This window comes from Sebastes fasciatus, chromosome 2 (genome assembly GCF_043250625.1).
Source record: "Sebastes fasciatus isolate fSebFas1 chromosome 2, fSebFas1.pri, whole genome shotgun sequence".
Taxonomy (NCBI): Eukaryota; Metazoa; Chordata; class Actinopteri; order Perciformes; family Sebastidae; genus Sebastes; species Sebastes fasciatus.
The window spans coordinates 32,989,322-33,275,470 of record NC_133796.1 but is presented as its reverse complement, the minus strand read 5'-3'; the positions used below and the strand labels follow the sequence as shown (position 1 = coordinate 33,275,470).

Here is a 286,149-nt window from a genome sequence, read left to right as displayed (position 1 = left end):
CACTTTGTCAACACTGGATAGAGAGAATAAAGTCACTTATAATAAACAAAATTTTTCCCCTGAGGACGAAGCTCAGCTCTCCGGATGGAAACAGATAAGTGGTGGTTGGTATTTCTTCAGTATTTGGGGATTAAACTGTCATCTACGCGCTGATTTTGTCATCTCTGATCTTAAATCTCTAACCTCAAATATGTGAGCAGTTTCAAGAGCCATTGAAAAAAGACAGGTGATGATGTCTGATTTGTTGCAGCCAGTAAAATTAATGCAATGTTCCGTCTGATGTTATCTCAAACTTTATTTAAAATTATGATTATTATAATATATAACAACCCGCTTGTTGTCCTCTAAAGCCTGAAGCTGCCACATCAATTCAAATAGAAATTCAAATATTGAGCAGGAAATCAAATCTTTTAAAGGATTAAACTAGGAGTTGTTTTGTGGACTCATGTCTTAAGTCAAAGTATGTCTCTGTCCGGTGAAAAGTACGAATCTCCAGGTCTGATGAGTTTTTGTTCTCAGATACAAATTGAAGGATCACATGACTCTGTGGATTAAACATCCTCTCAATACATGCTGGATTATGTTCAGAAGTCATTTAAACCTATAACAATGACACTATTAGTCAATCAACAGAAGTTAATCAATGATTGTTTCAATAATCTATAATTTTTTAATTATCAAGCACAGAAAATGGAATATTTTAGTCGGACTGAACAAACAATGGCTTTGGAAAACGGTGATGACCTTTTCCTCACTATTTCCGTATATCTTATATAAGGATTAATCTGAAAAATAATGAAGACATTAATCTATAATGAAAATAATTCTTCATTAAATTTCTGATTATATTTGATTTCTTGTCGACAAGATGTAGACCAGAAGTAGATAAGAAATGTCTACTTCTATTCCTATTGTAGTGCTTACTGAAAATGACAATAAACGCGTGGTCATAAAAAAGAAAATATATATTAGTTGCGACCCTAATATGGCTAAAACATGACAAAAAAAACTTGATATCCTTTAATTTTCTTTTTGAATAAAGTGGCATTCAGCTTTACACCAGTAGACGATCTGCATGTCATCCTGACATCTCAATCAATCCTGCCTATGAATAAAAGTAATGACAGAATTATCCCCCTAATAAACTCAAATCTCTGTTGAATAAGTATCTATATTTCTCTTTGGATAAGTGGACTGTTATATTATATATTGTTGCCAAACCAAAACAATGACCCCAATAGAAGTTTTCATCACTTTAATAAGGATGTAAACTAAGTGGACTGAATGGACTAAATTTAAAATTATTGCCAGCTTTAGAAAACTCTTAACGGAAAATATGGATACGTCCAATGTGAACTGTCATGGCCTTTACGGTACATTTGACTTAAACATTCCTTCTTTTGATTAAGGAGTCTAAAAGTCCACATTTCTCAATGAGAATTATAACTTCTAACAGTTTGTTAGAGATCCTTTCAGGTGGAAGCAGCCATTTAAAAAAACAATTGTTTCTTATGCTCTAATGACTTCACTAGAGAACCAAAAGCACATTTTAGCCTCCTGGGAAAAATGAAAATAATAGCTCAGTACTTTAAGTCATTACTGAAGGCATAACGTTAACAAAAAAAAACTTGAAACACATATGATCAACTCCACAAACTGGAGGGAACATTTTATTGCAAAAAAAGTTATTTTTTTACCTATTAAATCTTGTTTTCTATTCAGTCGATTTTAGAAGAGCTCACAAACAAAATTATTCTACATCAGACACATTTAAAAAAAAAAAAAAATTAAATTAAGTAAAAATAAAAGACATGCCATGACAAAAGTGGAACTGACAGAATAAATTTAGCAGGCTATGTTTTTTCGACTCATTTTCGTCACGGCATCGCGTGTGTTGGTTAGTGGGGACGTTTGATGGAAATCTGCAGGGGGCCGGTGTGACGTGACTGTGCAACAGCAAAAACTCTTTAAATCTCTGCATGACGATAAACGAGATTTGGACCGTGACAGTATCTAAATAGGGAACGCTTCATTTAATAGTTTAGGGAGAAAATTAGATTACAGGAGAAAAAACAAACAAACATGGAGAACAAGATTCCACCGTATCAGATTGGGATTGAGTTTAATTTAATAACAAAATTTCTTCCTGAATAACTTATGAGCTCCTCGCTATCTGTATATTAGATTCTGTGTATAAAAATACTGCTCCGTCTGCCCCGCAGCATCAGAATCTCTTCATCTGTCTGCGCTCTTGTCTTCTCTGCTTCTTCTCGTTCACTTCCTCTGGTGCCGACGGGCTTTCTGCCATAAACCAGGGGCCCAGGAAGTTCACCCACAGCAGGTGGAGGGCTCGGAACGGGGCCTGACACACACACAAACACACACACACACACAGAGGACAAGATCAAATTATGAGATATGAGGAAAGCAGAAAAATAAAATAACAGCTATCTGGAAGGATTAATCAGGGAAGCAGAACATCTTCTTACCAGCATCCAAAGATACCAGAAATAAGAGGAGATTGTGCTGAGCACTTGTACGATGGCTGTGAGCAGGATGACGTCCTTCAGGTGCCTAAAACCAAAACACATACACACAATAAATTACATGTGTCTGTGCACGCAGAAGAAGAACTTTGTGCTCTTCAGCAAGGACAAAAAAAAACATGTGACTTCTATTTATTTACGTACTTTTATATTAACAAGACAATCCTATCTGATAATTAATTAATAAATGGTCTTTGTACCTTCAATAAGTTCAACAGAAAACATAGAAATGTGATCAGAGCTTCTATAATATTAATACACAAACTCTACTGAACATTACATTTATTTTCTTTGATATGTATGGTATATTTAACCACAAACAGAATGAATACAGAATACAAACACCCTAAGACTAAAATAAAGTTTGTTTCTGCCAAAAGATCTGTTCTTGTCTCAGGGTCACTGTCCTTCACCGCCTTAGCGCTGACTGATGTTCAATTTGAGCATGTTTTAATCTAACATTAAAGCTTCTCTAAACCAGTGGTTCCCAAAGTGGGGTCCGGGGACCCCCAGGGGTCCTTAAGGGGATTCCAGGGGGTCCCCAGCAAAAAGGGGAATCATTTATTTTCACTATAAATCCATCCATAAGTAATCACTATTTTGGTCATGGGTGTCATTCACTTTCTGTAATAAAACATCAAAACGCCTGAATACATAACCATGTGTATGTCCACGTTTTTTCAAATAGTCGTGTTGTTGTTTTCATAGTGTATGTAGACTAAAGATGGGGTTTCTCTTCCCAACATCCTTGAACCCTGTTTGTATTTTGTGGATTACTCACTCTGCCATTCCCTGCTCCATGTTTAAGTCTATTCCTCCGTCCAGCAGACTTCCGTCTTCAGCAAACACTGGCTTGGCCATGGCAGACATGGAGCGGTAACTCCCGACGTACACTGCTAGTGCGAACATGAGATGGAGCTACAGGAGGCAGACAAGGCGTCAGGGACAGGGAGGGACGGAGTGGTACATTTAGATTTGTGGTATGTAGCGATTTTAAATAAAATTGATTAAATGCACTCACCCATGTCCAAAATGAAGACGAACTGTAGAAAACCAAAAGATTTACAGCACCATATATTGCCTGCAGAGGAAGAACAGTGTGTTTGAAATGGGGTTGAACGACATGACAGTATAATGGAACTGCAATGATTAGTCGATTAATCAATTATTTTAATCAACAGAAAATTAATCTGCAGCTATTTTGATAATTGATCGATCATTTCAGTTTTACTTTTTCACTATTTGTTATCATTTCATAGACTAAACAATTATTAGATTAATCACAAAAATACTCAGCAGATTAATCAGTTATGAAAATAATCATTATTTTCAGCCCTACAGTAAAATCCATCAAAGATTTTTCAGTACAATTTCTACCACAGTATCAATTTCTTTAATATCTCTGGTAATATTAGGCCATTGCAGGCGTTGTTGCAAACCAATGAGCAGGACTGCATTATGGTCATTTTGAATTCAGGTGATTTTTGCATCAATTTTAGGCTTTTAAGTCACTGTTTGTCCAAACAGTTTTATAATTTAATTTCCAATTAATTTACTATATAAAAGATATATTATTGTTATCCCAATTAAAAATTATTTGTACTGTGAAAGAAGATTTTATATGAAAATAAGGTTAACATTAACACAGAGACCACATTAGTGAACTAACATGAGATATCACTAGTTCAAGGACATTTCTTTTTACTAAAACGGTAAAAAAAGGTTAGTGTTCTTACGTTAGCTCCTAGGATGACTCTGGTGTAGAACTTCAGAGTCGCCTCGTTCTCCTCGTAGATCTGCTTCTTTCCCTTTGTGCCAACTTTCCCTTTGGGCTGTGGGGCAAAACACAGAGAGCAGTTTCACCATTATCAAGCTGTTTTTCAACCACTAAATGCATTTTGAGTAAGTAAGGGTGGAAAACAGCTTTTCAGAAATGCTTTTATTATGGTACTTGGCCAGATAGCTGACATTCATCTTACAGTTTCCGCTAAATAACACTTCAAAACAATATGAAAACCTTAAGATTTGTATTGTATTAATATAAGATCTACAGCTTATCAGACATAAGGTGCTGGAACACGTAACATGTCCACTATCCCATAAACACCAACCAGCTAAATCACTTTGATAAGGGTATTGATGCCGGTTGTTCCTTTTGTGAATCCAAATATAAAACAACTCTGCATCTGTTGTGCTCCTGAATCCATACTGGAACATTTTGGTGTGATGTTCTTGATTTTTGTTTGTCCTTTAAAAGACATATAGTATGGGTATCTTGAATTATTAGAAAGGAAATGAAAGCTAATGTTTTAGTTACGTTATTTGTTTTAAATGGGAAATTACACAAAGTAAGGCTGGGCGATATGGCCAAAATCCTCTATCACGATATATGTCATTTCATATCTCGATAACGATATATATCACAATATCGCATGTTTTCTGGAAGTTCATTAAATAAATAGTCTATATGAAATAACCACACGGTAAAGCCTATTTTTGTATACTCCTATGTGAATTAAATACTTGACAAATGAAACATACTGAGTGTTTTCTTAATTAAGAACTTGAGTTGCAAAATGAACATAATAGATTTAAGTGAAATTATAGTGAAAAAAATTGATAAATATAGGCCTAGTCTATATCGCCATAGAAACAATATAGAATAATATATACAATAGACATTTTGCCAGCCGTAACAGTGAAGCAAAGTACATTTTGTAGCTTTAGACCCCCTTCTTGTATATAAAAATATTATTTTGACATGATTCATTTTCTCAAAGATATTAAGATCATGACAACAGAGGTACTTTATTTACAACTTTTGTTGTAGATCTGCATCAGTGTACATTTATTATGTTGTTTTTGCTCTGTGCTGTGTTTGTTTTGTTTTATTCTGTTGGTTTCTTGTTTGAACCTCCTTGCAAAGTTGTATACACTCACCACATCAGATCTGCTCCCTCTACAGTCTTTCAAAGCACAGCTCAAGCCCCACCTCTTCTCTTTGGCTTTTGAATGTACTTGAATTGTGATTACTAATTGGCCTTTTATAAAGCTCATTATAAGTCTTTTACTCATGGATTTTATCTTGGTCTGTGGATGTGTGTGATTTTGTTGTCTGCTCTGTTGACCTGTTTTTATTCTGCCTATGTCTGTAAAGCACTTTGGTCAGCTCATGTGGTTTTAAATGTGCTATAGAAATAAATTTGACTTGACTTTGACTTATATAGTTAAATACAATGTGCAATATATTATTTTTAAAAGTATGAATTTCAATGAGATAACACCACAACTGTCATACTGAACTAATAACCTGGAAGTGATTAAACCTGCTTGGTATACAGCTTTTTGATTTATCTATGATTTAACACTGAAAGATTCAATCAGAGGGTTTTATTGTGTTTATTAAACAGACCAATCTTTAGCTTCTTATGCAGCTTGTGGTGGTCTCACTGTATCTGAGTCACTCTGAGGCACAGCAGCATTAGATGTAGTTCAGTGTTTACTGTAGTAGTGAATCAGCTGTCTGAGGCTCAGTGTGTCTCTGTAGTAGTGAATCAGCTGTCTGAGGCTCAGTGTGTCTCTGTAGTAATGAATCAGCTATCTGATGCTCAGTGTGTCTCTGTAGTAGTGAATCAGCTGTCTGATGCTCAGTGTGTCTCTGTAGTAGTGAATCAGCTGTCTGAGGCTCAGTGTGTCTCTGTAGTAATGAATCAGCTATCTGATGCTCAGTGTGTCTCTGTAGTAGTGAATCAGCTGTCTGATGCTCAGTGTGTCTCTGTAGTAGTGAATCAGCTGTCTGAGGCTCAGTGTGTCTCTGTAGTAATGAATCAGCTGTCTGAGGCTCAGTGTGTCTCTGTAGTAGTGAATCAGCTGTCTGATGCTCAGTGTGTCTCTGTAGTAGTGAATCAGCTGTCTGAGGCTCAGTGTGTCTCTGTAGTAGTGAATCAGCTGTCTGAGGCTCAGTGTGTCTCTGTAGTAGTGAATCAGCTGTCTGAGGCTCAGTGTGTGTCTGTAGTAGTGAATCATGTCTCAGTGTGTCTCTGTGTCTGTCTCTGTCTCTGTGTCTCACCGCCATTCGCTACTGCTGGTTTCTTCTTCTTTCGTCTTCTTTGTCATCGACCTGTGAGCCGCCGCCGCTTCTCTCCCTTGTTATGTTATCACTGCATCAAAGAAGAGACTCAGGTGGGCTTTCTTGTAACACATCAGCATTGGAGGCTTCTGATCTGATGGAGGTCTACATATCCGGCGCATGAACAAGTCGTCATCAACTCGTCATCCTCGTGGTGGTAGAGACAGCAGCTCGTGCTCCTCGTGAAGGTAAAGGGTGCCATCTGCTGGTCTTATTATAAAATCAATAAATAGTCAAATTAATAACGTTACCAACGGAAAAAAAAGATGATATTGAACTGTTGTATTTTTATTTTATTTAATGAAGCTTTTTTTTTTACTACTCAGGTGTAATTCATACTGTGCAATATGTTCAGGTGGAATTTCATTTCATTCTCACTGTGCAATATAATTTTCCACTTGTGCAATTTTGTTAATGGTCTGTTTATTGTCAATACTGTACATACTGCTCCTATTTTTATACTTCCATCTATTTAAATGGTTCATATTTTGTTACACTTTGTTTAGCTCTTTTTTTTGATGCATCTTGTTTTTTGCACTATCCCCTTTGCTCTACTGCACATCTCCCCACTGCGGGACTGATAAAGGAATATCTCATCTTATCTTATCTTTTTTTATTTGTTGTTAATTCATAAGAATACACTCAATTACAGGCTTTACAGTGAGGATTTCTTATTAATGCACAATTTAATGTTTTATTGTACTGTTTTTTTTTTACTTTGTAAAACAGAAACAAGGCTCCTGTTGTAGCCTAAAATTGAAGATAAAATACTGTATTTATTAGATCAAATAGATTAAACTGTATTGTCATTTGCACCGAGTAGGCTTAAGGTAGGCTACTGAGACAATGAAATGCAGTTTAGCATCTAATCAGAAATGCAAACAGCAGTAAAGTACAGAGTAATGTAGGCTACATATATATATTTACATTGGTAATGTAAATGATAAATAATAAGTAAGAGGTAGATATGAAACATGTGTACCAGTTACTGTAGGCAGTGCTGATATAAGTATGAATAAAAAATAAGTATAAGCATAATTGATTATTTATAAGATTATTATTATTTTTTTTTTATTTTTTTATTATTATGTTTTTTTTATTATTATTATATTTATTATTATTATTTATTTTTTATCTTTCACAAATACTGTATAGATCAATTGTAAGCAAATCACCTTTTACTGGTGTTTGTCTTTAATCAGAAATGGACCTGAGTATTTACCTTCTAAAAGTTACCTTATTAACAACTTTATCTAACTTTATTATCAACTTTATAACTGGCAGACTTGGTGTATTACCAACATGTATAACTGTTTATTTTGCCCTCACTGCACATTCACTTCCCCTACAAGTTGAAGACAGCAGTTGGCCTTTGAGATTTTTATTGGAAGCAATTGTGAACCACTGAAAACATGCAGTGAACTACGAAGTGATTACAAAGCAGAAAAAAAGATAGGCCTTTACCATAAACAAGAGTTACACCTATTGTAAAAATGAATTAGTACAGCAAAAAGGACAACAACATTTTGGTCTTGTGACCACCCTTTTTAAAAAAAAACAGTGTCTTGTTGGAGCCCTTTGTCACATTTCAGATCTACCAAAAAAGATTTCCCCTCTAAACTTCTCACACAATTTCAAAATAATTGTTCAGGATTTTTCAATATTCACAAAAAACCTTAATAACAGAAAAGCCTACAAAATAAAACAAATGTGTGCAGCAGAACAATTAATCGCTTCCCCTCTCTCCCATTAATCATCTCATTAGTTACTTTAATAATAATAAAAAATATAATCAACAAATAAATGATGATGTATTATATGGATAAAGATATTATTGTATTTATTGAACCCTTGGTGAAATTCACAATTATAAAATAAATATAAAATATATCAATTAAAAAATAAAGCCCCACATTTACCAGCTGCAACATTAAAGTGATGAACACACAAATGCATCAATAATTATAATACAATAATAGAATACATATTATTTTGTTTTGTTTGTTTGTTTGTTTGTTTATTGTTTATTTGTTTTGCACAATTTAAGACTATACAACATAACAAAAAATAAATGAATAATATACAGTGCAGGAAGAGGCAAAAAACCCACTGGGCTTATCTGAAGCCTCCACTTAGAGAATTTTGAAACAGGCCATTCTGCAGAATGAGTGCTTTTGGTACTTAAGTATATTTTGATGTTAATACTTTTGTACTTTTACTTTAGTAAAGTTGTGAATGATGTCTTTTACCTTTAACAGAGTATTTTTTTTATGAATAATTCTTCCACCAGTGGTTTTGTTATTGTTATAAATAGTCTAAACAGGCCTTTTTATAGAAATCCCTTGTTTAAAATTTAATTATTGTTGACTTTTTGTAGAAAATCTTATGTTCAACATTTTATTTTGGCCTATGTTTTTATTCTGTATTGTTTTTATTTTTATTATTACAATTATTCTTATTATTTTTTTGTTTTTATCTTGATGTTTGCACTATTTTAACTTATGTAAAGCACTTTGTAACTATGTTTGGAAAGGTGCTATACAAATAAAGTTTATTATTATTATAAACACGCCCTGTTCACTGTTCAGTTTTTCGCGAAATTACCTTTGAGCTCTATCGGCCACCGTAGCCTGAACAGAGCCACTCTCCAGACACAACAACAGAGGCTGCTGCTCCTCACAGTGAAACTCTGATCTTCCTCTCGGGTAGCAAGCTCTGGCTTCCTCCACAGCTCATCAGATGACAGTACATGTAGGCTGCGGACCTCACTGTTGACCTGATCAGTTTAATGCTACATCATGGAGTACCTGCTGTCGGTGAAGATAGGAGCTCTGATCGGTCTACTGCTACTAACTCTGCTGTTTGGATTCATCCCTGCTCGAGTCAAATGGTTCAGAGACACCAACGGGACAGGTTAGTACACAGTCACATGATGTAGAAACAGATATGAGACACTTTTAACGTCATTAAGACAGCATATAACACTGTTGTATTCATGTCTCAAAGAAGAGGGGGCATCAAGTCAGCTCCTGTCTCAGATAAAAATGTGGATCAAAATAAAGGTTTTACTATAATTAGGATTAAGTGTTGCTTTATTACACCGATGCCGAACTAAAAAGGGAAAGTCACTGATTCATTTCCAGTTTTCATCTTTGTTCTACGATCTGTTACTATTTACAGAAACACACTTAAACCTTAAATTGCCAGAAGTTTTAGTGAAGTTTGGTGTAACGCTGCCGCCGCCTGAGATTAGCCTGAATCACGTGTTTCAGCTATAGATAGTGCTGTAAAGGCAATTAGGTGCTGTTGATTTTGTCAACTGCGACTATAGAAACCATTAACGCACTGATAACAGAGTAGTAGCCAACTAAAGTGGTTAATAACAGGCTGGGCTTCAATCATGTGTCATAATAAATCAAACTCAACCAACATTATGAGCAAAAAGTAACACTTCAGGAAATTATGTAAAGATTTTCTTGAAACAATTCCATATTGCTTGTGATGATCTGACACTGTGTGCTAATCCATGCACCATTACATTGTTATTGTCATTTATGTCAAATGTGTATAAGTTCACCACTACCATTAATAAACCCCCCTGGAGTCAGCTGATGGAGTCTGAACTGAAGCCCCCTGGAGTCAGCTGACAGGGATGGAGTCTGAACTGAAGCCCCCTGGAGTCAGCTGACAGGGAGTGAGTCTGAACTGAAGCCCAAAGCCTTCTTGGCACATAGTCACATTTAATGTGATAACAGGCAGAACAGGGCTGTCTGGATGGTGAACTTTGGCTTTGTTAAGGAAGTGAGAGTATCATTTCTCTCCATTACACCCACATGTGTTTTAGTGCCCTGCTGAGTCTTGTTTTTTTTTTTACCTCTGTGCTTTCATAATCATGATGTGTCACATGATCTTACAACAGTTACTCTAACTCTGGAAGTGATTTCATGCATGTCTTAGGCGTACTATCAATCTTTCAGTTACATGTCAATTCAGTAATAATTATAAATATTTAACAAATTGATAACAAGTTAGAAAATGTGAAATGTCCCATTCATACACAGAAATAATCACGATTCACTGATAGGTTTTCTCCTGAGACATGCATAAGACAATTGGAAAAATGCTTTGTTTACTCTGCCCTTAATGGGATTTCATCTGTAGTAATTGTACATTGTGTGTCAGTTCATGATGAAACTTCTCTTTCTCTTTCCATTTGCAGAAACCCACCGCACAGTTCTGAGTCTGATCAGCTGTTTCGCCGGCGGGGTTTTCCTGGCAGCATGTCTCCTCGACATCATTCCAGATTATCTGTCGGACATCAACGCTGAGCTGGGTGTTCGGAAGGTGGAGGTATGGTACAAACTCAGGGTCTGGAAGAAATCAATATATTATATACACTTGGGCTGAAACTAACAATTATTTTTATATTAAATCTATCTGTAAATATATATTTTCGAGTAATCTATCAATCATTTAGTCCATAAACTGTCAGAAAATAGTGAAAAATGGACACCTCAATTTCACAGAGCACAAATTAACCTCTTCACATTATTTCTTTTGTCCAACTGGCAGTCCAAAACCCCAAAAATATTAAATTCACAATGATTGAAAACAGAAATAAAGCAGCAAATCCTCACATGCGAGAAGCTGGAACCAGATAATATTTGGTGTTTTTACTTGATGATTTACTTAAACAATTAATCAATTATCAAAAAAACATTGCAATTAATTTTCTGTCCATCAACTAATTGGTTATTTGACTAAATCATACACACAGTGTTAGGGCTGTCAATGAATATTCTATGTGTGAAAAAAGAGACGTAACCACTTAAAAGATAGGTGAGTAGCCTACTCGCTCTCTTCCGAAGTTTGTACTTTTTAAACAGAAAACACGTTTTATATTGTGATATTTACGGGAAATTCCACACAATATAGCCAAGAGCAAGTTGGAAACTCTCAGCTCCCTGGCAATCTCCCTCCAGCCAACTTCACCAATCAGCCATTCCTCGTCCGAAGTTCAGCTCAAAACGGCGCGTTTTGCAGCGCTGCATGCCTCGGGAGTTAGGACATGGTGTCATGGACATACATGCTTTAATGCGCAAAAATAGATTTTCGAATAGTTTGAACCTATGTGTTTTTTTAGAAAGAATATTGGAATGTCAGTTTTTGACAATTTTGACAGTCCTACACAGTGTAGAGATTTGTCCATGCATGTTAAGCATACTGTAGTCTATGTAGGAGTACTAAGTAAAAGGCAATGTATTTGTATTAGCTTTATTCTCTTAAAGATTAAAACATTGATCAGTATTTATTCTTACACAAAATGAAATAACCAAAAGCCATAAATGTTGTAAATAAAGTAAGAACTGTTGTATTCTACAAGAATAAAACGGCTATTCCAGCTGTTTTTGATGTAGCACTGTTAGATATCCTATCCTGGATGACTGAGGGACTTTATAGACATACTGCTCTGTGATTTGTTTACAATCTTTGCTTCCTAATTTTAATCTAATTCTTGACTTTATCAAACTGAGCCTGCAGACTGATTAATTTCTCTCTGTCGGTCTTAACCAGACCGATTTCCCCCTTCCAGAGTTCATCATGGCTGCCGGCTTCTTCATGGTCCTCATTCTTGAGAGGATCGTCCTGAACTGTCGGGAGATGCGAGGGTCTCAGGAGGAGAGGGCGCCCCTGATAGCGGACAACAGAAACGGTCACGGTCACGGACATGGACACGGCCATGGGACGAACACTGACCTGGAGGGCAGCGGCCACCACGTCCACGTTGACTTACAGGCTCACTCCCCCTTCCGCTCCTTCATGCTCTTCCTCACACTCTCGCTACACTCCGTTTTTGAGGGTCTCGCTATCGGCCTGCAGACCACGGAATCAAAGGTAAGAAGACATAAAGGGGTCCTGTGGAGTTTTCCTATAAACTAACAAATACTCGTTTACATTCACCAAAATACATTCTGTGTATCGAGTGCATTTCCTTCCTCATAAAACATATGCAAAACCGATTTTTGTAAGTATTTTAAATCCAGCATTGTTGACATCCATGTTCACTAGCTTGCAGTTTTCTTCTTCCCTGCCTTTGTTGGCGCTTTGCAGCATATCTTGATGTGTTACCACCAGCCTTAGATCAGTGGAATAATGTGACGGGGACCCATTCACAGCAAAACAGCTCCGTAGCGCTGCTTAAGGTCTTAAACTCCACAGGTTCCAGAGAATATACAGCATTTGTCGTTTTCTCCAATTTCTCTAATTCTTATTTAAAGTTACCTCTCTGGTTCTTCAGGCTTTATTACAAGTCATGCGCTTTGTAAACATTTGTCTTAGAAAAGTGCAGCACAAATAAAGTTGGAATCACAGTATTCTCATATAACCAGAAGAAAGCCAGGTTTCAGTTTACAGCTTCAGGACGCTTTGACAGGAAACTGTAATCTTGCTGTCATGAGAGTCAGATCTGCGTCTCCTGGTCACAAGACAAAGCCTAAGCACTCTGAGCATACTATCAGTTTTCCCTCAGGGCTTTTCATCTACATGTAATTGTGCGTTTGTTATGTGTCTGTTCAGCTGGAAATTTACTTCACTACTTAGAAAAATAAACTTAAGACAGCCAATAAAATATATATATATATATATTTGATTTAATTAGATTTATCCCTTCATCTTAAGATCTCATGTCCAAGGGGGACCTACTGTATGTACATAAATACATTTGTAACTGCATAATTGAAAATGACAACAAGATGCCAAAGAACAATAATATGACAATATATGTTAGAACAAAGGAAGAAATGATGAATTAGACCAGGCTGAGGTTGGGCCTGGGTTGCTTTGTCCAACAAGCTACCAAAATGATTCACTGAGATTCAAAAATACAATGAACAAAATCTTATTTAATGAAAAGGATCAACTTATTATAACGTGCACAATATCATCAGGATAATCAACAGCGATCAAAAGAAAGTAGCAGCCAACAAAAAATACGGCGACCCACTCACTCTCTCTTCCCTCACTCACCCAGTTGAACAACTGGTTATATTAACTATGAATGCCGCCCATATCCATGTGACCCAACTCACCCAATACATCACACTCACATAGTAATAAATGACAATATCACAAACACTAACCAATACCAATAATATAAACCATCACAAACCTTATTTACATTACTACAAAAGTCACTCCTTTCTGAATTCGTTCATGGCTCCTACAGACATCATAAAACAGACATCATTCAGGTAAAACAACTGGGAATAAACACTGGGAATAAAAAACATATTCCTAAAAAGGCCCAAGTGTACTGAGCTGTGGGTCAAATGCAGGACAAGCATCCATTTAGTTGACCCGAGTCTTTCTGTATGAAAGGGGAGTCAGTTTATCGAGTAACTGCAGTGGGTTCATTTCTCACAGTGATGTATTAGTGTCCTCAGGATGTGGTCGGTACACATTGGCATCACTCTTGGCTGTGGTTACAGGTGCAAAAGAGTTTGGTGTTAATTTAATCAACAACATGAGCCTGTGTGAGTTCATGTTAACTGCCAAAACTGAGGAAGTTGGCCATACAGGACAATGGGCTCCTTTTTGAATGTACTGATTCTTTTAAATACAGTCACTTATATATCAGTTCCCCTCTGGAAGTGGGCGATATGGATACATCCTTTATTGCAGTATATCTAAGAATATGTTATTTTATATTTTGATACTGCTATATCTTATTATATCATACAATTTCTGGAAAATTAAATGACATCCATCCATCCGTTTTCATCCGGTTATCCGTGGCCGGGTAGCGACCGCCCTCTCCCCAGCAATGTTTTCCAGCTCTTCCTAGGGGACCCTGAGGCGTTCCCAGGCCAGGCCAGATATATAATCTTTCAAGAGTGTTCTGGGTCGACCCCGGGGCCTCTTACTAGTTAAGCATGCCTGGAAAACCTCCAACAGGAGGCGTCCAGGAGGTATCCTGATCAGATGCCCATCCACCTTAACTGGCTCCTTTCCTAATATTACAAAACATATCAAACACACACTGTAGCAATCATGGTATCATGGTACCAACAGTATGGCAAAAATCTCCAATTGTTGACATATCTTTATTGTCTCGTAGTATATATTGTCATATTGCCCAATCCTATTTGCTCACTGAAATTCAACCCAGTCTTCATATACAAAATCATCTACCTTTACTGTTGTTTGTGTTTGTATAGAAGCTGTTAAAGGAGTTAGAAATAACCATAAAACCTCTGTTTCCTCCAGGTATTAGAGATCTGCATCGCTATACTTGTCCACAAGAGCATCATAGTGTTCAGCCTGTCGGTGAAGCTGGTCCAGAGCGCCATTCGTCCGTTGTGGGTGGCTGCTTACATCGGCGTGTTCGCCATGATGTCGCCTATAGGCATCGCAATCGGCATCAGTGTGATGGAGGCTCAGCTAGCGGCCGGCGCGCTGATCCAGGCCATCCTGGAAGGGCTCGCCGCTGGGACGTTTATCTACATCACCTTTCTAGAGATCCTCCCGCATGAGCTCAACTCCCCCGGGCAGCAGCTCCTCAAGGTGCTCTTCATCTTGCTGGGCTTCAGCGTCATGGCCGCTCTGACGTTTCTGGGCTGAGGCCAGTCGTCGTCTCAGTTGTCAGGATGCGACCTGGACGCTTCGTGGCCGCTACTGCAGCTCACACAAACTTGACTTTTGTACAGAAAGACAAAGGTTGCGTTCCAAATCGCACACTTTTTCTTTTTACTTTAAGTACGTACTGAGCTGTCCTCACAAAGTACGTACTGTTGCATGCAGTATGCATACAATTGGGACATACTACTTCATCATAACATTGCGCCTTGAACTTTGACCCTCTGCACAGAGGATTGTTCGTCAGAATAGCCAGAAAAGCATGCTGGCTTGCACACTACAAAATACGACTGGATGCAGTAGGACATCCTGGTATTTTGTATTATGTATTGGGAGATACTAATGATTTTTTGTTCATACTAAATAGTACGTTAGTATGGGTATTAGAACACACAGAAACGGTCCTCAATAGAAAAGAGGAAGTAGGTTTACTGCTGCACTGTTACACCCAACTGTGGAGTTTTTAATGTCAAAGAGAACATGACAACAGATGTGTTTTATTGCTTTCAGTATACTTTAAAGGAGGAGTTCGGACGGTTTATGTATATATAATTTCTTTTTAAGAGGATTTTATGTGAAGAGGAACCACTCACTGCAATGATAACCTTAATGAAAGACAGAGACGCACAGGGGAAAGAAGAGTCCCCTCATTTATCACTAGCCTTGTTTTGAAACATGCTTTGGACCTGCAAACAAAAGCAGAGCCTCTGACCTTTGACACTATTGAGGAAACCACTGGAAACAAAGGGCTGTGCTGTATGTATAATCAATTCAATCATGTCAGTGTATCAGCACCACCAGATCTTGTTTACATTTTATTTGAAACTAATTCAAACGGCAAGCTTCCTCATTCCAAAAAGCACTGTTTTGAAGTGTTTCATACGGTGCGTTCTTTTACTGCACGCTCAGCTGGATGGTTGACATCAGTAACTTATTATTAATGGTAAATACTGGCATTTTAGTGCAATGCTTTTAGATGTAGTTTCCAGCATTAGGCTGCTTTTACTTCTCATTACAAGCTGGAATATCAACATTTCATTCATTTGTCCAGTAAACTAGTGTAAATATAAAACTGACTTCCTGATGCCTTAAGACGTTGTATGCCAAAAACAAGAGAAAGGAGTGGCAATGATGAAACAATATGTGGGGTTTCTTTTGATACTGTTTGCACTTTTCCAATAAAGAATCAATGATTACCTCCACAAATGAGCGAGGCTAATTGCCTTTTAACAGCCCACTATTTAAACAAGCCTGTTATTTACATTATGTTGACCGTTGTCCCACTTTAGTCCAGTCTCTTCCAGCCACAAAATGATGCTTTATTAAAACACTTTCTCCATGTGGTCTAGTTTTAGTTCTCTATTTGGATTGTAGACAAATAAAGAAGCTTTAAATATCAGCACAAAGAGAAGTACAAGATACAGAACTAATTCTGCAAACTGACACTCTATAGTATTTTACTAGTGCACATACTTGTATTTGTACAGCACATTGGGTTCATTCATTCAGCCAGTCAACAAGTATGTAAAGTCCATGTAGCTGTACAATGTCTCTGTTTAGTCACAATTCATGTGACTAAATGTGACGCAATTCATTCATGTGATGGTCACATGGTAGAACAAATAACAGGAAGTTGGAAGGTACAGCTGGTTGGTTGTCAAGATAAATGTCAGTGTTTTGTCATTTAAAAGGAATGCCTGTTTTCACTTTGGTGTTGTTAATGTGCTTTCTGTCAGAATACCAACTGGTGCATTATAATGTGTAAAAAAATAATTTGTTTGTACGGTACAAAAACATCAACTGTCTTTTGCAAGTAGACCTTCATATATTGTTTGTGCCTTATGACTGTTGATCTCTTGAGAGAGACGACTTTGTTATCTATTGTGTAAACTTGATCACAGTAAAGATAAAAAAAGGATTTTTCTGCCTTCTTGATTGTTGCGTGCAAAAGTTGTTTAATATAGACATTCTTTAAATATAACTTCAGTTTACTCAAATTACTCTATCAGTGATAATATTTGTATATTTAAAGTATATGTTAAACAAATATGTATTGTATAATAAACATACTGTATATTGATCGGTGTCTAAGTGATATTAGGTCATCTGAATATACACAAAGTACATTACATTTTTTTTGTTGCACAATTTAAGAATACACAAACATAACAAAAATAACATACAGTGCAGGAAGAGGCAGGAAACCCACTGGATTTATTTAGAGCCTCCACATAAATAATGTTAAAATTTCACAATGTTATAGAGAACACATTAATATAAAATAACTTTGATTCACTTAATTACAGATTAATGGTGTCCCTAAATAGCAGTTAATTGTGATTAAGTGTAGTCAAGTACCCGTTATATACAGTACAATAAGTGTAATATTAGTATGTCAGAAACAGCAGACTTTAGATACATTAATCATGAATGGAAATGTACTCTAACATGTAGGACAGTGTGTTAATCATTGGGGATAAAATGTGGTGTGATCCTCCTTTATGTGTTGGTGCCATGAGCCTATTGTTAGTATAGTGCAGAATTTAAAACCAGATTTTACACATTTTAGTGTCTCTTCTTCTACTTCTAATCCAAAGAAATCTTGAATTAAATTACAGTATTACCTGAATGTATTACCTGAATGTTTCTGATGAGGGCAGATTGATGCAGATTACTGGAGCCACTAGGTGGAAGTGTAGATCCTCTGATTGATAGCCTCCCATCATAGGGACCGTCTTTCACAGTGGCACGATTAAAGGACGGGAACTTTAGGAATGTCTTTGCCACAGCCGGAGTATGACAGACAGACAGGGACAGTTCAATGATTTAAAGGACCAGTGTGTAGGATTTCGGGGGATCTATTGGCAGAAATGGAATATAATATTCAGAACTATGTTTCATTAGTGTATAATCAACTGAAAATAAGAATCATTGTGTTTTCCTTAGCTTAGAATGAGCTCTTCATATCTACATAGGGAGCGGGTCCTCTTCACGGAGTCCACCATGTTGCTCCGCCATGTTTTTACAGTAGCCCAGAGATATAAACTGGGGGAAAAAAATTGGAAACTTGTGTTTGGTGGATTATTTCTCTGTTGTTACAATACTAATGGTCATTGTATTTTACATGGTTGGAAAGCCTGTTTATTTACCTTCACAATGTTGTCCAACTTGTAAGGATCATGCATTTGTGGGATGAGCAGCACAGCTGATTATGCGGTTAGCGCCCAAGAAAAAGTTGCCAAAATGCTCTGCCAATGGTAAACAGTGTATATATAGAGAGTGAGAGAGAGAGCCTTTCGCATTTTTATGTTACCTCACAGCCACCAGAGGTTCTCCAACACGCTTGGAAAGGGAGGGTAAGCAGAGGGTTATAGAGTTGGTTCCAATCTGCAGCCTCACTGCTAGATGTCACTAAATCCTACATACTGGTCCTTTAATTAGGCTTTCAGTGATCAAAAAGTCCAAACGACAGTGTGTCCAGCAGACAGGTAACAGACCAACAACAAGGACCTGCACAGCAATGATGAACTGGTTTATATGGACTGTGGCTGCCGAGTGATGAGGTTCAGGTGAAGAGGTGGGTGATGAAGGCCAGGCAGAGCTAATGAGGGAAATGACAACAGGTGTGCAGAGGTCTGGTGAGTGACAGGTGAAACTAATCAAGGAGGCGGGAAACACACACAAGGGCAGGAACTGAAATGACAGGAGAAGTCTTTCAAAATAAAACAGGAAACTATGAATACATGACAGGAAACAGAGAAAACATAACCTTAAAGCAGAGCAGATCATGACAATATTTAATTGATGCATGTTTTGGATTACTAATAAGACAATTTTAGAAGGTTTTGTAAGTTTTAAAAGCCCTCTGGCCTCCTTGCTTAATTTGCTCTTTTCACAGGAGATGTTTTGTCATGTCACAGTGGGAAAAGCACAGGTGTAACTGATAAAGATAATGACGAGCGACTTGGCTTACTGGGACACTTGGAACCATCGTTAAAGTTCTTAGTGACACCTGTGCTTTCTCCACTATTAGACAAGTCAAAATGTCTGCTGTGAAAAACGCTGTGTGAAACATCCCTGTGATTTTAAGTCCTTGTTTATGGAGGACGGAACCTGCCAAAATCAAAAATAAATGAATAAATGACTCAATAAATAAAAAAATAAATGTGCCATTAATTGTAGCAAAAAATAATATTAAAAATAAATGTAGCCATTTATTAGTTGATAAAATTGGACATAAATTGATATTTCTGTTGTAATTTGCTTCTTTATTTATTTATCTTTGTATTAATTCCCTTATTTATTTACTCATCTGTTTAATTTCCCCTTTTATACATTTCCATTAATTTTAAAATGTATTTCTTTATTTTTGCATTTATTTTTTTATTTTTTTACTTTTTAAAAAATAATACAAATAAATATATACATAAAAATGGAAAATGAAACAGAAAATTAAATAAATAAGGGAATTAATACAAAGACAGATAAATAAAGAAGCAAATTAGAACAGAAATATCAATTTATGTCCCATTTTATCATGTGTGTGGCTACATTTATTTTTAATATTACTTTTGCTACATTTAATGACATTTATTCATTTATTTTTTTATTATGGCAGGTTCGGTCCTCTATACTTATCCTCAGACTTGAAACAGGCTAACACTAAAGTGGAAAAATTCAGCAGCACAGGTGTAATAATCAAGTAATTTAATTTTACTGACAAAGTGGTTTAGATCTGTAGATCTGTTTCAACCTGAATGCTCATCAATCATCTGATGAATAAACAATATTTGCTGCACTAATAAATAACTTTCACCTCTGAAAACCTACAAATTATAAATCACATGCAAAACAGTCTGTTTCATAATGTGGAGGAAATATTACTGTATGTATTTGTATTCATGCAGGTCTATTTGTTGGCTTGCAGGGTGACATAACTGGCAGAAATTCCTTCACATCAAAGAACTGTATAGCAGAGACTTGTCCAGCCACATGGAGGCCTTGTTAACCCCTGTTAGTGTTGGTGAGGGAAGAGGAGGTTATTCATGAGCGTCCACTAATGAGAGGAACAACGGCGGCGTACAGTAAGTCTGCCAGTTCTGGATGACAGAGGCCTCAGTGTGTGGAGGAGGGAGACCCAGCAGAGCCTCCAGCTTCAGTGTGGGATGGACGTTTCCTATGTTCACCCACAGCTCATTAACCTCCTCTATCAGCTCAGCGATGGCACTCAACTGTATTATTCTCCCCTTTTGCTCTCTCAAACACGATGCAGATTACGTCCTATAAACCTACACAAGTGCTGCTTTTTCATGGCATGCTTTATTGTCGGGTTGCACAATGTCAAGAGGGAAGAAAAGAAATGTGCAAACCATGCATGGTTGATCATTTAAAACGTTTCAGTTATGTAACCAATTATTTGATAAATGCACAATTCAGTTCAGTTCTTAGTATATTATAGTATAACGATATCTCTTAAACACTCGAGAGGCCTTAAAAAGGTTCAAGGATTTTTTTGTAATTTTGGGAAATCCGTTTATTCACTTTCTTGCAGAGTTAGATGAGAAAATTGATACCATCAATCTCATCCAACTCTCTGCAAAAGAGTGTATATATGTATAATCTGCAAGTGAAGCAAAAATATTATTCATATTATTCACTGCTGTAAGTAACAAAGATGGAGGCAATGAATGTGGAAATATATAACCTACATGACAAATCATAAATCTTCAAATTATGAAAGCAAACATGATTCAATTGTTAATTACTATAATTAATGACTGGCACTAGAAGAGAGGCAAGTTGTTTGATGTTGAGCAATCATGGATAAATAATCTATAATCTGGGTCCCAAAACAAGCGGTTCCCTCTGATGAGGATTTCAAAGAATGTGCAGAGAGGAATGTGTAATGTGAAGCTGAAAGTGTGAGAGCTTCACAGGTGGTCGTCTCTCTCATATGATATATTTTCACAGAGTATCGAGCTCAAATCCCACCTTTCATGTCACATGTTCTGCAGTTAAATATCCAGTCAGCATGATGTGAGGTAAATGAAGAAATGAAGAACATAAAAATTCACATCAACACTTTTAATTATGTATCTTCTCATTCTTTAGCTTCTCTTTGAGATGCAGTTATATTTGCTTATGTTTCAAAATAAAATTGTGTGACCAAAATGACCATCAGCCCAGAATATGGTGGCCCAGAGGTGCAAAACACAACAACAAAATAGTTGTTTGTGTGTATGTGTTTTCTAAAATGTTGTGTTTTCTATTTATTGCTCATTTGTTTTCTCTAATTTTGTTGTGTTTTTAAAAATGACATTTTATTTTATTTTTTTGTTGCCGTGTTTTCTGCTTTGGTCATTTGTTAAGGATTTTTCTGATTTTTTTTAATACCTAAATTAATAAGTTTAGTGTTTTTTCTGCAGTGTCTTATTTTTTTTTAGCTACAGTGTGTAGGATTTGGCGTCATCTGGTGGTGTGGTTGCAACCAACTGAGTACCCCTCCGCTCACTCCTCCCTTTCTAAGACTGCGGTAATGTGAGCTGCCTTGCTCAGAGGCCATCTTTACCATAGTAACACTACTACGTCAGACGGCGGCTGTTTTGCACTCTGCGGCTCACGGTACCACAGTTTCACAAGCGCGCCAGAGAACTATAGTGGCCTTCAGGTAACGTAAAAAGAGCCAGTGTTTGGTTTGTCCGTTCTGGGCTACTGTAGAACATGGCAGACTCCTTGAAGAGGACCCGCTCCCTATGTAGATATGAAGCGCTTTATCTAAGCTAACGAAAACACAACGATTCTTAGTTTCAGGTTATTATACACTAATGAAAACATAGTTATGAATATTATATTCCATTTCTGCTAATAGATCCCCTGAAATGTGAAACACTGGTCCTTTAATGTGTTTTGTCCTGCACCTCTCAGGACCCCTGTAGCACCAGGGTGATGGTCCAGACCCGCCTGCCTCTCCTCCTCCATCCCAGCTCCACCTTCACTCCGCACTTTACATCATGTAGATTAGCCCCTCATTGTAATCCACGGTGTCATTGTAATCCTACTTTGAGTGACATTTTCAATAACTCCTCCCCTCCTGATCCTCTCTCCTCTTGTTGTCTCCTCTGCCACTCCGTCTACTCCTCTCATCCCGTCTGCTTCAAGGTAAGGCTGCTCTGCTCTTTAGTTATAATAACCCTCACATAGATCAGGAAATACACATGAATGATGAGCACTATGAGGATATTATTGGTATTATTTAGTGTGATGATTCAATAAAACAAAACCAGATACTTGTTTTCATTGGATGTTGAATGACAGATAACTTACACCAAGATTTTACATGTAATTGGTTGCACGTCTGGCATTCTAAGTGGCGGATTAACACACTCACAGAGGAGCTACAGGGCATCTGTGACTTTAAATCAACATCAGTATTCGGCTTTATGACATACTAAATTAACATTATTTGGCCAAATATGTGTTTTGTTTGTTGTTGTTTTGATTGGTTTGGATGAGTTTGCTTGATAAGTAATACTGTGTACTTTCAATGTACCAGTCAATGATTTTAGATATACTGAGTGCAGTCCCAGTTTTTGTCTCTCATTACCTTTACATTGAAGTCACAAGGTAAGCATTTGATTTTACAAAAAATAAATACCTAGTGATCACTGAAAACCCCAAATGGTTGTTTTATGAACACTAACGTCTGTACTGAAGGTATTTCCAAAATGCCCAAAGTCTCTTCTAACAACCTGGATGTAAAAATATTATTTTTTTTCACAATAAAAAATATTAAGTTGCACCTCTGTTTCCTAATCCAAACAAAGATGGGAGCCAGAAACGGCATGTCTTCTTGCTCAATTTGTACATAATCTGTGCATAACATTATTTTGTGTTTTATAAAAAGAGTCATAACCTTGAGAAACGAGTCAAAAATATTTTCAAAATATTTTTTCTTCTGGACAGCAGCAAGTTTTATTTAACAATCTTCTGGGAGTTTCAAATATCACCAGACATTTCTTTAGCTAAATATGGGAAGCTTAGCTCGGTGATTCCAATGTGATGGTAACAGGCTACATGTGGAACAAACTCGGGCTAGATTGGGTAATACAGTTTTATGGGAGAGTAGTGGTCAGTAGATATCTGCTGTATTATGTCAGTCTTATTTAAGAGGATGTCTGCTCCAATGACGAGTAAAAGAAAATCACTCTTCATCTTCAATATTTGCACTTCACTGAACCAAAAGAAAACATGTTTTACCCTATGACACCACCTGTGTATCATTTATGTATATTTTGTAATATATCAATAACTGAATTAATGCATTTCTGATCCCATGGCCTCTTCTTAACAAACTCTAATATGAACAAACTGAATGTCTGGACTGTGTTTGTGCCGATTCTTCTTTCTTCACAGTGTTAGTGAAGCTGCTTTGAGACGCTGCAACCATGGCTGCTGTAAGTTTCACTACTCTGCACCAAATCAAGAGCACTTGAGTGTCTCTTTGTCTCTGTTTAAGCCAGTTTGTCAGTGTCTGGCCTCACTTCACTTCACTGCTTGGTCCTCCTGGGTTAAAAGCATCAGCTGTTGGAGGTTTGACTATCAGCGCATGATGTTATTGTGCCAGTAGATGCTGGCTCTGGGATGGACCCTTGAGCTGTTTTTAAGAAGTGGCTTTAGAAGTCCTTTCTGTAATCATGTGAAGCAGATTAACGAGCCGGGCACTGGTGTGCATCGTTTGGGGGTCTGCTCCGGCTCACATTGGGTCATTGTAATGAGCTGCCATTGAAGTATTCAGTCAGGAAATCTAAAAAAAACTGCAACTATGAGGCTTAAAACAGTGATGTTAAAGACAAACATAAAGGAGGATTTCAACCAAATTGGTTTGTTAGTGTATGGCAATGACTGATAATAACCTGTATATGATCTTTTCTTTTCTTTTTCACATTCATCTTTATGCAGACTGGATCTTTCCGTATGGTATCAGAGGATGAGCAGGCCATGAGGTCTAAGCTGGAGCATTTGACAGTGAAGGATCATGGGCCGGTGTTTGGGCCGTGCCACAAACTGCCTGGACACACCGTGCAAAAGGTAAAAAATATATATATATATATAAAGATAATTTCAAATCAGAAGCCAAGTCCACATTGTTCATTTTTGTCCCTGCAGGCCCCAACGTTTGTCTGATGTGTTTTTCGTTTGTCCTCCAGGCGAAGGATGAGCTGAGTGAGACGGAGGAGAGCCGGGCGTCGTCACTGAAGGACCTGCGGGCCGTGATGAAGGAGAGAGCAGCGGAGGGAGACGACCTGGCCAAGCTGGTGCTGGAGCGCTTCGGTGACAAACCGGACTCTCTGCTGCTGCGCTTCCTCAGAGCTCGCAAGTTTGAGGTTGTCAGAGCCCACGAGCTCATGAAGGGTCAGTAGTTAGTATACTGTTTCATTTCTATTGCAAGCTGAGATATCAAAAGTGATTTTTTTTTTCTTTGTTTCAGTTTCTGCAGACATTTTCCAATAGCTTCAGTAATTGAGGGCGAGAGCTCTTTTGTGCTCCCGGTTTGCACGAATCCTGTCCTCCACTGAGACAGGGCGGCATGTGTTCATTAATTGGATGCTTCTGAGTCTTCCCTGACAAAGCCCTCCTTTGTGTCCAAATAGGACAGCAAGTTTACTTTACTTGTGAACCCACAGTGTTCTCCTGGGAACTCCACAGCGCATGCACTGATTGTGTCGGTCTGGGAGATGAGATTAAAAAGTAGAGTGGTTTGACACTTCTACAGTATGAGAAGATAACATGCTTATGACTTGCTTATTGTTTGTGTGATTAGGACTCATTGTAAAACTGTATTTGTGATTGTACAAACACAAACGCACAAACAGACTAAATTAATTTGCAATTATGCAAAGTTTAACCTTCAATCAGCAAACTTTCAGACAAATAACCTGCATGTAAAGCTCCCATCACCCCGAATTTATAATCTAAGCTTTAGTCTAATACTCTAAACTAGAGCTGGGCGATATGGTCATAATCTTCTATCACCATATACTGTAGGTGATTTCATATCTCAATAATAACAATGTATATCACGATATAGCACGTTTTCTGGTAGTTCAATATATAAATAGACTATATGAAATAACCACATGGTAAAGCTTATTTCTGTATATTCCTATGTGAATTAATTACTTGACAAATGAAAAGTATTTTCTCATTTAATTAAGAACTTTAGTGCAAAATGACCATAACAGTGGCATGTGAAATTATAGTGAAATTAAATAATAAATATTTAGTTTGTTTTCCTACGAATATCCAGCAACACGTGTCAATTTCCGCTCGTTACATGCATACAGTCTTTTTAAAATAAACTTCCAGAAACAACTTGGTTAGGTTTAGGCAACAAAACGACTTAGTAAGGTTTAGGAAAAGATCGTGGTTTGGCTTAAAATAACACTGGAAGTGGCGTTACCTAAGTACGTAAGTTACGTGACAAATAAATGAACGTTGACTTCTGGTTTCACACGGGATACGACGCCGGTCTCCTGGGTGAAAGTCCATTAAATTTAACAATTTAAGTGGATTACATACGAATTGATTTTGTGGGATACACACGAATTACAGTGCATTACTTGTAGTAGGTATAGCTATGAACAGTGTATAAGAACAGTCAGACTGTTTACATGCATGCACACAAATACAGAGTAATCCAATTAAGACAAGGGTTCGATCATATTTTCTGATAAATTTTAGTTATTATGTGCTATTACTAATTTAGATAGCATAATTGTGTATCATGATATCTTGATATATGATTTTATGATGGTACGATTCCATTGAAAGACGATATATTATCATGTAAGGGATAATGTACAGCGAGCCGGTCATTGTTGTGAAAGAATCCCCGACATGGCGGTGCAGCATCGCCCTGAAGGGGATTCTTTCAGAAATTACAGACTGCAGAATGCCGTGATTGACCAATCAGAATCGAGTATTCAACACAGCCGTGTAATAAATTTAATTATCGTCCAGCCCTACTGTAAACCTACTTTACTACTGTAAATGTAAACTGTAACCACAGACTCTACCTGAATCTCTAGCTCACAAATAATCCAGAATTCACTCGGTCAGGGCCAACAAACATAGTTTTAGTTTGTTTGTTTTTTGTCTTGCTAATGCTGTGAGAATATTTGGTCCCCACAAAGGCATAAGAACAAGAAAACACACACACACACACACATTCATGAATGTAGAGAAGCAGGACTTGTTAGTGTGAGAGGGGAATGTGATGTGAACGTGAACTTCTTTCGTGGGGTTAATTGCTGCTTGTGAGTAAAACACTGAACACACGTACAATACACACACTCTGGGTTAATTGGTGCCTCGGTATGAAGAGGCTTACAGCAGCACTGTAGATACACAGTGGTGTCATTGTGTTTGGCACATCAACAACCTGCACCGAACACTCATACTGTACACAAAGAGTTTGTGACCCATTAATGCCCGATAAGAGAATGCAGCTCATCTTTTAGTTGTGATGTGTGTGTGTGTGTGTGTGTGTGTGTGTGTGTGTGTGTGTGTGTGTGTGTGTGTGTGTGTTGGGTGTCATCTAGGTTATGTGCGCTTCAGGAAGGAGTATCCCGAGCTGTTCGAGAACCTGACGCCGGAGGCGGTCCGCAGCACCATTGAGGCGGGTTACCCTGTGGTTCTGCCCAGCAGGGACAAGTACGGCCGCGTAGTGCTGCTCTTCAACATCGAGAACTGGGACCTGGAGGAGATCACATTCGATGAGGTAGAGCCGTAAAGCAACGTCAAAGAGCACAGCTGCAAATTACTCAGTATTTGTTAATAAAATAAGTCTATGTGTGTCACAGATCTTAAGAGCGTACTGTGTGATCCTGGAGAAGCTGCTGGAGAATGAAGAAACCCAGATTAACGGCTTTGTCCTGATTGAGAATTTCAAGGGCTTCACCATGCAGCACGCCTCGGGAATAAAGCCGGCTGAGCTCAAGAAGATGGTGGACATGCTGCAGGTCAGAATCATAGACTGGATATACGATACGATACGATACGATACAACTTTATTGTCAGTTTGCATATAAAGATGGACGACTTGACAGCTCCCCAAAAGTGAAGCCAAAACATCTTGATCGCCCCCTGGTGGCTGGCTGCAGTATAGCTCATAAATCCCAGCCCCTCCATGTTAGTGGATGGGACATGGGACAAAATAAAAAGTGAAAGTGCACATCTAATAAATTTTGGGTAGTTCTTATCACGCTGGTGTTAATTTTTCTTATAAGTTTGGTTTTAATTAGTTAAATGATGCTATAAAAAGGGGGTGAGACGTCATGATTGACAGCTGTGATTGACAGCTGCTCTGAGTGAAGTAGTCGCAGCTGGAGGCTCGGGAATTGTACGAGAGGAGATGTAACTTTATCTTTCCTTAACCGTCACGAGTCTGTGTAATAGAATACATCAAAAATGTAGATATAGAGATATTCTGGTTAGTTGTTGTGTCTTTCTAACGAAACAGCTACTGTGGCTGCTACGTTAGCTCGGCAGAGTGTGTAGGCGGGACCTCGATACCGCGGCTCCACCACTACTACTACTACTGAGCAGACTCTGGTTCCAAATGATGTCAAAACCTCAAGATGGCAGCTCCAATATCCGGGATATTTTGGCTTCACTTTTGTACAGTAGGAGAAAGTGGAGACACGTTGCCCATCTATCTACTGTATATACACTCTATGGTCAGAACAGACTCGAACAGGAAAAGATGAGAATTTCTTGATGAGCACCCTCAGAATTGTTTTTCCAAATCGTTTGTGTGTTTTTGTGCAGGACTCTTTCCCTGCCCGTTTCAAGGCGGTCCACGTTACCCACCAGCCCTGGTACTTCACCACCACGTACAACGTGGTCAAACCCTTCATGAAGAGCAAGCTGCTGGAGAGGGTAACGATGGAGGACTATCAACCCTTTAATCCAAACATTCACTTTTGTCATTCAATTTGCATCTCCTCTGAATAATCTCCATAACTTCCCCCAGGTCTTTGTTCACGGTGACGAGCTGAACAATTACATCAAAGAATTCGACGCAGACATCCTTCCGTCAGATTTTGATGGGAAAGCCTCCGTCACAGACTGCCAGGCCATCGCCACCAAGCTTTTTGGCTCTGAAGACACCGCTCTCTGAAAGAACCTCCCATTTCAAACCCAAGAGTTATAGTGTCCTTCGCCCCTAGATGCTTCTTTTGTGATCAGATCAGGTCTATTGTGAAGCTAGGTTGACATTTTGTATTATTATTCAGGCAGTTCCTACGTTGGCAAAAAGAAGTATCTAGAGTTAGGAGCAGGGGATGGTTTACAAATGAGTATGGTGATATAAATGGGAAAGAAAAAGGATGTTTAGATGTTAAAGAGAGAATTATTGATGGTAAATATTTGTTGTTTTACAGCGCTGACAGTCATTATTACTTTACAAGCAGAGGGAAAACGAGAGGGTTGATAATGTGAGTCAGTTTGGTTTGAATTATTCGCCTTAAGAATGAATTTCACATCACACAGAGCAGCCTTAAGCCTCCGATCCTGTCAGTGGAATGAGAACAGAAGTGTCTCACAGTCTCAGGGGTTTAGAAAGATATGAAGAGGGATCATGATAATGGATTAATGGATACGCCTGCATTTTATGATTGTTTCAGGAGCATCAGCCTCCTGATGCAGTGCCACATGGAAACAGTTCTTTGTCTCAACAGCCTTGTTGAAGTTGTGACTCTCAGATGCCTGATGTACCACAAACATCCAGTCTGCTATTTGCACTGGATTGGGAAATTTTCAATTAAATTGAGCTTTTTGTGCCTGTAGTTTTATATGAATTGTCTTTTTTTATCATTTGCCTTCCTGTTATTTCACTTAACCTGATGGGTGTTTCATTACGCAAGATTAAGAAGTTAAACTATGAAATCAAGTTTATTTTCAGCTAATTCTGTTTCATAAAGGAGGTTTAAATGGGTCTGATTTAACTTACCACGGAAACCTATCCCTCCAGACCAGTGGTGGAAGAAGTACTCAGATATTTTATCTTTTTATTTATACTTTTACTTAATACTCTTGTTTCAAGCCAGCATTATTTATATAGCAGATTTTGTTCCAGGTGGAAGCACAATGTGCTACATGTAGAAGTCCTACATTCAAAATCTAAGTATAAATACAAAAGTATAAGCATCGAATAGTATACTTAAAGTACCAAAAGTAAAAGAATTGCAGAATGACCCATTTCAGAATAATGTGTATTATTTAATTGGATTATCAATGAATTAATGAATCATTAATAGATCAATGCATGTATCACTTTGATGTTGCATAAATAAGCAGTGTAGTTGTGGCCCCTTGTTGCATTTCAGAAGTGAAGGTGTTGTTAGCAGACAGTTTCATTTCCATAACTGTTTGAGGCCCAAAGAGGTAAAATGATCTGATATTTCATAAAACAAAGCAAATATTTTATTCAAAATCCAAAAAATTTAAACAAATTTGTGTAGCAGAACTTTGTGTTTCTTCTTACCCGTCCCGTTGATCATCTCACGACCACTGAGATCCATCTTGTGACCCTTTGGAGGAGCCCGACCCCGAGATTGGGAATCATTGTACTAAACTACCTAACTGTATATAAAGTAGATAAAACTAACTCCACCTCGACCAGCTAACAGAAAAATGCTGCTTACAGATTAATGCATCAGTATTAATCTAATAATAATAATATATCAGTCTCAGGGCTGAAACAAGTACTTTTACTTTGATACTTTAAATACATTTTGCTGATAATACTTTTACTTTAAGTAAGATTTTGAATACAGGACTTTTACTTATATTGGAGTATTTTACATTGTTATAGTAGTACTTTTACTTAAGTAAATGATCCGAAGTCTGTATGTCACTTGAGCTAACAGCTAGAGTTATACAGTGGGGGAAATATTAAGAGTTTACTATGTGTTCACCACAAGGGGGCTCAACTGTATCATAAATTAAATGTCCAAATTCTGCAAATCCCATCCTTTAATTATAGGATTAACAGCCAAAATATTCACCATGTTAGCTATAAACCTTGATATTAACAAAACTACAACTTCTTCTACAACATTTGTGCTCAAGATGTTAAAAAAAAAATATATATATATATATCTTATTGGCAAGTAAAGAGAAATTGAAACGCTTTTTTCTTTTGAGAAAATAATTTATTTTGGAACACAATAACCATATTTCCTCACATAATTAGATCACGCACACCACTGGTTTTCTTCAACAAAAACACCCAGTGTTCAATATCAGAGTACATCATGTTGTGTGACTATGTGTCTTCTAGTTGTCGTCACATTTCCCTTAACCGTCAAAATGGTTGTAAACACTAAATTAAAGCTTATAATGGTTACTGTAGGTCGACTCATTGTGGGCTCTCATCATCCACTTGTTTGGGCTGTTAAGATTTCAAATTAAAAAATATTTTAGAAGATCACTGAGTGAGGTTCATCTCAATCCAAGGCGTATTATTTGATCCATTTGACCGCATTTAAAGTCAGAGATTTTTATATTTGAATTCTTCAGTTTCCAAGCAATTAAACATGAGCCCACAATCCTGGAAAGAAACATGATGCTTGAAGCACTGGGGTTAGGTTAAATACACAGGAGCACATTCTCATATCAACACAGTAAAACAACATTTCAGATCCCACACTCCATGAAGAAAATGATCTTATGACATGTTTTGGTCGAACACACTTTGACACCGTTTCCTGTCAAATTGAAATGAGAAGAGAATCCCTCCTGGGTGGTTATTGCCTTTATTTTTCACACCTGTTCCCTCATCAATATGTCAATATACACTATCTTTATATATTTCTCTAGCTTTTTCATTGTTAAAGTGAAGACGTTTTGGTTTTTGTCAATCAGAGGTGGTGACGGTACACGGTATGTTTACTCATCAACACTCACGCTCTGATGCATTTGCACAAACAAAGAACACAAGAAGTCATAAAAACAGTACAAAATACAAAGAAAAAATACCCCAAATAATCGACTAGAAAAAAATACATCCAAATAATACATCCAAACCTGCAATTTTGTGCAAAGTTGGGGGGAGGCAAACATCTTAAAAAGAACACAAATGGCTCTTACTGCAGAAACTGGGTTTGTGCTGGTCTCATCAATATTCCTCTTACGAGACAGAATAAACCCAAACCACAGCTGGTTTACTTGAAATGAGAGCTGTGGACAGAGTGAACCATGAACCATGAATATAACCTCACTGCAGGTGAATGACAGGATGTTTTTGCAGTTGTAGTTTGCTCTCTAAGACAACAGATGGCGACAGTGATTTGTGTTTTGAATGATGCCGGATGATTGCAAAGAAAGAAGCTCAGACAGACTCATCTACACTTCTCAGTTTGGGATGCACCGACCCAAACACTTTAAATCAATCGGGTATCTGCCGTGATGTCACCGATCCACATTAAAGAGGACCTATTATGCTTATTTTCAGGTTCATACTTGGTATTTTGGGTTTCTACTAGAACATGTTTACATGCTTTAATGTTAAAAAAAACGCTTTATTTTTCTCATACCGGCTGTGCTGCAGCACCTCTTTTCACCCTCTGTCTGAAACTGTTTGAGCTCGTGTCCCGCCTCCCGAAAAGCCCAGTCTGCTCTGATTGGTCAGCTGGCCTTCGTGTGATTGGTCGACCAAACCCAACTCTTCGTGCTCTGCTCCAGCTCCGCTCTAACTAGCTTTGTTGGAGGTGATGCCAAACTAGCCGCTAGGCAGGTATTATGCAAATGTGTTGACATCACCACGTTACAGAAGAAAAGGCGGGACTTCAAGCGAGGCATTTCAGGCAGTTCAGGAGCAGTGTTTCTGTGGGGGAGCGTAACTCCCTTTGGCCTAGACTTTGGGCTTTGTAACTTTGCGGAACTTTTACATGCACAAAAAACGATATAACACATTAAAGGAAAGGGAAAAAGGACAAAAGCATAATAGGTCCTCTTTAAATACAGTTTCATTACTTCAGCCAAGGAGGTTATGCTTTCGGTTCGGTTTGTTTGTTCGTTTGTCAGCAGGATTATGGAAAAACTACTGGACCATATATTTATCAAACTTGGTGGAAGGGTGTAACATGGGCTAAGGAAGAACCCATAACATTTTGGACCGGATGCGAATCACGGGGCGGATATACTAATTATTTTTCACTTTTATTAATATTGTAAGATACAGTAGGTCATTTGGCTTTGTCTGTGCTCTCTGAGCGCACATCTAGTAGTCAACGTCAATATAATATGTAGTGTTTCTACTTTCAGTTTCATTAATTGAGTCACGGTGGATTGCTGACTTACTGCCACGGCAATCCCTGCACTCATTTTATTTTACAGTACATAAAAATGATTGAGTTCCACTCAGTGAGGTGTACAGATTTTAAATGTGGGAAAAAGAGGGCACTGGTATCCGATCGGTGCTTGGTATTGGCAGATACCCCGAGTTGAGAGGGATGAGGTTGGATCGGTGAATCCCTCTTTTTAATATTAGCCAAGCCAGTGAGATTAATACCTGGATTTCATAGTATTTGCACAGAATAATTCCCAACAAAGGAGGTTCAATTTAAGCCAATTACATCTAAAAAAAACAAAAACAAAAAGGTCTCCATAAACTGTGGTCGTGAAAATGTCCTTGAACCAAATAACAACCAATGTTATTCCGGTAGTGATCAGAATAACTATTACAGTACTATATAACCCCAGCTACTATTTCGAAGGTCAAGAGTGAACTTCAATGCTCAGGTTAATTATTCTTCAGTCATAAAGTGACAGTCATTGCGACCAACGGACACATGGGCGAATAGGAATTGTCCTGACATGCCTAACTTCCTGCAAACCTCAAACAAACACTACAACGTGCAAATACTATCAAACGCAGGTCTTATAAGAAACAAACTGTGGCCAAAACAGCTTAACATGATGTGCTGCTGTCAATCATTGCGTATCCCTTCATGATTTCAAACCATCCATCTGTCTCATCACAGTGTTCAGATTACTTGGCTGGACTCTGCCTTGGAAGAAGCTTCCTATAAGCCCTTAAACAAGGTTCGCAATTAGATTCAGGTTTTGAAAAGTCCACAGGTCCCATTATTGCAGTAGGATTTCATCAAGACACGTTTCAGATAGATTTCAACAAACGCTCAGCCCAGTCAAGAAAATAAGAAAAGCTTTTCAATGCAGTCTTTGCAACAAAAATATTCCCTTGCTTTAAAAATCTGTCTCTTCTTTCTTGCATGCAGTGTTCTCCATCTAATTATACAACATAATCTCCAGTATGATTACTAGTAGTACAAACAATCCACTAAAATAAACATTTGGTTTAGCATTGGTATCCTCTGCCCTCCTACTCATCACACCTCACAGCTCAGATTAGAAAGAGAAAATCTGCTTCACACTGCTGAACTTTCCCTTCTTAACAGGACCGCATGGTCCGATCAGTCCACACCACAGAATATCACCTGCTGGAAAAAGTAAAAGTGTACTGAGATGTTTGTGAAGGATGTCAGAGTCCGGACCTGCAGCTGATCAAAGGCAGACGAAAGAGTAAGAGGGCTCAAAGAGAAACACAGGGAACATTTGAGTCATCTAACTTTTCGTTATCATCCTTGCTCCCTCAAGGTCTTACTCTCGATCACAAGGAGAGCTAAACCATCAATAATAGGGATGCACCGATTGCAAATTATGGACCGATTCCGATATTTAAAATAAAAATTTGGCCGATAGCCGATGTTTTGTTGTTGTTATTTGTTGTTATTTAATTCCCTTTTGGTGCCAGGGAAACAAAGACATCTTCATTATAGAAAAAATAACTGAACCGTCTTCAGTCTTAAAGTCAGTCAGTCCTTCATTCATATCTTGAATGAGCACAAATTTATGAAACAAGCTTTAAAATAACCTTTTCACGTGAAAAATAACTGCTCCAAAAGCCCCTTAAGCCTGTTTATAGCTACCTACTCAATGAGAGGAATTTGTTTTTCAGTACTTATCCTTAAAAAAAAAAAACATTTTGTGAATTAAATGTAATTAAATCAGCAGCTAACAACACAACATTTAGCCGGCACAAAGTTAATGCCACACATAAACATCGGCCACTGCCATCGATGAATGTCACCTTATTTGTCGATAGGCCGATACCGATGTTCGGCCGATAAATCGGTGCATCCCCAATCAATAATCTCCATACCTGCTCTTCAACTAATGAAGAGGAAAAAAGTGGGTAAAAGATTGTGTCATACAGGGTGTAAAGTGCACTGAATCAAAGTGATAAAATGCGACCGTGGGAATGTGCATGGATCCCCTGTGGGGTTGATCCCTGGTCATGTCTGGTAAGCACTGAACACTTTTCATTTCAAGTGCAAAGCGCAGGTGCCAAAAGGATGTTATGAGCTGGAAATAATGTGTAAAATCCCACCTTAATACTTAATTTTTCTACTGTACATTTTCTACAAACAATGGAACAACAGATCACCCAAAAGAACAGACATTAGAAGGGCTGATAGGCCATGAAAGGGAATCTGGATCACACCTACCAAACACAAAGATCACATGCTCCGTCACGGGTCTTTAACTCTCGGTCTACACAGGCGCGCACACACACACTACATCTGTGAGTTACATACACACATACATACTACAAAGACGCTGTGTTGGTTAAGACAGCAGACTAGGCTATATGGCCTTGGCGGTGATTAGCAGTGAGCTTCTTACGGGTGCAGTAAATGGGCACCGACTGCAGCACAGTCCTTGACTACTGCAATAGGAGGCTTCTTGTGTGCTCTTGTTTTTCACTGGACTACTCTAAAGTGGTGCTCTCACTTTACCTTTTAATGCCAGCTTGACTTTGTCATATTTGGTCAACGCCTCCCATTAGTCAAGGATCACTGTGGTGTTCGTGAAGAGAAACAAAATGTTCCTGCTCTGAATTCAAAGTCTTCGCAACGGAGAAAGAGCACAAAGGCAGTTAGTTGTTTTTTTTCCTTCACGTACTGTAAGGTGATTGTGATTACGAAGGGGGAACGGTGGTGAAGGCGTGGAGAAGTGTGGGTCGGGAGCGGTGAGTAGCACCAGAGGAGAAGGCAGAGAAGAGAGAGCAGTTTAAGGTTTAGTTCAGGTGTCTCCTCAGTGCTGGGGCAGAGGTGTTGGAGAGGGTGAGAGGGAAGAGAAAGAGACATACAGAGGTTTACGCTTTTTCCTCTGCGCAGGTGCTCTCACTCAGGGGGCCACTTTGGCACGGCGGTTTCTGTTTCTCCCACTGGCACATGGCGTTGGCGTAGCCCACAATCACTTTGTCCATCCAGGTGAGGGGCTGGGGGAAGAGCACCGCGCCCTCGAAGAAGCCCAGGTGGCCTCCGTGTAGCGTCAGGGAAAAGATCACGTTGGGCTTCTTTGCTAAAGGATGACACAACAGTACGTAACAATTAGAATTCTGGACTCTGCACGGTGTGTAATCATCAGTATCTGAAAACCAACACTGGACACATGTCCACATATGGGTTTGCCAGGGATTATTTCATGCCGGTTAGAGATAGCGGGGGTGTGTTTGCATGGTCAAACAGATAAAAACATGACTCACGCTTCTGGCAGGTATGTTAAGGCGGTCACTATCGCAGCAGAAAGTTATATAAAGTGAAACCAGAAAAACTACTGAGACTGAAAAAAACACTACTTCTCTGTTGAATAAAGCCAAATTAGGCTCTGAATGGTTAACTTAGTTCTTCCAATGTGTAACTTGTAGGTACACTTATAGGATACACTTGACTGACAGCTCTCTCAGGCTGTCAAACTCAGCCTTATGCTTGCTTGGCTGCCACAATACGGCCAACAGTATGTGGACACAGATGTTCATGCCTTTGTGTACAAAACAAGGTCCATAAAGAAAATGTGTTTTCAAGTTTGCTGTGGAAGAACTTGACTGATCTGCAGAGCCCTGACACTCAACCCCATCAATCTCTTTTAGGTTGAACTTGAACACATATCAAACAACATCAGCGTTGGAGCCAGTGAGCAACCGCTGGGTGTGAAAAGTGAAGCCAATGCTGAAGTGCCTTAAATTCTCTCTAACAGCCAGCAGGGGGCGACTCCTCTGGTTGCAAAAACAAGTCTGATTGTATAGAAGTCAATGAGAAATGAGCCTACTTCTCGCTTGTTTTATTACCTCAGTAAACATTGTAAACATGAGTTTATTTCAAATCAATTTCAATTTATTTTTATATAGCGTCAAATCATAACGGAAGTTATCTCGAGGCGCTTTTTATATAGAGCAGGTCTAGACCGTACTCTGTAAAATGATTTATGGTCTCAATCGCTAGTTTCAAGTCTTCTTCAATACAGCATGATGTTCATTTAGTAAATGATGGTCCCATTTAGAGTCAAATAGACCATAAAGCAGGGGATGCTTTAGGGCGTGGCTACCATGCGATTGATAGGTCGCTACCCCAGCATTCTGGGTGTTGGCAAAAATGCCAAACTCAAGGTTTCAAAACGGCAGTCCACAAACCAATTGGTGACATCACGGTGACTACGTTCACTTCTTATATACAGTCTATCGTTGGACCTCATTATATTAACACTCTTGTGGCTGAATGAGAGAATATCCCTGCTGCCAAAATGTTGTGGAGAGCGTGTGGAGGCTAGTATTGCAGCACGTTAATGCACATAGTGTATGCATTGACAACTGACAAGACAGGTTTGAGTGCTACACCTACACAACAGGTTTTGAAACTCTCCTTAGGAGACCTATGGGTGATGACTGACGCTACACCTGTGTTTTTCTACAGTCTACAAATACCGAATCCATTCATACTGATTTTATTTAATCCACAATAAATAAACCCTGAACTCAAAGTAGGTCACCTCCACTCTGCAGACAAACCATTAATCTCTTTCTGATTGGCGTATGAACCTATGCAGAGAGCTGCAGCTGTGGACAACCAGGCAGAGTGGTTTCCTTAAAAAAGGATTGATTCTCCTGCTCTTATCTGGGTTAGTGGGGTAGCTTGTTGCGCTTGACTTGTGATTAAGATCCCACAGGGCTTTCACCACAGTGCACTATTCGTGACAGCATCTGGGACAACAGAGTGCTCGTCCAGACCCGGAGCCACCGCCTCACCAGGCGCTGAGTGACAGGTGGGAACAGGCAGTCTGGAGAATGGCATGTACTTAAAATAAAACGGCGTTCAAGCCTTGAAGGCAAAATTAGTATTTTAAGATTTTACTGTGTTTCACTGTGTAAAACCTGTTGCCTCTTTTCCTGGTGCAGCAGTCATCCTTGTTAAACTTTATCTAACATTGCATAAGAAAATCAGAGGTGACTATACCTTGTTTAAGCATTTCAGACCAAATGTAACACTTTTACTTTCATATAACTGCCCTGTACACTAACCCTGTACACTGTAAACTCTTATCATCAAACATATGTAATCCGAGGTAATTACGGCACCAACACAGCGAGTGTATTCCTGTTGAGTCCCTCCCTGGTCGTCATGTGTCTGAGTCACGGTACACAATTTAGGGCAAAGGGCAGCTGAGCTTCATTTCAGTTAAGTGTTGCTCTCTAGAGACACATGTAGGATAGGGTCACATGTGCTTCCAGTCAGAACTTATCCACCCACCTTTTCCAAAATAGTTAAAGTGGTCGGTAAGTTTAAATATAGCACAGGCTGAGGAGAAGGAAACAGTAGATTGCCTCTTCTTGTTTGTAGTGAGGCTTCAAAAACGTGCAGTCAACTCCAGGATAAGATATTTGATGTTTGGAACCTGTGAAGGAGTTAAACTCAGACACTCAGCTACTGTATATGTGTGCGTGTGTGTGTGTGTGCGTGTGTGAGTGTTACAGCAGCTGTAACACACCAATGCACATTACTCATATAGACTTAACCTCTGCGCCACACCTAGGACAGGGTGTTCAACCCTGTTCAAGTCAACTCATCAGAGGTTACTATTGAGACATGTTTTCTGAGAACCAAATCTGGGGCTTGTCAAGGGCAGAATTTAGTTAGACAGGACAGGCCTGATGTGTTAAAAACAGAGGAAAGAGGATCAACTGCAAATATGTGCCTGCAGATACTACCACTACTTGACATGAGGTTTATCGAACCGTTTGGAAGTAACACCGCAGCCCATTAGATGGTGCTCTGAGGCCCACAAGTGGGCTCCGGCCCAATGTCATATTTCAGTTGCCTTTTGTGAGTTGATATAAATGTAACCGATTGTGCTAAATGGGCATATGATATCATCTCATATCGATCGCAGGCCCCTGAATTTAATCAAATCAAAATCGTATTGCAGATTTTGTAATCATCGTTGTCCAAAGAATCAATATAATGAGACTGGTGATTTACAGCCCAAATATTTAGGTGTGTCTTTCAAGGTCATTAGTTTGACCTCTATTGCAGCCACAGCATGGCAACAAGAAGCCCACCACTGTTTGTCCCTATCACTTTAATTGTCCCACCAAATTAAATGATCATAATAATCTCAAAAGAGTAGTTTCTGGTTACTAAGGTGATCATGGTTAAAATAGCAGTTTTAAACACTACGGTTTTGTTCTGCTGCTGTTGCTGTGACGCATGCCGTTAGTTACCTGCTAGTGTGCGAGGGATGGTGAGCAGTGAGTCATGAACCAGAGGGTCATCTGCAGAGTTCACTAGCAGCAGTGGCACATTTACCTGGAACATAAATAATAAAGATCCACACATCAAACAAATGCACAAACAGACCAAACAGTGAAACATAAAATGAGATGATGTGATGTGTACGCAGAAGCAGTTCTTACATTGTGGATATAATGTACACAACTCTCCTTCTCATAGTACTCTTTGAGGGAGCTGTGGCCGTGGAATTTTCTGTTGAAACCCCAAAAACAGGAAGTGTCATTAAATAATCCCATTTCATATTCTCATCGCTGAGAATGCCAGGTATAAAGACAAATTGGCAGATTTGTGTTTTTTTAATCTCCCTATCAACTACATAAAAAAAAAAACACAGAGCTGTGACATTCACTGGAAGTAATCTCAAATTATTTGTTTCTCCACATACCTCATGATGCTGTCATCGATCTGCATGAGAGACGTCGCTGTGTACAGCCGACCAATATCTAGATCTATCATTTTAACTTGGCTTCCCCCAAACAGAGTGTGCCTGTAAAATAAAAAAAACAAACATTATTCATAAAACATGTTTAAAGGGACTATTTGTAACTTTCAGAAATGCTTCTTAACAGCGACACATGTGGCCGTGAAATCAACGAAAGTCAGCGTCGGGCTCGCGCTTGCTCGCTCTCAATATACCTGAACGAGCATCGCTCAAAACAGTGAGGCGACACACGTCAGCTAAAACCACAATATCACTCTATATTTCAGCTGCTTGGCAGTAATGTTAGCTGACCAGACGAAGGTCTCTCCATGAACATGATTTAGATCTGATCTTAGTGTTGGCTTTTCCTGCCTCAGCGCAGGCTGATGCAGCGGGGCTCTGCAGCGTGTCTCCCTGCTCTCTCCGCCCGCAGCCGGAGAGAGCAGAGGAGACACCGGCACCCGGTCGGTAACGAGAAGATAACGTTACTAGCTGAGGAGCTCCGTCACTTCACAAGACACGGGAAACCTCTGTTGGTCTGGAGGAGCTGCAGCATTTATTTCTGCACAAACATCCACTGTGCATTCACTAGATATTCTCAGAGCTAAACTAACTCTTCTGCAGTGAGGAGTGAGCGCGAGTTCACGTCTAGAGGTGGAGCGCTCTCTGAGTGAAGGCGAGCAGGCAGAGGAGGAGGAGAGGCAGCGGCCACACGCGAACGCGCATATGTGAGCGCGCATGTGTGGCGACCCGCTACATTTATACGCTTAAAAAGTTACAAACAGTCCCTTTAAATCTCTGACTGCTCAGTGTGCAATGTAGTAAGGGGCTGTATGATAAATACTGGGGTATGGAGGGGGACTGAACCTTATGTTTAACTTGTTAGACCCTCCACCATGTTATTAATATTTTATTTGGGTGCCCAATAAACTTAGAAAAAGATAGCAATAGCATCCGACCAATACAGTATTGGTACAACTCGATTCACCATTCAGAACTAAAAGAGGCAAAGCAAAGAGAATTTACGATGGTGTACTCTGTGTAAATTTAAAGGTGATAAATATGATATTCGGAGCATTACTATAGCAGCAAACAACTGTTAGCTATGTAAATATATAGAGGAGTAATGTCTACCTGAGCAGAAAATGAACTCGCTCTCGCTCCGTGTGTGTTGTAATCTCAGTTTCTCTGTGCTTTGTTGACATCGCAGGGCGAGCCTCGCGTGCTTTTAGTGCATGTTAGTGCATGTGAGCATGCCTCACTGGCTAGCTCATGGTCGCTGCTCTGCACTGCTCTCATATGGCGGTTACAGCTGAGAACGCCGTCCCGACCGACAGCGCCGTTGCGGAAGAGTAGCACCCACCCTCCGGTTCCCGCCCCCCATGTTAATGCTGTTATCTCTGTCAGCACTCTCGCCGTTTTTTGCGCTGTTAGCACCGTTAGCTGCCATGCTGAGAGCCGTTGAGAGGCAGTAAAAATGCTCCACCTCTTGTATTTAGCACCTTTAACTTGAACATTTAACCTTAATATGTTAATAAAATAATACTTTTCATTACTTTGGTATTTAGTTATTTTTTTAACAATGGTGTGAGAAAAAAATAAATAAAAGACTCTCTCCTGCTCTCCCAAAAAAATCCCTCCCTCCCTTCAGCAAAAAATAAAAAGTATATAACCCGTTACCTTTTCTGACCCCCTCCCTTCCTCATAATCATTTTCCGACAGTTCTGAACCATACTCTTTTAAAGCAGAATAAAAGTTACATCTCAACCTGCAGAGATCTTTGATGTAACTGATCTGCCTCTATAGTCCAACCGAAAACCTCTCTGCTTCATCTACAACCACAGTTTTATGTGAAGTTTAGAAAATTAACAAACCATGTTTTTCGTTTATATTGGCCGGAAGTTAGAGCGCTGTTTTTTGGCGCACACCAATGAACAACATGTGAATGGAACTTTACAGTAATGAAAAACTATAGGGGAATCTAAAATGTGTACTCTGCATGTGCAAGATAAGCAGTGTACCTGTGTGAGAGGATGATTTTCTTCATGTTGTCAGCCATGAGAAAGTTATAGAAGCGTCTGAACTGGTCCCACTGTAGGAATGTTTCCTGTGCCCTGAAAGATAGAGACAAACAGACACACAGGAAGTTGGCTTTGTGCAGCCTGTCTGCCATCCAAACAACACACTAAATGTCCTGCGTAATCCGCTGGACAAAGAGTCATGCTGGTGGAGAGTAGCAGCGGTGTCAGGCATTAACATGCAGCTCACTGACAGAGACAGGCTAAACCAACACAACAACTAAAGACAAATAACTGACCATTAGATAGAATGGTTTTCATTTTCTTTTTGGCATTTCAATACCATTTGAGGTCAAATACATTTATAAAAAATAATCAAAAGTATGATTTCTTAATCACACATTATTTGTGGGAAAGGAAGGCAGACAGAAGGGCCAGCTTAGGTTTGGACACCGATTTGAAAGGATAATTCATTAAAAGGAAAAAAAACTGCAAATCCAATTTCACAAAAGACCAGTCTCTACAACACACACCCTTCCCCACCGCCTTCATCCAAACTTTAACAGAGCCAGCTTGTCATGTCTGCCAAGAGACGCCGGCTGCATTTAAAAACACAGAAGGTGTGGCTCTAACACCCACATGCACTAGTGGTTGGAAAACCCCGTCGTAATACATTTGTTGGTTCTGCGTGATTCACAAATGTGACGCTATGTGCACAAAATGTTTACTCTGGACATGTTTTCAGTGAAAGGGATTTAGGCAAAGATGCATAATGTAGAATACACAGCCTGAACATACACAAACCAGCCACACTACAAAGCTAGAGCAAACTGTGGAGAAAAATGACTGGCTAAACCAGTGCAGAGCAGTAAACAACACCCTGAAGCTGATGGCACTTCAGGACAAGTTTTTAAAATGTTGTCTGTCTTGTTGCTCGCGTTTAAAAAATCTTCAAAAAAACAACTTTAGCAAAACAGTGCTATCTATCAATTAAGATTATAGTAAACAGAATAGCTGAATGATTAAATGAGAGATGCTGGGCAGACTTGTGATAAACGTGTGATTATGTTATGCATGCATTAATCATTTTGTGGCATTATGCTGAGCTTCATTTATATTTAGAAATGTGTGTTATAAAGGGGCTTTGATGACACATTGCATTTTAATTAATTAAGATGAGAGGACAACAACCCACCTGAGAGCGCTGTACCCCTGACAGACGCTGACACAACACAGCACTCGCTCCTGGTTCATCCTGTTCTCGCCCAGGAACTTACAAACGATGTTTCCACCCAGACTGAAGCCCACCACCATCAGCTGGGTCTGAGGATACGTCCGCTTAATGTAGCCGACCATGGCTGCAAACTCCCATGTGCACCCTGTAAGGGAAACAGTACAGTTAATGTATAATACAATACATAACACCTCTGTAGGACGGAGCGTTTTCTCTCTGCTCAGCAGTTCCAGCTGAAGGTGCCTTTAGCTCAGGGCATTACATTTGTGTCTGTATCAGACCTTTTAAATAAGCTCAGGTCTTAAATCTCTTATTATCTCTAACTCTGGGGGCTTTAGGTTCACCCACCAGCTCATATATCCCTTTAGCTTTTACCTTGAAATTATGTTGTACGGAGATTTGCCTAACTGAAGTCAAATTATGATATTAAATCACCTTTAACTAAACCAGATTACATCAAAATTAAATTAAGGTGACACCAAAGAAATCATTTTTTTAAACTGCATTGAAGTAATATTTCAGCTGTATTCACTACTATGAGAATGTCTTCTGACCAAAGCTTCTTTTTTATAGTTTTATAGGAATAAACTGAATCAGTACAACCACAAAATGTCCAATATACTTACATGCATTTGCAAATATTATCATTATTATTATTATTGTATTTTATACACCCAGTGATACAAACAGAAAAAGAGAACAAGAAGGAAAAGAAGAGAAAAAAATATGTATATGTGCATTTGTACATTTGTGCATGCATCCAGATATACCTACATCACCACATATATAAAGGAACTAAAAAGGGGGATAATTATTCTAACTAAAGATAACCAGACAAATGGACTAGAGACAGAAAAATAAATATGATTAAATAAAGTAAAAAAAAGAAAAACATAGCCAGGCACCAGACAATTGGATAAGAGCAATATTTGATTTCACCAAATCAAATCCTTTTTTTCCATTTTAAAAACTGGGATATCACTCCTGGAAACTCAAAATATGAAAAGATGATTCGGAGTAGGGGTGTAAAAAAACATTTTTAAAAAATGTAATATTGTTGATATTATGTTTTGTGATACTGTATCGATTCTCAAAAACACTATCAATTTTAAATTAATAGTTTACATGCAAAGATTCAAAGATTAACTCAGTCAATACTTTATTTAATTTGCAAAGAGATGCATCCTCTCAAAGTAGCGCTATGATGTTGGATGTTACAGGAACTATGATAAATGCAAATGCAGATCCACTGTCTTTTTTACTCAGATTTTATGCTTATGGTGGTGTGTTCTTTATACTATGACCGTTTTCCTAAAATATTGCAATATATCGCCTTACTTACAGTATCGCAATATATTGAATCGTAACCGTTGTATCATGATATGTATCGTATTGCCAGATTCTTGCCAATACACAGCCCTAATTCTGAGGTGACAGGAGAGTAAAACTGAAGACAGCTCTGTGGCCTCACCGTAGGTAAACATGCGCGGAGAGGTCAGCTCGATGTTGGGAAGAGCTCCCAGGTGGTTCAGCACAGAACAGCGGTAACCGTCCTTCTGGGCGTAATCCACAAAGGTACGGATGTAATGCTTCTCACTGTGGTTACCAATACCAGGGCATATCACCATGGTGATGTCATCTGGTGAAACAGGCAGATGGAATTGGACAGATATTAGCCAAATGAGAAATATGTAAGCACAGAGTATGTCATTAGATTAAAAAGGAGCAAGGTAAGGCACTGCAGACGATCCAAAATAAAGGAGAAGGGTTTTTTTATCTGTAATTTGCAGCTTTGGCAAAACAGAAAAGAAGAGTAACGCTACTTTTTTGGGGGAATGCAATTCGTTCTGAGGACCTCAAGCTTGAGCTTGTCGATATGGTGGGGATCAGGGTTCAGCTGAGGCATTCAAAGAAAGGAATCCATTTTTAAACCTGTCCTCATATACTGCAGTAAAAACATGTTATGCTTTATTCAAAGATATTCAAATTAGATTATTCAAATTTAGATAGTGAATTTACTTCATCAGTCTGTTTTCCACATATCTCGAGTCAAGTGTATTTAGATAGCCCAAGCGACACCCCTTTATCCCTGACACTCTAATTGGATAAGGAAGAACTATATCAGGAACAACAAAATGGGAGAACCCTCAGGAAGTTCTGCAGAGGAAGGATCCCTCTTCCAGGACGGACTGACACTCAATAGGTGTTGCATGAACAGACTACACAAAAGTGGCAGTGGACAAATTTAGGGCTGTCAAAGTTAACACGATAACGTGTTAACGCAAATTCATTTTAACGCCACTAATTTCTTTATCGCATTAACACAACTTGCGATTTTTAGTCAGTCTGTTAGGTCAGTTTTAAAGCTAGAGCAAAGATCCATCCTATGAAACTCTACATAAACCTAAGGAATCCATTGGTAACAACCATGTCATACTAGCTTATCGGGAAGGAGGCTAAATAACACTCCAAACGTATGCTTAATTTTAGCAAAGAAAAACTGGTATGGCCATTTTCAAAGTGGTACCTTGACCTCTGACCTCAAGATATGTGAATGAAAATGGGTTCTATGGGTACCTACGAGTCTTACCCTTCCTGGACAATATTTGTGATTGTTTTGTGTGATTTCTAGTAATAAATATATGCATACATTTCCGTAAGAAAACATATTTTCCGACTCCTAGGTTGATAAGAGTATTAAATACTTCACAAATCTCCCTTTAAGGTACATTTTGAACAGATAAAAAATGTGGGATTATTTTGGTATTTATCGCCATTAACTATGGACAATCATGCTACAAAATATATGTGATTTCTATGTTTGGCATGGCAGTAAATTGCCAATCAGCCATCATCTATTAATTATCGTCCAATTAGCAGCAAACAACAAAAAATTGTTTGTAAAGAATAAAGTATGCATCACCTCCTGTTCGATGGTCCCCCTTTGGCTCAAAGAGGTCAAAGGTCGCAGTGGCCCCGTCCTGCATGGGTAAGTACTTCCTAACTCCACAGGGGTGAGGTGAGCTCACCCGGCCGAGCTTACCGTACAGTGCCGTCTGGAGGTGACCGCTCTTACCCCACAGTAAGGGAGGAATGTACCTGGAAAACACAAACAATGGACGATAAATTAAATATAGAAACATGAGCTTATTCTACTAATGCACTCGATAAGAGCACAAGGTCAGTACCCAGAAATAACATTAGCACAATGTTATCCATTACAAAGACCCATTTCTGTTGCAGCTTTTGGAAAACTGCTCCATGCTCCCAACAGACATCAATGTATAACGTCAGTCTGTTGCTATGTTTTGTTAAGTTATGCTGAGAGTCTGTACTCGAATTCCAGTTACACCTCTGTAGGAGTTAGGTGTAGGAGTCAAGTCTTTGGATTACGTAACATTTCTTTGAAGTATGGAGCATTATATTGTGCATTATCATGAATCACCATCTTATTTCCACGCTGAGACCAAAAGAATGTGAACAACTTGACAGGAAAAGCCCTTTGAGGTAGCTGCCTGTCCTATCATGTAAAGGAAAGCCAAGTAAATGCATATGGCTGATAATGAGAGCTATAGGGATAACAGCCAAAACAACTATTTGTCTACTTTTCATGTAATGCTGCAGCCATAAAAAGGTGATAAATGAATGTTCAGTCTGTCAGTATAGAGATAAGCTATTCAAGGGTGAATTTAGTTCACGGGTTCAGTTACAGACTACATTTGCAAACACACGCTTCTAACAGAACAAATTCGACTCGTGTATGGAAATGACACGTTGGCAATTATTTGATTACCTCTTTCTCACTTTCCTTCAACTACATAACATCCTATCAGACATCGTTAGACTCGCTGACAATGAGGAGACGAGTGGGCCATCTTGGAGGCAATGAGATCATATAAACAAGACCAGCATAACACTAGTTGTATATACAGTACATAGAACACAACACAGTTACATCAACGGTTACACAAGACCTTCAACCTGGTGTGTTGCCTCATCTCTTACTGTGCCTCGCAACAATTACTACACCTAGAAAACACACTGTTACATAAGAGAGCTGTCAATCAAAAAGCAATACTACATCCATTTGGTGATAATGTAATCACTTCCAGCATGCACTGGAAGTTGAAGCTTAACCACAGTTTTCTAGAAGGTACTCTGCCGGCTTAATCTATATCCAGGAAGAGGATAGCCTCATTGTGGATAGGAGGATAAGCACACAGCCAGGCTAGTGGAGTTCATGCATAGGAGGGCAATAAATAACTTTAAACTCAAACAGCTTTTTATCCGTTGTGTGTATACGTGTGTGATTAAAAAATGTACTTGTTGTCAAGTCTTCGTTTCTGTATTAAAAGATCTTGGAAGTGACAGCAGGTGAGCCTTTTGTTTGAACTTGACTCTCAAGTTTACCACTTTAAATAAAACTCTAACAGTGATGTGTGTTGTTGTCCCTCATAGCTATTAGGTAACGGAAAAAGGAAACAGATGCGTCGGTGCAGTTTGATGAAGCAAAGTTCCTAAATCCAGATCAAAGTCCAGAAGTAAAGTCACAGGCCTTTGATATTAGCAAGCAGGGAAATACCAAACACTATAATTAGTAAAAATGAATGAAGACTAAAAAGCTCATCCTGACAATTTGATAAAAAAAAAAAAAAACAGCAATCTTTATTGCTCTCATTTGTCTTTTCTTTACGCTTTTGACTCTTAACGTTATTGTTAGACTCTATTTAACTATATTTCTACCAATGTTTTGTCTGGTCTGTTTACTATTAGCTGCTGCCTTGATGTATGCACTTGTAACATCATTGCTGCTTTAAAAAGGGACTGTATGTAAGTTTTTACACGTATAAATGCTTTTTAATCGTTATTTATTACCAATGTGTGAACAGGTTTTAATGTAACCTAAAAAATGAGACCTTCTGCGACTTTCTGGGTTTCTTCTATCAGCCTGTAGACTGCTTTTAATGTGAAGAATGCGGGCCGTTTTTTTCGGTAAAATCCAACAGATGTGATGTCATGCACACTCGCGAATGCCTTTACTGTCTTCAGCTCCACTTAAGGGCTAACAGTGTGCAACCATAGCTAACATTCGGTTAGAAATGGATTCCGCTAATGCCAACAAACGACCAGGCCCCACCACAACTCAGACTCCAACACAAATCCACAGAAGCACAAAAAAAAAAAAATTATATCTAGTGTAGCCCGTCTGGCAAAACAGGAATGTGACCAACGTCGGGGGGAAAAATAGGAGGCCGGGCCTTTGATTCATAAAGGGACCTTCGTTTGGTTTTGGGTATCAAAACGGACCCGGAGCTTGTCCTATTGGACAGGTAAGCTAATATCACTGCCAAGCATGTGACATATTGTATATATTGATATTGTGGTTTTAGCTGTCAATCACGTTCAGTCTCGTGTGTCACCTCACTGTTTTGATCGATGCTTGCTCGTGTCTTCGTAGTGCGAGCACAAGCGCGAGTAACAGGACATTGACTCTCGTTGACTTAACGACCACAGGTGTCACTGTTAACAAGCAATTCCCAATTCTTACATATAGCCCCTTTAACATCAAGGACCAAAATCAAAACAAGTTGTAGAATCCTTAACACTATACTTAACGGTCAGCTAAGGCTTATTTCTTTGTCAAATTGAACTAATGAATAAGTTTGTATGGATAAGAAAAATCAAGCCAACACCAACATGCATTTCAAGAAAAGTTATTTGTTGTGTTATTGTCCTCTCCGTTAGCCAACACCCCAGTGTGCACGTTCCCAAAACACAGCCGAACAAAAAGTGCTGTTGACTCTGTTAACCTCACAACATCCCTCCTGTGCTTCCCGCTGTGTAATTGATCTCTGTTATACAACACCGCAGGGTTACAAACGTGACTTCTCAACAACACAGAGAGACAATACAACGATGCCGACGCCAACGTCGACGATGCCGGCAGGCTCCGGGACTTCAGTTATCTCAGTTGAACTACACACCGGGGCATATACACTTCTGTGAGCAAAATATGGCTGTTCGGGAGGGAACGATAACACGCCAGGCACAAATGTAAACATCAGTGTGGCCTAATGATTCACTGACACTGCAGCTGAAAGGCAAAGGGCTCAGTAACAATCGGTTATATAAGCGGACACTCGTGATGAAGGCTTGAAGAGAACCACCCTACAGAGCTGAAAGTATTACAACACCAGCAGACCACAGGACATGGACAGTGATGCTCATTCAGGAAAAAACAAATCAAGTTTAAGGCAGGTAGAGGGGTTTCCCACAACCTCCAGGACATTAGAGCCCAGCTGCTCACCTGGTTTAACCTACACAGGAAGACCTGCCTCAACATCAACAACCACTGGTTTGCAACCCAGATGGAAGATTCAAATGATAGTAGACATTAGAGTTGCCCTGAGGGGGAGACTTGCATCGTCACATATGCAAATGTGTTTGCCCTGCGGTGAACAACTCTATATTTGCTATGGAAGTGTGACAACCCAGTCTACCTTTGGGATAATTCTGGAAAAGAAACAGCCTGGTGTTTAATTCATGCCAGAGCTGCTGACAGTACAGCCAGACATCTCTGGTACAGACCCACTCAGGAACACTAATGACAGATGGGACCACCGCCAGACAAACTGCTACCTTCGCTCACAGCCCCAGATGGCCGACGACAAGCAGTGCCATTTCCATGGAAACGCCTTGAGTGACAGACAAAAAGCTGAGAATGCAACTCACTCTTTGGTCAGCTGAGGACAGGACTTGAGAAGGAAGCGGTTGAGGGGTGAGTCCTGGTAGGTGAGGTCCGGGGGCGCGGTGGGGCTCTTGAGGTTCAAGCAGCGGACGATGATGTAGAGCACCGTGGCCACCGCCGCCATCTTCATGCCGTCGAACATCGCCGGCAGCTCTGGAGAGATGGGGTGCACGTCTGACTCGTGGGTGCTCATGATTATTCTGAAAAACAAAACAATGGCCCACGCTTGTTTCAGTGCTTTCCCTTGTCAAAATCAATATTTAAGCAATAAATATATATTTCCAAATACACAGCCAATTAATTAAGAACTGCGTGTTTAAAACAAACTTGTTCTCCTTTTCATTATTTAAATATCAATTCATCAACAAAAAATGTTGTACAAAATAATAAAATTGTTTTCTTGCATGTGGTTAACTGTGATTAGGCAGCGATGGGATAACGCCCAGATATGTAAAAGAGATATATCTGATGACTGACCTAAATATTCCTCTTGGTGCCCAAGGCGCTGCAGCGACAGATCTGTGGGAATATAGAGTGAGAGCAACTCAGTCAGATAAAGCACTTATTTAATACACTCACCTTAATTACATTACGGCTTTCGATGTGCCAATAGGAAGTCTCGCTGCATAGAAGATAGAGATGCTGACATTACTTTAAATAAATCATTACATTTAGCGGACGCACTGCACACATCGCTTCTAATGCAATGCACCAACACAGTTATACCTTAACACATTTACATATAAGTATTATATATTCAAAGCATTAGACAACGTTATCTGAGCTGTGAAATTGCACGAACAGGAACTGTAAAGAGTACAGAGAGGCCACAGTGTCACCACAAAAAAAGTGGTACAGGATTTTATAAAAAATACATGACGGTGTTTTCCATTGTTATCATCAAGAAGCCAGATAAAATCACCATGAAAAGAAACTGTGTAGCTTTCATCTGATACATTACGCAAGAATAAAATGCAAAGCTGAAATTTGTCTTCTACTTACATTCTATGTTGAAGTTAGCCTCCAACAGCAGCTCCAAAGGTCTGGAAATGTGAAGAGGTGAAGTCACAGTGATGTGGTCAAACCTAAAGACAAACGCAGAAAATACATTGACCCCTTGAGTAAAGTAATTGACCTGTATTTCTTTCCATTTGTCCTTAAATTATTTTTAAAGTCTCATATAAATGCCTCGACTATTGTCTTCTTAATCCAGTGTCTTGTCACAAACTGACTCCAGATAAGATCCACCAGAAAGCACGATGTCATCACAGTAATTCAATTTAGTGCTTAAAAAAATAGTTGATTAATAATGGGTTTTGATGTTGGATTAATCGTTAGTTATTTCTGGAGTAAACGTACTATTCAAAGCTTCACATTTATGAAGCGTTACTTGCTTTTCTCCATTCAGGTCATTCTAATAATTAGGTGTATTTTTGGCTCAATCATAAAATACCAACACATTCAGTTCACTTGAATGTAGGGCTGTGCAAAATGACGATATATATCGTCAAAAATATATAAAAATGTCTATCATATATATATATTTTTCTATATTGTTTCTATCATGATATAGACTAGGCCTACATTTATTCTTTTTTCTTTATAATTTCACTTAAAACTTTTATGTTCATTTTGCACTCAAGTTCTTAAAATGAGAACATATTCAGTACATTTCATTTGTCAAGTATTTAATTCACACAGGAGTATACAAAAATAGGCTTTACCATGTGGTTATTTCATATTTGATTTATTGAATTACCAGAAAAATTTGCTATATTGTTATATATATCGTTATCAACATATGAAATGACCTATATCGCGATCCAAGATTTTGGCCATATCGCCCTACCTGAATGTATCGGTGTCTTTGACCTCAAACCTTCACAAGAGGTCTCAGGAGCAGGTATATTTATCTTCCCACATGGTCTTAAAGCAATTAAGTGTATGCTGTTTTATTCTTCCAAACTTGTAAATAATAGTAGGCTATATATATTATGTTTATAATAAAAGTAATACACATTTCAGAATCTGTAATACATATCAGAAAACATGATAATGTTGGCTCTGTTCATTTAGGGGTGTGAACAAATTGTTACTCCAAGTCCTTTATCCCTTCTGCTGTTAAGCTGCTGATCACAGACCATACCCATTTTAAATGACTGTTATTTAGAGGAACTTTAATATATGTTGTTCTCATATATTGTTTCTTTTTTTTTGGCTTTTATTGCCATAATCCTATGTATTTATATGGTTCTTATTGTAACTTGTCCCTCCAACTGCCCCATGCCTTTAATATGTTTCCTTTGTCTTAACTAATTATTGGTTGTCTGTTGTATGTATGGATGTATTGACTGGGAATGCTACAAATGAATTGCCCCCTTGGGGATAAATAAAGTTGTCTGAACTGAACTGAGCTGTGTTGCCACAGAGGGGATGTCACCACCACTGCTCTCACACAATTTGAATTTAAGATTAACACCTATACAAAACAGCTTTAGCCTCTGTCTTTAAGAATATAATGGCTTTACACAAACAGCACCTGTAAACACAACTCATCTCAAGACACACACATGGTGCCAGAATTATCCCCAGCTGCATATAAAATTAGCTTCATTAAACAACAACCACACAGCTGATGAGAGGGTATCTATATCTGGCAGTTGTGTGACTAGCTAATACCAGGAGAAAGTGTGTTTATTATAAGCCACGCTGTGTCACTGAATAAACCATCCAGTCTGGCATCAGAGCAGCTGCTAACATTAGCTCTCCCTTCTTTTGTCACGACTCACAACAAGCCAGAGATGAGTTCACAGACACAGGCACATACTGACTATACTGACTACTGCTATAAATAGGCTTATACAGTCATATTATTTCTTTATATTAATCTTGTCTCTAGGTGGAGGCTTCAGATAAACCCAGTGTTTTTTTTGCCTCTTCCTGCACTGTATATTATTATTTGTTGTTATGTTGTATAGTCTTAAATTATGCAAAATAAATACATAAACAATAAACACAACAGAGAGGAAGTTAAACCTGTGTATTAGTGTGATGTTTGTGTGAGAGTAGGCCATGGCGCATCTTCCCTCATCCTACTGGTCCAGAACATGAACACCATGTCGCCTTTTGCTGCCACCTTGAATATTATGCGCAGTATATACAGAGGAAAAGCAGCACCTGCTCGCTGTTTTTTCTTCTTTATGTTAGTGTTATACAGCCTATCTTTTAGGCTGGAGTTTTCCACGGTCATATGTGTGCAGTTAAATCTCTCTAATGAGGCAGCATCATCATAGCTAGCATCATCTGAGCAGCGACACCACATAACACACAACAGCATCAGCATCTTTAGCTTCACTTACCTCTCTTTATGAAGGAATCAATCAGCTCCTTGCTGCTCAACAAGCGACAAGCCTTGTTTATATTGGTGGCATGTCGTTTGTTGGTGTTGGTTAGTGTGTCTTTAAAGCATACCTCTCCTGGATGAGTAGTACTCCGCCCTCTGCTTCACAGAGACGATGCTAGTTAGCTGCACTAGCTGGAGCAGCAACAGCAGCTCCGCTCATTCCGGCTCTCTCATTGGCTAATACTGACGATGACGTCGCACCCTGAGCTCATTTTCCACGCCCCCTTTTTATCTGTGATCAACATCACAATGACATTTATCATCATCACATTTCTTTTTGTTATTTTAATGTTTATTTTGTTTCAAATATTTGTATTAGGAAGCATGTGCATGTCAGTGATACAGACTTCTGTGGTGTGTGTATCATGCCTCATTTTTTTTAAATATATATATATCAACAAAAACAGACAATACTAGGAACTAGGGGCAAACAAAAATGGGGATAAGCAAATACAAACAACATAAGTAGTTAAAGGAAAAACAAACAAACAAAAACAAAACAAAACAAACAAAATAAATAAATAAATAAAACACAGACAACACCCTAAGGCACACAAATCCGGGAATTTTAATGTATATTTTGGTTATAGGGTATCTGTTTATTATAGTATATATGTTCCCTTTTTCATGACAGTGTTCTTTTCCTGTGAACGTGACAGGAACGTGCTGAAACCTGTTACATAACATGTCAACACACTGATCTCCATATATACTGGCATGTACCAGCAGATGCTTTTATAATGAAATGGCTTGCCAGATACTTTTTCTTTTTAGACAAAAAAATAAAGTTGAATTATACCTAGGTTCCCTGTGAAAATGTAAAGTATGCTATTAGCAATAGATGAAACAACAATGTAAAAATAAAATAACATTTAATTTTATATTTCCTGTTTAATATCAACTTTTATTTATTTATTTCAATATTTATTTCAATATTTATTCATTTATGGTTTATTTAATTGGCGTGTTTAATTTACAGTTTTAGGGCATGCACATCCACTAGAAGGCATGGCAACTTGTACATTTGTAAGAACTTGTTACTTATTGTGTGCCATGTATTCTGCTTTTAGTTAGATATTTAATTCATCACAGAAGTGACGTTTGGTGAGACGTGTCCAGCTGTAGATCCTACTGGAACAAACTTGAAAAGATGCAGTCACTTTTGTAATAACAGTATAATGTCCACCTGATGGCGACAGAGTCTAACGGGTTATTTAATGACACTCTCAACCCCAGTGATGTACAATTCATATAAGAGTAAAATAAAGTTTAATTATGCCTAGGTTCCCTGTGAAAATGTAAAGTATGCTATTAGCAATAGATGAAACAACAATGTAAAAATAAAGTAACATTTAATTTTATATGTCCTGTTTAATATCAACTTTTATTTATTTATGTCAATATCTATTCATTTATTTCTATATATATTTCAGCATTTATTTATTCTTTTATTAATTTATTTTTTCATGTATTTATTTCTGTATTTATTCATTTATTCTTGTATTTATTTATACATGTATGCAGTTTTCTTTTCTTGTTTATTTATTTATATTAATAAATAATATAATATCATATATATACTCTTGTATTTATTTATACATTTATTAATGCAATTTTATTTTCTTATTTATTTATTTATTCATTCCATTATTTATTTATGAATTAATTCATGTATTTTTAAATTATGTACTTATTGACTGTTTTATGGTGTTTTTGTAAATCCTTTTTTAATTTGAACTATTTATTGATGGATTCATAGTTCATTTTTTCATAATTCTTCTTTTTACTGCCCATTAGAATGTCAAATAATTAAATACTTTGTAATTTTGTCAATTTATTCATAGATTAATAAATTAATTTGTAAACCCAATTATTAATGCCTATTTTTATTGTACACTTAATTATTAATCAATTAAATACTCTATTACTAGTTATGTGACTCTTGTAAATAGTAGCCTAATGTGTGGTATCAGTAAGAAGCTCTTAACCAAAGAAAAGAGTGGCTTGAGAAGAACTGGAGTTGGTTGGGCGCTGTGCCTGCTGTGTTCCTAAATAGTTGGCCAGAGTCAAATGCAGAGTTTTCTCACGGGGATTGATTCAAAGTACCAAAGAGTTAAATCACTCCAATTTTCACGCTTCTCTTCCAGATTGGGAGTGTGACCTTAACAATAAAGCCTTTAAGTGAAACATGACAATTATTTAATGAGTTTGTGTTTAAATGCCATTCTGAGGTGCAGATATTTTCATCTTCACCTTGAATGAGTAGTGGTGCATTATAATGCTAATTATAAAACAGGTTATTTAAATACACAATTGTTTATCGTGCATTTAGATCTCAGGAATGACAACTAATTAGACTGTGTGATGGATTGCAATGGCTTTAATTTTAGATCACCAGGTACCAGATTCGATCTATGTTAAAGAGAAAGAATCAACATCTGTAACTGGTGTTTAATTAGGTTTAGGCCTATAACCTATACAAATAATAAACAATCTAATTAAAAGCACACAAAAAAAAACATTTTGACTAAATTCAATTTGCAGCTTTTGTTTCAAGTTGCTCTAAATTAATCAAGAGCAAAAATGAATAATTGCACAAAGGTCAGAATCAGTTTTATCAAAATCAGATTTATTTGGCAAGTATGAACATACAATGAATTTGACTCTGGTTTTATGCATCTCTCTCAATGTACTTACACAGAAATAGAAATACAGAAACAAAACAAACAGTTAGGGACAAGGACAACAAAGCTGGACAAATAAAGGTAAAGCATAGACAGGACTGTTATGTATGTAGGTTCAAGGTTCAAGGTTCTTTATTTGTCAATTGTCAATTCCAGCAAAGCAGCCATTGACAAAGAAAATCTTTGGTCTCAGGTTCCTTCAACAATGCTCATAAAATATAAATATATATAATATACAATCACTCAAGTAAAAGCAAAATGATAATCCAAGGCATAAAATAGTGCAGTTAAAATAAATATAAACATAATTAAATATAAAATATAAATGTAAATTTGTATATTTGTAATTTTGTTGACAACAGTATTCCAGATGGGAAAACTGAATGTAAACATGATATAGTAAGTAATAATGAGAAGTACTAAAATATATATATAGAGATATACATACACACACACACACACACACACACACACACACACACACACACACACACACTTAGTACTTAAAATATATATACAGAGGTGTAGCCAGGTATGTAGTATATATAGAGAAGTAATAAATATGTATATATCACAGTTTGTAAAAAAAGTATGTAAAGTATACAAGGTAAATAAAGGTAAAGTGACAATGGTAAAGTAGCAACACATGTTGTGAAAAAATAGGTTAATATATATAATTATTTTTAAAATATATATAAAAAGCACCAATGACAAACAATAAAATAAGAATACAAATAAACACAAGTCTATGTACAAGTCAATGTTGTAAACAATACCAATAGGTTAGGTAACAACAGGAATTAATATGCGCAGAAACGTGTTAAAGTCTCTCTGTGTTTACATGGCTCCGAGCTCTCCGCCCATATCACGTCACAAGTCCTTAACTCGGGTATTATCGAAAAATCCCTCATTCATCACCTGCCTTTAAATCCCAGACGGAGTTACCATATTTCCGACAGCACTTTAACGCAGCATCAGTTAGACGTTAGACGCGTCGCTCCCAACAAACAAACAACCTGAGGAACAAACAACGGAGGATCAGATATGAAACGTCCCGGGAATGTAATAACAGCGACTTTAACAACTCTGACTCTTCTATTCTGCCTGTGTTCAGTCAGAGGTAAGTTAAACCACCGACACATCACATTAATCGTGTCCAGTGCTGTCTGTTGATGTTGTTGACTTCTCATCAACTTCTCACACCAGACTTCATTCACTCTTATACATATTTATCTTACTTTGGCACAGAACTATGCCACCTAGTCTTATTTTCCATGCCATTTTCTTTCTGTTTCCCATTACGATGGCTACTTCACCATTCCGCTCATAGGTCTTTTACTTTTACTGACTCATGAAGATGCAGTTTTGTTTTTCCTACTGTGTGTCAAGGTCTCTTGGTGATGGTTAAAGTGGAGGCTTTAATGAATGACAACAGGGGAGATGTGCAATAGGTTGGTCTTTCCTCAGTAATCAACTACTGGAGCTGCTATATGACAACTGTCTTTCATTTTACAGCTATTTTAACACAATAATTACAATATTCTCTTCTTTGTCATTCCCCATCACCTATGAAATGACTGTGCAGTTATATATATATATATATATATAACCTCACAGTCATTTCACAAGTGATTATATTATAATATAATATATATAATATAATATATTATATTATATTATATTATATATATTAAGTCTACACCAATTAATTAATTAGTATTAATAAGTATATTAAAGTGGCAGTAGGCAGAATATTTTTGGCATCATTGGGCAAAAATTCCATAATAACCTTTCAGCATATTGTAATATATATAATGTGCAGTTATTTCTGAAAGCAGTCAATATGTAATTTGTAAGTCCTTCATCCCAACATGGTGTCTCAGTATTGCCATGGTAGAATGAGTGATTAAATGTGAGACTACTCTGTTATTACGTGTGAGGCTCTGTTATTACAAAGTTCTATTTTAATACAGTATTTTAAGATAAATGTTACTTGCAGTAGATAGTTGTGATTTGTATCTCCAGGGGTGTTTTCCTGCAAACAATATATTTGCACACATTTTGTTTGTGCTTACATTTTAATGTATTATTGTCCCCTGTGGCCACACTAAGAGGTGGTGCAGATGGAGAGGAAAATAACACCATATGTGCTGTTGTCTGGAGCCAACATGAACCAACTGTCCACTCGCCCAAGTTTAGTCCAACCTGGAAATGTGCCGCCAACCAGGAGACCTTAAAATACTGCCAAATTTGGAGACTTTAACTGTCTTTACTGTGCGTATGTGGCTGCCGTTCTTCTGCTGCCATGATGTTTGTGTACATTCAGGGCCTATTTTGCTGTGCTCATTACTACCCACCTGTCAGTCAGGTGTGTTGGGTGTCCCTGAGCCACTCACAAGCTCCTGCACTGTCATGTTGTGTAACTGCTCATTCCTGAAAGAGCTGCATGCATCTGTGCGACCTGGCTAATCCTGCAAGCTCTTAATCCTGCACATAGACACAGTATGTTGTCAGTGTTGGCTGCATAAAAATGACTAACATGAAAAAGACAAACAGATTACATTCCAACATTTATTCATAAGGCACTTTTTTAAGATTTAGTTTCCACATTAAACTCCATTGTAACCAATTTTATTAAAGCACATAAAAGATTTGTTCTCACGCTGAAACAGGTTTTTACCTCACAGAAGCCAAAGAAAGTGACAACAAAGTCCAGTAGTTCCACCTTGGTGTTCCTCAGAGCTTGAATAATGACTCTGACGTGGCATCCAGTGACTCAATGGGCCGGTTAGCACAAAGATTATGAGCTCAGGCTTTGCAGTTTTGCCAGCTCCAGTGTGATTCATAAATTGGTGCCCTGCCGCTCCCTCTCGAGGTCTGTACCATCATTTTCCTAATCCAGGCAGGATCTGTGACTCAGCACTTTGGGCCTCACAGCTGAAGCTGCAGCACTACTGCTGTACCAGACACTCAGGTCACCAGACACTCCAGCATCAAAGAGGAAACACAGTAGATCCTACTGTTATTAAAACTCAGTGTATTCTGAGCAGTAAGAGATCAGACAAATGTATCCCAAACTCGGCATGTTATTTAACCACGATCACTTTGATATTAAAGAGGTACTCAACCAATTTTACAAGGGCTGTCAAAGTTATTTATTATTAACACAAATTTTTTGTAACACCATTATTTCTTTAGCGCATCACAAACTTGCGATTTTTAAAGTTGTAGTGGACTCAGATACAAAGCTAGAAACTTACGCTCCAAATTTACGCTAAAAAAAAAACTGGTATGGTCATTTTCAAAGGGGTCCCATGACCTCTGACCTCAAGATATGTGAATGAAAATGGGTTCTATGGGTACCCACGAGTCTAATATATATATATATGTATATATATATATATGTATATGTGATTTTATAACATCCTCTCCCTGTTTTTCTGATTTGCTCAGGTGACTACTGTGAGGTGAACGTTTGCCATAATGGAGGAACATGTGTGACGGTGATAGGAGACGATCCATTCATCTGCATCTGTTCAGATGGCTTCGGTGGAGACACCTGCAACGTGACAGAGACAGGTACGGCAAAGTGGAACCTTTCGGAGGATAAGCACGGTTAATCAGACACTTTAAACTAATCACTAATTCCTTCTTCCTCCTCGCAGGACCCTGCAATCCTAACCCCTGCAAGAACGATGGGTCGTGTGAGATCTTCGCTCCAACCAGACGAGGAGACGTTTTCAACGAGTACATCTGCAAGTGCCAGCCCGGCTTCGAGGGAGCGCACTGCCAGATCAGTGAGTTACTTCTGGATGTGAATCTTATTCAACTCCACATTTACATTCACCATAAATATATTTGAATTGTACTGTCAGTTGTAGGGCTGTGCAATCTGGCAATACGATACGTATCATGATACAAGGGTAACGGATTCAATATATTGCGATACTGTAAGCAAGGCGATATATCGCGATTTTTACATCTAATTTTAGGAAAACTCACATAGTATAAAGAACACACCAGAAATAAACCATTTTTAGAATAGGCAAAAATAACACATTAATACTGCATGCATAAAACTGCATGGTTTTTGCCCAAAACCGCATGTAATTATCATAAAGTGGGCATGTCTGTTAAGGGGAGACTCGTGGGTACTCATAGAACCTATTCTCATTCACATATCTCTGGAGGTCAGAGGTCAAGGGACCCCTTTGAAAATGGCCATGCCATTTTTTCTTCGCCAGAATTTAGCGCAAGTTTGCGACAAGCTATGGATAGTACCAATGGATGCCCTAGGTTTTCTAGTTTAATATGATGCCAGTATAAAGCTGAGCCCGCTACAACCTCCGAAAGATCGAATTTGTAAGAGGTTAATTAAAAATCGATACAGCGTTTTGCAGAATTGATACAGTATCACAACACATAATATTGTGATACTCATGTGTATCAATATTTTCTTACACCTCTAGTCAGTTGTCAGTTTCTCAGGAGTTATTTGGCTATTTATTCAATGAATTTGGAAACCTTTTATTTAACTATTATGTGCTGACATGGAAGTTTTATCATCCAGGGAAGTTTTTATGGCCTAGATTAAATAGAAAAGGCATCTTGAAACAAAAAATAACAATAGTGTTGGATTCTAATACAAGACAAAAGCAAGCAATTGAGAGAAAGTCAAGCCAAATTTTGTCCGACAGGCTCCACTTTCAGCAGATTTCTCCATAAGCGTGAACACATGAGGTTTTTCCACCCTGTCATAGCATCAGCGGAGAGAGAGATGTGTAGTCAGCTCAGCAGCTCCATGAAAGGCCTCATTCAGCGGCTTCTGCTGCGGTCACTCTGTTTGGCTAATTAGTAAAAGGCCACTCCAAGTCTCTTAGCATGCAGACACTGCATCTGTTTGTGCTTAAGCTGGACCAAATCAGATGAAGAATTTGATAATAGTGAATTCCATCATATCCTCTTAATATAATGACTTGGAATTGAAATAACTATAAGCTTTGTGTGAATGACTGCTGAAAGAAAAAACAGCCTGTTCTCTTTCCCAGGGCGTCAAACACCGACACTTTGTCACAGCCGGCGGCTTTCGTTACCGCCACACAAGTCACCCTTTAGCGCCGGTATGAGACGCACCGGGTTTTCCATTAACTACAATGTAAACCCATCCAGGACAATATTAAATGCGAAAAGTGCGCCGGGAGATAGTGATGTGTCGGTCGCGAACGATTGGGATGAGAACGTGTTGGAATTATTATCTGAATAAAAGTAACTCTCAGGACTTTAATTCATGCTATTACTGAAGAGGCATTTTTTGTGAATGAGCAGCTCTCCCTCTCAACGCCCACAACCTGACCACCAAGTATAGTCCTTATGCAGTCTGGTCGTCTACTCCCAAACATTTTCTAATTTTAATTCAGTCAGACGTCACAGGCTGGATTGTGGTGGAATCTGTCCCATATATGATGTAGTACAGACACATTCATAGGTAAAACTAATGATATGATAGTAGTTAATTAGTATTTCAGAGGCAAAGTCACTTTGTAAGATAGCAATTGTTGCATTTCATTTGCAAGAAACACTAGAAAATAGGGCTTTCCTAGTAAAGGTGCTGTAAAACTGAGTTTCTCCACAAAGAATCACACAAAAGCACCACTTTAAATCTTGTGTTTACCATAGATGTGCTCAGAAGTTTCTTGAAAATAAGTCATTCAGCATGAAAAAAGCATAAAAAAATAACTAATCAACCATAGAAGTCTTAGTTGACTAAGACCAAAACAATGACGAGGAGGCAGTTCTACTAGAAACAATGGGTAAATGGCATACTTGTCAACAGTGTTGCCAAAACATGTGAAAAGTAATCCCAGATCAGATCTATTTGGCTGCCCTTCTCTTGGTAGGATCACCTGTTTCTCAGTGTTATTAGCCGTGCTATGCCAGTCTTCTTGTCACAGCCGTACAGGCATTTGTTTCTAAGTTGTGACCAATCCTCTTAGTGTTAACGGGAACAAGAATTACTCTGACCCGTGTGGCATTACGTCAACCTGTCATCTGCTTTAGTTCTGAAGTCTGGTATAGTTAGTAAGAGACGGGACATAAGGCTGGACAAAAGTTACATTTCATTTAGCATTTTTCAGTGGAATCTTATTTTGTAGTTTGTACTGAGTGTTAAACTTAATTTTTGATTCAGACGTTTCCTTCGGTATCTAAAGTCATCGCCTGTACAATATGAAAAGGAACTGTTAGTAGCCAAAGCAGCAGGACTTTTCATAATACAGATGCACCACAATGTAAACAAAAAGGCTATAAAAGGCTATAGGTTAAAACATAGAGATGTAGGTTTAAGATACAAACTCAGACATTCAGCAGAGGATACATTTACTGCATTGGTGACATAAAGCTGACTGATGTTCCACATTATCAGATATTGAAGCAGGACGCTGCCTGACTTGATAGAAGACAGGAAATTGAGGAGCTGAAGTTGGGGATTGTCTCAAATTGCGTTCTTATGGGCTCAGGGAGCTTGTCAGAGTTTTGTCAATAGTTTGAAAAAAAATGTAAATAGGCATTTTAAACTAAATGTATTTTAATCTGGATCTCCTCCCATGGCATGCACATACAAAAAGCATAATACAGTAGGACCCCATGAGCTATTATGTCCCATTTTTTGTCACTAGCGTCATTTTTATTCTAACTTTACATTAATCTGGGCCTCCCCCCTTATATACACAACCTACAGTTTAACAAAAAAAATCATGAACCTGCCAAAATAAAAAAATAATAAATAAAATAAAATAAATAAATAAATATGCCATTAAATGAACCAAAATATTATTAAAAATAAATGCAGGCAATCATTAATTGATCAAATGTGACATAAATTCAGTTTTAATTTGCTTCTTTATTCATTTATCTTTGGATAACGTCCCCTATCTATCTACTCTTCTGTTTCATTTCCCCTTTTATTAATTTATTTATTTATTTATTTTTATTAACATTTAAATGTGTGTATTCATTTTAGCATTTATTTTTTTATTTGTTTTATAAATAACATAATTTTTCTAACCATTTGCTTTAGCATTCTTCTGTGAAAATATTTAGGTCATGTTGTTAAGATGAATGAGAAGAGTTAAAATGTGCTGCTGTCTGGTGGAAATAATGCATTTTTTCCCACTGAACTAGATCAACCATGTAGACATGCTGTGCAAGCATGCCACCTTGTGGAGATTGGTCACCATTACATGTGTTCCCATGGTTACAGTGGAACAAGATCTTAAGTAGAAGGAAAACCTCACATATGACATTTATAAACTAATTTCACTATCAGCTGAAATACAACATGTATTCTAACGACACGTTTTTCCTTTGTGGACATCAGAGCTCTTATTATTATCCATTTGCCACTATACACAGTTAGTTTGTGGGCTGACTGATGGTGACACAACATGGATATAACCTCCTAAAGTCTCCCGTGTCTGTTCACATTCAGCGAGTCACGGCATAAAATACAATTATCAACTGCGACCTTTCACCTCTGACCGGCTGTGCCATTTAAACTGGTTGCCAGGAGTGTCCCGTCTCCTCCGTGTTGCCCTCAGGGGGATTTCTGTCATCATGTTCGATTTAAGAGAAACTCCTTGTCAACAACTGTATGTTGGAGACACAGTGAGGCTATTGTGGACCCCTCCACCTGCTTCAACCTCCCTCTGTTCTCTCTCTGAGATGTTTCATGGGCAGGTGTGCACCACATCTCTAACAACCATCTTTTTACTCACATTCCTGATTAACGTTAGTTTGAGGAGTTGAAAATAAATACAGCGAGTTGTCGTCTTTTTTCAGATGTGAATGACTGTGCCGACCAGCCCTGTAAGAATGGAGGGAAATGTCGAGATCTCGATGGAGACTACACCTGCCAGTGCCCCTCACCGTATGTTGGAAAGCAGTGCCAGCTACGTACGTTCACCAACTACCCTGTCATTTCACTTCACACTCTTCTCAGATATGTATATCCTCATGTCACTTGCTTTTCCTCAAAAAAATTTTTCAAAGAGTGTAAATGAGATCAAATATTGTATTTCTGGAATTGGCCAAATGACAAAACAGGCCACTACTGTATGTGTTGTATTAAATGTAATAATTGCTATTTTAAAGTGGTTTAATATCCTGAACAAGTACTTTATCGGTGTTTTTTTCAAGCATAAGTAAGAAAAAAGAAGAAGAAAAAATGTGCTCTTTTATTTGTAAAACTTGGAATATACAAATTATAGTGCCTAAAGTTTTTTGGCACCACAAACTGCCCCTTTTCACAGCAGCCATTCTGACATGTCATAGCAGGGTAAACGCAGGTGTAATTGATCAAATTAATTATGGTCCCTTTCTATTTAGTGTGTTACAGTAACTCCAGTGAACCAACATGCACTATTCCAGGGCCCTGGTACACCTCAATGAATCAGGGCCATAATTAATGTTATTAATATCACCTGTGTTTACCCTGCAATGACATGTCAAAATGTCTGCTGTGAAAAGGGCCTATTGTTTCAGTGGACACTAAACAAACAAAGTTGCACTGTAATTTATTTAGAAATAAAAATACATTTAATGACTCAAATAGATCGGAGAAAATGTAATTACTTACATGATAATATTTGACTGTCTGTGTCCCAGGTTGCATTTCTCTGCTGGGGATGGAAGGAGGAACAATCGTGGAGTCCCAGATTTCATCATCCTCTGTGCACTTCGGCATTCTGGGTCTTCAGCGCTGGGGTCCGGATTTGGCTCGACTCAACAACCAAGGCATCGTCAACGCCTGGACGTCAGCCACCCACGACAGGAACCCCTGGATCGAGGTGAAGACTTTAAAATCACGAGGCTGACCAATGAGAGCCGTGAAGCCGACTAACACTTGTTAACTTGTTGACAACAGATTGATATGCAGAAGAAGATGCGTCTGACGGGCATCATCACTCAGGGAGCCAGTCGCATGGGCACGTCGGAGTACATCAAGGCCTTCAAGGTGGCGAGCAGCTTTGATGGACACGCTTACACCACTTACAGAGTGGACGGCCAGCAGAGGGACAAGGTTAGAGGACTCCCTTTGTACAGCTTACTCAGTCGACTAATGGCTTTGTCAACTAATCGATAACAGATCTGTAAAAAGTTTTTCCGCAAAGAATCACACAAAAGCACCTCTTTAAATCTTGTGTTTACCTGAGATGTGCTCATAAGTTTACTGGAAATAAGTCATTCAGCATGAAAAAGCATAAAAATTACTAATCAACTAAAGAAATCTTAGTTGACAAAGAGCAAAATGACTGGCAGCCCTAGTTACTTACAATGTTTACCAGCGGAAAGCTTCCCTTTCTTCAGCTTATTCACCTCATTTCCTGTGTCCGTGTGCTGCAGGTATTCGTGGGCAACATAGATAACGACAGCACAAAGACCAACCTGTTCGACCCTCCTATCGTGGCCCAGTACATCCGCATCGTTCCCGTGATTTGCCGCAGGGCCTGCACGCTGCGCATGGAGCTGGTGGGCTGTGAACTGAATGGTAAACACACAGAAAAACGCCCGGTTACAAGTTTAACATACACAGAAAGTTTGGCAGATAATGATGGTGGATAGAAAAACTAATTTGGTAAAAAAAGAACAGATGAATTACAGTAAGTTTAACTCAAGGCAAGTTATAGCCTTTGTGAACTTTCCATTTTGAAGAAAGGTTTCTTTTGTTTTCTTTCCCTCTTGTCTCTTATTTTACTGTGTTGATTTCTTCTTGCTGTGGTTACACTGACAAGTCAAAGAGTTTATTTCAACAACATAACATGGCCTCCATCCAGCCGTGGTTACATAGAAATTGTATAGTGTAAATAAACAGTATTCTGTGGGTAAACCTCACTGTGCAACAATAAAAGCAGCAATTCCAGGCAAACACACACACAGACAAAACCACCTCCATTCGTTTGTCCTTCTTTGAACTTAACAACTAAAACCTTTACATGGTGAATGTTTACACACTGTATACAGTGCATAGCTTTATACACTTTATTGCATGCATTGTTCTACTCTGTACGCCTCTTTCTGTTCCTTCCTCTTGGTCATTCCTGGGTGTAAAACAGGATTTTAATCAGAATATTTCTAATTTCCTTCAAATGGATGAAAGGTGAAGTTAATTTCTTTGGGTCTTTTTCTTTCCTCTCTCTCTTTCTGTGGCTTTGGTTCCCCTCCCTCCGTCTTTCCGTCTGCTTTTGATTCACAGTTTATTCAAACACGGCAGGTTGCTCAGAGCCTCTGGGGATGAAGTCTCGCCTCGTCTCAGACGGGCAGCTTTCAGCCTCCAGCTCTTTCAGTACGTGGGGCATCGATACCTTCACCTGGTACCCTCAGTTTGCCCGGCTGGATAAGCAGGGAAAGACAAACGCCTGGTCTCCTGTACACAACAACCGCTCAGAGTGGATCCAGGTGAGGAGGGAAACCTCAGTGGTGAAATATCATTATTTTAAAGCCAGCAGGTGTTGCAGAGTATAAGTGTTGTCTTTGTTCCTTCACCAGGTGGATCTAGAGAAGACGAAGCGCCTCACAGGCATCATCACTCAGGGGGCCAAAGACTTTGGGGTGGTGCAGTTTGTGTCGCTGTTTAAAGTCGCTTATAGTAACGATGGAGAGTCATGGAGTATGTTGAAGGAGGAGAACACCAGCGATGATAAGGTCAGACATGTGTGAATACCTAAAATATATTTCTCTAATGCAGTATACTGTATGTATGTCTTCGTAAATTAGTCTCATTTCAATGCAGTGCTTTTTAAAGGTGCTCTATATGATATTCAGAGCATTAATACAGCAGCAACTATTTGCCATTTAAAGATACAAAGGAGTGATGTCTACCTGAGCAGAGAATGAAGTCACTCTCCCTTTGTGTGATAATAAGACCTGGATACGGCGCCACCACTCAGTCTTGCTTCCAATTTTTTCCAGTGGCCAACAAAAACTCCCCCTGCGGCCCTAAAAGCATTTTCCCCATAGAGCACCACAGTAAAAGAGACTTCTGTAATCTGTTGACACGACACCTCGAACTGCAAACAAGGTCAATTATGACTCTTTCTATTACTCATTTTTGATTCATGGAGGTTTTATATTTGTAAAACTTTCCTCGAGCCGAGAAAAGCGATTTAAACCAATTTAAATCTGTGACATCATCACAATGTAAAGTCTGTGGGCCGATTGGCAACTCATGGACGGGGCCAGTGTGAGAAACACTATTCAGTAGGCCTCATACCCAGAAAGTAGACCCGGAAACTAGAAAACCTTTGTCAGCACTTTTGCCGTTATTTGCACTATTGTCACTGTTAACACCATTAGCTGCAAGCCACCGGCTCAGCTGTTGCCATGTTGAGAGCCAAGCGGAGGCAATAGAAATGCTCCCAATCTCGCAATTAGCACCTTTTAAAAAGGCTCTTAGAGTGTTGAGTAATTTAATACCTCTTTTCATGAAGTGTTTTTTGCATAAACCAGAGTCTTTTCAAAGTAATACACAACGCCTAAAGTTTGTAAAAAGAAGTCCAAAATGTCAGCTTCTTCTTTCTGTTCTCTCTTCCCCTTTATGAAGAGATATTTAATATGTCTCTTGCTGGAGGAGTGGACCTGAAGCTTGAGCCATAAAACTGTAAAACTAGCTTTGAGGTTTTTACTGAGCTGTAGTTGGCTCACAACATAATGATGCTGCCCGGGGGCTTCGTCTGAAAGCTCTGAGCGTCTGGGTGGGGCTGTTAGGATTCTGCTGGGTCGTAAGGTTGTCAGACGACAGCACAGATCAGTTTGATGAACAACTTGGTGGATGTATTTAGGGCTGGGCAATATATCAATATTACATCGATGTCGTGATATGAGACTAGATATCGTCTTAGATTTCGGATATTGTAAGATGGCATAAGTGTCATCTTTTCCTGGTTTTAAAGGCTACATTACAGTAAAGTGATTTAATTTTCTGAACTTACCAGACTGTTGTAGCTGTTCTGTTATTTGCCTTTACCCACTTAGTCATTATATCCACATCACTGATGATTATTTATCAAAAATCTCATTATGTAAATATTTTGTAAAAGCACCAACCCTACAATATCGTAGCAATGTTGATATTGAGGTATTTGGTCAAAATTATCGAGATATTTGATGTTCTCCATATCGCCCAGCCCTATATGTATTCAGTATGCTCTTTTTTTTCTAATTTGCAGCTTTTCCCAGGCAACATTGACAACAACACCCACAAGAAGAATCTATTCGAGCCTCCGTTCTACGCCCGGTACGTCCGCGTCGTCCCCTGGGAGTGGCACGAGCGCATCACTCTACGCATGGAGCTGCTGGGCTGCGACGACTAGAAACTTCATCAGTCACTCGTCTGACAGTGCTCCATCCTCATCCGGCCGCTCCATCTCCTCTAACCACAGCAGAGGGACGGATCATCTGGAACAGAACCAACTGTTCTGTTTCTCTGGATAAAGATCCTGTTGGCTGCTGGGACTGTAACACTTGTAGCACTTTCTAACTTTAATGTTTATGTTAATAACATTGTTTGCTCAATTTTAAGAAGTATAAATGATTTGAATTTTAATAGCTTTGGATAAAAACTAAATTTGCTCTTAATCTATATTTGTTGCTCCTTCTAAGAATTCAGATTGGTTTCAGGTTCTCGTAAATGTGCTCTTCACCTATTCCAGTTGTACTTCAAGCTAAATTACCAGTCTAAAACGTTTCCTGTGCAGTCCAACACCAGTTAACAACCTTTTTGTTTTACCAGTCCGCAGAGGACAGATGACAAACATCCTCACCGTATCTCACTACAGCCAACTGCTGTTTAGTTACTGTAGCACAAACTATATTTACGCAGGGCCTGTGCAATAATATTCTGGCATTTCCAACTATCCTGAAAGAGATAATATGTCCAAGAGTAGAAATTTATTACAATTTGAACTGCAGCACACTGATCTGTCAATCAAATGATGGACTTACAAACTGTAGGGCTTTTTCACGTGACATCTGTTTTTTACACAGTGTTTGAAGTGGAAAAAAGAAGTGCCGGTACTCCCCTCATTCACATGTTGGCGTGTGTGTCGGCCGATATCAGCTATCATTATTACATTCTGAATTTCTACAGTGAATAAAAGATAAAAGGCTACAACGAGATGTTGGATTTAGGGGTCTTCCCCCAAGAAAATGTGAAGGTTTTTGACTTAAAAATATGCAATTCTCCATAATTCTGGACCATTATTATTGTTATAGGTAACGGCCAAAACGCTTAAAGAGAAAACTTGCTACAGTTCAACAATCATTTTATTAGTTACACATATCACAGCCTTCGGCTCAACATTTAATTCTTCTGGAAATGTTTCCCCTGTAAATCATTTTTCTGTAAATCAAAAGAGCAGATTTAGAAAAGTTTTAAATAATATTTCATTAATTATATTTATCCAGAAATAAAAAAGTTATAACAAACAGTTCACTAATTATTGTACAAAAAAAAGGACGTGAACGTACCGGCCCACTTTGATTACTGTTTTCACACATTTTAGCAGCTTCATTCATACGAATAATTTCATTGAAATTTAATCCTTTTTACAACAAATGTGAAATATGTAGAAAGATGTGTAGAAAATAAACATTGTTTTACATTCTTTTTTATTATTATTATTATTATTATTATTATACATTGTTGGTCTTGACCTGAGATCGTTTATTAAATGTTAAAAAAAAAAAAAGTCTTTGTGTTTGTTTCTTTCCAATCAAGAGACACACAATATGTCTTTGTCATGCTGTAGTATGAGCTGATATACTGAATGTCACCGGTTACATAAGAGTTTACTTCCCACTGCTGGCTATAAGAGTCCCATTTGGTCAGCCAAAGTCCATGTCAGAGTGGGTGATGGTGGCTGATTTCTGCATGAACAGACACAAAGGACACAAAGGGAGCGGCATGAAGGAGAGGAAGCATCTCTGCATTGTTCAGATGTTGCTGTAATCCAAAAAGTACACCTCTTTTTGTAACATATACTGTATACAAAGCTAGCATTAAAAGAAAGGTACAGTACGACTTTGTATTTGACTTGAAGCTCTCAGATAAAACAGATTGAATGTCAAACATTGTCAACATTCAAACATCGAACCTGTGTTCTGCTTTCTTTCACATTCTGTCCCAATCTGCCCTAAGATGTTGTGATCTTCTCTATGCTGGACTGCCGGCCTTTGGCCTGATGTTTACAAGAGTAATTACAGCCTGTTAGATGCTCATCTCTCTGCTAAGATCTCAGTCCTGGTATGTTTGGCCCCTGGTTTGGCCCCTGGCAACAGCTTTCATCTATGAGATGAATGCAGTGGAGGACGGAGCATCTCGGACACATCTGTCCTCACTGTGCATGTAACTACTCTATGTGGATGTGCATTTCATAATGTATGTTTTCCGCAACATAGCAGGGTTTCCTATAAAAGATCACAGCACTTCCAGGAAACAAACACAGCTAACAGCTGCTTTCAGAGAGTTTAGGAGGGAAGCATAGGAGTTTTCTCCCAAGATATAACTTGTGTTTGTGGAAGCAGGACCAAAACAACTCATCAGTGCTATAAGACAGTAATTAAATGTTATCACCTTTGATAAAATCATATTTATGCTTATACTACTGTATAAAGCACACTTAGCAGTCTAAACTGTCTCACAAGAACTGAATGGTTTGGTAGAAAAAATAACATGGTGTTGAGTTTGAGATTCAAATGGATAAAAGCTTTTCAGTATAAATTGTTAGATTTTTTGGGTAGTTTTGCAGATACTGCTGGGAAACTGCAAAGAAAAATCATTGGAACAAATGTACACTAGACTGTTAAATATAAACAAAAAACAAACATTTGTAGGCCCTTGATACTAACTGGAAACCTTATATTCACTTTATGGAAAGTGAATATATGTCTGAAGCATTACAAGAGCCTGAGGAAAGGGGCAATGTTTGAGTGACGAACAGGAAAGAATGGTCACCTTTCACTAAATTGTTATTATTATTATTATTATTATTATTATTGTAGTTCTTTTTTATTTATTTATGTGTTTTGTCTTTTCGTTGCTGTGTTCCCTTCTGTTTTTCCTGTCTTTTTCTTGTTGTTTTGTTTTTGTGTAAATGATATGCATATATGAATGTCATGCAGTATTGTGCCACCTGTTGAAAAAAAATCACAATAAACAGAAATAAGTATTAATTTTCATTCTTAATTTGCATATTTGAGCTATAAATGTATAAATAGTGATGAATGAAATTGGGGTCTTCTTCTCCATCTCTGACATCACCATCACCATCCTCCCTTCCTTCACTCTCTGGCTGCAGAAGCACACTCAGGTACTATTCCAGTTCAACAGCCAGACAGCAGCACAGCAGCAGCATCACAGTCCTGCTACAGAATACACTTATCATTACTAACTGACCACAGTTACACCTGTTTTATCATCGGCAACGACTGGAGGAGACTAACCCACAATTGATGCTTTTAGTTGACCAGAAACCCTGTGAACCCTGTGAGCATCAGATACTGTGCGTCCTCTTGGAGACACTAATGTTGCTGCCAGCAGACTTCTTCTGACTTCTTCTGCTCCTCAGCATCAAAGCTTTCCTTTCGACGAGGATTAAAGCAGAATATCAAGGTGTTTTACGGTAAGTGTGAAACATAAATAGACTTTTAACAAAATGACTGTACATCAAATATGTTCTGTAATCTTTAAAACACGAGTCACTTTATTAGTCAAATGAGTTTTGTTTTTTTTATTTATTAGACCTTTTGCATTTCGAGTTTTTTCGTTAAATGTCCTCACGTGTGTTAACGTTCCTACATCGACTCAGAAAATGTCACAGGTGTTGCAAATGATGCATTTAGACTAACTGAAATAGAGTATACCTGCTATGCTGAAAGCAAGCAAATAATCCAAATTTCTATCTTTTAAATCAGTCAACCTGTTTTGTGGTGCCAAACTGCAGAAACATTATTTTTTACTAACATATAATAAATATAAAGCGTACAAAAGTTGTCGAAGTGACTAAATTGAAATGTTGATAGAAAGCAGACAGAGCTCACTAACATGGTGTCATGCTGCCCTCTACAGGCACTGTCCTGTCACAACATCCAAAGTTACAAATACAGAAGGTTGTGCAAATATAATGAAGTCATCCAAAAGTGATTATTCCACTGTGCTTTTAGGGATATTTCTCTCTGCAGGCTTTGTGGATTGCTGCACAGAGAGCATTCAGGATCAGGATTTGTCCTCACAGCCAGGAGGATGAAGATGATGATGATGATGATGATGTGTGTCCTGTTGTTGGGCGCTCAGCTGCTTCTCTCAGGTTTGGCCCTGGCTTCCCCCACAATCCCAAACAACTTCTTCTTCTACCATGACTACCTCAAAGGAAATGGAAACAAAGAAAGTATGAACATGATCAATAAAATATATATATATTTATTGTAATTAGCTGCTCCAATTCTTAGATGTAATGTTCCCTCCAGTTCATTTCAGAGGTGTGAAGCTCCACGTGGACTCTGCTCAGCCGTCAGTGTTTGCAGTCAGAGGGGGTAACGCCACCATGCCCTGCAGGTTCTGGTATGAGCCTGAGTTGAGCTCGCCGAGGGAAGTCCGGATCAAGTGGTCCTGGCTGCCTGCTGCTGGGGGGCAACAGACAGATGTGCTGGTGACCATCGGCTCACACTGTCGAAGTTTTGGCCACTTCAGGTTGTTGAAAAGACAAATAATTCATTTATGATGGCTGTGTGAGCTTCATTGTGTTTTATTAACTCACAGTGTGTGTGTGTGTGTGTGTGTGTGTGTGTGTGTGTGTGTGTGTGTGTGTGTTGGTCAGGGGCCGTGTGCAGCTCAGACAGGAGTTCCCAGGAGATGCTGCACTTGTGATGACTGACCTCCTGCTGAATGATACAGGCCGCTACCACTGTGAGGTGGTGGACGGACTGGAGGACAGGAGCACTTCAGTTGATCTGGAGTTACAAGGTACAATGTTGTTCATTCCCAGAGGCAACGAGAGTCCAAACATTGCACACATACAGTACGCCTACTTTTAATTCTGTTCATAGAAAAAAAAGATGTCCTGCAGTTTTAATCTTAATGAATTGAAGATGAAAAGCTTATTATAAAGCATTGCATCCCAGATCTTCCAACAGAATTCCTCTTTGACTATTTGAGTCTTATTTAAAGCCTTTTACAGTTCAAGTTTCAGTTTTATTTGTCATGTGCATGTTAACACAGGGTCATTACAGGGGTCAGTACAATGAAATGTATAGGGTGAGAGAACGGGTCAGCCCAGCACTAAACGCAATAGATAAGATAAGATAAATTTACAATAATAAGATAGAATAACATTAATAAGAGAGAAAGACAATGATACGATACAATAAGAATGTGATGACATATATCAAATTAAATAATAGTACTATATACTGTACGTATGAAAATGAGGATTGTGTGTGAAAGTAAGTGACAGTATCTTCAACAGTATTGCACAAATGTAATGAGAAAGAGGGATGAGATATGGGTTATGAGACTGGAATAAGAAAAGTAGATCAATAAAAAAATATAGCACCATATACTTTACATAAAGTGGCTCAGTAACAGCAGTATGATGATGTAATGCATTCATTGATTGATTTGTGTTTGTTTTTGTCTTTTAAACTGCATTTGATTGTGATAGTCTGATTTTTGGTGAACTGGTAGACACTTGTATGAATGTGTACTGTATATACAATACCATTAATGGTCATTCCTTTTATTAAATTTATAATGTATATAATTATTAATATATTCCATTCTTCTGTAAATAGAGATGTAATCTGACAATGTTAGAAGTCTCATTGGTATTGCTGGTAGTTGGGTAGTAATAGTAGGAGCAGAAGTACTTGAGTATAAAATCTTAATAACAGAAGTAGATATTTTACTTGTAGAAATATTAGTTGTAGTTGAATTGGGTTAATTGTTTTTTTCACAGCAGACACTTTGACATGTCATAGACTCAACCACAGGTGTTACTAATAACATTAATGATGGCTTTGTTCTATCCACCTTTGAAGCCCACACGCTCTGTGTAATAGAGTGTAATGAATTTCTCCCCCCAGGTGTGGTGTTTCCCTACCAGCACCCTGGTGGTCATTACCACCTGAGCTTCCTGGGAGCCCAGCAGACCTGTGAGCAGCAGGACTCCACCCTGGCCACCTTCACACAGCTCTTCCAGGCCTGGAAGGAGGGCCTGCACTGGTGCAACGCCGGCTGGCTGGCTGACGGGACGGTCCAGTACCCCATCACCCAGCCCAGGGTGCCCTGCGGGGGGCACGGCCTCGCCCCGGGCGTCCGGAGCTACGGCAGACGCCACCAGCACCTTCATCGCTACGATGTCTTCTGCTTCTCCTCTTCACTCCGAGGTGAGGTGGCGTCAGAGCAGCAATGCAACCTGCTCAAAACCTGGTTTCAAAACAGGTTTGAGTTGTCATAGCAGAAAGAGCACAGGTGTTACTAATAACATTAACGATGATCAGTGAGCCAGCATGCACAATACCAGGAGCCTGAAACTGAAGCAGCTGAAAGGAATTCAGCAGCCATTAATGTCAAAATGTCCTCTGCTCAAGTGCCAAACTGCTTTGAAACTATCTTTACCCAGAGGCACTTTTTTTTGCTTCCTGTCTCCTCTCATTAGGAGGCACTGTAACTGTTAATAGTGTGCAGAAGCCAACATCCTTAAGTCTGCATCAGTGGCGATTTTAGACCCTTTTTAGGGGTGCTCAAGCATACTTAAATTTCATCTCTGCACCCCTGAGCTAGAGTGGAGATATTGGTATCTTATGAAACTAGAAAAACCTAAGGAATCCATTTGTATAACCATGTCATGTTATCTTGTCAAGTAGGAGGTTAAATAACACTCCAAAGTTAGACTACATTTTGGTGAGGAAAAACTGGCAAGGCCATTTTCAAAGGGGTCCCTTGACCTCTGACCTCAAGATATGTGAATGAAAATGGGTTCTATGGGTACCCATGAGTCTCCCCTTTACAGACATGCCCACTTTATGATGATCACATGCAGTTTGGGTTAAACTGCAGTTTGTTTTGCATGCAGTATAAATGTGTTATTTTTGCATATTCTTAAAATGGTTATTTGAATATTTCTGCATACTGGGGTCCCTAAACAGTCTTAGAGTTACATAAATTGGGTATCACTGTAAAGCTGAGACTCGTGTGGATCCAATGAATGGAATTGTCACCTGGTGCCTGAATTGTGTGTTTTCCTTTACATAAGTAAAGACATTTTCACCAGAACTTGATGCAATTGGTGCATAAAAATTCACCAGAATGCAGGAAATGAAGTGTTTGACACTCAAATGTCACAAGTTTGCCCAAGTTTTCATTCTTATTTATGTTTTCTAGCAAAGGTTTCCCACCTTACAAGCTAAATAAGACAGCATTTCAATAAATATAAAAAAGAAAATTAATAACAGAATAATAAGATAAAGAATGAATACCATTATCCCATATTTCTCACTTGAAAAAATAACTGCATAAAAAATGTTTAAACAAGTCTCTTGACTGGTGTCACAATAACAATGTTTCCTTCAAAGGGAGTGTCTACTATCTTCAGCCCTCTCACAAGATGAACCTGACCGAGGCTCAGCAGGCGTGTCAGGAGGACGGAGCAGAAGTCGCCAAGGTCGGACAGCTCTACGCCGCCTGGAAACTAACGGGGCTGGACAGCTGTGAGGCTGGCTGGCTGGCTGATGGAAGCGTCCGGTATCCCATCACCAGGCCACGGAGAAACTGTGGTCCCTCTGAGCCCGGGGTGCGCAGCTTTGGCTTCCCACCTCCTCAGCACAAGCATGGAGTCTACTGCTACAAGTCAGGGGATGAATGAATGTAGACTCCCCTCCTCTGTGGGGTCAGAGATGTGAAGTTGGCACAGCTCTCTTGAAAATATGGATCCTTATGAGCGAGCTGCCTGGAAATCCTCAGACATTTTTTCTTGTGATGTGCTGGATAGTTTTACATCTTAATGCCTCTAAAACTTATTCAAGTAGAAACAAAACTCTCTCACTCTTTGCCTAAATTGGTTAAAGACCGTGTTGATGGCTCACAAGTAGATACTACTTACAAGTGAGAAAGGTTGGCAACCACTGGTGTAAACCTCAGTTTTACCATTTTATGTACATCTCATTGTATTTTCTATTAGTTCATTCTCTTTTTGTACATGAGAGCAAAGCCTTTACTTTACTTTGATGTTGTCTCACTATTAATGCTATTAAGCATTAATAAAATTAAAGCTATTGATATGATTCTGTACACTGATGAAGGCTATGACATGATTCGAAGGGCAGTGGACATCAATTATTGTTTCTTCTAGAGCTGCATCGATTAATCGATTCATTGTCAACTATTAATCCGCAACTATTTGGATTATCGATTAATCGGTTTGAGTCATTTTTTAAAGAAAAAAAGTCAATTCTGATTCCAGCTTCTCAAATGTGAATATTTTCTTTTTTTTTTTTTACTCCTCTATGACAGTAAACTGAATATCTTTGAGTTGTGGACAAAACAAGACATTTGAGGACGTCATCTTGAAACGCTGATCAACATTTTTCACCATTTTCTGACATTTCATAGACCAATTAATCAACTAATCAAGAAAATAATTGACAATGAAAATAAGCGTTAGTTGCAGCCCTAGTTTCTTACAGATCTACTGTAGAACCATGTACCTCAGGTGATTTTCACATCACTCAATTTTTACATTATTGGAAATATAACTTATTTTAGTATAAAAAACGCTTTTCCTAACCATTAAAATCCTTTTACAGAAGATTCCCGTCTGTCTCTTCACACAGAAATATTACGCCCACACACACACAACTTGCAGGAGTTTTATTTGCATGAAAAAAACATTTCATAATATATGTCAGGCTTTACAAAAAGCAGCTTGATTTGTTTTGTACATCTGAGAAAACTGGCCCCAGTATTATTAATGTCCAGCTGTGAGACTCTATGTCACTATGTGTCTGTCTGAGGTAGGCTGAGCAGTCTTTACTGCATACATCTGTGGTTATTCGTTATTAACCCTACTGTACATCTCTGTCTTAGTGTCGAAAGAAAAAAATCTTCAAGGGTTTGTCTGCAAACAAGACAAAATACAGAAACTCTGCTTCTTACAACTTTCAATAAAACATGTAACAGGAAACGTGTGCGTAATCCCTTTCTACTCAAACTCAGCTTCGAAGATGAGTCTCTCGATTTTCATCCTGACCTCTGCCTTCTTCCGAGGGGACAACTTTTTAAACATTTTCACCAGGCCCATGAAGTAGTATTCATCGCAGTCTTGTGGTTTTTCAATGTTGGTCTGTACAGTTCGGTCACATTTAGAAGGATCCGTACTCCTCTTCATCCCCACAGTGTCACGTTGGACGAGCTGGCTGCTGCTCGCTCCGGGGCTGTGTTGGTCGTCTGACTCCACGATGGAGGTTACATCATCATCACTGTCATCGTCGCTCTCCTATAAGGACAACGCAGATTGTTTTTAAACAACAAAATAAAATCTGTGGCGTTCAATGACAGTGATTTAGCTTTAGTGATAGATAGACAACACCCAAAGCTGGCTAAATCTGAAAACAGATATTTTTCTGAGTATTTTTTGGCTGCCGGTCCACAGTAGCATTCAAAGAAAATTTAAAACGTTTGCAATAAAAAAAGTCTCTTATATTTTTGCAAAGCAGTTATGGCAAGTTTATTTAATCATGTATGAAAAATTCTACGATAAGAGGGAGTTTTTCCCCAGATAGAAACAAAAAAAACCTTCTTCTAAACTGTTGCACCTGACTTCACATAGATGCTGATTGTCGATTACACCCCATCACATGCAACTTATGATTTAAAAAAAGAACCCGAAGAACAATAGTTACACACATAATAAATCCCAAGACATCATCACGAGATCACAATCTCAAAATGTGACTCTTTTGCACAAGTGCAAGCTGGTTGTAGAGTCAACAGGCCTAACAGTTAAACTTCTGGCTGCCATGCAGTAATTAAAACACAAAAAAGGTTAAAAATATGTTGTTGATAGTAAAAAATGTACAAAGGAAACGAAGAAAGCGAAGATCACCCACCAGAAGACAAAACTGAAATGTTAAGATACACTGTCAGGAGACAATCGGCAATGACAAATGGATTACTTAAAAGTGCATCACTCATCACACACAGCCTTACTATCTCAAATGTAGCGATGTCACCCTCTCCAGGGATCAGCGATCCTTCGGTTTGGACTCTGTGTGTCGCGGCTGTCTGCAGATCGGATAATATTCTCTGCTGTTGAGCCTGGTGGCAGCACGGTAGATGATTTTTGAAATCTCGCTGCTTTATCAGCGTGTCTGTGCAGAACAAACAGTGGTAATGCGCCTGATTTCTGCAATCCAGTGCACATCTGTGGATTGTGTACTCTGAAATATGAAAAACACATTTAATTATGAATGAATATATGATTCATCTTTTTTGCTGACACTGACAATTAATCACAAAATAGAAAATGTAATTACCTCCAACGAAAATGGCTCTCCTTAGATGAATGTCCAGATGAAGCCTAGCTCTGGAGTATTTTGTAGGTTTGAAAAAAGATGGTAAACAAAATGGACAATGGTATTTGGGAGGATAGCAGCAGTCGATGCATTTTTTCAGTGTCGGAGTGTATAATCCCTTCTGGATGGTTACATGGACCTGGAATAGATAATAAAGTCATTAGTAATAAACAACAACCTCAGATGCCTCAGCTGTCCATTAAAGGGACTGTTTGTAACTTTTTAAGCGTATAAATGTAGCGGGTCGCCACACATTCGCGCTCGCATATGCGCGTTCGCGTGTGGCCGCTGCCTCTCCTCCTCTGCCTGCCTGACTTCACTCAGAGAGAGCGCGCGCGTTCTCAGCTCGCTCCACCTCTAGACGTGAACTCGCGCTCACTCCTCACTGCAGAAGAGTTAGTTTAGCTCTGAGAATATCTAGTGAATGCACAGTGGACGTTTGTGCAGAAATAACTGCTGCAGCTCCTCCAGACCAACAGAGGTTTCCCGTGTCTTGTGAAGTGACGGAGCTCCTCAGCTAGTAACGTTATCGTCTCGTTACCGACCGGGTGCCGGTGTCTCCTCTGCTCTCTCCGGCTGCGGGCGGAGAGAGCAGGGAGACACGCTGCAGAGCCCCGCTGCATCAGTCTGCGCTGAGGCAGTAAAAGCCAACACTAGGATCAGATCTAAATCATGTTAATGGAGACCTTCGTCTGGTCAGCTAACATTACTGCCAAGCAGAAGAAATATAGAGTGATATTGTGGTTTTAGCTGACGTGTGTCGCCTCACTGTTTTGAGCGATGCTCGTTCAGGTATATTGAGAGCGAGCAAGCGCGAGCCCGACGCTGACTTTCGTTGATTTCACGACCACAGGTGTCGCTGTTAAGCAGCATTTCTGAAAGTTACAAATAGTCCCTTTAACTACTTCATAATATTAGTAGGGGTGTGACGAAATATTGTGCCACGAAATATCGCGATATAAAAACGTGACGATATGCATCGTCGAGACGAAAAACTGGATCGTGATATCAGGGCATAATAGGTACTACGTACATACAGCCTCTCGGGGTACAACTCATGCGCAGTAACATCTGGCCTGCCCTCAACGACATTACGTTAATAACGTTAGCTACCTGTTAGCCATGCTAACTGTTAGATAGAGGCGAGTTTAGAGACAAAGAGACGAAACTCAGGTGATCTTAGACAATAGCTGCCGCCGCGGCAACACGTGCCATTTGGGATTAGACATTAAATTGGACAGTATAATATAAATACTTAGAGATAAAGGTAGTGTTAGTGTTGAATGGCTGTGTGAAGGAGGACGTGTTAGTGTTGAATGGCTCTGTGTGAAGGAGGACGTGTTAGTGTTGAATGGCTGTGTGAAGGAGGACGTGTTAGTCGCTTTAGATCCAAGATGGTAGAACCACCAGTTGACTCTCACCTCCTCTTCCTCTTCTGTTAGCTACCTGAGGATCTGCTGAGATGTCTCTAACGGGGAACATGCTTCATATTGACATGTCTTAAAGTTAAAGATAAAGTTCTGATCTCCCTAAAGGCCGTGCTCTGGAGTTAACACATAATGAACATTGTTGTGATGGTAGCTGTGAGATAGCTAGACAGTTAGCTTTTAGCTCGGCAGGTGAAGAAGTCCACTGTCTGGAGGTATTGATCTACTAACTAACGTTAAATGGATGAAAAGAGACAAGAGCACGACGGTCACATGTGAATGACATGTTGTTATTATAAATGGTCAACAGTCATTGTGGTTCGTTCGTGTATTTGCTTACTTTTGGTCGTCGATCGCTGATGTCCATCTTCTCCACAGGACAGAGCGGTTCTTCTCTTTCTTCTCAGGTTCTTGTTGTTCTGCTTCTCCTGATTGATTGTCGGTAGTCACGCCAGCGTTCAGGCGCATCACCGCCACCTTCTGCTTCTTCTTTGGTGTTTATTGGCGGTTGTCAAACCATCTTAGAGGTGCATTACCGCCACCATTCAGTTCAATTTGCTTTATTGATCATGAGTGTCAGGTGAACAATATTGCCAAAGCGTCAATTCAATAATAAATTACAAATAAAAAAAATAACAAAATAAAAACAAAAACATATATACTTTATATACATATATTCAATTCATTAAGCAAATTACAATATATAGATATTTAAAGACAACATGCATGTAGATCAGGGGTCTCAAACTCGCGGCCCGCGGGCCAATTGCGGCCCGCAAGACGATATTTTGTGGCCCCCACCTTGATATGAAAGTTTAATGTTAGTGCGGCCCGCAAATTTTTTTTTTTTTTTATAAAGTTTTTTTTTTGCGGGCATTTTTTTCATTTTTATTGACAGGACAGTGGATAGAGTCTTGGAAAGGGGGGAGAGAGAGTGGATGCGGAAAGGGCCACAGGCCGGATTCGAACCCGGGCCGCCGCGGTCAGGACCAAGTCTTGTTACACGGGCGCCCGCTCTACCAACTGAGCTAACCAGGCGCCCTCGGCCCGCGAGTTTTATGTGAATGGCAGTTTGCCGCGTTGTGTGTGGAAGGTCCCTTTGTTGCGCGAGCCCGAGCTGAACGAACCTACCCATCACAGTGGGGTATATGGCTCCCGGGGACGGGCCAATCACAGCGGGGTATATGGCTCCCGGAGGCGGGCAATCGGCCGGGCTTGATGCAAGCAGAGAAACATTTCACAACAACTATGGCGGCGCCCGTGTAACATCGCATAAGCTCGATTAAAGCTTGATTTATACTTCTGCGTTGAATCGACGCCGTAGCCTGACGTGCACCTCTCCAGAAATGTAACTACACGTCGCGGCGACGCAGACCGCAACAGCTGTGATTGGTCCAGTCTCTCAGCGATGCTGAGCGGCCAGGACCAAGTTCTACTTCTCTCTGCCTCCATCTTTTCAATGTTTGTTCACACAAATCCACTCAGATATATTTTCTCTTTTCGGCGTTACAGTAATGTAAAAGTTCTGTGGTTCAACAGTTATTAGCTCCAACTCCGCTCAGTTTCTGTTTGTAGTACAAGAAGAAGAAGAAGAAGAAGAAGAAGGAAACTCATAGAGACGCCGCCGCCAACTAGCGGTTTGGTGGTGTAATTGCAGAGCAACACAAACACAGCAGGCACAACTTTATTGCGGAGTGACACCAAGTGGAATGAATATATATCTTGTCTTTTTCAAAGCCTGCAGTGAAGAGAAAGGTTGGTGACGAGCACAGACAATTTCAGGAAAAGTGGGAGACACAATAGGCCATGTTCAGAAGAACCGTTCATGTTCTTCAATGTTCCATTAATGTTCAGGACAGTTCATGTTCAGAAGAACCCATTCAAGTTAAAGAACTGTTAATAATGACGTTTGAGAAGATTGTTTTTTTTTTAACAAAGCTTTTTTTGTGGAATACCTGATGCGGCCCAGCCTCACCCAGACTCTGCCTCCAGCGGCCCCCAGGTAAATTGAGTTTGAGACCACTGATGTAGATGGAAGAAAACAATAAAAAAGTAATTGTTTGTTGTGTCAATAAAACAAACAAACAAATTACAAAATTATTAATAACAATATATTGCAATATCAAAGGATACATGTAAAAAAAAAACATGAAGTAGAGGAGTAAATAAAGGCAGATTTTGAGTTACATCTATTCTGTGTTGTTGTTGTGGTTGTCTCTTAGGCTGTGACATGCACTGACATATCCTGCAGCTTCTATGGCGGTGACACTATCAAAATCTTGGAGTTTACATTTCATTTTTGTAAAGAATTTTTCCTAATTTCTTCATATTTGCTACATTGTAGCAGGAAATGTTGCTCTGTCTCTGGACAGAGCTGACAAAGCCTGTCTCTATAGACAGCCATCTGGACTGGAGTGTGAAACTGGATCTGCACCAAAGGAAGCCAAAAAATATCATATATATGTATATATATATATATATGTATATATATATATATACATATATATATATGTATATATATGTATATATATATAATATTTTTTGGCAGGGAAAAGCACAAATGTCATATTAAATCACTATTTCCTCATTCACAACATCTCTTACTAAAAGGCAGGAAAAGGGTATCCAATATAGGCTCTATATACCTACACAAATATACTATGAACTGTGCTTATCTTTGACCTGTTAAAATCTATTATTGCTTGGTACTTTTTCCTCATTCGTCCACCACCAAAATATTATATATATATATATATATATATATAATATTGTTTGGCTTCCTTTGGTGCAGATCCCTTCACTTCACTAGTTCCCTTCACTTTTCAACATAAAGCAGTAGGCTACATTCCAGTAGTAAAAGTTTTTTTATTTACCTATATCATGAGGTGTTTGATTGAGCTCTGTGTCCTATCCTCAGTTTCCTGTTTCCTCCTCCACCAATATGTGTATATTTCAAACAGGCACCTTTCTGTGTCATTAATGTCCCAGTATTCTTGCCAGAACTTTTGTATATGACATTTTGTAAGAGTTTAATCTGACCTAATGAAACTTGTACTATATGTTGACTGTGATTCAGTTAGGGTACTGGGAAAGAACCCAGAGGAAGCAAATACTGAAAACCTCAGTCTGTACAATAAGTTAAGGATTTCCAACACAATATCTTGTCTCCATGATTATTTCTACTACCGATTGAAAGTGCAGGCAAACTACTAGATGCCAGTAATATTGCCAATACTTCAGCCATATATAGGCCTACTGTTTGTATTTATAATAAAAGATGAAAACTCCAGCCTTCCCAGAATTCTTCCTCTTCCATATGTTGTAAACATGTGCACTTAGACCTGTTTGATGCTTTCCTGCTCTATCAGGTGTATTGTGTAAATTAGAATGGCCAAGTCTTATTGTGTTGAAAATGACCCCCTGTTTCGTAGATAATAATGTTTCTAAACGTTGAATTTACTTGGTTTTTAAAACATATTCTATTCATCCTCATTTCCCTTCAGTCCAACAGGGACAAATATATTATTGAAATAGTGGAGGGCACCTGCAAGGCTTTTAATACAATGTCTTTACTACTGCAGTTAAAGGATCTCTGCCTCTTGAGAACCAAACTGAGGCAGAGCAGAATGAAACATTTCCAGTTTGTTTCCTCTTTCACCCGTTTCAGAGCCAAGAGTACATCCAGTACTTCCACTGAGTGGATCCACAGGAACTGTCAATATACACTCTAACCTCTCAATCTGATTTCACCAGAAACTGAAGAAGCAGACACAGTTTTCAATTGTTTTGGATTTGGCTCTCATTGATATTTTTTAAATCATTGATCATAACTCTTTTTTACAGAAGCTACATTTTTACTTTAGAAAATGGAAAAGCAATTACACTTGCAAATGCATGTTGTGCCTTCAATATTTTTCCTTTGTGTGGATATTATTTGTGTTTTATGCATCTTTGTATGGTGTTTTATTTTTCTAGAAAAATGACCAATCACTTCCTAGGATGCTTACGTTTCCAAGTATTTTGAGCAATTTCCAAGTACTTTCTTTACTGTCATTCCACTCACATGCTGTCCTTTGTTATTGCATGTGATAAAAGAAACGGTCTATCTCTACTGGGAGTGTCTCAAAGAGGGAAAAGCTTCATTATTTAATAATTCCTGTACTTTCCCCATCAGTAAACCTACACCACATCTTAAACTCAGCTGTTCTTTACATTTTTGGATCTTAAACCCACTCTCTTTAACGCCTTAAAGACTTTCTCCTTTGTCTTGATGTCTTCCTCTTCTACTTCACTGCTGAAAATTATCTGTATAACAGCACAATAATAGGGAACATGGATGAAGCACATGGGAATGAAAACAGCACCCACTTTGATGCAAAAAGGAGACATATAAACCAAAGGAAACTCTGAGATGTACAAATGTGAATGAAAATACTAATTATAAATGCCAAACAAATATATAAGCAAATGTAACTACAGATGGTGAAAGCAAGGCTGAAATTAAATTAAATGTTAACAGATTTAACACAATATTCTCTTTTTGTATTATTCCTGTTGAGAACTATTACAACTAACACAAGGCTTTCATCCAGGAGATCGCTGTTTGTGTCCCGTGCGTCATGCTACAATCAGCTGTTCATTCATGTCTCGTGTTCACAACGTTCAGTGTAATTTTTTTAAGCCCAACCATGTTGTTTTTTCTTAAACCTACACAGAGTAAGCATGTGTTTACTCTGACCGAAAAGAGTGCCGCTGAGGGGTCTATACTGAAAGCGTCAGTATATGACGAGTTGGTATGAGAATGCATTGGTCTTTCTGGTGCTGCTCCCTGCCTGATTGATCACCTGCAAACAATCACCGGCGCAATCAAGCCATGTCAGGATTCTCATTTAAGCTCCAGTCTTCCTCAAACCTTTGCCAGATTAGTCTTGTGTTTTTGCCGAACTCTCAAGCCACTTTTTCAAGCCTTGATTTTGTGACCTAATATTGACCTTTTGAACTGTTTTCCAGGCAGCAAGGGTTTTGCCCAGCCCTTGTGTTTGTCTGTTTCTGAGTCCTCTCCACACTGCTGATAACAATATATAGGAGTTTCCTTAAAGTTTATTATTATGTTTTGATGAGAATTCAAGCTCAAGACAGAAAGAAGTATACAATAAAACAGTGTGAGTGCATATATGTGTGTGTGTGAGACCTGACAGAGAGACATACAGGACCAAAACCTCTCACATGCAGCCAGCAGATGGCAGTCACATGATTGGGTGGTTTGAGTCAACAATACCAGCAGAACAAAATGTGCAGTAGCTATTCAACTGTATTAACTCTCTCAGTCTTATCCCAAATACACAACCTTTAGAGAAACTCCAGGTTTTACACCCTAATAAGCACTTATGCATGCCTTAATATAACGTGATCCACCAACTGTATCACACGGCCAGATTGGACAATAGATTTCGTAGATTTCCACGAATTCACCGTCAACAAACTGCAGTCATGCAGAAAATCTGGCATTTATGGAAATACAATCAGATTAAATGTGAAGAATGCAGGATGACACAAATGTGACTGCTGACAAATATGTGAGGTGAAATGTGACGGTCATCAGGGAGAGGGGAGGGAGAGGGGAGAGAGGAGAACAAAGTGTACAGTCACAGAAGTATGTTCACAGACCTCGCAGCATCTCGCAGGTTTATGAGACATTCATATGTGGGGCGGTGTAATATTTGCTGTGCAGCTGGTTCAGCATCTCAGGTCTTCTTGTCAGGGTCATAATGGGCTATTTAGATAGAGTAGATTACACAAGATGACCGTATAGACAGACTAAACATCTGCATTACCAGTAAGGAAGTGTGAAAAGTTAACGCAACATTTTCCTGCTCTGACCTCCACACCCATGACTGACAGTGCGTGACACAATATTTGTGTGAGTGGACACACTAATTTATTAAACTCACTGCGAGTTACCGCAGGGAAAATAAGTTCAAATGGAAAAGCAGAATGCGTGCGTCATTTTACAACTACATAGAGATGTGTTTAAATGCCACTAAATCTAACAAAACTGGAACAAAATAAAAGAATGTGATAAAAGATTTGATCAAATAACAGACACAAAATAAATGTTTAGGTTTAAGTTTTAGAAGATGTTAAGCACTTTTAGCTCCATCTTTCAGAAAACAATGTTGTTCATTGTCTTTTTATTACTTCAAAAAACAATAGCACTGTGTTGATTTTTATATTCTGATTTAAGTATTCATTTTGTTCGGACATGTTAGGGCCAGTGGTACCATGTATGTATTTCCATTTCATGCTACTTTATGGTTATACTTGCTATTTTATGTCATTTTATACTTCTATACTCTACACCATATTTCAGAGAGAATTAATGTACTGTATTTATCTGATAGCTATAGTTGCTAGTTACTTTTCAGATGGACATTTTACATACAAAACACTTGATCAGGTTATAAAATATCATAAATTGTTGCAGATCAAAATACCCAGCAGTCTATAAAGTAATTAAAATGAACTCCATCACTGAAATACAGCATCCACGGGGATCAATCAGTAATAATAATAATACAATAATACAGTATATGACTTGGAATTGTGTATTTTTACATTGTAGTATTGCTATAGGGGAGAGCGGGGTCGGTTGGTACAGGAGGACAGTAGGGATGGAGCCTTTTTAGCAAGTTAGAAAGCAACTATGCCGCTCAACGTGCTCATACTCAGCCACACCCTCCTCACGTTCAACCTCAAAGTGGAGACCTTCCTCACGCCATTCACAGTTTTTGAAATATACATCATCTAAGTAAATTTGTGGCTCTTTTGTTATTTTTCTTCTACCATACATTTTTTAGTGATACCACATACAAAAACATATTGTTGGAAAACTTACTTTCTGGCCCTGGGATGGTTGGGGCAGTATTTATAGCTCTTACCTTGTTACAAATCAACAAGAAGCAGACAAAAACAAGACAAAGGCTTTTCCTAATTGAATAAGACCCACTGTGAATGTTAACTCATATATATATGATAATTTTACAAATATTTTCTCTTCCTCAAAGCAATGTGTGACGTTATAAATATAAGGTCTTCAAATTTAGACTGCAATTATTTTTCAATTTAAATTATATATTTTTATCACAGAACATGGCGTCCCAACCATCCCGGGGAGGCTAAATGTTAGGAAAATGCACTCCTTGTATATTTAACATATTTGTGCTTTTCACGTTTGGGTTTGGCTCTAAAAAACTTGATAAATTGTTAGCAGACACCTGTATCTGTTCAGGGATCAAACTATTTTCATTACTGTTGAAGTAGTCTGTGAGTAATTTACCAGAGTAAAGGATCTGTGTACTTCTTCCACCATCGGTTAGTGCATCAAAAACGTATTGCGTATTTTACTTGATACTAAAAGTTGATTGTATCTCTCACCAATTATACAGCTGCTGAATAATAAATTAAAACTCCTTTGATATTATTTATCTAGCTATTGGCACCATTAGACACGGTTAAGCTACAAACGAGCTAACTAAAACTACTTAATTCAAACTTAAAGGACACATCGAATCTCTGAAATATTGTATTAGGTTGGAAATGAGGTAATAGAGTTGTGAGTGCAAAGCAGACAATACAATATGTGTAAAATAAATCATCAGATCACAGGCATGAACAAAAATTAGGATTCACAAAGGTCTTCTCTTCCAAATTTAGTAATTGCATGAAAAACGTGATTAGGCTTGACTCATTGTTGCACTTTCAGTACCAGGAATCTCTCAGTCACATTGAATCACGTAGTAGTCAAATGAGACGGCTGGAAAATTAGTCTAGTGGAAAATGTTCATCTGGCTTGTGAACCTAACTGATATCAATTTATTTTTAGTTATTTATCTCAGTTTAATATTATTATACCAGTTTTAATCCATGAATATAAAAGCTTTTGTGTCGTATATTGTTGTGAACTTCAAGAAATCCAAGAAAATCTCCCTCTAAATTGGCAGAATGAAGAGTAAAACTATGAATAGAAATCTCCCAAACTGAACTGAATTCCACTTCACTTGGCGACTTCCTCTTCATAGCTGAGGTTGTCGAGGGTGTAAACCCCAACACAAGTAATATTTTTGGTGCAACCTCAGGAAACTGTGTCATGGGGATGGTTGGGAAGTTTCTAAACAAAACAGAGAGAGGTCAGCTGCAGGCTGGTGAAATAAACACCACAGCAATGTGAGTGTCGGGAGATGTTATCCTTTGGTTTGGTCTCTGATTCAATATGAACTGTTTTCTGTGGCAGCACCGGCAGCCTTATCTGTTGGTGTGCGTTGTTGTTACGTGAGTAGCTGATAACACTACTGAGTGCAACTAGGCTACCTGGAAAATTAATAAAAGGGCAAACACTGACAGGTTATCTGCACCATACCCACAATGCAAAGCTGCCCTATTAACATGTGTCTGTTAAGGTCCCAGCAGCCACGAAAGAGGCCCAGTCTTCCTATAGATTACATAATGCTACAAACAATGAACTGTAAACATTTTTATTTTATTTTTTTAAACCCTCTCTTTTATGTTTTTGCAACTTTCTCTGTTTCACTAACGTGTATTTTTTAATATGTATTATTTTTTATTATTATTTTCACAGTGTTTCCTTCTTTGTGGTGATTTTATACTCGATTCGACTTTTATCAGGCCATTAAAGCAACACGTTGTAAAACTGCATGAAACATTACGTTTTGTACACAAACAAAAAGGCTTCTAGATTTAGGCAACAAAACTACAACTTACTACGGTCGCTAGAGGTCATTGTCATGTTCTTTTATAACTTATTTCAGTGAATGGATGATTGATGATACTATTGGTTGTAGTAGGCCCCTACTGACTCACATCTATGGTGCTTATAGCGACTGTTAACACCTGTTTTATAGCCTGACAACAGTCTAATCGGCTGGTGAGGACTACGGACAATAATCTGTCTCAGCAGTTCAATTTTGCAATATTTGCAGAATTCAACTAATAAATTATGATGTATTATTATTATTATTATTATAGGTTAAACTACCCAGCAAGATATATAATTATTAAAATCAGCTCCACCTTTACCAGCTACAACATTAAAGTGATGAACACATTAATATATCAATAATTATAATCCAATAATATCAAACATGTTTTTCTGAAATTAATCATTTTGCAACATGAGTAGTCTATACTTTAAGGTATAATTTGATGCTAATACTTTAATTTTACAGGAATTTTACTTGTAACAGAGTATTCAATTCAATTCAATTCAATTCAATTCACTTTATTTGTCCCCGAGGGGCAATTGTAGAGGCTCGTAGAGTAGTAGAATTAACAACAAAATACAGGAACATTTTAAACATCTTGAAAGTTAAAAATAATGATACTAATATAGTACTAATACTAGTAAAATACTTAAAATGGTGCAAAATAGTGCAGTACACACAGTATACGGTACATATGGATATAAATAGTATTTCTGTAGTATTTGAGTATTTATTCACTGTGGTATTACAGCATTATTACTATTTTTACTTTAGTTGGAGGTCTGGTTACTTCTCCCACCACCGCTTACTTGTACTAGTTGTACTGTTATTTGTCTTTTTCTTGCATTAACCCTTCAGATGACATCATTGGTTTATGGTCAGAATGTGTGGAGTGGGCGTAGAGGAGGAAGGGGGCGGGGCCTGTGGTGACACTCGCTCCTGATTGGCTGTTGCTGGTTCTCGATGTGTTTAAATAGCCAATCAGGTCCTCTTTCCTCAGTATGTGTAGAAGCGTCAGTGAGCTGTCGGTCCTCTCTCGGTGAAGACCGCGTCCCGGTGACACCTCGTCTCTGCTCTCTCACTCAACTCAAAGTACCATGGAGGAATCAAGTAGTTGACGTTTCCTGTAACCTTCTCTTTTATAAGCTTTCTTCCCGTTTGATCACTGTGATCACTGTGAACCGGTTTACTGACGTTTTGATCTCTCAGCGACCCTGAAACCAGCTCTGAAACACCCGACAACATGAAGTACATCATCGGCATCGGAGGGTGAGTGTTCCGCTCCTCTCTGGAGGATGAATGAAGCTAAGCTAAGCTAAAGCTGCTAGGCCTTAAAGCCAGGCACACGTGGAGAGAGGGCGGTCATGACATCCGCTTAATTGTTCATTTGTTTTGTACAATTTAAGACTATACAACATAACAAATAAATGAATAATATACAGTGCAGGAAGAGGCAAAAACCCCACTGGGATTATCTGAAGCCTCCACCTAGAGACAAGATTAATATAAAGAAATAATATGACTACATAATAGTGATAACAAACAATTAAGACAAGATATAGATATATAATAACAATACAGTAATTATATAAAAAAAGATAAGTGTGTTTGTTGCATGGAAGTGTATGGTTAGTGTTAGTGAGGAGTATATTGATTTAAATATCTATAAAGACTTCAAACAACATTGTGAGTGGGAAAAAAAAAAATATATATATATATATATATAAAAACAGATACATGGACAACATGGGGAAAAGCAATTACAAGACAGCAATTAATTGTTGCTCCCTTTTTTGTTGTACTGCTGTTTAATAACCAAATATGTCATTGTTAATTTTACAGTTCCTGTAGACACATTACAGTCCTCTGTGCTAGTTACAGGTTAATAAACAAAGCTAAAGCTAAGGGTTACTAGCTTTTTTACCTCTGTTTACATTACATCTATTTTAATATGTTATACTTCTAGTGTAACACTTCTGTTTATATTTATTTATTACATCTACTTTACCTGTTTTATTTGCTTTATATAACTGTGTGTGTGTGTTTTACCTGTTATATGTTTTATCTGCCTCGTTTAGTCTTGTCAAGTATTTGTTTTAAAGCATTGACCAGAGGTGGCAAACTGTGAATCTCGTTGTATTTAATACAATGACAATAAAGCTTTCTATTCTATTCTACTTGCATTAAACAAGAGATGAGCAAACCTGAACACATGTCCAGTTGATCCACCCTTTTTTTTATACATGTGAACAAATATGAATGCCTAAAATACATTAAAATGTGTACATTTTGTGTTAAGGTGTAAAGAAAACTGCTCTTATGATGGTTTAAAAACTGGTTGTTTTGTTATGAAAGTCATAGCTAATCTCATATATTTAACAAGTATTATGTTGTATGTGATTAAGCCATGATTTTCACTGATTCCCATAACAAAACAACCATTTTTTTTTCACCATTAACACCTGGAAAATGTTTATTAATGTATAACTGCAACATCAAATGGGAAGTGCCAGATCCAATATATGTTGTGATGGTTTAATCATTAATCTCTCACCTTTACAACCAGTTATATGGGTTGTATTGTCCACCATTCATTGTCTTTTTATTGCTTTGTTCCATTCAGCGTAACCAACGGAGGGAAAACCACCCTCACCAACCGACTGATCAAGAACCTGCCCAACTGTTGTGTGGTACACCAGGATGACTTCTTCAAGGTGAGCCTCATACACACACACTCCTGTTTTGAATTGTGTATCTAGTTAACCAAAGGGATTGCTCTGAGTAGGAAGTTGGTGGGGTGTTAACACTTTACTGCCTGTGTTACTAGATACAGTTTGACCTAGTGTGTAAAAAACACTGTCAGAGCTTCCATATAGCAGACAGAGTGTAGCTCTAGTGGAATGTACCTGGGTACATCTTATCCATGTATGTTTCAGCCCCAAGATCAGATTGAAGTTGGCGAAGATGGCTTTAAGCAGTACGATGGTAAGCCTGGGTTTTTAATGAAAGGGTTTGAGTGTGTGTGTTTATGTTTGTGTGTTGGTATGTTTGCTGCTGCTGTAAACGTTTCATTCGAAACCTGCATGCAATATAGACAAACTTGAACACTGTACATGTGTTTCTAACGTGCCTTTTTTGCAATTTGCCATACGCTTCTCCTTTTTCCCTTTCATCCTTCCTCCCCCTGCTTTGCTCTTCAGTTCTTACTGCTCTGGACATGGACGCCATGATGAGTACCATCTACGCATGGCTGGACAACCCGGTGAAGTTTGAGAAGTCTCACGGCGTCAATAACACCCTGGACACTGAGATCGTCCCAAAGTCTACCCGTAAGGAGGAGGAGGAGACTCACATCCTTATTGTGGAGGGCTTTCTGCTTTACACCTTTGAGTAAGAAGAACATGCGCTCGTTACATTTGTGTTACAATTTCTCACCGTAAAATAAATGGCACCAGTTAGACATTAATTTGTCCCTTCCCTTGCAGACCTTTGATCGACGTGCTGAACCAACGTTACTTTATTTCCATCCCATACGAAGAATGCAAAAAGAGGAGGTGGTAAGTGATCCAGTGTTCAGACACTCTTCTTAACTGGTGTTTATAGTCTAGACTGCTGTTTTTATTACCATATGTAATTGGTGTTGCGTCTCTCTCTTTCTCTGCAGCTCTAGGAACTACACGGTGCCAGACCCCCCCGGCCTGTTCGATGGCCACGTCTGGCCCATGTATTTGAAACACAAGAACATCATGGAGGGATCAGATGGTGACGTGTGTAAGTGTGTGCATTTTTTGTATTGTTTTTCATATTGAAAAGATTTCTCTTATTGATTTTTAAATGTGTATTTTTGCTATTACAGTGCAGCTAGATGGAACCAAGTCGAAGGAACAACTGTTCAACTTCGTCTACGGGGACATCCTGAATAACATCCAGATATCTCTTTAACAAAACAAAGGTAAATAAATCCTCCGACTGTCCTGTCACAAAAATGTTTGTATCCGAATGCGAGTTTCTGATTGTTTTTTCTGTGTTTCAGGTCATAACGATCGGCTAAATTGGAGCCATGTACTCAGCCTGCAAGCACAACACCGCCTTGCCTTAAGTTTCTACCTGGCAGCTCATTTAGCTGACTGCTACGATTTTTGTAAATGTTAATAACTGATGGCATCAAATGCTGGCATGTTTTTATATCTTACCATATTTATTGCTTTGTTACAGCCCACACTCCACAGAGAGTCGATGGATATGTTCAGAGGATGGTTGCACTTATGTCAATAAATGATCCTCCAGTAAACTTTGTGCTCTGATGATTATTTTAAGGAGAATGACAAGCTTTTACACAGAGGGAAGCGACTATGAAGAGTCTCTGCACATATGAAGTCCAACATTGCAAATGGTGGTTTTCAAATATAGTTCCCCTTTTCAACACTTGCAGCCCCGGGTAGCTGCTAAGTTAAGCACAGCGAGAGGACTGCTTTCACTATCTCGCTCCCAGGCAACAGTTGGTGTGAGTGATAAGTGGAATCACGAGGTTGACACCTCGGGACCTCAGGTCTAGAGCGCAACCCTTATCTAAATTCAGACACACTTGTGCAGTTTCCCTGGAAGTGTTTCCTTCAGAATAACCTACTTTGAAGGTGCCTTTACTTGGTGTTACATAGTAATAATGCAGATCAGTGGATTACATAATGTCCTATATGTAGGTAAATACAGGCATGATAGTGGACCAAGGTGTTAAGCACATGCAGTATATAATGTATGTGATAACAGGGATTTTTACTACTCCACAAACACATTATATATTAAAAGCCTGGTGTACCTGGTTGCTGTAAACACGGCCATGCTGTCCTGAATTTCTGGAAAGGAAAGTAGCATCACTGGATGCAAGCAGACCATCACTTGGAGCAAAGTGGGAAAAAATGTGGATTTCACCCACACACCAATCTTTTTTGTTTTTTTATTGAGTGAATGTCTTTAGAGCAGCGGTTTCATATGCAAAGACATTTATTTTGAAAGATTCTTTCCTCCAATAAATAAACTCAACCATTTTGTCAGATTCTCCATAAAGCTGCAGTAACCTTGGTTGCAAACACTGCTGAATGTGTTATTGCTGCAGGCACAAATAGATGTATTTATCTGGGTATTCCTATGGTTTTGTGCATACACAATAGCTAATGTAACGAATAGCTAAAGACAAATTTTCAGCTTTGCCTGCATGAGTAGAGACGTTTTTAAACTGAAATAGCGTGAATCTTTATAGTGCAATTATGCAATACCATAATAATGCATTAGGCCCATGCATTAATGTTGTGTATGTGTGTCTATACAGCATTTATTTCCCTGTAGTTGAAGAATACAGATGATGATATCTAAATGAAACTTGCACAGAAGTCATGGGTGTGTCAGGCCCCTCTCTGGGGGAGGGAAATTGCTTTCACGCGGGCGTTTCCTTACTCTACTGTAAAAGCATACGTTATGTAATCTTACTATAGACATGTATGGAAGTAGGTCAGAAAAAGAACCTCTTGACCTACATACAAGAAGTTTTTTTTTTTCCACTCTTTCTAGTTCTGCATGAGGGCTCTTGCTGTTGTTTCACTATGTTATATATTGGTTTTAGCATTTAAAAAAATCCAACAAACTATATGATATTTTTTAGATCTATTGCCTTAAATCTGTTTCCATTAAACAGTCACTGTTTTTCGACTGCTGTGTCATCCTGGAATAAAACAATCCTCAGATGTTGATATTACACTGCTGCATGCGGGACAAATGGAGGTCTGACAAAAAGAGCATGTGTTGTATGATTCACAAAGCACAAAGCAGCTCTTATGGGTTTCTCTAGTTCCAGACAGACTGCATGAATGTTGACACATCAGTGTCTCTGCAGCAACAGAACGGACACACACACACACACACACTCACACTGAACATCTGTCTTAAAAGGCATGTTTTTTCACGCACTTTTGAGTTATTTAGTTACAGTTTATATTTGAGGTTTCATTGTAATATTTATGGATTTTTATGGCCTCACATAACTTCTCAGTATTTACTCCACCCATTTCCTCTCTGGTACATTACAACATACCTGCCATGAACTTCTAGTTCCTCCGGTGTGGCCTGAAATTGTTGTGATTGTTTAATCAGAGTCTTCATACAATATATATTCATTCATTGGCTCTAAAACCAGTGGTGGAACGTAATTAAATATAGGTTTACTCAAGTACTGAAGTGCAATTTTGCAGTACTTGTATTTTACTTGAGTTTTTCCATTTTAAGCTACATAATACTTCTACTCCATCTCAGAGATGAATATTGTACTTTTTACTCCACTACATTAATGACAGCTTTAGATACTAGTCACTTTGCAGATTTAAATTATAAATACACATTTGAAATCAACTAATACATTTTTATATAATTATTAAAGGTTACCCAGCAATATATAAAGTAATACAAATTAGCTCCACTTCTACCAGCTGTAAGTGATGAACACATTAATGCATCAATAATTATAATCTAGTAATGTAATATTATTCTGAAATGGGCCATTCTGCATAATGAGTACTTTTACTTTTGGTACTTTAAAGGTACAGCGCGTAATATCTGGCGGCATCTAGCATCTCCCGTGTGCCAAGCGTGTAGAAGAACTACAGTGGCCGACGTGAAAACGCGAATGACCCGCTTTAGAGCCAGTCGTTGTAAGGGTAGCGTAGATCATTTGGAGAATAGCAGAGTCAGTGCGTAGAGTGTGTGTGTTCATGGGAAGCAAGAGAAAGGGAACGGCGGCGAATGTCTGTGAGTGAACAAGTGAGCTAGTGGAGCAGAAGACAGAGTTAGTTTAGCTCTGAGATTATCAAGTGAATATTCAGTGGAAGTTGCAGTTTGTGTCTTGTGTCCCAGCGGCTCAGTGGAGTGACGGGGGTTAACTCCGGAGCGATTAACGTTATCGACTCCGGCCCAAGCAGGAAAAGTTAACACACTGTTTTGTCCGTTCTGAGCTACTGTAGAAACATGCCGGCCGGCTCCGTGAAAAGGACCCGCGTCCTATATAGATATAAATGGCTCATTCTAAGGTAACGAAAACACAACAATTCCTATTTTCAGGTGATTATACACCAAAGAAAACATGCTTATTAATATTATATTCCCCCTAATTGTTACACACTGTTTCTTTTAATATAAAACCTAATTTAATACACTGAACCACCTGATTCAAACTGAATGAACTGAATGTTACACAAATGTTACAAAAAATGTTACACACTTAGATGTTACATACTGGTCCTTTAAGTATATTTTCATGCTAATAGTTTTGCAATTTACAAGTATAAGTTTGCATGCAGCTGCAGGACTTTTACTTGTAACAGAGCATTTCAACACTGTGGTATTGTTACTTTTACTTAAGTAAAATACCTGTGTACTTCTTCCACCACTGCCTAAAACACAGCCACAAGCTAAACTATATAATTAATATGTCATATAAACTCCAGAATATTTGTTGCTTGCTATCATTGAAGCTTAAGTTAGATGTAATTTCAGTCCATGGGTTGTGTATGGCTTGAGTTTGAGTGGCTCACACCACCAGCACAGAGTGATAGTGAATGAGTGAGAGGCAGATCCTATTACTGTACAATCCCATCTATCTTGGGAATTTACTGCTGCAGCCAACTTTAGTTTCGCGCAGGACAAACACCAAAATACTTCATCCCATTTGTCCACAATGCAATTATTTATCTTGGATCAAACTTTTCAAAGCTGAAAGTTTCACTTTGTGATCATTATTTTGCAAAGTCACAACCAGATGAACCAGTTTTTGAGTGTGCAAAAGCAGAAAGCAGGTATTCTGTGTGCTGACGTAAATCCTCATATGGCTCAACATTTTACCAGTAACTCATAATATGCTTAACCTCTATGCCGGCAATCATTTGGAGACGGTGTTAATTTCCTCAAAGGGTGGCCAACTCATTTTAAAACATGTGTTACTTTCACAACGTGTGCACGTCAGACTTGAATGTGAGAGATGAGCCGTTATGTAAGCTGGACTGCTGCTGACCTGGCTTCCCCTGAACAAAAGATCACAGCTGCGTCTCCTGACTCTCTACTTCTATACCTTTCTGTGTCTTACTTTGACACAACAATGTGATGGACAGGGGCAGTATTTTTTTGGTCAAGTGGGTTGCAGAAACTAGGCTACTGTGAACCCGTTGTCCTCCAATATGAGACTTCATGGATGAATAGCAGTGTGGTGATTGAGGACGTCGTCTTCTGACACCCGTACTGCCTCTGGACTACACACACCCTGCATTTTTCTAAACCGCACCAACCACCACACTGGTATGAGTGTTGCAGTACTGGCTCTTACTGGATCTTGTGTGTGTGTGTGTGTGTGTGTGTGTGTGTGTGAGCAAGTGTGTGTGTCTGCCTGTCTGTCTGTTCCTTCTGTCTGTCTGTCTGCATGTGTGTGCGTCTCTTGCTCCGTCCCCCCCTACACACCTCTCCACAGTGCATCAAAAAAGCAGAGGAAGCAACAGTCTGCTGCGGTTGACTCAAATAGACCATGTAAACAACACTATAAATCCTCCCTTCAGACCTCTAACTCCATACAGTTAAGGTTTGGATTATCACATCTCCACCTCGCACAGGTCAGACAGGACACTGTTGTGCAACCACTAACCATCCTGGCGGCAGAGGTGACTGGCCGCTTGTCTGAAAACAGTTTCTTTGTCACGCTCGCAGCTTTGCAATGCATCCTTTAACATATTCCCTCCTGTTTTCTTCTGTTATGCCCGACCAAAGACAACAACAAGGACAGGGCGCACTCATTTAATCAAATCATCCTTTCCCTCCACCGCAACCACGCTTGCTCTTCAAAGTTGTTTCTATATTTACTCCTTTTACTACAGTCTAAGAGGAGCCAATAAAACCAGCCATTGGTGCCACAAACCCTTTTGTGACGATTAGGGATGTTGTGCTGACTTGTTTTTGAGAATGTGACTCTCCATAGCCGACATGGCAGCAAGCCGAGCACCCGAGGTGCTGATGCGAGGAGGCCAGCCTTTCACCTACTGTGGTTCGCCAGCTTCGTCTGTGTTTACACTGAGTGGAGCTGACCTGACCACAGTCCAGACACAACAAGGCTCTCTGTAACCCACATGGCATTAGACACTTAGACTGTACACACTGCACTGCTGTTGCTGCAGCACGGAGGTGGTGGAAGAAGTATTTAGATCATTTACTTCCATTTCAAAATATTCTGTTACAATGCTGTCAAGGTTATTACTTAGTTACGTAAGCATTAAAAGATCAATGTACTGAGGTGTTAAGAGTACATATTTTGTGTTTACATAGGTCAGGGGTCGGCAACCTTTACTATCAAAAGAGCCATGCCAAGGCAAAAACAAAAAAAAAATCTGTCTGGAGCTGCAAAACATTTGAGCATTGTGATGAAGGTAACACAGTTTATAGTCTAAGTATATAGTATATAAGTCTAATGCAGTGAGGGCCAAAGAGACAATGTACTACGGAGTATAAGGGCCACATTGAGGAAAAAAACATCTGAGATTTCCGGAATAAAGTCATAATATTACAAGAAACAAGTCATAATATTACGAGAATAAAATCATAACTTAATTAGAAAAATAAGTCGTAATATTACGAGAATAAAGTCATAACTTTACGAGAAAAAAAGTCTTAATATTTTGAGAAGAAAGTCATAACTTTACGAGAAAAAAGGAAAATAACATGTAAAATGACTACTTTATAATATTATGACTTTATTCTCATAATATTACGACTTTTTTTCTCGTAAACCTATGACTTTCCATGTTTAAAAATCCACAGAGAGCCACTGGAGAGGGGCTAAAGAACCGCATGTGGCTCCGGAGCAGCAGGTTGCAGACCCCTGACATAGGTTATATTTTATTATTGGATTATTATTACTAAGCCATTAACATAGCTATAAAAAGCAAGTTAGGACTCCAGGAGCTCTGGACGCTCCAGGTTCACTGTGTCAACAGGTAGGATTTAATTGAAAATGTGTTTGAATATGCATCACTAAAGCATAATATTAACTGACATGATAAGGACTTCTATGTGTTAGCCCTGCGATAGTCTGGCGATCTGTCCAGGGTGTACCCTGCCTTTGGATGGATGGATGGATGATGAGGGCTTAAAGGTGGGTCCTACTTTATAGAGTGGTGCAGGGATGACGTATTTTTGTAGGCCAACCAGGAGGTTAGCATCACCCTGGTTCCCATGACAACAAGCCAAGAGGATTTCTCTATTGGGTTTTGGATTATTGTAGAAAATAAACTTTGTGGCAAACAAACGTTTATGATACTTACACGTTTTGTTCAGCAAGATAATCTCCTCATATGAACACCACTTTTATGATTTTTGAAATGTAAAGAAGTTAAAAGGTTAGGCTATAAACAAACTACACCACGGTCACATGACTTCACGTCCATGTAACATAATGTTTAGTAGTCTCATTTAGCCACTTGTTAGCAACCGCCACATGTTTTTTTTATCGTAGAACATTAAAATCTCTTCTGCTTGTGTTAACCACAGACCTTATTTCAGGCATATAACTAAAAACACATTTGAAAAACCCATTGACTTCCAGACGAGGAAACCGGAACTGCTAACTCATTTCCTGATTTTGTGACTCATTCCTGTAGCACTCTATCACCTACTTTTTACAATTTATTCTATTTTGATATTGTACAAATGAATACACAGAAGCACAAAAAAAAAAAACTTGCGGACCTTGGAGAGGGACCCTTTGTCAAAACCACATTTCAGAACCTGTATTATTTCAGTTTTGTGCTTTCATCAGTGGTGGAAAGTACTATTCTTAGGCACTTTACTTGTGTATTTCCATGTTCTGCCACTTTACAAGGCTACTCCGCAACATTCCAGAGTGAAATATTGTACATTTTACTCCACGACATTTATTTGACAGCTGTGGATAAGCTTATAAAATGCAGTAAATCATTTTAGATGGAACCAGTGGTTCTATAGTTGTTTACAGTTTCACCAGAGAGACATTTCCCTTCTAAACGTCCCTGTTTGACCGATAGGAGGGGGCCAGACCCCACTGGTGTAAAAAAATAACTATGTATAAAGTACTTAAAACTAGTTCCATGTCAAGATGAAGCTATTTTAACATTTTATGCATTGTCAGGTTGTTAAATTCTATAGCAGTCTGATATTTTATAAGTTGCTCAGAGGGTAGAGCAGGTTGTCCACCAATCGGAAGGTCGTGGTTCGATCCCCTGCTGCTTCGGGTCATATGTTGATGTGTCCTTGAGCAAGACACTTAACCCCAAATTGCTCCCGAAGGCATAGCCATCGGTGTGTGAATGAGTATTTAGATTAGATCCTGATGGGCAGGTTGGCACCTTAGCAGCCTCTGCCATCAGTGTATGAATGTGTGTGTGAATGGGTGAATACTGACATGTAGTGTAAAGCGCTTTGAGTGGTCGGAAGACTAGAAAAGTGCTTTATAAATGCAAGTCCATTTACCATTTACCCATGTCCTATCACTGTCAGATCTTGTGGAGTAAGATGTAGAATATCTCCCTGTGAAATGTATCTCAATATCTCAAAACTGTGCTTGGGGTTTAATACTTCCCACCATATCTAAATACATGTGTAATTATTGTTTTGGAGAGATGTGGTGGTTACATAGTAAACTCTTATGCTTAAATATCAACTCTGTACCATCTGTTGAGTCACAGAAACCTAACTACTAATGTTCTCCGCGCCCACGTATCCAGACGTGCGTATGTAGAGTTATATAAGACCTGCTTGAGAAGGGAAAGTAACCTCATTCACTGTCACATTGGTCAGAGACACCACAAAGAGATATGTTTTCCAGAACCTTCCACCCAGCTCTTCACATGGTACACATCGTGCATGAATAGCTTACTACCACGCCAACCAAATGGTAAAACCTGAGGGAAATAATAACATGATGCCATCAGTGTGGGCCCGAGGACTATATCCTGTTATGGTGGGTCTGGGTGAGGCCTGGTGCTCACAGTCTGAAGCCGACCACAGCCTCCCACTCCTCACCCGTCTGATTCACTGTTTACTGAGACAGGAAGGCCCTCCGCTATACAACATCATCATCTGCTGCTGCTGAGCTCCATGTCTGTGACTCGCCTGTGGCTTTGGCAAAGGGGGGCTTGTGTTTTCCCCGACGGCCAAGTTTCTAAAAACAGAGACAAGTTAAAACCAAATGCTTGGAGGAGTAGAGCCCAGCCTCGGAAACCACTGCTCCTCTGAGCTGTCTACCTCCGAGGCCTCAAACGCCCCCTCCTCCTGGAAAAACACAGCCCTGTTCAATCAACTAATTAAGAGCAGATCCTGCTAGACATTCAGTTGGTCAAATATTACGAAGTGTGAAAACACAGAATACAAAAGCATGTGGTCTGGAATCTGGAATAAAAGTCATTTTAAAGTAGATAAATAAAATAATGATTAATAATATGACTGAAAGTTCAGGCAAAAGCTTGTAAGCAGATATTTTTTTGTCAGATTTTAAAATATTTTATGTGGATCACTGGTTATTGGCCAGATTTCGTGCTCACTTTGGCTTTGTATAAATTATTTACTCAATTGTTTTGTATTTCCCACATGATCAGAGATCCAGGGGCTAGCCAAACCCTTTCTGGGGCCCCAAGTAAAACCGTATGTATTTTTGTCCCACCCTTCCTTCACAAATTTAGATCACAAAAATACAGCGATGAAAAAGGATCTGCTCATTTCAAACTCGTTCCTAGTAAATAAAATACATAAAAAGTGCGATATTAAAGTACCAGTGTGTAACATTTCAGAGGATCTATTAGCAGAAAAGGAATATAATATTCATAACTATGTTTTCATTAGTGTATAATCACCTGAAACTAAGAATCACTGTGTTTTTGTTACCTTAGATGAGGCGTTTATATCTACATAGTGAGCGGGTCCTCTTCACGGAGTCCACCATGTTTCTCCGGCATGTTTCTACAGTAGCCCAGAACGGACAAACCAAACACTGGCTCAAGAGAGAGACTTTCACATTTTTACGTTACCTGAAGGCCACCGTAGTTCTCCGACACATGTGAAACTGTGATAGCGTGAGACGCTGAGTGTAAAACCGTGGTACCGCCTGCCGCCGTCTGACTTCCGTGACTCCTAAAGTAGTGGTATTATGGTATGGATGGCCTCTGAGCGAGGCGAACGGCGTTACCACGGTTTTGCACTCAGCGGCTCACGTTACCGCAGTCTTGGAAAGGGAGGAGTGAGCGGAGGGGTACTCAGTTGGTTGCAATCTGCAACCGCACCATTAGATGTTGGCAAATCCCACACACCTTTAACTAAAAAAGACTGATAATTCATACCGGATTCAATAATATTACACCTGCAAGATTTCTATTTTTGTTTTTAGAATATTTTTGCCTCCAATGAGCTCCTGTGCAACTTCTATAGCAAAACTTCTTTCCTTTTTTTGTTTGTCACATTCGACTGACTCACTTTCAGAAAAATGAAGAAAACAACAGCAATCAGTGTTGCAACAGGCATTCATATATGGAACTGCTGTATTTAGACACACACAGAAAAAACTACCAGAGTCAAGGTACTGAGAACTATATTCAAAGTGTGGTTTCCTCTGCACTGCCTCACTTTCATCAGGTTGCCCCTCTCCCTGAGCCTGGACCCCTCCATGGCCACACTGTGGTGCAGCTTCCGCTCCAAGAAGGACTGGGCGGGGGTGGACCAAGCCATGTTGGTTTTGACTGAGTTTCCTGCTGTAGTAGTAAGTATAAAATTAGCCTTTTATGTGAATAGGTGGGGGTGTGACAGACACATGGCTGTGTTGGGACGGAGAGGAATGTAAACTACTTTTCTGTCAACAAAACTATTGTATGGCTGGTACGTGATAATGGTGTATAAAATGTGCGTGAAAAGAGACAATGTTTGTCTTGTGTTTACCAATTCAGTGCCAATTTAAGGTTTAAATGGGGGAAAAGCTGAGGCTGAATTGGGAACCAACTTGCGCAAGAGTCAGTAAACAAACATCAGTCCTGGATGCTCTGTTCTTCCAGCTTGTTTGCAGTCAACTACATTCACCCGGCATCTAAGGTGATCAGGTAATCTGGCCCTGATTAGATGTATGTAATGAAAAAGCAGCAGAGAAGTAGGTTTGTTAAGTTTACATCCTAAATATTTAATATATATATATATATATATATATTATATATTATTTATTTAATATTTTAAGACAGAAACTCTGCAGGTTTTCAATAAAACCAAAGATTACACAGGATGAACTCACATCAGAGAGTTGCAACGATTAATCGATTAGTTGTCACTAAATTAATCACCAACTATTTTGATAATCGATTAATCTGTTTGAGTAATTTTTAAGAACAAAGAAGTCTAAATTCTCTGATACCAGCTTCTTCAATGTGATTATTTCCTGGTCTATGACCATGAACTGAATATATTTGAGTTGTGGACAAAACAAGACATATGAGGACGTCATCTTGGACTTTGGGAAACACTGGTCGTCATTTTTCTTTTTTTTTAATAATCTTATAAACCAAACAACTAATCGATTAATCAAGAACATACATCGACAGATTAATCGTCAATGAAAATAATTGTTACTTGTAGCCACATCAGTATTGTCAATACTGTTTATATTGTTCCTATTTTTATATTTCCTTCTATTTAAATTGTTCATATTTTATATGTCTGTCTATTTTTGTTTTGCTTTTTTTCACTGTGTTGTATCTTGCTTTTTGTTTTTACTGATGCTTCTTGTTTCTGCACTATCCCATTTGCTGCTGTACACTGCAGATTTCACCACTGTGGGACTAATAAAGGAATATCTTATCTTATCTTATCTTATCTTTTCTTATGTTCCTCTCTGGTTGGAGGTGTGCTAATCAGTAACATAAGAAGCAGAAACTCAGCCTCCCATGGAGCACATTTGCCCATCACAGATTGAGATCTGGTGAAATTAATTCTGGTCTCTGCTGACACCTGCTGGACTGAGCTGCTTAAGACAATCATCAATTAAGTCAATCTGTGTGCATGTGGGACTGAAAAGAGGAAGTTTACACCATGTTATAGACATGAAGACGTTACTCTCCTACACACACACTTGAGAATAGGGCTGGGAAATATGACGATATACATTGTCAAAATGATATAAAAATGTCCAACATATATTTTTCTATATCGTTTCTATCACAATATAGATTAGGCATATATTTATTTATTTTTCTCTATATTTGACTTGAAACTGTTATCTTCATTTTGCACTCAAGCTAAAATTAGAAAATACTCAGTACTAGTCATTTTTAAAGTATTTAATTCACACAGTAGTATACAAAAATAGGCTTTACCATGTGGTTAGACTATTTTATTTATGTTATCGAGATATAAAATGACCTACTGTATATTGTTAAAGAAGATTATGGCCATATCGCCCATCTTTATTTGAGAACCCATTTTACATGACAAATGTGTGCATCAGTGACAGACAGCGAGTATTCATCCTCACATACTGTAGTGCACAGCTACTAAAACCAGAAAGATTAAAACATGTAAGTCACTTTACAGCAAACCAGTTTGTGTTGCTTTTATTATTAATTGTACAAACAGTGGGGTTCCAGGCGTACGTAGTGCATAGAAGCCTCTTGAAAGGTCTGATAAACAAATTTACAGATGTTTGTGGCGGGGGCAAAGTTTGGTACATATCGTCCTCCATTCTCATCTGGACCCCAGAAATACAGTCAGTTAAGCTTAGTGCAGACCTATTTAAACAACATGCCTGTTTTATAACATTCAACACTAACAGGAACAACATATATTAACACTTCATCATTCACAAAAGACAGCGAACGCATTGATTCTCCTCCTGGTCATTGTCCGACGGCTGCAAAAGTGTCTTTGAGTAATTTGTTCCACTCTCAGGGAAGTGCTCCAGTTTGATAGTGGGAAGTACCAGCATTTGATGATTTAGTCCATGTCTTTGGTTAGAGGTGATCTATGTCCGACATAAAGGGGTCACACCAGACCTTTTGCACATTTTAGCCCATTTACTAAGAATCACATATACTGTCTATTAAGTGAACCATTTCCCAAAGCATATTACTCTACTATTAATAGTCCTAAAGATTGTTGAGACGGTTTCACACTTTAAAATTAAAATAAATCTTGTTTCCTACTTCCGTGTAGATATAAAGCTGGGGGAGTGTCGTCACACAAGTGAAGAAACAACAGGAGTCAAGTTACCAGGTAACAACTCACGCCCCTAAATTCAAGCATGACATTTACAGTCTTCTCTGTAACACTGTTGGAAACAAAGTCAAATGAAATGATTAAAGCCAATCTCGGTCCTATTTTAAGAACTTTGCACCATTTCTTTGCAGAAGCTGTCCCTCAAAACATTTAAAAAGGTATTTTAGTAAGTGGTAAACGGGTGGACTCAAGTTGATTAAAACGGTCTGTGCTCAAAAACCCACCGAGACATGAAACCTGCTTGAGATAAAGCATCGTAAAGATCATGTCTTCTTTGTAATATTCAGCGTGATGGATTCTGTATATCAAGCCCGTTACAAGTAGATTTTAAAGGGGACATATCATGCTAATTTTCATGTTCTTAACTCTATTTTGAGTTTCTACTAGAACATGTTTACATGCTTTAATGTTCAAAAAACACATGATTTTTCTCATACTGTCTGTCTGAATATACCTGTATTCACCCTCTGTCTGAAACGCTTCATTTTAGCACCTGTCTCTTTAAGACCCCTTCCTGAAAAAGCCCAGTCTGCTCTGATTGGCTTGTGAGAAAAATATAGTGCAACTTTGTAAAGGTACGCTACGTTCCAAATTGCATACTTTTTCTTTTTACTTTTAGTACATACTGCAGCTGCCCATAAAAAATATATACTGTTGCATGTAGTATGTATACAATTGGGACATAATACTTTTATCATAACATTGCGCCTTGAACTTTAACCCTCTTGCTCATATATCCGTTGAGGTTTGTGGGTCAGAATAGCCAGAAAAGCATGCTGGCTTGCATACTGCAAAATGCGACAGGCTGTAGTAGGACATCCTGTCGCATTTTGGCATACTGCATTTGACATACTATGTATTGGGACATACTGAATCTTTTTCTTTCATACTAGTAGTAGTATGGTAGTATGGGTATTGGAACACACAGCTAGTTCTCAAGCCGTGAGCGATATATTCTAATGAGCCTTCATGTGACATAGGAAGGGGAGCCAAACCTGAATGGCTTGTTGAATCACATGTTTTCTGATCTAGACATCTATTACACAGTTTGTGGGTTGGTAGATACTCCAGATACCCAAATGTATGAGCACAAGCACTGGAAAAGTGAATTTTTCATGATATGTCCCCTTTAATACAATACCAAAATGAGTGGAAACAATGGCTGCCTGGATCTGGTTCGAAATCTTATCTTTATCTCATCTCGTCTGATTCTCTAATGTATTCTGTCAGATAAAGGCAAAAATGCCCCAAAATGATCTTAAGTCTAAAATACTTTTGCTTTGGAAAATGGTCAGCAGTAATGTAACATATAGATGATATGTAATAAATAGACTAAGGCATGCAAAATCACCTGTATGATCCATTAATACAGCAGACATACTTGAGGATCCTAAGTTCTTTTCGCAGGTTTGGCAACAAGCTGCCTCTCTCTCTCGAGCTCCTTCTCACGTTGCTGCTCCTTCTCCAGCGCCTCCTTCTGCTTCTGCTGCTGCAGCTTCAAAGCTCGTTTCTGACAAACAAAAACAACAGTCAACACATTTAATCAGTGTACGCATTGTTTAGTTTGCATATCATCCATCAAATTGTGCTCCTTATCTTTGACTATACTAATGCCAACTAAAAAGTACTAAGAGATACCTTTAGTTTAGTTGTTTTTTCGTGGAGCATAATCATCTCTTTCCTGACGTTCACCAGTTTATTGTGGTAAACCTTCGCCTCTGTAAACTAAAGACAACAAACTGGATTAGAAATCATTCCTGCCGGCAACAAACACGAGCAAAATGAACACAAATGAGATTATAATTCAGTCCAAACATACCAGTGAATTGAGGTCCAGTAAGGCATTACAGTCTCTGAACTTGGTGACTTCTTGGTCCAGCGTGTCTAACAATACCAGCTGATTTTGTCTGGTTGAGACAAAAATGAAGAAGAAGAAATCGAGTGTACTCTTTCACCAAATCAATGGGTATAAAAATGTACATATGCTGATCATTCAGACAATGACTGGATGTTTAGAAGTGTCCAGTAAACATTGTAAACATGAGTTTATGGTCTCAATCACTAGTCTCAAGTCTTCTTCAATACAGCATGATGTTCATTTAGTAAATTATGGTCCCATTTAGAGTCAAATAGACCATAAAGCAGGGGATGCTTTAGGGCGGGGCTACCTTGTGATTGACAGGTCTCTACCACAGCGTTGTCCAGTCTGGGTGTTTTCCGTGTTTTTGTCTTACAACTTTAACCCTTTCACAGTCTGTTTACAGTTCATGAAAGTTAATTATAACCTTTTTGGTCGCTTATAAATGTCTTATTCAGCGTTCGGTTCCACTTAGCTCCACCCTCTCGTGTCACTTCTGGTTGCAAATACCAAGATGGCGACGGCCAAAATGCCGAACTCAAGGCTTCAAAACAGCAGTCCACAAACGAAATGGGTGACGTCACGGTGACTACGTCCACTTTTTACATACAGTCTATGGTTTTTAACTCTCTGGGAAAATGGAGGAAGACCAGTGTTTTGTGTACTGTGAAGGTTTTTTTCTCACTAATTATCTGCACAGGACCCTGTGATAGTGATAAACCGAATGAAAGGGTTTTTGTTTCTTCTCTTTGTTATCAGTCAGAATACATTTTGTGTATCTGGAAAATCAACGCCTGCATGCTGGTCCATTCTTCCCCCTCGCACTACCAGACGCCAGCATGTAGATAGTGAGAGATTCCACAGCCAACAAATTCCCTGGAAGACACTACCAGCATTAAATCAACTGGTCCACCCAGTCCATCCTGTGCCACCATTTGTTTACTGCATACTTGTGTCTGTGTAGGTCAATAGGTTTGCGAGTGAATCACACAACGGACTGCTGTGCAGGCAAAGAGAGCTTGTTGTTAAAGATGTTTTACATATAATTTTATCGTTCACCCACCAATTAATAGAAATTTGTGAAGGAAGAATTGTTTTAAGAAAATAGTTCTTCACTGCTTCCTTTCTAATCTCCTTTACCCTGGGATTCATGGGACCATCCTCAATATTTAACATACAGATCAAAAGACAATTTACAAGCATGTTTGCATGGTTACAAAGCCTATTTTTTCAGTCTGATTCTCTTAGCACCTCGGTTAGCGCAAAGTTTTGAATGATTTCTTCTTTACATAATTCCTTGATCCTCCTTGATCCTCATCTTGCTGTGAGCTACAGAGACATTTTAAAGTAGATTATACAGCATTACAAGCATGAAAGAATTTAAAAACTTGGTTAAGGATTATGTGAGTCTGTCATTTCTTTGTATGTGTTTTTGTAATGTTTTGCCGTTTTGTTTTTTAAGTCTGTTATTTGTGTTTTTACATGTGGTGCTTGTGTGAAACGTTTACGCTGCCATCTTGGCGAGGAGCCCCTCGGAAATCTGCAATACCTATCAAATGTCATGAAACACCAAGCGAGGAAATACTCACGTGAGCTCTTGGAGGGCTCGTTTAGAGTTCTGCAGGTCTGGTAGGTAGTGAGAGAGTAATCCCTCGGTGAGTTTGTCCACTGCTTCCTTATCCACAAACACGTCCTCTGCAGGGGCTGAGCTTTCCAGACGCAGTGATCCCTGCTGGAGATCTGTCAAATATTAAAGAAAAAATTTGTATTGTGTCACCCAAGTCCGATGAATCCTTGAAATCTGACAGGCTACCTTTCACTGTTTTGTAAGATTGCATTGTTTTCAGCAATCTAGTGTCAGTCACTGTACTGAAGACATTGTGCAGTTCATCCCATATTTCACGTATCTTTTACCAAAATAATCACTGGACAATGCTGGTATAATAAGCATGCAATAATATAAATTGTGTTGCTCTGGCTCTATCTATCTGGCGTGGAGAGGAGGTCGTGTTGCTCTGGCTCTATCTATCTGGTGTGGAGAGGAGGTTGTGTTGCTCTGGCTCTACCTATCTGGCGTGGAGAGGAGGTCGTGTTGCTCTGGCTCTATCTATCTGGCGTGGAGAGGAGGTCGTGTTGCTCTGGCTCTATCTATCTGGCGTGGAGAGGAGGTCGTGTTGCTCTGGCTCTATCTATCTGGTGTGGAGAGGAGGTTGTGTTGCTCTGGCTCTATCTATCTGGCGTGGAGAGGAGGTCGTGTTGCTCTGGCTCTATCTATCTGGCGTGGAGAGGAGGTCGTGTTGCTCTGGCTCTATCTATCTGGTGTGGAGAGGAGGTTGTGCTGCTCTGCTTGACATCCTCCGGGATCCATCTTCTCATATATGTTCACATTATATGTATTCATTTTTGTCATGTCTGTGTTGTATTTTCATTATGTTGTTACTCTGTACACAACATCTATTGCACATCTGTCCATCCTGGAAGGGGGATCCCTCCTCTGTTTTGTTTTTGTTTGTTTTTTTGGGGGGGGGGTTCCTTATCCGATGAGAGGGTCGCACTGTAAAGGACAGAGGGTGTCGTTTCATGTACAGATGTAAAGCCCCCTGAGGCAAATTTGTGATTCGTGATTTTGGGCTATACAAAAATAAAATTGAAATGGACTTGATGCCCATAGTCTCTTCCTCGGACCCCCTAGTGGTCTCTCACAAATGAATGAAGATGCATGAGCTGCCCTCTGAAAGGCACAGACTGGGGCTGGATCATTCAGCTAATCAATAGTAAAGTTCATGCAGGCTGGTCATCAGACAGGTGTAGACAGGTGCAGAGAGCAGGTTAATCACACACCTTCACTGTGTGGGGGTTCACTCTGGAGCGAAGGTCCTTCATCTTCCATCTCCTCTACCTCCATATGCAACGACTCTGCTGACCCAGACTGCTTTTATAACCTGAAACAAAAGAGGCACCAAGAAACCAACACCGAGTCTATCAGATGGAGATGATCAGTCGAACGTTAGTTAGCGCATCACAACATCGATGAGGAAGTCTTTCAGCTAGCCCACTAAACTGCTTCATAACGTGTTACAGCGTGAACCACACTACCTGTAAACATCTCCCCTCAGTCAACACCGTCTTACCTGTTTCACCGTGTATTCATTAATGTAGGTCTTATGAGTTATTTCAACCAAAAGCTGCAGAGACAACGGTGAAGATGTTGTGTATTTGTTGCTGCGTCATGTGACTAGTGATGTGTCGGTCACGAACGAGACGGTTCAAAGAGCCGGCTCTTTTAAAGGGACTGTTTGTAACATTCAGAAATGCTTGTTAACAGCGACATCTGTGGCCGTTAAGTCAACGAGAGTCAGCGTCGGGCTCGCGCTCGCTCGCTCTACATAGACATGAACGAGAATCGTTCAAAACAGTGAGGCGACACACGTCAGCTAAAACTACAATATCACTCTATATTTCAGCTGCTTGGCAGTAATGTTAGCTGACCAGACGAAGGTCTCACCGTGAATCAATGCTGATCCTAGTGTTGGCTTTTCCTGCTCCAGCCCCGCTCCTTCAGCCCCGGAGGCTGAAGCAGCGGGGCTGAAACCTTATTGCCTCCCGACTGCGCCCGCAGCGAGACACGTTTCTCGCTGCGGAGCACTGTCACTTCACAAGACATGGGAAACCTCTGTTGGTCTGGAGGAGCTGCAGTTGTTATTTCTGCACAAACGTCCACTGTACATTCCCTAGATATTCTCAGAGCTAAACTAACTCTTCTGCAGTGTGGAGTGAGCGCGCGTTCACATCTAGAGGTGGAGCGAGACAGCGAGAACGCGCGCGGTGTGAGAGTGAAGACAAGCAGGCAGGCAGCTACAGGAGCAGAGACTCCGGCCACACGCGAGCGTGCATATGCGAGCGCGCATGGGATCCCGACCCGGTAGATTTATACGTGTAAAAAGTTACAAACAGTCCCTTTAAGTGAACGATAAGAGCCGGCTCCCGTCCGAGAGCCGTTTTTTTTTTCTTGTTGAATTATAAAAGGCAGAAGTGGTAAAATGAAGAGCTGTTTGGGGAGCCGAAAGAGCCGGCTCTTCTTGGTGAGCTGAGCCAAATGATCTGGCTCACTGAAAAGAGCCGGAATTCCCATCACTACATGTGACTGCTGCGTCATCACGTGACTGCTGCTGCGGGCGAAACCCAATTTGCTAGTGTTACTTCCGGAGTGCGGAGCTAGAGAGTGTGACGACTCTGATGTTTACACCAGTATTACCATGACAGCTTCTACTTTAAAGACCAACTGAGTGTGTAAGACCCTAACGTGTTTCTATTAGGTAAGTCAGGCTTTATATTTCTTAACATAATCACCACATTAAAGGGTTGTCTGTGTGTCTCTGAGTGACATGACCGAGAGCTAACAGTTACTAGCTAGCTGGTTGCTGCGTAGCCGAGGCAACAGCCCTCACAGGACTCTGTGTAGCCGAGGCAACAGCCCTCACACTCTGTTTATCATCTCCTGAGAGGAATGTGAGCGACTCTGTAGCACAGCAGGTCACCATCTGACCACATGAATAGGTCTGGAGTCAAAATGCTGAGCTGTACTGAGAACAAAGCTCTACAGGAACAGCTTTGTTTCAGCTGCAATTGTTCATTTAAATAAGTCCTAGCAGCTTTTGCACACATTTGTGGAAAGTTTATCCCTTTTCTCATTTATTGTGTCTTTTTTGTCCTGATATTTCAGTGTTTTTTTATATTGTTCTTGTGGCCTTCTTCTCTTTTTGCTGGGTCTTGATTCCAGTAAGCCTTTGAGTACTCTTTGTCATGTTTATGGTATGTCTGTCTCTTGTCTGTGCTCTACCTTATTGTCAATACGGATGTCATCCTCTATTTTGCTGCAAAACAAATCTACCTAGGGGTACAAATAAAGTCACCTGAACCTGAACCTGTACTGACGTGAAATGATGCTTTCTGGTGTCACTTTCTTTGTCTTGTCCAGGTGCTGAGATGGAGTAGAAATGCAAGAGTTCAACCTACAAACATGTGACCTGGGAGGACAGTAACCTACAGACAGAGCTCCCCTTGATACACCTCAGTATTAAAGATGTCAGGTGGGAACTTCTTGAGCAAGGTGCGGTCCGCCTTCAGGAGGGAGAGGAGCGACTGGGACCTGAGCGACACGGCCCCCCTCGACTTCGCTGACGAGCTGGCGGACGATGAGACGCCCAAGTTCAACAAGCTGAAGGTGGTGGTCTCCGGGGAGATGTCCGACTACTCTGCCGGAGCTCCGTCCAACGGGGTGGCTGTGAACACGCTGGTGGTGGCGGATGATGATGACTCGCTGCTCGACTCCTCTTCCAGCCTGGGCAGCCCGGGGTTGAACATGGACCCCTGTGACAGCTGCACCAAGAAGAGGGAGAAGATCAAGCACAAGAGGGTGATGAAGAGGCTGGTCTTTGCAGCTTTGCTGTATTTCTTTTTCATGACAGCTGAGATTGTAGGTAAGAATGTGCAGAGTGAAACTCACTATACAGTATTGTTTTATCAGTCTGTGACTTGTCCTGACAAGAAACTTGACCAACCTGTCACAGAGATGTGGGAAACAAACTGTCTGTAAGGCTTTCAAGATGTGTTTGTCTGGGCAAGGCTGTTCTTAAAGCAGCGGTGGGTAGAAATGGAGCAAATATGATTAATAAAAGTTATTTTTATAAAACGGTCACTATATCCTGACAGTAGTGCATGAGACAGGTAATTGAGAAAAAATAGTGGGCTCTGGTGTCCTCTGGTGCTCCTAATGGCATCTGCAAGATTTCACAGACCGGAGGAAAACAACCAATCAGAGCCGAGCTGGAGCCTGCCGTCTCTGAGCAGCTGTCAATCACTCACAAACTCTGATCAAAAAGTCAAACTAGGCAGCACTGATCAAATATGAATCAATATTCTGTTACTGTGATGCTTATTTCTCACCTCAAATGTTTTCAGAAACATCTTGTAGTGTACTGTTCAGCTGTAAAATGAGAAAGTTTGTGACCCGGCAGCCATGTTGAGATCAGTTGAGGAAATACCAAGCACCGCCCACCAGCCGGAGCAAATTTTTTAATACATATTGATTCATATTTGATCAGCGCTGCCTAGTTTGACCGTTTGATCGGAGTTCGCAAGTGATTGACAGCTGTTTCCATTGAATGAACAGCAAATAGGAATGCTCTCTCTGAAATGACCTGTGATTGGTCAAAGTCTCCCGTCACGGGCTAGATTTTCTAAAGCCTGAAAACAGAGCCATGAGAAGGTGCAGAAGTCTAGTTTTCTCTCAGAACACGTGAATTACAATATGCTGAAAGGTTATTATGGAATTTTTGCCCAATGATGCACAGAACATTCTGCCACTGAAACTTTAATGCCAATACCTTACAATGATCAACCAGGGAGAGACATTGATTGTTCCTTTCACTTATCAACAGTCAATAAGTTTACAAAATGAACTCCAATGCCCCCTGTAAAGTGGCTTTCCAATCTTGTTTTACAGCAGAGGTGGGCTACCTTGCCTGAAACAAAGTACCTCCACTAACATCATAAAACATTAACCTTTAGGAAAAGGGAGCAGAGGTTGCTATTTCACACAGGCTGCATTTTAATGAGTGTTAATGTTTAATGATTAACGATCCAATATCATCGATACGTATCATCATCTTTAACATCTTTAAGATAACGCCTTTACTTTGAAATTCTTAACTGAAAAAAAAACATTTGCACTTAAACATGAGAAATGTGGCACATTTTTTTTATTGCTTTTATTAAAAAGTGATGCCCAGTCATAAAAATGTCAAATCATAATTTAGTTGCTTTTTGTGAGTTTATATAAATATAACTGATTGTGTTAAATATAAATTAAATATGATATTGTCTCATATCAATCAAAGGCCCCTGAATTGAATCAAATAAAAATCATATCGTGGCAGACTTTGTGATATCAGCGAATATCGTATCGTTGTCCAAAGAATCAATATAATATCATTTTATGATGAAACTTGTGATTTACACCTCTATTGAGCACCACCAATCACATTCTAAGGAGAAATCTAAAGAGACATATTTCTCAACCAAGGTGTACAACCACAAACTATCTGCATGCTTAAATATCAAGAGAAAAGCACAAATATCTTTATTGTAATTTAGCTGAATTGAGCTCAGGATGATAAAATACGATCCATTGCAACAAGGGCTGTCCTCAACCAAAGAAATTCTTAATCAACTAACAATCATATGATTTTGTCGACTAATCGATTCATTGATCTAATCGACAGATCTGTAAAACTGAGTTTCTCAAAGAATCACACAAAAGCACCACTCTAAATGTTGTGTTTACCAGAGATGTGCTCATAAGTTTCTTAGACATAAGTCAGTCATTATGAAAAAGCATAAAAAATGACTAATCGTTAAAACTGAAGTGATCTTGATCAACAAAGAGGAAAAGGACAGATTAGTTGACTAAGGGGGGGTAACCCTAGATACAATACAATACAATATTTGAATCATCACCGTACCACGGAGCCACTAAAGTCCCGTCTTGTGCGCACAAGTTAATTATCTTGTGGGAACAAGTTTTAATCATGCATGCACAAGATAATTAACTTGTGTGCACAAGATAAAAAATAGCCCCTCACAGGACTTTAGTTTCAGTCTTTTAGGTTGTATGTAAGCTTTCAAGTATTTGTTTCAGGGCTGTTGCATATGATTGTTCATACCTCTATCTACCTATACCGACTCTACATCAAGACCGTAGTTGCTGCAGTTTCTGTCAGTCTGGGTGGAAAGCAGCCGGAGGCCCCAATGATTGATTATATGTCCAACCATCATTTCAACCTCTGCTGCAGGAAAAAGCCTGTCCTGCTGACTTGCTTGTGCTGAATAATCTCCTAGATTATTGATTTATCTTTTTACAGCACCACAATACAGTACAGGGTTGTTGTTATTTTGATAATCTTTGGATCATACATTTTCTGGTTGAACATGATTATACCAAAAAGAAAACCATGGCACAAACATAAAAAAATGGCATTCCGAAAACCATTAGGTCGATGTGTGCGAGATATTTCCTGTTTGGCAGTCCTTGCAGCAATTTGTTTTCACACTAAATAGAGGGCTTTTGTTTTCTTTATGAGTCAGTGTTTCTTAATAGAAAAGTGGTGACCGCAACACAGCTTCTTTGTTATGTTTTTGCTGATAGTGTGTGAGACAGTTCACCATTTTGTTTATCAGATGGTCACATTAGAATAGATCATATGCTGTTTTTAAAATTCAATTATTATCTACCAAGTGAATCATCAAAAAAGAAATGTACCCGTGGCTCTAAAGAGTACCTGACGGTTCACAGCAGAGCTGGAAGTCTAACCATGTACTTTACTGTCAGTGTATATCTGCATGGAGCCTACACCCTTCTAAATTTGTGTTGTTTATCTCAAAATCTCTGCATGCACAAATCTCTTATAGATCTCAGCAGATGTTGTTTCAGTTGTCTTTGTCTTTTACTTCCAGGTGGTTACTTGTCAAACAGCTTAGCTATAATGACTGACGCTGTGCACATGCTGACAGACGTTGTGGGCATTTTGTTTTCTCTGCTGGCCCTCTGGCTCTCCACCAAGCCACCCACAAGGAGATTCACCTTCGGCCTGCATCGCCTCGGTAAGTTTCTGATCTCACAAGCACCTTCGCACTTCCTCTTTCCACCTCCCCTTTCTCTCTCTACACAAACAGATACAGGTGGTTTTCATGCAGATGAGTCAACAAAGAGAGTATTTGTTCAGCAGTGTTCAAGCAAGATCAGTTACCAGATAAGACACTTTAGATTTAATTATAAATAGCGATGCAGATTATTGAAATTTCTGCCAATAACTGATACATTTAGGTCACTTTGGATGTTACCAATATGAATATTTATCATTTCATCACGACACCATTGTGTGTCTAGTTTCCACCAGTGGAGTTTACCTATTAGAGTGTAACTGTGGTGTTTGGTGCAGATATAGATGTACAAAATACTGCTTTGTTACTACCTATCCTGATTTATTACTGGACACTACACTGTTGCCAAATGGCTGCAATCACTCATGGAGATAAACAGCAATTACTTCAACTCAAATGTAGAAACAAAGTATGATTATTTCTGTATTTATTTTGGCATAACATTGTCAAACATCTTTGTTAAGCATTTTTCAGTTGGATCCTTCAAAGCTTCCCTGTAAGACTATCACACAATTGACTGAAGCAAAACTAAACTGGTTTCATGTAATTAACCCTTATTTACACAAAGTAGGTTGGTTAACAGTTATAATGAAAAAACTAAATAACTGGATCAGACATAATCATTAATAAAACAACAGAGTAATAGACAACAAACAAGGTACATCCTCACTTTAAGCAGTTATATCTGGTTACAGGACAGTTATTGAATAGTCTAGAAGATACAGAAAGGTACACGTGATTTAATTTTTAGATGACATGGCAGATTATTCCATGACGCTGCTGCACAGTAAACGGTAACAGCAAACAGTAAAACAGTGGTAGATCACGCTGTTCCTAAACCAGTTATTGCAGCGGGTCAAGAATGAGCCAGAGCAGCAAAAGATATGAGATGGCAGCTGTCCAACAAGGGCTTCTAAATAAATACCTGCACTGCAGCAAACCATAAATATGTTTTTTAGGGCAGTGGTGGCCTAAAGGTTAGAGAAGCGAGCTTGGGACCGGAAGGTTGCCGGTTCAATCCAAAAAAAAACAGTGGTAGGTCACGCAGTTCCTAAACCAGTTATTGCAGCGGGTTAAGAATGAGCCAGAGCAGCAAAAGATATGAGATGGCAACTGTCCAACAAGGGCTTCTAAATAAATACCTGCGCTGCACCAAACCATAAATATGTTTTTTAGGGCAGTAGTGGCCTAAAGGTTAGAGAAGCGAGCTTGGGACCGGAAGGTTGCCGGTTCAATCCCCCGGAACGTTTTCTATGTGATGCTCTATTTAAATGTAATGATGCCAGTAAAGGTCACGAAAGTACACTGGAACTTGATAATGGTGTCACATTTTATTTTGATCCAGTTTATATTGTATATGGACTAGGGATTTTTTTATTTTATTTTATTTGAATACCCCCATTTATTTATATCATTCTGATATTTTACTTTTTAATTGTTGTTATACCTTGTCTGTGCATATGTGTGCATGCTGTGTATACGTACGTAGGGGTTTGTATGTACTGTCCGATATATCTTAAAGACAATAAATGCAGTTAAAAAAAAAAAGTAATATAATTGTAATGATGCCAGATCCTAAGACATCTGTATTCTGTGATCCTCTCAATATTAAACCCAGTCAGAGTGGAGATGTGCTTTGTAAGTTATTTTAATCTATATTATATTTATATTAATCATCAAGAACTAAATTGAGATTAATAAGGGTATCTTTCAGTGTTTTTAAAGTGGAGTAATTTCTCAGTGGATTATAAAATAGTATTGTCCACTTAAATGCAGGGTCCATGATCTTGAGAAACCAGCAAGAGTGCAGTAGATTTAAAAAAAAATGATCCAATCAAAAAACCCATCCCAATTTTGCCAACTCTTTTCCAATGAGACTAGTTAACAGCACAAGCACTGGCTGCTAACTAGCTCCAAGAGTCACAAAATCTAAAAATCTAGAGAGAAAGTCGCCAAGTCAGCAACACCGACAGTCCGTCGCTTCAGACCTCCCTCCAAAGCCACTCCCTCAAAATTGTCATTATGAACGTAAACAACGAACATGACTGTTGTTGGTACTCACAGCTGTGAAGCTAGCAGCTTGTGGAAGACTTTGGTGATGCGCAATGAGGGCAAAGTGCTCTCAGGCTGGCAGGTAGACAGGCATCTACGTCTAACCATTTCATTCGGGCCAAATGAAATGATTGAACAAGTTTATTACCGTCCTGCGACAGCCAGAGATACCAGATTTTTTTCTTTTTTTTGTCAGAGCATTTTATTTATTGATTGCTGTCGGGATGTAATGAGAATTTCAACAAAATTAACAAAAATGTTCAACAAATGACAGCATCATTTATATAAATGGAGGACAGGACAGCGTCCAAACTGGATCCCAGTTGGAGCCATTGAAACAAAATATATTTGATCAGAAACAGCATGTAGTATAGAGACTGAAATGCATTTCCATATTGCTTGAGGCTTGGATAATGCATGTGGTGATAATATTAATGATCTTTGTGACACTGTTTCATCGTACATCACATTCTGTGTAGACTCCACTGTCCCAACTAAAAGCGTTGTTATTTATCCAAATAACAAACCTTGGCTAACAAAGGAGCTTATATCAGTTATCAACAAAAAGAAACTGACCTATTGGACTGGTAATCTCCTTGAGAAAAAGGCAGTTTCTCGAGCAGTACGAAATGAAATAAGGAAGGCCAAACATAAGTTTAAGGAAAAATTGAAGCACAATATAGCAGTGGAGACCTTAGAGCAGCCTGGCAAGGTATCAAGAATATGGCCTCCATAAACCAATACACTGAGACCAAAAAATCCATTAGTGTAAATGGAGTGGATAACTCTGATTTGCCCAACACTTTCAACTCCTTCTTCTCTCGCTTTGAAAGGTCTTACTTCACTGAAAAATAATCTTTATGCAGAAAATCCCTCGAACCTCTAATTGAAATTGTGATATCTCAGGAATGTGTCACAGCATTATTTAAGAAGGTTAAGCTTAGGAAAGCTGCTGGTCCCGACAGCATCTGTGGGCGTGCTCTGCATCACTGTGCCGACCAGCTCAGCGGGGTTTTCACCAGTCTGTTCCAAACTTGTGCTGATCTTGGCCAAATTCCTACAATCTGAAAGACGTCAACCATCATACCTATTCCCAAATCAAAAACCCCCAAAGAACACAGTGAGTTCAGACCTGTGGCGCTTACATCACTAGTAATGAAACATTTTGAGAAGATTTTAAAGGATATTATTGTGTCTTCTATAAATGGAAAACTTGATCCCCTGCAATTTGCTTATCAGCCAGACAAATGTGTGGATGAAGCTAAACGTTTTATACTGGACATTGTGTATAAGCATCTAGAGAAACCTGGAGCTCATGCAAGACTTTTATTTGCAGACTTTTCCTCTGCTTTTAACAAAATGCAGCCTCACATCCTGATTGAGAGACCTGCCTCTCATTTTGATCTCCCAGACCAGCTACTCATGCTGATTTTAAATTTTCCTACTGTGAGGGTCCAGCAGGTTTTCGTGAATGGACAGTTTTCTGATGACACTGTCCTGTTATCTCTACTTCAAGGCTCAGAGTCTGATCATGGTCCTGCATTACCTGAGTTTGATAAAAGGTGTGATGATAATCATCTTGACCTCAATGTTTCCAAAACAAAAGAAATGATCAGTGACTTCAGACACAAGACTGACAACAAAGCTAGTGTCATACACGGCGAAGATGTTCAGATTGTGGAGTCCTATAAATATCTTGGAACTGTGTTGGATTTTAAACTTAAGTTTCATATTAATACAGAGTCTATTATCAAACGAGGTCAACGGAGAATCTATTTAATGAGGAAGCTGAACTCTTTTAATGTCAGCGAGAGGATCTTAACTAACTTTTATTGTTCTTTTAACGAAAGTCTTCTGACCTTTTCTTTTATTTGTTGGTTCAGCGGCTTAACCATCAAGGACAAAAACAGCCTGTATAGCATTGTTAAGGTTTGCTCCAAGATCACTGGAGTCCAACAAAGAGACTTGTGTTCCCTCTGGGAGAATCAGGTGGTTAAAGAAGTCTAAAAATAGTATTAGCCAACCACTTCATGTTCTGTCTCCTGAGTTCTCATTGATCCCTTCAGGCCGCCGTTATCAGGCACCTGTGAGGAGAACTAACCGTTACTCCAACTCTTTTATTCCTTCTGCTATCAGGTTATTAAACTCAGACAGTAGTCATTTCATGTGAGACTTTTATGGACAGTTCCCTTACATGTGAATCATGTAACAATGTCTATTTATTGTCTATTTGTTTTCTCTTATCTATTTTATTGCTATTTATTATATTTTATTAACTCATTTGCTGTCCTTCACAAACCTCTGTTTGTCAGTTCTACTGGTCTGTGATTGACATAACATTTTGGATGGTTGTCTGGATGTTGTCTGTGTGTGTTTGTGGGGTAAGCTGTGAATTGAATTGCCCTTCTTGGGATCAATAAAGTTGTCTGAATCTGAATTAACACCAATATATTTGGCATTATTTTGGTATTGTTTCTGACACCAGTAGATACTTGTAAGCAGTTGTTGCCCCGTACTGTAAAGCTAACTAGTATTGTTCATCCTTAGGTATTTAGGTCCATTATAAATTAGGTATTTCTCTTTGTTCCCTGTTTTTTATTGTCAAGAATATGCGTTGTATCTACAACTGATTGTGATTTCCTGATTTCCTAGAGGTGGTATCGGCGGTCCTCAGTGTGGTGCTCATCTACATTCTGACGGCCGTTCTGCTCTATGAGGCGGTTCAGAGGACGGTGCACCAAGAGTTCGACATAGATGGAGATATCATGCTCATCACCGCAGCTGTGGGAGTGGCTGTCAACCTCATGTAAGTCAATATGTATATAAGTAAATGTTTTGTTTACAGAAAGGCTTTTACAAAAGGAGAACAGAAGTGCAGTTATGTGACACCGCTGAGTGTGTCCCTGTGAGTGTCAGCAGTAATGTAACAGTTGAGTCCAAAGTACTGTCTAAAATGCACTTCATAGCTTTCAGGTGCTGATCCTCAGTGTGTAATGTTTGACCGTAGTCAGTTGGTGAAAAAAATAAAGAGTCACTGACTGTCAGTTAAACCATGATTGGATAATATATACAGTATATACTATGCCTAAAATAAAAAAACTCTTTCTTTGTTTTCTTGTGTCTTACAGAATGGGTTTCTTGTTAAACCAAGGTGGCCACCTCCACTCACACGGACATGGTCACTCTCACGGCCACGGCCACTCTCACGGCTCTGCAGCCTCAGGTTCTCAGTCAGCTGGGTCGGGTCAGCAGCACGGCAGCCTGGCTGTAAGAGCTGCCTTCATCCACGCTTTGGGAGACCTCGTCCAGAGTGTCGGGGTGCTCATAGCTGCCTACATTGTCCGCTTCAAGGTACCCTGCCGTGTTCAAGAATGGTTTGTCATGAATGTTAACAATTAAGGGCGCTTTGAAGTCACCATTCAGTCCGTTTTAATCAAACTCGGGTGCGGTTCGTTGTGAACGCAGTAGTCATACTCTGGTGCGGACCAAAACAATCGGTGAGAGACCGTTTGTCTTAGAACTGTTTCCAAGTGAACCAAAATACAGGCTGCCTGTGTGGTCATTTGTTGAGATAGACACAGGTAAATGACAGGTTAACATGAGTGGGAGAGGACTGACCTGATGTTTGCTTGACATCTGGGCCAAAGAGAACTTACAGAATATGCTAAATAAAGTCCACAAAAATACTGACGTTTATAAAGTCATTCGAGATAAACTGGAGAAGGAATTCAAGCACACAGTAGATCAGTGCCGAGTCAAAGTGAAAACACACCACAATTCCCTGCATAGAAGTGGCAGCTCTCGATACAAAAAAGCAAAATTTTGCTCCTTTGTACACACCCCTCAGCTAATTTTTTTTTTTATTTGGTCGGCTTTAGTTGCACTGTGAAACGAACCAGACTGAATAGAAAACGAACAAATTCAAATCAATTTCACTCTGATTCAGACAAACCAAATGGACTAAAGCTTGTGAAAGCACCAGAACCTTTGTTTAGGAAACCTTGAAATATCTTTCATCTAATATAATTTAACGTTTCTTTCAGTAGACTAGTTTGATTTTCTTTCTATGAATATGGAAAAGATTTGCGGTTGTATTGTGCGTGACATTTTTTTAGAAGTTGATTGAAAATCATGTTGAATATCATCCCAGAGCACAGGGTGAACCATTTAGTTGTGTGTATATATACAGTACATGCTCAGTAACAAGGTCAATGCATGTGTTGGTTGAGCTGGATGTCATCCATGTCTGACTCTGAAACTCTAGTAGAAACTAGTGTTTTTGTACCATGTAGTTATTCTTTTTCCAGTGCTGTATTTCTGTGTAACTGTTGGCTGTAATTGGTGGTTCCTAGTTTTAAGTTCAACACTTTAATTTGGAATAACTATTGGGATAGCCAAGCATGCGTTTGGCGCTCAACAAATACATGCATTCATCATAGTAACTAATTATGTTGATGTAATTCTGACTCCACAGCCGGAGTTTAAGTTGGCAGACCCCATCTGTACCTACATCTTCTCCATTCTGGTTCTCTTCACCACATTCCGCATCATACGAGACACATCCGTCATCGTGCTGGAGGGTAAGTCTTTGGTTCTAGTCCCAGAGTCAGATTATTGAGTATTCAGAGTGGTGTGGATGCATTAAGGTGTTGTTTCTATCCTGCTGTGTCAGGTGTTCCCAGACATCTGGACACCCGGAGAATCAGAGAGGACCTCCTGAAGCTGGAGGACGTCCAATCAGTGGATGAGCTGAATGTTTGGGCGCTCACAGCTGACAAGACTGCAGCACTAGTGCATCTGCAGCTCAGTGAGTAGCTACACAACATCATTACACCCAATAAGGCAAAGGGGAATGTAAAGGAATATGTTTACAGTAATATTGTGTGAATTATCAAATTTATTATTCAGACACAGTAGCAATAGTTGCCCATATTTACATTTACTTTCTTAGTTTGATTTATTTGATTTATGATGACTTATTTATTCTACATGACAAATTTCTTAATTGTAGGTTTTGCAATCCCATTAAGGTTTAAGTAGATGAGCATATAAATGGGCTTCAGAATATTCAACATTTGTGATGTTTTCAAGCGTCTGCGCCGGCGACAGCCATGGACGTCCGTCCGTACGATTCTCGTGACCGCGTTATCTCAGGAACACCTTGAGGGAATTTCATCAAATTTGGCACAAACGTCCGCTTGGACTCAAGAATGAACTGATGAGATTTTGGTGGTCAAAGGTCAAGGTCACTGAAACAAATACGTCAAACACATTTTTGGCCATAACTCAAGAATTCATATGCTAATTATGACAATTTGACATTATTTTATTCAGATATAATCAAATTAGTGAACAACAGAGAAAAATGTACATCACAAATCACTAAAGCCCAAATTGACGTCATCAAATAGTTTGTTTTGTCTGAACAACGGTCCAAAACACAAAAATGTTCAGTTTGCTATCATAAGACAAAGAAAAGCAGCAAATCCTCAAAATGTCGAAGTTATAACTTCAGCTCTAAAAAGTGAATTGCATATTTACTGAAAATTTAATGCAGATTTAAATAAATATTCAACAACCAGGTCAACACGTGTTTTAATAAATACCACAGACAGTGATTACAGCTTGAAGTCTTGCTGGATATGTTTCTGTCTGGTTTTGGCGTGTCATTTGTTTTAAGATTTTCTCAAAATCAGTCACGTTAGATAAAGAGTTTCGTCCAGGAACATCTACCTTCAAGTCTTTCCACAGATTCTCGGAGGAATACATGTCAGTGTTCTGGTTTAGCAGCTTTTGGCTTGACCACTTTGATTTTCCAGGGTTGATTTGGCAGCATGTTAAATATTTGTCTAAGGTCTTTATCCCTCTGTAGCGAGATCTGCTCTGGTATTTGCTTGTGTTTGGCTTCGATCTTTGTTTGGGTGATGCTGCCTCCATCAGGCTTCACGGTAGGGATGATGTTCGATGGATGAGGTACTGAGACGTGTTTCTGCCAAATGTTGCATGTTGCAGAAAGACTCAGGACTTCAGTTTTCATTTCATCAGACCAGAGTTTTTGCTTTTCATCTCTCAAGAAACTTAAGTGCCAGTTCTTCCCTTGGCTCTCACCCTTTATCCTTGCAGCATCCATGTTCATACAAAAAAGAAGAGTGATTTTATGATCACTGTATGTTGATGAGAAAAAAAGTCAATCATTCATCATTTTGATCCAGTTTGAATTCAAGCTGTTGTTTACAGAAAATACTGAGGACATTGTAGAAATGTAGTGTTGCACATGTTGCTCCTTGGTATTTGCTTCTGTATTAAGATGTGAGGCCCCTCATGGAAATGGTCTACAGCATACTCATATTCATGTTTGGCAGGCTCCAGATTCTTCACAACGGGGAGCTGTTTGGTCATTTTCAAAGCAGTTAATCTACACATGCATCTTAGGTCACCTATAGGAAACAAAAGTAATATCAGCAGCAGTTTAGACCTACAGGTGAAGACATGCTAACCTGTTACTGTGACTTCTCTTTCTGACTGGTGCTGTAGATTTGAAGTCACACAAACTACATAAGTATCTAATTTTGACTTCACTTGTGGGATTAGAGATGTGAAACAAAATACTTAAAGGGGAACTATGCCCATTTTCACGCTATGGTCTAAGACAGTCCAAAAAATATTAGTAAACATGAACAACTCTCCCAAATCCAAAAACTAGAGTGCTAAAACTCAAACTTGTAATAGCTGCTCTGTAGACAATGAATTGGGAGAGATGCTATAGATGTTTTGAGTATATGGGAAAATTTTCTGTTTCACAGCTGAGAACACCACAATAGAATAAAGCTCATTTGGGTATAAAAACATTCTGTGGGTCCAAAAAAATCAGTCTCCCATTCATTGTCTATGGAGCAGCTCCAGACTTTATACCCAATGACATCACAAGTTTGAGACTTACTTCGCTGGTTTCTGGTTTTGAGAGAGAGGAGCTAGGAGCTTATGTTCACACACATTGCTTGAATTTTCCGAGGCCATGGAAATACCATATTGGAATTCTTAATTTAGGTGGTGTTCCCCTTTAAAGACCCCGAATCATGTCTCATGAGTGGGATTGGATCATGTCCCAATCTCATTCTAAATCTAAGCAGGTTTTGTGTATTTAAATGGGAACTGGACTGCATTTATATAGCGCTTTTCTAGTCTTGGCACCACTCAAATCACTTTACAACCATAGCCAGCATTCACACACACACACACATTCATACACCGGTGGCAGAGGCTACTGTACAAGGTGCTGCCTGTTCCACAGGAGCGATAAACAGTCACACACAAACACTATTGTCGGTGCTTGTATCGTGTCATTTCCTGTTAGTATAGAATGATTAAGTATGTTGATTTCTTTTTGTATACTAACTGTAAAACAACAATATAGTAAGACAATTATTACATACATATAGAATTAGTATGTAGAAGGGAATACACCTTTTTTCCAAGCAGACATTTTGATAGCAGGAAAGTACAGATGTAACTAACGACATCAACGATGGCTCAGTTCCAGTAAAGTGTCCCAGTAAACCATTCCAGGAAGCCAGTGCCCTGAAACCGGAAAATTTGATTAAATACACTTGGGTTTTTCCTGCTCTGACATGTCAAAATGTCTGCTGTGGACATACTTGGGACACACTGTAAGTTCTTTCATTTAAACTGCATTTTTGTGTTCGCAGCGCCCTCTAGTGCGAGCAACTGGGAGGACGTCCAGGCGAAGGCCCGCCACCTGATGCTTCACACCTACGGCCTCACCAGGTGCACAGTGCAGGTGCAGACACACCGGCTGAGGCCGGTACGCAATTGTACACACTGCCAGCAGCCCAGCGCCTAAAGAGAGAGACTCCTGCTTACGGTGACCTCCACAGTGTGGTTCATGGAGCCAGACGGCAGAGAGTACAGCACACAGAGAGCCTGGATGTCGCACCGTTGCCTGTCACAGCTCAGTGACTGAGCAGGACACGGTATGTAAATGCATAAAAGACCGGTGCCAAAAGACAGTCGGCGGAACAACAAGGAGATGCACATTTCTAACTAAAGGATCACGACAGCCTCCATGGACCTTATGCTCTGACGCTTGCAAAGCTTTCGGAGTGGAGTTTGAATGCTTGAAGTCTCAACCGAGAAGAATGAAAAACTTGCTCTTAATTCACCATTCAAGCCTATTCCAACCTTTAACTTTTTTTTGTATTTTACACTTTGATTTATCACAACTGATGTTTTGTCATCAGGTGCAAATTTTACTTTTTGTTACTAGGTGTAGGAGGACTGTATTCTAGGATTTTATTATTTTACTGCGGATGTCAGCAAATGATAATATGCATATATGGTGCATATGAGCTGTCCTCCTCATCACCGGCATAAGGGAGGCAAAAACACCTTACTGTGTCCCTTTAGTAGACATTACATCTCATCAAATGCACTTAATCATTAATATTCTTCTGCCAAAGTCTGTTGTAAGGCAGATGTTTTTAAAAGACAACAACTGTAGGTATTCTTAAAGCAGCCTGAACTGAACAACACTTAAAACACACTTTTAACATTTTATTCTAGCATGTCTCTTAATTAATTGTGGGGAGCGCGCAACTGACAATCAAAGTGTGGCTGACTTTGAAAAAGGGGAAATGTTACTGTGGGTTGGACCAACGTCAGTATGGTTTCAGCCTCACACTCTATACTCAGCTTCTTTCCATATCATTAACTTACAGTATGATAATGCAGACAGGTTTGTGAAATCTTCAGTATTTCAGAGTTGCTGTGTTCTTCAGGGAGGGAGGTGTGATTTGAAATGTGCCAATAACGGTGTTAATAGTATTATCTCTGTCAGGTGTTGAGAGGCTGTGGGGGGGTTTTATGATAAACCTTTCATCGAAGGAAATCAGGAACTGGATCACTGTTTTTGTTTATAATAAAGTATTTAATCTTTTGTGTGTCTCTGTATTTTGTTTTTCTGGACAACTTCATGTTAGGAAACTTTTATTCTGCACAATTTATCCACTTATGTTCACAGTCCAACTGAAAGCTACTTATTTCCCACTGAATCAGTAACTGGTGCAGATGTTTGACCGTTCTTCGGCCACACGTGTGTTTCAAATTCCAATCAAATGAGTACTTGTTAATATTAATGTGAATAAAAAAACAAATGAAATCTTGTGAACACAGAATTTGAGATGATTATTGAGATGTTGCTGACTGCATACTATTGTGCAGTGGCTCAGCTTTTCTTAGATACGATTATGGGGGGCTTAAAGGAAAATAGGTTGGGAACTACTGCTTTAGTGTGCTGGATATGTTGGTGTCACTTTTCAACACTAGATGGTGTATTTCTACAATGATTGAGTAATTCTTTTCATGACCTGATCATTTTGATAAGATAACATGCATACATACAGTTTGCATTGCACTCTCTTTAACCCCTTAAATGATGGTGCACACATGGGCTGAACAGCAGCATAAACCACACATTTCTGTAGGTTTTTCTGCATTATTGGGTGCAAGTTTGGGAGCGAACAAAGCCTTCCTTGTGGACAAAAATGTATGTACTCTACAGTATGAATATTGAAAAACAAGTACAGAAATATATGGCTGAAAATTGAAGAATTGGTTAATTAAATATTTCATTTATTTAGGATCCCCATTTGTTGTTACCGTAATAACAAATATTCTCCCTGGGGTCCACATAAAAAGACAGGACAATATATTCAAACATTCTTCACAATCCAAAATATCAACAAAACTGAAATAAATAAAACCAAGACAAAGTAAATAGATCTGTCATATTCATAATGTCACATCAACAGTACATGATTCAGTCAAATAATATATACAGATATACAGTAGTAGAATAGAAGTATACTGTATATGACTGCACAATATTACTAGTGGACATTTGAGCATTACCTAATTTGGCACCACAAATATAATCATATATGTAGCCTAAACTGATTTCTTTCTTAATAATTGCTGTTATTAATTTCTTTTTTAAACTGACCCTACTTGTAATTTCAGTTAACTGTAGTGGGAGTTTTTTTTTCCAGTTTGACATCGCCCTATACATTACAGTTTACTTTAAAGCATTGGTTTTAGGTAAAGGTAACATGAAGCGTCCTATGGTGGCACACGGGAGGTCGGACAGGTCGGATCCTTTTTAAATGAATAAATATATACAGTATACTGTGTATAAATATATATATTTCTTTAAAAAGGATCCCCATTAGCTGATACCAATGGCAAAGCTGCGCAGTCTTGTGTTAAATTGGCAAAAAACAACTAACGGCTAAGTATAATAGAATAATGGAGCGTATTCACCATATTTGAAACATTAAAACGTCAACTTTTCACACAAAGAAGGTTAATATTCGAACTGTACATGACATATCAACATGAGTTAACTGGGAGTGTCAGTTTCCAGGCAACCAAATGCAGGTAACTCCTCTGTTTGTACTGCAGCAGAGCCAACAGTTTACAGCATCCACCTGACTGCCCTGCCTCACCTTAGAGGACCATAAACTGCTGCTGTAATGAGCCCTCTTCAGTCACTAGTGTCTCAACCACTTATAAAAACAATATGCAAGTCAAAACTTTCTGAAAGTGTTTTCATAGTCGTAGCATTGAAGTGCGCCACTAGATAACACATGGGGAATACCATCTCTCACTTCTCGTGCACTGTATGAGCAACTACCTGCAGGTCACATGGTCTGTGGTGTCATGATGTCTGTGACCCGGTCACGTACACAAGTTCACACACCGCACACCATATCCTTCCTCTTCTGTCATTGTTTCCCTAAATAACCTTTCATTTGAGCTTGATAGGTGAGTTCTCTCTCAGTTTATTTGACTAAATGATACAAGAGCACTGACAGTGTTTATCCACACTACTGTTTACATTCTCTAAAGCTATGAAATGTCCATTTCAAATCTGATTAAAAAACATATTGGAGGGACTCCAAATAGTAACAATAAAGAGGAAGGAAATGTTTGAAAATGTGAAACACCCTCGCTGACGTTTAACCCAACGTGTTGTAGAGAAACCAAATAGGAAAAAGGTTTCCTGATAAAAAAAAAAAGGGTAACTCAAACAGATCAGGAAACAATACATATTCCTCTCCTTCTCTCTCTGTGTTCACACCCTTAGTTTAGTGTTTAATAATTCATGGAAATCCTTTCAGATTCAACAATCCAGTAGGCTGTTTGTGTCAGATAGTGCCATAGGAGGGGAGGGTTTTCTGATGTTTTTGCTCTCTTCTGAGATGGATGTTAAGAGGATTGCCTCTTATTATAAAACACAATGGGAGTGTTGAGTGCCCACGCAGCCATAAACTAAGCAGATGAGTGCATTTGTCCATTGCTTGGATGGCAGTAATTACTTTATAGCTGTCCTAGTTCACCATTTTCTTGTCCATAAACAACATTCAAACTGATTGATTCAAGAATAACAAAGTTGAACTTGGTGGAGTTTCAAAGTTCATCATTGACCTTGTAAACAGCAGTTGACAAAACAATCTCACCTTTTTGAAGTAAACAAAGCTTTTAAACTTTATTGTGTTTTATTCCTTGATGGTTATAGTTATTCAGTATCTTTAATCATCAAATAAATTAAATTAATTAATCAATCAATCAATCAACCTAAAGGTCCATTTAGAAGCTGTTCTGGAGCTTTGATCATATATGGTATATATGATCTTCAGGAGTTGGCTCACTTGTCATGAACTCTATCTGCTGATAAAGATCATGTGAGACCTTGGGGTGAGATTGTTTTGTCATTTACATATTAAGATTTTAACCAAATCATTTAAACCATTAGACCTTTTCCACAACAGACATTTAAGACATGTTGGATCTAATAACATTAATAACGTCTTTCCCAGGGAACTTGTATTGTGCATGCTGGCTAATTGGCATGTTATACTGGAACTCCTAAATGGAGAGGAGCCATTGTTACTGTTATTAATTACACCTGTGATTTTTTTGCTATAAGTAAAACTGCCTGCTGTGAAAAATGTCTATTTAATGATGTATTATCAACCTGAAAGAATAGGCTTAATCTTTCTTAATGTCAATAAATCCCAGGAAAAGACTAAAATCAACAATGCATTAGTCAATATCTCCATATACATTATGACTTCCCCAGCGTGTCTGAGGCACTCAGCCACAAGCCCATTTGTTCCTATTAACACATAAATCTTTAAAGCAAATATGCTTATTGAGTTTTCTTGCTAACAGTCAAATGAGAAGATGTTTGTCATGTTTGCATGCAAATTTACTATGAAGCTCGAGCCAGCAGGCGGTTAGCTTAGTTTAGCAGAAAGACTGAAAACAGCCTGGCTCTGTCCAAAGACAACAATATCTGACTACCAGCAGCTCTAAAGCTCACTAATTGACAGTATATCTATCTATCTATCTATCTATCTATCTATCTATCTATCTATCTATCTATCTATATCTATAGATATAGATATATCTATATCTATATCTTTATATATATAAACATCTATATATATCTATATATATAATGATAATAATAATAATAATAATAAAAATAATAAAAATTGGACTTATATAGCGCCTTTCAGAAACCCAAGGACGCTTTACAAAGGGGGCACACAAAATCATACTAATAAATAACACAGAGGAAAAACTATAGCTAAGTATTAAAAGAGTGATGTGTAGGAAGAGTCAGCTGAGGTCATAGGCCTTGATGAACAGGAGGTGCTGGAGGTGTTTTTGAAAATGTCCAGGGATGAAGCATTTCTGATTTCAGGAGGGAGATCATTTCTATATCTATATCTATATACATCTATATCTATCTATCTATCTATCTATCTATCTATCTATCTATCTATAGATAGATATCTATCTATCTATAGATAGATAGATAGATAGATATATATATATAATATAGTTTGTGTAAGAAAAGGGTAAAATAAGTGTAAAAAAACAGGACTAATTCTTGGCCAGTGTAATGACTTCCTGTTACACTTGAGGATTTTTACTAAGCTAATGCTTATGCTAAGATAGCTTTCATATGTAGAGAGTGAGAGAGACCTGCTGATGAAAAGCTCCAGATTTACCTGAACAACATTTAGATTAAGAGAGAGAAAAACGTCTAGAAAAGGAGAAATACAGTTATAGAGAAGTCTTTCATTTATTCTATCTAGTTTTTTTCATCTTGGAAACCTCAGTGGAGGTTTATTCACTGTCTACCTACTAGAGCAGCTGCTAGTGAATCTCACTGTGAGCCTTAAAGCTACTAACTATAAATGAACTATAAATGAACTTGACAGTATGTGAGCTAACAGTTAGCATTAGCTGTGTTTATAGGGCTGCATTAGCAACATGGCCTCTGACTCTGCAGGTGAGTCACCTTCACCTGCTTCTTTCAATACATAACAACAATAACATCTGAAAATGGAAGAATACAGTTTAGACAGAATGGAGAGAGAAACGAGACTTTATAAGATAAGATAAGATAAGATATTCCTTTATTAGTCCCGCAGTGGGGAGATGTGCAATGTACAGCAGCAAAGGGGATAGTGCAAAAAACAAGATGCATCAGCTAACACAGTAAAAAAGAGCTAAACAAAGTGTAACAAAACATGAACCATTTAAATAGAAGGAAGTATAAAAACAGGAGCAGTATATACAGTACTGACAATAAACAGACTATTAACAAAATTGCACAAGTGGAAAATGATATTGCACAGTGACAATGAAATTAAATTCCACCTGAAAATATTGCACAGTATGAATTACACCTTAGTAGTAATAATGATAATGATATTGCACAGTCATTGTACAGTATAGTGCAGTTATTGTCAGTTTTTGGTGTGTAAGTGATCTACTGAGAGCAGTGCTGGTTGTGGAGTCTGACAGCTGCAGGAAGGAAGGACCCGACCTTTGTTATCAAAGCACTACAGCTTCACCATAAGGAGAGGGATCTGCAAAGGGAGGGACATTCAGATCTTTGAGGATGGAGACAAGGACCAAGAGAGAAGACTGCTGACTGTGAACTTTTACCAGAACAGTAGAAATGGTGCAGGGTAATGAAGCTACCCTTTGCTCATTTGCACAGGACTTCCCCACTCTGACAAAAGTGGCAGAATCAAGTCCCGAGCTCCCCCATCACCTCAGGCATCCCAACAGCAGAAACCCAGGTCCACAATAGCTCAATTCTACCCTCTGCCTGGTTATGAGGACCAAAACCTAGACCATCAAACTGTCAGCCACCTGAGAGAGAGTGGCTCTGTTTGAGGTGGAGCTCACCAAGCTGAGAACACAGGTCTGCTCCTATACCAGCACCACACCATACCCTGACCTCCCAAGAACAGCTCTGCAAGGGGAAGCACCAGCTGGAGAGTGCTACCCAGGAGCTGAGGGAACAGGTAGCTAGCCTGCAGAGGGACAAACAGGTCCTCACCGTTGAACTCAGTGAAACTAAAACATTATGAGGAAAGAAATAGCACAGATAAAAGAAGAGATGGCAAGGGAACGGTCGCCCATCGTTGTGGAGCTACAGCACAGAAAACAGACTGTAGATACTCCTACAAAGTCGCCACAACACATATGGGGCCTGAAAACAGAAGATGCGCTCCACAAAATGTGGAAGTCTGGTCTGCAGAGTGACAGAGAAAGCATCCAAGTTCTTCCTCAACTCGCGCATCATCATCATCTCTACCCCACAACCTATAGCAGAGCTGGACCTGCTAGAAATATTTGAATGAAGCTGTTCATGAGCTGAGAGAGAACGCACACGGGGCTTTCTATGCCTTCAAAAATATGTCCAAACCAAAAATGCTAATTAGAATTTGGCTTTGGCTAAAACTCATTGAGTGTGTTATTGAAACAATTGCACTCTATGGCAGCGAAGTGTGGGGTCCATTTACAAAACAACTCAATGGGATAAACACCTCATTGAGACCCTGCATACAGAGTTCTGTAAGATTCTACTACAGAGGAAATCTACAAATAATGCATGCAGGGAAGAATTAGGCTCATGTCCACTAATAATAGAAATACAGAAAAAGAGCTATTAAGTTTTGGTAAAACAGAGACCCCCTCTCATATCATTATCAAGTCCTAGTTCACAAACCTGCTCCACCAACACACCAGGGCTTCAGGAACAGAACAGTTAAACTCAACCAAATTACAACACAGTTAAAGCAAAAGTACATCACCTATTGGCAAACACAATCAAAGGCACAGCGCAAAACACAATGCTATCTGGCTCTAAATCGACGGTACACCATAGCAGATTATTTGAGCGTGGTTACTGATCTACAATTACAAAGAGCCTTGACAAAGTACGGACTGAGTGAGCACAGCCTGGCAAAGAAAAGGGGCAAAGCTTAATTTCATCACCAAATCTGAAAAATATGAAAACATTAGGGAGATGTATTTCAAAAACTGGGGCAAGATGCTAATAGCTGTGAGCTGGTAGCAGTCGATGTTGCTGCCTACCATAAACTGAGTGACAGTCGTCTACACCTTGTTATTGTCTTTGATTGTTTGTTATTGTTTTGCTTTGTTTCCTGTTGGTATTGTTCCAAATAGCAGACTTTATTTATTTCAGTTTATGTTTTTGATGTCAATACAATGTAATTAATACAAACTTTCCAACATTTAAATATGCTTTGGCAATATGTACAGTGTTAAATCATGCCAATAAAGCCATTTGAATTGAATTGAGTATGAATCTTGTCATCTGACTTTCAGCAGGAACGAGAATAAGAATATTACCAAAAATGTCAAACTACTCCTTTAAAAGCTGTCACAATTTTAAAAAATGGTCTCTGAATTTCTTCACTGTAGTTTTTAACAAATGTTACAAGAGTAAATAGTTTGTTGTGGACTATTCTCAGTTGTATATTAATACACATTTGGTGCGCTAGTGCAGTGGTTCTCAACTTTTTTCGTGTCAAGGACCCCCAAATTTATACTGTTAGGTCATAGACTTCAGAATAGTCACTCTTATGACTCCTACTCACATTGGGCTTACTTCTACAGTGAATTAAATAGTGAAAATAAACCATTCCCATTTTTCTGGGGACCCCCTGGAACTCCCTCAAGGACCCCTGGGGGTCCCCAGACCCCTGGTTGAGAACCCATGCTCTATTGAGTATTTACAGCACCTTGTAGTGCAGTGCTTGTAGGATCAACTCAAAATAAACCAGAGCATGTTCATCGTAATGGAGGAACACATTTCAGAGCGCAATAGCATGTTTATAAGCCTTTTTCACAGAGGACATTTTGACTTGTGACAGTAGGAAAAGCACAGGTGTAAATAATAAAATGAACTAGAAAATTTCGCAAGAAATTTTGACCAGTGTGCCTGGTGCTGGGGGGGCAGAAAGCATTTTAAAACAGGTTAGACTGATTTTTTAAAAAACAACATAGCTTCTTGTTAACATACAGTAAGAGTTGAGGGCTTTTATTTTGAAAACTAGGTGAATACCTAGTTTCCTGTTATCATACAATGAGAGTTGGGGGCTTTTATAACAGGTGTAATTAATAACATTAATTATGGCCCTGATCCATTGAAGCCTGGTTTAGAGCATGCTGGCTCACTGAAATGGCGTGATACAGTAAATAGTGTGTGTGTGTGTGTGTGTGTGTGTGTTAGTCAGCCTGCTCTGATTGGCTAATGTGAATCAGCTGTCTAGTAGCGATCAAAAGCTGCAGTGGTGATTTGCCACTGTTAACCAGAGACGTACATGTCATAAAAGTGCTTCTTCGACAGAAACCGTGACTCCTATCGCTTAGATTGTTCACGTGACCAGTTAGGAGTCTCTGATGAACAAATGGTGAAACATTTGGGTCTGTAGTGTCAAAAATGTGACCTCGGCGGCAGTTTCGAAAAGTAGTAACTTTTTTCTGTGATCCAAAAAATTCTGTGAAATTTAATATGGGCTGCTATGGGAGCACAGCCTGGAGTTGCTGTCACGTTCAGGCATGTGTCGCCAAATGTGTAAGTCCGACTGATTCCATAACTACATGACTGCGACCGGCACAAAAATACCTACGTTTTGATGTATTAATTGTGTATGAGGAGTGGACGTTGTGGGCTACAGAGCAATTTGTTCGGATAATTTCCAAAAGATTATTAAATTGTGCTCCACTCTAGCTCTGACATCACGCGCTCTAGCCTTTAACGACCCACGCAATACACACCCATTATAAAATCTGAAACGGTCTGAAAATTTCACAAAACGTAAACTGCGATTTCGTGAAAACCGTGCCAGCTATCAAAAAAATTCCATTTGGCCAAATAAAGTCCCAAGTCTCGTAACCCGTTTAAACTTTTAATCACGCTTCTACGTTAAAGTATGGCGACTCTGTATGGCCCCAAAGAGGAGTGTTTATGAGCACTCTTCACGTCGATTTTCAATGCATTCCAATGGAGCAAAAAAAATTGCGCTTTCGCGCGATTTTCTCAGAAACCGCTGCGCGAATCTCTTAGTCAGGTCATAGCAAACGATTCCCGATCATTCCGCACGTTTTGATGTACTTTTTGTACATGTGCTGGCAACGCTGCGGGACTAGTAGCGCGCCAAAGTTTAGGCAGAAGAAGAAGAATTAAGCCCGCAGGATAATAGACCAGTGTGCTTCTAGGCACACTGGAATAAGCCCGCAGGATAATAGACCAGTGTGCTTAGAAGCACAAGGCTTTGCCTTGTGCTTCTAGGCACACTGGAATGATGGCTTAATTCTGTGTAGCTGCTACGGTTTCAAGGTCCTGGTATAGGCCTCTTTCACAGCAGCCATTCTGACATGTCATAGCAGGGTAAACACAGGTGTAATTGATAACATTAATTATGGTCCCATTCTATTTAGTGTGTCGCAGTCATTCCAGTGAACCAGCACGCACTATACCTCATTGGATGAGGGCCACAGTTAATGTTACTAATTACACCTGTGTTTACCCTGCAGTGACATGTCAAAATGGCTGCTGTGAAAACGGCATATTGTGAATGCTGGGTGGATATAATGGACCCATCGTTAATTTTTTTCACCCCTGTGCTTTTCCTACTATAAATCAAAGTGTCTGCTGTTAAGGAGGCCAATTGAGCTCTGTGGCACAGAATTTTGCACTGATCAGACTTTTTCAGTCTCGATAGCGATACCTCGGCCCTGGGTATCGGCCGATACCGAATACCGGTGTTTCATTAATAAGCTGTATGCCACACTGTGTGGAAATCACTGGGATCATTCTTTTATGTGTTAGAAAACATCAGGCTTGACTTAAACATCGCTTTCCTAACTTTGTAAAACAAAATGTAACGAATAAATATAGATAACATAACATACATTTTGTTAATTGTTATTTATTATATTAAATAATAAATCATACACCAACAACTTGGTAAAAAAATCTTCAAAATTAACAGGAATTAAAATTCCAGTATGTAATGTTTATAGTATATAAACATAGTATTGAATTGAATGGATTGGCTCCATTGTCACCGATATCCGATCCAGCTATTTGAGTCAGTATCGGCCTGATATCCGATCTGGTATCAGTGCATCTCTAAAAAAATATAGATTTTCACCAGCCTCATATTATTCTTTAATCATGTTTTGTGATGTATTTATACATTAAAAGAGGGGGTGCAGCACTTCTTCTAGGCAAATGTAACTTGTTAGTACAGCATTTATGGGTCAAACACTATTTTTGGGAGGCAAATGATACTAAGAGGAGATATCACTATCAGCTCTATAATTGTCTAAGAAAACACTAAGAATATCAGTCTAAAGACATGAATATTTATATTCCCACATAAATATATTTATACTTTCTTGAACGTCTGAGAACAAAAGAAACACTGATGAAGAAGTGCTCACAATCACAATTTATTAACACTGTACAGTACATTATTTTATTACTTCTGAGTTTACATTTTGTGTCTTTCACATTTAGACACTATCGTACATTCACGTCTACTGTAAGAACTATTAAACACCACAGTTTATCTCTAGCTGTTATCACAGAAACCCAGAGGCTTTTTTCACTTCATGGCAGCATGCGTATCTGTTAACATAGTTTTCTACTGTTGTGGATAGATTGATGTCCTCGGGCTGGGCCAGTGTGAAACCCCACCAGTGGAGCAGAAGCATTTCCGCACACTGAGTGTCAAAGCATCCTAGTTTGTGCAGAAAGGATTCTGTTAGACTGATGGGGGCAGGCAGGAGGTCACACTGTGGATCTTTTACTTGGTGAGGCTCTTCACATACTCCAGCTCCTCCACTGGTTTCCACACTTGATTGATGGTGATGAGCTGCAGCAAAATGCCAGAAATTTAAAATAAGGCTTCACCTGACATATTTGCAAGTGTTACATCAATTAAAGGTGTTGAACTAATAAATATCGCCATTAAACTTCCCCAGTTAATTTCTTATATCAAGACAATTGTTTTTTGTATTACAGGCTATCTGAAAGTTTCAGTTTTTATGCAAATGAGGCATTATCTTATCAAATATGTGTTAATTTGCATACATTTCCAGAGCAGACATCTGAACATTGGATAAAGCCAAGTTAAAAAATATTTTGGGAATTTTTGATGTCTTTTTTCATCACTCCATAAATCAGTAAATACTTTCAACAGCCATAAAAAAATAAATTTTTGCCATAGGAATAAAATGTTGAATAAATCAGGCTATGAATGATATATGAACAAACCCCTCTGTAAAAACCTTCAAAATATCGGTAAGTATGAAAGTTTGGTGTAAGTAAGTGATGCTGAAGTGGAGATTTCTGGCTCAGAGTATAAGAAAAACCTAATTTTGACAAAACGGCCTTTAAAGATATGGATTGTAAAATTCACTACATTTTGAAGACACTACAGGTGAATAAAGTAAAACATGTTTAACTAATAGATATCATCATGAAACTTACCCAGTTGATTACTTACATTTAGACAATTATTTTTTGCATTACAAGTTTTTGGAATCTTTATTTTTAAATATGCAAATGAGGCATTATCTTATGTTAACTTATGGTGAATGTAGGAGAAATCTACAGACGCAAAAAGTGTCATAAAATAAACACCTGAATGTGTATTCTTTCTAGTCTGAAAGTTATGGAAGCAAAATAGCCCAAAATCCCCAAATTGACAAGTGCATGAAAACAATGTGTTTGCCTGCAGTGTCTCCCCAACATGTAACATGAGTAGTACCAACATGTGTGGCAACATAAACATCTTTTATCTGATGTCGCAATAGCGGGCTGGTACTAATTTGATAACATTTCTTCCTCAGTGACTCGGCAGTTTGCAACTGCGTGCTGGAAGCTTGTATATCATTGCCAACAGGAATAAAACAGACTTATCAACAACCATTCAAACATTATAAAATGTTATGTAATGTTAGACATTACCTTTTGGGGTTTTGATGGGTCCAGTCTCTCCCATGGTTCTGGGTTTTTGGTCCTATTCAAACTAAAAACAGCAAATGATTATCATCATTAAACATGTCTACATGCCAGAGGCAGATAAAAGTCAGATTAAAGCATGAAACAGCAAAAAAAAAGTTAATTTAAAGCGCTTCAAATAATTATATAAATACAGTGGAATATAATTCCATTTCCATCAAAATGAGAAAAAAAGTACAATAACACTCACATAACATCATTTTTTGTAAATAGAAAGTAGAGAGCAGCAGAGGTGGCTCCTACTGCAGCAAAAGCCGTGAACCCTATCAGAGGGATCAGCTGAAATACACATGTAAAAAATCAATTTTTAAATATGCATCATAATATTAAAATGCATATAATATCCTACATGTGCTATAAATCCAATATATACACAATACAAAATCACTTTTAACATAGTAAAAATGAGGCTCACCTCCTTTTTCTTTCTCAACATTTGGAAAAATCCAACCATTTTTTCAAAATTCTCAAACACCTAAAAGAGAAATTCATCATATGTCCAGTTAACGATGAAGCTGAGAGTCCATACAGTGAATTAAAGTCAATAAATCATAGAGGCGGCTGTGTTCAATGTCTCACCTGTTGTTGCTGAGAAGTCCTTGACGTCTTTTAGTGCAGCATCCTGTGAGCCGGGCTGATGTAGGCTGGAGGAGAGGTTGTACGAGGTGGAAGGCACGTAGACAGACAGAGAGCTTCCTGCACTGAAATGCACCCGTTCAATTCAGTCAACATATCTAATTTGCTAATGATCAATACATTTTCTGGGTGTGCAGCAACCTCTTGTGGCCACATTTGAAAAGTGAAAGTCAATAGCTGTTCGGTGGTTTGGAGTGCAGATCTCAAACATTAAAGACATTTAGAGTGTTTTTCAGTGACAGAAAACACAAGAAAATACCAGACACCAAGGGTCAAGTTTTACTCATTTTATTTTCAAATAATTCTTTTGAGTAATAATACATTTTATCAATGCAGAGGTCATATGTGGTTTGTCATCTGGGAGGTTTTTGATATGTTTGAATCTGCTGGGCAGTGAGAGAGGGGCTCATTTTGCTGAGGCACCGAAGGAAGTATGTGTGTTTGATGGTAGAAGCCTCCATGTTCTCCTCTTGTAGCGCCAACAGAGCAGCCTGGAAAACAAAAACAGTTTTCAGGTGTTCTTACTCGGTTTGTCTGTGTCAACACCAGGAAAAGGATTACATTTTGTCTCTTAGAAAATAACTGTCTTCACGTTACCTCTTTACACAGGTTTTCCAAGTCAGCTCCAGAGTAAAGCTCGGTCTTTGCGGCAAGCTCCTCCAGACAAACATCAGCTCCCACGGGCATCGACTCTGTACGCACCTTCAGGATGCAAAGACGAGCCTAGACACACGGATATACGAGGTTAGTTAACCCTTTGAACTCTGCAATAGAATTGCTCCGCCAGTGCCTACATTGGTATTTATTAGGGCTGTCAATTCAAATATTTAATCGCGATTAGAAGCATGATTGTCCACAGTTAATCGTGATTAATCTCCAAATAATCACACATTTTTCATCTGTTCAAAATGTACCTTAAAGGCAGATTTGTCAATTATTTAATACTCATCAATTTATTATTGGAAATCAATTAGCAACACAAAACAATGGCAAATATTGCAGCAACAGCTGTCAGTGTGTTGACTTGACTATGACTTGCCTCAAACTGCATGTGATTATCATAAAGTCGACATGTCTGTAAAGGGGAGACTCGTGGGTACCCATAGAACCCATTTTCATTCACATATCTGGAGGTCAGAGGTCAAGGAACCCCTTTGAAAATGTTCATGACAGTTTTTCCTCGCCAAAATTTCGTGTAAGTTTGGAGCGTTATTTAATCTCCTTCACGACAAGCTCGTATGACATGGTTGGTACCAGTGGATTCCTTAGGTTTTCTAGGTTCAGATGATGCCAGTATCTTCACTCTAGCTTTATACATGTAAAATAACTTTGACAGCCGTAGTATTTTGGCTTATTGTGATGTCTTTTCTTGAAGTATCTTCAAATACTTAATTTTTATGAGCAGATCAAGTGCAAACGCACTTTGATAGTTTTGTTACGTGCCGCGCGTAACGCAACGTAATGACGTCATCATGGGCATCCAACGTGATGACTCAAAAGACAAAAGCCTCAGCTTTCTGCTGCAAAAAGAATGAATGCTCTAGCTATTATGGTTCTTAATTTAGATCGATTTAAACGGGATCATGCAAATAACGAATCTCCTGTGGCTGCCCGTGGGAGGTCCGTTTTTAAAGGGTTGAGGGTTAGTTAAATTAAGAGACACTTATACAAAAAAGGTATGGTTATCATCTTTTAAATCACTTCTAAAAACACACAAGATTGCTGCTACTATGTTTAATTCCTTTGAGACAAATGAGTTACCTGCTGGTCAGGTGGTGGGACATAGATGAGTTGGTCCAGCCTGCCAGGCCTGAGGAGGGCACTGTCTAAGCAGTCTGGTCTGTTTGTGGCGGCTACAACCATCACATCTCTGTTGCATACTTCCTGGCAGTCCAACTGTCAAAGAGCAAAAAAAAGCTTATAGCACGAAGTGTTGACTGAATCACCTCATACTAATAGATGGAGGAGTGACAGCCTCCATAATATCTGACCTGATCCTGCGTGCGATTCTCCTCCACTCCCTCCGCCTGGAGGATCTTCTCCGTCCCTCTCCTCTCCAGCGTCTTCAGGCCAATCCCATCCATCTCATTCAGGAGCACAGACAGGAGGCGCGTCTGTACGCTGTTCGGTGTCTGACTGTTTGACCGCGAGCCAATCAGAGAGTCAATCTCATCGAGGAACAGGATGCAGGGAGCACAGGCCCGGGCCTGGCGAAACAGCTAGACAGACGGGTGCAGGTGTTTATGGGTGAAACAGGAGGATACAGACACAGCAGCCATTCTCAGGTGTTAATACAGACTGTGAGAAGAAAAGTACCTGCGCTAAAGCCTTCTCCGAGTCTCCGACGTAGGGAGAGTAGAGGTCAGCACCACCGACGGACAGGAAGGCACAGTTAGATGAGCTGGCTGCAGCCTTGACGAGCGTCGTCTTTGCACATCCTGGAGGTCCGTAGAGCAGCACGCCGCGGGGCCGACACAGACCCAGACGAACAAACGCCTCGGGGTATAACATCGGCCACTCAATACTCTTTGATGTTCAGACACAAGAGAGTACAGATGGAGGAAAAATGAGTATTAAATTCCAATGACAGGTATTTTTCTTTATCAGTAAACATGCTAAGATGGCAACTCTTTGTGTTTTCACGTTGTATAATTCAAGCACCGGTGCTCATTTACCTGTGTTAGTTTGAGTTTGACCTCATCCAGGCCTCCTATCTGCTCCCATGACAAAGGAGAGAGCTCCGTCCTGCCCAAGCTGCTCCGCAGGCAGGAGGGACGCACCGCCTTCAGGGCCTCCTGGAAGTGCTTCATACCCACCGCCTGCTCTCCTGAACCCTGCAGACAACAATAACAAGGCAATAGACAAAAAAACATTCATAAATCGACTGTCTTCAGCGCTCTGATGCATTAAAGCAGTTTTTACACTCAATTTCAGCTCAATTTAATTAACTTTACTTTACCAGGATAATCTGCTCGGTATCAATACTAATTTCCAAGGTCCTGGGTACATATATGTGATGACTATGCAAACCACATTTTAGGTTTATCAGGTACACATGTCCATATATGCACTGTAGTGTGAATGCAAGTGCATCACATCAAAAGGGATAGTTTGGATGTTTTGAAGTGGGGTTGTATGAGGTACTTATCCATAGTCAGTGTATTTCCTACAGTAGACGGCGGTCGGCTCTCAGTTTTGAGAAACAGACAGGAGTTTATCGAGGAGTCAGACCATTTTAGTGCCTTGTAAGTAATTTAACCTTAAAATCTACTCTAAAACGTACTGGAAGCCAGTGTAAAGAGGCCAAAACCGGGGCGATGTGTTCAAACCTGGCAGCTGAGTTCTGTACTCTCTGTAGCCGGCCTACAGTTTTTCTATTTAGGCGTGTAAAAAGGCTTTTAGAGTAATCCAGGCGTGATGAGATAAAAGCATGTAAAATTATTTCTGTATCTTTAACACAGGTTGAATTCTGGCGATGTTCCTTAGTTGATAAAAACATGTTTGTACAAGTTTAGTAATGTGCTGATAAAAATTTAAATTACAGTCAAAGTAATAAAATATTAGTGTTTATGTTTCTATATGATACGTGGCGTGATTGCTGCATCTACCTTTGAGTTTTCCCGTATAGCGTGCATGGCAGCCTCCCTGCACAGGGCGCTGAGGTCTGCTCCTACGTAGCCTGTAGTTCTCTGGGCCAGCTCTGCCATGTCCACACTGGGACACACAGGCATCCTCGCACACAGAACAGACAAAATGGCTTTTCTCTGCTGCAAGGTGGGCGCTCCAATGATGACCTGAAGGAAAGACGTAAAAATTCAGAACCTCAAAGATTCATTTACATTTATTATTATGTAATGGTTTTATGTATTTCATCATCCACACCTCTCTGTCAAATCTTCCAGGCCTGCGCAGTGCCGGATCTAAGCTGTCCGGCCGGTTGGTGGCGCCGACGATGAGGAAGCGATCAGACTGTCTCATCCCGTCCATCAGTGTGAGGAGCTGAGCGACCAGGCGGTTCTCTGGCGCAGACGAGCCGGTCCTCCTCGGACACAGAGAGTCTAACTCATCTAAGAACAGCACACAGGGACCCTCTTCAGCTGCAGATCGAGCCCGCTCGAACACAGCACGCAGCTTCTCCTCACTCTCACCTGGCCGTGATCCCACCACCTGAGACAATTATTATTATAATTATTATTATTATTAATAATACGATTCATCAATTAATCAGCTATTAAATTAATTGCCAACTATTTTGATAATCGATTTATCAGTTTGAGTAATTTTATAGGGGAAAAAAAAGTCTTCTTCAATGTGAATATTTTCTGGTTTCTTTACTCCTCTATGACATTAAACTGAATATCTTTGAGTTGTTGACAAAACAAGACATTTGTCATTTGCCATTTTGGGCTTGAAAATGAAATATTTTCATTGGAACAACAGTCTTTGTTTTAAAATACTTGAAAATGTAAGGGAGAAATAGCTTTCAACTGCATTTCTGACAACCAGAAATTGTCAAATCGTCTTGTAATTTTGTTATGGGACCAAAAACACAGCAGTGTTGACTGGTGTTAAATCAGACATAGTTATATAACAGTACTTTCGGTTGGGTAAGTTATTCTAGTATTTTGTTTGTTGGATTAGCCCAAAGAAAAGAAGGTTACTTTGTCTTTCAACAGCTTCTCAATTGACCTTACAGACAATTTACTTTGGATTTTGCAACATATAATTTACGGTGATTGAAAATGTTGAACATAATAATGTAATGTAAACACACAGAGTACATGAAAGGATGTCATTAATATTATTTTTTACCTCTGGCCCTCTGACCACCACCAGGCTGGCTCCCACGTCCCCCACCACTCTGCGGACCAGCAGGGTCTTGCCCACACCTGGAGGCCCCACCAGGAGCACACCTCTGGGACACGACACACCAAGAGAGCTCAGGGTGCCTGGATAGAGCAGGGGTAGCTGCAGCATCTCTCTCAGGGAGGCACTCACCTACAATACAGTAAAAAAACAAATGTAGGTGTCACATAGTGGGAATACACACCAATAATGTCATTACAGTGAATGTATGCTGACCTCCTCCAGTCCCCCCAGTGGGACCGTTTGCTGGTCCTTCAGCTGACTCCTGTAATGCCGGTTCGTCTGGATGCCAGCTATCTCCACACCAGTTTTTGAGGTGATTAATCCAGCATTGGCAGAATCCACATTGATGCTTTCAATAACAACATATCTAATGTCTGTATCAAAATCCTCCAGGTTTATCACAAACTTCTCGTGGACATACACACCTTTCAGCATGTCTTTCACCAGCTCATGAACAAGGCGAGGAGGTGTGTGTTTCTTAAAATCAACACTCTGGACCACCACAGTGATCTTAACACCTTTCAGTTTGGGGCAGGGGACAGGTGTGAGCTGACCAGGGTCCAGGTGGAGATGTGTGGGTGGCTGAGAGAGCAGACTGGGAGAGGAACACTTCAGGTCCATCTGCAGGAAGCCCTCTGCCAGGTCAGGCCGGGGCCAGGCGGTGCACAGGCAGCTTCCCCCGGGGACAGACACCAGCACCGGGGAGCCCAGATCCAGACCCAGAGCTGACATCAAGCCTGGACCCAGCCTGCATCTCTGAGAGCCCAGGTCTGATGGATCCACTGACAGCAGCCTCACAGACATTATGGCCCAGCAACAGCCTCACTGACAGGAAAACAAAGAAAGGCAAGTAGATGACGTTACTTCTTCATTACAGTGATACAAACAGACACAGAGAGAGGGAGTGAAGCTAGAGCCATCACTGTAGCTACAGTAACTACAGCAACTGCAGCTACAGTAACTACAGCAACTGTAGCTACAGTAACTACAGCAACTGCAGCTACAGTAACTACAGCAACTGTAGCTACAGTAACTACAGCAACTGTAGCTACAGTAACTACAGCAACTGTAGTTACAGTAACTACAGCAACTGCAGCTACAGTAACTACAGCAACTGTAGCTAGGCTACATGCTACTAGCTGTTAGCTACAGCTTCACTCTTAGCTGTGATCAATACTGTTTGATAACACCACCTGTGAGACAGTTACATACCAGATAAAGGGTGACACTACTGAATGCTGGCTGTGTAAATGCTGTCGGTGTGTTCGCGGTGCTGAAACAACAGACACACTGATGTTTACTAAACCCATGCGGCGTTAAAACGAGATGGCCAACCAAAACCTTTTCCTGCGCATTTCTGTTTCCCAAATGTTGCTATTATGAATTTACAAAGGAAATTAATAATACCTGCTATTATCATGAATGTCAAAGGATATGAGCTGATCCTGAATACCTTTATTATACTTTTGTAGGCTTGCATAAATACGTTTATACATTATATTAATGTATAGATTATTGTATGTAATAATGTACTTTACTTAATTCTGCAAGTGGAGAATAATACAGTGGAGTTATTCCAACTGATACATATACATATATATGACTTACTTACATATAAAACTTACCACAGTATACTATACATGATTTGATAAGGTTTGATAAGCAACGTAAAATTAGTGTGGTAACCTTAAGTACGCTAATTAAAATAATCCAAAATGTTAATGTTTACAGTAGCTTCGTACCTTTAATAAAGTGTTTTTTTTCAGTCTGTTTTGTTTTATTATTTCCTCTTACACTTGCCAATAAATACATAAATGCCAAAATACTGTTGAATCATTACCATAGTCCCTTTAGTTTTGATCTCTATGTTAGTGTTTTTTTATTTATTTATTTATTCTCTTTTTTGTATTCTATCTTATTTTATTTATCTATTCGTTTATTTATTTATTTTATTTTCCTAATTGCTCAATTAGCTCTGTCTGGTATTTTACAATTCCACTGTTGTTGGAAACGTTTTCATGATGTAAATAAAATGTATACGTAAAAGTAGCACAAAAAGAAAAGAAAACAAATGAAATTAAATAATCATAATAACAATAACATACCAAAATACAAGTAGTACAAATATAAATAGTACAAATAATAATAATAATAATAATAATAATAATAATAACAACAATAATAATAGCAATAATACACATATAATAATAATAATAATTATTATTATTATAAATAATACTAATAATAATGATACACATTTAATATATATGTAAACGTTATTTTGATAACAATAGTGGCTGAAATAAACAAGCAAATCATAAGGAATAGTTATAGTCGTCCAACATTAAGTGAGTTGTACCCGTTTCTCTGACGCTCTGGCGTCACCGTGCGTCCACAAAATAAAATGCTGCCTAAAATATTGAAACAAACATTTACTGTTTATTCCCCAATAGTGTGTGTGTGTGCAACTTTAACATCATGTTTAGTTTTGGAGGTGCGTAGGAAGCGAGAGGGACTCTCTTGAGACCTTGTATGTAATGTATGCATATATATAGCTTTTATAAATAAATGTACCAGCAGAGACTGTTTGTGATAAACACGCAGTTAATCCAGCAGCCTTTAATTCTCAGGTAGTCTGTCGGTCTGGCGGCGGCTGAAGGGAGTTTATCTGCTTCAGGCTGGTTCATGACTGAAGTCACATGATTTGCTATTTATACATAAATAGTGCAGCAGCGATATAGAAACTGTGGAAGGTCGTTTGTCTGTCTGTCTGTCTGTCTGTCCCTGCAAGCAGACCAAGGGACTCTGGGTATAGGACGTCTGACAGGTGACCCTGCTGCTGAGGGAAAGTTCAACCTGCTCTTTCTGGAAATCTGAAAGGCAAGTCTGACAATAATAATAATGCAATCAACAAATCCCTCAATTTATGAATGAATTAGTAAAAGGTGGAGGATGAAGGACACTGATTGACTGTGATTCAGTGAATGAATGAATGGAAACAGTTGAATCAGAAATCAAAACACCAAGCAGATTATAGTTTACACACTTGTATTTGTTTTTGGAGATGAAATTATGTGTTTTTTGAGAGACCAGTATTTGTAACCCCCTTTTCTTTTCTTTTTGTAACAGTTTGCTTGTGTGAGAAGGTGTGTGTCTGTGTCTGGAGTCCTGAGCTGTCCCCTCTATCCCTACAACATTTGATCTTATTTCTCTGCCTTGTCCTCTCTGCTCCTGGTCACAACCACCAGGCCTGACTTGGCACAGTTTCCCCCCCTGTGCCGTCATAATTCCAGATCTCGCGAACAAGCCCGGAGTGTGTAATCAACACTGGGCCCTGTGTGTGTGTCCTGCAGAGCTGAAATGTCACTTTGATAGAGGCCTCGTCGTACAGAAGACCTGAGCGTGTGACTAGGGGGCTCAGGAATAATGTGTTTTGTTATTTGACAGCAGATGCAGAAGTAGTGTTAACTTTCCACCTGCTTTTGGTTCTTTGTGTTGATATTCAAGAGACAGAAAGAGTCACAGGGAGGACGCTCAGTGACCATGTCGTCCCTCCTGCGCTGCATCTCCAGCTCTTCTGTCGTTTTGCTCCAGCGAGGGGTCCGTCAGAGGATACCTGGAAGGAGGAATTTCAGGACTTTCCCTGTGTTACGGGACCAAAAGGCCTCTGGAGGTAGGAAATGTACATCCTTATTGAAATGCGTCACCTTACAGTATGTCTTCACAGAGGACAACCTTTGTTGGTTGTCCTCTGCACGCTTGCACGCTTTCTTTTGGTTTGGCTTTCCTCTGTGTCTGAGTGGAGGAATGAGAGTTCACATAAGGACACCCTCCGTCTGGCCAGAACAGTGGAAAACTCCACAGATCATCAACTGTTTGCAGCAGGTTGCTAGAGATGTTTCCAAAATAGGGAAAGCTGTTAGTGAAGCAGGCCGTGGCTGTGCCCGCTGAAGGAGCCGCTAACATGTGAGAACATATGCGAGGTCAGTTAAAGGTGACATGTCAAAAGCTTAACTACCGTCTGGCAGATTAAGTTCACAGACATTTGTTTGTAGAGTCTGTTTGCGGTGCACATGTCACAGAGTGTTTGTGAGAGTTTTGCGACTTACTGAGTGCTTTTTAAGTTTGAATTTTGAGCATGGCCATGTGGGAGTGCAGGCCTCTCTGCGTGTGCTGGCTCCGAGCCAATCACCTGCTCATAATGTCTCCATGTTGGGGAGGTCACCACGCCGTGTATGGAGAGAAATGTGTAACCTGACACTGTACCCAGCCACACAATCTTGCCTGTACAAGCTTGCCCTCTTGTGTTGTCGCACAAAAAGATAAAGAAACAAAAGCTCCTCTGTTTTTTTTTTTATTATAAAGTAATATATCTTTTGAACAAAATATGTTTTTGTTTTTTATGAAAGACCTGGTAATGCATTTCATAGCTTTTTATGTTCTGCAGACTCAACTATCAGCTGGTTTGTGTGTTCAGGTGTGCTCTACAAGGACCTGGTGGTCGGGGTTCCTAAGGAGACGGTACAGAATGAGCGTCGCGTGGCGTTGTCTCCTGCGGGGGTGGAGGCGCTGGTCAAACAGGGCTTCCAGGTGCAGGTGGAGAGTGGAGCTGGAGAGGAATCCCAGTTCTCTGATCAGCAATACAGAGATGCTGGAGCCACCATCACTAACGTCAATGGAGCCCTCGGCTCAGACTTGGTCCTCAAGGTTCGTACACATTTGCCGTGTGCTCTGCTAATAAAACAATTCTCCGTATAGTTTGTTTGGGTATTACTTAATTTCTACTCCTAACAACTTTTTTTCTGCTATAGGTTCGAGCCCCCAGTTTGAGCGAGGCAGACCTCCTGAAGCCTCACTCAACCCTGGTGAGCTTCATCTATCCGGCACAGAACCCTGAGCTGATGAGCAAGCTGTCAGAGAGGCAGAGCAACGTGCTGGCCATGGACCAGGTGCCCAGAGTCACCATCGCACAGGGCTACGACGCACTCAGCTCCATGGCTAACATCGCTGGGTAAAGAAAAATATACATTTACACAGGAGCGATTCTAGGATCAGACCTTGAGGGGGGCTCAGCCCCTAATGAACCCATTTTAATTTGCATATCTTGAGGTCAGAGGTCAAGGGACCCCTTTGACAATTATTATAACAATCTGAGCCTGTCAGTGGCAAAATCAAACACTTTTAGTGAACGCAAACTGACGGTACCAGGTTGCCCCAAACGATTACATTACAGCTAGTTTAGCAGGTGGTGGCTGCAGCATTCTCCCTCAGTACTGGGCCAATTTAAAAAAGTGTTGTCCCCATTAGTCACTTAGACACAAAAACTGGGAAAGTAGGGTCCAGGTTGAAAAATACCAAAGTTACCCTTTAAAGGGCCAGTGTGTAGCATGCAGAAATTTGATGACGTTACTCACACCCGTTGCCACGGCTCTCTCTCTCTTGCTTCACCACTCACTTCCCATGTACACACGCACTCTACACACTCGACTCTTACAACAACTGGCTCTAGAGAGGGCCATTCACGTTTTCACGTTGCCTCCGTAGCAATCCCCTCTCACACGGGAGGAGTTGTAATTTGCAACCTCACAGCTAGATACCGCCAGATCCTGCACACTGTTCCTTTAAGACTGAGCCCGATACAGCCTCATTAAGACAGTAATATCGGCCGGGATTGCCGGCGATCCCGTTGGTCTCAGAGGGTTTGATAATTACTTTTTAGGGGTGATGAGATGAAATTCAGGTGTGCCTGAGCACCCCTAAAGAGTCTAAAATCGCCGCTGCATTTCCATGATTAACATGTTTGTAGCTGTTCAGGCACATCTAGTTACAGTAAATGTGACTTGGATGTTTTTGTTGTAGGTACAAGGCTGTGGTTCTGGCTGCCAACCACTTTGGCAGGTTCTTTACTGGTCAGATCACAGCTGCTGGAAAAGTACCCCCAGCTAAGGTAACTAGCTACATATAATGCATGTCATCATGAGTGTCTTTCCTTTTTCTTTTCAATATACCTCAAATAAAATAGTGTAAAATGAGTGGACTGTGTCAGCCCCCTCCTTGTACAGTAATGAACATGGATGCTTGTGTTGCACACAGGTCCTGGTTATTGGAGGTGGAGTGGCTGGTTTGGCAGCAGCAGGTGCAGCCAAGTCAATGGGAGCCATAGTCCGAGGGTTTGACACCAGGTATAAGATGAACATTATGTCTCACACTGAGTGATGATGGTTGTTGTGATGATCGTGACTTTGCCAATAACCAGACTGCGTCTTGACTGCCAGGCCAGCAGCCCTGGAGCAGTTCAAATCATTTGGAGCAGAGCCTTTAGAGGTAGACTTCAAAGAGTCTGGCGATGGGGTCGGAGGTTATGCCAAAGAGATGTCTAAGGAGTTCATTGAGGCTGAGATGGCCCTTTTCGCCAGGCAGTGTAAAGAGGTCGACATTCTCATCAGCACCGCTCTGATTCCAGGTCAGTCACACTGATACCTTCTCCCTCTCTTGTGTTTTATCTTTTAGTGTTTAAAGCTGCATTAATCAATTTTTGTTGTTTAGAAATATTGAACCAGTGTGATGGACCCAGACTGAGAACTAGCACCCAACTCTGCAGGTCTTTTGGCTTAGTATTTTTGTTTTAGTAGCCTGGAAATGTACTTTATAGTTGAGACTCCGCTGCTCTCATCAATCTTTGTTGGCAGCTGTTTCCAGCATGAAATGTGGATGAACCTACTCTAAGCTAACCGCCCACAGCTGACAAAGTTTCAGATTGGCTGGTGAACATACAAAATTGATCATCTAGCAGCTAAAGACCCAGATATTTTTCTCAAGAGTTGGTGGAGATTAAAATACAAAGCTGAAAGAAGGGTAAATATTTGATCTAGCAATGTCAGGTGGCCAGACACACAACTTCAAGTACATGCTATTGTTGCTTTGCGTCTGTTGATTGTGTAAGTAGGAAGTAGGTAAGTCGAGATGAAATTTAAAAAAAATGCATTTTGAACCCTTTTAGATCACATCACTGGTCATATTGTGCACCTACTTAACAATATTTTAATTTTCTTTTACAAAATATCTATTTCTTTGTATTTTTTTTTACGAAAAGTAAAAGTTTTTAGTGGCCCAATCAAATGCGAAGGATTTGATTTGAATCCCTCTTGTAACTGTACATCGCTCAAATATTCAGTTTCACTGGGGAATACGTCACAGCACAGAAGCTAAAGATGCTTTAACTTACGTTTCACTGAGACTTTAATTGCTAACACAATAGCCATAACAACTTGATAAGCTTGTTTTGATGCTTGTTTAGATGTTTTTCTGCCCCCTTGTGGCCAAAAATGGATTAATGCCGCTTTAATGTGGAGTCACTGTCCTTTGAGTTTCCTATTTCTTACATTACATGATATTATGAACATTTGATGCATCTCATCTGTCCCTGTGTTTCCTGTTCCCGTGCAGGGATGCGAGCTCCCATTCTGATCAAGACGGAGTTTGTGGAGTCGATGAAGGATGGCTCTGTGGTGGTGGATTTGGCTGCAGAGGCAGGGGGCAACATCGAGACCACCATTCCTGGAGAGCTACATGTTCACAAGGTGAGGTTTCTGTGTAGCCAGCAGACTTTGATAAAGAACAAAAGGAATCTGTTTTTATGTAACATTTACTGATGATTTACTCTTTTAATAACTAGGGAGTAACACACATCGGCTACACAGACCTGCCCAGCCGCATGGCCACCCAGGCCAGCACTCTGTATTCCAACAACGTACTGAAGCTGCTGAAGGCCATCAGCCCAGACAAGGAATACTTCCACTATGAGCTCAAAGACGAGTTTGACTACGGAACACTTGGCCATGTCATCCGTGGGACTCTTGTTATGAAGGTGGGTTTTTTATTTGTTGTAACTGTCTACTGGCAGCCCCCCTCTCCGCTGGCATCCCTCCCTCTCTCCCGCTCAGCATCAGATCCTGTCATGCTACTATACTGTGCCAAATGAGTACTAAAAACCCAATCCCAGCTGGGAATAGCTCATGTTGGATCCCAGCAAGAATGTTATGAACGTTTCAAAATATACTTTTCCAGGAATTTCAGCTTTGACACATTGTTTATGTCAGAGAAAGCATGCAACCTCAATAGGACGTATCAGTTTTCCCCTTGTTAAACTAAGCATTATTCAGGCTCCTTAAAAAAGAATTTGTCTTTCAAAACCACTGTTAACTGGTTCGTGATTGCTGTTTGTTCAGGATAATCTCCTATGCGGTCCATGAGTTTGTATTTTGAGTGCTCCCACCATCCGGACGAGATCTCCCACAATGCTATACTCCAAAGCCTTGATGTCTGTTTCTCACGCAAAACTCTGTGGACGTCCTCTGTGTTCTCACACTGTGCTTTTTTTTATGAGTCCAGGACGGCCAGAACATTTTCCCGGCCCCCCTCCCCAAAACATCCCCACCAGCCCCGGTGAAACAGAAAACAGTCGCAGAGTTGGCAGCTGAGAAAACGGCGGAGGTCTCTCCCTTCAACCGCACCATGACCTCTGCTGGCGTCTACAGTGCAGGTCAGACACAAATACACGAATACATGCAGAAATATTCAGACTGTTAGATTTGGCCCAATTTAATGTGCCTTAAAGTTATTTTACAAAGAATTTGTAAGAGATTTTTATTCCAAATCCTGGGAAAGAGGCCCTTCTCTACTGGAGAAAAAAAATGATTTTTAACTATACAAATTAACGGAATGGCAATATAAGTACATTATTTAGCTTTGTTTGGCCAAAATTAGGGCTGCAACTAACAATATTTTCATTATCGATTAATCTGTCTATTATTTTCTCGATTAATTGATTAGTTGTTTGGTCTATAAAATGTCAGAAAATGTTGAAAAATGTCGATCAGTTTTTCCCAAAGCCCAAGATGACGTCCTTAAATGTCTTATTTTGTCCACAACTCAAAGATATTCAGTTCACTGTCATAGAGGAGTAAAGAAACTTGAAAATATTCACATTTAAGAAGCTGAAATCAAAGAATTTTGACTTTTATTTTCTTAAAAAATTACTCAAACCAATTAATCGATTATCAAAATAGTTGGTGATGAATTTAATAGTTGACTAACTAATCGACCAACTAATCGATAAATCGTTGCAGCTCTAGCCTAAATTGCTCAAAATTGCTTGTTAAAAAGCTTTCTTACCCTGGTTGTAAAATATGTAGCAGTTCCAAATAGAGCTCAAACAGTAAGTTGATTGAAAAAATTAATCGGCAACTATGATAATCAGTTAATTATGAAGTACATTTTCAAGCAAAAATGCCAAAAATGTTGATGATTTAAGACACGGTCACACATGGGCGGATGCAGGCGAGTGACCATCGCCTGCCGAGGCGATATTGGCAGTTCACCAAACTTGTGCTGCATTTTTGAATGCGGTGCTTTGCCACCGGAAGCAAATGTTTTGTCGCCCCTTCGCTCGCATGGAATGGAAGTGAACGTGAGGCGAATGTTAATTTCGCATGCGTTTGACTGTGCCTTTAAGCCTCTCAAATGTGAAGAGATCTGTAGTAAACTGAGAGTCTTCGGTTGGACAGAAAAAAAGCATTTTGAAGAATTTCAAGCCCAGGGCGAGGGCCACCTTGGAGAAATTATTTTCACTATTTTATTTACCAAATATTGAATTGATTAATCTTGAAAATAATCTGCACATTAATTCATAATGAAAAACAATTGTTAGTTGCAGTGCTAGTTCCAAACAATATCTTATGTGGAAAGTTTTAGCCTTTTTTTTATTATTATTTATTGCTACAGTAAGAGCCCTGAGATCACCAGATCCTAATGGGACTTTTAGTTGTTGACATTATAATTGAGCACAGTGGGGAATACATTTCTGGTAAAGTATGAGAGTTCAGCTCTTTGAAGTTTCAGAGAAACTATGAATCATAACACTTGCATAACCTGTCATGAAAAATAGAAGTGTTTGTTTTTTTCCTATTTAATTATTCCATTGCTTTAATGGTGAAAATGGGGCTGGAAAAAAACATCATATTTTTCCACTACATCAATATGGAAAGAACTGAACACACAGACATGGAAACAACAACAACTCTGCTCTGTCTCTCTGTAGGTGTGTCCACCTGTTTGGCTCTGGGCATCATTTCCCCCAACGCCGCCTTCACTCAGATGGTCACCACCTTCGGCTTGGCTGGGATTGTGGGATACCACACCGTGTGGGGCGTGTCCTCCGCTCTGCACTCACCCCTCATGTCTGTCACCAACGCCATCTCAGGTCAGGAGTCATTATGAGATGGTTATGGCCACATTTAGAAACCTGCTCTAAGTGTTTTTCTCTGTCTGTCCTCTCTGGCAGGTCTGACAGCTGTTGGAGGTCTGGTGCTGATGGGCGGAGGTCTCACACCCTCCAGCCTGCCTGAGAGTCTCGCTCTTGCTGCCGCCTTTGTTTCCTCCATCAACATTGCAGGTCTGACATTTTGCACTTAAACACAGAATTAGTACAACTCAGAATAAGATTCATTGTCTGCCCAATCAAATGAAAAACATCCAATGTGTTTGTGTATCTGCAGGTGGTTTCCTGATCACCAAGAGAATGTTGGACATGTTCAAGCGTCCCACTGACCCTCCTGAGTACAACTACCTGTACATGCTGCCTGGGGCTGCATTTGTTGGGGGATATGGAGCCTCAGTGGCTGCTGGATACCACATCGAGCAGGTCACGGGATATATATCTCTTCATTCCACTCACATTTCTTCTCATAAATAGTCTATACAATTGGCCTGAATCAAGGGGAGACACCCAGGTTGATAGGGTAAAAAAATTAACTAATAGATATCACCATGAAACTTCCCCAGTTGATTACTTACATTAAGACAATATCTTTAATTTTATGTTTAAATATGCAAATGAGGCATTATCTAATACTAACTTTTGGTAAGTTTAGGAAAAATCTAGACAAATAGACAAAGTAGTAAAATAGACACCTAAATGTGTATTTTGGATGTTTTCTTTCCGACTAGTCTGAAAGAAAACATGTTATGGAAGCAAAATAGCCCAAAATCTCTAAATTGACCAGTGCATGAAAAATGATGTTTTTGCCTGTAGTGTCTCCCCTTAAGTAACTTGTTTTAAGTAGCTTGTCAGTGAAATTAATCAATTGCCAAAGTATGTGGTACTCAAGATGACTGTGGTTGTGTTCATAGTGAGTCAGAGAATACTTAAAGATTTCCCAGAGTGACATGTCTTTAACCAATAGTCCAAAACCCAAAGATATTCAATCCCCTGAGATTTAAGAAATTTTGCTGAAAAAAATGAAGCTTTCATTCAGACCTTGATCAAGCTCTACACAAATAAGTCTGATTTTTTTTCTCTTTTTAACCTCCTAGATGATGTACTTGGGCTCAGGCTTGTGTTGTGTCGGGGCGCTGGCAGGCCTCTCTAACCAGCGCACCAGTCGCCTGGGTAACATCCTGGGCATGATGGGAGTGACGGGGGGCATCGCTGCCACCCTCGGCGCCCTCAAACCCTCACCTGAGCTGCTGTCTCAGATGTCTCTGGCCATGGCCACTGGAGGAACCCTGGGTAGGTAGCGCCCTGCTTTTAGAGGATCTACAATTGAAATACACATGATGATCGACAGGCTGCAAACTCTGGCACTGCTTATCATCAATTGCAGCGCTGCCTAATTTAGTTTCCAAGTCCCTAGGAAGCATGCTACGCTGTATCACGGCAAGGAGACTCGCTACCAACGAGGCATCTCCGGGTTTCAGTCTCCATTTAAAAAGAAACTAAATTAATAAAGCTTGGGCATGGCCTCTTTTGAAGTCCAACAGTTTGTTTAGAAAACTTCAAGACCACCATGAATGAGTTACAGGTTATTAACTTTGCATGCGACTGCTCTGGTCTTTGAAGAGTGTGAATTTTTTGCTAATTCCTAACAGAACATCAATCATCCTGTCCGGATACAGAGATGAGTGGATTTCGTCATCACGTGTGAATGTTGTGCATGTTAATAGTAATTTAAGAAAGCATGCTGATGAATGATGTTTTAATCAGCATACACACACACAGGCAGCAGAGCATGAGGGTTTACTCAGTGTTAGATTAGTGACCCTGTGTTTTTGAGAAAACACACTTAAATACTTAGGACTCATTAGATCGGCTTTGAAGATCAGGCTGTTTGTTAAGAGTGAAGTTACTGAAAGCAGGTGTTTGCCTTTTAACCGTTTTGTTTTTACTTAATATTTTGTATTGAAATGTAGCCAATGTTCATGAGAAGTGTGGCGTCTGGTGCCAGACAAACACAGAGAGATTTACTGAACATCGTTTGTTTTTCGAATCTTCATATCTCAGGTCTGACCATTGCCAAGCGTATTGAAATCGCCGACTTGCCGCAGCTCGTGGCGGCCTTCCACAGCCTCGTGGGGCTGGCAGCTGTTCTCACCTGTGTTGCCGAGTACATGATTGAGTTCCCTCACCTGGACACTCACCCGGCCGCCGGCGTAGTCAAGACAGTGGCGTATCTGGGCACCTACATCGGAGGCGTCACCTTCAGTGGCTCCCTGGTGGCCTACGGCAAACTTCAAGGTAATGGATTCTACTTCAAGAGTATTTGTAGAATCTACAGCAGCGGTTCCCAACCTAGGGTCCAGGTCCCTGTTAGGGGGGAGTCAACGATCATAGAGGGTGTGCCTGGATTTTTCAGCTCTGAGGTTTTCAAAATTAGATTTGCACATGTATAACTAGAATCGTAATAACACACAAAATGTCTGAATATGAAATTATTTCAAAAGATATTTTATTGTGCTACTTTGTGGGTCACATTCTGTTTAAACCTGGTATTTGTGCAGTTAAAGATCAGGCTACACTAATATTATTAGTATTATACTATTTGTAGGATTAGATTCCAGCGGTGGCTTCATAGGATTGTTTACGACTCGTGTGATCCAATTTGATTTCCAATAACTCCATAGCGTTGTAAACTCCAAAAGTCAACATTTATTGAAAAAAAGATAAATGTAATCATTTCCAAAATTCACAACATATTTTTATCTGAGGAAATATTCTGCTTCAATCCATATTTGTTGGCGTTTAGCCTTTCAAAAACAACATTTTCACTGCGGTCAAAAACCTGTTTGCCGCACACAAAGGGAGTAGCAGCAATCTAACAACACCATAAATTACATTTATTTAACCACAATAACAACAAATATATTTTGGCTCTAACGCTATTATAGTAAACTAATGAAGTTGTTACAAAAACAATTCCTGTTACATATCTGCATTCACTTAGCAAATCCCTCTTGACGTCATCACTTTTGTTATATTGCCGAAACTGAATAGTTGTATTTATTAAAGAAAGCTGATTTAATAAAAAAAGACCCAGCTCATTTAATACGCTTAATCACTTTATTCAAATTGAGGATTTAGTTTGAGGATTTGTGATTGTTATGCCTCCTCACCGGTGACAGCCGTGGCCGGAGGCATTATTTTGGGTTGTCCGTCCATTCTTGTGAACACGATATCTCAAGAAATTTAGCACAAACGTCCACTTGGACTCAAGGATTAGATTTTGGTGGTCAGAGGTCAAAGGTCACAGGTCACAGGTCGCCGTGACCTCACGTCCTTCTCATTTTCGTGATATCTCAGGAACGCCTTGAGTGAATTTCCTCGAATTTGGTACAAACGTGCACTTGGACTCAAGGATCAAAGGTCAAGGTCACTGTGACCTTGAAATATTTTTTTTGCCATACCTCAAGAATTCATCTGTTAATTATGACAATTTCACACAAATGTCTAACAGGATAAAATGATGCTATTTTGGACAGACATGGATGTAAACTGCAACTTGGGGGTTGACGTCAGAAAATACAGGGGGGGGGGCTCAGCTTTTTTTGGATACAAGTATGGGAGGCTTTAAGGAAAATAGGCAGGGAATCACTGCTCTACAGTATATAAGTGCATATAGATACTGTGCATGTGACATGTTTTAAAGTCTGTAGAATATGTCCTTTACATGTCGGATCATTGTTCTTCATTTGACACAGGCACACTAATATCTGTATAAACACACTGAGCTTTGTGTCCTCTGGCGCTGATTGTCTCTTTCATCTTGTTAAAGCCAAAGATCCTCTGGTAAATCCATGGACAGGGTGGGGGAGGGTGGGGACGGGGGGTGCATGTGTCAGCAGTCACTAATTTACATTGCAGTGCGACTGATCAAGAGGAACACATGAGAAGCTTTCTGGTAATTTGTTATGGGTAGTGGCTGCACGGCCGGGGTTGGTGGATGGGACAGAGTCTTAGACGGCTGATTAGAGGCCTCCACAGAGACGTCTGAGAGTTCAAAGACACTCAACGCCGCTCAAGAGAAAAGTGTGTTTACATGTTTTATCATGTCAAATGATTCCCCTTTCAGCCTCACAAAAAGAATGACAATCATTTCTGGCTTCTCTGAATATGTTTGTTGGAAATGTTTTTGGTTGTAGGCGTCCTGAACTCCGCCCCCTTAATGTTACCGGGACGACACATGTTGAACGCCGGTCTGATGGCGGCGTCAGTGGGAGGCATGGTGCCCTTCATGCTCAGTTCCAGCTACGGTACTGGCATGGGGTGTCTAATGGGAGTCTCTGGGCTTTCCACTATTATGGTGAGTATCAACGGTTCACTAAGCTGAGAACAGGTGAAGCAAAAACATATAAATAACTGGAAAACAATGAAGATGAAGATTTTCTTTCAGTAAACATGTATTTAATCAATTTTGTCTGTAAAAAGTATTTTTTTTTCCTGTCTTGGAGTATGCTAGAATGTCAATCACTCTTTTAAATACATGGATTAAATGATATTGTGACTCAATGACTTGTACCCAGTGAGTCAAATTTGATGTTTTAATGGTAAAATACTTTAAAAATGTTTATCATGTCCTATATTGATGTTTCTAAAATCGTGGTTGTTGTTACAGATTAGGAATAACTCAGTTTAATATTGCTTTATCTCAAAGAAGTTGGTTTTAATTGGCTTAAGCGACTCAAACAACTTCCCGTTTTATTTCTGTACAATTCCTCCAACCTCCCCGCAGGGTGTAACCCTGACCGCAGCCATCGGGGGCGCTGACATGCCCGTCGTCATCACCGTGCTGAACAGCTACTCTGGATGGGCGCTGTGTGCTGAAGGCTTCTTACTAGAAAACAATCTGATGACGATTGTAGGCGCTCTGATTGGCTCCTCCGGTGCCATTCTCTCCTACATCATGTGTGTGGTGAGCAGCCGCACATATATTCAGCCACAGGTGTGAACTTGCACAGTTTACTCTGAGCCTGAGTGATTGTCGTCTTCTCTTCCAAGGCTATGAACCGCTCCCTGCCCAATGTGATCCTGGGTGGGTACGGCACCACCTCCACGGCGGGCGGTAAACCCATGGAGATTACTGGCACTCACACTGAGGTCAACGTGGACCAGACCATCGACATAATCAAAGAAGCTCACAACATCATCATCACACCAGGTACACACTGTGCATGCAGCGTAAGACATTAGTTAGTCCACTGGGCATTTATAAGGAATTTTCAACATTCAACCAGAACTTATTTTAACTGCCAAAATAATCAATGCATGTTAATAGATGCAGGATGTTGATAAGCACATTTTATTATTTACTGGCTGGAATAAGGTTCTCTGCATAGCAGTCACAGCATGGCTGGACTCAGGATGTCTGTTAAAGTTTAAAAAAGAGACGATCAAAAATGATGAACCAGAGATATCAGAGACCTACATTACCCACAATGCAACTCTACTTAAGTCACTCGAATGTACAGATTTGGGTGTCTAATGCTAGTTGTGGCTAATGTAGCCTCGAGCCATTAGCCTCAAGCAGAGATGAGGAGCGGGGTACTGAGGTCTAGTAATCTCACCTCTGTCTAACTCCTCACCTCCAGGTTGTTGTTTTTTATTTTCAAACTTGTAGTCTTCAGAACATTTCAGAACAGACTGTATAGACCTTTTCATCGCAATTTCTGTTGCTAGGGCAACAGCTTTGGTCCAAGTTTACTTCCTGTCCCGAAAAGTTGTATATGATGATGGACGACGCGTCTCCACTTCCTCCCACTGTACAGAAGTGAAGCCAAAATATCCTGGATATGGGAGCTGCCAGCCTGAGATTTTGACGTCATTTGGCTCTGTGTAGTAGTGATCAGGGGGGGTGGGGCTGGAGCCGCGGTATCAAGGTCCCGTCGGTGTACACACACCCGCCCGAGCCAATCACGAGCTGAGCACAGCCGCAGCCTGTTAGTGTGAGCCACCTAGCTGCTACGTTAGCATCAAGGTAGCTGTTTGGCTAGAAAGACACAACAACTAACCATAATATCTCTATAAATACATTTATGATCAAATTGACACATGTTGTATTACGCAGACTGGTGACGTATTATGGAAAGTTAAAGTTACATCTCCTCTCTTTACAATTTCCGAGCCTCCGGCTGCGACTACTTCACTCAGAGCAGCTGTCAATCATGACGTCTCACCCCCTTTTTATAGCATCAAATAACTGATTAAAACCAAACTTATCAGAAAAATGAACACAGCCTAAATGAGAACTACCTAAAATGACAGAAAACATCTTTGAGAAAAATGTATTAGATGTGTACTTTGACTTTTTAGTTTGGCTCATGTCCCATCCGCTAACATGGAGGGGGGCAGAATTTATGACCTATACTGCAGCCAGCCACCAGGGGGCGATCCAGATGTTTTGGCTTCACTTTTGGTGAGCTGTCATGTCGTCCATCTTTATATACAGTCTATGGTTCGACGTAGAAGCCAGACTATGGTTACTGAAGAAAAAAACATGAGCACAGAGGATGGATAAAGTTATCAGAAGTTTACTGTACTTGCCAGTTGAGACTGCGCTGGATGTCGGCCGCTTCAGTGAGAACAATGCTGGCTCAAGTGACATCAATTTGAATGGATTTCTCGCAATTACCCCTGGTGACACAAAAGGCTTTAAACAACTTTTTTTCACATATGGATTTGTACTCCACAAGACCTGTAAATAGACTTTAGTGTGTAAAATTGGTGGAGTCCCCCATTGAGTTTCAGTTCAGAGGAATACCAGGGAAACTGTAGACATTTAAACACCGGCATTTTGAATAGCTCACGGTCAAAAAGTCTACACAGTAGTCAACATTTGTAAGGCTTGAGAATAGGTACATTTTGATTAAAACCAAACCATTCAAATGTTATCCTTCCCAGGTAATCTGCCATTGTGGCAAGTCTGCTAAGGCCAAATTTGACCAGATCTTGATGGTCATTTTAAACCATGCATACATATGGTATACAGTAGCAAAAGCTTCTCCCCGAGCACAACGTGGAGACAGTCCTGAAAAAGACCAGAGCCTTTGAGAGAGATAAGTATAGAGAGATGTTTGGGTTGACATCAGAGAATAAGGTGGAGCACAACTTTTCAATATCAGCTTCTGTCATCACTGGACAGCGTGGATCCTCCTCTGCTCTCCATCTGGATCATTAACATCAAAGATCTCTCTCATCTGATTGACTACTCTGCCAAAATGGGGAACAAAAAAGTTTTCGCTAGACGTTTGCGCAAAGCGTTTGTAAACTGTCGGGATCTTGGGATGACTGATATGGCAGTAATTCATTCAACTCAGAATATTTAAGCATGGTAACCACAAGAGGGAGCAGTTTGTCCACAAATGATCCCACAGCCCCCTGGACTCTTAAATGAAGTGAGTGTGTCTGTACAGCAAAGAGTGGTAGATGATGGATTTAGTTTTTGAGTGTGAGACGGAGACCACAACATGATTTATTAAACAGAAAAGCCAGACAACTGAGTAGCTGTCAAGCTACTAATGTTCAGCTCCCTACAGCCCTGATGTGCTAGAGGTAACGCAATAGGCAACGCAATAGGCAACCAGTCTTAATAACTGGGACACTTGGATAGCCGTTGTTTTCCAGTGTCTCCAAACCAACGCAAGGACAGCTGTGTGGTCCAACATGCTGGTTTGATTAGAGAAACAGTGAAAAGTCATAAGAGCTATTGAGTCCAGATTCGATATTTCTCCGTGTGCTGTCAACAAGCGAGCACGGCAGTGAGGAAACAGAAGGCTCCAGTTGTCTGGGGAATTAGAAGATACGGGTTACGGGCGACTGGCTTTAAAAAAACTCGATTAGAGGAAATGCTGAACTCTACAAGGTACCTGACCGCCAGGGTTAAATAGGGGTGAGGCAGACACAGGGAAAGGAGTTCTTTGCACGCAGGGGAACCAAATGCACACCACACATGTGAAAGGTCTCAAGAAAAATGTCTCTCCGACAAATGAACCACTATGATTTAATACAGAGGAGACTTGTGGTGGATGAGGACAGGGAGAGGAGGACAAAAGAAAGAATGAAGGGTAGCGGAATCACTGGTTTTATTGTTGTTGAAGCCCTGATGGATCGCAGCGTTTTCATTTAGAAATGAACATTTACTGTCAAATGATCATTTATTCCAATAGGGCCATAAACAAAACGCAGATCCAGAAATGTTATTGGATAATAGACTCCAGCAACCAAGGGAGGATTACAAAAGTTCTAGATACTAGTAAAATAAAACTGATTATATTCTAAGTTTAAGTTGGCAAATTATTTTGGCGATTGCATGTTTATTCTCTGTAGAGCTGCAACCATTAATCAATTAGTTGTCAACTGTTAAATTAATCTGCAACTATTTTGATCATCGATTTAATCGGTTTGAGTAGATTTGTAAGAAAAAGTCTCTGATTCCAGCTTCTTAAATGTGAATATTTTCTGGTTTCTTTACTCCTTTATGACAGTAAACTGAATATCTTTGAGTTGAGGACAAAACAAGACACTTGAGGACATCATCTTGGACTTTAGAAAACTCTGGTCGAAATTTTTCACCATTTTATGACATTTTATAGACCAAACAACAATTCGATTAATCTGGAAATCGACAGATTAATCGACAATGAAAATAATCATTATTTGCAGCCCTAATTCTCTGCATGCTTTTGTGTTTAGGTTGGGGTCTGTGTGCAGCAAAAGCCCAGTACCCGATTGCAGACATGGTGAAGATGCTGAAGGAACAGGGCAAGATTGTCAGGTGAATGTTTGCGTACACTCATGCTCTTCATCTACTCTTAAAAACAAGATTACTGCTGCCGCTTTCCTTAGTGCGTTTGCCCTGAGGTAGTTTTTAAAATCTTTTTTAAATCAGACAACCAAAAAACACTTCTTTACCAACACCTGATATGTGAGAAGTATTTGCATCATCTCCTGTTAGCAAAGTGGGAAACTGCAAAGTACTTTTTAAAGTATACTCCTACACCGTACTAACTTAAAGAATAGAGAGACAGAAGATCCTTTTTTAATACATGTATCAATCAATCAAACTTTATTTGTATAGCACCTTTCATACGGTTTAGTGCAGGTCAAAGTGCTTCACAGATGACTGACAATCTGAAAATAAGACTGAACAAATGGGGACTGTGAAAACAACAGAAAATACAAAACAATTTAACAAATTGATAATTTTAGACAAATGCACACAAGACAATAAAATTATAAAAATTTAATAAGATAGAATTAAAAGCTAAAATAACAGTAATAGTAGTAAACCAGTGTAAAGTAAAAACTAGATTAATAAAATAACAATAATATAGAATAAAATGATGAAGCTTAAATACAATAAAATAAGTGATTAATAAAATAACAATAAAATCCAGTCCTGTACTTGAGTACAACTTTCAGATTTTTTACAACTTTCTTGTTACTCCATTTATGTGACAACTATAGTTGCTTCGATGAGATTGGATTACTCAGACTTAGATTTTACATACTAAACATGTGAACATACAATAGATCAAACTACCCAACAATATATAAAGTAGTTAATTGTAGCTTCATCCCCACAAGTTACAAAATGCAAATGCTACCAAATGCTACTTACTTGTGAATACATCAGTAATAATCATTAAATGATATAATATATAATAATATATCAATGAGAGAATCATTCTGCTGCATAATGAGTACTTTTACTTTAGATACTTTTACCTAAGTGTGATTTTAAATGCTGAGTATTAATACGCTGTAATGATGCTACGTTTTCTACAGTAAAATCCATCCATCTGCAACCGCTTATCCCGTTAGGGGTCGCGGGGGGGGGGGCTGGAGCCGATCCCAGCCGACATTGGGCGAAGGCAGGGTACACCCTGGACAGGTCGCCAGTCCATCGCAGGGCTGACACATAAGAGACAGACAACCATTCACGCTCACACTCACACCTACGGGCAATTTAGAGTCCACAATTAACCTAACCTGCATGTCTTTGGACTGTGGGAGGAAACCGGAGTACCCGGAGAAAACCCACGCTAACACGGGGAGAACATGCAAACTCCACACAGAAGGGTCCCAAGCCAGATTCGAACCTGCAACCCTCTAGCTGTGAGGCGCCAGTGCTAACCACTGCACCACCGTGCAGCCCTTCTACAGTAAAATATCTTAATATAATAAAATAAAAGCAAGGAGAAACAGCTAAACAAACAAGACAAAATATGAATCATTCTTCCTTTTTATTTATTTTATTTCATTTTTTTTATTTCCCCTCACATAAAAATATTGCTTTTGGATCTATGATTATGTTATGGCATGTTTTCTGACTAAGTCATGGTGAAACAATTCTGTAGCTTGGAACAGAGTACATGTATTGTCTAAGAAAGTCAATAGATAAAAAGTAAAAAAAAAGGTAAAAAGATCAATACTCCACTGAATATACAATACAATCTGAATTTGTTTAGAAAGAGAGACGGGTACAAATCAATAAGAGTTGATGAGCAGCAACACTTTTGTAACAGGTTTGGTATCCACCCGGTGGCCGGTCGTATGCCGGGTCAGCTCAACGTCCTCCTGGCTGAGGCTGGTGTTCCCTATGATGTGGTCCTGGAGATGGATGAGATCAATGAAGACTTCCCAGGTAAAAAAAAACAGAGAGCTGTTAGAATATGTATTGCTACATGGTTATCACTTTGACAAGAAGGTTTTCAGATAATAATACTTGATCAATTATGTGTAATAATCTTTTCCCCCTTTCATCCACACTTGGAGCGGCCTCGTGTTGCGTCTTGATATTTAGACGTGCCATGTTATCAGGGCAACAGTTTTGTTTTCGTAGCAACCAGGCATGCAGTCTGAGACACATGGTTCTGTTTATGACAGCGAGAGATAAGTGTGGTGCTGGGGAGCCCTGTGACATTAGGGAGGACAATTGCAGAACATTTTGCCAGCGGTTTGTCTGAGTTGTGTATAAATGTGTTAAACGTCTGGCCCACAGAGACCGACTTGACACTGGTCATCGGAGCCAACGACACCGTGAATTCTGCAGCACAAGAGGATCCCAACTCCATCATTGCTGGCATGCCTGTTCTGGAGGTGTGGAAGTCCAAACAGGTGGGTCTACATTTTAAATTCCCTTTGATATGTATTGCTGCGCCAACAATATCACTCTATTTTTTTAGCTGTGTGGTACAAAAAGTGACAATTTTTTAACTTTACTCCAGGTGATAGTGATGAAGCGTACCTTGGGCGTGGGCTACGCCGCAGTAGATAACCCCATTTTCTACAAGCCCAACACATCAATGTTGCTGGGAGACGCCAAGAAGACATGTGACAACCTGCAGGCCAAGATCAGAGAGACCTTCTACTAGAGATCCCTCATTAGCTCATCATCACGGACAGGAGTTCTCAAGCACAGAGGCAGGTTGACACATACTGTATTTCCAGCATTAGCTTTAAGGATTAATATTTTTGGAGAACAGATTTATTGGATCTGCAAGAAATGTGATTCTATTACAAGATTTACTGTATAAGAAAATGAGGGACATGAATAAATTAAATACAAATGTGTACCGATTTGTAAATAAAAATATTTAAACGTATCTGAAATCCATTTCCTTGCAACTTATTACATTTCATATTTTAAGATTTAAAGGTCCAGTGTGTAGGATCTGATGGTGAGGTGAGGAATTTGCAACCAACTGAAGCCTGTACCGTGTGCCAAGCATGTCAGAGAGCTACGGCAGCCGACGCGAAAACGCGAATGGCCCTCTCTAGAGCCAGCTGTTGTAAGAGTAGCGTAGGTCATTTGGTGTAGAGCCAGTGCGTAGCGTGTGTGTGTGTACCTGGGAGGTGAGTTGTGAAGTAAGAGAGACTGAGTGGCGACAGGAGCGAGTAACTTTATTGACTCCGGCACAAGTAAGAAAAGTGTTTGGTTTGGTTGTAACAAAAACACAATTCTTATTATCAGGTGACTATACACTTAAGAAAACATACTTATTAATATTATTAAATTTCTGCCAATAGATCCCCCTAATTGATACACTGTTCCTTTAAATAGGCAAATCATACTCACTGAAATTTTGATGGATTAAAGTGGGATGATCATTGGTTTTTAAGTCTTGCACCAAAATATGTCAAACATTTCTTTTCTCATTAAATCTGAATCATTTTCAACATTTTGAGGCAAACAAAAGACCAAGACAACAGTATTTCACCATGATTTTAAAATACTCTAATTCAATGGTTCTCAAATGGTCCCCCATTTGATAGGATTTCGCTTCAGGGACCTCCATCTGAAAAGATTTTGGTTGTTAGATATGCAGTTGTCAACTACAGTTGAGGAGATAACCGTGGAGGAAGTGAAAGCGATGATCAGAATAGTCACTTTTATGACTCTTACTCCCATAGTTAATTAAATAGTGAAAATAAACTATTCCCCATTTTTCTGGGGATCACTTGGAACTCCCCCAAGGGCCGCTAGTTGAGAACCACTGCCCTCATTAACTGTTTTTGTCAATTTGTAGATGTTTTTTTTTTTTAGATTGCTATTAAGCGGTTTGTTGCAACAGTAGATTTCAGAGCTATACTGTATATGTATGTCTTGTATTTACTCATGTATAAAACACACCTCAATCATGTTTGGCAATTGTAAACTTGTTGCGTTTTATTGTATATTCTTAAACAAATAGTATCCCTTACAAAATAAAATACCACTCAGCCATAAAATAAAACCGATCACACAAGGGCTTGCATGTGAATCTGCTCCTCAGCTACAGTTCATTAGTCTCTTGTAGCTGATTTCAGTTTTTCCCTCTTAACATTTTCCAGCCGAAGTCTTGGCTTTGTTGACAACCGAGTGCAGGTAGGAGTAGAAGAAGAGAAGGTTGTCATATTCTCCGTCGTACTCCTGAGCGAGGCAAAGCTCGTGGAAGTCCTTGAGGAAATAATAAATAGCCTCGATGGTAGCCAGGTAGGTGTCCGGTTTGCCCTTCTGGCGGCGCCAGAAACATGTTTTCCTCATCTTCAGCTCTACCCGGAGCAAATCTGGAGGAGAGCACATGTCAGTCAGAGAGCACACGAGAACGCAGTGTGAGATCATGTTAAACAACGTTGTGGGTGAAGTAAATTTGCCCTTAATAATCACCAGCAGTCAGAGCTCTTTGAAAAGCTGCATAAATGCAATCGTTCATGATTACCTTGCAGTCTCTCGTCTGTGCTGATCTTGTTGGTCTGGTTCCATGTGCTGTCAATGAAGACCACCCTCTGTAGGGGATGCACCCTTGACTCCGAGACCTCTGTTTCATCTGGGGTCCCTGACTCGGGGTCCTCGGCGTTGTGTGCGGCGCCTTGAACTTCCTCACTTTTCAGCCTCTTTACGCGGGGCTCAAAAGAGGAGCCGCGTGACCTGCTGTCGGTCATGTCATGCAAATGCTGCATCATGTCTTGAACTGAGACGGCCTCTGGACCAGGGAACACCAACACCACCTGGAGAGAGCAGAGAGACGACACAGATTCAGAGTAGAGCATCATCATACAAACCAAGACTAGAGTACAAAAAACATGTTTCTTACATATGTTGTGATTTATATATGGCTAAATCTAGGAAGCACTGAAAGAGAGGAATGTAGTTTGAAAGGAGCAAAATAAAATTGAGTATGAGATCATTCAATTGAGTATAAAAAATCTAAGTTGGAAACTGTCAAATACAATAAACATAGAAGGCCTGTGCACTAAAGAACTGTAATTCTATAAGTCAAGTCAAATTACAGTTTCTGATTATGCCTAATATAACTAGTGCTATGAAACTTGTCAAGCACGAAATATGAGAATGCAGCCAGCAACAGACTCGATCCTCTGAGTCTATTACAAATTCCACATTTTTTCCATTATAACGTTCAAAATCTAAAATTACTTAAACCACAACAAAAACAGGAGTACATCCTGCACATAAATAGGCATTTGCTTCAATAACTGTGAATTTAATGAATAGTAACATATCAAAACATGACTCAAAAGCAGCTGCTTGCATTAAAGATATAATCTGAATGAATAAATCAAATAAGGTGCAATGAATGGAGTTTTCCTCATAGGTAAAACAAGTAAATGAAGCAGCAGATAAATGTAGACAATAAAGATTACTAGAGCTGAAACAATTAGTTGATCGATTCATTGATAAAAAGAAAATAATCTGAAACTATTTTGATAATTAAAGAGGACCTATTATGCTTATTTTTAGGTGCATACTTGTATTTTGGTTTTCTACTAGAAGATGTATACATGCTTTCATGTTAAAAAAAAACGCCCAGTCTGCTCTGATTGGTCAGGTGGCTCACTGTTGTGATTGGTCAACCGGACCAAACTCTTTGGACTCCACTTCAGCTCCGCCGTAAATAGCTTTGTTTGAGGGCATGCAAACCAGCTGTTATGCAAATATGTTACTTGGTGACATCACCATGTTACGGAAGAAAAGGCAGGACTTCAAGCTCGGCGTTTCAGGCAATTCAGGAGCAGTGTTTCTGTGGGGGAGAGTAACTCCCTTTGGCGTGGACTTTGGGCTTTGCAGACCTTTTTACATGCACAAAAACTATATAACATACGAAAGGAAAGGAGAAAGGAAAAAGGCACAAATGCATAATAGGTCCTCTTTAAACTTTTATATTTCAATCAAAGGAATCCTAGTTTAAGCATCTTAATTATAAGTAATTGCTGCTTTTCTTTGTGTTATGTAATAGTAAATTGAATGTAACGTCTTCATGTAATATCTCATGTCCGATGTTGGGCTTTTAAAAAAATGGGCAGTTTTCATTATTTCTTGTCTCTTTCGATTACATAGAGTAGACCAAAGAATTAATCTGGGAAATAATGGGCAGATTAATTGATAATGAAAGTAATCATTAGTTACACTCAAAAGTGTAAAATAAAGTGCAAGTGTTAAATAAACTCCATTCTTTCATGATGAAAAACAACAAACCTTGTCCTTTTCATAGTCTGGTATGCAGGGGTAAGTGTATATGGTGACGTCGCTGGGTGCAAGGATCTTGGCATGGATTGCGGTGCTCTTGCCATCTGTCTCATTGGGATGCTTGATGATATCTATCTTCACAGGAAGCTGAGCACAACATACAATAGGTAGAGTCAGATCCAGAAGACATTTCAACCACACCATGTGCACAATTTAATAGATCTCACATAAAAGACATGACTTAACATTTTCCACCACATTAGGATACCACTATTAAAGCAACTCCATACTGGAGCTGGAGGCCTCTCTAAAAACAACAATCAAAAGAGTCCTGACCTCTTACTGACCTTGATTAAGGGGATTTCTTGCAGGCTGACACCCAGTAATGAGCAGCATGTGTAGCAGAAGAACATCCTTGATCCTCCACATTTAGTGCATTTCAACCTGCCCCTCTCCTGCGCCTTCTCCAGCACTACATGTGATGCCAATTTTAGACCTTGGAGAGGCTGCTTGGCAAGCTCACGAGTGTCTGATGAATCACTAGAGAGTGTTGTTTTGTCACGGCAACTAGGATGGAGACGCTGGTCTGGATCCAGGCTGCTCATGCTTGCTCTTTAAATGTTGACAGACCAGTGCTGAAGTATGTGGTCACCACATTCATAGCTGAACAAGAATGACAAAACAAACGATGCAAATACTGGCAGACAGAAATAATCCAACATTTACATAACTTTAAAAGTGAAGGATGCAATAATGTGGAAAAGCCATTAAACAAGCTAGCGGTTGTTATTTAAAAGGCCATCCAGGAGTTTCTCTCAGACAAATATTATAGATATTATAGGTTTAATAATATAACATAATATTGCGATGAGACTGGAAAATGTCTACGATTTGAGTTGTAATAAAATGATGTAGCTTTAATACTGTCTTTATAGTCTCATATCACACGCTTTCTGTTTGGGTACTTCACCTCCTGACTAAGTTGATTAGCCACACTGTTTGCCAAAATTTTAAATTCTGGAGATATTGGGTATATTAACATTATTGTGATTATTCTGTTCGGTTACCTCAACTCTGAAATAAGCTGCCTGATGAATTCAGACTCATAAATCAGTATCTTCTTTAATTACCCATTTTTTTAGGGAATTGATTTTTTAAAAATATGATTGCTGTTTTGATCATTGTAATAATATTATTTCTTGGAATTTTATCTGTCCCTTTTCCTTAATTTTTTTGTTACTTGATCTACATTTTTATAGTTTACTTAGCTTTTTTTGTTTGCCTGGTAAAAAGCTTATTATTATTATTATTATTATTATTATATTCATTACCCAGTTTCCCCCAGGGATCAATACATTATTTCTGATTCTGATTAATAAAAGTCATAAAATGTTCTGCCCTTATTTGACATTTGTTCATCAGAGTGAAATGATCCATAATGGTCTTCTTTCTGCCCAATATCCACAATAATTAAATGAACCTTTTCTGACATCACATTAAACCAAGTTTGAATATGAAAGCATCAACATTCACACTGACACTACTGTCACATTATGAGCATCGAGTCAAAACATCCTGATATTTGATATTTTGTCACAGACAGCAGTGCTGAGAAAACAGGAGGGACTTATTGCATCAAAGCATTAAACGTGATTCAGTTCAGCCCATCAGCTACAAGACTTTAGCCGCTTGACAAAGACAGTTGCTCCCCTTTAATAATAGTATTTCTTGGAATTATATGTCCTTTTTCCTTAATTTGTTGTGTTACTTGATCTACATTGTTATAGTTTACTTAGCTTTTCTTGTTTGCCTGGTGAAAAGCTTATTATTATTATTATTATTTTCATTACCCAGTTTCCCCTCAGGGATCAATACAGTATTTCTGATTCTAATTAATAAAAGTCATAAAAAAAATGTCTGCCCTTATCTGACTGTTCATCAGAGTGAAATGATCCATACTGGTAAAGACAGTTGCTCCCTGACATTGCTCCCATATGTGCATAGGGAGCATTAGCTCATGATAGCTGGGTGAGAAAGCTAGAGAATGAGTGTAAAGTGAGCTAAACACAAGTGACTACATACAACTCAGTAATTAACATCTGGGAGTTCAAGAGCACGAGTTAATATTTAACCCTTAGGCATGGTCCTCTAATCTTTAGCTCAGTGAAATCTGACGGTAGAGCAGACTAACGTTACTGTACGTCTGCTAACATGCTGCATAGCTATCATTACAGCACAGTCAACATTACCTGGTTCATGCTAGTGAAGCTAGCTTCTGTTAGCTAGCTCAACATCTGTAGCTCCGGCTACTAGCTAGCAGACACAAACCAATGGTGGCTAGTGAGGTTAGCTAATACCAAAGAACAAGAGAAAACAGACGTCGGTGTAGTTGAGTTGCAGGCAACACGTTATCCACTCGCTAACGTTAGTCAATCACAATAAACACACGTGTGTCTACCGGATTGTAGTTCCAAGTGAACGTCTTCTTCTTCTACGCCGGAAGTACCCGTTGCTCAGTAACCGTGTACAGAACGTGAGCTGTGTGTTGCGTAGCGACGCAGGTGGTGGACAGTTGACGCACTGCACGGCAGGTAACGTTACTATACTTGATATAACAAGCTAAATAGCAAACTAAAAGAAACTCGTAGACAGTTACAAGAAGTTAAAGTAGAACGGAGGACTCTGGGTTAGTTAGTTAAATAAACTAAGACGTTTCAGCTGGGTTAGTTGTTGAGTTATGCAGCATAATTAATGATAGCGTTGAAATTGGCTAACTAACCGCCAGGGAGCTGTCAATCATGTTACAGCCGTTAGCTGTTAACGTCAGTGTGTTCCATATCAACATGAAAACATTGACGTCATCAACTTTAGCTTTGGTTTTTGGAGTTTAATCATAACTTCAAGAAAACTCCAGGTTTGATAATAAAAATGCTGAAAACAGGTTGACGTTATCTTTTCATATTAAAATAAATCAAGAGTAAATGCACAGTAAATTTGATTTGTATAGCCCACATTGTTATACATTAAAATAGACATTATTTTTAAAAATATCATAGTATAGTGTGCCATAAAAATGTCATAAATATATAGTATAATATGCCATAAAATAGTCATAGAAATATCATAGTATGCCATAAAAATGTCATAGTATTGTATGCCATAAAACAAGTAATAGTATAGTTCATGATAAAAAAAACATCATAAGAAATGTCATTCAAAAAGTCATAGTATATTATGCTATAAAAATGTTTAAAAAATCTTTGTATTGTATGCCATAAAACAAGTTATAGTATATTATGTGATAAAATAAAAAATGGCATAAGAAATGTCATTAAAAAAGTCATAGTATATAATGCTATAAAAATGTAAAAAAAATCTATATATCATAGTATAGTGTGCCATAAAAATGTCATAAATATATAGTATAATATGCCATAAAATAGTCAAAGTATAGTATTTGATTAAAAAAATGTCATAACAAATGTCATTAAAAAAGCCATAGTATAGTACATCGTGAAAAAAGTCATAGTATATTATGCTATAAAAATGTAAAAAAAAATATATATATATATATCATAGTATAGTATGCCATAAAAATGTCATAAAAAGTCATAGTATAGCAAGTCATGAAAAAAGTCAGAGCATAGTATGTAATAAAAATGTTCAAATAATTAGAAATAAAAAGTTGTAAATTAACTCACTTTACAAATTTTCCAAAGATTTCTCTGTGTTTTGTTTCCAATATCAAAAAAAAACCTTGAAACATGTCATTTTCGTGAACTAGCCAAACAGCTTTCACTCTGGACTTTTTTCCATTTGTGCAGGCCATTCAGTATTTTCAATTTAATTTATTTCAAAACATACCCCCCCTCCCCCACATCTGCCTATGAACGATTAATAATATTGTTTTATCTATTTATGTTTCTTTATGAACCACAGTACAAACACAGTACATGATGAGGCGTCAGTAGCTCTGTCCGTGGGAACTTGGCTTGGGAACTACAGGGTGGTTGGTTCTAGTCCAGCATGGATCAAGTACGGAGTGTGGGCTGGTAGCTGGAGAGTTGCCAGTTCACCTCCTGGGCACTGCCAAGGTGCTCTTGAGCAAGGCACTGGACCCCTTACTGCTCAGCGGGCGCCCAACAAACACAAAGCTTTCCATCCAGTAGACGGCTGTTCGCGTCCCATGTGTTACAGTTCACTTTCACGTTACAATCAGCTGTTTGTTTATATCTCGTGTTCACAACGTTCAGTGTCATTTTCACTGTAGAAACGTAGTAGTTTTAAGCCCAACCAAGTTGTTTTTTCTTAAACCTTACTAAGTGGTTTTGTTGCCTGGTCATAAGCAAGTGTTTTTGTTTAATTCATAACATTAAGCACGTGTTTACTGCGACCGAAAAGTGACGCCAAGGGGACTGACAAAGCATCAGTATTGTATGACTTGGTATACTGATCCTTGTAAGGTGTCCTTGGGTGTCCAGAAAGTCGCCACTAAATAAAATGTATTATTATTATTATTATTATAAGAACGCGTTGGACCTACAGTATGTGTGTGTGTGAAAAATTACAAGGAGTGAAAAACTGTAATTTCCCCCAAGGATTAATAAAGTAATTCTTCTTCTTCTTCTAAAAGGTCATAAAAAGTATATATGAAACAGTCCGTAGCCATCTGACATTCTTCCCCCAAGCTACAACTATCTAACATTTACTTAAGTTGAGAGTAAGATACTTCCTGGGTATCCCAATCCTTCGTCTTAATTCAATTCAATTCAATTTTATTTATAGCGACAAATCATAACAGAAGTTATCTCAGGGCACATCTTAGTGTATGTACAATGATAATATGACTGAAAATGAATATTGAAGTCAAATTAAATGGTAATTCAGTCTAATTATTATGATTTGTTTTCACTCTACTACATTGGAAATTTCTGGGCTGCAACCCGTCATTCTAATCTAGTCTAATCGAAGCTGAACTCTTCAAAGTCATGTTGCATTAGCAACATTCAAGTTTCACAGATGATATTTCCCCAATGTGGCTGATCAGAATTTGAAATGTTAGTTCAGGGAAAAGTAGCGTAAAATATGAATATGCATTTGGCTCGTGCTAAGCCAGATGTGCTTGATGTGATGTAAAACAGATTGTTTTATGTCAGATTTCAAAGATACCTGAGCTGTCACACTTTTTTACGAAACAGACAATCGCATGCAGACTTGCATGGCAAACAGATGTGTAACGAATGAGATCTTCCAGTGTCTGTGATATCAGACTCCAAACAATCAGAAATCTGCCAAACGTGTGTCGGTGTGCCAGGTTGCTTTGAGAATTATTGCAGTGAGACATAGTTTATCGATGTTTGTAGCAAGTATGCTGACTAGCAAGATTAATCACATTATTCACACCATGCATACCTGTCATCCCTGCAGGCTGTGTTGTTCAGGATCTAGAAGCCTGTTCGTGTCTTCTCTCTACAATATGGGGTCATGCTGAAAGACATCATTTGGTGGTTCTGCCTCCACAGATTCAAGGTGATTCTGCTCTCTGTAACTTAACAGAATGTTTTAAATGTACAGCTTTAGTTTCCTTGGATGGGATTTTCTGATTATGCCTGGCACCAACTTTTGGTCTTTATGCACTGTGTTGCCTTTGACATTAAATTGTCTCAAAGCTAGTCACTAGAGCCATCTGCCTGCTTAACCCTCTGAGACCCACAATAGACCCGTTTTTGTCTTTTTTTAGGGGGAGATAGCAGGTCAGCAGTAGATGTCACATAGAAGTGGTGTACATCATCTGAAAGCTGGGAACATGAAGATTAATTTGAGATGCAGCTCAGCACTGTGTCAAGTTGTTCTAGTTATCTATCAGAAATAAACATGAATTAATTAATTAAATAATTAAAATAAATTGTAAAAGTTAGAACATTATGATATAATTATATGACGGCCATTCCCATGCTCTATTATGTCTCATAAGTTGTTGCAGCAATTTTTGGATTGATACCATTTATTACACAGATTTGGTGCTAAATTCATTTTTTATCTATCGAGAATTGATAAAAATTATTAAAAAAAATCCTTTCAAAATACCACATTAAGACACCAAGACCTTGAGGAACACCATAGAAAAAGCCATGCTGTGATTTGGTATCAAAAACATTTGACATTTGGAGGTTTCTGCAAGAATTGCATTTTTCGGCGATTGGATGGTGAGCACTTCTGTTGTGTAAAATGCTCAGAAACCTCCTTATTGTCAATCTAGCTAGAAAAGCCAGTCAGGTCAAGTTTCCAAAAATGGTCTCACTACAATGAAATGGCTACTATGGGGACTAACATCATCACACATGAACACAGTTGGGCTCATTGGCGCCACAACAGTCTCAGCTTTACAGTGATACCCAATTTAAGTAATTCAAGACTGTTTAGGGACCCCAGTAGGCAGAAATATTCAAATACACCGAATAAGCAAAAATAACACATTTATACTGCATTCAAAAATCTGCATGGTTTTTGCCCCAAACTGCATGTGATTATCATAAAGTGGGCTGTCTTTGAAGGGGAGACTCGTGGGCACCCATAGAACCCATTTTCATTCACATATCTTGAGGTCAGCGGTCAAGGCAAAATTTAGCGTAACTTTGGAGCATTATTTAGCCTCCTTAACGAACAAGCTATTATGGCATGGTTGTTACCCATGGATTCATTAGTTTGTTTTGTTTCATATGATATCTGTAGCTTCTCTAGCTCTAAAACTGAACCTTCTGCTCTCTCTGAAAGCCAGTAAAGTCGGTCAGGATTGCGGGCGGTTCTCAGAGGGTTAAATTAGGAATAGGACTGACTGTTCTTGACATGTCTTATCATTAAAATTAATTTCTTTTTCTGTTTAGTCTAACACAGAGGAATGAAAGAACAAACTGTCGACATTACAGAAATGTTTGTTTTACTGTTGACAGCAGTCCAGATAAAATTCAAAGAAAACTGTTGATGACACTTTATTTACCTCTGTATTCTGTATTGTTGCCAGTTCTAAAAACAGTCAGAGACATGGAAATATAAAATCAAATATTTGAACATGGTCTTTCAGTCAGAGAAATGAAAATCAAAAATCGAATATTTGAACATCTTTCAGGTGTGTCCAGGCTGCTCGGCTCAAGCAGTTAACATTTTATTGAGCATTCCCTAAATCAAAAAAGCAACTGGATGAGTGCACTGACCTTTTGGTTTCCTTACCTTTCTCAGGTAACCACAAACTGATGACTTATACCTGCAATGCTTCTCAGACTGACAGACTTCCCATATTTGACATAGTGTGAGTTTTGAACAGTTGCACGGTGTGCTTTTCAGGTATGAAGCCCAAACTGGAACTTAAGTTGTCTCGTACAGCATCTGGAGATGAATATAAAGAGAAGAACCCTGCTCATAGTAAGGTATATACTCAGTGTGTTGTTTTTTGCACTTGTATGTGCTCCCACTAGTACATGCATGTGCTAATGTGCATTTATGTTGTGTGTCAGGATAACCTCCTAAAACCCAGGATGATTTTTGCTTGGAAGAATGTTAAGCCAAGTTGAAAAGCTGCTAAGCATCCATAATACCGTATATTTGTGAAAACAAACTGAAAACTCAGCATGCCAGTCGAAAGCTTTCATCATAAATGATACAGTGGCCTTGTGATGCAAACCACCCTTCATTTTTATTTAACTTTATACCTCTTGCAACAAATGATACAAAAGAGAAGTTTCTTTTTGCTGACACTGAACACACTCAGTAACAGCTTCTCTTTTCAACGACAGTGTTTCTCTGAATAATTCACAGACCCTGCTGTCAATAGTTTTCATTGTTGCTATTTGTTCGATAGAATGTAGTTCCAAGCAACCATAATGTAGCAGCAGCATGGTTAAAAAAATTGATAACCAATGCCAACACTCCTCCTTTAATACAAACATTTCTGAGATTTTAAGTTTTCAAATAAGGCAGTGTATTTGCCAGCATGGTTGTGTGTTCCCTCAGTGATGTCACTGGCAAAACAAGGCTTGTCATCATTGAAGGCCATCTCAATGCAGTGAGATATCGGGATGAGATTCTGCAGCCAGTGGCGATCCCATATCTCCACAATCTGGGACCTAACTTCATCCTACAAGATGACAACGCTCACCCCCACAGAGCCAGGGTTATCACAGACTACCTCCACAATGTGGGAGTAGAGAGAATGGAACGGCCTAGAGTCCAGACCTCAACCCAATTCAACACTTGTAGGATCAGCTTGGGCGTGCTGTACGTGTTAGAGTGACCAACACAACCACGCTGGCTGACCTGCAACGAATCCTGGTTGAGGAATGGAACGCCATCCCACAGCAACGTGTGACCAGGTTGGTGACCAGCATGAGGAGGAGGTGCCAGGCTGTTGTGGCTGCGTATGGATCTTCCACCGATACTGAGTCTCCTGACGGTGTATTAAATGAATAAAGTGTAAAATTGCCAATATGTCTTGTTTGTTCCTTGTTACTGATAGAGAGTTCAATCATCCAATCCACCAAACAACTCAAAACAAGAGTCAACACCAACAGGAGAATACACTGTTTACCATTGACGGAGCATTTTGGCAAATTTTTCTTGGGCACTACCCACATAATCAGCTGTGCTGCTCATCCCACAAATGCATGATTCTTACAAGTTGGACATCATTGCGAAGGTAAATAAACAGGCTTTCCAACGATGTAAAATACAATGACCATTAGCATTGTAACAACAGAGAAATAATCCACCAAACACAAGTTTCCAACCTCTTTTTTCCGAGTTTATTTGTTTGACAGATAAGAAAGCTAAGTAGCCAACATTAGCCACACAAACCATTGTGAATGCAATATACTGTATGAAACACAGCAAATATGGGTGGGAATCACCAGAGGCCCCACAATACGTTATCATTATACTTCAGCCATGATACGATCTTATTGCGATTTTAAACATTTTGCAATATGCTGAGTATTGCGATAAGATATATTGCAATTTATTACCTTTTTTTAACTGCAAATTATGCAGTTTGTCAACATCTGTTTTATCTAATGAGATTCAGTTTTTTTTCAGAGTTTCCATTCACATATCTTGAGGACAGAGGTCAAGGAACCCCTTTAAAAATTGCCATGCCAGTTTTTCCTCGCCAAATTTTAGTGCAATTTTGGAGCGTTATTTAGCGTTCTTCCGAACAAGCTAACATGACATGTTTAGTACCAATCGATTCCTTAGTTTTCTAGTTTCATATGATGCCAGTATCTTCCCTCTAGCTTTAAGACTGAGCCCGCTACAACCTCTGAAAGACAGAATAGCGGCCATCGGATTGTTAAGAGGTTAATGGTTTATATAATAAAAGATTGATACTTGACGTCCGTGCATCAATACAATATTGGTATGCAAAATATCGCAACACTATACTGTATTGATTTTTTCCCCACCCCTAGACGCAAATATCAGCATTTGCATTTGCTGCATTCAATGCTCAACTATCATTTTGCACCCATTCTAAAAAAGTATAGCTCCTTTTGTATCTTCTCAGCATGTTGGACAATGTGTTATATGACTTCTTTACCAGTATATCCCAATTCAAATAGTCATTACTGTAATGCACCTATTTTGACCTTAGAGCTTGCAGATTAATCAGAAGCTAGGTTGTCAGTTCACTGACTTCTCTCTCTGCTGCTGCATACAGTGTTAAAGACGCAATGACTCACTACCTCTGATTAGTGATTCAGTGCTCTCTGAAGCAATTGTGTCGAAAATGGTTTACTGTCTTGAAGCATTTGATACAGTCAAAATGGCAACATCTGCTAGCCAAATTCTTGGTATTGCATTTCTATGAATGGATTGAATCTGAGACTGTGATTAATCAGTTAGTCATGATACAAAATGTCTTATTGTTCTCGTTATTGTTTTTTTAGTTCAATAAAGCTTGTATTATAAAAACAGATCACTTGTAAAGACACTTTACAGATCTGTTTTTAGACACACTAGCAGAGGCCTCGTTTGGGATTGGCACGTGATTTTTGGCGTGGTGAGGCATCAAAACATCTTGCTGCAATACATCTGCTTTGAAGGGTCGATACTGTGTAGAGGAAACTGCTTTGAGTGCAATATCTCTACTTTCAATGCACTCAACCTTTCCTGTCCTTTTCTTCCTGGAACAAACACAGTTAATAACCCCTTTAAAGGGCTATAAACATGGAGGACTGATTTAAAGGCAGACAGATTCATGACAGGTTGGAGTTGTGATACTTTGCCAAGCGTGAAGACGTGCGATTCCTTTGCCATGGACCTTTTCCGATTTTAAAGATGTGAGAAAGCATTACCCTTACTACACTGAGCAAAAGTAAATTCACCACTTTTTTACTGTTTTAGAGAGAAAGTTATTGTCAAACTTGAAAATGAAAAAAATGGTTTAGCATCTTTGACACAATGGAGCACCTACATTTTATGGATGTAAAGCTGCAATGAAAACTGAGACAGAAACAGATAAGGTAAATATGAGCATGAGTCAGTGACTTTTAAAAAAAAAACTAAATTCATGGGAAAGCCTAATACCATATACATATACAAAATAAACTTTCTTTACTTTCCAAATCATATGTCGGAAAGTGGGATACATCTTTTATGTTTAGTGCGGCACAGTTGCGAGGGTCAGATGAAATATATAGAGTCTTGGCTATTTCACCATAGCTGTGGAGGGGCCACAGAATTCGGCTTAACTGACCATTCAACTCCACGGAGATGCGTACAAGCTAGTTTTGAGCAGCAAAAGCTGTTCTTGCACATAATATGTGTAATGATGGAAAATAGGATTTCGGGGGATCTATTAACAGAAATGGAATATAATACATTTATATTCATAACTATGTTTTCATTAGTGTATAATCACCTGAAACTAAGAATCGTTGTTTTTGTTAGCTTGGAATTCATATCTACATAGGGAGTTGGTCCTCTTTACGGACTCTGACGTGTTGCTCCGCCATGTTTCTACAGTAGCCCAGAACAGACAAACCAAACACTGACTCTAGACAGAAACTTTCAGGTTTTTACGTGACCTAAAGGCCACCGTAGTTCTACGACACGCAGAGTGCAAAACTGTGGTACAACCAGCCACGTCTTACTTCCGTTGCTCCTAAAGTAGTGTTATTATGGTATGGATGGCCTCTGAGCGAGGCGAACAGCGTTACCACGGTTTTGTACTCGGCGGCTCTTGTTAACACAGTTTTGGAAGGGAGGAATGAGCGGAGGGGATCTCAGTTGGTTGTAATCTGAAACCACACCACTAGATTCCGCCAAATCCTACACACTGTACTTTAACATAATACGCCACCAAGAATCTACTGTATGTCAGCACAAAAAAATGCTAAATTTGGTGCTTCAACACACTGAAAGCAGAGCCTTGCTGAGTTTGAGAAAGTTTTAAAATGAATATGTTAATGGATGTCTATCCAGTCTTTCTTTGTAAGACTTTTGTCCGTGTTGACAATAAACCAATCGTCCCACGTGAGCCACCACAGGGACTCCAAATATGGCCACACTTTGGCCACACATTGGAGTTTACTCCAATGTTTAGTGAACTTTCATAAATACGGTGTTGGCAAGAAAAATATCTCTAATGTCCGTATGGCAAAACACCAAGAAGTTATTAATGTTATATTTGAAAATTTTGAGAGACACTATACTATTTCACAGTAATTGTATTGCTATTGCTTGGGTCCAACCTGTCAGCCATTGACTTTTCCAACCTCTAACTCATAATAAACTTGGACCCATTGAGAACGTGTATGGTTGAAATTGTGGTCTACTACATCGGTCTATAGTAATCCAGTAGAATCTGGGCCGTTAAACAGTATTATTTACTCCTGTAGTGTTGTAATTGGGCATTTGTTTTATTTGTTGGTGGTCAACAATAGTTTCCTAATGTATCTTAGTTAAAATGAAAGCCAGCAGTGCCAGTTGTCTTTTTTAAATTGGCGACTCCAGAAGTTAGTAGTTTTTCAAGTCTGGTGATTATAAACATCTTCTTTTAATCCTAACTTATTACCTCTCTGTGTGCGTTTCATCCACTGTCAGGGAAAGTGTGATATTGCGGTGAGTTGCTGTAGGTCCTGGCCCTCTTTGACAATGATCTGGTGTTCTGGGGGGGGTTCCTTACGAAGGGCTGCAAACACAGAATTACCCACGTTACATAACCACAGATTTCCTCTGGGGAAATGAAGGTTTACGGCTCTGAAATGTATCAAGTTCAGCTGCGTGTTCCCCCTCCCCTTCGTGGCCTCCCTTTTCTCCCGCTGCCCCAAGACCATCTCTCCACATCGCACGAGACTCCCCAGCCTCTCTCCCTGTTTGTCTGCACTTTCTCATCCCCTCAGCCCTCTCTGTTTGTCTCACTCCATTCTTCCCTGCAGTGTTGTTCACAGCCAGTGTCAGACCTCCTTCAACCTCACCGTAGACGTTGCCCTCATCTGCACATGCTGTTTGTTATATGGGATACATGTGGTTTTCTGTGTCAATGCTTCCACACAAATGCAAATATAATACTGCTGTTTTAAAGCATTGCAAATAGTAAATCATCATCCCAGGAAGTCCATTAAACTGCACAATAGCTCTTTAGCTGCTTGTTTGAGTGAAGGAAACGAAGAAGTATAGACAAGTAAACAATAACACTACTCTAAACTGATATTATTATTTGTAAAATTGTACTTTTGCTGTGCTTTAAAACCACAGCGGACCACTGCAACTATTGATGTGCTATCAACTAATATAGGTTATAATTAACCTAAACATTTGACCCTAAGTTATGACTGCATCTGGTAGCAATTATCAATATATAATTATTAATAATTCAAAATAAAAACTATTTAGACATGCTGTTTAAACAATCTACTGGCATACATTCAGTGATGACATTACAAGGCAATATTTGTGACTGTAAAGAAACTCTGTGTCTTTGCTGGAAAGAATGCAGACGGTTTTGCTATTTGAGAACTCTAATGCACAGCAGATGAAGAAAAGTGCACGGGAATCCCGCATTTTGTAAAAAGAAAGAAATTGTTTAAAAAAAGTGTTAAAAGGATTTGTGATTTCAGGAGCAATTTATTAAACAAAATCTGTAGGTCTTGGATCACCTTGTAAGTATAATTAATGTGTCTGGCGTGCCTGCATTGCGTCTTTTTTCTTGGAAGTCGATTGCTTCACGTCTGTGACAGTTCTCTCTCATTCTCCCTGGCTGCAGCCTCTCCTCGTCCTGCTGGGAATACACGGCCTTGAGTCTGAAATGTGTTTACATTTTGAGCATGTTACAAATTATCTGCTAAGACTAACTTTGCGTGACTTGGCAGAAGCCTTCACCTTGCTCAGATGTTGTTTGGGTCAAACGTATTTCAGGGGTTTGCTCTCTCAATTTGACTGTCTTTATCTGACAGGGGTTCTCCAAGCCAGATGTGAACTCAGGCAAAAGGTAAAGATCGTGCTCTGGGCTGTTGTGTGTGTGTGTGTGCCTGCATGCATGTGTTTATACGTATGTATGAAAGTATGGTGTCGGCAGCCTGCCAATATGTCTGCATTATTTTTTTGCACTGACAAGACTCCACTTATATTCAATACAATATAAACTCAGAGGGAATTAACGTGACATTTGGACCATGCCGATGTATTTTTATCTTCCATCATAAATTAATAGTTTTATCCTCCACATCTCAACCTCCATTATCAGATTGAGGGATCTTATTCAGGCATATCACGTGTCGAGGATTGTCCAAGGACACCAAAGTTTTCCCAGACATTTCTTTCCAATGTGTATTCAATGTTCTCAAAGACAAAATCAACAGATTTGATTATTTTGTCATTTAACCAGCTAAGCTGCTTAATATCTCCAGAGGACTTCAGTCATGTCTCAGTTTGAAAAACTGTAGTTGCTTAATGTGTGAATTCTCTGTGGGCTTGTGCAAATTATAGTTAGAGACTGAATCACCCCAGTTTTATCAAATGATATTCAAAGATAAGGACTAATCCCCAAACAGTCATTTTCTAATCAAAATCACAGCAACTAATAGATCATACATTTTGTACTTATTTATCATAATACAGTTGTATCATGTACCAAAAATGAGGCCAAATCTCTTGAGATAGCAGATATCTAAAAAGTTGTGACTGAATAACAAGATCATCTTTCTCATTAATGGTCGTCATGCAAATAGAAAAAAAACATGTTTATTTCTTAAATCTGATTTATTGAGGGTGTGTTGGATTTTGATCACAGTGTGTCAGCAGAATACAATTCTCTGTTCATCTATACTCCAGAGCTCCCCGCTCAGCTTCATAGTTTCATACGAGGCAAAATAAAGGCATGGTTGCACGAAGCAATACTTTTCACTTTAACATTGAATCGAATGACTTCCTGTAATGTGAAATTGTTGCTCGTACTGCCAAATCCACTAAGAATCAACAGTGATCGCAAACGTTGTACATTACCAGGTGTCTGGTGTGAAATAATTACTTCTTAAAAAAAAACTGTCCAATCAAAGCAGGAAAAAGTGCTTGTGAATATTGGAAAAAATGTTTCTCATACTGGATGTGTATGTAGGCAATGGGTTGCTAACATGTTAACCAAAGGAACTAGATGGGCTAGTTCCTGTGAGTTTGTTTTGGAGTCCTTTATACCCCCTAGTGGTATAAAATAACAAACATTACAAACCTAGGTAGAACAATGCACATTGTAAGGAAAAGGGAAACTTTGACATATAATTCAATTGTTTTATACAAATAACTTACAACCATGAACAATAAGGTATTATAATGTTATCACCTGCATAGGGAAATTGCAGTGATATCATGCAGAGAGTAGAGCTGCGATGATTAATCGATTAGTTGTCAACTATTAAATTAAAAGCCAACTATTTTGATAATCGATTAACCATTTTCAGTAATTTTTTAAGAACAAAGAAGTCTAAATTCTCTGATTCCAGCTTCTTAAATGTGAATATTTTCTGGTTTCTTTACTCCTCTATGACAGTAAACTGAAAATCTTTGAGTTGTGGACAAAACAAGACATTTGAGGACGTCATCTTGGGCTTTGGGAAACACTGATTGACATTTTATGACATTTTATAGACTAATCGATTACTCAACCATGAAAATAATCGATAGTTGCAGCCCTAGCAGATAGAGTTCGCCTTTGAGATTGAAATGAGAATTTGATAAGGTATGGTAAAAATAAATTGACCTGATACATTTTTTTGTCTAGGTAAAAATGGGAATGTCTTAACACAAACTACAAAAATTCTCCTTATAAATAAATTAGGGCTGTCAAAGTTAACACAATAATAACGCGTTAACGCAAGTTTGTTTTAACGCCACTAATTTCTAATTTCTTCACTAATCGATCTTTCAGAGGTTATAGTGGGCTCAATAAAGGCATCATATGAAACTAGAAAACCTAAGGAATCAATTGGTACCAACCATGTCATACTAGCGAAGGAGGTTACATAACGCTCCAAACTTATGCTAAATTTTGGCATATGTGAATGAAAATGGGTTCTATGGGTACCCACAAGTCTCCCCTTTACAGACATGCTCACTTTATGATAATCACATGCAGTTTGGGGCAAGTCATAGTCAAGTCAGCACACTGACACACTGACAGCTGTTGTTGCCTGTTGGGCTGCAGTTTGCCATGTCATGATTTGATCATATTTTTTATGCTAAATGCAGTACCTGTGAGGGTTTTTTGGACAATATTTATAATTTTTTTGTGTTGTTATTTGATTTCCAATAATAAATATATACATACATTTGCATAAAGCAGCATATTTTCCCACTCCAATGCTGAAGAGTATTAAATACTTGACAAATCTCCCTTTAAGGTACATTTTGAACAGATAAAAAATCAGATTAATTTGCGATTAATCACGAATAACTATGGACAATGATGCAATTAATTGCGATTAAATATATTTATGGATTGGCAGCCCTAAAATAAATATATGATCTTTTAGTGTATAGGATTATTAACTTTGATGGAAATAGATTACATATCATACACATTTATTATGTTGTTCACTTTTGTATTTCAATCTGGATATCTTCAGCAGCAGCAGAATATTTTAGCAGTTCAAAATCACACCTTGATAATGAAGAGGGAATCAGTGAGCAGCTACAATGCATTCGACCAGAGTCTGGTCTTCAATGCAGGAAGGACAGACAGATCATCCACAAACAGATTGTCCTACATACTCTAATTTGACTGAACATGCTATTGTAGTTTATCGTGCCTCTGTTTTGTTTGCTCTGAGCACTTGTACTAGTAAAAAAAAAGACAAGTCCAGCTTGCTTCAGCACATCTTGGTCAAGCCAAATCTCCATTCTGGACCTTTCTGTTGAGCACACAGGTCTCCTCATCTGGCTGCGTGTAGATCATACTTGGATAAGAATACAGTCCTGACTGTGCGTAATACATTTTACTGTTTTATAAGAAAACACTTAACTGTTTTATAAGGAAATATAATATTTAACTAAAAATAACAATAACACTGAGTAGACTTTAGTGGTTTTACAGTTTGTGTACCAGTTGAAGCTATTTCAAATATTTCCTTTGTTTCAACATCTTATTTAAGGATGTTTGGAATAGTTTAATGTGCCCATCTGATATCTGTTGCTATGAAAACTACAACATGTTATGGAACATTACATAGCTAATCTACAACTGGAGGAGAGTGGAGCGTGATGGTAATGAGTTTACATGTGTCTGTTAACATATATGATATGTGAATGAAATCATACACAATTTGCGACTCATTAGTCCTCTGCTTTTTCAGTCCACCCTCCTCTCCTCCTCCCTGCACTTCATAGGGATGAAGTGAGATGCTATATGCTCCCTCCTGGTCTTCTTCCCTCGCATTGGCCTCCCCTTTTGAGACAGGGCTATGAACATTTCTTTGCCAGTTTTAGTCCTCTTTGTAGAGGAGTAAGCGTTGAAGTAGTTTTCTAGGAAAACCTCCTTGAAGTTGCAGTTTTCATTGTAGATCCTCTGTAAAGGATGAGACAAACATTACAGCATTAATACAATACAATCTGCTGTTGCCAGCATTTGTCTTTACTGTCAGTTCTTGATTATTTCAAATGGATGTTTGCAATAGTTGTTCTATTTCTGCTTGACTGTGGATAATCTGAAAACAGTGTCACTGAGAAAAAATATTACCTTGCCTTGCAGCTGTCCAGCCTTGTTCATAGAGATATAATACTGACTCTTGATGCCTTTGATAGCCAGTATGCCCCCCTCAGACACTGTCCTGATCTCCAGGATACCTGCCAGACATTCACACAATTAGGAGAGTGAGACGTATTACAGTACAGATAAGACACTACTCCAGCTCTCAACACTGCGCTCAACATTCATCTTCATTATGGAAGTTCCTGTGGTTAATCAGTCTGTGGTCTCTCTGGCTTTATTCAAGCCTTGTTAACTGGCCTGGGTGGCCATTACACAAACCACAACCTATGCCACAGCACATATGGGAGACAGATTAGGCCTCTCTCTCTTGGGATTGAGAAAACTACGTCTTTGCATGAGCTTTGCACGCTACATTTTAGGCCTGCTCTTCAAATCTGTGGGAGAGTAAAAACACTTGTGTCGAACTATTTTGGTTTGTGATTTCTTATGATTTATTTATGCAACTTGCGGTAGATAATGTATGTTAATTTAAGGAGGCATTATTTTGATTAGTAATCAAAACATTTTGTTGAGGCAAATAGTATTAGTATTTGCAATTTAATATAATGAATGTCTTAAAGGACCAGTGTGTAACAATTAGGGGAATCTGTTGGCAGAAATGGAATATAATAATAATAATAATAGGGCTGTCAAAGTTAACGCGATAATAACGCAAATTGGGTTTAACGACACTTCTTTAACACATTACACTACTTGCGATTTTTAGGTGGTATCGGGCTCAGTTTTTTTTTTTTTAAAGTTATTTTTTTGGGGTGATTTTTAAGTATTTTATTGATAGGACAGTGGATAGAGTGTTGGAAAGGGGGAGAGAGAGAAATGACATGCGGAAAGGACCACAGGCCGGATTTGAACCCGGGTCCACCGCTGCTAGGACTGAGCCTTGGCGTTACATGGGCGCTCGCTCTACCGACTGAGCTAACCAGCCGCCTAGGGCTCAGTTTTAAAGCTAGACTGGAAATACTGGCATCATATGAAACTATAAAAAACTAATGAATCCATTGGTACCTACCATGTAATACTAGCTTGTCGTGAAGGAGGTTAAATAACGCTCCAAATTTACGCTAAAGTTTGGGGCAAGTCATAGTCAAGTCAGCACACTGACACACAGCTGTTGTTGCCTGTTGGGCTTGAGTTTGCCATGTTATGATTTGAGAATTTTTTTATAATAAATGCAGCATCTGTGAGGGTTTCTGGACCATATTTGTCATTGTTTTGTGTTGTTAATTGATTTTCAATTATAATTAATATGATTTGCAAATACAGTGAATCATAAAACATGAATGCAAAAGTCTAAAACTTGTAACAGTAAAACTAAAATGAACACAAAAAATATCCATTTCAAGAACACCAACAAGGTCCAGATCATATATTTGTAAATATTATAAAACGCTTGTTGTTAGTGTTTACATATTGCAGAAATTCTTTCATTTGACAGGCAGAGAAAAAAAGGGAAGGACTCTATTAGAGCTCTTCTGACTGACATTGAGCATGCTTCATTGTAGTGTTTGCTAGATCACAAACAGATGGCAGCGTCCCGGTGTTGGAATGTTGTTTGTGCTCTGCCCGCACTTGATATCTGACTTAATATTACTGCCCTTTGACCGGGCGCTCACATTTATTTAACCCTGCTTTTCTAATCTTCTGTTTGATTTATTACCTCCCCCAAGGCCGAAGGCCTAGGAAGGGGGTTATGTTTTCACCAGCGTTGGTTTGTTGGTTTGTTTGTTTGTCCGTTACCAGGATTACTCCAAAAGTCTGCGATGAATTTGAATGACATTTTTTTACAGGGGTGGGGTGTGGCACAATGAACAATCCATTAGATTTTGGTGGCGATCCGGATCATGATCGGCGTTTTTTCACATTAAACTCGATGAAATTACAGTTGAGTTCGACCAAAGCACACTTGGTGATTGTTGGAAAGAGTAACGACGATGGTTTAGGTGAGTTTTATTTTGTTTCTGTCCAGTTTGAATGAAGTGTTTTATGATGCTCCGCTACATACAGCAGATCTCAACATAAACAAAAATACACGTGGATGATGGCGCAAGCTGAACGAAGAGGGGGGCGGAAGTCTGCGCTCTCCAAGTGCCATTCTAGTTTGTTATGATTTAAGGTGAAGTTCAACAGTTAGACTCCGTCTTCATGTGTAATCTCCTTATACATTCAAAGTCAGCTGACCATTAATTTCTTGATAAACTATACATTGGTGGTGGTAACTGTAGATGCAACTGCATGTTTATTTCTCAAGTAGGAATTTCACAAGTGCTTCGTGCGTAGTGTGTTTTTTGGTTAAGAGGCATGAAAGCGCTATTCCCATAATATTACATGTAACAGCTACAGTTGTTTTGTCTACTGCGAAAACATGGAACACATTTCCACACACATGCACACATATTGTTAACATTTTGGCTCTGACGCAGACAGGCTATCCTCAGCTTGAACAGATTTGTCATCACTCGCTGGTCCAGCCTCTGGCTAAGTAAAATAACTTGTGGGTAATCCCTAATCCTGCTTTCTCTGAGTTTGAATCCACCGTTTGCATTCGCTGGTACGGATGTTCTGATGTTGAGATTAATATTGACTGCTTCATACTAAATACCTTGTCAACACTTTATGTCTAGCAAATTGATTTGAATACGTTTAATTCACTTTGTGTTCAATTGCAAATCTGTATCTGCACTGAAACTACAACTGTATCTGTAACTATATTTGTATTTTAGTTTGGCATTTATCAAAATACAGTTAATTTAAAGGGGAACTTCTCCCATTTTCAAAATTCATGCATGTTATTCCTATGGTCCTAAGACTGTCCAAAACATATTAGAAGACATAGACAACTCTCTCCAAAATCCAAAACGTGCTAAATCTCAAACTTGTGATGTCATGGGGTATAAAGTGTGAAGCTGCTCCATAGACAATGAATGAAGAGAGATGTTCTAGATGACACCGAGAGCACCCAGGGGAATGATCACATATGACACATATGGGGACATTTTCTGTTTCAAAACTGACAACACTACAGTAGAATAAAGCTCATTTGGTAATAAAAAAGAAAAGAAACACAAAATCAGTCTCCCATTCATTGTCTATGGAGCAGCTCCAGATTTTTTTAAGTTTGAGACCTACTTCTTTGGTTTCTGAGCATAGCTCATGTTCACACATACTGATTGACTGTTACTAGGCCACGGAAATAACATATTGGATTCCTTAATTTGGGTGGTGTTCCCCTTTAATAGCAGTTGTAGGACACAATCAGTCTAAATCAGTTATTTTTATTTGGCTCCACCTGACACCGGGTCTATAATGTCACAATATGAGCGACTTAGTAGAGAACTAGGATAAACGTAGTGCTTCTCTACTCTTCGGATTCCCTGTTTTCCAGTTGCTGTGGTTTAGCAGTTGTTGATTGCCTACTTGGAAGTTGTTTATCTCCTCTTTGCTGTGGCCTAACACAACTTTTTATTGATATTATTATCACATTTTGTTAAACTCAACTTGTAAGCCATGCCATGGCCTTTCACTTAGACACAAACCTACATGTGTTAGTAATTACCATTTACTATTTTGTTTGTAAATCTATTTGTTATCTTATATGCAACATGTGCTTGTTTGCTTTTCAGGATTTGTTTACACATCCAGAACAAAATTTTCCTGGAGACTGTTGCAGAACGCACACATATTTTTGTGCACACAACTGTTTTTTCTATGATGCCTAATGTCAGTGTTAGACGTTTTAGTTCTCTATACGTTGCAGATACAATAGCGTCAAAGATATAACAAAATCCACATTACAGACATTTCGATTTTTGATCCAAACAACCCTTTGAAATATAACAAAGTTGGAGAAAACCTTTGCGGTGCAAGCGATGAGTTTGCTGGAAGTAAGCCTATATTTTCGTTACAGAGGCGCACAGAATGTGGAGGCCAAAAATAATGCAGCCCCAAGTTTCTCATTTTGGTTTCTTCTTTTTTGTAAAACAAACATTTCAGGACGTCTTGTTCACTGCAGCTAAAAAGTATGAGTCACTGATTTATTACATATCTATCTGCACCACGCTGGTCTCTTCAGAGGCTTGTTGGTTAAATTTCTTTGTGCTTTTAGCGTGCGATTGTCAGCCACATGTGGGTGTATCATTTTTTCTGTCTTTCGTTGCCAGTTGTTGCACAAGCGTCTTTTCCATCCACTTTGAGGCATTTCCCCGTCAAGCCAACATTCCAGCCACAGCCACACTGTCAGATAGGAGGAAATGATAACTACTTAAAACATCCTCACCCTGACAGGGACTTCTAGTGGTAAATGTTGGCGCTAAAGCAACAATTTTAACAATTTACCATGTTAAATTACAATTACCATGGCTATCAAATAAAATGAGTCACCCAGTAGGGAACTGGCATGCCATATTTGACAAATTTTGCTTTGAATTGTTTGGAACAGTAATTTTGGCTAGGCACAGTATGGTGGCTGTCTTTGTGTGAGATGTCAGGTTCATCAGAAGGTGAATATCATCAATTTTTCCATTTCTAATATTCATGCCAATTCTTTGTCCCAAGATTATTTGAGTTTCTGGCTGAACAAGTGTGCGTGTGTGGCGGTGTGAGTCCGAGGCCATAGGGGCCTGGCACCCGTCAGGCTCCAATACCCTTCAGTTTACTTCATTACAGCCTGTGTTTAGATGGTGTTATGGTTTAACAAGCCAAAGCCCCACCTGCTTCATTTTACCTCAGTCACTTTGGCTGCTCTAACGGAGACACATGACCCATTAACACTGTGATTACACTGCGGAGAACTCTGTACAATAACACCACCCACGTGCTACTGTCACCTTGACAGGCCAAAGGTTCTTCACTGACTCAGTGGAAAGATCTCACAACTAAATGGCAGAATCATAACATTTCAAATTCTAGGAGAAAGTTCACAGCTACATTCAAGTTAATTCACATTTGGAAAATATATTCTGGCAAATTAGTGGCGTTTTTTTTTGGGCTGCCCCCTCTTAGTTGATTAGTTGACTAATCGGTTGTTTTGGTCTTAGTTGACTAAGACTTCTTTCGTCGATTAGTCATTTTTAGTTTTTTTTTCGTGCAGAATGACTTATTTCCAAGAAACATATGAGCTATGGGCAATATATCTATATAATATTGATATCGTGAGAATATCTATGAGACTAGATATTGTCCAAGATTTTGGATATTGAAATATTGTGATATGGCACAAATGTTGTCTTTTCCTGTTTTTAAAGGCTGCATTACAGTAAAGTGATGTAATTTTCTAAACTTACCAGACTGTTCTAGCTGTTCTATTATTTGCCTTTACCCATTTAATCATCATATCAACATTACAGATCATTATTTATAAAAAATCTCACTGTGTAAATATTTTGTAAAATAGTCAAAATACAATATTGATATCGAAGTATTTGGTCAAAACTATTGTGATATTTGATTTTCTCCATATCACCCAGCCCTAGTATGAGCACATCTCTGGTAAACTCAAGATTTACAGCGGTGCTTTTAATCGACTGATTGATTAGTTGTTAGCTGACAAAGATTTTCTTTGGCCGAGGACGTTTTTTTTGTTACTAATAAATGCAGAAGAACTCGTAGTGAACCACTGCTGTTATAATCAGGCAAAAAAGAGTTATCCTTACTGTAGCAGTTGGTGGGATCTTGAGTCCCGGTGATGTTGCCATAATCATCAATTGTTAGGAACCACTGCGTGCGGCTGAAGAGCTGTCGGATGCGCACATCTCCTCCCTCCATGTAGTCGTAGTTCCTGGTGTGGCGCTCGTGTCTGGTGCAGTTCATGATGGCGGCAAGTTGCTCTGGAGTGCAGTCACTGTAGACCACACACACGCTGCCGAACAAGAAGATTGCGTGCAGGTACAGTCCCGAGAACAGATTTTGAAGGTTCCATGTCAGCATCCATTTGCGCATTATAATACAATGCAGTGGGGATCAATGAACAACATACTTAAATGTGAGATCTGTGCGCTATCCCTCAGCCCAGCGATCTCCCTGATCCCTGACTTGTGTGTTGTGACCTCCGGGTCCCTGTTCCTGCAGCAGGGACTCCTAGTAGGACGTTGAGACGGGGTGGTGGTGGAGGAGACTTTATAAGGCTGGTTGGGGATGGTTGAAGCTGGAGAGTGGTCTGAAGAAGAAGACAGGTTTTATGAGATGATGTCTCTCTTTAGTTCTCAGTGACGGTCTGCGTTGACTGCTCCATCTTCTTGAGACCATAGTCCGACAATCATAATCCAGCTCCGGAAACGTTATGCAGGATGTCACTTTAAAAATAAAAGTAGACTGATTTGATTCTAGCTAATACAGTTGGAAAAAATAGACTAAGAGGTGCACATACAAGTTAAAATATTTTTGTTAAAGGAGCTTAAAAAGATGGATTAAATTATTACTAGGATTCACACAGTTCTATAGTAGAGCTCTACTAAATTTCAAAGACCTTTCAAAGAGCTTCTGGTTTTCTGTGTTCATACAAATATGTTTATTTTTGTTATGTTTTGTCCTAGCAGTAAATCAAAATGTCTATGGTGTACTTTGACAGGCATCTGTCTCCCTGTCATGGACCCCGATCAGTGAAATATTGCATCAATGCTGTTGGATTGCTTCACAAGTCTATGGTCTGTATACATGCTTTCAAACTAACAAACAAACAAACTATCCTGCATTTCTTGAAAAAATAACAACGAACAAACAACTTACCTGTGTTCTAAGTGATGACAGGAGTTGCCAGAGGCGTGTTCCCTTTCAGAGAGAGTTTTATTTCGAAGACTCTGTAGATCTAAAGCTGTAGTCTCAGTTGTAAACCAAGCCCAGTAATGCAGTAAAGCTAAACAAGAGCTGGGAGCTTCTGTCAATTCCCATGGATGTCTCCCTGATTCTGGCAGGCTGACTCTGTGCATCTTCCACTGTCGCTGTGCACTCTGCTTAGATAAATGCCTCCTGCTGACCTCACTTGAGAGCAATTAGATCCCAACCAGTCAGCTGTCCCTGGCCCAGATGCAGTGGAGAAACACCCTCTGCCTGCCTCTCGCTGTCACTCACCCACTGGACATGAGAGGGAGCTATAAACTCTTAGAATAGCAGGCTCTCCTTGGTATGCACTCCTAAATACTTCAAGAACATTTGCCTGCACACTCACCGTTGCAGAAATTACTACAACCTCTCTGCCTTTTCCAAGAAACACCTCGTACTCAAATAGGTTTGTGCTTGTTACAGATCTCATTATGACTCACTTTAAGCCTTGTTTGGTTAAGAAATTTGTTCTGATGACGAAGCTTTGAAGAATTTCTTCCCTATCATTTCAAACGTCACAATTAATTAGTGGTTTTATTTAGCTGCACTTAGTCATTGGTATGGATTTATTGACTCAAGTAAAAACAAAAAACTTCAAAGAAGCCCTTTAGTTATTATTGAGTGTAAAAGAAGGAAGCACTAAGTTATGGCTGGCAGGTATCCATCCAAGGGGAGAAAAACAGAAGACGTAACTGCTCAGAAGTAGCCATCTCTGTGTCAGGGGTCATGCGCTCTTTCACTTTTCGTGTTTGTATTTAAAGTCACAATTTATTACCTTACATACCAGGCCTTTCCTTAGACGCACTACTTCAAAAGTTTATATGGGCCCTAATAACACGCTCCCCTGTGGAGGTCATGGCTGCAGACCTGAGAGAGAGGGACTTCTGGCCGCAGCAAGTCTCCTAAACATCTCTAAACTGGGGGTTGTAAAGACCTGATCTATTATGTGTCACTCTGGCCTGTTCATGTGTCCCTTCTATCACCTCAGAGACCATTCACACTCTGATCTTTTGGACACAAAGGCCAAGCAAACATCACTTAATGTATCACTTCAGGCAGCCACAATTCAAAATGATTACAAAATACTAGATTTTCATAAATTAACGTTTCAATATAAAAAGAAATATAATTCCATGACATACTGTAGGTGTACTCTTGAATGAAAAACTATTTTCCCAGATAGGTGGACTGCAGTTTGTGAGAATTTTACAGAACCACTATCCATAAATTGCAACCTTCTCTTGGTGGAACGGTTTGTGTGACCCAAGGAGCTGCATTGTCAGGGGCAGGTAGTACCTGGAAGTGTCCCCCGAGGCAAATTGCTGCCAGGAGAGAGGCCAGACAAGGCCATTCCCCTATAAATTGGCCTCAAAAGGTGTGAGTGACCTTGCCTGGAATCGGGAAGCTCTGGCCCCCTCTTGTAGACAGGTCTGTAAAGGGAGCTTGCAGGCGAGACCTTAGTGGCTGGACCTGGTCACGCTCAAAACAATGCAGGGTCCCCATGCGGGCTCACTTCCTGCGAGGATCTGTGTTGGGTTATCGTGCCATGCCAGTTGGGCGACAGGTGGGACCATTGGAGGACTGATCCTTGGCTTCGAAATATCACTTCCTTGTTGGGAAGGAGCTGGAACCAGTGCAGGAGATTGAGCAACTAACTAGATGTAGTTGATGTAGTCACCTTAACGCACAGCACCAGCTGAGGAACCAAATTTGTAGATAGGGGATATATTCCACAGATGCATAAGGTGAGAGGTATGGGGGGATTTGGGGATACACATAATCCCCAAGTTATGCGCTAAACAGCAGCTTGGAGTATCCAGCCTTCCTGGAGTCCCTTAATGGTGTCCTGGAGAGAGCACTGACTGATACAAAATGACTAGTCTCTCTATGTTCTGACCCTCACCTACCATTTGGCCATGAACTTGAACCAGGTGCCAGATATCTAGAGCCAGGCACTGAGATATTCCAAACCTCAGACTAGAATTGTTTCTCCTTCATTTTGAAAGGAGCCAGTTGAGGTGAGTCAGGCATCTGATTAGTACGTCTCCCTGTGGAAGTATTTCTTGTGTGTCCAACTGAGTGCAGACCCAGAGCGTGCTTGAAATAATACATATTGGATCTGGCTCAGGAACCCCTCAGGATCTCCCAAGAAGAGCTTGACATGACTCAAGAGAAGGACACTTGGGATTATTTCCCCAGCCTGTTGCCATCACAACTCAGACTTGTCGTGCAACGTCAAATGGAAGGATGGAAGGGTCTGCCACTTCCTTTTCAGTAAGCATCTGCATGTCTCGCCATTCCAGTTATAACTTGACCTCTAGGGGAAAGGTCACCCCTGGTACTGTCAGTCATCTACATGCTCACCATTTTAATGCCATTTGGTATGAGGTTCGGATGCTTAAAGAATGGAGGATATGTACTGTATCACTAGATAAGTAGTTGTTCACCAGTGACCCTTGTTCTTACCTTGGGTTGGGTCAACGGGAACAAGGAAATGATGTCGAGTGAGGCCGCTTGGAGATGTGTGACAACTTTGCTGCGTTAATTACAAACTAGGGATATCTCTCAGTCGATTAGTCGACCAATCTGTCGTTTTGGTCTTAGTGGACTAAGATTTCTTTAGTGGATTAGTAATTTTTTTAATGCTTTTTTCATGCTGAATGACTAATTTCCAGGGGGGGGGGGCTGGAGCCGATCCCAGCTTACACTGGGCGACTGCGGGGTACACCCTGGACAGGTCGCCAGACTATCACAGGACTGACACTTAGAGACAGACAACCATTCACGCTCACATTCACACCTACGTGCAATTTAGAGTCATCAATTAACCTAACCTGCATGTCTTTGGACTGTCGGAAGAAGCTGGAGAACCCGAAAACAAAAACACGCTAACACAGGGAGAACATGCAAACTCCACACAGAAGGGCCCCAAGCCAGGTTCAAACCCGGAACCCTCTCGCTGTGAGGCAACAGTGCTAATAACTGCACCACCAAGTCATGTGAAAAAATACGTAAGAGTATACATTTAGGTAGCTGGAAAGCCCAACAGCATGCAGCTGGAACACCTCTTGGGATAGTTGATTGCAGCAGTTAAATATACCTCTTTGCAGAGGTTTTACAAGAGCCCCGAGTTCACGGGTTAAGGGCGGCGTCATTGACCTTATATGATGAGGATGAGTTGTAAACTTGGCAGACTTCAAACTCACTTTAACATATCAGGTTTTTGTGCTCTTACTTTGTTCTTGGAAGATGTTTGTGCTTACCCATGTGACCTTTGCTTTGACTTACAGCACATCAGATCAGTTTTTATCCTCTGAATGAATCAATTACCTTTGTTACAGGAACTGTTTTTCCCAAGCATTCACTGTTAAAGTAGTCCCCTGTTTTGCTTGTCAAATTTATCTTAGTGTTGTATTCTGTCCAACCCATTATAGCTCTGAGACTGCAAACTGATCTGCCTGAGGCGGACCAACTTACTTACTCTCATCTATGTTGGATTTTAAATCACTCCTTAAAACACATCTGGAGACACTGTTCTTTTATTTTCTTGCTTTTTTCGTTTATTTGCCACTTTTTCTTATTCTGTCCTTTATAATAATTATAATAATATGCTAATAATAATTGCTTTTATAGGTAGTAGTAGTCATATTAGTTGTGGTATTGTAGTAGTTTTATTTAATGTAATAGAAGTGAAATTGCAAAGTAAGGCAATGCCACCGTAAGGCGACTTCAACGGGCTACTAGCATGCCTTGAAACCGATACTTGACAGCTGTATGTGCGTCCTTAGTTGACACGTCATCCATAATGTATATGCTGTCATCAGAACCTACTTGTACCTGTTTGTGCGTATCTGTGTGTGTGCAAACAGGTATGTGTGTGTGCAGGTGGTTTGGTTTTATAGCCTGCTGCCGTTCAAGGATCAAAGGGCCGGCTCTGTCTGGAGTTTACAGTAGCATAGGAAGTGCAGTGGCCGTGAGGCAGCCGGCACACTAGACCTGCGTGAGTGAGCCTCTTTAAATTTCAATGACTGCATGCCTTCACTTCCATCAGTCCGCCTCACTACTTTGTTTCTATCTCTGTTTCTCTCTTATTTGTTATTTGCTGTCTTGACGAGTGGAGCATTTAAAACAACTCCTTTTAATTGATTCCCATTGTCCAATGTTATGTTGAATGTTGTTGAAGCCAGCAGAGAGTCTGTGAGGGTTTAGATGATTGCAGTGTAACACGCAAATTCAAGCTCACCACGAACTCAAATCCCGTTCCAACTCTAAAGTCAGACTAACCCACAGCTCCAGTTTCAGAGCCTCGCTGCGTGTCTACATCCAGCATGAACTCATAGTGAAGTTTAAGTGTCTATTAGGTTTATGTCTAACTTTTCTTGCACCATTGTACCATGTTACTACTTATCTTAGGGTAGAGTGTTGTTTTTTAAAGTTAACTAGTTCAGACATGATGAGTCAACAACATTACACACACACGCACACACAAGAATTGGGGGATTTATTTACAATTTTTCTGAACAAAACACAATGCTGTAGCTCTCTGGGAACTCGTTTCATGCAAATCCCACTTCATTGTCTGTAGGCTCACTAGATATGCAGTTGTTCAACACGTTGTGTCCAATCCCTCCTATGGAGGACACAGATATTGCTACGTGATTTATCGCTGTGTTACATCTCAAGAACCTCTTTGAATGTTAGCACACAAAGTTAGATCCCGAATTTATGATACTTTCCACTATTACTGCAGAGACATCTGCCTACACACAGTGTCTGCTCTCAACACTCTAAAAGCATTCCTGGAGAGAGAAGAGCCTCAGTGTCTGTATGTGTGTGTTTGCTCTTTACCCTGTCTTCTAGTGATATGACTGCATTTATGCTGTGAGAATGGATTGTGTCTAAGGTCAGTCTATTCTTAGCGCTGTTTTCGACTGTTTGGGTTTCGCTATTGCTTTCTAAATTCCATGATAATTGGGGATCTCTAGGGATGGAGCCTCACAACATTAGCTCCAACTATAAATAACTAGCTTACAAACACACGCACAATGGCACAAGGGTGAAACTTTTTTAAGGATTTTTTTTGTAAAATAGCAGCAAACTAAATACCTAATTCACATGTATTGCTGTGCTTTTCCAGCCAATATCACTTTCTCTCAATCATATAGCCTGTGAATTAGAAGAAAATAATATTTTCATGTTTTGAAAAACTCACTGTCACCAAATAAGAGATGCTCTAGCTTCATATATAATATTTTTTTGTTTTTTTTGGCAAGTTAAATATGGTCTATATATTGTTCAATTAGTTTTCAACTATTAAATTAATCGCCAACTCCTTTAATAATCAATTAATCAGTTTGAGTCATTTTTCTAAGAAACAATTCTCTGATTCCAGCTTCTTGAATGTGAATATTTTCTGGTTTCTTTACTCCTCTATGACAGTAAACTGAATATCTTTGAGTTGTGGACAAAACATTTAGACGTCATCTTGGGCTCTGGGAAGCACTGGATGACATTTTTCACCCTTTTCTGACGTTTTGTAGACCAAACAACTAATTGATTATTGGAAAAAATACAGATCAATCAACATTGAAAATAATTATTAGCAGCCCTAGTCTCACTAAAACAAAATGTTTCAAGTGTTTAGGCTGTACTCACCATTTAAGGTAGTGTACAAAGAGGAATAGTCAAGCTTTGTCTGTGACAGCAGGCTTTGCAGTACTCTGTTAACACAGCACATGTATACATACACACACATCCACTCAGCTCGGCTCTTTGAAGCTTCTCTTCCTGGGTGCTGCCGACACACTGAGTGTTAGTGCAGTAAAAGGTGACACATGGTCACAGCTCAGGTTGGTCTGAGGTGTGAGATGGAGGCTGCTAATGCTCCTTGGTCCCCTTCAATAAGTGTTATTACCCACGAGGATTTCTTCTGAATGCAACCTGAGTGTATTATATGAAATATATTCAGTCAAACCTGATGGTAACACCACGCTGACAGCATTGTTTAAGTAATGATGAAGTACCAGAAGTACATTTCATAAGTTTTTTGTATATCGTGCATTGATTTGTGGCAGTCACTCTTTGTGATGTTGTAGGCAGTTGCAGTGCATTAGGGCCGGTGTAATTGGCCTTGTTAGAGAATGTTGTGCTTCGCCGTCGGGGGAATACTCTGATCCCATCTAATGCAGGAACAGCTGTTAGGGATCACGGTCTTAACTGCTCACCATATCTGTTCATGTATCAGAAAAAGCAGAGCCTTGCTTATAAAGACATGCCCTGCCTTTGTGGCTTTAAAGGAGAAAGAGGTTGTAAAATAAGCACTCAGTCAGAACAGTTTATTAAGAAACCTCTAATTCAGTACATATTTATAATTTGAAGCATCAGTGCATGAAGAAAAGATACCAGCTGTTTACTGGGGCATAATTGAGTCATTTTGTGCCTCCACATCCACAACATTCCCATATTAGTTGGCTGTTAAAATACACCGAGATAACCCAACTGTTAACACATCAATGGATGGCTGGTAGTAGAGTTTAGCAAGAAAACATTTGTCATTTTGAATCAAAGTCGTCTTAACTTAATTTTATAATATCAAAATGATGGTGTGGATTTTACTACCTCTGCCAGTATGAGTCTTTTCATTGTCTTTCCAGATGTGACAGCAATGTGAGGAGAACCTGTCATGTAGATATCTATTGCACTAATAGCACTTTCTTGATTGAAATGTATCATTTTTTAACCATTCGACACACACACCTTTTTGATGTGGTCCACCTAGAGTAAAACAAATGGACCATTTTGAATGTTTTGAAGGTAGAGAGAGATGCTCATTCTTACCCACGTTAGTGCCGTTGCTCTATGGAAGACAATGTCAGTTGAGCTGTCGGTTCACCACTTTGGTCCAGACTAGGGATGTCCATAATTAACCGCTTGACTGTTAACCTACGTTGACAGCTATAACGCCACCAACAACCTCACATCACCGCCAACACACACATACGGTCTGTTGGAAACTCGCTAAAGTTACGCAGACTACGTGTGCGGCGGCGAGCCTCTGGCAATGTTAGAGCTGCTAACGTAGCACAAATACACAGTTTGTGGCCACTCGCTAAAGTTACGCCGGGCAGACAGAGAATCGTTACGCCGGGCAGACACACAGCTGACAACCTGCTAAACTAAACTAAATGTGCGGTGGAGACTTTTACTGGGAAATGTCCGCGACATTACACGCAACATCGTAGCTGCTAAGTTAACGCTCCCGGGCGGGTGAACTGGGGACTCCTGTCAACGAATATCTGTTGTGCTCCTGCAGCTGGTACGAGGCACAAATCTTGTCAGTTAGCGGTTACTAATCGGTGGACGAGGGTCGGTTATCGGTTAAGATCATTTTTAAAAATGAGCATCCCTAGTCTAGACTGAAATACTGTATCTGAACAACTATTAAATGGATTTCCATAAAGTTTAGTGGTCCACAGAGGATGAATACTAATGACTTATGTGATCCCCAAACTGCTTGTCTCGCGACACCATGAGTTTGGAATTTGTAGTTTGAGTGCCATCTTCAAGTCAAATTTACTTTGTCCAATACTTTGAAATACCTGCTAAATTAATGACATTCCCATCAGCCTCAGCTGTACTTTTTTAGTGTTATTTTAGTTTAACATGAATATAGACTCTTAGTCTTTGTTCAGGTTTCAGTTATGAGCTCTGCCATGCATCATACCTCAGTTATTAACTGGGGGAACTTTTAAAAATGAGCACATTGATGCAGAAGACAATAGTCTAATCTATCAATACTTTATATTGATGTAACTTTTCATAGTATTAGCAGTTCGTGAAAGGTCTACATAGTGCAAAACAGTGGGTGGTAAGCTAAAAATTTCTGATCCTTGTATGTCATTTGTTGTATTTATTTGATGTTTCGGTGCCTTTTTATGTGTTCAGCCAATTCTTGGTAGACTAAATTACTGCGGTCACATCCACATGAACTCAGTTTTTGTTAACCTTCATGCCTTAATCTGAGGCTATAACATTCACGGTACAATTGTCGCTCAAGTAAATTGTTTATTTGAAAATATACCTTCTGAGAAAACCCTGAAAAATTGTAAAATGCTAAATGGCAAATTCCATGCCAAATTCAAAGATTCATTCAAAGTTTATGAACATGGATGTGAGGGCTGTTGCTTAGGACCCAGAACAGGCAGGCTGCTGAGCAGGGTGGAGTGGCTGGAGGAATGAGCTGAGTCGGCGTGAGGATGGCTCGATGGGAGGCTGGCACTAGAATCCAATACCACAGGAGAACACAATGTTAACGCAGGAAGCACGAGGCAAAAGCACAATAATTACTCTGGTAACAAAAGGTACCAAGCGGCCGAGAATATACCACATGGTAGGTAGAACAATCTGTCAAGGACTGGCAGTAAAACTGGTGTTCTTGTACTGTGGGTTGATTAGGTTGATTGTTGGCAGGTGGAGAGTGCAGAGTGGAGCGTGAGACCAGGTGCCTGATGATGAAGCCGCGCCCCTGCCACACCCACACACACAGACAGACAGGGGAGGGGGAGACACAGGGGAAACAGAACACAGGAAAACCACTGGAGTCACGGCCAGAGCCGTGACAATGGAGGTCCTGCTGCATTTTTCTTTCTCTTTCCCTCTGTTGTGTTTTATTTACTGCCTTGGTTTAGTCCCGTACTTTTGGCTAGGGCTGTCAATCGATTAAAATATTTAATCGCGATTAATCGCAAATTAATCACGCATTTTTTTATCTGTTCAAAATGTACCTTAAAGGGAGATTTGTCAACTATTTAATACTCTTATCAACGTGGGAGTGGGCAAATATACTGCTTTATGCAAATGTATGTATATATTTATTATTGGAAATCAATTAACAACACAAAACAATGACAAATATTGTCCAGAAACCCTCACAGGTACTGCATTTAGCATAAAAAATATGCTCAAAGCAGCTGTCAGTGTGTCAGTGGCTGACTTGACTATGACTTGCCCCAAACTGCATGTGATTATCATAAAGTGGGCATGTATGTAAAGGGGAGACTTGTGGGTACCCATAGAACCCATTTTCATTCACATATCTTCAGGTCAGAGGTCAAGGGGACCCCTGTTACCCCAGTTTTTCCTCACCAAAATTTAGCATAAGGTTGGAGCGTTATTTAACCTCCTTCCCGACAAGCTAGTATGACATGGTTGGTACCAAGGGATTCCTCAGGTTTTCTACTTTCATATGATGCCAGTATCTTCACTCTAGCTTTAAAATTGAGCCTGACTACAAGGTAAAAATCGCAAGTTGCGTTAATGCGTTAAAGAAATTAGTAGCGTTAAAACAAATATGCATTAACATGTTATTATCGCATTAACTTTGACAGCCCTACTTTTGACTCATCTTGTTATCTTAACTTTAATAACATGATGAAGAAAAGATTTTTTGTTTATGACTAGTAGTACATTTAGAAATTCCATATACTGTAGCTATATTATAGTGAAAGTAAATGATTCCCTTTTTTGCGAGGGACTCCCTGACTCTCCTTCAAGGACCCCACTTTGAAAACCAGTGACCTAGGCAGACATGCCCACTGACTCCTGTTTAAATGGAAAAGAATACATTAAAACAGAAATCATCACATGCATAAATAAAAATAAAAAAGGATTAAAAATAAATACTTCTGATAATCTGCAAACTGTCAGGTGTCAAAAAGTAGCTTGTTTAGGTTGCAGGCATCATAATACATTACATATGGCCTAGCTCTGAACATACCCACTATTTTCTATTGATATATTCTGAGTTTTGTAGAGTTATTTTTTAGTGAAAAATTAGGGCTGCCGCCTCTTAGTCGATTTGTCAACTAATCGGATGTTTTGGTCTTAGTCAACGATGATTTCATTAGTCGATTAGTCGTTTTTTATGCTTTTTTCTTGCTGAATTACTTATTTCCAAGAAACTTATGAGCACATATCTGGTAACCACAAGATTTAAAGTGGTGCTTTTGTATGATTCTTTGTGGAGAAACTCAGTTTCACAGACCTGTCGATTAGATAAACTAATCGATTAGTCAACAAAACGAGTGTTAGTCAACTAAGAATTTCTTTGGTCAAGAACAGCCCTAGAAAACATATCATTGCTTGATGGTAAGTTGAGCATCAGAATTAGACTATCCAAATAAATTGTGATCATAATCACTCCCAGCAGCCATGTGTTCTCTAAAGAGAGCTTTGTTTAAACAATTATCCTAAATTAATATGTCAGATAACACCCTGTATTGCTGTCAGGTCCGTTTTCAGAAAAAGTCTTTCCTCTTTGACACAAAATACTTCCAGATGAGTGCCTCATTATTACTCTGAGTCTCTGCATTACTCTCTCCGACCTGCTTTTAACTCCACCATGTCTCTATAGCCATTGCCTCTTAGCTGTGTCTGTCTCTGTGTCTCCTGTAGCCATACAGCTGTAGGGTGGGGTGTTTTATGATAATAATAACATGTTTAAACCCCACCACAACATGCTTTTAAAAACAGACTAACAAATAGCGTGCTAATAAAATGCCATGGCTCATCTGGGTGCAGCACTTCACATTTAAGTCCCTGTGGGGGGGATTTCACACAGCGGGGTGCAATGATAATAACATATATGAGGAACACTGTGTGAAAACAGCCAGGTGTGGGGCTTCACTGAGCTAAATGGGGCAATTAATGAACTTGGCATGAATCTGGCACTGGAGGGGGCATGTGAAAAGGGGTGCTGGTGTTCACGTTCCCTAAAGTAAACCCCAGAAACACGCTTAATTTTTTCAGAAAGACTGATGAAAGATATGCTGAATGAGAGACTGCACTGAGTTAAGATGCTGGTGGAACAGAGGCTACTCTGGACGGGACGTCATTACTTCAGCTCTCTATCGCCAGTGGACTCAGTGTTTCTGTAGTTCCAACAATAACAACAGAGTGATACGTCCTCTCTCGCGTCAATTTCAGGAGTTGGACCCTTTCAGTTAAACTATAATTTATATAATTTAAGATTATAAGCGTAATATTTTTTAAACAGGACCTACAGTATTTGGATCAAGTAGTTAGTGAAAAATACCGTTTGTCAGATTCAGTAGCTGCAGCTGTTATTTCAATGTGTCGGATACATATTTAATCAACGTTTAGTAAATATAAGTATCGGATCGGACTCTGCATTGGTAGATAAGACTCAGATTGAGATTTGGGCCCAAAAAACTTGATCGGGACATCCTTAAAAGTTTCTGTTTACATTCAATGTTTCTTAACAAAACACATTGTGTGTACCCTTGAAGCCTAACAAACGTGTTGAATGTACTTCCCTCTTCATAAAACATTTGCAAAGTTGGTTTATTTAAACCTGCATAGAGTGGTGCAGGGATGACTTATTTTTGTAAGCCAACCAGGAAGTTAGAATCGCCCGGGTACCCTCGACAAAAATCATCTTATTAAAGGAAATAAGCTGTGGCAAACACACGTTTATGCTACTTAAATGTTTTGTTCCGTAAGATAATCTTTACAAATGAACACCGCTTTTATGATATTTGAAGCTTGAATGCAATCGGCAGAAGTAAAAAGCTAACACTAGGCTATAAACAAACTACACCATGGTCGCACAGAACGCGAGTATACCGTAAAGGCGGTCGAGTCGACATGATGACATGTTGTAGTCTCATGAAACTGCTCAGTGAACTACATCTCTCGTCTCAGACAATATACGTCACCAACACTAGCTAGCTCGCCAACTTAGCTAAGATCACACAGAAATGACACGTTACCTTACCTGATGTGTTTTATCCAGCGACTCCTGGTCTTTTTATCAGCTGGGAAGAGAAAGAACGAGTGAAACTCGTTGCTCATGTGAGTACATCCCAGTACGAAACACAAAGACATCATATCTTCAGAGAGAGAGAGACGTCACTACGCGACTTTTGGGTGTTTAGTCTTAGTATTTTCACAGTCTGATACTTCAAAGGGACTGTTTGTAACTTTTTAAGCGTATAAATGTAGCGGATCGCCACACATGCGCTCTCGCGTATGCGCGTTCGCGTGTGGCCTCCTCTGCCTGCCTGCCTTCACTCAGACAGCGCGCGCGTTCTCGCTCAGCTCGCTCCACCTCTAGACGTGAACCCGCTCTCGCTCCACACTGCAGAAGAGTTAGTAGCTCTGAGAATATCTAGTGAATGTACAGTGGACGTTTGTGCAAAAATAACTGCTGCAGCTCCTCCAGACCAACAGAGGTTTCCTATGTCTTGTGAAGTGACGGAGCTCCTCAGTGAGTAACATTATTGTCTCGTTACCTACCGGGTGCCGGTGTCTCCCTGCTCTCTCCGGTTGCGGGCGGAGAGAGCAGGGAGACACGCTGCAGAGCCCCGCTGCTGAAGCCTGCGCCGAGGCAGGAAAAGCCAACACTAAGATCAAATCTAAATCATGTTCATGGAGAGACCTTCGTCTGGTCAGCTAACATTACTGCCAAGCAGCTGAAATATAGAATGATATTGTGGTTTTAGCTGACGTGTGTCGCCTCACTGTTTTGAGCGATGCTCGTTCAGGTATATTTAGAGCGAGCAAGCGTGAGCTCGACGCTGACTTTCGTTGATTTCACGGCCACAGGTGTCGCTGTTAATAAGCAATTCTGAAAGTTACAAATAGTCCCTTTCAACAGTTTTACATCAAACCCCGACTTTCTTGACTTGAGCTAGCTAGTGTTGGGGATGTATATTGTCCGAGACGAGAGATGTAGTTCACTGAGCGGTTTCACACAAAACTAAATGATACTATGAGAAACCTACCACAAATTGAGATGTTGTTGACTTGAAAAATTATGTTTTAAATTGACAAACATTATATGTGTGATTCATGGCGTAATTCAAACGGGATCAAAAAAATATTTATGGTCTTGGTGTGACCACTTCCCTCACACAATGTATCATTACCTCTGTGCAAGTTATACTGAACAAATTGATGTTTAGAATCAACCTCCAGAGTCTAGATAAGTGTATACTGTGCACACCCAATAATAAATTAGAGCTCACTGCTTCACAGCTTTCACTCTTGTACAGTATACAGTATGATTGGCTCTGGTTTTGGAATCCAAAAATAAAATGTGTGCCCTGAAAGTAGATTTGCTTAAAACGAAACAACAAAAATGCAACAAAAGCCAATGCCCAAAAATAAACAAGGAAAGTGAATGCTCTGTGAATCACTTGAGTTGTGGTGTGGTTTGGAGTCGTTGCAGACAAACTGACAGCAGGAGAGGCCAGCGAGGGAGGCAGTCAGCGGCATACACACACACACACACACACACACACACACACACACACACACACACACACACTAATCAGCTGTCGTTCACTTTTGTATCTGCAGTGGTAATTATTGAAATTAGTAAGCAGGCAAAAAGGACTCATGATCGGAATTGATCTCCCTCAAGTGAAAGGCCAAATAAGATTCCTTCTGGGGCAGAGCTCGTTTTGGATCCGTCTGATGTCCTCCTTAATCTTCTCATAGCTACTGGCTTTAGTGGAGCCATAACCATAACACTGAGTCACTCAACTGTTCATTAGCTTCTGAGAGGAATGTCTGTGTCATGTGTTATGACAGAAGTTAGCGAGTGCCAGTATTTTGTGTTTTATTTTCATAACCCTCATTACAAAAGGCTGACAAGTTCAAGGATCCATGAGTGCATGCACCCACACACACACACACACACACACACGCACACACACACATACACACACACGCGCCCGCACACAACTAGGAGTTTATATGCAAGGCTTTCTCAAAATATGGAGCAAAATAAATATCTTTTATCAAGTTTATATCTATTGCTTTCAACACTGAACATAATCTGTGTGGTATTTACATGTTTATTTGCATCCACAAGTTAGTCATCAGTCATGTGTTTGTCTAAGAGAATCATACTGTATATGCAGATATGGAAGTGAAGCTGCGTGTTTGTGTGTGTGTGTGTGTGTGTGCTCATGCCTTGGCTCGTCTATGTCCATGTGATGTATCCATGTGGTTTTATTTTTGACAAGTAAAGCGCCGCTGTCTTTGGCTTTTAGATAACAGTGCCTCTCGATCTCTGTCGTGCCGCCCTCTCTGTCTCATTGTAAGGATGGATGTCTTTTTAATGGTGGAGGTGGGAGAAGCAGAGCAGAGCTGGAGAACAGGAGCTGATGTTGGAGGGAGAACAGACACATTACCCCTATGAATTCCTCCTGATAGCAGCTAACTCGCCAGGAAGTTTCTCTGTCTGCCCCGTGTGATTGGCCTTGAGCTTGATAACTGATTAGGCAATGATCTATTTTATGGTTTCCTCCATTTCTCTTGTCTCCATCCACTTTTTTTTTCTCTTCACATTCATCTTGCACCGCTCAGCGTCACTGGATGAGCATTATTCTAGAAAGGTCACAGGTCAGAGTCTCTTAGTGTTTCATTAAAGTGCTCCATCACATGGGAAGCCAAGGCTTACCATAAGAGGAGGAGAGTTTTGTAGCGAGACAGGCAGAGATGGATCAACTGGGGTTGTTCGTGTGGAGAGCAGGTGTTGTCTGGAGGAAAGAGCCTGGTGGGTGTTGTGTCTGTGTATGTGTTTGGGTGTGTGTGTCCAACAGAGACCCATGTGAGGCAACATGCATGTGAGAGGACAGGCCACAGGCCAGAGGAAATAACTTTTGAGATCATTTATGTCCTGAACTGGCCTGGTTTATAACCAAAGGTGTGCTGCTGTCATCCACTTGAGCAAAACAAACGGCTACATGTGTTTCTGTTTACCTGTGACATCTGTTGTAGGGAATTAGTCATAAAAACATTTACTTAACTGCCAGTAACAAAGCACGCATAGTAAAACCAGTTAACATTTTTGAGTAAAATGTTAAAACAATTACTAAATTAAGGCAGATGAACTATGCAATCAAGGTTTTTGTTTTTAAATGTTTTAAATGTATAATATTCAGATGATGTAAAATTTAAAAGTAAAAAGTGAGAGGTATTGTGTTGCTTTATGCATCTTTATCACACTTTCATTAAAGTGAAACGACTAGCAGAGTGCTATTTGATTTCACATTTCCATTTACGTGTTTCCTGTAAAAACGGTAAGTTAGGGAGGGACTTGTCGCAGATATTGATTGGTATTTACAGTAGCCTGAAGCGCTGAATTTGCGTGAATTTTAGTGTATGAGACCAGCCTGGTTTGTGTCTATATTATCATGCTTTTATGTTATTTTACCTTTACACAACGTTAGTTGACATGTCAATTCAATAATGCTAGAAAAGCGAACTTGCTGTTAATACACATTCAACCTTATTCATGTTCTTTAGAATAGGCATTTCATTGGATGCAAAATTTGTATACGCCCCCGAGTGCAAGACGAGTCATAAACATTTTGTATCGTTTTCCAGGAAATGACAAACTCTTAAATACAATTAAGAATACCTACTAAACAACTTTTTTGTCATTGTTGGGCCAGATACTGGCGTAAAAGTGACGACCAGCACAATAAGTGATAAAACAACTTAAATATCTACTTTGATTTCATGGGAACTTTAAAGCTGAAATCTGTAACTTTCCACATGTTGTCTCCTTTTTCAACTGTAGAAGGTAATTGCAATGACTTTTGAGCTACAGCAAAGGTGGTAGAGGTGTTGTTGCAGGTTGTGTGGAAATCTGTTGTCTATCTGAGTCAGCTATACACAGTGTGAAATGCATCAATTCCAGTGTCCTGGCTCTGTTTTGAAGCACGATTATTGGCATTGTCAACTAGGACAGGTGCTACTCGACAAGTTGAGCAATGTGTGCAGCTAGTTTCAGACCATAGTTGATGCCAGGTTCTGTGTTTTCTAATACTACATGTCACTTTGAACAACAGTGTCTGACAAATGAATAAATTAAACATTGTATTCAGAGTGAGGTGCCCTAGTCATTGTGCAGGAGGTGTAATAACCCTATCTAGAGGTCAGCAGAAAGCACTGGCATTTTAATTACTAAATAATATTTTTTTCAACATCAAAGAAGATACTATTTTCCCAAAAAATTATTTCAACCTTGCACTCCTCATAGAAAAGCCTGAACTTTCTGGCATGCTTTTTCCATCAGCGAAAGAGGACAATGTTGTGAAGATGACATGCTGAAAGGATGAAAACACTGAATAAACAGTCCCGGCCAAATGGAGGGATAGCATGAGTTTACAGATTAGTCCTTCCCACAGGGCGGAGGGGCCTGTTTCACAATGTGCTTTCACTCAGCCCATATCTTGAGTTGCGTGAGAGATTTCCATATCTCACACACTCTTGTAAATCACAATTGAACAGTAGTAACTCAAAAAATGAACTCCAAACACGTCTGCTTTCAATTTGGGCCCAGGGGTCCTGCCAAGGCTGGGGCACGCTCAGAGACCACCCCTCAGCGCAGATTTACTGGCCCCACCACCACCTCCTAGGTCCTAGGGCTGCAGGGACGCCTGTCACACTAGGACACACGCCTCACACCTATACAGCTGGGGAGGAGGGGAGGGGGAAGTGTAGGAAGGTGTGTGTGGTTGGGGGTAGGTGGGGGGGAGGATATTTAGACCCCACAAAAGCAGACTGAATATACACAGAATATATATTATTGTATTGATGAACACAGAAAACGAAACGCTCTTATAAAAGTTAAAAAGAATAGTAAAACGTAATTTTTTTTTTTATTTCACCTCTTGCATATTTATAAATACTTTATAAGAAGTTGTAATAGACTTCATGAAGAGATGCTTCTTTTTATCACTTGTCAGTTGCACTATAGACTATCAAATATGGACGTAGTCTCTGTGACGCCACCCATAGGTTTCTGAAGAGCCGTTCTGAAACTTGAAATGGGGGGCTCCGGCCGTTGCCATCCTGGCAGTGACGACGACACAGCCACCTCCCGGTTAATCCAAAAATGGGCGAAGAGGTGGATCGGCAGTGAAGCTGATTCGGGCCGGGTGATGCAGCAGAGCAGACTGCTAGCAGCTAGACGACACCCACTTGTCAGTCAAAGCAGCAATGCACTCATTATGCCTAACTTCAAGCCTTAATATAAATTAAATGGGTGAGTTACATAAAAATTCACCCCCGCACAGTTGTTATGAATGGTGACATTAGCTATTGTAGGGGTTCTACTGTAGTAGGTTTTGGTTATTAGCAAAATAATTAATAAATAATAATAGAATTATTAATATTAATAAAGATTATCAATAAACATCAATAATAAACGGGGCACCACCCTGGAATCAGGGACCAATGACCAAAACGTTAATATAGTCTCATTATATATGCTAAACTATCAATTTGGAACGTTGATTAATAATTAAATGAATAACTATAACCAAAATAGATAGTAAAGGTTGAAGGATATCGGAGTTCTTGACATAGCAGAGGTTGGCAGTATTCACTCTTGTGCAACATTAAAGAGACCAGCATGTATATTCCACAAACATTTATTTACAAGATAATAAAGGTTCAAAACACAATATTAATCTAACTAAATAACAAAACTAAACAACCAAACACTGTGTGTGTGTGTGTGTGTGTGTGTGGGTGTGTGTGTGTGTGTGTGTGTGTGTGTGTGCGTGTGCGTGTGCGTGTGTGTGTGTGAGAGAGAGAGAGAGAGAGAGGGGGGGGGGACAAGATGGCGTCTTGTTTCAAAATGTCTGTATTGCCTACAAACAAAATGGTGAGCACTGTAAAACTACAAAGATGGCGGAATCAAAGATGGCCGTCAGCATGTCATCACATGACCTCTTTGTTCTAGGACAGAGAGGGGGGTGATGTGGGGTTAAGATTATCTGAAGCTGTATGTTTATGTTTAACTAATTCACAGTTTCTGTATGTGATCTTTATGTGTGTTAGATATGCAGTGGGTTAGAAAAGATGGTTAGTTTGCATGCAAGACCTTGTCTATGTGAAGCATAAACTAAACACATCAGATGTGGCGAAGCCAGTTACCCAAAAATCAAATACAGATAAATCAACACAGTCAAACTCAATGAATAACATTAAACCAAATCAATACAAGTACTTTCTAGAAATCAAAGTTGGTCAGTCTTGCTCAGCCCTGTGCGATTGCTAATGCTAAGGCCCAGTACGTTACCAATCCATGGAAGAAAAGGGTTTGTGATTCCATGTGTTGAAGTTGTGGTTCCAAGTCAAAGATGTCGTCTTTGCTGTTAGTTTGGTGCTAACTTCTTTGCTTGATAGCTTGAAGTTAACTGGTGAAAAGGGCAGAGCACTCGCGTCGTCTGCCTTTTGGTTCCTTGGTTGCAATGGCTGTTTCCTAACAGGCCATTGATCAGAACGGAGCTGTTTCTACAGCTTCTGGACTGGAGAGCTTAGATGAAGAGTAGAAAGAGGGCTGTGGGTCACCTCCAGCAGCTGGTCAGCTTGGGTCAGGAGGTGAAGAGCAAAGAGTAGAAAGAGGTCGAAAAGAGGAGGAACAAAGAACATTCCTCTGGTTTTGTTCTGTGTGATTTTCACACCTCTGGGTGAAATGTTACTGTAACCAATGAGGACTGAGATGAGTCCTGTGGTCAAGGATCAGGTTACTGAGTTCATGAGGTCACTTGAAACCAGCCAGATGCTGGGTCCCGACACTATAGAGACCAAAACGTTTTTTTTGTCCCAAGCTGTAAACATGTTTTACATTTCTGCTGTAAAGTGAGGCTTTTTACCTTGGGGGTCTACGGGGATTGACTCACTTTTGGAGCCAGCCTCAAGTGGCCATTTGAAGAACTGCAGTTTTTGGCCCCTCCGCGTTGGCTTCATTTCTCAGCACCGGAGGCTGACGCTTGGTTGCACTCTGCGTGCTCCAAAATGCTGGCTCTGTCTGGTCTTTAAAATTACACAATTCATGCAAACCAGAGATTTATATTCTCTCTCTCTCCAGCCCACTGCTGACCTTACTGTAACCAATGAGGACTGAGATGAGTCCTGTGGTCAAGGATCAGGTTACTGAGTTCATGAGGTCACTTGAAACCAGCCAGATGCTGGGTCCCGACATCCCCCCATTTGGTCTTTAAGATGTGTAACATCCTTCAAGAGCAAATCAGAAGGTTGAACAGTTCACAGATCCTTGGAAACAACCTGTAGGTTGTACAGTCCAATCCCTGGGGACAACTGAAAAGTTGTTAAATCCATGATTGAAAAAGTTCATTCAACAGTTCATTCCATTTTGTAACGTCTGGGCAGTTCATTAACCAATTGGGCATTGGTTAAGACTATCTATCCTGGCTAAGCAAGAACAGTCCCTAAGTTACAAATAAAACCAGATAAACAAATACTAACTATGTTTCTCTGTTATTTATAAGGTTAGTGAAGAACAGGAATGTTAGAGGTGTTAAGTTGTTAAGGTGAGAGGCGGAGTGTCACCTAAAACAATGCGGACAGGTGTATGACTGGTTCTGTACAGTCATAATGTGGTGTCCTAAGCTAGTGTGTGCACTAGTGATCTCTAAACAAGATACTACTAAGGAGTTGGTCTAAGTGTACTTGTAAAGTTGGACAGTGGTGTCTGAGTTGAGTTTTTTTGCTGTTGCTAACAAACTCAAGTTTTCCCTAGTATCTGCAAAAGAGGAAAGGAAAATGAAGGCACCGTGATCTAGCGTCAGTCTCACTGTTAGCTAGGTGTTAGCTAGTACCGTGGGAAGGTAGCTCTGGATCTCTGATGCTTACCTCGTGGCTCAGGGCTGTAACGCTCCAGGTAGCCAGAGGCAGAGAGGCACTCAGAGTAGCTATCACTGTCTGCTAGATTATGTCCATGTTCTGAACCTTGTTCAGAGTCTGAAATGTGGTCAGAGATGCTGTGGTCATCGTCAGACCGGTCACGCCAATTCTGGGAAAGAATTTCAGCGTATGGCTTTCTAACACTTCTGTTGTGTGAATGCCTATCTCTATGCAAATGGGGGACATGGCGGTTACGCTCAGTGTCCCTATGCAACCTCTTCTGACCCCCCTTCGACCTGTTGTGAAGGTGGTCTTTTGAGGTGGCAGATCTGCTTGACACGTCAGTGTTTGAGCTGGTGGGCTCAGTTAATTTACCCCCCCTTTTGGAAATGACCAGAGTTTCCCAAGCTATCTGTGTCATCTTCCTTATCTCACACAGTGAGGGGTTACCCTCATGCATCCTCAGTACGACGTGAGTGCGTACACAGGGATGCAGATTCTGCAGAAACAAGGACTTGAAGAAGGCGTTTTCTTCTAAGCCTGGCGCATTCTTACCTTGGAAATATGTATGCCTTAAACGTTTATAGTAATCTCTAGGATTCTCACTACGTGAATGTTTAATCTGAAGGGCTGCAAACATCGCTGAGGTCTCGTCAGCTGTGGAAGAGAATTCTTCTATCAGTGCACGACGAAGCTTACTATAGTCATTTCTGACACTGGGAGGTTGTGACTGTATAAACTTGTGCACAGCTTTAGAGCTGGTTTTCTACACAAGTTTAACCTTCTCCCTTTGGGTGGCGTGTGTTAAGTCAATTAGATTGTGATCTAATTCCTTAAAATAGTCATCAATGTGTTGATCACAGTTGCCTGGATCAAAACATTCAATGTCCTTAGCTATGAATTCCAGCACTTCATGGCGTGGACCCTGTGGGGTCCTTTCTGCTGAAGGCAAGACTAAATTAGCATTACAATGCACTGGTGCATCACATGCTAATGTCCTCTCTGGCTGAGAGGTAGAGGCTGGACAGCTGTCATCACCCTTGTGACAGAGTGGAAAGCAGGCTGAACCTTTGGAGGGAGGAGCACAGAGGAAGGTGTCATTTCTCTGTGGCTGAGAAGAACATGAGGCAGGATATCTTCTTGAAGATAAACTACATGTGTCTTCACTGTCAGTTTCAGAACAATAAGTAGTCAGGTAGCTGTTCACTCTTTCTCTCGGCGGAGGTTGAGGATCTGACTTCATTCCCAAAGATTTTAAGTCGGTTGGAAATCTTTCACTTCTGAGTGGAGAGGGAGTTAAACTCTCATCACGTGAGGAGAGCGAATCTGAGTAACCAGAATCACAGTGACTGACAGACTGTGGTGGGGAAAGACATTCTAGTCTAAGCCCTAACAATTTTTCTTTGTACTGAAAAAGAGCTAACTCTGCTGAATGCAGGTCTTCTAAGTAACGCATGGCTTTCTTATCAGCTGTCTGAACTTCATGGAGGAGATCAGCACTTTGCGTTCTTAGGCTGTCTACCTCTTTTTCCAGGGCTGCTTTACTCTGAATGGCAAGACTGGTCTGCCTGTGAAAAATCAGAAGTAAGCATTTTAACAATGAGTCTTTGGATGCAGTCTGCGCATCACACCGGTCTGTGAGGAGCGATTCCATTTCTTTCCTGCACTCACTGAAACTCAACCTGCTGATGAGTTCAGGGCAGCCAGGGTTTAGGCTCTGTGCTAGGGAAGAAATAAAAAGCTCAACACAGGGGTTCTCCATTGTTAAACCTGGAATGGAGGGTGAAACTAAACAGGATGTCTAGTAGAAAACAAAACAATGTTGTTGGCTATGGTGTTGCTCTGGCAGACACCTTGTGGTGTAGTTTGGGAGGTACACAAGCCTTACAACAATACACTGGCCTACACTATGGGGGGTAGCTCCCTGTGGAGTAGCTCCCTGTGGAGGAGGGGACCAACTAGTGACTCTAGTGGGCATCAAACAAAAGGCCAGTAAAGTAAACAAAGGTTTATAAAATAAGTTTGCTTACACACAACATGCACTAACTGAAATGCAAAGCAGTTACAGTTGTGATGATGTCTCTTAAAGGTGACTCAAGCTGGACACGTGGAAGTAACAGCTAGGTTGCAAATTTATATCACAGGGCTGGTAGCACACTGTGGCTCTTATCTTAACTCAGGCTGTGGAATGCTTGGCAGTTACACAGCAGGGTACAAGCTCTCTATGTTACACAGGGCCACGCTTTAGTGGCACGCTGTGTCATTAAAGGAACACTTAGATTAACAGCAAATATGACAACTAGACTAGATTGCATTGAATATGTGGTATTCAAATGCTGAACCAAAATCTTTCAAGGTCTACAGCGTAGGTTAACTTGAATTAGCAGCAAAAGCAAATTATTAAAATTAACACCATAAAGGCTTAAAGTGTTAATACTCAAAATCTCTCAAATAAACAATTCTAACCACAATGTACTTGTTTAAAAGTACAGCTGGACTTCTACTCCTGTGGAAGACTAGTGGTGTAGAATGTAAACACTTTTGGTTTGTTTAGAAGTGGAATATGAAATTTTTGTTTTTGACCAAAAATTATGCTGAAAATTAATATTGCACAATTATGAACATTTGCCAACAAGAATAATATGCCTCACACGGGGCACCATTATGTAGGGGTTCTACTGTAGTAGGTTTTGGTTATTAGCAAAATAATTAATAAATAATAATAGAATTATTAATATTAATAAAGATTATCAATAAACATCAATAATAAACGGGGCACCACCCTGGAATCAGGGACCAATGACCAAAACGTTAATATAGTCTCATTATATATGCTAAACTATCAATTTGGAACGTTGATTAATAATTAAATGAATAACTATAACCAAAATAGATAGTAAAGGTTGAAGGATATCGGAGTTCTTGACATAGCAGAGGTTGGCATTATTCACTCTTGTGCAACATTAAAGAGACCAGCATGTATATTCCACAAACATTTATTTACAAGATAATAAAGGTTCAAAACACAATATTAATCTAACTAAATAACTAAACTAAACAACCAAACACTGTGTGTGTGTGTGTGTGTGTGTGTGTGTGTGTGTGTGTGAGTGAGAGAGAGAGAGAGAGAGGGGGGGGAAAAACAAGATGGCGTCTTGTTTCAAAATGTCTATTGCCTACAAACAAAATGGTGAGCACTGTAAAACTACAAAGATGGCGGAATCAAAGATGGCGGAATCAAAGATGGCGGAATCAAAGATGGCCATCAGCATGTCATCACATGACCTCTTTGTTCTTCTGAGAAGAAGGACAGAGAGGGGTGGGGGGTGATGTGGGGTTAAGATTATCTGAAGCTGTATGTTCATGTTTAACTAATTCACAGTTTCTGTATGTGATCTTTATGTGTGTTAGATATGCAGTGGGTTAGAAAAGATGGTTAGTTTGCATGCAAGACCTTGTCTATGTGAAGCATAAACTAAACACATCAGATGTGGCAAAGCCAGTTACCCAGATATCAAATACAAATAAATCAACACAGTCAAACTCAATGAATAACATTAAAACAAATCAATACAAGTACTTTCTAGAAATCAAAGTTGGTCAGTCTTGCTCAGCCCTGTGCGATTGCTAATGCTAAGGCCCAGTATGTTACCAATCCATGGAAGAAAAGGGTTTGTGATTCCATGTGTTGAAGTTGTGGTTCCAAGTCAAAGATGTCGTCTTTGCTGTTAGCTTGGTGCTAACTTCTTTGCTTGATAGCTTGAAGTTAACTGGTGAAAAGGGCAGAGCACTCGCGTCGTCTGCCTTTTGGTTCCTTGGTTGCAATGGCTGTTTCCTAACAGGCCATTGATCAGAACAGAGCTGTTTCTACAGCTTCTGGACTGGAGAGCTTAGATGAAGAGTAGAAAGAGGGCTGTGGGTCACCTCCAGCAGCTGGTCAGCTTGGGTCAGGAGGTGAAGAGCAAAGAGTAGAAAGAGGTCGAAAAGAGGAGGAACAAAGAACATTCCTCTGGTTTTGTTCTGTGTGATTTTCACACCTCTGGGTGAAATGTTACTGTAACCAATGAGGACTGAGATGAGTCCTGTGGTCAAGGATCAGGTTACTGAGTTCATGAGGTCACTTGAAACCAGCCAGATGCTGGGTCCCGACACTATAGAGACCAAAACGTTTTTTTTGTCCCAAGCTGTAAACATGTTTTACATTTCTGCTGTAAAGTGAGGCTTTTTACCTTGGGGGTCTACGGGGATTGACTCACTTTTGGAGCCAGCCTCAAGTGGCCATTTGAAGAACTGCAGTTTTTGGCCCCTCCGCGTTGGCTTCATTTCTCAGCACCGGAGGCTGACGCTTGGTTGCACTCTGCGTGCTCCAAAATGCTGGCTCTGTCTGGTCTTTAAAATTACACAATTCATGCAAACCAGAGATTTATATTCTCTCTCTCTCCAGCCCACTGCTGGCCTTGCTCAACAATTGGACACACCAGTTCACATTCTGGAGATTAAATACTCCCCAGTTTACATCCAGATCCTGTAACATGGAATGCATGCTGAATCAGTTTCAGAGTTTCATCAATATCTCTGCTGTGGGACTTCTATGTGGTCACACCACTCACCTGTACCTAAGACCAGTGTTGCTCAGGGGCCACAGCAGTACAGTGAAGTTGTAAAACCTGCAGAGGTTAAAGAATGCGGTCTGTTAAATCCAGCTCATTATGATGCTTTGCGTGTTCTTGAAACAGACAGTGTGGGTTGCCATATCCCCTGAGGGTGGTCTTGCATTTGTGGTTTGCGCAAACAGTGGGCACAGTTCTCTGTTTGGGCCTCTTTAAAAGGGCTGGATTAGTGTTTGCGTGCAGAAGAACGCACACATGCTGGTGTGGCAAAAGGGCTTCAGGACGTACATTGGCAGGATGTGTAAACTCACTTTGAAGAGGACGACAGCAGTGTTGGAGCTGTCAAAGCAATCACACGACTAGTTGAAGATCATGTGTACTTTGGGAGATTTGAAAGAGACAATGGCACGAATATTCTGACCTATCTCATTTCAAGCGGGAGTGTTCAGTATGAAAACAATGAACCCTCAAGCTGAACCGAGTGTACTCAATCACGAGTGTCTGAATCATAGCTTTCAGCATTGGAGCTCCCCTCACTGGTGACTAAAAGTTATTATTATTACTGGGTAAAGGTTAACTGAAAGGCTGTGTAATCCACATAGATAATTATGATGCATGATGTTGCAGCCTGGTGGTCAAGGGGTTAAAGGGATAGTTTGGGTGTTTTGAAGTGGAGCTGTATGAGGTACTTATCCATAGTAAGTGTATAACTTACAGTAGATGACAGTAGGTATGCCCCCATTTAGGAGAAACAGACAGGAGTAATGGCACGGGAGCAAAGCAATGTGCTGCTGTGGACGGGGCCAGCAGAAAAAAATATTTTAGCCACCCTAAAAGAAAGGCACACCTAAAAAAAAAATCAATAACCGTTTAAGTACGCTATATTTAGAATATTTTCACTGCTTTATCTTACTGTCAGACAGCTCTTTCCGACGAGGAACTGAACTGAAAGTGAAACTTATTTATTAAGAGTATAATTAATAAATAAAGTATAATTTTCACTTTCAGTTCAGTTCACTGTAGGAAAATATTCTAAATATAGCATACACTTAAACGTTTATCGATCTTTTTAAGTGGCTAAAATACCAACACGTTCTCATCCCAGCTCGTCACATACTGACGCTTTGTCAGACCCCTCAGCATCACTTTTCGGTCAGATCGGTATTTGACGACCTGGGAATGAGAACTGGCTGAAAATAAATTTTGCTGCTGTCCCCGTCCACAGCAGTACATTGCTTTGCTCCTGTGCTGGTTCTCCTGTCTACTTATCCAAACTGGGGGCGTGTTGACCGTCATCTACTGTAATTAATACACTGACTATGGATAAGTACCTCATACAACCCCACTACAAAACACCCGAACTATCCTTTTAAGGTGCTGACCATGAACCTCAACGTGCCTGGTTAACATCTGACATGGGGACATTTGTTGCGTGCCCCTCATTTCCTTTCCTAATGTCTTTACTATAAGCTATATAATAGAGGCATAAAATTGCCAAAAATAATAATAAAAACAAACAATCGTGATGTAATAACTATTTTGCAGATAGGTGGTTACTGAGCTATTAACTTTATAAACGGTGCTTATATCGGCCTAGTTCTGTACTGTACTGAGTAAAATAGAAGTAGACTGAGCTTACTTCGAATCAAAGTCTGAATTGAAGATCATCAGAGGCAGTATTACAACATCACAGCATTTCGAACAGTGATGCAAATGCTTACGGATGTGCAATTGCCGTGTCCATATTAGTTAAAGAATGAATCAACTCCATAATCAGTGACTTAACAAAAGTGATAAAAGTTAAAATTTTCTCCTCTACTGTCATGCTGCAAGATATTTTTATGCATCTGCGCCGGCGAGAGCCATGGCCAGAGGCATTATGTTTTTGGGTCGTCTGTTCGTCCGTCTGTCTGTACAATTCTTGTAAACACGTTATCTCAGGAACGCCTGGAGGGAATTTCTTCAAATTTGGCTCAAACCTCCACCTGGACTCAAGGATGAACTGATTAGATTTTGGTGGTGAAAGGTCACTATGACCTCACAAAACACGTTTTTGGCCATAACTCAAGAATCCATATGCTAATTATGACAATTTCACACAAATGTCTAATAAGATAAAATGATGAAGTGATGACATTTTGGACAGACATGGATGTAAGCTCCAACCTGGCTGGTTGGTGGGGGCATATAACCATGAGGCCGTAATTATGGTTTGTTGTCGTTGTGTTTATGCCTCCACGCCGGTGAGAGCCATGGCCGGAGGCATTATGTTTTCGGGTCCGTCCGTCCGTCAGTCAGTCCGTCTGGACCATTCCCGTGAATATCTCAGGAACGCCTGGAATGAATTTTGTCAAATTTGGCACAAACTTCCACTTGGATTCAAAGATGAACTGATTTGATTTTGGTTGTCAAAGGTCACTGTGACCTCACAACCGTCCCATTCTTTAGATATCTCGGGAATGCCATCAGCAAATTTCTTCAAATTTGGCACAAACGTCCACTTGGACTCAAGGATGGACTGATTAGATTTTGGTGTTCAAAGATCAAGGTCACTGTGACCTCACGTTCGTCCCATTCTTGTGATATCTTGGGAACACCTTGAGTGAATTTCTTCAGATTTGGCACAAACATCCACTTGGACTCAAGGATGGACTGATTACAATTTGGTGGTGAAAGGTCAAGGTCAGTGTGACCTCATAAAACATGTTTGGCCATAACTCAGTAATTCATATGCTAATCATGACAATTTCACAGAAATATCTAATAGGATAGAATAATGAAGTGATGACATTTTGGACAGACATGGATGTAAACTGCAACTTGACTGGTTGGCAGAGGCATACAACCGTGAGGCCGTAATTCTAGTTTTTTACTTTATTTTAGATGAACCCTGCACCCCCTGAAGCCTGAGATCTCAGGCTTTGCCCAGACATCCACACTTTGGCATGAATTCATAGAAAATAGCCGGGGCTGTCCAGTGATTGCATGCCCACCAGGACCTCACAGGGATAATGTGTCATTGAACTGATAGTTGAGTCATTGGCTGTTTACATAGCAAATTCCAAAGCAATGAAATCACCAAGTCATTATAATATTTAATTTCACTTTTTCAGTTGTCCAGTAGTAACTCCATGGTGGAATCATGGCTTGCTAGACAAGATCTCGGGCAGAAACCACAGCAATTGTAAGACTAGAAAAAAGGAGGCTGGTGGAGTAAACATAGTTCTGTGGTCTGGATGAACCACGCACCAAGGCCATGTGGGATGTGAGGAGGGCTTGTTAAAGCACCCAGAATAATGCATGTGAGATTATAGACACCACTGTGTTTACTGAACCAGAGATAACCTGTAACAGCTAACTTCATTCTACAGACCTGGTTCACACATGCAGAGGTTTCACAAGGATGTATGTTAACACTTTTCTTGGCGCGTTCCCGTCTCTCTAAATCTAATGACTGATTCCTCCATAGTTGACTATATTACATAAAGGACGGCAGTAATAAACAAACTCACGCTCTGTCTGTGCGGCCATTGAGTGAAGGGAGTCTCACATGAAAAAGCATGACAGAATTTCTAAGAACCTGAATAATCAGCTTACATTGGAGCTAAGTAGGAACAGAGGGTGGTGGACTCGTGTTTGCTTTCCATTTTCAGCTCTGGCACAGATTCAGGCCACCTTGAAGAATCTGAAAACCATTATCCAGGACCGTTGGTCAAAAGTGCAGACTGTATAGGATATCACGGCGCTGTGCCTCACAGAGAGACAGAGTGATGAGGATGAAGATGAAGGGGGAGAGAGAGGAGGTATCATGGATGAGATATCGTGCGAGAAGGGGAGAAATTGAGAACAGAAGTTCAACACGCCTTCCTGCGTAGACATCTCAATTACAGCCAGCTCGCCTTGTCATTCATGTGGATGTGTTTGGTTTCACAGAAACAAAGGCAACCTCACAAAGTGATGTAATTCAGAGCAGCCTTTTGTCCATCTGAAGTTACCTTCATGGTTGTCTGACACACCACCTTTTGCATGCAACAGCAGATTAGGTATAGACAGGCCTGCAGACAGGCCTTACCCCCCTATTGTCTCTTCCACACGCACCCACTGAACATGCATACAGAGGGGTCACGCACATGAAGACAACATCAATCGTTCTCTCATACAGCTCTGAGCGAGCCGCTGACTGATGCCTTTTAAAGGGAGCTAGTAATAAAGATCGGTGTGTGTAAATGTAGGTCGGTGAGTGTGACCTGATGGATGCTTCTTTAATGTGCGTTGTAGTTGGTTTGGCTTTATAAATGTGTGTACTGAATATGCGCGTGTGTGTGTGACTGTATCTGGGAAAACAGGTCAGATGGTGTCACGGTGACCTTGTCAGTCAGCGGATCCCTTTGCTCTAGAGCTTTTAAATTTTTTTGGATGTTACAGCATGATTTTTCCATATAGTAATCTTCAGTGATATTGGTGGAAATTAAGAATATGAGGGTGTGAAACTGATGGTCTACACTGCGTTTTGGAATTACTGGATTAAGATAATATTACAGCTCTACAAATGTTATATATGTCTATGTGTTTGACAGCTTGTTTCTGGGTGTACTTGTTTCTGCAAGGCCCCAGCTGGAAAACGGAGGCATAATGGTGATTATAAAGGAGACTAGAGTAGTCTGAGTCAATGACTCACAGTCACATCGAAGTATATAAACTCAACTTTCATTAGTCTTTTTCTTTATTTGGATACCCATTAGCTTCTACCAAGTGTTTGCTAGTGTTCTTGAGGACCACACAGAATAAGGATAAACATATAAATAAGCGACCATTTTAACAAGGAAAAACAAACATCACAAAATAAGTTGTCTGATGCAAATAAAAGGCTAAACAATAAAATCACACATTGAAGTCAAAAACATACTGTTGAAAAACATCAAATAATAACTTAAACAAAATGACATCTACATTAGATGAAAGGGGATGTATCATGAAAAACGTTTTCAGTGTTTGTGCACATCTATTTGGGTATATGGAGTGCCTACCAACCCACAAACTGTGAAATAAGACAACCCAGTCAGTTTTCTGTGGGCTGCCTATATCAGAAAACATGTGATTTAACAAGCCATTCGGGTTTGGCTCCCCTTCCTATGTCGCATGCAGGCTCATTAGAATATACAGCCCATGGCTTGAGAGCTACCTTTGCAAAGGTGCACCATGTTTTTCTCGCAAGCCAATCAGAGCAGACTGGGCTTTTTCGGAAGGGGGGCTTAAAGAGGGTTGTGGCTAGAAGGTAACACGCAAATTGCAAAACTCTTGCAAGATGGTTAAGGTTAGGCATTGACCTTGAATAGTTAAGGTTAGGCATTGACCTTGAATAGTTAAGGTTAGGCATTGACCTTGAATAGTTAAGGTTAGGCATTGACCTTGAATAGTTAAGGTTAGGCATTGACCTTGAATAGTTAAGGTTAGGCATTGACCTCGAATGGTTAAGGTTGACATTGACATCGAATGGTTAAGGTTAGACATTGACATCGAATGGTTAAGGTTAGACATTGACATCGAATGGTTAAGGTAAGACATTGGCATTGAATGGTTAAGGTTAGACATTGACATTGAAGGGAGGATTTTCGGGAGGGGGGCTTAAAGAGGGTCGTGGCTAGAAGGTAACACGCAAATTGCAAAACTCTTGCAAGATGGTTAAGGTTAGGCATTGACCTTGAATAGTTAAGGTTATGCATTGACCTCGAATGGTTAGGGTAGACATTGACTTTGAATAGTTAAGGTTAGACATTGACATTGAATGGTTAAGGATTGACATTGAATGGTTAGGTTAGACATTGACCTTGAATAGTTAAGGTTATGCATTGACCTCGAATGGTTAGGGTAGACATTGACCTTGAATAGTTAAGGTTAGACATTGACCTTGAATGGTTAAGGTTGTTTAAAGGGGACATATCATGAAAAACTCAATATTTCAGTGCTTGTGCACATTCATTTGGGTATCTGGAGTGCCTACCAAGCCACAAACTGTGAAATAGATGTTTAGATCAGAAAACGTGATTCAAAAAGCCATCAGAATTGGCTCCCCTTCCTATGTCACTTGTCACCTATGTCGCTTTTCGGGAGGGGGTCTTTAAGAGACAGACGCTAAAACTTGTTTCAGACAGAGGGTGAATACAGGTATATACCGACAGACAGTATGACAAAAATAATGTGTTTTTTGAACATTAAAGCATGTAAACATGTTCTAGTAGAAACTCAAAATATAAATATGAACCTGGAAATGGGCATGATATGTCCCCTTTAAAATCAGCAGAAAGTGGTTTTGTCTGTGCAAGTGGAGAAGAAATTGAAGGAATTTCTTTTTAGAAAATATACAGCAGAGTAATTTGTACAAAAATAGTGAATACTTTACAGCATAAGAGTGGTATGCTGTTCAAAGAGTAAATCATACAGTTTAATACTGGTCAATTTATTCTTGTCGCTTTGTGTTAGCTTTAGTAATGTATTATTTCTGAATGTTTCCAATTTCAATTGATTATATTCTCTGGAAATCCTCTGATATGCAAGGATATTCTCCAAGTATTCTCCAAGGAGGTGAAAAGGAGCCCAGGTTGATTTTAAGAAGCAAATTATCCCTCTTTAATAATAGGAGAGTAGTGCGATATCTTGTAAAATATTAGATCATTAAATGAGATCATTTTAAAGTAATCATCCCTTGACAGCAATCACGACAGATCCTCAGCAGTCTACCTCCGACTCTCACGCTAACACGCTGATGTCATTTAAAGCCTCCTCTTCTAAAAGGATCGTTTGTAGACACTTTGACAGTAATAGACTTTCATCACGTTATGCCGCATTAGTTAACAAACTAGTATATAAAACAAAGGAAAAAAGTTGATGTTGCTTAATCAAATGATTCAATGCCATAAATAAGAACTTTGCATCATATTTGACAAGTGATGATTCCCTCCCGCCCAAAAAAAGCAAGTGCAAAGCAGTCTCCAATTTATTTTTTCAAAGTCTGACCACCTGCAACCTGCATATGTCATGCTAGTGCCAGTTAAGACATAAAGTAAATGAAAGCCAGACCTGTGCTTTGGGGTCTAGAGAGTTGTAAGGGGGAAGTGTAATGGGAAAGCAGCACACTCCCTCTGCACTGTACACAACAGTCATTAGGCAACCCATCTGCTCAATGCTTGCATGCTAAGCTGTAATTTTCAGGCTCTGGTGTGTGTGTCTGTGTTTCTGTGTGTGTGTGTGTGTGTGTGTGAGAGGCCAGTAGTGGCGGGCTCGGAGCAGAAGAGATGCTTGTGTATGTGTATCTATTGTGTGTGTGCGTGTTTCTGCTATTATCTGGATGTCATCATAACCAATCAGGGCCTGATAGTATCTTCCCCAACCCCCCTGCTCCTATTCCCAGCCAGAGTCACGAGAGCCGAGGGTCTCCTTTGACCACACACACACACACACACACATACACACACACACACACACACACACACACACACACACACACACACACACAGACACACACACACACACACACACACACACACACTGACACATAGACACTGCATCATGCTCCCACATTTTGTAGGTAAACATCTCCAGATTGATGATGCAGGGTGGAATTCCCGCCTTGGTGGGAATTGTGCCCAGAACCATTTGTAAACCCTCTTCTCCGCCGCCTCCTAACTATTTACAGATTGTAAAACTCTGGATTTCAATTGTAGGTTACACTGCTGAGGTTCTCGACCTTTCTTTCTGTGGGTCGTGACAGACCCCAAAAAAATGCACTCACACAAAAAAACAACATATATTTATCTTTCTCGGGCTAACACCTCACAGGTTTGGTAACACATTATTCATCATTTCATTGTCATGGTATACTGAGAAACATACATATGCTATAGCCTGTTGCTTCTGTGTAAATATGTGGTTAGCAGACTTCAACATAAAATAGACAGTTTACATGTAGACTACACTGTGAATGATATAGATTTACTATATTGGGTTGTATGTTATGCATTAAGCTCATGACTTTACTCCAGGGGGAAAAGTGTTTGCCTGTTTCCCCTTTGCAAGAGTCTACAATCACATGGAGGCAGTGGCAGTCAGCCAGCCTTTACCGTGGACATGACTAAGCCTGAACCATATGCCTCATATAAACCAGTAATACTTTGTGTAATAACAGGTGTTTTATTATACTTAGCACGAGTCTTGGGCTCATAAATGTGAAATGTTGTGGCAACCGAGTTTGAGTTTATAAAAACCTCTGCACGCAAAGGTGCTGGCCCCAGTATCCTAAACACTAGCCCCACAACATGCCTTGGTCCGGTCTTACTCCAACTTGTGCCATAGGCTTTTCAGTTCTTTAGCCTTGTCTCAGGTTCAGCAGGACCCTACTAATATGGGACCACCGAGGAAGAAAAACACTGAATTCTGAAATGCTATTTCCTCACCCCCCTCCTTATTGGATTGCCCCAAATGTTGCAAATGTGGTTTTGATGTGGGTTTAATCATGCCTTTTGTTAAATGTCTCTGTTTACAATGATCTGTGACGGACTCATTTCTGTGAGTTAATATTTCCTAGAGTGTTGACAGCTATGTGGATCACCTCCACAGCAGCTCCTTATCTTGCATGAGCAGCGATTTCATCAAATGTGGGAAATGGAAGATCACAGTGAATCTTCCGTCTCTGGGGAGGTTGTGCAACAGGGCCAGACACAACTTAGATCCAAGCACTGATGCTCCAACTAACAGTCAGGAAGACACATACATGGGACACTTGCTGTCTCAAATGTAAGCAAGGCTAGAGCCAATGAATGGCCATCAATCCACACCATGATCAAGACGTTTTCCGCCCACTTAAATGCCTTTTCCTAGAACTGTAATTCGTTGCCATTTAAAATTGAAGGCACTCAGAGACAGATAAGGTACATCAAAGTAATCTCTCAGCAAGGACCCTGGTTCCATGCAATGGAAAGTTACTATTTGTGACTGACTGGAAAATTTCACATGCCGCCCTGCTAGTAGACAACCAGTCTCAGCTCACAATATGGGCGACTCACCAGTAGAGGAGTAAACAAAGTAGATCCTAATGGATGAATGTGAGGGCTTTTATTTGATCCAGGGGTGCTCATAGACTTTAGCCTTAGACATAACAAGGTCAGACACACAGGGTTACAACAGATCCTCTGCTATATATACAGTGTACATTCAGTCACTATAATGTCTATGTTATTGCAAGTTGACTGCATGCAACTGTGAGCTTTGGCTCTTGTTCTTGTCAACAACATTTTGGGGCTGTCTATTGCTTTGTCCTTTTAAGATCTTTTCTTCTCTTTCAGCTTAAGGCTGGCCCACACTAAAAGATTTTTCAAATCTTAACAGATTTTGAAAATGTGAGAGACCTCACACACACTGTAACAACATGTTATTTTGAATTTGACAGTTTTGTTCCTGTAGTGTGTGTTGAGCAACGATTTGGCTAAAACAGCACACTAACAGATTCCATTTATGAACAACAAGAGTCCAGACTAAAAAAAACGGAAATCTTGCAAAATCTCTCGCAGACAAACGTGACTTTACTATAAACAAACATGGCGGACGACAGGAAGGCAGGAAGAATTAGCGGTTAGTTTTTGCGCTACTTTGTCCTGGAAATTCACAATGGATGGATGGATGAAGTTATGGAGACATGTAAAATAAACAATTGCGTTGTTACCACAAATCAACAACTTGGTCCTCTATTTCTGTAGTCCATCTTACTTTACTACTTTATGTTTCGCTTTTGCATTAGCCACGGCCGCAATGACTGCAGTTGTTGTCCTTCCGCTTCAGTCAGCTTGGTTCTCAATTGGCTATCATCCTTTCCCGCTCACGGTCAGAGACATCGGTGAAGTACACTTAGCGGAGGTAATTTCCAAATAGGCGTATAAGTCGCTTGCTTTGACATAACCACTGCTGTTATAAAGCAGAGCATGATTTTAATAAGCGGAGGTATTTTGCTGGCATTAACATTATTAGTGTAATAAGATGGTATCAACTCTTACGGGGAAACGGGGAAAAATACAACCCAGTCGCAGCTTACTCACAATCACACCGGTGAAATACACTCTGGTTCGATTCTGCTTCCAATTGGCTATCTGCTCATGTTGACTCCAGGGAAGTGAAGAAGCATCCGGTTGTAATGTTTTATCCAGCATCGATGTAACGTAGGCTATAACGTTAGCAGTCGATGAGCCATGGTCTGCCCGCTGCAGATGTGAACAAAAGTTTGGTTGTGACGTTATAAATCTATCCAGGATCCAGCAGCAGTGAACTGAGCCAGTCTGCCCCCTGCAGACGGCATGGTGGATGCCGTCTGCAGAGCCCTGAAGTCCCGACCCCGCTGCTGCACAGACTGCCGTTTGCTTGTTTATTCAAAGTTTATTAATACTGAACATGCCTTAACGTGTTCTCGAGATATGCGAAGGACATACCCACATACGCACATACCCACTGACAGAGATTCCTCGCTTGTAGTTAGATATTGTTCAAGAAACAAAAGGAGATTGAATCCTGGATAAATGTTAAGTCTAGGGATTTCTGCAATAGCTAAACCATGTTTTGTTGATATTAATCGTGGATCATATAGAAGTAATAACTCACTGATCTTAATCAAAACATGCAGTGATATTCAGAAGCACACATTGCTTATATTAATTTTACTGCTAGCATTAATGTTGTTTAGTCTTATTTACAGCATTTATCCCACAATGTGAAACAGTTAACTGGCATACAACACATGGTGCATTACAGAGAGCCAAGCACAATCAGAACTGTACTCAAATTGACAAAACAGAAACTATCACTAACATATGAAGACATGCAATGAATAACCATCATTGCCTATGCTCCCCGGTAAACCACACGGAGAGCACATGAGTTACAACTACATCGTTTTCATTCCAACGCTTCATTGCACTGGGGAGAAACAGCTCGTTGAAGCTGTCTACCGACAGAGTAGTATAAAACTACAGTACAGCTTGTGGGATTATTATTGTAGTTTTTCCACAACAAAGAACTCTATGCCGTTGTTGCACCTACAGTGTTTTTGGCAATTTTCCCAAGCCTGTTGTCATCTTCTTTTCCAGTAAAAGAGTCACAGTTAGGGCAGATGGCACAACAAAGCCATGGCAGCTGCAAACCAGAAAGAAATGACAAACAATAGACAGAAAATCAAACTAGGAGGTGAAATTTGCATGAAGAGAAAAAGAGCCTGAAGAAGACAATAATCCACCAGTAGACATGCTGAGAGCTTCCAGAAAGAGTTACGGTATTCAATCTATATTTACAGTAGGTGGGAGCTGAAGACGCATGCAAACCTTTCAACTGGAGCAGAGTTATGTGCAAGCAGAGGTTTTACTACTCCACTTCTGACAAGCACTTACACAGCTGTGGCTCCTTTGAGCTTGGCTGTCAGCTCAGGGTATAAATCACTCTGTTTACTCTGACAGGTCAAAACTGTGACAACAGAAGGTAACTTCATCGCTACGACCTCGCTCCGTATGAACCAGCATCCTGTCTGCCAAAGGACTTGACACCGTCTCATGTTAATGAACACATCCAATGGGTCACACATCATCTTTGTACTGAATGTGGTCCTGTTACTTTGCATGAACATGAAGTTGGAAACTACCAATCCCATAGCCTCAGCCTTGGCATTTGAAATATGTAAGGCCTTACATATTTCAAATGCCAAGGCTGAGGGCATCTAAATATACCCCGTCTACTGGTTTGATTTCCTAAACCGACCTCACAGGGACGAGAGGAAGGCGAGAGGGAGAGGACATGAAGCAACAGAGGAGGAGGAGAAAGGAGAGGGCAGGAAAGACGATGGGTATTTCAGTCCCGTCCTGCACTCTGCATCCTGGACCTGACCTAAACACTGGACTCACCTTTGTGCCACATCTGTTTTTATTTTGATCTGCAGATGAGAATAGTAAAAACTGGGCAGCTTAGAGCTGTTAGCCTGCCATCCCATTGTCGGCACATCAGTGAGCGTGGGTGGGATATTCTGGTGCTCTGTCCTGCAGGCAGAGCTTTGACTGGCTGGACTTTGTGACATGTTTGCAGTCATGAAACAACAATAAACTCTTCCCATGTACTCCAACAAGTAATTGTGTCGGGAGAATTGCTTTGCAATTTAAAAAATTTAAGGAGTTTTACTTGACAGAAACAGATATGTATGGAGTAGTTCAGTGTAGTAAGAAACAGGCTTAATTGCGGTAACTTCCTGGAGTCTTGTTGTCACAGTTACTGCCATGGATGTATAAAGAGAACTGGATACAGCGTTGGAGGCGGGCCTTGTTCATTCATATGAGAGATGCTCAGTGGCGCAGGAAGCCAAAATGGCTGGACTGCCGAGTGATAAAGTACCCGGATCATCCGGCAATCTTCTACATCCATTGGGCCCGTAGGGCAGGCGCAGTAGCGTTTCTTTTAACCCCGCCTCCCAGCCACTCGTTCTGAGGCTCATTCACATGAACGTAGGAAAGGAAATAACTCTGGATTTGGCTAGTAGTGCATTTTACAACCTTTAGGACATAATGATTTAAAAAAGGGCTATTTAAGTGTTCGTACTGGGAAGTTGATTTACCTCAAAAAATAAATTGTCCGCTGATTTACAGACGTCTCTTTCCAAATGTAAGTCTATTGGAAAAAGTATTTTTTGGCCCAATGGCATCACGTGAAGGACACAGAAGTTGTGGTACTGCCGTTTGGCCACTACGAAAATTTGCTTAAAAGCTTGGTTACCTCACCCAACCAAGAAATAGTCCAGCACATAACCCCCCACCCCATACAACTATGTGTTGTTTTTACACTTTGATTTTTGCACAAATTAAACAGCCACAACATGTTAACGAGTGAGCCTTAGAGGTTCTGATAGAGGGATTTTGTTACCTTTGGACAGAGGTTAGCTGTTTCCACCTGTGTCCATTCTTTATGCTAAGCTGAGCTTACCGGCTGCTAGCTTCATATTTAGGCTACTGTTATGTCAGGAGAGTGGTATAAATCTTCTCAACTAACTCTTGGCAAGAAAGTGAATTTATATTTTCCCCAAAATGTCGAAATATTCCTTATAATTTGGGGTTTTTCATATTTATTCTGTCATGATGCCATGATGCAAGTTGAGCTGAAATTGACAAGTTGAGTCCTAAACCCAAACCACCAGATGAGCTCAGCCCAGATCAGTCCTGTCAAACTTAATTTTGTCTAAAATCCTGAAGGTATTCATTGGATAGTATTTTTCTAACCACTGTACATATAATATAATAATAATAATATAATATACATAAACTCTACCCCAACAACTTCAAACTGTAACCCACATACCCCACTCAAAGCATATACCACACACAGCATGCTAGTGTGAGATTCAGAGGGGGTGTGGACTTGGCTGCAGTGGCTGTTTCAGCTCTTGGAAGTTGAATTTCATCTGTAATAACAGCCCCACTTGATGGAAGTTCTTGCATAAAATTGAGACACGCTTCTACATACCTTGTAAAAATGAAAACAGCAACAAAAAAAAAAGAAAGAGAGAAAAACAAACAGGCTAGTCACGCATCTTGCATGAGTCGAGAAGTGAGAGCAGCTATGATGACCTAAGGCTAGATTGTACGAGGTTGGCAACTGCAAATTGTCAGGGCATTTAACAGTATGTGCATGCTCGGGCACACATGATTAAGCAGGTGTGTATATTAGACCATATATATATACACTATGTGAATAGCTACGTGTGTGACTGTGCGTGTGTGCATGTATGAGTAATGAGCTACAAAGGAGTTGGCAGCAGTACAACAAGGGTACCGTAAGCACCCTTGTGTTAGCACTTTAGTGGTGAGAGTCATTTGTGTAGAGTATACAAGCAGGCAGCCTACTGAGCGGTACACAGGCTCTGCTGCCAGATGCCATGCTGGAGATATATTAAAGACACTCATCTCGTGTTTAAGGAACTGTCAGAAATGAGATTATATTAACTCTATTAAGGTTATTAGGTTCAGCATAAAACAGTTTTTGGCAACCAAAAATTAAACGGCTTATAAAAACCAGTGTATACATTGATGCCGAGGGAATAATATCAATGTACTAATTATATCAAATTAATCATCAAAGATTATCTGAAAGGAGAAAGGTTGCTTGGAGGTGTTTATAAGGCTTAATGTCACACTTTTGGATCTCTAAAATAAGGTTAGTAGGTTTACATGGCAAGGTTAAACATGATGAACTTGTGTTTATCACACCATCCCGCTGACTCAGTCAGATAAATAAAAGTCTTTGGCGCTAAGCTGGTTGCTGACAGAGGTGGAATGAAGGATGCACCTATATTGGATCGGATATATCGGGACGATACTGACTCAAATAGCTGGAAGAGGGCATCGGAGACAGTGGGGCCAATCTATTCAATTCAATTCTTTGTTTATATACATATACATTATATACTGGAATTTTAATTCCTGTTGAAGTTTGGACCACTCTGCATTAAACATGTTTACACTTGAATTGTAATTCCTGTTAATTTTGAAGATTTTTTACCAAGTTGCTGGTATACGATTTATCTATGTATTTATTGGTCACGTTTTGTTTTACAAAGTTAGGAAAGCAATGCTTTAGTCGAGCCTGATGTTTCCTTACACATAAAAGAATGATCCCAGTCACTTTCACACAGTGAGGCATGCAGCTTATTAATTACGACACTGGTATCAGATCGGTACTCGGCATCGGCCGATACACAATGCCCAGGTATCGCTATCGGGACTGAAAAAGTAGTAGTAGTATTATAGTAGTCACTATATCCCGACAGTAATGCATGAGACAGGTAATCTGAAAAAAAAATCATGTCCCTCTGTGTCCTCTGGTGCTCCTAATGGCATCTGCAAGATTTCACAGACCGGAGGAAAACAACCAATCAGAGCTGAGCTGGAGCCTTGCCGTCTCTGAGCAGCTGTCAATCACTCACAAACTCTGATCAAACGGTCAAACTAGGCAGCGCTGATCAAATATGAATCAATATTCTGTTACTGTAATGCCTATTTCTGGCGCCAAATGTTTTCGGAAACATCTTGTAGTGCACTGTTTAGCTGTAAAATGAGAAAGTTTGTGACCCGGCAGCCATGTTGAGATCAGTTGAGGAAATACCAAGCACCGCCCACCAGTTGGAGCACAGCCAATAGGAACGCTCTCTCTGAAATTACCTGTTTACGTAAGAGTAAAATTACAGACTTGAAAAAACACTCATAAAAGTACAAGTACCTGACTTAATTACAGTAACGTGAGTAGATTTAGTTCATTGATTCCACCCCTGGTGCCTGAGATAGAGTTGTAATAACCTACTGTAGGACAGGGAGGGTCCTCCTGTACTCTTCAAGTACTGAAGTATCGTCCCACCACAGCTGGGGAATGACTTCTTTAGAGATTGTCGATGTGTTGATAGATTAGTCAGTCTGTGGCGATAACGGCGCATTTCAGGTATGTGAAGAAGCCTAATGCCATATAATTTGAGGAGGCTTTGTGGGCGTCGTGATGACAAATCAGGGTGTATTAGCACCCATGTGTCTTTTGTCTCAGACCCACAGCTTTTCCGGTGTTGTTGATTCCAGCAGAGACACTGCTCAGTCGTTAAGTCTTTGTGTTGAGGCAAACCCGGTGCAATTAATGAAATGCTGACAGACACGACACACGCACCACTGCTGCATCTCGTGCATGCAACAAATGGGTGTGCACATACGGTATCATATCACTACACACACAGGTCACCATCCCAGTGTTGATGCAGAGCAATTAGAATAGTTTGGATTCTTTGTAAAAAAACAATAAACAGCCACAGTATGGCTTAAGGTAAGAGATGCAATAATTCTGTCAGTGCACTCATGATGGATAATATGGCTGAGGGAAGTGAACTGTCTATGACACATATGTACACACACACACACTCGCACAAGTAATATTGCTCTATTAAAGTTATAGCTCAGTCTTTGAATACATTTTTCCTTCTAGTATTAATGTTGTTGATTCATGCATTGTAAATATTATGGCCAAACTGACTGCGTAGGATGATGGACTTGAGTTTTTTTTCACCCACACACATCAGTTTTTTAAAACAAACTCATGACACACAACTCGATGACACAAAAGCTGATTGCGTAAATGGTCGGAACAGGAACGTAATCTCTCCAGTAATAAAAAAACTTTCACAGGGTTCAATGTGGAATGACTCCCGTGGTGAGGCGGAGAGGCTTGAGAGGGATGTGATGCTGCCAACGGTCTCTCCGTCTGGCGGCCAAGACTGTTGAGAGAACAGTCACGGAATCCTTCTGACATGAACCTGATTCACGGGGTTGACTGAAGTCTGACACGCACAACTGGAGTTCACGGGATATTCGCAGCGATGGAAATTCACAAAATACATTTACTCATGTACTGTATATAAATATGATTTTAAAATACTTGTGCCTTTACAATGTATGCTACTTTACATTTCAGAGGGGAATACTTCTCTTTATTTATTTGACAAGTAGAGTTAATAGTTACTTTGCAGATAAAGATCTTTAAGGCAAAACTTAATCTTGTAAAATATGCTTAGTTATAGATTAAAATGCACAACAGTATATGAAGTAATTAAAATCAGCTCCATTCAATCAATCAACCATAATGAAGACTAACTTTTAATGCTTGAATTACATTTTGCTTATAACAGTTTTGTATTTTTACTTAAAGCTGAACTAGGCGAGATTGGAGCAAATATGATTAAAAAAAGTTATTTTTATAAAACGGTCGCTATATCCTGACAGTAGTACATGAAACAGGTAACCTGAAAAAATCATGTGCCTCTGTGTCTTCCGATGTCCTCCGGTGCTCCTAACGGCATCTGCAAGATTTCACAAACTGGAGGAAAACCAGCAGTAAGAGCTGATCTGAGGTCTGTTGTCCAGCTGCCGTCTATGAGAGCCCGCTGTCAATCACTCGAGAACTACGACCAAACGGTCAAACTAGGAAGCGCCGATCAAATATGAATCAATATTATGTTACGTTAATGCCTATTTCTCTCCTCAAATGTTTTCAGAATCATCTTGTAGTGCACGGTTTAGCTGTAAAATGAGAAAGTTTGTGACGCCGCTGCCTTTGTGAAATCTGGTGAAGGGACGCCAACTTTCGATCACATGATCGGAGCACAGCCAATAGGAACACTCTCTCAATGAAATGACCTGTGATTGGTCAAAGTCTCCTGTCACAGGCTAGATTTTTCTAAAGCGTGAAAACAGGGCCATGATGAGGTGCAGAAGTCTAGTTATCTCTCAGAGCACTTGAATTACAATATGCTGAATGGTTATTATGAAATTTTTGCCCAATGATGCCAAAAATATACTGACTACTGCCACTTTAAGTAAGAGATCTGAGTACTTCCTTCACTGGTGCTATTTGACGTTTGTTTATTAACATGTACCCCACCTGGTGAGAAAAGACAAATCTAATTTTTTTATTTATTTATTTATTTATTTATTTACACAACCAAATGATTCAAGTGAACCTGGTGCACTTGGATGCAATAGGTGTGTGTGTGGTTACTTCTGCTTGGCTGTGGTTAAAGACACTAAAGTCAGTGATGGGTACATAATGGTAGTAAAGTCACATATTTTATGTGTGTATTTTATACAGCTTTACATCAATGTTTTCAATTGTATGTACATAGTATATAACTACATCTATAATGCCCCTATCATGCAGTGTTGTAGGCTGTCATAATATATTATATTATTGGCTGTTGATAGCAGGTGCCTGTGCATAATGTAGGTTTATCTATAACAAAGAATCATATTTTATAAGATAAGATAAGATAAGATGAACCAGAGTGAATGGGTGAACATAGTGTGTACAGTCCGTCAATAAATAAATCTAATATGTACATATGTGCAGTCTATAAAGTGGAATATAGGATGTATAGTGTAAAGTAAGTGTAAAGTGCACCAGTGGTTAGAGTCCAAGATGGTTGCAGATAGTGCATGTTTAAAGTTCTTAAAGTCCTCATAGTTGTCATATGGGGTCAGCCTTGGTTGTGGAGCCTGATGGCTACCAGCATGAAGGACTGACCCAGGCGCTTTGTAGTTTAATCTAATAATTGTAGTTTAATGTTGTTTAATCTATAACAATGAATCATATTTTATAAACATGTTTGTATGCTTTGCATGTATATTCTGAATCTGGAAATGAACTAGTAACTCCCTGAATGTGTCAGATGAATGTACAGAAGTAAAAGGCAAGCATCAGATGGAAAGTACAGCACCTCAAATGTAGTACTCTTGAGTGGCTGTATTTAGTTACTTTCGACCACTGGATGTAAGAATACTACTTCACCTAATATTACAGTACACTGCTTAAAAATGGATGTAACTACAACCATGTCATGCTACACTGATGATGTTTTAACACTAAAATCTTGCAGTGGCCGGGCTTTACAGCCTGCGATGGCACATTTATTTATGTCAAAATCAAGAGAAATAGACTGCAAAACCCTCCAAGCACAACAACAATTTATATATGTATGCATTGGGTGAAATGGAAACAGAAAATAATCAAACTGGAGCATGAAAAACATGAATTAAAGCAGCAGTAGGCAGATTGGAGCAAATACGATCAAAACAAAGTTATTTTTATAAAACGGTAACTATATCCTGACAGTAGTGCATGAGACTAGAGGGCTGCAGCTGTTGAGGCAGACTCAGAGTCAGTCACGTATCTGAGGCGATCCAACAGCGACATCTATGGACGGAAGTGTGTCGTGTGCTTCTGTCCAGCCTGGCTGACACACACCACCTCACCATCGCTGCACAACACAGCGCAGGCCGGGCCACCGACTGTCCCCGAAGAAGAGCGAGGAAGACCATCAACATGTCAGACATGGAAGACGACTTCATGTGCGACGATGAAGAAGATTACGACCTGGTATCTGTAACTGAAATTATTTACTTTGCTCTTATATTTCCCCCGTTGTGTCCGTAGAGCGCTAACAGTGCAGGGCCCACAGTAGCTAGGCTAGCTAATGCTAGCTGTTTAGTTAGCTTGGTGGCTAACGCCAAGCTGACAGCGGGTTAGCTTCCTAGCTGGCTAACCCATACTTGACTTTATCTACTATGCAGTGTGCTAATATTAATAAACATTAACCATGCTAGATAGCTTACTTGTGTTACATGTGTTCAGCTGACATTGGATGTAAATTGCAGGCATGAAAGGCAAAGCAACCATGCTAGTTAGCATGCCATTAGCTAACTTTACGTTAGCTCAAGGCTCGTACTTGCAGAATTATACTCAGGGGGCAATCTGCTATCCCTACCTTTTGTATTAGCTAGCTGAGAGTTTCTCATATGTGTTGTTAGCAATCGTGTAACTTCAATGTTTTCAGTTGGATCTTGTGATTTGTGATTTGACATGAAAATGTGCTTATATTCAGGAATACTCAGAGGACAGTAACTCAGAGCCCAATGTGGACCTGGAGAACCAGTACTACAACTCCAAAGCCTTGAAGGAGGATGATCCCAAAGCAGCGCTCAGCAGTTTCCAGAAGGTGGAGTGGTACTCCATAAATTAACACAATCTGTTCTTATCTCAGTTATTTAGAAAGCACGATATTTACTGCCCTTTCTTGGTTTTATCGTGTGTTCAGGTACTAGAACTGGAAGGAGAGAAAGGAGAATGGGGATTCAAAGCACTGAAGCAGATGATCAAAATCAACTTCAAGCTGGTAGGTTCTGCAACACATGCCATAATTTGTTTACACCCGTCCCACCAGACATGAATTATTGAGGAGTTGCTTTGTTTATGTCTCAACCCTGTAGACAAACTTTCCAGAGATGATGAACAGGTATAAACAGCTCCTTACATACATCAGAAGTGCTGTCACCAGGAACTACTCAGAGAAGTCCATCAACTCCATTCTGGACTATATCTCTACCTCCAAACAGGTAAGGATAGACAATATTAGATCGTGCTGGCAATTCAATATGTTGGGTCCTTGGACCTTGCAGTACTAAATGTTTTAAATCTGTCTTTCTGAAATGCGTTTCTTGTTTTGCTAGATGGACTTACTACAGGAGTTCTACGAAACCACATTGGATGCTTTGAAAGATGCGAAAAATGACAGACTGTGGTTTAAAACTAACACAAAGGTATACTAAGGTTCTTCAATTATTCCAGGTAGTCTTGAACCATCATTTCCTAGTAAAACAGGTGCTCAGAAATTGTCTTTTTTTTCTTCTTTACCTGCAGTTGGGGAAGCTTTACTTGGAGAGAGAAGAGTATGGGAAACTGCAAAAGATCCTTCGGCAACTTCATCAGTCATGTCAGGTAGTAAGATTCATTTTTAATCCTTTTTTATCAGTATATGCAATAATAAGTTTTTTGGTTTGATACAAAAAAGAGATTTTACCTTGCAGATCTCATAGAACATATTGTAGCCACTCAACTTGTTAATATATTTATATGTGTGGATTTGACCACAATAATGATCTAATAAGTGGTTGTTCAATATTTATGTCAACTACAGACAGATGATGGAGAGGATGACCTGAAGAAAGGCACACAGCTGTTGGAGATCTATGCTCTGGAGATCCAGATGTACACAGCACAGAAAAACAACAAGAAATTGAAAGCCCTGTATGAGCAGTCACTTCACATTAAATCTGCCATTCCTCACCCGCTCATAATGGGAGTTATCAGAGGTATGATGGTGCACATGTCTCCTTCATTCATAGCACATTTGTTTAGCTTTGAGTTTCACTCTACGTACTGTCATAGCTGTCTGCTGAATGACCTGTGCTTGTTTGCTCCTGACCAGAGTGTGGCGGGAAGATGCATTTGAGAGAGGGTGAGTTTGAGAAAGCTCACACAGACTTCTTTGAGGCCTTTAAAAACTATGATGAGTCCGGCAGCCCAAGAAGGACGACATGCCTGAAGTACCTGGTCCTAGCCAACATGCTGATGAAGTCGGGAATAAACCCTTTTGACTCACAAGAGGTAGGAAAGTAATTGTTACCGTTAGAAATGTTTACTTTTCACAACTATGCATATACTGTATGTAAGAGTATGAAACATGAGAGACACACAGACTAGTGGTTGCCACATATGTTTGTGCAGGTTGCAGTTGAATTTTTGATAAAGCACAGCCAGAATGTCTCTAATCAGAATGATTTGCTGAAAGTATTTTGGGGTTTTTGTGCTAAATCAGTTGACATTTACTCAACATTTACCTTATTCTTTTTTCCAAAGGCCAAACCATACAAAAATGACCCGGAGATCCTAGCAATGACAAACTTAGTAAGGTAAGCATACATTAATGTATTTTTTTGGTCTTTTGTTTACAACAAAAGTTTTGCTGTTATTTTTACCTGTTATAACATTTTACCCACCAATTTTATTCTGAGATCTATACCATCTTAACAGCCACAGCTTCACTATGCAGCATGAAGGATAGTGAGACTCTATTGGTATTTATTGACAGTTAACTCGACTGTCTAAACTCTTTGTAAGTGAGAACAAAGGTAAATGCACCTAAAATGATCATTTGGGTAAAGACTTTGTGGTTCAGTTTGTATTTTAAAACAACCAGTACAGTGCCCATTTGTGGCCGATTGCTTACCTCCCGGTAGGGCTCATGCCCATTCGGAGCGGGCTGATTGCCTGGCCCTTGGAAGTGCTGCTTGCAGCGTTGTCGAGAACCACTCAGCGCTCGTTAATTCCAGGAAAGTGAAGAAGAGTTTGGTTGTAACATTAGTATATCTATCATCCAGCAGCAAATGTGAAAGTCAATGAGCCGCGGTCCGCCCACTGCGGTACAACATGCTCGGTCAGTCTGCAATCTGAAGCCCTGCGGCTGAACAGAGCACCGTTCGCTTGTTTATTTAAATTTTTATTAATATTTAATGTGTCGCGTGTCCAAATTACACCAGATTCAACAAAGTACTCCATTGGGTACACGTGTGAAGTAGATCGGATGAGCGCGTGGTTCTTGGGATATGTGAAGGACATACAGAAAGACAGACAGATAGAGATTCCTTGCTTTATAGTTAGATCAGCTTAGATAATGTGGTTGAACTCTCATCATTCTATGGTTGTCCTATGCACTCAGTTGTAAGGTTGGTTTGGCATCTCCGGGCTTTTAATTCGTGAAGGCGCAAAGCCACCCACTCCATCACTAAACATCAGTATGTCATTTTGAAGAGAAAACATCTTTTAAAAGAGAAGAAAGGAGAGATGTGATTGGCTATGATCGTCACCAGACCCTAACACATCACATATTGTGATGATGTGCAATAATTAATTCTACAGAATCCCACTTTTTATTCAAGTGCACCCTAGGTGTGTGCCGGCATGCATCTTCATATCACAGATAAGTTGGTGAGGAAAATGTTATTGTTGGTGGTCAAAACTATAAAAACAGACCCAGAAGGCTTGTAATGAAAAGCCTTCCCACAATGTTTGAATTTATTGTTATCTCTTGGACCTTTTACGATGATGACTATTGTTTAATGACTTGCTTTTTTTGTATGGCCTTTGGTCAGTATTTCAGCTGTGCTTCTCATTCCCTGTGACACAGTCGCTCGCGTACTAAGTGTTACAGTTTGCTGTGAGCAGTTTGTTTCAATCTAAGTACAAAATGATACATTAACAGCATTAACGGTCTTAGTAAATTTATACCAGTTGCCAAAACAGTGCCTTGCCAACATGAGTGTACATGTCACGACTCACAGTATTTGTATAAAGTATGGAACGTGACTTCCTTGTTCCTTGTTTACTCTTTTGACCTCATGTTTACATAAATAACTGTCACTGTCTCAAATTGCTCAGGTTCCATGCATGTATTTCAATTTATTATAGCATAAACAAGAAACTAAGACTCCACACCCAAAACTGTAATAAGAATAGTGTTTACAAAAAACTCTTAATATTTTGAAATGTGTTTGACAGCTATCAGGATGAGAGTTTTCGTGTGGGTCACGGAGACACAATGTATATGGTATAACAACACTGATTGTTTTTCCTTCCAGCGCCTACCAGAACAATGACATCACTGAATTTGAGAAAATCTTGAAAACAAATCACAGTAACATAATGGACGACCCCTTCATTAGAGAGCACATAGAGGGTGAGTGGTGAACGTGATTTCAGTCCACACGCGTGATAAATGTGTTGGGAAAACATTTTTTAAAGTGTTGCTCATCATTGTTGTGTTGTGTTGTTGTGTTGCAGAGCTCCTGCGGAACATTAGAACTCAAGTACTTATCAAACTCATCAAACCGTACACGAGAATACACATCCCTTTCATTTCTAAGGTAAGTCTATGTCAAAACATGTCCTGTACAGTGACTTTATCTGTGATCTCTACTCTTTCATCACATTCTCTTGGAGTATTATTAGACAATAATTTATACTGTTGGCCATCTGACTTTGTGTGGATCGTTTTAAATGGATTATTTCCATTTTTGCTTTGTATTGAAGAACAATTGGTCATATTGATTAGAGATGTTCCAATACCATTTTTTACTTCCTCTTACCGAATCTGATACCTGAACTTGCAGTATCAGCCGATACTGAGTATTGAGCCGATACCAGCGTGATAAAAGACTATATAGTTATTATTATTATTATTTAACAGCTGTTTACTGACCATGTATGTGATATGATTACTAGGGGTGTAACGATGCGTTTTTACAACGATACGATACGTATCGCTTTCCATGGTTCCGATACAAGGACGATATTTGGCTCATCTAGACTGATACGATTCAATTACTTGAAATCGATACAGTAACTTTTTTTTGCTAAAAATTCAATCAGTGTGACTGAAATAAATAACTGGATACTGGACAGTGAAGGTCAGGATTCCTCAAAGTTTGTCTTGTAAAGGAATCAGGGATGAATGAAGTAAACAACGATTAATGTCAAATACATACATCTTTCATTTGTAAATAATAAAAAGTGCAACTTCAGGACCTGCTGCTTCAGTTCAGTTCAAGATACAAGGCCGTGCAATATTTAACAAAAAATAACCGCAAACTACCTGCAATCAGTTCTTCTTCGCTGCTCTAAAACAGTAGTTGCCAGTGGCAGCATGATACATCCAGGGCGACAGCACAGTGAAGGCTACTGCTTTGGAGCAGCGAAGGAGAACGTTTAAAAATATAAATATTTTCTGCTCCTCTCAGATCCTCTGGAAGACTGTTCCAGCGGCTTAGAGTGTAATGGCTGAAAGCAGCATCGCCAAATATTTTTATAATATATAATACAAGTAAATGAAATACAGTTTCAGCATTAACATAAGTCATACATAATAATGAAATCAGCACACAAAAAGCACCACTGAAAAAAACAAAATATCTAAATTTCAGAGTCACGCCTTTGTATATTTTTTATTCATTTCTTAATTATTTTTTACAATAGTTTTCTTCTTAATTATTTCCCCCCATGCTAGTTATGTTGTTTATCACTATAATTTGTCAGTTGTGCAGGTTCACAAAGTATAGTTGAGGAGCTAACAAGGCGGCATTAATATGAGGAAGTGATAATGTTTTTTTCTCTTGTCTCGGGTTTAACTCTCAGTACACATGACATCACAAATGCCTGTACATGGATGGTATCTGTTAATGCTTTTTCAACACATTCTCTGTATTTATTTTATTTACTTAATAGTTCACATAATTGCATGATGATGATGATGATGATGATAGACTTTCTCCACAGGTCTTTTGCAACACATCTAACACAATATTTACGACAGAATGCAGTGTGTTGAATTCTGTGCATTGTTTAATGTTAAAGTTGACATACTCCTTTACAGATTTGAGGTTGAGCGTTGTCTGTTTATCTTGTGTTTCAGGAGCTGAACATTGATGTGTGTGATGTGGAGAGTTTGCTGGTGCAGTGCATCTTGGATAAGTAAGTTTCTCACGTGCATGCTGAGAAGTCGAAAGAAACTGGCTCCCTTTCCCGTAAATAGCTGTGGTTCCTCATAGTTTGCATCCTTTGGCCCTTAAGACAGTCAGGCGGTATGACAGTTTCAGTTACATCTTGTACTAAATTGATTGTCATGCTGTAATAGTGAACTACTATTTACAGCCTCACACCCCGGCTGTACTGGTTCTCTGACGTAAATGACTGACTAGGAAGTAAAAACACCAGACTAATCCGATATACTGGAAACTGTCAAATGTTTTGGTTTCATTGTTTTTGTTTGTTGCAATCATGCTCTGAAGTTTATTTTTCTGGTTATTTGTTATCAATGCCAGTCATTTTGAAAGCATAGGCAGTTTGGGAAAATGATAGTTTATTTCCTTAAATACAGACTTCTGCGTTTAAGCAACAGTGGACTCTTCAATATTATTTGGGGGATTTTCAGTTGTATGCATTCTCAATAAATTATGCCACATATTTTATTGTTGTCATGCGCTGTCCTTACGGCATTGTCCCACAATTAACAGCCGAATCAAATATACAATTGTAACTACAAGAAGTCTAGGAACTGTTCAATTGGCATTTCAAGGCTTAACTATCAGAGCTTGACTAAATTGTATGGAGAATTAAGTTATTTTTATTTCAACATGTGTGGCTTCTCTGCTTACTTTCTTTCTTATTTTTTTCTCAGCACAATCCACGGCCGAATTGACCAAGTCAACCAGCTACTAGAACTGGACTACCAGAAGAGAGGAGGGGCTCGCTACACAGCTTTAGACAAATGGACAAATCAGCTGAACTCTCTCAACCAAGCCATTGTTAGCAAGCTCACATGATGGCATGTAAAAAAAAAATCAAGAGACAAGGAAAAATGGCATGTTTGAATACATCCATAAAGTATGCTACTGTGCTTCTTCAAGTAAATCCTCCGAGTCAAGATACACAGCACAGGTTTTGAGAATGCCACCAATTTCAAGAAGACGCCAGGAACCCCAAGTGTTGTTTTTGTCGTGATGAGAGGAAATCACTGGCACTTATTTTCATGTTCCTGATTGGCAGATTCTTCCATGTTGCAACACACAAAATGCTTCAGTTGTTTAAAAAAAAAAAAAAAAAAGTCAAAAAGTGTATGAAAACGTGTACACAGTATTTTAATGTATACTGTTGCCTGTTGGTAATAAACAGATTTCTCTCAGCACTAAAAAAGGAGCTACAGTTTTAACTCTGTGACTGGCGAGTAGGAGTCAAATAAAAATGTTTTTAACTGTCATAAATGGGACATGAAGAATTTTTTACCTGATCTCTGAAGATATTTCTGTGCACTCATGACTGCATGAGTCAAAGCTTTTTGAGCCTCTACGGCTTCCGTTCCAGGTGACTCCCATTTCCACACTGACAGCAGCTAGCTCACTCTAGTGATGAGAATTCAGGCTCTTTTTAGTGAGCAGGATCATTTGGCTCAGCTCACCAAGAAGAGCCGGCTCTTTCGGCTCTCAAACGGCTCTTCATTTGACCACTTCTGCCTATTATAATTCAGCCAAATTAAGCGCTGTTTTGACCTATGATTAGTATGTGTGCACATATATCACTTAAATTATTCAAAGTTATTTTACTAAACCTTATAATTTCCAGAATACCATAATTTTACGTGCTGCTTCGTTTCCGACTGTCACTCATCTTGTCTGCTATTCGTGCACCGCACTCTTCTCACCCCCTCCTCCCTGCGTGATGGTATGATCCGGACATCATTAACACAACAATCAGTCACAGTCAGTGCATGGAGTGCTCGTAGCGCGGAAAAGATCATCCTATCATTCTGCCTTGAATTAATTAAAGAAAAAAATGGCTCATGGACGGGAGCTGGCTCTTATCATTCTGTTACCTTTCCAGCTTCTCAGCTCCGAACCGTAGTTGGGAGTTTTCCTGGACTTTCCCCAGTCAATTCTGCTGTGACGACCGGCACTTTTATTTGGAACAACGCACGTAACATAAATCAGTGTCAGAACATAAACTTCCTCTCTGTAACACTGCAACGGTAACTGACTTCTATCCTTCACTGTGGCTGCGGCTAACTAACGCACACTTCTTCTCCGTCTCTGTCCATCACAACAACAACACAGACCAGCACCTCCGCTCGACTACGTCACACACAGGTTACCCACAAGGTGACACCTTAAAGAGACAGGGCTTGGCTCGGTAACAGTTCACTTAAAAGAGCCGGCTCTTTGAACCGACTCGTTCGTGACCGACACATCACCAGCTCACTCGCAGCTCAGCGAGCTAGCAGCTAGTGTCTGTGGAGGTGGAGAGCGCAGCCAGCTGACGCAGCAACAGCAGCAGCAGCAGTCAGTAGCAACTGGGTGTGAGTCTCTCTCTAAGCCTTCAGTCATTATTATTATTATTATATCACAATGAAGAAGTTAAAAAGACCCGCATCCTGACGTCCACATCTTGGTCAATGAGTGCGTGTCGGTGACTGACATGGACGCTAGTGACAATAAGGTACAGTTTATTTATATTAAATGACCTGCTGGGTTTCTTGTTGTTGGGGTCTGAAGCTAAAGCTTTAGCTAGCCGGGACACAACGCTAGTTTATGGCAGCGAGGCCCAACAGCTCACCCTTTGTTAACGTCATTATAATTATAATTATGAGCAGCGTTGTTTAGTACTGACTTAGATCAGCTGTGTGTGTCATTAGAGCCACACTAAACAGTGAGCTATAGCTAGTGAGCTAACCTTAAAGAGCTAGCTAACGGTAACCGCAGCTCACTACAAGAGATAACGGGGTGGCGTTAACGCATTTACCGTCTTCTGTCACACTTCGTGTGTTTACTGTCATATTACAACATGATTTACATTTTTTTCCATGACAATAATTCAGTGCAATAATATCATAAAGATGTGTTTAAGCTTTTTGCTAGCTAGTGACAAAGCTAGCTAAAGCTGTCATCTGACGGAGTCGTGTTAAAGCAGAGCAGATAGTTCATGTTACAGCTAGCAGCAGTGTTTTTAGTCAAATGTATTGTTTTGTCACAATTTTGTAGAAGGTGTTGAGTTGACAAAAGGTTTCAGTCTGGGTAGGAATGTGTGCATGAGAGCTTTTGTTATTGTAAAGAGGGAGGCGGAGAGGTTTCGTGGATGGTAAGTACTGTAGAGGAATAGCTGGTTCTTCTGCATGCATGGCATTCTCCTGACGCTGTTTGCAATGCAGATAGTTTAGTTTAGTTTAGTTGGGGTTTGGTGTCCCAAGGCGCTATGCTAATGCCTCATGTTAACCTCAGCTGGCACATTGAACGATGGTGTGTTTTCTGCCTGACAACATGGGGCTTCTCAGGTCAAATATGTCACATTACCTGCATCTGTCATTTTAGTGTTGTTGTATTCAGTTCTGTCATCATTAATGTGAAAAGTATGCATATGCTCTACTTTCCACACAGCCCATCCGGCTTTCAGTACAGAAACAGATACTGTCTGTTAGTGCTTGAAAGCAACTGGTGTGAGAATAAGTGCTTCCACAAACAGAGGCTTGTGAGATCAGTCTAATCACTGTGAGATCTGTCATCCCCCAATGAATGCACATCTGGGTCTGACCTCATTGCCTTTTCCACAATCACAGCTATTCTCACTAACACACTGATACTACAAAGACACACATGGTTGATTCAAGAGATGGGTCCTCTGACCAGCTCTGTTTTCTTTCACAACTTTTTTTTGATAGTTGGATTTGTCCACTACTTTTCAGAATTCAAGATTCACCACCAGTGCACACAATACCTCCATGCTATGGCTTTCTGTGTAATTAGCTTATCCTGTAGCACTGTCCCTACTTTATCCTCTCATACTTAATCCTATAACAACACTCTATCAGCTATACTGTACCATCGTACAGGTTCAGACCAATTACTGTAGTCCTAAACCCTTGCAGCCATATCAGTCAGGATGTGGAAGCTGCTATTACTAGCTGAGGGTTTGTACAAATCTTTCCTTACACTTGTAGTTGGTCTTCTTTAGTGAACTGGTTGAACAGGCTCCATTCCCCATGATTCTATTTAGATAGGAGGGGATCTATAGATAGATAATCTAAGGAAAAGTGAGAGAAGCACCCACGGACAGTAGCAGTGGGAGACAATAGCTGTCTGTGTGACATCCACTGGCCACACTGATGACCCTATTCATGCATCCCGACCACTGTTTCAGAGAAGTGAGGGGGCGCCTTTGTACTCTGAACCCTGTCACCTCTCCTCATCCTTTGCAAAATAGCAGATTATTTTAATGGGACCTCTTGGGCAGAGCTGCCACCATGGGTTAGACCAATGCCACCATGATTTAAAAATCAGGAGCACACATGAGGTGTGAAAATGCTCCCAGACAGCAATGGAAAAAGACAGTGACTAAATAACATAACTGCCCTTCTTGTCCCGTCCTTCAGTTAGGAAAATGTTTTGGGGTTTTGCTAAAAATCGGTCAGTTTACTTCACGATCTAAAGTGTTATTGGCATTGTAGCAATAACTCTGTGACCTGTTGAGCAAAATCACTGTAAACTGAGAAGATGTAGTTTTGTCACATTGTTTGTGTGTTGCTCATGGGGATTTTAACGGTTTCAAGGTATACCATGTACCGTGGTATGAAAGTTGACGGTTATCATACCGTGTACATTTGCTGATTTACGGTTTTAAAGAAAACTGACACACATGAGTGTCTGTGAGTTAAAGGTACAGACAGGAATATAGTTGCATGCTATATTTTATCAGGTTTATAATTATGTTCTCATTCCTTTAAGGGTCATTGTAACTGATAATAATACTACTTCTACTACTAATAATAATAATAACAAAAATAATAGTGTCATACGGTATACTGTGATATTTTCTGAGATGGTTATCGTACCATGAAAATGTCATATCGTTACATTCCTAGTTGCTTATTTTCAGGTGGATTTCTTGATAGTTTACTTTGTCTGACCTGCATGTAAGGAAATGGAAATTATACTGACACTAACAATATTATGTTGATATTAGTTCAAACTTCTTTATTTGTCACAAATAAGAAGTTTTAACTAATGTCAACATAATATATATTTTTTAATAATAATGAACACATATTATGACTTTTAAATAAGGACTACTGCATTTAAAAGTGTTTAATACAATGTGGAAAGCATTGCACTGTTGGTTTTTACATGTAGTACTGCACATTAAAGACCATAAACCTCTAATCTTTGGCCTTTGTGTGCGGCCTGCTGTACCATTTCCTCACTGTCGGCTTTGTGTCAGGGACACAAATCTGGAGACCCATAAAACCAGACTGACCTGAAGAAGACATCGAGTTAGTGCACAATAACTTGGAGAGGACATTGATGTGTCTTTGCCTGCCATAAATATATCACAGTTTTTAAACCAAACGGCTTTATTGATTGATTTATATAGCTTTTGATTGTATGTATATCATGTGGTAAGTTGTATACAGGAAATGGCCTTTTGTTTAAGTGCACCAAAGTTCTATGTTGCCTGAAATGTAACGCAAAAGTTGTGCTTAGGGGTAATTGTTTTCTGGCTACCTTTCAAGAAATGTTATGCAGCAATAAAATCATTGTACCATGAGTACATCATCACGTAACCATTACGACACAGTGTTTATAGATATTAGGAATAATGTAGGGCTATATCTGTGCTGCTTTATGTGTCAGAAAGAGTCATACAAAGTTCCTGCTGAAGTGAGTTGCCAGTGCAGATTTTAAAAAATATATTTTAATGTCAAATCCTTTTCTTCATATTCTCATTTGGCCAAAACCCAGATGTTTGTGTGCGGCAGTCGTTGCTCACTTTTTCATGAGTTTAGAACTGGTTAGAAACTAACAACTGTTTAGTTAAGTCATTCATTCGGTAAAATAAGCTACAGGATGTGTCTCATAACATTCAGGTGTTTGTCCCTTGTCGCCATTGAGGGAATTGAACAACTACTTACATTTTTTAGCCATAGATGATAGCCAGTATAAAACTGAATGTCTCCCAAAACAAAAAATAAACTTGCTTTTGGCTTTGAGGTACAGAGACTCATTGTCAACCATTTAACAAGAAGCTGGTCATTGTTTATATTTTTCACCTCTGTTTATCTAGCTGCAGATGTCTTAGTCACATGAGAAATTGACTGTTAAAAAATAGCTGGAGTCCTCTTTTGACATGTTGTTTACTTTGTGTTATGTCATCTTTGAACTCAAAAATGTTTTACGTGCCTGTGTTAAGGCTAGATACCTATTTATTGACGGTGGTAGACGTACAAGATTGTAAACCAAGTGGAACAGTATGAGGAAATCAGTGCTCAGCTGTGATTAACACAAAACATGTGAGAGGTTGCTCTCTACAGGCTCTCTCTGTCAGACATTCAATATTCAAGTTAATAACTTAAAAAGGCGTCGGCCTTCTCTTACAATTGTAGATTTTACAATGTTTTGAGAGTTGATGTTGGTAAGTTGTATCATTAGTCTTATACATTTAAGCCCTAGAGTGAGAGCTTAATGAACTACGCAAACCTACCCAAACAATAAAGTCAGTTTATGGTAGAATGTAGGTGGATTTATTGCTATCCTGATATGGATTGTTGCTCTACCATTTGATAGGTGTGGGATGGCAGTAACGCAATACTATGATCCGTTGCACCGTGTAAAGACAGAGAAGGCAAACAGTGGACTTGATAAAATACAAGCAGAGAATGTGGTGACTAACTTGAGCAACTTTATTTGAGAACTAGACCTCTGCTCTTTGGCGTAGACCAATGTCTCACTCAAATGTAGTCATTAGTTGGCTACTGTTGCTCACAGTGTGACAGTAATGGCCGTTCATTTGTCTGTCATGCAGGATGTGAAGCTTTCAGCCGAAGTGGAACCGTTCATCCCACAGAAGAAAGGTCTCGAAGGATCCCTAGTCAGCATGAGTCTTTCTGGAGAGGCAGGCGGAGGAGGAGCGGGCGGAGGTATCGGAGGAGGAGGCGGAGGAGGGGTGGAAACCACTCCCATTCCCAGCTACCTCATCACCTGCTACCCTTTCGTCCAGGAGAACCAACCCAACAGGTACTGTCTCTCTGTCACAGTGTGAGGGTGGGGGGCGGGTGTTTGGAAATGGGTGAAACTCGAAAGCGTTTCAACCCCATTTAACTCCAAGCGAATGGCATCAGTGGTTCTGGTTCATGACGAGTATGGATTTTGCCAATGCTGTCCACTCTGGCAGAAATATTGCCATTCCTTGTGGTATTGTGGGAAGTCTGGTGTCCCCATTTTGAACCGCCCAAGAACAATCTGCTCTCTTCGCCTTTCTATTTGCAGAATAACTCATTCACTGCACTGTTTACTATTGTAATAATAAGAAAACCACGTTGTGTTTCTCAAAAGAGATCACGATCAGATCCTTTAAACAGTGTATTGAGTTAGAGCAATTAGATTGCTCTGTAGTTAAGTCTGCTAAATTATGAATGGAAACCTCCCCAGAGTTAGAGTTTACATGGAACCACAATCATTGTTTCCAGTGGCTCTTTCTTTGTCCAGAGTGATCTGCTGTATCCTTGCACACATCCGTTCCTTTGTTTCCTTCCCCCCTATTTGAATGCAAGGAAATGCCCGCTGTAGTAGGCTGGCTGAGAAAATGTCATCTGGGTCCTTATCAACATTTCTGTACACACCCCCTAACAAACTAACCATCATGCACATCACTGCGGCATCACAGATGTTAACCCGGGGAACGTCAGCGCTCTCTTGAGCCCCTTGAATCTTCAGTCTCACCAACATTGATGTAGGTTTAGAGAAAATAAAAACTAAGAAATGTTTAAAATAAGGGAAACAACGTCCACATTTTTTACACAATGCTGTGATTAGTTCAGGATGTCGCGAGTATGTGAGTTTCTTAACATTGAGTGTCTGCCAATACAAAGTCTAACTTTCTGTTTCTTTTTAATCTCTTCCTTTCCCACATAACTCTGGTGCACACATTAAATTGACCTACAATAACATTTGAGAGCTATATCATTTTTCAGTATTAAGACAATTTAACCTGCATCACAGCCTTCCTTTTATGGTTTCATATAATGTTTTGTAGATTGTCCTGCAGTATTTTGTATAATATCCATTGGGAGAGGAGTGTCATTCTGGTAATGTTGTCGCAGGATATGTTGGATTGAATTTGGACAGCCCCTCAATCCCTAACTGCCACAAATAGTGAAAATGCTGTTGTCAACCATAAAAAAATTCACTGAAATAGAGAGGTGAAGTCTCGCCCCTACCGGTGGACCACCATGGGACCTTATTTTAGAAAAAATATGAACGGTAGTCATTGGAGAGAGTTAAAATTTTTTTTATCCTGTTTGAATTGTGCCATGAATCACACAAATAATGTTTGTCAATTTAAAACATAATTTTGCAAGTCAAGAAAATTCGTTGATCATAGCTAGGTTAGCTAGCTAGCTAGTGTTGTATATGACGTATATTGTGCGAGACGAGAGATGTAGTTCACTGAGCGGTTTCACACAAAACTAAATGATACTCTGACAAACTGCAACTTTCTTGACTTGCAAAAATATGTTTTAAATTAACAAACCTCATATGTGTGATTCAACGTGCAATTCAAATGGGATAAATAAATATTTGTCTCTCACCGCTGACTACCGTTTAAATTTTTTCCGAAATAAGGTCCCTCGGGGTCCACCAGAAGGGGAGGGACTTCGCCTCTCTACAGACAACAAAACAATTAAAAATTAAAATCCAGAATCACTCAAAGCACTGGCAGAGACAAATTATTTGATCTTGGTTGCTCGTCTTAGTTGAAAGAGTAGAATATCAGAGGTAATTTAACATGTTGCCTCTCTTCTCCTTCACAGGCAACATCCGATGTATAATGGAGGGGAGCTGCGCTGGCAGCAGCCCAACCCCGGCCCTGGTGGTTCATACCTGGCCTACCCTATCTTGTCTTCACCCCAGCCTCCTGTCTCCAATGACTACACTTACTACCAGATTATGCCTGCTCCATGCCCACCTGTGATGGGCTTCTACCAGCCCTTCCCTGGCACTTATGCGGGTCCCGTGCAAGCTGGAGTGGTCAACCCCGTCTCAGCAGACGTCGGTGAAAGACCACTGCCTCTGGGGCCGGCATATGGGATGGCCAGTCAGAGGGGGAGAGGGATGGTCCGACCTAATGTTCTCCCAAAGGTACAGAAGGTCCAACGGCCTTATTGTGATGCTGTCACATTGACATCATATGTTGTTTGTATCACTAAATAGCGTCCCTCCTCATCCTCAATCTAGTTAATGAGCATGCCCTGCCTCTTTTTCTTCCTCCTACAGCAACAGTTGGGTGTGTGCCAACCTCCAAGGGGTCGCCGGCCTCCAACCAGGAGTGTGGCTGTGCAGAAGGAGGTGTGCACCTTGGGGCCTGATGGAAGAACCAAGACGGTCATGCTGGTGGATGCAGCACAGCAGACCGGTAAGAATACTGCGGCAATAATTAAATATACATCCAAGTCCTGCAATGCAGGGTGTATGCAGATTTTAAAAAACAAAGTCTGCCAACTAAATATTAGAGTTGTAGCTGTGGTTAATTGCAAACGTCAGTAATGTTCTTCAGTCCTGTGGCTGAAAGGAAGCTGACGTGAAAACATTCCAGACTTTGTTAAAGTTGTCTGCTTTGCCTGTGAACAAGAGGACACAATGTCGGTGTCTGTCACACAGGTTGATGTTGATGGTGTTTGTGCATAACTTCTGAAAGAACTGGAATGCAGAGCATCCAGTTGGAGAGGTGAACATGTGTGCAGCTCGTGATGACACCAGTGATGTCTTTGTTCTTGAGAAAGCTAATGAACCTGTGTAAATAGTTTGGCTTCTCAATTGTTGTTTTATGTCACCTGAAAGACGTCATACAAAGTAAACTCGGTCAAAGTTTGTGGTTAATGAGTCTCCACTGATTCACCTGCAGAAGTTATTGTCATTTTTTATGAACACTTGTTATGTTAGTGCTGGTAGCAGTTTAATTCCACTTTGTAACACTGTGTAACAAGGTCATTTCAGGTCTAAGCTTCTCTTACTTTGTCCTCAGATTTCCCAGGTGAGGTGTCAGGGCGGTGTGCTGCTGAGCGGGCTAGTCCCCTGCTGTGGAAGAACCGAACAAAGAGGAGACGGGCATCCCATCCAGCTGAAGGCTACAATGAGCAGGGCGCCAGTGAGGCAGATATAGACAGCGATAGCGGCTACTGTAGCCCTAAACACAACCAGGCTGCAGGAGTAACGCAACGAACGGCGGAGAATACAGCAGCAGCCACAGTAAGTTGGCGGCTTACCGTCAGCTCCAGAGCCAACAGACTTACAGTAAATTGAAGAATTTGTTTTAACTCTTTCCCCGTTCCATTGCATTCACTTCACAACAAGTTCTTTCTACAGTAGTTCGTTGCACAACCTGCATATTTTATGGTCAAGTGGACTGAGACTCACAGTCATGTGATGAGTCTTTCGTGGTAGAGTAATGAAATCATTTTGCAACATGTAGCCATACGCCTACATTATACGCCTGCATTACGCGCCGTACCGTGTCGCACACTCCCCGTCCCCCCCGGCGTAGTTTCAGCTGAGATCAATGTTATCAATAAGACCTTTAACTAATAATTCTGCAAAACAGCAGCTCCTAGATTCTGGTTTGGTGCCATCGACAAGGTTTGAAACTTATTGTAAACATGTGAAATATAAAATAAAGATAGCTATGCAGACAGAAAGTCAAGAAGTAGGCAGTTGAATATTCTTAAATAATAATTTTTCCTTAAATTAAGTTTGTCAGGTAGTGCTTTGCCTGCTCCGATCTTGAGTACCCCTCCAAAAAAATAAATTAAATAAATAGGTCGAGGTAGGCTATTATATTGAATACTACTACTGAATAAATTTTTTTTTTGCAACAGCTGCATATCAAGTCTACAAGCTGAAGAAAAGAAAATGAAAAAAATGCTTTACTGGAATACATAAAAGTGCTTTTTTTTTAAAATGTACAATAGCAGGTAGGAATTTATTTTAGAAAATGTATTTATCTATTTAGAGCATCAGATTGTAGCTGAACTTAATTGGATTGCTGGCTGAAAGTGGATATCGCACAATAAGTTCGTTGCCTAAGTGGAGTACACTTTGAATCACTTTATCATAAAAGTGCTAATAAATATTACGGTCACGGCAGTTTCTTGAATGGTAGAGGTCATACATATTGTGTACCAGAGAGAACAACCAGGACATGTCACAACAATATGATACAGACACTTGTGTAACAGCAATGTACAGAGCACTGGGAGCGGTGTAATGTAGTCCTTAAATTACCCTTGTTCTCACAGTGGTATTGGCACATATAACATACACTACGTATCTCAACTTGTCTTTTTTTCTCTCCCCTCTCCCTATTTTCTGTGTTGTATAGGGAGTAGAGGCTGGTGTTATGACAGGTGAGTTTTATTACAACATGTTTTGAACATCTTCACATTGTGCTTTCATAGCCATATTTCTTATGCATCCTGTTTATAATATATTATAACCCTTTTCTCTCACTTTTCGTTCACTAGCAGGTACCTGGGTAAATGTAGCCTCTCAGGCTACCCCAAAGTCCTGGGGGGACAGGAACGGCCAGTTTCACAGAGCAGACCAGAGGAAGAATCCTGAACAGAGAAACTTCTCACAGGTACAGTAGATCTCACTGGAGCAGACGCTGAGTAAAAGGTTGCTGTATGTCAGGGGAACAACTATGGTATTAAGTAATGAGACTAGATAAAATGCAATTCATTTTGGCGTAAAGGCTCCGTCCTGTGAGTCACACTAAAGTTACTAAGCAGAAGATGAGGAGGGATCAATGTACAGTAGGGCTGCAACGATTATTTTCATTATTGTTGAATCTGTTGATTATTTTCTTGATTAATCGAGTAGTTGTTTGGTCTTTAAAATGTCAGAAAAAGGTGAAAAATGTCGATCAGTGTTTCCTAAAGCCCAAGATGACGTCTTCAAATGTCTTGTTTGGTCCACAACTCAAAGATATTCAGTTTACTGTCATAGAGGAGTAAAGAAACCCGAAAATATACACATTTCAGGAGCTGGAACCAGAGAAACCAGACTCTTTTTCTTAGAAAATTAATCACACTGATTAATGGATGATCAAAATAGTTGGCGATTAATTAATTGTTGCCACTCTTAATGTACAGTAATTCTCCGTTTTAACTGTCAGGAACAGCACACATGTATATATTAGTGTTGTGGAGGGAACAAAAATGCACCTAGACAACAAATAAGCAGTAGTTTAGCAACAGCTGAAGACAGTGGTATCAACAGAATCAATAGCCAGGTGAGTAAAACAGTTGGTGCCAACATTTTCTTAATCAGAAAGTGATGTGCAATATTAGCATCCCTAATTGGCTGTAATTAGATTCATGTCTGACAGCTCTGAGAAATACTTAACCTTTATGTAGTATTACAATTACATGAATCATTGGCATACTACTGTTGTTGATTTGGTGGCATTTGAAGATGGAAGTTCTTCAGCAGAGGGATATCAAAACTCTTCGCCAATTCCAAATACACATCACTCACATAATGCACATCTGTCCATCAAACACAGTCAATAAACAATTTAAACAAAACAATACAGCCATTCACAGGGGTACATACATGAGTCAACCTATTGGGAAACTTTCATGAGCAGGAAAAAAATCACCAGCAGCAATAGTGTTACTGAGCCGCTTAGATTAGCTTGTAAGTTTTGCTATGTTCGCTCTTGCCTCCTTTCCTACCATGTTTCCCTCACGTTACAGTATGTGCACAGAGGGCAATAACCTTATAGAATACCAGTGGTACCCTGTTTGACCTCTGTGCTCTCCGTCCATCTCTGCCTTTCAGGATTTCCACAGTGGCTATGCCGGGCGTGCACCGCCCAACCATTCAGAACAAAGGCTGCAGCCAGCAGTGGTCACTGGCACTGAGCTCACCCCAGAGCCCCTCTACTTTGAGGTGAGAGAAGGTTTCTCATTTCATTGTAATGAATTCTCAGTGCAGCAATGTCACCATCACATCCATTATAGATTTATTTTAGGCAGAGTTTATTTGTTGTGCTAAAATGTTTTCTATATGTTTGTCAGGATGAAGATGAGTTCCCAGATCTTGCCACTGGAGCGGCCGCCCAACGCAACACCAAACCAGAATCTAGTGCAGCCCAGACACACGCGCAACATAAACTGCACAAAAACCTGGTAAGGGAAGGACAACTGTCTATGAAGGCTCTCTGTGTCATGTACTGACTGTTTCCAGGACTTACTAAATACTAGGGGTGTGTATCTGTAAGGATGTGATATACTGCAATTCAAAGCAGCTTCAATACAATTTGATTCAGCTGCACTTAGGATTTGGTATTTGTACTTTTTTTAATAATAAGTGTGATTAAAATAATGCATTTATTTCCTTTTTATTTCAAATACTAAATCAGAAAAGTATGTCTTCTAAACTAACAAAATGATCATTTTACCCCAAGAAAATGATGACAATGTAATGTTTCTAAGTGTCTTCTTAATTTGTTGGGTCTCATACTGTCAGCTACCACACTGGTTTCTCCTCATCTCCCACTGCGTTCACTGAGAACCCAACAGCAAGACACTGTAGGCTTCGTCATATTTTTTTATTGACCAGTTGACTTACCGTCAGCTGAGCAAGTTGTCTTGTTCGTCTCAGTAGCAACCACCCGAACACGTCCTGACCCGCAAACCGCCAGCCTTATGCATTACAGTAGCACAATTGTCAGGACTGAGGCAGATGGCTGAGCACTGCGGCTGTGTGTGTGTGTGTGTGTGTGTGTGTGTGTGTGTGCGAAATGTTTCTGTAACTTATTAATAACTTACTCTGAGCGCTGCTTTGTCACCCCAGGGGTTGGGTCGACTCGCTGTCTTAATAAACACCATCGCTATTGTGAAAGCACGGTTTGTTTACTGTTCCGTCGTGAATAAGATTCCAATGTCAAAACATTCGTTCCGCATCACATCCCCCCCCGTCATGCGCGCCACACGCTTTGAGAACTACTGCTGTAAATAAACAACTAAACATACTGTAGCTCAGTAACAGTTTCGCTTTAAACCGGGAGACACTTGGAAGTAGCGTTAGCTGCGTTACTTGTCTTGTGTTGACTGCTCCTCCTGGTAAGTTTACTGTTAGCGTACATGTCACCTTTTTAAGTTAGTAGCAAGGCGTGTAGTGCCCCAGGAGTATTTTTTATTTTTTTATTTTTTTATTAATCTTTTATTTAACCAGAAAGGGCCCATTGAGATACAATATCACTTCTGCCAGGGAGTCCTGGTCAAGATGCGCAGCAAGTAAATATACAAATACTAACAGGGCCGATAACATCTCAACAAAAATACAAGTACAAATGGGAACAGATACAATCGCAATGAAAAACATACCAAAACACAACAACAGACACAAAACGCATAGTAATCAGAAGCTAAAATAATCAAGGCCAAATAATGGCACTTGTTAAAAGCATTTTAAAATACCTCTGCATGTTTTGAAGACTGCAAATGCGATGTAAACATCAGGCAGCATTGTATGCGGTGGTACTGAAATTTCTTTTGTGTGAGTGTTGTGGACCCTTGATTATGTGGACATTATGTGGATTATATGGCACAGGAAGCATTCACTGACTCACACACAGGTATTAGGCAAAGAAGTGCAGAGGGAGAAAGCACTTTGGAAATATTGTTTTTAAACAGATTTATTGATTTTTGCAATTTGGGTCAGATCTATGTTTGTGGATCTATGCAGCTGAATATCTTTACACCCCTTACTAAATAATAATTTGTGTCTCTACACGCATCACAGCTGGATAACCTGCCAGAAAACTCCCCTATCAACATTGTGCAGACACCCATCCCCATCACCACCTCTGTTCCCAAGAGGGCCAAGAGCCAGAGGAAGAAGGCTCTGGCTGCTGCGTTGGCCACTGCCCAGGAGTACTCTGAAATCAGCATGGAGCAGAAGAAATTACAGGTATAAACTATATCAGCTGATCATGTAGGATGGGTTCAGACTGAACTGTTTGAATGTTGTGGCTTGTTGATGCCTTGTTTCATCAGTTCTGATGCTCCCCACTGCCTGGCCTATCATTACCATTTTGATCTTTCGTATTTGAGTGGTTCATTGATGTGACCTTGTTCTGCCTTTTCTTCCCTCACCCAACAGGAGGCATTCACCAAAGCAGCAGGGAAGAAGAGTAAAACCTCTGTGGAGCTGGACCTGGGAGACATGCTGGCAGCTTTGGAGAAACACCAGCAGGCTATGAAGGCCCGACAACTCAACAATACCAAGCCACTGTCTTTTACAGGTATTCATAAACCCAATCAGACATCAACAGGTGGTTTAAGAAAATAAACAAATATCTTACAATTAGGGATGTCACAATACCAGAAATTTAGTAGTCGATACAATACCAGTGAAATTCAATGATTCTCAATACCCAATTCAATAAAACGGTAAAAAAACAAAAGTAAAACAACACACACTCCTTTATTACTGTTTGCATACTGTTTTTTGTTAGAAAGTTAAACAGGTCATAATTTTTTTCTGTATTATCTTCAACACATATTTGTTGTTTGCAATGTAGCATTATCAGGGAAAAAATAGTGAGTTTACTGCGTCCAAAAGACATTTTCTATCAACAACGGGACGACGTTAGTCTCGAGCCCTAACGGTGCCTGCGGTAATGTAGAAAAACGAGTACCGCCACGTTTTCAGAATTTTGCCATCTTCTTGGTACCGAAGTATCGGTTCTGGTGACATCCTTACTTACGATACAACTGCAGTAAATGACAATATTGAGTTTAAGTATGTATCATTGTTAAGCAAATATCCTATGAAGTACCTTTCATTCAGTGTTAGGAAATGTATCATCATAATTTTTAGGTGCCCGAATGTGTAATTTTGCTGTGTTTTTGGCTAATTCTGCAGAAACTCTGGTATTGTTGTGCCTTTGTAAATGTCCCCATGAAACCATGTTTAAAAATATAGTGCCTGTCAGACTCACAAAACACATAATAATAATAATTTTGTTTTAACTTACATGTAGACATATTCCTGTTCTGCCTGTATACTAACTTTGTTGTCCTTCTCTCCAGTTGGAACAACAACTCCATTCCACGTTTCAGGCTCGACCAGCGTGGCGTCCATGTTGAAGGGTCATCAGCAGCCGTACTCAGCTCCACACAATTCCCTGGATTCCACTGCACCCCGTAAGAGAGGGAAGGAGAGAGAGATCCCCAAAGTCAAACGACCTACGGCTCTTAAGAAGGTTAATGATTTATGTTGAAGTTAATCATTTAGGAGAGGTTGGAGAAAGATGCTATTTACATGAATATTGGTAAAAAGAATGAAGATCTTTTGAACCTGCAAATCTTTTTTAAGTGCTATTTTTTGTTCTGTGTTTCAATAGATTATCTTGAAGGAACGTGAAGGGAAGAAAGGGAAGACGAGTGTAGAACAAGAGTCTTCAGGCCTGGAGGAGCATGGGGATGAGTGTTTACAGTTTACTGATGATCTTGCACGAGAGCCTGCCTCCCAAGAAGGTGAGGGTCATTTATTATTAAGAAGTGAAAACTATTGGGTGTGTACCCATATTTATTTTTATCCATGAGACATTTTCTGATTGTTAATTCTTGTCTGCTGTTTGTACCACAGACAATGGCCTGAGTATGCCCAGTGATGCGTCCCTCTCCCCGGCCAGTCAGAACTCTCCATATAGCATCACTCCAGTGTCCCAGGGCTCTCCTGCCAGCTCTGGCATCGGGAGTCCCATGGCCTCAAACGCCATCACCAAGATCCACAGCCGACGTTTCAGAGAGTGAGTACACACTTTCACCCCGCATGGAGTGAGAAACTGAATATTTAGCAGGGAAGACCTTTTGTAGGAATCCTTGGCATTGGGATGTCTCAAAAATGTACAAAAATGGTTCGCAAAGCAAATACTTCTCCCACTAAGAAACCAGAGCCTTGGCTGCGAGAAGCGTGCTCTGGAAGTTAACGGCTGTTTTTAAGGGCGGAACTGTACAATAAAGAATTGTAGAGTAAGGCACAGATGCCAAGCACATTGTCCCTTCTTAGCAAAAATGTATGCCAGTGGTCACAAACACAGCTTTGTCCCTCTGTGTCCTCAGCTGTAGGCCTATTGTCCCAGCCCACCCTTCTCTAACATACTTTGCATTTAAAGCCTCCAAAAGGCCTCTGTAGCCAAGCTCCTCCTCTCAGCTCTGACCGCCAGGACACTTGTTCCTCAGGCCACAATACGTCGATCTCCCCATTAGATATTTCATCAATCCACAGAGCTACTGGGAGCCTGCATGCTATCTGATGGCTCTGGTCAGATAGCAATAAAGTGTAATAGCATAAACATCACCAACAAGCAGTTAAACAAAGTCGTCATGAACTTTAATATAAACTTTGAGTGAGTCATTTTAAGAAGACCAACAAAGATTAAAGCCTCATAGGGCTTCAACAATCATTTTCATCATAGACTGCTTGATGGTTATTTTTGTAATCATGAAATGTCAGCAGGGCTGGGCAATATGTCAATATTATATCGATATCGTGATATGAGACTAGATGTTTGATTTTCTCCCTAACACCCAGCTCCAAATGTCAGAGAAAAGTAGAAAATGCCCAAATGCCCATCACAATTTTCTGAATCCCAAGTTGACACCATCAAATTGCTTGTTTTGTTGGACCGACACTCCAAAACCTAAAGCTATTCAATTAACTGTTGTATAAGACAAAGAGGAGCAACATATCATCACAATTTAGAGGCTGCAACAAAAGAATGTTTATTGTTTTGCTTGAAAAAATATTTTCTCGATCAAAATTCCGAGATTCTTTTTTTTGTCAACTGACTAATTGATTAATAAACCAATCGTTTAAGTTCTAAACATTTTGCAGCATTATTTGTGCTAATTAAAGGTGCTCAATACAAAATTCAGTTTTATTGCCTCCACATGGCTCTCAACATGGCGACAGCTGAGCCAGTGGATCGTAGCTAACAGTGCAAACAACGGCAACAGTGCTGACAGAGATAACACTGTTTACCTGAGGGGGAGCCGGAAGGTGGGCACTATGTCTCTGCGACGACGATGCAATCGGTCAGGACGGCGTTATCAGCTGTAACTGCCGTATGAGTGCAGTGCAGAGCGGCTGCTGTGAGCTAGCTAGTGGGGCACGCTCACATGCACTAACATGCACTATAAGGCATGCACAGCCGGCCCATTGATATCAACAAAGCACAGAGAAGCTCTGATTACAACACACACAGAGGAAGAGTGAATTCATTCTCTGCTCAGGTAGACATTACTCTTCTGTATCTTTACATAGCAAATAGTTGTTTGCTGCTATGTTAATGCTCTGAATATCGTATAGAGAAACTTTAATGGCGATCGTCATTGTTACCATGGTAGCCACCCAAAAGATGAAAACACTTTTTTGAACATCTGTAACCTCCATTATTTTTACCGTCATACTGTTTCTTCTGCAGGTACTGTAACCAAGTGCTGAGTAAGGAGATCGACGAGAGCGTGACTATGCTGTTACAGGAACTGGTTCGCTTCCAGGAGCGGGTCTACCAGAAGGATCCTACCAAGGCCAAATCCAAACGCCGCCTGGTCATGGGTCTCAGAGAGGTCACCAAGCACATGAAGTTGAGCAAGATTAAGTGTGTCATCATCTCTCCCAACTGTGAGAAGATCCAGGCCAAAGGTAAAGAACTGGAGTCTGACCACCTGAGCTATAAACATGTTTAAATCGGCTATAATCAATATTTTTAGGATAACAATGTATCAAATGACAATGTGCATGTAGTTATGAACCTACAGAGTATTATCACCTTAATCTGCAGCTCCCCTCAACCTTTCAGAGCTTTATAGTGAGTCTAAGTTGGCAGAACCCAATAAGTAGGGATAATGTACAGCGAGCCGGTCATTGTTGTGAAATAAACCCCGACAGGGTCTTGCATCGCCCTGAAGGGGTTTATTCCACAACAATGACCGGCCAGATCATTATCCCGCTTATTACACAGCTACTTACTTAAGAAATCAATAATTTGACACAAAAACGGTCTGCCATAGTCCAACATCAGAACTGCGCCCATAGCAACAATCTGTTATACATGGCAACGGTTTGCAATAAAGAAATAACAAACCATAGAACGCTGTGATTGACCAATCAGAATCAAGTGTTCAACAAAGCCGTGTAATAATGAGTGGATATTGGACTTGCATTCACCAGGTGTCCAGAAATACCACTCCAGATGAATGATAATGTTGCTCTGCAAGTGCTGGATGTGTAAATAAGCACCTGTTAGCTAAAGAGTTTTCCATATCAACTAAAAAGGTGATGATAGGTCAATGTTGTGCTCACAACTTGTTTCCGCTGCTCCCAAGTGGGCAAAAAGTAATTGCAAGTTTAAATTTTCTCACCAGAGGGCTTACACTGTGTACCAACAGCAGTCCCATATTAATATATGTGTGTAGCTCCCAGGCCCGACTTGAATATTCCCAAAACGGCAGGTTTTTGCACTTTGGTGTTCAAGTAACTAGCTGGTATCTTCTGTTGTTTTTCTTAATATATTCTCTCTACTTTGATACTGTGTTGCAGGTGGTTTGGATGAAGCTCTGTATAATGTAATTGCCATGGCGAGGGATCAGGAGATCCCGTTTGTGTTTGCCTTGGGCAGAAAAGCTCTCGGACGCTGCGTCAACAAACTAGTGCCTGTTAGTGTGGTTGGCATTTTCAACTATTCTGGAGCTGAGGTAAGTCGTCTATCTACCAGGTGAATGAACAAATCAAATGCATACAGTAGTTGTCAATATAGAGCTGTAGAAACACAGGATAGTCTCTCAGCATTTTATGTTTGTATGCCTTTTTCTAACTTGGTTAAACCTCCTTCAGGGTCTCTTCAACCGCTTGGTGTCTCTGACAGAAGAGGCTAGGAAGGCCTACAAGGACATGGTGTTAGCTCTGGAGCAGGAGCAGGCCGAAGAGGCTATGAAAAATGACAAGAAAGTCCCTCACCACATGGGGCACTCCCGTAACCACTCTGCTGCTTCTGCTATTTCCTTTTGTTCCATCTTTTCTGAGCCTATTTCAGAGGTCAATGAAAAGGAGTACGGTAAGCGCCCTCATTTTCTGTCATAGATTTTTAGGGTTATCTGTAATCAGTGGTGGAAGACGTTTTCTGGTCCTTAACTTAAGTGAAAGTACTAGGGGTAGTAATCACCAGAGGCCCCGCGATACAATCTTATTGCGATTTTAAACATTTTGCGATATGCTGAATATTGCTATAAGCTATATTGCGATGTATTGCTTGACAGAATAGCGGATTGTTATGAGTTTAAAAGTGTAAATAATCAAAGATCGCTACTTGATGTCTGTGTATCGATACAATATTGCCACGCAAAATATCACGATAATATGCTGTATAAATTTTTTTCCCCTCCCCTAAAAAGTACCAGTTATGGAGCATAACACATCTATTAACTCCTTCAGAGACCAACTGGAGGAGTATGGTGGAGACTTCAGATGCCCTGGAGCCTATAGAGGCTGAGCCGATTCGCCCTGCACCTTCCACCGCCCCCCAGAAAGACAGTGAGACCCTGGCTGCCTCCACCAACGCCGCCCCGCCAGGCTCCGCTGCTCCCCAGCCCAGGGCGGCGCCTCCGACACTGACACAGGGTACCAGTGAGAGAGACGAGGTCCGGGTTGACGACCGGCTGGAGCTGGCCTCCCAGCAGAGCACGGAGACGGGCTCACTGGATGGGAGCTGCAGGGGCCCGCTGAACTCCTCCATCACCTCCACCACCTCCACCCTGGTACCCGGGATGTTGGAAGAGGCAGAGGAGGAGGAAGAGGAGGAGGAGGACTACACTCCCGAACCTATTGCTGTGGAGGTGCCCACCCTCAGCAGCCGCATCGAATCCTGGGTGTCAAAGACGCTGGAAAACCTGCAGCTGGGGAAGAGCCAGGAAAGTACGGAAGAGGAGGAGGAGGAGGAGGAAGATGATGAGGAGGAGAGAGTGCAGAGTGAAGAAGAGGAGGACCTCGATTCAGCGGACATCACTGAGACGGGGACCGATGGCAAAGAGCAAGTGGAGGCGAAGAAGGTCACCGGTTGATGTCTCCTCCTCCTCTCTCTGTTCTTACATCCACTCATGTCCTCTGTTGCTCTCACATCCTTCCTCACAGCAACCAGCAGCTTTTCTCCTTCGTCTCTAACCCCTGACACCAGACATAATCTCAGGTATCCAACCAACTGACCAACACTCACACGCATTACAGAGAAGCTGACCAACTTACCAACACACAGCGTTGCAGACCAAACGGCAACTAACACAGTCTGAGGGATAATCGTCATCGACACTCTTTGTCATTTAAAAGGATGCCCTCACGTCTTCGGCCCATAACCTGCTACACTTGAATTCAGAGGGAAGTTTTTGACTTTCCTCCTCCGAAGCTGAACTCTATTAGAGTCAGGGACCTTTCTGGGAGCAAGTGCTTAAAAAAAAATGTTGAACTGCTGTCTGTAGCTCACAGAGGAGGGAGGTTGGAACCTTTCAGCTCCCATCTTAACTTCATACAGAGCTCAGAAAGTTTACAGCTCTGCAGTATTTGTGTGCTTGTGTGTGTGTGTGTGTGTGTGTGTGTGTGTGTGTGTGTTTACAGGCACATAGTTTGCATTTATTTTTGCTGTGTTCTTTAGCTTTATCTTTGTAAATAATGCGTGTTTTTTTCACCATGAGGAAAGGAAAGACATGCATTTCTTAATTACGTCTTGGTTGATATTTAGCTTTCCTCACAGAATATTACAGTGTCAGGGGGGGTTCTGTCTTTCTACCAAAACCACTCGACCCTGTTCACACCTGGTATTAACATGCGTCCTGAGTGATCGGATCACAAGTGGACGGCTATAAATACGTCTGTTCACACATGGCATTAGAATGCGTCTCCACATGCGTCTTGAGTGACCACTTGTGATCCGATCTCACTCCGATCTCACTAAACACACGGCTAAAACAGCAGATACATGAATATTGAATATATTATATACATGATTGAATGTTAGTAATATCCTACATATTTGTGAATTCAGGTACATTTTATTAACATCAAAATAAAAGTTTATTGTACCGGCGGTCCCCAAGGACCTCCCTGCTGCCGACACCACTGCATTTGCCAGGCAACAACGGGGTGCAGAGCTCCAGAGAGCCGGGGATGAGAGAGCGAGCGAGCTGGTGGGCGTGCAAAGCACCGGAACAAAAACACAGACACATCACAGACAGTATGATAATAAGGCACTTTGTGTGCCTAGTCTGATAGTCTGTAAACTATGTAGCCTATAAATAACAGATATTTCAATAAAGTACAGTAGAGCACAGAAGCCGTTTCCATGCAACAGGGCAGACAAACATTCGCGTCTGCATTGCCTATTCACCCTAGGAGCGCAGAGACCCGCGGATCCCAGCGGGACGTCAGTTGAGTAGTCAGTCCTTCAATGTGGCCCAGGACACATTCGCATACACACTACTAAAAGAATGTGGTTATATGTGGCCCAGACCACCTCTGAATGTGGTCTGAAAGATCTGATCTCAATGTGTCTGGAGTACGTTCACACCTGCACTCATAGCTGTCCTGTGGTGATCCGATCACCCAGGACGCATGTTAATACCAGGTCTGAACAGGGCCGGAGAGTGTTTTTTAATGTTCAAATAATAAGTGTCCCATTCTGTATTCAGATGATTCAGATGACTTTAACTTCTGAGAAGCAAAACAAGCTTTGTGTATATAACCTCGTCTATATGGTTCTACTACAGTATATAATAGTTTGTCATATTGATCTTGCCTGGTGTGAAACTATTCTGGTTGTTTTTCCTCTGACTGGAATTGTCTTGAGTTCCCAGATGCTGTGTGTGCTTCATAAATTTTTTTCCTGTTGTTCCTCTGGTGGTGTTTGTTCTCTGATTGGGGGGGGCGTGCTCTCATGCTGTCTCTTAGGTTAGAGACCTAACACCATTTTTAGAAGCCCAAACATTGAGATATTTTAAGTCTTTCCAACCAGAAAAATATTGTTCAAGTGTTTCGTTATAGTTTATGACAATATGAAAGAATCGGGTTACTGGAAAGTGTCTCTAAGTCATTGTTTTTACCAGTGTTCACTCTATTTCCTTTAAAAATGCCACTTAAATCAAATCGACCAATAGGACGAGCAGGTGTTTACTGCTATTCATGAAGTCTATTAATGCCCAAGTTGACAAAAAAAATCAGATATGGTTGTTTACAAATGAAATCAATCCTCGTACAGCTGAGACGCTCCCTCATCGGGGTAAAGTCACCACTAGAAGTCGTCACAAAGTCATTCACACACTAATGATAAATCCTTGTAAATACAAGTGTACAAAAGAGATTTTGATTTTGCATTGTATTAAAAAAAAAAAATACAATCATCCTGTTCTTAAGTTTTAACATTTTAACAGTTGGAATCCAATTTGATAATGGTATTTGATAGTGAATCATAGTGAGATTTCAGCCAGTCAATGACAACGATGATGCGGTGTGTGTAAATGCAGTATGCCGGGCTGTATGCAATGTGAAGCCCAGCGTCCTGAATATCATACTTGCGATTATGAAAAGTATTTCTAGTTTGATAACAGGTACGCTGTGTGTCGGCTTTTTGTTGCTCCATCAAAGTGTTTGAAGTATGTTCGTTGACAGCAAGTGTGTTTCTTTGCACTATGTAAATACAGTACTGGTAAGGGTCTTGTAACTAATGTGAACAAAAAACAACAAAACAAAAAATCGGTTCAATGAAGAACTTTTTTCAGCGTGTTCCTCGTCTTTATATGGATATTTAAGACCGTCTCCTTCAGACTGTGCATCACTAGCAACATTGTTATAGGCTGTTTCTCATAATCCTGTTATCGCTCTTAACCTATATGAACTGATGATTAACATCATTAAAATGTTGTTTAAGTAAGTCTTTTGACTGTTGACTGTTTCATCAGCATGTACACGATTTAGAGAGCTGAAATAGGTAATGAATCCACTTTCTTTTTTTCTTTTTCTTTTTTAACAGAAATGTTTATTCACTTTTTTACATCTGGAATATACATAACTGCTTTGTCTGGAAATGGAAAAAAAGGAACTAGTCACAGTTCGGCAAACAAACATGATTACAATTCTAAATCATGGCATCATGTGCATCCACATAGAGAGGAGTCTCAAAAAAAGAAGGAGAAAATAAACAAAAATACCTTTAAAAAAATTATGGGCTCTGAGAAAATGCAACAGGTATTTTTTTTTTTTTTGGACAAAATGAGGCATCAATTATTCAAGAAAATAGTCCTCAGATAATTCATTATTCAAATAATTGTTAGTTTTGGGCCAAGATTGCAGTTTTACTAACTGGCCACTAGGAAGGGACAAAACTCTGCTGTACACTATTGTATGAAGACTTGTCTTTTCTTTATATTATCACACCCAGCTTATTTACATATAATATGCAGTTAAGTTATCTGTAATGAAGTTATTTGTGTAGTTCATAGGGCTGGGCGATATGAAGAAAATCAAATAACGCAATCATTTTGTCCAAATACCTCAATATCGAAATAAAGACGATATTGTAGTGTTGACTATTGATACTTTTACAAAACATTTACACAATGAGATTTTTGATAAATAATTATCAGCATTGTGGATATAATGACAAAGTGTGTAAAGGCAAATAATAGAGCAGTCTGGTAAATTCAAAAAACATCACTTTACTGTAATGCAGCCTTTAAAACCAGGAAAAGATGACACTTATGCCATATTATGGTATTACGATATCCAAAATCTAAGACGATATCTAGTCTCATATCATGATATTGATATAATATCGATATATTGCCCAGCCCTAATAGTAAAATAGTTCTTTACTCTTACATTTCTTACATTTGACCTGTAATTTCCGGCCTAAGTATGGAAGTATTTCTACGCTGCCTGCCCCCTGCTGTTGTTAGATATTAATCTTTTAATCAGGAATACGTGCAGTATGTAAAACACTCTTTGTTCGGCATGTTGCTTTGAATGGAATCAAACGGAAATGCAAATGTTTTAGTTAAATCTTCCTCTTGCGTGTTCATGCAGGTCATTTGAATGTTACACACATTACTGTAATTTACTGTCGTGTGTAAATCAAGTCAATCCCATCTGTTTGTTCAAAAGATGTCAAACCCTCATCGTCTTAGATTAAGAGGAAACATGTTTCGGGGTAAAGCCGGCGTATTAATAACCCACTTTAACAGCATCTCTGAGGTGCAACTGATGTTAGACTCAGCACTCGTGTACTGTATTGGCTCTGCCTCAGTGTATAAGTGTGAGTGTGAGTGTGAGTGTGAGTGTGAGTGTGTGTGTGTGTGTGTGTGTGTGTGTGTGTACAGCATGAGTCACCCTACTCGCCTGTGATTGGACGGTAGTTTATGGGTGAGGGAGGGGGAGAGAGCTTTAGGGGCCGTCTGTCAATCTCCCCTCCGCTCCATTCACACGTTCATCTGCATGCACCGTCATAGAGAGAGACAGAGGAAGTGAGCGAGAGCCTCTCATTCATAAAAAAAAGAGAAAAGTTCATTCATAAAAAAGCTGCACAATTCTGCTGTGCTTCAGACAGAAAAAGACAAGAAGGGAGGAAAGTTGATGTGGCGGTGAAGCAGAGCTGGAAGCCTGGCAACTGACTGAGAAAGTCATTATGATGGGACTGTTCTCAGCGTGACTGGAGCGGACCGGACTGGATTTTAGACTACAACGGGACGTCCCCAGTCCCACGCTGGTGAGTTGAATCTACTGTAACGTACAGTAATAATCGCAGTACGCCAGACGCTAAGATTATTTCCCAAAGATCAGCTGATTAGCAACCAAAATGATCAACTTAATGCATTTCATGCCTCTCCTGTTTTCTGCTATCTGTACTCAATCCTCTGTGTGTAATAACTGTGATTCTTGTTTTCTACTTTGACCTAGTGCTCTCCTTCGTCCAGTTGCCCGATTATGAGAGAGCAAACCTTACCCAGGTTCAAATCACAGAAAGGACTCTTACCAGGTGGCTCATCACTTTTGTCATTACAGACGTAATCAGTACAATGAAAATCACTGTGCTGCATATCTGATTGTCACTCTTTCTGTTTCATCTTCCACAGGCATGCTGAAGCGCACCAAATACAGTCGTCTGCGCAACGATTCGCTGTCGTCTCTGGAGGATCGGCCCCAAAGAATGCTGCCCCTGAAGCGGGACCTTTGCTTGGACTCTGATTTCGCCCAGCTCGATCCCGGGACGCCGACGCACCACGGGCCGTCCACCCTGAGGGACTTCATCCCCCGCGTGGCCAACATCCGATTGCAAAGTCCTATTTCCCTGCGGGGCCTGAGGGGACAGACGAACACCATTGATGGACACACTGACAGACCCTTGTCCAGAACAGAGTGGGGCTCAGGGCCTGACCAGAGGTTTTGTAGCCAACCTTCCCTCAATGTGCCCCTATCTACTCACTCGGCTCTACGCTGCACAAAAAGACCCATCAGCCTGCATCGGATGGCCAGCCTCCCCTGGACCCCCAGCTGTCCTCCTTGCTCCCAACACAGAGACTGTCTGTGTTGTTCCTCTGCAGCAGATGACTGTACAGTGGTGGGGACGGCAAGCAGAGTGGTTCACCATCACATCAAGGTACCTATGTGAACTAATAACGATGCATGAATACACTCTGCTGTGCACAAACAGAAATCTGAGATTGTGGAATCGTCCTTGCCCGACTAATCTTCGTGTTTTTCACTTTTTTTCACAATTTGCCTAAAATTGTTAATGTCTTAATACTAAAAATGTTGATTGTGTGTTTTCGCTTTACACTATATGCAAGAAAGTGCAGCTAACCTCATATCCGGCACAGTTTAATTCCTACTAGTGCCAACACAAACACACACGTGAACACAGGACACACTCTGTCTCCCTGTGCTCTATCCACACCATCACACTCACTTTAGCACGTTCATCCCCTCCCTCTCAGATAGAGCTTCCTGTGTAGGCAGTAGTGACTCATCCTGGCTCTCTGCTCCTCTCTAGATCTGCTCTGCTTCTGTGTGTGTGTGTGTGTGTGTGCATGTGTGTATGTGTGTGTGTGTGTGTGTGTGTGTGCATGTGTGTGAATGTATCCGGTATCAGCAGAGCCCATGCTGTCCTAGAACCGGAGGTGTGTCCGCATGGGTGATTAAGAGCAGGGCCTGTGAGCTGACCGCTGATGGAAATGAGAACGGACTGTTTGATTGTCCTTTATAAACAAGCACACATACATTACACACTACCGCCCACTAATCCCACTCACACACACACACACACGTATTGATTTAAGTCTGGTCTTCATCAGTGGACTTACTCATCCTGCCTCCAGCCTGTAGCATCTGCTCTGCTGAAGCTCACAGCCAATAGAAGTGGGGTTGGCCAAAGTGTATCTGAGCACATTGCGTAAATGAGGTCTGGTTGCATTAATTACACGTCAAGATGTCCAAAACTATTTCTTAAGTACAGAAGTTGGATGTAGGATAACTATGGACGGGCTATTGGTCCAAAAGCACAGCTGTATGTACATTTAATGCTCCAGCGCTCTGTGACCTCAGCCAGCAGTTATGAGTGAAAAAAGACGAGACTGTCAAATATGCATGTGGGGCAAAACTATTTTTTTTATTAATTCTTAAAATCACATGGAGAAAATATAGTTGCAACGTTGGTGTGTCCACCATTTTGGTCCAGACTGACATATCTCAACAACTATTGGATGGATTAGCAGGAAATGTTGTACAGATATTCATGGTCCCCAGAGGATGCTGCAACACATTGTCATCCCAACTCATCACATACTGACGCTTTGTCAGATCCCTCGCCGTCACTTTTCGGTCACAGTGAACACGTGCTTAATGTTGTGAATTAAACAAAAACAGGTTAGGTTTAGGAAAAAACGACATGGTTGGACTTAAAATTACTACATTTGTGTAATTGTGTGCCAAGTGTACCAAAGGTAGAATCCTTGCTGGAGCGGCCCGGGGTTCCGATCTGACCTGTGGCTCTTTGCTGTATGTCATCCACTCTCTCTCCGCCTTTCATGACTATCAAAAAAACGCGAAAGCCAAAAAAATTATCTTTAAAATTACTACATTTTACTGTGAAAATGTAACTGAACGTTGTGAACACGGGACGCGAACGATCAGGTGATTGTAAAGTGAAACATAACACACGGGACGCAAACAGCCGTCTCCTGGATGACAGCCTTGTGTTTGTTGGGCCCATCCACCTCCCCTCCCACCCGCCCGGTGTGTCTCTTTCACTCTTTAAACTACGTCACCACAGCACTTTCTCTGAGAGCTTAAGATTGACGCTGATGAGTTTACGTTGTAGTTAATGGAAAGTGCGTCTCTCTCTCTCTTGCTTCACCACTCACTTCCCACGTACACACACACTCTCATCACTATTCACCCATTCATGTTTTCACACCGGCCACCATAACTCTCAAACACGCTTGGCACACGGTAGAAGTTGTAATCTGCAGCTAGATACCGCCAGATCCTACACACTGTTCCTTTAAATTGAGGAGAATCAGGACAGAAACATTGCCCACATCAGCACTCTGTCTGAGATCACTTAAGACTTTTATCTGTTTCTAAATGTGGAATCAATGAGTAACTGGTGTTTTGTTGTGTTTTCCTAGTACATGGGTAGTGTGGAGGTGACCCAGTCCATGAGAACCCTCGACTTCGATACGAGAATGAAAGTCACACGGTAGGAGGTCCTCCCACTACCACACACACACAGACACACACATACAGACACACGCCAACCATAAGATACATACAGTAAGAATGAACATCTAACTCCTGACACAGTCTCAGAATAACACTATGAAGGAATGAGCTGCTGTTTTGCATGTGAAGAAGAAAAAGAAAAATTTCCAACATATATTTGCCAAGCAAGACGTGTGGTTTATTTGAAAAATGTTTCAAAGGGGGAAATCAAATTAAATGTATAATGTTTCATAAACCGGGGCTTTCTCCTCATCATTTGATAGTGACATCCTTGTGCAGGATGCCAAAACGCCGAAGGACACAGCTACCCCTGTTCACAACAACACTGCTGAATGATGGGGCAGAAAATCCAATTAGATGAATTTCCTCCTAATGATCTCTCATAGTCTTATTAAGAGGAGAAAGAGAGAGAGAGAGACCTCAATCCATTACATGCAATTTGTTTTCAAGGAGAAGAAAAGCACTTCCTGGAAAAAAGTCTTGCTCGCTAGAGAGTGGGATGTTACTTCTGTGTGTGTGTGAGTGTGTGTTTTTGTACAGTTTGGCCTCTCTGACCCAAGCGTCAGCTCTCTGAAGACCAGCAACCGCAAAGCTCGCCTTAATTATAATATTACAGCCTTAATATGAGCACACATACCAGGAATATCTCTGTAGTCAATCATAGGTCAGGCAGTGTTTTGTTTGAAGTATTTTTTCAGGCAGATTTTGTGTTTTTTGGTCTAATCTATCTTAAGTTTATCTTTATATATGTATAGCTTTATATAAACAGGCTCACTGATATTCACTTGATTAGTGAAGTACATGTTGCTGATAATACCTTTCTCTATGTAGGATTTTGGATGCAGGATTTTTAGTTGCAAAGGAGTATGCTTACATTAATGTATTGGTACTTTCACTAAAGTAAATGATTTGAATTAATATTCCACCATTTAGCTACTTAATAAATTGCTGGGTAGTTCAGTCTTTAACAATTTATGTACGGCTTTCTTTCTATGTAAAATGTTAATCTGCAGTAATTAGTCAAATGTTACTTAAATAAAAGTATTATCAGCAAATTGTACTCATTATGCAGAATGGCTCCTTTCAAAGTGTTATATTATTATAGAATATTATATTAGTACGTTTTTATCACTAACGAATACATATAAGAGCATTTTAGTGTTGTAGTTCGTCCATGTGGAGACAATTTTAGATGCTTTGGGTAGATTAGTAGTATAGTTTATGTAATGCAGTAAAAAGTACAATATTTCCCTCTGAAATGCAGAGGAGGAAGAAGTACTCAGATCCTTTTCTTAAATAAAAGTAGAAATACCATACCAAAATACTCCATTACAAGTAAAGGTTCTGAATTAAAAAATGTTCCTTAAATAAAAGAATATAAGTATCATCAGCAAAATGAACTTAAAGTATCAAAAGTGAAAATACTCATTATGCAGAATGGCTCCTTTCAAAGAGTTATATTATTATAGAATATTATATTATTCTGTTTTTATTACTAACAAGTACATGTAAGAGCATTTTAGTGTTGTAGTTCATCAATATGGAGACAATTTTATATTATTTTTTAATTTGTATTATTATTATTATTATTATTATTATGATTATTAAAAATAAGAATATGAATAGTACGTTTTATTTACAAAGGTTAAAATGATCAGCGATTTGATATGCTTTGGGTAGATTAGTAGTATCGTACTGCATTATATAATATGAGCATATAATTAGTTTTTTTATGTAAAAAGTGTCAAATGAATGTAGTGGAGTAAAAAGTACATTACTTTCATCTGAAATGCAGTAGAGTAGAAATATAAAGTAGCATAAAACAGAAATACTCAAGTAAATACAAATACCTCAAAATTGTACTTAAGTACTCTACTTGAGTAAATGTATTTAGTTTCATTTCCCTGCTGCATATAGTACTACTTTTTAGAGTAATGTTACAGTGTATTTTATTCCTCTGATGTACTGTGGATGAGCTCCTTGTGATGTAGTTTCCTTCCTCTCATGTTCTCACATGCCAGTCACATGTTAGCGGAGCGCTCTGGAGCACACATTCACAAAAGTACCTCTGTGTTTTGTGTGTGTGCGTCTGTATGTGTACATGTTTATAATCTGTGTGTGTAAGTGTGCGTGTGTGTGTGTGCGTGTGTGTGTTTGTGTGTGCAGAGAGGCAATCAGCAGACTGTGTGAGAGGACATCAGCAGTGAAAACTAAAAGGGTAAGGTACACACACACACACACACACACACATCAATGCAATCAACACAGACACAACTAGAATAACTGATTTGTGTCATCATCAGCCGGTCTGTAAGGGACTGTCTGCTCTTCTGGGTCAAATCAACCTCCAGTTTTCTGGGAGCAGGATCATCCTCACCGTCTCCACAGACAGCGTGACTCTGATCGCCGCCTCCTCCTTACAGGTGACCGCTTCAACACGCAAATTATACATGTCACACATCTTAATTATCGAGGCATGGAGTAAAACAAAAAAACTTCTGTTTTTTCCCTTCTCCTCAGAAGATTGCCCACCACCCCATGCACGCCATTTCATTTGCATCAGGAGGAGATCCAGTAAGTTCATATTCTCGTTGTTGTTTCTCATGTACAAACATGTTGATGAGCAGATAGGGACACAAACACACACACACACACACATAAACAGTGAGTAATTTGATTTAGCTCGAGTACTGCTTGGTTTGCTGCCATTTGTGGAGGATTGAATTATTTCCTACTCCAACTCTTCTATACGTTTAATTGGTGGTGCGAGGGCCGTATTTATCAAACCGCTTAAAGTGAAATTTTGGACACAAACTTCAGAATAAAAGCTATTCATCAAATCCTTGCGACTTAAAAATACTCTTAAGAGAGCTTCAAAGGTGTCTGAAGAGTAGATTCTAGATGACTGCAAAGTGAGCACACACCTTTTGAGGCATGTATTGAAATGATTGTACAAAATATCAATGATCATGTTGAATAACAGTCCCTTTACATAGCAGCCATTTTTACATGTCATTGCAGGGTGAACACAGGTATAACTAATAACATTAATTATGGCCCTGATCCATTTAAAGGTCCAATGTGTAGGATTTGGCGACATCTAGTGGTGTGGTTGCAGATTGCAAGTAACCTCCACTCACTCGTCTCTTCCCAAGACCTTGGTAACGCCGTTCGCCTCGCTCAGAGGTCATCCTTACCATAATAACACCACTTTAGGAGCAACGGAAGTCAGATGGCGGCTGGCGGTACCACGGATTTGTACTCTGCAGCTCATGTTACCACAGTTTCACACGCGTGTCAGAAAACTACGGTGGCCTTCAGGTAACGTAAAAAGAGCCAGTGTTTGGTTTGTCTGTTCTGGGCTACTGTAGAAACATGGCGGAGCAACATGGCGGACTCTGTGAAGAGGACCTGCTCCCTATGTATTTTATGAAGGGCTCATTCTAAACTAACAAAAACACAACAATTCTTAGTTTCAGGTGATTTTACACTAATAAAAACAAAGTTATGAATATGATATTCCATTTCTGCTAATAGATCCCCCCAAATGTTACGCACTGTTCCTTTAAGTGTGCCAGGGCCCTGATATTGTGCTTGCTGGTTCACTGGAATGGCGGTGACACACTAAATAGAATGGGTCCATAGTTAATGTGATCAATTATACCCGTGTTTACCCTGCTATGACATGTCAGAATGGCTGCTGTGAAAAGGGCCTATAAGTTATCTGATGCAATATTTATAATTCAGAATAGTTTAAGCCTACTATTTGAATTTCAAACATTTGATTGGATATTACAGCACCTTTTGTTGCGGGGTGCAAAGAAACAACATTACAGCTTTCATTCATTTTGTTTGCAATCACTTTCCATGCATCGTCATTGTCTGCACTTATCAATGTGGCCCTCAATTCCCCTTATTATCATCTGATGTATCTCCTCTACCAGCAAAATAAGTTCCTCCCTGATTCAGTTTGGTTTTCTGGCTGCTTCCATTTCAGACATGTTGTATTATAAATAGATTAGATTAAATTGACAAACTGGGTAAAATATAAGATTTTGAAAAAAGAATAATCAGTATGGCAGATGCTGGGTAAATATCCTCTCTAACTGGCTTCTTAAGAATAATTCTTAGGATAACGCATTACTAAAAGTCATGAAATCCTTTCTTGTGACTTAATACAACCATCAAAGCTGGTTTGTGCTTTCATCATCTTTACACCTCGCCAAGTCTGTTTTAAACTAATTACTCTTATCTATTTCCCCTCTCTTTCCCTCCATGCCCACATTATTTCCATATGACAGAAATTGGGTTATTCATCCTGAGTGAAAAAAGAAATCAATGGTGCACTGTTAACGTCTGACCAGCCAGCAGGACATGTCAGTTATTAGCTGCTGTCGAGGTCAAACCCTGCTTAATAAACTGCTTGACTAACAAAAACTGTTATTTATGATTTGGTTTGCGTCCATGAACTCAGTTTCTCGGCTCAAACAAACGGTGAATACAAATGCTGAGTACACTCTGTAATATTTCATTGCCATTTTGGCACTGCGACGTCGCACTGGCCAAAGATTAGAGAGAACAGGAAGGCAGTTTCTCTCCGTGAAACACAACACCAGCGAAGCTATGGATGGGATTATAGCTCGCTGCTTAATTAATTAGCTAAAATAATCTTGTAGTGCGCTCTAAGCCTCGGCTCAGTTGGCTTGGACACATAGAAGATAGCGGGGGGGATTTAAAATCAATCTGCCACAGAGGCTTTATGGTGAGACATATTCAGCTGACTCTGCTCTTGTATTAGTATCAGAGAGCCACTGATAGGGAGTGAATTAATTAAACAGAGAATACACGTGGATGACCATTAACTGAACATGTCTGCTGTGTTTTCAATGATTAAATTAGGAATCTAAAGGCTGAATACAGATCCTAAACCCACTAGATGTACAGGTTATAAACTGAACTACAACACAGTCATGAGGTTTATTAGTGACCTTGTGCACATACAGAGAATTGAAGAGAATACCTTTAAAGACAAATTATGTAATTTCTGAATGAAGCATTAACACATTCTTTCTTACACAAATGAAAAGTTGAACTTATGGGTAATTAAATGCACTCTTACTGACATAAACACACTCAGGGGTTTTGCTGCTACAGCCTTAATTGGTCCAAGGAGGGTGAAAAGAGGTGATGTCACACGTCATCATCACGTCATACAACAAAACCATTTAGTTAGGTTTAGGAAAAAACAACATGGTTGGGCTTAAAACTACTACGTTTTTACAGTTAAACTGAAACTAAACGTTGTGAACACGGGACACGAGCATACAGCTGATTGTAATGTGAAAGTGAAATTTAACACACGGGATACGAACAGCGGTCTCCTGGATGAAAGTCTTGGGTTTGTTGGACCCATCCACCTCCCCTCCTGTCCGCCCTGTGTGTCTCTTTTGGTCTATAAACTACGTCACCACAATCACTTTCCCTGAGCGTTTACTGTTGCTGCCGAAGGGTTTACAATGTAGTTAATGGAAAGTCCAGTGCGTTTCATACTGGCGCCAAAGGGTGCCTTGTGCGGCGGTATCACACAGCGACGGCTGTGACAAAGCCTCGGTATTTGACGCCCTGGGAATGAGAAAGGGCTGTATAAACATAGTGTATACATATAGTTAGTAGCAGTAGTAGATAAAATAATAATTTTTCTCTCAATTTCTTTACAGGACATGGCAGATTACATCGCTTATGTTGCCAAGGACCTCGTGAATCGGAGAGGTATAGGGCGGTTTAATTTCACATTATGACGAGCTCAGCTTCCACTGGACTTACTGGTTTTATTACGTAAACGCACAAGCTTTTACTGTCATCATTATGGAAACAAAACATCACCCTTTGTCTCTTTTTGACAGCCTGTCACATCCTGGAGTGTCCCCAGGGTCGGGCCGGTGAGGTTATCAACAGCATCGGTCAGGCCTTTGAGACTCGTTTCCGCCAACTTCTCAACCACACGCCATCGCCGCTCTCCAACAATCCCAGGTTGTCCTTCTGTCTACTGTCAACAATGTTGATAATCTAGTATGATTTGACTCGTTTGAGACATTTTTTCAAGCACAAATGCCAAATGTTTGCTGGTTCCAGCTTCTCAAATGTGGACATTTGATGTTTTTTTGTCTTATAGACGGATGATGTATAATCTATATGTAGATAGTAGAATAGCTTTGGAGTTTGTCCTTAGTTGAACAAAAGCAAACATTTTGAAAATGTCATTTTGGGCTTTGGGAATTGGGAAAGTGTTTTTCACTATTTGACCAAAATGATTATCAATCAATCAAGAAATTGGCAGATTAATCAATAATGAAAATATTCATTAATGACAGACATATATATATATATATATATAAATAAATATATATATATACTTTTATTTCGGCAAACTCAAAGGAATCTATGCTGAGTATGTTTCTCTATCTTTGTGTTTTTTGTGATTGTGTGTACTCGACTGCATATACAGTATATGTGTGCACAACATTAACAGAGGTCAAGTCAGAGCTTCTCCACAGCGGAGGCAGGGAGGTGAACATCATGTAACTCTCTGCATGCAGGTCAGCAGTGAGGATCTGTCACAAACGGAGCCCAGAGGAGGCGATAACAGACCAAAAGGCCAAACAGGACGGTGAAGTCAGCGAGCACCGCGACTACTACAACGTGATCCCAGGAAAGACGCCACCCGCTGGTGGAGTAGAGGACCTGCGGATCACTAGGGAGGAGAACAAACAAGATCCTGACATACAGGGGGTAAGAGTGAATTATTAACACCAAAACACAAACTATATTTAGTCAGATCGTTCCAAAGCTTTTAACCCCATCCTATGGCCCTCCTCAGCAGATTAAGTTACTCTGTTGTCAGAGTGAGATGGAGATGGCTTAGTTATTCTCACATGATTAAAGGATGGAATATAATAATGATATAATGTCAAGTCAAGTCAAATCAAAGTTTGTTAAAGCCCAATATCACAAAGCATGCCTCAAAGGGCTGCACATATAATGAAAACAACAATGTGCAACATTTGTAAAACACACAGCAAACATATCTACGGTAAGTGGTCTAAACTACATACAAAGTTAGACACACACACACAATATATATACAATAAAAACAATAGCAACATTAGCAAAATATGCAGTTTCAGTTGGATAACCACAATTAGTATTTTTGGCAGACTAACTGAGGCTCAAGGCTGATGCGGAAAGATGTGTTTTGAGTTTACTTTTGAATGATTTGACTGAGGTAGCCTCTCAGATTTGGGTAGGAAGATATTTTCTTGATTTAAATGTGATATAATGTATTAATATTATATTATATAAGAATAGATTATATATTGTATTGTATACTGTATTGCAAGCCTGTTCAAGTGGCGGCCCGTGGGTCGAATCAGACCCTTTAACGACCTCAATCCCCTTTGACCAATATGAAAAAAAGTATTTATGAAAATAATAATAATTTCTTCCAATAAGAGAGTTTATTTCCGTTCATGAACTCACGCTACTGATGCTGTTATGGACTGTTGAAAGCAATATCATTATGTTTTTATTTAAATAACCTGCTAACATTCTAAGTTTCTGGGTGTTTACATTTTTGATTATTAGAAGATCATCATTTTATTAGTATTCATTTCATTAGTTATGTCTTGTTATGCACAGAAATACTTATGTTAAAAAGTTTGACCCATGCTGCTTAAGCAGAGGGAATTTAGGAGAGTGGAACTGAATAATAAAGATGTTGAATGCAACATTATGTTTATTTAAACAACAATCTACTAAGATAAAAAGCTGTATTGTTTTCACATTATAATTCCTAACTTTGCAGATCAGACAGGAAATGTAAATGCCCCGCCCCTTGGCACTTTACTTTTTTTTTTTTTTTTTAAATCTGGCCCTTCTAAAAACGTAATTGAAAAGGCCTGATGCATTGTATTATGTAATGATAGCAACTGAGAAACTTGTGCTGTGCAAACATGTGCTGATAATTTTTGTGGTCAAAAGTTGTAGTCAGTATGAGCTAATACCATTAGGGCAATGCCGCCTTCTTCTTCTTCTTGTGACATGAAGTGACTGGAGGGAGTCCTTTGTAGCTTAAGCTGTTTTTTCTTTCCCATAACACCCAAAATAATTTTACATTTTAAAAGAAATGAATCGTCTATTTTTTTCTGTGGGCCTCTGAGCTGAAGCAGTTGAGCTTGAAGAGTCGTCTTCAAGGACACTTCAGTTGTTGATAATAACTTCCCAGAATTATTGTGCTGGTCTGGGAATTAAGTCAGCGACGTTCCGGTCATGAGCACACGTCTCTAACCTTTAAGCAATCACTGCCCCCGAACACGCACGCACACGCACACACACACACACACACACACACACACACACACACACACACACACACACACACACACACACACACACACACACGCACGCACACACACACACAGATCTTGTGTGTGTGACTCATCTCGTGCTGTTGCAGGTCTGTTCGTTTCAGCCTGTTTCACTGTATGAGAACTGCTCCATCACAGAAGAAACTGCAGCTCCACCTGCAGGTAAAACTCATCAACACACTGCAATGTGTAACTATATTGTGTTTCTTTGTGCATGAGAAAGTGTAGTTTAAACTAAGATTAATTTTAATTTAAATTAAAACCCGATTAAGTAAAACTCAGTTAAATGGTTCAAAGCAAAGTCAAAGTGCAAGTGTGGGGGTGTGGGGGATCTTTAGGGGGAAATAGCAGGTCAGCAGTAATATATAAAAAATATAAATTGTGAAAGTGTATGATGGCCATCCCCATGCTCTATTATGTCTCATAAGTTGTTTCAGGAATTTGGGGTTGATACCATTTGTTACACAGATTTGATGCTGAATTTAACCATTTTTTACCAATTAATAAAGAATTCATAAAAATGATCAATAATACCTCAAAATACGGATGGATATGGATGGATGGATGGATTTCTGCAAGAACTGCATTTTTCGGCGATTAGATGGCGAGCACTTCTGTTGTGGAAACTGCTCGGAAACCCCCTTATTGTCAATCTACCAAGGAAAGCCATCCATCCTCTGAATGCTTTAGGTCTATAGTTTGGGGTTGTAAAGTTTCATGAGGCTGTGATTCTCCTAAAGGTCACCACAGGTCATTTTATACAGCAAGGTCAAGTTTCAAAAAATTGTGTCACTTTATGAAATAGGGACTAACATCATCACACATGAATACAGTTGGGCTCATTGGATCCACAAGAGTCTCAGCTTTACAGTGATACCCAATTTATGTAATTCCAAGACTGTTTAGGGACCAAAGTATGCAGAAATATTCAAATACACCATTTGAGAATAGGCGAAAATAATATATTTATAATGCATGCAAAAAACTACATGTGATTTTCATAAAGTGGGCATGTCTGTAACCAATAGATTCCTTAGGTTTTCTAGTTTCATATGATACCAGTATCTTCACTCTAGCTCTAAAACCAAGCCTGCTACAAGTCATGATCCTGCAAGTCTCAGAGGGATCTACCATTTGTCTCCATTAAACACCTCAACTGTCAGTTTAAAGTTAACCACAAACAGCGTTTACTGTAAATTGGAGATTCACAACCTGGAGCTGATTTGAAAGTACTTTTGGAGTAAGATTAGATTTTAAGAAAGGTCTAGAATTAAACCTATTTATTTCAAACTAAGTTTATAGATTTGGTGCAACAGAAAATAAACCATGATATTATCATGTTTTAAAGTTAACGCTTGTTGGAGCAACCCACGCTTGTGTAGTGTTATATTCTTCCTCTGCTGTATCTCCATCAGACTCAGTGGTATCTGAGGTCAGTGCTGAACGGTGTCTCCGTGATACAAGGATCCAGGACCTGATCCAGGAGGAAGGCTGGTTCCACGGCAGGTAGGCGACATCCCTCTACCTTTACTACCAGTGAATTACCAACTTTAATGTCTGTCTGCTAATGTATATCTCCCTCTTCCTTTCTCAGTAACTTTGTTTCCTTCATCCCAGGTTAGGAAGGGAGCAGGCGGAGTCACTTCTCACCTGTAGTGGGGATTTCCTGGTCAGAGAGAGCAGCTCTGCCTCTGGTCAGTACGTACTCAGTGGGATGGAGGGAGCCACCGTGCGCCACCTGCTGCTGGTGGATCCAAATGGACAGGTAGAGGGGAGTTGTGGTGTTGGATTTCAAATACACAAAGCATGAGGAGAGGGCGAATGGCAGCTGGCCTTAATGTTTGACCTTGTTGTTTGTGTTTTTGTGTGAACAGGTGCGGACCCGTGATCAGGTGTTTCTGAGCGTCGGTCACCTGGTGCGTTTCCACATGGAGAACCAGATGCCCATCGTCTCTGGCAGCAGTGAGCTGTGTCTGAACCAGCCAATCCTACAAAGACACTAGCACACACAGTCACAGCATGCATACGTTCAACACGTTTTCATCCCAACTCATCACATACCGCCGCATTGTCACGCTCCATGGCGTTACACTCCTCTTGCCGTCGCTTTATTTTCGGCATCAAAACCACTATAGTTAACCCTTGGCGTCACTTTAGGATTAGGCATCAAAGCCGCTATAGTAAGAAGGGTAGGGTAGTAGGTTTAGGAACGAAATACGTGGTTGAGCTTAAAACTAATACGTTTGTACAGTGAAAAAACGTGACCTATGGGACATGAACAGCGGTCTCCTGGATGATAGCCCTGTGTTTGTTGGACCCATCCACCTCCCTTTACCAGCCGTCCGGTGTGTCTCTTTTTGCTCTTTAAACTACGTCATTGTAGTGAATGGAACGCCAGTGTGTTTCAAGCTGGCGCTAAGGGGTGCCTTGTGCGGTGGTATCGAGCGCCGATGGCTGTAACAAAAGCCTCGTTATTTGACGCCCTGGGATGCATTAGCCTTCAGCAGCGGTTCTCAGTGGTTTTGGAGCTGAGGCACAATGTGCCCAAGCAAAAAACTTTAAACATTTCAGCACTTTTAGCTACTTTCAAATGTTAAATCAACCAAGTCCTGTCAACATGTGAGACATGACTTCATATATTACGGTATAAACTGTATGTTTAGTAAATTCTAACTCTTGTGCACACTGTGCCTCACCCTGTGCTGAGAACAGCCGCTGGCCAGCAGAACATCCTCTCTCTCTCTCTCTCTCTCTCTCTCTCTCTCTCTCTCTCTCTCTCTCTCTCTCTCTCTCTCTCTCAGGCTGAGTTTGCTGGTGTTTACTCAAAGTCTAAGCACAATCACTGGTGTCAGGAGGAAATAACCAGAACGTTGGCAGACTTTCAGAATCTTTTCTTGACATGCTAAATTTGTCTTGTGTTCATTTGTTTTTGATTTGTTATTTCTTTGCGTCCCCATTTCCCATGCTTGACTTTTCAATCCCATTTATTTGTTACATTCTGAATATGGATTAAAATGCTCTTTGTAACCAGGATCTACAGAAACAGATTTGCAGTTTAGTCTCAGATAAGATGGCAAATATGCAAATAGTAATGTTTTTGTTCCCCATGAAGTGTAATCAAATACATCTTCAGTTCTTTTACAGAATGGATTACCGGACTGGACTTTGTCTGTTATTTCTTTCTTGTTAATCTTTCAACCACAAAAAACACAACTTTATTTCTTCTGACGCCTAACTTGTTTTGAGACACCTTTTAACCATTCTTCACTTCACTTTACCACCTGGTGAAAATCATTATTAAATTGAGAAAATACTCACAAAACAATTTTACTGTAACTACCGGTTCAGATATCACAATACACTGCTGTCAGTTACCAGAGACACAAATCTAACAAAGTGGCTTTCATATAGAAAACAGTTGAATTTCTTCCTTGTTTTCTTTCTCTGTAAACATAAACACAAAACTTTCAAACATTTCATGTGATATGTAGCTATTGAATATTTGGATTTAATTTCTACTGATGAAATAAAAATAAACATAAGGCCAGTGAAGACATTAACTGAAGATGTTACATTTTCCACTTCCAGTAACATGCTGAATGGCTACTTTATCTTACAGTACAAAAAGTACAAAACTGTTTGAGAGTGCTGGCTCTAGGGAAGTTATAAGTGCAGTTTGTCCTCCTAATTTCATGATTATTTCAGCAAGCAAACTGCACATTAGTGAGATTACTAATAGATCATATAAATTATATTCACAAATAGACTTTTTATTGTAGACAATGGAGTAGAAGCGCTGCTGGGTCTCTGTGGTAATCACATACAGGTGTTCTTTGGATCCTTCAGGTGTATTGGGCTCATTCAGTCTTGTGAAGGGCTCATTGCATGGGTGGAAAAAGGTACAAAATGCAAGTCTCCCTCAAAAATAATCCAAGGCACACTGTAGTGTTTGAACAAAATGAAAAATGCCTTTATTTGACATGGAAATAATAGTTTAAAATGACCAACACGTTGCGACCAACATAGGTCTTCATCAGGGTCACTGTGAGCATTCAGCAGTAGCTTGCACACCTATATTGTGTTATACTAATCAGTAGAGTGGGAGGGTGGTTCTCCATCAATGAGCAAGCCTATTGGTGGAAAAACAAGGAAATGACACATCATTAATAGGGAGGAGAAAGAGAGGGGAAAAAAAGAAGAAAAAATGAAAAAGGGGAGGGGGAATTAAAAGGAAGTGAAGGAAAGAGCAGATGAGAGGTAAACATAAATGACTAACATAAAGACAAATATGATACAATGGACTACTAAGTCAAGGTGGACCTATACTTTCTTATGTAGGTCTACACATGGTGAGTTCCTCAAAATATAACTATAGTTTTTTTCCTCTCTTTCTCCTCCCTATTAATGAACTCATGCAATGAGCCCTTCACAAGACTGAATCAACTTTTTATTGTGTTTAAGTTGTATTTACATGTGTAGCTGGGACATACAGGTGTAATGTGTTGTCTTATTTTGAAGGAGTCTGAAATGTCGTCACTGTTTCATGAAGAGTTCAATGTGCTCAATGTAATGTTCTGCACAAGGAAGAGGAAGATCTGACTGATTTAATAGTTGTTGTTTTTATTATATTCTGGTGTGAGATGTGACCAAAGACAAAGAGCCTCTCTGGTAAGACTTTTGAAGACACAGGCACACCAAATGACACTTAAATTAAAGTACATATTACACTAAAAAGTATCAAAAGTAATTTTAATTTAATGATAAAGTGAACCTTGAACGCCACATCTCTCGTAACGTTACCATCGTTACCATCGCTACGCTGTCTCCAGCGCATATATAAAGTTGCTATGGCAACTTTGTGGCGAAAATCAAATCAGCATAAGTAGTCAGTTTATTTTTTTATTTCCAAACATTTGGTAGTTTCTTGGTTGAACTGTTGCAAATACTGGTGTAAAAACCACAACCAGGAAATCCTGCTGAAAGCTGCTGAAACAGAGAAGACATGACTGGTGTTGAGGATGTTCAACTGGACCTGAGGTAATGAAACCTGTTATTATTCTGTGATTTAATAACGCATAGGACAAGGTGGTCTCTGTGGAAGTACTGGGGGATCATATTGAGAGGGAAGCTCTCTGCAGCATCGTCCTGTGGGGCTTTCTTTCACAACAAAGCTGCACATTATCCCTCACATAATGCAGTCTAATCCATGGGATATATGTGATCATTTTAAGGAATGGAAATGTACTTCTTATCCATGAAAGAGCATGATATGTCTGGTGACTTATGAACCAATATAATAGGCAAATGTAAAGATTTATATTTAAATAAATGTCAGTTAAGTCCCTATCTGTTGCTGGAGGACATAACACAATGGTGATTGAGTCTATATGGCCCACTGGTGGAAGTATAGATAGATAGATAGATAGATAGATAGACAGAAACTTTATTGATCCTGAGGGAAATTCAAGTTTCCAGCATCACAGCTCCATAGTGCAAAACATGTTAGTAAAAAGGCAGTAAAAAAGTTAGTAGTGCAAAGTACAAAAAAATTGACCAGATATAAAAATACAAGGAGATGAAGAAAACTGTTAAAACTGAATATAGTGCAGGGTAACAGCTGTGATACAGGACTATTAAAAAAGTGAATTTTCAATTTCAATATTTCTAGAATGCAGTAATATGAACTTGGTGTCTGTCTGTGGTGACCATAGATGACCATAGATGACCATTGATATAAAACAGTTGAAACAGTTGTAAAACTGTTTTATATCTATGGTGGTGACATTCCTGGAAAAGGAATGTTGTATTACAGTTTTTCTCCATTGTATACACACAAACTATACGCACAAATCAGAAAACTTGAAGCTGTATACAATTGAGAAAAACTGTAATACAGCATTTTTGTTTCTGGGAATGTCACAACAGACACCAAGTATGTAATACTACAAATCTATAAATATTGCAATACTTTCATCAGTGGGCCAAAGACTCAGTCATTATTGTGTTACCTTGTTCGGCGATGGATAATGACTTAACAGACATTTATTTAAATGAAAATCTTCGAGATTGACACTTTAAAGGTCCCATATTATAAAAAAAGTGAGATTTTCACGTTTTTTTTATTATAAAGCAGGCTGAAGTCCTATATAAATACTGTGAAAGTATCGAAACGCTCAATATACAGAGAAATACACACAGCCCGTATTCAGAAACTCAAGCTGTCAGGATTTCTGTACATTTGTGATGTCACAAATATACTATATTTAGACCCTTACACAGATTTAAATGTAAACATTATAAATGTGTTCCAGTTTATTCCTGGTTGCAGTGTATGCGAATGACATAAGCTGACAGGAAGTACATATGGACCCAAGCTGTTGCCTAGCAATGCAATTCTGTTGCAATTGCGTCGCAATTCCGTCGAAATGGGCTGAAACGGAGCGTTTAAGACAGAGGGTAAATACAGGCATATTCAGGCCGACAGCATGAGGAAAATAAAGTTTTTTTAACATGACAGCATGTAAACATGTTCTAGTAGAAACACAAAATACAAGAATGATCCTGAAAATGAGCACGATATGGGACCTTTAAGTCCCATCAGTTCTGCAGGTAAGGAATGGTGTCACAGGTGGCACTAGTAGCTGATTATGAAGCTGACAATGATTATGATGTGTGATATGGATGATGATACATGGATGATACATGATATGTATCCATAAAACAAGGGATGATTAATACATACTGTACATATGTCAGCACTAAACTCTCTTTTTGCTGCTTCTATCTATGTCCTACTTGTCAGCAATGTTGTTTTATATGTATAAATGCCACTATTGTTTCTACTGCTTTTAACAACTGTGCGTCCTTTTCCATCATTTAAACTGCATGTCATGATTTTGTTTTTGTTGTGATGTATTTTAGGAGGACTTTTAAACTGCATGTCCTGTTTTATGTTTTTGTTCTGGTGTATT

At 39.7% G+C, this 286,149-nt stretch overlaps 19 protein-coding genes and 1 long non-coding RNA gene across 43 annotated transcripts in view; 11 read left to right on the top strand and 9 right to left on the bottom strand.

Moving 5' to 3' along the window:
• Positions 1–1,640: 1,640 nt before the first annotated feature.
• On the bottom strand, positions 1,641–6,812 carry tmem208 (transmembrane protein 208). The gene is made up of 6 exons (XM_074620915.1): positions 6,616–6,812; positions 4,283–4,378; positions 3,568–3,627; positions 3,328–3,464; positions 2,490–2,574; positions 1,641–2,362 (listed from the first exon to the last, which is right to left on the bottom strand). The coding sequence occupies exons 1-6, from the start codon at positions 6,619–6,621 to the stop codon at positions 2,225–2,227; spliced, it is 522 nt and encodes a 173-aa protein (XP_074477016.1). The 5' UTR covers positions 6,622–6,812; the 3' UTR covers positions 1,641–2,224.
• A 2,489-nt stretch (positions 6,813–9,301) lies between these two features.
• slc39a1 (solute carrier family 39 member 1) lies at positions 9,302–17,386 on the top strand. The gene is made up of 4 exons (XM_074620935.1): positions 9,302–9,588; positions 10,895–11,025; positions 12,250–12,570; positions 14,941–17,386. The coding sequence occupies exons 1-4, from the start codon at positions 9,474–9,476 to the stop codon at positions 15,292–15,294; spliced, it is 921 nt and encodes a 306-aa protein (XP_074477036.1). The 5' UTR covers positions 9,302–9,473; the 3' UTR covers positions 15,295–17,386.
• On the bottom strand, positions 16,939–18,904 carry LOC141759051 (uncharacterized). 2 transcript variants are annotated; one of them, XR_012591998.1, is made up of 3 exons: positions 18,459–18,904; positions 18,281–18,354; positions 16,939–18,199 (listed from the first exon to the last, which is right to left on the bottom strand). It is a non-coding gene; the product is annotated as an uncharacterized LOC141759051 (long non-coding RNA). The 2 variants fall into 2 exon arrangements; XR_012591997.1 differs by having other exon boundaries at positions 16,939–18,167; positions 18,459–18,903.
• Positions 18,905–22,298: 3,394 nt separating this feature from the next.
• rlbp1a (retinaldehyde binding protein 1a) lies at positions 22,299–29,610 on the top strand. Its single transcript, XM_074620906.1, has 8 exons — positions 22,299–22,467; positions 23,722–23,762; positions 24,268–24,396; positions 24,516–24,720; positions 26,910–27,088; positions 27,171–27,329; positions 28,138–28,248; positions 28,343–29,610. Exons 2-8 carry the CDS (start codon positions 23,754–23,756, stop codon positions 28,487–28,489), a joined length of 939 nt encoding a protein of 312 aa, XP_074477007.1. The 5' UTR covers positions 22,299–22,467; positions 23,722–23,753; the 3' UTR covers positions 28,490–29,610.
• An 892-nt stretch (positions 29,611–30,502) lies between these two features.
• LOC141758984 (monoacylglycerol lipase ABHD2) lies at positions 30,503–53,004 on the bottom strand. 3 transcript variants are annotated; one of them, XM_074620862.1, is made up of 13 exons: positions 52,804–53,004; positions 50,447–50,529; positions 49,922–49,963; positions 49,429–49,644; positions 45,620–45,795; positions 44,168–44,335; positions 42,658–42,841; positions 41,466–41,558; positions 39,409–39,510; positions 39,146–39,215; positions 38,954–39,038; positions 35,546–35,760; positions 30,503–33,830 (listed from the first exon to the last, which is right to left on the bottom strand). In XM_074620862.1, exons 4-12 carry the CDS (start codon positions 49,635–49,637, stop codon positions 35,552–35,554), a joined length of 1,296 nt encoding a protein of 431 aa, XP_074476963.1. In that variant the 5' UTR covers positions 49,638–49,644; positions 49,922–49,963; positions 50,447–50,529; positions 52,804–53,004; the 3' UTR covers positions 30,503–33,830; positions 35,546–35,551. The 3 variants fall into 3 exon arrangements, with proteins under 3 accessions (XP_074476963.1, XP_074476952.1, XP_074476972.1); XM_074620851.1 differs by having other exon boundaries at positions 30,503–35,760; positions 52,804–53,003; XM_074620871.1 differs by lacking the exons at positions 50,447–50,529; positions 52,804–53,004 and having other exon boundaries at positions 30,503–35,760; positions 49,922–49,981.
• Positions 53,005–56,432: 3,428 nt separating this feature from the next.
• Positions 56,433–69,189, top strand: LOC141758969 (lactadherin-like). 2 transcript variants are annotated; one of them, XM_074620838.1, is made up of 10 exons: positions 56,433–56,651; positions 58,985–59,110; positions 59,197–59,328; positions 63,368–63,481; positions 64,193–64,374; positions 64,452–64,607; positions 64,931–65,075; positions 65,799–65,983; positions 66,074–66,229; positions 67,753–69,189. In XM_074620838.1, the coding sequence occupies exons 1-10, from the start codon at positions 56,576–56,578 to the stop codon at positions 67,894–67,896; spliced, it is 1,416 nt and encodes a 471-aa protein (XP_074476939.1). In that variant the 5' UTR covers positions 56,433–56,575; the 3' UTR covers positions 67,897–69,189. The 2 variants fall into 2 exon arrangements, with proteins under 2 accessions (XP_074476939.1, XP_074476931.1); XM_074620830.1 differs by having other exon boundaries at positions 56,435–56,651; positions 65,781–65,983.
• Positions 69,190–70,903: 1,714 nt separating this feature from the next.
• On the top strand, positions 70,904–75,995 carry LOC141758994 (hyaluronan and proteoglycan link protein 3-like). Its single transcript, XM_074620881.1, has 6 exons — positions 70,904–71,205; positions 71,747–71,970; positions 72,050–72,272; positions 72,400–72,545; positions 73,664–73,966; positions 75,155–75,995. The coding sequence occupies exons 2-6, from the start codon at positions 71,826–71,828 to the stop codon at positions 75,442–75,444; spliced, it is 1,107 nt and encodes a 368-aa protein (XP_074476982.1). The 5' UTR covers positions 70,904–71,205; positions 71,747–71,825; the 3' UTR covers positions 75,445–75,995.
• A 438-nt stretch (positions 75,996–76,433) lies between these two features.
• Positions 76,434–80,107, bottom strand: LOC141758999 (uncharacterized). Of its 2 annotated transcripts, none has more exons than XM_074620901.1 (4): positions 79,919–80,107; positions 78,113–78,290; positions 77,787–77,947; positions 76,434–77,073 (listed from the first exon to the last, which is right to left on the bottom strand). In XM_074620901.1, the coding sequence occupies exons 1-4, from the start codon at positions 79,943–79,945 to the stop codon at positions 76,780–76,782; spliced, it is 660 nt and encodes a 219-aa protein (XP_074477002.1). In that variant the 5' UTR covers positions 79,946–80,107; the 3' UTR covers positions 76,434–76,779. The 2 variants fall into 2 exon arrangements, with proteins under 2 accessions (XP_074477002.1, XP_074476995.1); XM_074620894.1 differs by having other exon boundaries at positions 77,787–78,016; positions 79,919–80,102.
• Positions 80,108–89,353: 9,246 nt separating this feature from the next.
• mibp2 (muscle-specific beta 1 integrin binding protein 2) lies at positions 89,354–92,646 on the top strand. 2 transcript variants are annotated; one of them, XM_074620551.1, is made up of 8 exons: positions 89,354–89,624; positions 90,979–91,069; positions 91,292–91,340; positions 91,556–91,745; positions 91,841–91,912; positions 92,020–92,126; positions 92,212–92,307; positions 92,389–92,646. In XM_074620551.1, exons 1-7 carry the CDS (start codon positions 89,599–89,601, stop codon positions 92,295–92,297), a joined length of 621 nt encoding a protein of 206 aa, XP_074476652.1. In that variant the 5' UTR covers positions 89,354–89,598; the 3' UTR covers positions 92,298–92,307; positions 92,389–92,646. The 2 variants fall into 2 exon arrangements, with proteins under 2 accessions (XP_074476652.1, XP_074476661.1); XM_074620560.1 differs by lacking the exon at positions 91,292–91,340.
• Positions 92,647–103,815: 11,169 nt separating this feature from the next.
• On the bottom strand, positions 103,816–109,795 carry bloc1s6 (biogenesis of lysosomal organelles complex-1, subunit 6, pallidin). 3 transcript variants are annotated; one of them, XM_074620528.1, is made up of 7 exons: positions 109,644–109,795; positions 109,354–109,454; positions 108,102–108,252; positions 106,474–106,561; positions 106,293–106,379; positions 106,036–106,164; positions 103,816–105,877 (listed from the first exon to the last, which is right to left on the bottom strand). In XM_074620528.1, the coding sequence occupies exons 2-6, from the start codon at positions 109,415–109,417 to the stop codon at positions 106,045–106,047; spliced, it is 510 nt and encodes a 169-aa protein (XP_074476629.1). In that variant the 5' UTR covers positions 109,418–109,454; positions 109,644–109,795; the 3' UTR covers positions 103,816–105,877; positions 106,036–106,044. The 3 variants fall into 3 exon arrangements, with proteins under 3 accessions (XP_074476629.1, XP_074476637.1, XP_074476618.1); XM_074620536.1 differs by having other exon boundaries at positions 103,816–104,706; XM_074620517.1 differs by having other exon boundaries at positions 103,816–106,164.
• Positions 109,498–126,238, top strand: slc30a4 (solute carrier family 30 member 4). Of its 3 annotated transcripts, none has more exons than XM_074620501.1 (8): positions 109,498–109,518; positions 111,491–111,992; positions 115,027–115,173; positions 119,938–120,091; positions 120,414–120,636; positions 121,760–121,865; positions 121,958–122,092; positions 124,992–126,238. In XM_074620501.1, exons 2-8 carry the CDS (start codon positions 111,596–111,598, stop codon positions 125,144–125,146), a joined length of 1,317 nt encoding a protein of 438 aa, XP_074476602.1. In that variant the 5' UTR covers positions 109,498–109,518; positions 111,491–111,595; the 3' UTR covers positions 125,147–126,238. The 3 variants fall into 3 exon arrangements, with proteins under 3 accessions (XP_074476602.1, XP_074476586.1, XP_074476594.1); XM_074620485.1 differs by lacking the exon at positions 109,498–109,518 and adding an exon at positions 110,653–110,828; XM_074620493.1 differs by lacking the exon at positions 109,498–109,518 and adding an exon at positions 111,100–111,324.
• Positions 126,239–136,142: 9,904 nt separating this feature from the next.
• On the bottom strand, positions 136,143–138,446 carry c2h15orf48 (chromosome 2 C15orf48 homolog). The gene is made up of 5 exons (XM_074620800.1): positions 138,314–138,446; positions 138,150–138,209; positions 137,925–138,013; positions 137,681–137,741; positions 136,143–136,583 (listed from the first exon to the last, which is right to left on the bottom strand). Exons 2-5 carry the CDS (start codon positions 138,186–138,188, stop codon positions 136,515–136,517), a joined length of 258 nt encoding a protein of 85 aa, XP_074476901.1. The 5' UTR covers positions 138,189–138,209; positions 138,314–138,446; the 3' UTR covers positions 136,143–136,514.
• A 196-nt stretch (positions 138,447–138,642) lies between these two features.
• On the bottom strand, positions 138,643–144,615 carry afg2b (AFG2 AAA ATPase homolog B). Of its 3 annotated transcripts, none has more exons than XM_074620639.1 (11): positions 144,467–144,615; positions 143,453–144,064; positions 143,183–143,368; positions 142,253–142,537; positions 141,979–142,164; positions 141,046–141,204; positions 140,687–140,896; positions 140,362–140,589; positions 140,132–140,266; positions 138,968–139,093; positions 138,643–138,861 (listed from the first exon to the last, which is right to left on the bottom strand). In XM_074620639.1, exons 2-11 carry the CDS (start codon positions 144,041–144,043, stop codon positions 138,724–138,726), a joined length of 2,244 nt encoding a protein of 747 aa, XP_074476740.1. In that variant the 5' UTR covers positions 144,044–144,064; positions 144,467–144,615; the 3' UTR covers positions 138,643–138,723. The 3 variants fall into 3 exon arrangements, with proteins under 3 accessions (XP_074476740.1, XP_074476725.1, XP_074476734.1); XM_074620624.1 differs by having other exon boundaries at positions 144,452–144,608; XM_074620633.1 differs by lacking the exon at positions 144,467–144,615 and having other exon boundaries at positions 143,453–144,174.
• Positions 144,616–146,172: 1,557 nt separating this feature from the next.
• nnt2 (nicotinamide nucleotide transhydrogenase 2) lies at positions 146,173–165,172 on the top strand. Its single transcript, XM_074620610.1, has 21 exons — positions 146,173–146,912; positions 147,717–147,946; positions 148,051–148,250; positions 149,099–149,186; positions 149,333–149,421; positions 149,515–149,702; positions 150,686–150,819; positions 150,915–151,106; positions 151,631–151,781; positions 153,339–153,500; positions 153,582–153,692; positions 153,796–153,941; positions 154,613–154,808; positions 155,580–155,813; positions 157,715–157,875; positions 158,305–158,484; positions 158,571–158,730; positions 162,261–162,342; positions 164,096–164,214; positions 164,572–164,687; positions 164,798–165,172. The coding sequence occupies exons 1-21, from the start codon at positions 146,783–146,785 to the stop codon at positions 164,942–164,944; spliced, it is 3,216 nt and encodes a 1,071-aa protein (XP_074476711.1). The 5' UTR covers positions 146,173–146,782; the 3' UTR covers positions 164,945–165,172.
• A 288-nt stretch (positions 165,173–165,460) lies between these two features.
• On the bottom strand, positions 165,461–171,145 carry dtwd1 (DTW domain containing 1). 4 transcript variants are annotated; one of them, XM_074620764.1, is made up of 5 exons: positions 170,996–171,145; positions 168,885–169,200; positions 168,547–168,684; positions 166,772–167,060; positions 165,461–166,619 (listed from the first exon to the last, which is right to left on the bottom strand). In XM_074620764.1, exons 2-5 carry the CDS (start codon positions 169,140–169,142, stop codon positions 166,390–166,392), a joined length of 915 nt encoding a protein of 304 aa, XP_074476865.1. In that variant the 5' UTR covers positions 169,143–169,200; positions 170,996–171,145; the 3' UTR covers positions 165,461–166,389. The 4 variants fall into 4 exon arrangements, with proteins under 4 accessions (XP_074476865.1, XP_074476875.1, XP_074476854.1 ...); XM_074620774.1 differs by having other exon boundaries at positions 170,986–171,114; XM_074620753.1 differs by having other exon boundaries at positions 170,917–171,068.
• Positions 171,019–265,908, top strand: secisbp2l (SECIS binding protein 2-like). Of its 5 annotated transcripts, none has more exons than XM_074620585.1 (20): positions 171,019–171,128; positions 173,965–174,066; positions 175,879–175,961; positions 248,728–248,939; positions 250,736–251,063; positions 251,199–251,337; positions 251,947–252,170; positions 253,300–253,324; positions 253,445–253,557; positions 254,763–254,873; positions 255,002–255,112; positions 256,731–256,898; positions 257,091–257,232; positions 258,023–258,195; positions 258,337–258,469; positions 258,582–258,744; positions 260,422–260,642; positions 261,540–261,694; positions 261,834–262,053; positions 262,431–265,908. In XM_074620585.1, exons 3-20 carry the CDS (start codon positions 175,881–175,883, stop codon positions 263,054–263,056), a joined length of 3,345 nt encoding a protein of 1,114 aa, XP_074476686.1. In that variant the 5' UTR covers positions 171,019–171,128; positions 173,965–174,066; positions 175,879–175,880; the 3' UTR covers positions 263,057–265,908. The 5 variants fall into 5 exon arrangements, with proteins under 5 accessions (XP_074476686.1, XP_074476671.1, XP_074476679.1 ...); XM_074620570.1 differs by having other exon boundaries at positions 253,442–253,557; XM_074620578.1 differs by lacking the exon at positions 171,019–171,128 and adding an exon at positions 175,664–175,773 and having other exon boundaries at positions 253,442–253,557.
• fgf7 (fibroblast growth factor 7) lies at positions 182,766–192,903 on the bottom strand. 2 transcript variants are annotated; one of them, XM_074620785.1, is made up of 4 exons: positions 192,506–192,903; positions 191,434–192,072; positions 185,753–185,859; positions 182,766–185,581 (listed from the first exon to the last, which is right to left on the bottom strand). In XM_074620785.1, exons 2-4 carry the CDS (start codon positions 191,717–191,719, stop codon positions 185,366–185,368), a joined length of 609 nt encoding a protein of 202 aa, XP_074476886.1. In that variant the 5' UTR covers positions 191,720–192,072; positions 192,506–192,903; the 3' UTR covers positions 182,766–185,365. The 2 variants fall into 2 exon arrangements, with proteins under 2 accessions (XP_074476886.1, XP_074476890.1); XM_074620789.1 differs by having other exon boundaries at positions 191,434–191,936.
• Positions 235,644–243,140, top strand: cops2 (COP9 signalosome subunit 2). 2 transcript variants are annotated; one of them, XM_074620682.1, is made up of 13 exons: positions 235,644–235,878; positions 236,378–236,491; positions 236,591–236,668; positions 236,763–236,888; positions 237,003–237,092; positions 237,193–237,270; positions 237,470–237,644; positions 237,761–237,939; positions 238,192–238,244; positions 239,970–240,067; positions 240,172–240,254; positions 241,799–241,857; positions 242,564–243,140. In XM_074620682.1, exons 1-13 carry the CDS (start codon positions 235,819–235,821, stop codon positions 242,706–242,708), a joined length of 1,338 nt encoding a protein of 445 aa, XP_074476783.1. In that variant the 5' UTR covers positions 235,644–235,818; the 3' UTR covers positions 242,709–243,140. The 2 variants fall into 2 exon arrangements, with proteins under 2 accessions (XP_074476783.1, XP_074476791.1); XM_074620690.1 differs by having other exon boundaries at positions 235,645–235,872.
• Positions 265,909–266,050: 142 nt separating the features above from the next.
• On the top strand, positions 266,051–281,971 carry LOC141758877 (SHC-transforming protein 1-like). Of its 3 annotated transcripts, none has more exons than XM_074620659.1 (14): positions 266,051–267,741; positions 267,933–268,011; positions 268,109–268,632; positions 270,662–270,732; positions 272,922–272,973; positions 273,059–273,178; positions 273,279–273,329; positions 276,473–276,524; positions 276,659–276,785; positions 277,352–277,544; positions 279,268–279,340; positions 280,594–280,684; positions 280,796–280,943; positions 281,053–281,971. In XM_074620659.1, exons 2-14 carry the CDS (start codon positions 267,960–267,962, stop codon positions 281,179–281,181), a joined length of 1,683 nt encoding a protein of 560 aa, XP_074476760.1. In that variant the 5' UTR covers positions 266,051–267,741; positions 267,933–267,959; the 3' UTR covers positions 281,182–281,971. The 3 variants fall into 3 exon arrangements, with proteins under 3 accessions (XP_074476760.1, XP_074476752.1, XP_074476770.1); XM_074620651.1 differs by having other exon boundaries at positions 273,276–273,329; XM_074620669.1 differs by lacking the exon at positions 281,053–281,971 and having other exon boundaries at positions 273,276–273,329; positions 280,773–280,903.
• Positions 281,972–283,682: 1,711 nt separating this feature from the next.
• LOC141758794 (uncharacterized) overlaps positions 283,683–286,149 on the top strand; it is a 3,688-nt gene continuing 1,221 nt past the window's right edge. Inside the window, exons 1-2 of the mRNA XM_074620470.1 lie at positions 283,683–283,846; positions 284,099–284,215. Of these exons, the coding sequence (XP_074476571.1) occupies positions 284,181–284,215 (35 nt within the window). The 5' untranslated portion in view covers positions 283,683–283,846; positions 284,099–284,180. The remainder of the gene's footprint in view (positions 283,847–284,098; positions 284,216–286,149) is intronic.

Excerpts from the sequence above, each read along its gene's own strand:
- tmem208 (XM_074620915.1), bottom strand. Across the intron at positions 3,628-4,282 it reads GAGTCATCCTAGGAGCTAAC|GCAATATATGGTGCTGTAAA; the intron begins GTAAGAACACTA and ends CTTCCTCTGCAG. Across the intron at positions 2,575-3,327 it reads ATGGAGCAGGGAATGGCAGA|GCACCTGAAGGACGTCATCC; the intron begins GTGAGTAATCCA and ends TTTTGGTTTTAG.
- slc39a1 (XM_074620935.1), top strand. The coding sequence starts at position 9,474 with ATGGAGTACCTGCTGTCGGTGAAGATAGGAGCTCTGATCGGTCTACTG. Across the intron at positions 9,589-10,894 it reads CAGAGACACCAACGGGACAG|AAACCCACCGCACAGTTCTG; the intron begins GTTAGTACACAG and ends TTCCATTTGCAG. Across the intron at positions 12,571-14,940 it reads TGCAGACCACGGAATCAAAG|GTATTAGAGATCTGCATCGC; the intron begins GTAAGAAGACAT and ends TGTTTCCTCCAG.
- rlbp1a (XM_074620906.1), top strand. Across the intron at positions 27,089-27,170 it reads AGGAGATCACATTCGATGAG|ATCTTAAGAGCGTACTGTGT; the intron begins GTAGAGCCGTAA and ends TGTGTGTCACAG. Across the intron at positions 28,249-28,342 it reads AGAGCAAGCTGCTGGAGAGG|GTCTTTGTTCACGGTGACGA; the intron begins GTAACGATGGAG and ends AACTTCCCCCAG.
- LOC141758984 (XM_074620862.1), bottom strand. The coding sequence starts at position 49,637 with ATGAGCACCCACGAGTCAGACGTGCACCCCATCTCTCCAGAGCTGCCG. Across the intron at positions 39,511-41,465 it reads AAAATCATCCTCTCACACAG|GCACACTCTGTTTGGGGGAA; the intron begins GTACACTGCTTA and ends TTTATTTTACAG. Across the intron at positions 39,039-39,145 it reads GTGTACATTATATCCACAAT|GTAAATGTGCCACTGCTGCT; the intron begins GTAAGAACTGCT and ends TTTATGTTCCAG.
- LOC141758969 (XM_074620830.1), top strand. The coding sequence starts at position 56,576 with ATGAAACGTCCCGGGAATGTAATAACAGCGACTTTAACAACTCTGACT. Across the intron at positions 64,608-64,930 it reads ACGGCCAGCAGAGGGACAAG|GTATTCGTGGGCAACATAGA; the intron begins GTTAGAGGACTC and ends CGTGTGCTGCAG. Across the intron at positions 65,984-66,073 it reads ACCGCTCAGAGTGGATCCAG|GTGGATCTAGAGAAGACGAA; the intron begins GTGAGGAGGGAA and ends TTCCTTCACCAG.
- LOC141758994 (XM_074620881.1), top strand. The coding sequence starts at position 71,826 with ATGAAGATGATGATGATGATGATGATGTGTGTCCTGTTGTTGGGCGCT. Across the intron at positions 72,546-73,663 it reads AGTTGATCTGGAGTTACAAG|GTGTGGTGTTTCCCTACCAG; the intron begins GTACAATGTTGT and ends TTCTCCCCCCAG. Across the intron at positions 73,967-75,154 it reads CTTCTCCTCTTCACTCCGAG|GGAGTGTCTACTATCTTCAG; the intron begins GTGAGGTGGCGT and ends TTTCCTTCAAAG.
- LOC141758999 (XM_074620894.1), bottom strand. The coding sequence starts at position 79,945 with ATGGACATCAGCGATCGACGACCAAAA. Across the intron at positions 78,017-78,112 it reads GAGAGCCATTTTCGTTGGAG|AGTACACAATCCACAGATGT; the intron begins GTAATTACATTT and ends TTCATATTTCAG. Across the intron at positions 77,074-77,786 it reads ACATCGCTACATTTGAGATA|GAGAGCGACGATGACAGTGA; the intron begins GTAAGGCTGTGT and ends TTGTCCTTATAG.
- mibp2 (XM_074620551.1), top strand. The coding sequence starts at position 89,599 with ATGAAGTACATCATCGGCATCGGAGG. Across the intron at positions 91,070-91,291 it reads ACCAGGATGACTTCTTCAAG|CCCCAAGATCAGATTGAAGT; the intron begins GTGAGCCTCATA and ends TGTATGTTTCAG. Across the intron at positions 91,913-92,019 it reads GAATGCAAAAAGAGGAGGTG|CTCTAGGAACTACACGGTGC; the intron begins GTAAGTGATCCA and ends CTTTCTCTGCAG.
- bloc1s6 (XM_074620517.1), bottom strand. The coding sequence starts at position 109,417 with ATGGAGGTAGAGGAGATGGAAGATGAAGGACCTTCGCTCCAGAGTGAA. Across the intron at positions 108,253-109,353 it reads TGAACCCCCACACAGTGAAG|ATCTCCAGCAGGGATCACTG; the intron begins GTGTGTGATTAA and ends AATATTTGACAG. Across the intron at positions 106,165-106,292 it reads AAAAAACAACTAAACTAAAG|AAACGAGCTTTGAAGCTGCA; the intron begins GTATCTCTTAGT and ends TTTGTTTGTCAG.
- slc30a4 (XM_074620501.1), top strand. The coding sequence starts at position 111,596 with ATGTCAGGTGGGAACTTCTTGAGCAAGGTGCGGTCCGCCTTCAGGAGG. Across the intron at positions 111,993-115,026 it reads CATGACAGCTGAGATTGTAG|GTGGTTACTTGTCAAACAGC; the intron begins GTAAGAATGTGC and ends TTTTACTTCCAG. Across the intron at positions 120,092-120,413 it reads GGAGTGGCTGTCAACCTCAT|AATGGGTTTCTTGTTAAACC; the intron begins GTAAGTCAATAT and ends TGTGTCTTACAG.
- c2h15orf48 (XM_074620800.1), bottom strand. The coding sequence starts at position 138,188 with ATGGTTGGATTTTTCCAAATGTTGAGAAAGAAAAAGGAG. Across the intron at positions 138,014-138,149 it reads TGTTGAGAAAGAAAAAGGAG|CTGATCCCTCTGATAGGGTT; the intron begins GTGAGCCTCATT and ends TGTGTATTTCAG. Across the intron at positions 137,742-137,924 it reads TTTACAAAAAATGATGTTAT|TTTGAATAGGACCAAAAACC; the intron begins GTGAGTGTTATT and ends TGCTGTTTTTAG.
- afg2b (XM_074620639.1), bottom strand. The coding sequence starts at position 144,043 with ATGTCTGTGAGGCTGCTGTCAGTGGATCCATCAGACCTGGGCTCTCAG. Across the intron at positions 142,165-142,252 it reads CTGGAAGATTTGACAGAGAG|GTCATCATTGGAGCGCCCAC; the intron begins GTGTGGATGATG and ends TCTTTCCTTCAG. Across the intron at positions 138,862-138,967 it reads TGGAAAACCTGTGTAAAGAG|GCTGCTCTGTTGGCGCTACA; the intron begins GTAACGTGAAGA and ends TTTGTTTTCCAG.
- nnt2 (XM_074620610.1), top strand. The coding sequence starts at position 146,783 with ATGTCGTCCCTCCTGCGCTGCATCTCCAGCTCTTCTGTCGTTTTGCTC. Across the intron at positions 157,876-158,304 it reads CTGGGCTTTCCACTATTATG|GGTGTAACCCTGACCGCAGC; the intron begins GTGAGTATCAAC and ends ACCTCCCCGCAG. Across the intron at positions 158,485-158,570 it reads TCTCCTACATCATGTGTGTG|GCTATGAACCGCTCCCTGCC; the intron begins GTGAGCAGCCGC and ends TTCTCTTCCAAG.
- dtwd1 (XM_074620764.1), bottom strand. The coding sequence starts at position 169,142 with ATGAGCAGCCTGGATCCAGACCAGCGTCTCCATCCTAGTTGCCGTGAC. Across the intron at positions 168,685-168,884 it reads AAGAAATCCCCTTAATCAAG|CTTCCTGTGAAGATAGATAT; the intron begins GTCAGTAAGAGG and ends TGTTGTGCTCAG. Across the intron at positions 166,620-166,771 it reads CACAGACGAGAGACTGCAAG|ATTTGCTCCGGGTAGAGCTG; the intron begins GTAATCATGAAC and ends GCTCTCCTCCAG.
- secisbp2l (XM_074620570.1), top strand. The coding sequence starts at position 175,881 with ATGAAGCCCAAACTGGAACTTAAGTTGTCTCGTACAGCATCTGGAGAT. Across the intron at positions 251,338-251,946 it reads GGATGCAGCACAGCAGACCG|ATTTCCCAGGTGAGGTGTCA; the intron begins GTAAGAATACTG and ends CTTTGTCCTCAG. Across the intron at positions 252,171-253,299 it reads AGAATACAGCAGCAGCCACA|GGAGTAGAGGCTGGTGTTAT; the intron begins GTAAGTTGGCGG and ends TGTGTTGTATAG.
- fgf7 (XM_074620785.1), bottom strand. The coding sequence starts at position 191,719 with ATGCGCAAATGGATGCTGACATGGAACCTTCAAAATCTGTTCTCGGGA. Across the intron at positions 185,860-191,433 it reads AGATCCCACCAACTGCTACA|GTATCCTGGAGATCAGGACA; the intron begins GTAAGGATAACT and ends AATGTCTGGCAG. Across the intron at positions 185,582-185,752 it reads CTGGACAGCTGCAAGGCAAG|AGGATCTACAATGAAAACTG; the intron begins GTAATATTTTTT and ends CATCCTTTACAG.
- cops2 (XM_074620682.1), top strand. The coding sequence starts at position 235,819 with ATGTCAGACATGGAAGACGACTTCATGTGCGACGATGAAGAAGATTAC. Across the intron at positions 235,879-236,377 it reads AAGATTACGACCTGGTATCT|GAATACTCAGAGGACAGTAA; the intron begins GTAACTGAAATT and ends GCTTATATTCAG. Across the intron at positions 236,889-237,002 it reads ATATCTCTACCTCCAAACAG|ATGGACTTACTACAGGAGTT; the intron begins GTAAGGATAGAC and ends TTGTTTTGCTAG.
- LOC141758877 (XM_074620651.1), top strand. The coding sequence starts at position 267,960 with ATGAGAGAGCAAACCTTACCCAGGTTCAAATCACAGAAAGGACTCTTA. Across the intron at positions 270,733-272,921 it reads ACGAGAATGAAAGTCACACG|AGAGGCAATCAGCAGACTGT; the intron begins GTAGGAGGTCCT and ends TTGTGTGTGCAG. Across the intron at positions 276,786-277,351 it reads CCGCTCTCCAACAATCCCAG|GTCAGCAGTGAGGATCTGTC; the intron begins GTTGTCCTTCTG and ends CTCTGCATGCAG.